At 39.5% G+C, this 288,358-nt stretch overlaps 5 protein-coding genes across 13 annotated transcripts; 4 read left to right on the forward strand and 1 right to left on the reverse strand.

Annotated features, from left to right (window-relative positions):
* Nucleotides 1-42,710: 42,710 nt before the first annotated feature.
* Nucleotides 42,711-101,329, forward strand: KIF2A (kinesin family member 2A). Of its 5 annotated transcripts, none has more exons than XM_054808792.1 (21): nt 42,711-43,090; nt 63,977-64,071; nt 65,364-65,483; nt 65,927-65,978; nt 67,966-68,088; nt 68,677-68,777; nt 72,094-72,189; nt 72,973-73,027; nt 75,986-76,148; nt 79,475-79,565; nt 79,718-79,781; nt 80,190-80,281; nt 80,503-80,645; nt 81,345-81,549; nt 85,931-86,041; nt 91,071-91,138; nt 92,851-92,964; nt 93,994-94,144; nt 95,314-95,415; nt 97,756-97,891; nt 100,427-101,329. In XM_054808792.1, exons 1-21 carry the CDS (start codon nt 43,027-43,029, stop codon nt 100,510-100,512), a joined length of 2,232 nt encoding a protein of 743 aa, XP_054664767.1. In that variant the 5' UTR covers nt 42,711-43,026; the 3' UTR covers nt 100,513-101,329. The 5 variants fall into 5 exon arrangements, with proteins under 5 accessions (XP_054664767.1, XP_054664768.1, XP_054664769.1 ...); XM_054808793.1 differs by having other exon boundaries at nt 92,851-92,934; XM_054808794.1 differs by having other exon boundaries at nt 67,966-68,031.
* An 829-nt stretch (nt 101,330-102,158) lies between these two features.
* DIMT1 (DIM1 rRNA methyltransferase and ribosome maturation factor) lies at nt 102,159-111,429 on the reverse strand. The gene is made up of 12 exons (XM_054808800.1): nt 109,980-111,429; nt 109,604-109,677; nt 109,075-109,161; nt 108,629-108,690; nt 108,430-108,523; nt 108,291-108,340; nt 107,329-107,452; nt 107,129-107,221; nt 106,312-106,376; nt 105,944-106,007; nt 105,341-105,447; nt 102,159-104,578 (listed from the first exon to the last, which is right to left on the reverse strand). The coding sequence occupies exons 1-12, from the start codon at nt 110,038-110,040 to the stop codon at nt 104,536-104,538; spliced, it is 924 nt and encodes a 307-aa protein (XP_054664775.1). The 5' UTR covers nt 110,041-111,429; the 3' UTR covers nt 102,159-104,535.
* LOC129199335 (sterile alpha motif domain-containing protein 1-like) lies at nt 110,039-112,733 on the forward strand. The gene is made up of 3 exons (XM_054809649.1): nt 110,039-110,298; nt 111,408-111,929; nt 112,658-112,733. The coding sequence occupies exons 1-3, from the start codon at nt 110,039-110,041 to the stop codon at nt 112,659-112,661; spliced, it is 786 nt and encodes a 261-aa protein (XP_054665624.1). The 3' UTR covers nt 112,662-112,733.
* On the forward strand, nt 112,672-206,485 carry IPO11 (importin 11). 4 transcript variants are annotated; one of them, XM_054808790.1, is made up of 31 exons: nt 112,672-112,718; nt 121,553-121,636; nt 121,923-122,066; nt 125,432-125,532; nt 131,148-131,220; nt 134,539-134,742; nt 136,744-136,876; nt 137,828-137,886; nt 138,747-138,795; nt 140,342-140,412; nt 141,794-141,986; nt 143,422-143,574; nt 143,836-143,879; nt 144,735-144,825; nt 146,254-146,301; nt 146,948-147,053; nt 150,970-151,096; nt 152,207-152,240; nt 152,423-152,463; nt 153,566-153,682; nt 155,077-155,190; nt 158,326-158,441; nt 159,953-160,029; nt 168,899-168,978; nt 170,149-170,229; nt 173,705-173,800; nt 175,374-175,487; nt 176,373-176,494; nt 196,153-196,248; nt 199,804-199,888; nt 206,182-206,485. In XM_054808790.1, exons 3-31 carry the CDS (start codon nt 121,929-121,931, stop codon nt 206,344-206,346), a joined length of 2,928 nt encoding a protein of 975 aa, XP_054664765.1. In that variant the 5' UTR covers nt 112,672-112,718; nt 121,553-121,636; nt 121,923-121,928; the 3' UTR covers nt 206,347-206,485. The 4 variants fall into 4 exon arrangements, with proteins under 4 accessions (XP_054664765.1, XP_054664764.1, XP_054664763.1 ...); XM_054808789.1 differs by having other exon boundaries at nt 112,687-112,733; XM_054808788.1 differs by lacking the exon at nt 112,672-112,718 and adding an exon at nt 115,983-116,094.
* On the forward strand, nt 186,688-189,802 carry LRRC70 (leucine rich repeat containing 70). Of its 2 annotated transcripts, none has more exons than XM_054808798.1 (2): nt 186,688-186,819; nt 187,288-189,802. In XM_054808798.1, exon 2 carries the CDS (start codon nt 187,299-187,301, stop codon nt 189,231-189,233), a length of 1,935 nt encoding a protein of 644 aa, XP_054664773.1. In that variant the 5' UTR covers nt 186,688-186,819; nt 187,288-187,298; the 3' UTR covers nt 189,234-189,802. The 2 variants fall into 2 exon arrangements, with proteins under 2 accessions (XP_054664773.1, XP_054664774.1); XM_054808799.1 differs by having other exon boundaries at nt 187,407-189,796.
* Nucleotides 206,486-288,358: the final 81,873 nt, after the last annotated feature.

A 288,358-nucleotide genomic window follows, 5' to 3' on the forward strand; every position in this document is an offset into this window, starting at 1 on the left:
TATCACTGCACTTGCAATGCTCCTCTTATAAGATCACCAGATACTGAGGGAATGAATGTCTGACAACACTGATTAGCTTAAAGCATAACATAACTTCATTAGTGTCTTGTAAGGACACTTGACGTTTAAACAGTACCATTTCCTAGTTTACAAACATTTCAAACCTATCAATCAGATCAATGCCATGCAAGGTTAATTGCTCTTACTAATCCTCTAATGGAAACCTATTGCTTTTGTATATGATTGAAAACCACTATAAACTTATTTCTTTCATTTATTGGATCATTATACCAAGTGTGCGTGGTCTTCAATCTGTTAGGAAAATTTTAAGCTGAGTCTCCTTATACTCTAGATGCTCTTAGTCTGTACATGTCCCTTATTTATTAAGACTACAAGCCACAGCATTCAGCAGTTGCATATGCACAGGCGGATGGACAGCAATGCAACCACCCAGTCACCCCAAGGCTGCCTTTGGGAGACTGTCCCACCAACACACACGAGCTTTCTGTCTTCCAGGAAAGAAAAAATTGTCAAGGAACAGTTTTCTGGGACTTTTTTATCCTTTCCCTAGCTAGAAAATAAACTTCTTTGTTTTTAATTGTTTTGATAATCTTGAGGGTGTCAGTCACCATATCGTGAACCATTATGGTGTCCAAAGGCCTGTAGATGGGACAGTTCCGAGGGGTGAGTTACATGGTTACGTCTGAATTTAGAAGTACCATGAAACATCCCCAAAAGTAGAACATGGTCATCTGCAGCGATGAACTGTTGCAAGAGCTCCCAGTGCACTTCTGGCCTCAAGCAGCCTGCACCCTTCTAAACGTGCTCCTGAGCAGGTTTGGGAGTCCCTGCAGCTGCCCCGTTGAGACTCTCGGCTGCTCCTGCCCAGGGAAACAGCCCTGGCTTGGGCATTGCTGACCCACACCTCTTCCCACCCAGAGTGTATGGGGAGTCCAGGCTGGCGTGGTCCTTCAGGACCAGCCAAGCCAACCTGCAACCACGAGTGAACAGCCAGAGTGGGGCAGTCCACTGAAATACAGACAAATGCAGAAGGAGAGGCTCTTAGTGATTCCTTTCATTACCCAGCTTCATCAGATGAGTAATTTAATGATTTGATAACATTTTCCTTAGCTGTAAAAAGAGGATTACAGTATGTCATACTTACCCAGCTCCTGTGGAGAGCTGAAATGATTAAATAGTGGACATTTATAAAGGTATGGTATGGAAATGATGAATCTGAATCCTGGGGTAGGGAACTAGTTACTAAGTGGAACATTTTCCTCTTTTTGCCTTTCAGCAGTTCTGCAATAGTTCTGGGAACACTAATCTGTAGCAGGAAGGTTCAAAATCCCCTGTACTCCTTTAATATAAAATGAGTCTTAAGTTTAGAAAAGCCCCAAATAATGATGTCATTGTCACTCCAAATTCATACGGATGTCACTGAATGCGGTGATTTAACTTTGATGGAAAACAGCAATTTGCAGTGGGTAGGAATGAAAATATTTATTATCTGCAATAGTTATACCACTTTCTCCAGCAGAAGAAACCTGTTTAAGATATGTCTACCATACCAATGTGAATGAATCTCATCCTTTGGTCTGTGGTGGAGCTTGTAACAGCTGATCCTGCCTAATTTTTTACAAGACTGTATGCAAGCTATTGGACTTCTCAGTAGGTCACACATACAGGATCACAGTATGTGAAAAAAATTGCTCAAATTGCAAAACATAATACCAAAAGATCTAGATAGAGGAAAGACATACCAAAATAAACTAATCATAGTTCATTTAATAAATGTACAAAGTATAAAGTACTCTTGGATGCTCTTAGAGCTACTGCTAATACATATTTATAATCACTTAAGTTACAATAGAGAATGAGGAATAATATAGAAATAGAAGGAGATATCATGTAAGAGTGTTGAAGGTAAAAATTATTGCTACAGGTGCTGTGGCCAATATACCTTCATTTTTCATGTTTTAATCAACAACTATGATATGATAATGTTCCTCAGATAGGACACAGAGGAAGAGCTAGTCTTGACCTTTTCCTTTTGAGGGAAATAAAAAAAGAATTATGAATATTCTTATTAGCAACACTGAAATATATTCCCTCAAGAGTCAGGTAGATGCCTATTAAGCATTATGCAAAATTATTTTTTCACATTTAAAATGATGCTTAACTTTCACCTGTTGGTTTGCTTTGGTGTTTGGTTTTTTTGTGGGTTTTGGTATTTTTTACTGGTATTATTAATTTTTAAGCTTTTAATCTCCTGAGGCTAATTAACAACCAATTTGCATAGCTTGCTGGAATGATCCATGCTGGGAGCAGCAAGAGTGATGGCAGCACTCTTGCAGCTGGGAAAGAGGAACGTCACAACTGACATAATCCCACCCATGGCCAGACCAAGGAGCTGGATTATCACAAAATCTGTACTGACCGGTTAGGGAGTCACTTTTTATAGACCTTTCTTCACCACTTCAGCATTCAGCAGCTGATGTATGGTTTAGAGAATAAGGATTTATATCTCATCCAGTTTTGAAACCTCTCTAATGTAGCAATGGATGCTCCCATCTAAGGAAATACTAAATACTTCTTAACTATCACATGACTCCCTTTACTGTAGTGGATGTCTGTGTTAAACTAGGGTCTTTTAAGCTGTATGAGGGGAAGCAGAGACTTTTACCTCACAAAATTCACACATATAATATGAAATAGCATGGTAGCTTTTTCAGCATTTTTTCCCCTTGTTTCTTATCCTGACTGCTTTGAAAAGATGTTTCCTTTCACATCGCAGCAATGTCTATCATGTTGTTTCCTCCACCCCAAAACATCGCCCTTGGCTTAGAGCTGCACACATGGGTGAAGAGTTCAGTATCCCCCATCCAGAGGACGCTGACTCAGACTGGTTCAGTCCTTCTCCCCACCATAGCATCCGCACGTTGCTTGGTGCGCCCAGACCTCCTCACGCTCTGCTCCCCGCCCTTGGCTGCTCTCACTCTGAGTCACCCACACAATTACACTTTCACCTGTGCTTAGTCATTGCTCAAAGTCCTTTAATTTGAGCTGGCTGCCCTTTGCACTGCCAGGCACAGATGTACCCGGGCACAGCCCACGCCAGGCAGTCGGGCTCCTGCGCCAGGCACAGGCAGGGCTGCTTGCCTGCCCCTCTTTAGGTCAGCGTTTGCCTTTACGTGCATGCAGCAGTCTCCCTGTACCGCCTTGTCCTCCCCAGGGAAGCCTTCAGTCTTTCCATGATGTTAGGTTCTGCCTAAGGCTGGTGCTATGGTTTTGGTTTGTACCAGAAAAACTTTTCTTGTGAAGTTCCATATGGTACAAATCAGTGCTTAGGTACTGCATGGATGAATGCCATGGAAAAATCCCCAAATTAGCATTGAGTTTGACCCATTATTTTTTACACGTCACCTGCTGGAGACTCAAAGCCTGAATCTATTTCTTCACTGCAGTAAACAACTGCAGCAAGTACAAGTGCTGGTTTATTATAGCACTGTTCATAAGTGTTTAGACTATTGACATTTTAAAATATTTTTTAATTTATTTTAGGAAAAATAACTCTGAGTTTCAGAAATGAATCTCTGAAAATGAAATTAATTTTGCATGAATGTACTCACATAAAAAATATCTTTGGCTTTAACAACATTCATTTAATAAGGACATGTACAATTAGGTCATATATTGAGAAAAGAAAGCTGAATTACTTAATTGCCCTCTAAAACTCAACAAATTGTAAGTATGATTCTGAAATACTTAAGTTCCCACTGTGCTGTTTTTTTGAGGTACAGCCAAAGAAATGCCTTTAGCTGTCTATAAATCCAGCCTTCCAAATGTTGAATTTAGCTGTGAAAAATGGCTTTTCCTAAAAGCAATATGGAAGAGTTTCTGAAAGCCGAAATGAGTACCTCTCTCAGCTCCAAGTATAGAATATCACAAGCAAGCACATGTTTGCTCAAGCGCTTAACAACAGCCGTGTCATTTCAAATATAAAGCCAAAGCAAGAGAGGTCTGACACCTGTTTTGTCACCAGATTCTGTATAAAGCAATTCAAAAGATTGTGAAATACACTTGTTTCCACTTACAGGAGTTTTCACTGGCTTGCCGTAGCTGCGCACCAGCATAACCAAAAATAGATCTTAGCCCCATAAAGTCTATTTTGATTGCAGGTACCATCCCGTAAGAGGAAACAACTTGAGGTGCCTTTTGAACCAAATCTTTTGCTCTACTTACGAAAAGATTGTCAGATCTTGAGCTTAATTGCTATCATTCAATTTCTCTATGGCCCTATAACTCATTGGCGTAGAATATATTAACTGAGGGGAAAAATGACCGAAAGGGTTTATACAACTAATTCCTGGAAAAATTATTTAAAGAAACACAAGGAAAAAACTGCTTAACTTACCAAGCTTGGACTGGCAGGATTGGTTTGAATCAGAAAGTAAGACAGGATTACAGAAATTGGAAGGTTTATCTTGGTAAATTTTCTTTTTAACCATAAGCAGAGGTTACACTGATAAAAACTAATGATTTTCAGAAGAAAATACTATTAATAAGGTTAAAACCAAGCCCTACAGGTGAATTCTGACATAGAAGCAATTTTCAGCCTGGTCCAGATAATGTCATCTTCCTTCTCGCAAAGAGGAGCCTACACAGTGGGTTACTAATTATATTTCCACTGGTCAGTGGCAAAGTGCGTGGTTTCTGAGCCTGCGTGGCACAAGCATTGTTCCTCTGGATGGGTCTGCTCATCTCCCACATGCTTCCCTCTCCCACGGTCCGTCTTTGTCCCTAGCCTGATTTCAAAAGTTGTGCAATCTCACAAATCCACAGGCAGATTTTCTTCCCCATAAGTCATGCTACCTGCGTGCTTTCCTACTGTACATCCTGCCTCTGAGATCCGTCTTCTGTAGAATGGCAAGACTGATGGTGGAGGAAAAGGCCCCAGTAAGGTCTTGAGGGGCAAGACATCACAGACAATTCTGACAGGACAAATTTATTAATTCCTTCAGGAACATTACAAAACTGACCATTTTTGGCCTACACCAAGAGACAAGCAATAAAGAAACCTTAAGGCACATGCACATTACAAGCCATCATGGCAAAGTAACAGCAACAAGATAAGGCCAAAAGAGGCTGATACCATCCCTTAGGAATCTAGGAAATAAATGTTTTCTAGGTCAATAAACCCCACCACCTTTCCCTGAGGAGTTCAGTATATAAAATGAAATGTTTTCAGGGCTAGTAGAGGCTGCATATTGTATACTACAGCAGAAGTCAATAACAGGAACTTATGTGAGTAGTGTCAACTTGCCTCGAAGAGGTCAGATAAAATCAAACAGATGCTCCTCACCTTTACCAGAGACCAAACAAATCAGCGTGCTCTTAGCCCTTGTTTAAATCCAAAGGAATCAAACAGAGCAGGTTTCCAGCCTCTTTCAGTTTGCAGATCCCTCTACAAGTTTCCCATGGCTCTGTATACCAATGTAAGATGCTTGGCAATAGCACTGCTTCTCTTAGTTACCTGCCAAAGACATACAGAAGTTATTCAGGGACCATGGACTCTCATCATTGACAGGTCTCACCCCTGTCCAAGTCCAGAGAAATCAAACAGAGGAATATTTAGTCCAGGATTCTCCTCCAAACTTTTCTAACATATGTAACTGGTACAAAATTTCCCTTTGCCAGGATCCTAGGCAGAGTTGGAGGAAGGCTCAGTGGGGTGATGTGATGTTGAGCAAGGTTCATTCTCCTTGGTGGTGTGCTGTGGGCCACTTCTCTCTGCCCTGGATGCCAAAGGTGCCCACACCCCATCAGAAAAAGACCTGTGACCAGGGAGGGCTGCTTCAGTTCTTCATCTTAAAGTGAATACTCTCATGGTTTTTTAGTGTTTTCTTGCCCTGGTCAGGATTGCTGCTAGCCACAACCCTTACGTTTCTACACGATGGCACCTGATCAAGTGGCTCACCCACAAGCGTGCTTCTGCACAAAACCCCTCAGGAGGTAAACTGGCATGTCGGTCTCTCTTAACTGAAGGAGCTCCCCTATTCATCAGGCAGGGTGACAGAATTTTATGAGAAGACCGTTCTGCACAATGGTAAGGTTTTGAGCCTTGCAGGGTGGTCACTGTAGGGGCATATGGGAGAGGGGAGTGAGCTAGAAAGCCAGATATCCTCAGCTGGCCCATGCTGGATGAGCTAAAATTGCAGACACGTGAAACTATCAGTGATTATGGACTAAAGCAGGAGTTTGATGCAAGCAAAGATGTGTTAATCGAAGATGTTGACTAAAACTGTGACATCCTCCAGGTGCAGCTCTGCATGCCAGACACAGCAACAGGAGCATTTCCCAAGAACCAACAGGGTCATTTCACAGCCAAGCATGGAAGCAGGTCTTGTCACAGCCTCTGAGTGCCCAGACATGGATCCCTGGGTCACAGATAGAAAAGCACCCAGAGTTTATTCTCCTGTTCAGAAGGAAATAAATTATTTCATTTCTCTTAAGGAGATCTGCCACTGTAAATGAGATATTACCATGTTACTCCTAAACCATAGACAAAGAAGAAAGGAGTGACCTTCTTGGTCATTCTCTGACGAGACACGTCACTGTGGGAAGGATGGGTTCTCTAAGCAGGAGCAATTAATGAACAGTGGAGTTGCTTTTAAGTATCCATTTGTGATCTACCTTTTTTCTTGCTCAGTTGTACTATTCACTATAATTTACAGATGATTTTTTTCCCAGCAGCATTAGAGAGTGGACTTAAAGCACTAGGGCTTCTCTTCAAAGCAAAGGAATACATGTGGATGATGTGAGACATGTTATTAAAAAGCTTAAATCAAAACAGAATAGTACATTTTATTTTAAAGTATATGACTTGGAGCAATCTTATTCTAGGGGGTGATTTTATTGTACTTTTTCTATCATACAGAATGAATATATTTTGGAAATGCCTGCAGTTTACACAAAATGCAGACATCCTAGGGTCAGGCTCTCTGCTCCCAGAGCTGCTGTGGTCTCTGCTCACCATGAGATGGGAGTAGAGAGTCCCTGACACAGGTCCAATCTGGGAGGCTTATGTACTGAATGCCTAAATGTAAACAATAGCTTCTCTAAATCCCTTTCTAATCTCTCTCTGATGAATATAAGCAATAAAAATTCTAGCTCTCCCTATCCAGACTTACAGATATTTTCTTGATGCCGATCAGAGAACATGCCCCAGGAATGAGCTTGGTCCTGTGCACTAGCAACTTCCCGTCAAACCAGTTCAGTTGACAAGTGCAGAGTGATGTCTAATACTAAGTGACATTCAAATCAAACCTTTTTGTTCTAGTCACCAGCTCTTTCGAATGAATGCTTTTTCAGTGTTTTTTGTTGTTTTTTTTTTCTGCTGGAAAGATCTTTCCTTGTTTATTTTAAAATCTTTGCCTAAATCAAAAGACAAGTGAACCCAGGAATCAAAAGACAAATGAATCCTATGCTGTCCAAAAATAGACAGCAGCAGCCACCACTACAGGTCACACCAAAACACCTTAGTAAGCAACAGAGAACAACAACAGGGATGATAGTTGTATTAACAGCTCAGTGAAATTATTAATGTTTCCTTGTGAGAAGGAACGCAAACCTGGTAATAGAGTCAGTTATTTCTTGGAAGTAGGACTGTCTGGAAAACGTTAGCCTGAATGGATCGCTGACAACAGAAACTGCTGCAGGACTGATGGTCTCCTTCACAAACTAGTTTTACAGAAGTGACTATGTGTTTGAGCTAATCAAACTACCTATACCTGGACCCAAGAAGAGCAGAAAGTCTTAGTTTCTAGATTTTGCTGGTTTAAAATCCTTAAGATCAGTGATTTCCAGTCTCTCTCAAACTATGGAGCACTGCCAACACTCAACATTTCTCAGGGGTCTTCAAGATATTGACAGGATTCTGCTGAACTTGATAACTGGACTTGTAGACCGTTTTCTACGGCCTCCTGTCTGTCACCCTGAAGCCACCCTCTGAGCTCTTGGTAGCCACCATGAACATGGCAGAGAGGAGAGAACTGCTGGTTTTCTGTTAAGCTAGCCAAGATGACATCTGTCTCTATAAGGGTTCATAAATGAACAAAGCATGAAGCTAAACAATGAAAAGGCATTCTCACAGATGCAGAAAAGGAAAACATGCTGAGACAGGGCTGAGACTGAAGTCCTGATAAGCTGAGGTAACGTTTTCTGAAAAAGTCTTGCTTTCATTAATTCACACGCATCTAGGACTCATCTCAGTGAGAGCAGCAGAACATTGCATTTATTAAAAAAAATTAGTTTTATTATCAAAAAAAGGATATGGATCTATATTTGCTACAGTGGGTGCACGATGAAAATGATGGGCGCTTTTAAAAGCAATGAAGAGGAAACTGGGCTTGCAGGATTTTTCTGTAGGTCATGCATCTGTTTTTTCCAATCCCATGATGTTTCCAGGTGTTTGGCTGAGTTGTTTGCTTGCCAAACATATGTCAAACGACCTGATTACGCTTCTTTAAGGAATCCTGCCTGCAGAGCCACGACTGCAGCTCCTCATGCCCTGCTGCTGCTGCTGCGTGGGATTACAGACAGCTCTTTATTATCCATGACTCACGTCATGATGGGCTAATTGTACAAATGCAGCCAGTGTATTGTGCAGCGCATGTGGATCCAGCTCAACACTCCTTTGTTCTGTGCTCCTGCCAGGGCTGTTGTTCCATCTCTTGGGTGGTCAGCGTTGCATACAAATATCTTGCTTTTTGCCACAAACTCTGCAGCTGAATTGCTAAACATAAGTGCTGAAACCTCAGTTCCCTACGAGTCAATGGGGGTTTGTTACTACTTTCAATGGGGTCAGGTGCTTGTGCAGTACTGGATGCTTGTTGCTTATCACGCAATAGTAGATTTGTAAATGTTGCTGTTTGTCAGCTGTCGTTTTCTGGAAGTATCAGTCATATTTGTGTAACTGTTATTATCACCTTAAGCATCATTCCTCTATTTCAGAGACCTGCAGGTTCGTCGCTGAGACTTCAGAGCACTTGAAGGAACAGGAATGGATTTTTACCAGCAGCAGAGCACCTGAGGGGCTTGGGAGGGGAAACATGGCTGGGGGGAACGGGAGCAGACTTGATTTATTAAGGGGTAATGTGCTTTGTCCACTGCCTGGTGGCCTTTAACAGAGTTCCTGGAGTCACAGACAGTCCCTGGAGTAAGTTATTTTTTAAAAATGCACCATTTATTTTCAGTAAAGCTACAAAGAGTTGCTGTAGGGCTTCTGGGTCCCTCTTTCCCAGTGACAGTAGTGACAATGTCCAATAAAAGTGGGCAAGTAGAGCACTTAAGAGAAACTTTAGGTCCCTTTTTAATGAATTGTTATATGCCCATATTAAAGCTGAGTCTTGTTACTTACAAATCAAGCATATGCTTTGTATTTATAAAGCTGCAGCATCCCGCTGTGGATATTGGCATGTCCCCATCCCCAGGGAGATGCCCAATGCCCAAGAAGGGGCTGCCTCACTGTCCCCACATCCTGCCCAGCTCTTCAGCGAGGGGTGGGACAGCCCTGGCTGTGAGGTCCTGCCTGGCTGCCCCAGGAAGCCTCTGTGGTCCTGTCCTGCAGGGACCTGCCAGGCCCTACAGTGTCCTTCCATGTGCAGGGCAGAAGCAGCAAAACCCTCTCAAAAAGCAGCTGTCCATCATCGGTGCATGTCCAGCACCTCCACACCAGCTTTCTAGCAGCTGAGGTATAATGAGGCCAGCTGTGGTGGGTTGACCCTGGCTGGAGGCCAGGTGCCCACCAGAGCTGCTCTATCACTCCTCTCCTTCACTAGAAAGGGGAGAAAAGGCATAACAAAATGCTTGTGGGTCGAGATAAGGACAGGGAGAGATCACTCACTAATTGTTGTCACGAGCAAAACAGACTGAACTTAGAGAAAAAAATCATTTAATTCATTACCAAGCAAAACAGAGTAGAGCAATGAGAAATAAAACCAAATCCCAAAACACCTCCCCCCACCCCTCCCTTCTTCCCAGGCTCAACTTCACTCCCCATTTCTCTCCCTCCTCCCCGCCAGCAACACAGGGGGATGGGGAATGGGGGTTGTGGTCAGTTCATCACACGGTGTCTCTGCCGCTCCTTCCTCCTCAGGGGGAGGACTCCTCACACTCTGCCCCTGCTCCAGCCTGGGGTCCCTCCCACGGGAGACAGTCCTCCACCAACTTCTCCAGCGTGAGTCCTTCCCACGGGCTGCAGTTCCTCACCAACTGCTCCAGCGTGGGTCCCTTCCACGGGGTGCAGCCCTTCAGGAACAGACTGCTCCAGTGTGGGGTCCCCCACGGGGTCACCAGTCCTGCCAGCAAACCTGCTCCAGCATGGGCTCCTCTCTCCATGGGGCCACAGGTCCTGCCAGGAGCCTGCTCCAACGTGGGCTTCCCACAGGGTCACGGCCTCCTTTGGGTGCCTCCACCTGCTCTGGTGTGGGGTCCTGCATGGGCTGCGGGTGGAATCTGTGCTGCACCATGGACCTCCATGGGCTGCAGGGGGACAGCCTGCCTCACCATGGTCTTCTCCATGGGCTGCAGGGGGATCTCTGCTCTGGTGCCTGGAGCATCTCCTCCCCCTCCTTCTGCACTGACCTTGGTGTCTGCAGAGTTTCTCACATTTTCTCACTCCTCTCTCTGGCTGCTAAAGCTCCCCCTTAGGTTGGTTTTTTCCATCCTTAAATATGTTACCCCAGAGTCACTACCACTCTGGCTGATGGGCTTGGCCTTGGCCAGCGGCGGGCCCGTCTTAGAGCCGGCTGGCATTGGCTCTGTTGGACCTGGGGGAAATTTCTGGCAGCTTCTTGCAGAAGCCACCCCTGTAGCCCCCGCCCCCACCAAAACCTTGCCATGCAAACCCAGTACTCCCATGCGCAGCTCAGTGAGGCCAAGCAAACCACACTGAAAAGAGAGGAGGACCCATGGCTCTAAAATGGCTGACATATACAAAACATCACATTCCCAACACTGCTGCTCACTCCTGAAGGGTGACTAGATCCTCAGTAGATCAAAGCAGGAAACAGGCATGGGGAAAATGTCACTCAGGACACAGCCACAACAGTTGGAGGTTCCTTCCATCTGAGGCAGGAGGTGGCATGTGTCCTTCCATCAGTGGTGTCCAAACTCACCCATGCACAGCTACATCATTACTCATCCAGGGGCAACAGCAGTATCCCACCCACAGGCCAGCATCATGCTTAAAGAAACGTAAACAACAATGGCTAAGGGCAGCGTTCCCAAATCAGCAGAGCCATCCAGAGAAGTGCCGTAGAGCTGGAGGATGGGGGAAAGCCTTTCATGTCCAGCCCTGCACGGGCAGGAGCCACACTCTCCTTCACACGTGCTTCTCCAGCGCTTCTCAAAGGAGGTTTCACAGCACCCAGAGATAGCCCATTTCGATGTTTCACTGCCATGACTGATGGATCTGCAATGGGTTATCTAGTGCCACATGATATTTACAGATGAATTAAGAAATTTATGGGTTAATTAAACCCCCTTATTCATCTCTTCTTTGTCTCCTTCCATAGCTTGGATAACAGGTGAACAGAAAAGCATTACTCTTGGTCCTTTATTATCATTTATCTTGAGCAGAGCCTTTTGCAAAGGATTCAGAAGGACATCTGCACATCTTTCAGATGTAAAACTGTTGAACAATATTGTCCAATTGTCCTGGTTCTGGCAAGGATAGAGTTAATTTCACAAGGAGCCAGGACAGGTGAGCCGAGCTGGCCGGGGGCTATTCCATACCATGTGACATCATGCTCACCATAAAAGGGGGCTGGTCGGGCAGGGGCGGGTTCGGTGTGGCTCCGGGACAGGCTGAGCGTCTGGTCGGTCGGTCTTCGGATCGGTAAATTGTTCTTTGTTATCACCCATTGTGAATATCTGTTATCAGTACTGTTGTTGATTGTTCCCCTCTCCCTTGCTGTCCCAGTAAACTGCCCTTATCCCAACCCTCGAGGCTTTGCCGTTGTTTTTCCGTTCTCCTCCCCAGCCCGCCGGGGGAGGGGTGAGTGAGCGGCGCGTGGCACCCAGCTACCGGCTGGGGCTAACCCACGTCAGTCCTTTTTGGCGCCCAACGTGCGGCACGAAGGGTTGTGATAACGACAAGTTTGAAAAAACAAAGTTGTTATAAGCATCTATAATGTTATTGAAACAGTTGCTGGTCATAATGATGTTCTGTTTGGTCACATGGCTCTGGTTTGTAAACCCGTGTTTACTCTATGTAATCCCTGCGGCGCTGTTTATCATCTCTGGGAGAGGGGTTTATGTTCTCATGTTGTTGTATTGTGTGATAATGACTTATGAGAAGATATCATCGACGGTCATGAGTCTGAGCTGGTACTTGTATGTAGCATTTCTGTCAGGCCCATACCTCGGTCAGTATCTTTCAGAACTGATTAATAATTGCACCCAATCTATGGGAAAGACAGGGGGGGATACCTTCTCTCACTCTTTCACCTCCCCTTTTCCCTTTTGGTTGGTTACAACAATTTTTGAGAATTTTGAATACCCTTGGAATGTTCAGGCCAGTATATTCCTATTGCTATGTCTCCTGCATGCTTTCCAACTCCTGTTCAGGGTTAGCAAAAATTGTTTCAAGAATACCACCCAAGGATCTTCCCCAAGGCTGAATGGTCAGGGCTGGCATGGCATGTGGGAGACTATGGGCAGGTATCTAGAGACCTTTTCACCCCCAATGGTTTGGAGCTTCACTCCCGAACAACTGCAAGACCCTGATAAAATGGTAGAATATTTGAAAGGAAAATGCTGTGGGGATTCTAAGGAGACACAACTTACTGCACTGTGCTGGGCCCTGGCCACAATCTATCAAACACTGCTTGAGAGTAGACGGCACCACCCAGAGGGAGAGAGCAGACCGACAGGCCCTGCAGCTGCCCAAGCCCCCGCAGCAGGCCCCGCAGCTGCCCAAACGCCTGCAACAGGCCCCGCAGCTGCCCAAACCCCTGCAACAGGCCCCGCAGCTGCCCAAACCCCCACAACAGGCACTGTAGCCGAGCCAAAAGATCAACCCATACCAGTATCAGTCGCCCCTATACACAAAAAGAAATACTCAAGGAAATCAGTTCGCTTAGTGAAAGATGATGATGAACCAGGACCATCACGAGAACAAGAAGAAGAGCCAGAACCAGAAGTGATCACCCGATCCCTGTCCCTAAGTGACCTGCGAGATATGCGGAAAGATTTCAGCCGCCTTCCAGGGGAGCACATTATTACCTGGCTGCTCCGCTGCTGGGATAACGGGGCCAGTAGCCTGGAACTGGAGGGCAGGGAGGCCAAGCAGCTAGGTTCCTTGTCTAGGGAAGGGGGAATTGACAAGGCAATTGGGAAGAAGGCACAGGCCCTCAGCCTCTGGAGGCAACTCCTGTCAAGTGTGAGGGAAAGGTATCCTTTCAGTGAAGATGTTGTATGTCGGCCAGGCAAGTGGACCACTATGGAGAGAGGTATCCAATATCTGAGGGAATTAGCTGTGCGGGAGATGGTTTATTATGATCCGGACAATGCACAGTTGCCCGCAGACCCCGATGAAGTCCAGTGTACCCGACCCATGTGGCGAAAATTTGTATGAAGTGCACCATCATCGTATGCCAACTCACTGGCAGTCATTGACTGGAAAAGTGAAGAGGCACCCACAGTGGACGAAGTGGCTGGCCGACTCCGGCACTATGAAGAGAGCCTTTCTTCCTCCCTCGTCTCGGCTGTGGAGAAACTGTCCCAGGACGTCCGGCAACTCAAAGAGGATATATCTTACTCCCCACCTGTACAGACCCGTATTGCAGCTGTTAGGAGTAAGCATTTTTCTGCTCCAGAGAGGGGATATAGAGCATACACACCACGAGATATCCTGTGGTTTTATCTGCGTGACCACGGAGAAGACATGAGGAAATGGGATGGGAAGCCTACCTCAACCCTGCGGGCACGAGTACATGAGCTACAAGGCAAGACAGCTGTAAAAAGGGACTCTTCCAGAAAGAATGCCGCTCCAGTTTCCACCCGGCAGCCCCCCAGACCAAGTGAAAGGCCCGATCGTACTTATGATCCTCTTGAAGGGACTTCTGAGTCCTTTTTGCAAGAGGTGAATAGTGACTATGATGAGCAGGATTAGAGGGGCCCTGCCTCCAGCCAGGTGGAGGAAAGGGACAATAGGGTTTATTGGACTGTGTGGATCCGATGGCCTGGCACATCGGACCCACAAGAGTACAAAGCCCTAGTGGACACTGGTGCACAGTGTACCTTACTGCCATCAAACTATGAAGGGGTGGAACCGATATCTATTTCTGGTGTGACAGGGGAATCCCAACAGTTGACTCTGTTGGAGGCTGAACTAAGTCTAACTGGGAATGAGTGGCAAAAGCACCCCATTGTGACCGGGCCAGAGGCTCCGTGCATCCTGGGCATAGATTACCTCCGGAAAGGGTATTTCAAAGATCCAAAAGGCTACCGGTGGGCTTTTGGAATAGCTGCCTTGGAAGCGGAGGAAATTGAACCATTGTCTAGTTTGCCCGGTCTCTCGGAGGAACCTTCTGTTGTAGGGTTGCTGAGGGTTGAAAAGCAACGGGTGCCGATTGCTACCACAACTGTGCACCGGCGGCAATACCGCACCAACAGAGACTCCCTGGTTTCCATCCACGAGCTAATTCGTCAACTGGAGGGTCAGGGAGTGATCAGCAGAACCCGCTCACCCTTTAACAGTCCCATATGGCCAATGCGGAAGTCCAATGGAGAGTGGAGGCTGACGGTAGACTATCGTGGCCTGAATGAAGTCACACCACCGATGAGTGCTGCCCTGCCAGACATGCTGGAGCTTCAATATGAACTGGAGTCAAAGGCAGCCAAATGGTATGCCACAATTGATATAGCTAATGCATTTTTCTCGATCCCTTTGGCAGCAGAGTGCAGGCCACAGTTTGCCTTCACTTGGAGGGGCGTCCAGTACACCTGGAATCGACTGCCCCAGGGGTGGAAACACAGCCCCACCATTTGCCATGGACTGATCCAGACTGCACTGGAAAAGGGTGAAGCCCCAGAGCACCTGCAATACATTGATGACATCATTGTATGGGGCAACTCAGCAGAGGAAGTTTCTGAGAAAGAGAAGAAAATAATCCAAATCCTGCTGCAGGCTGGCTTTGCCATAAAACGAAGTAAGGTGAAGGGGCCTGCGCAGGAAATCCAGTTTTTAGGAATAAGGTGGCATGATGGGCGGCGTCAGATCCCAATGGATATTATCAACAAAATAGCAGCCATGTCTCCACCAACCAATAAAAAGGAGACACGGGCCTTCTTAGGTGTTGTGGGTTTCTGGAGAATGCACATTCCGAATTACAGTCTAATAGTAAGCCCTCTCTACCACGTAACCCGGAAGAAGAATGATTTTAAATGGGGCCCTGAGCAGCGACAAGCTTTTGAACAAATTAAACAGGAAATAGTTCATGCCGTAGCTCTTGGGCCAGTCCGGGCAGGACCAGATGTAAAAAATGTGTTGTACACCGCAGCCGGGGAGAATGGCCCTACCTGGAGTCTCTGGCAGAAAGCACCAGGGGAGGCTCGAGGTCGACCCCTGGGGTTTTGGAGTCGGGGATACAGAGGATCTGAGGCCCGCTACACTCCAACGGAAAAGGAGATATTGGCAGCCTATGAAGGGGTTCGAGCTGCTTCAGAGGTGATTGGCACTGAAGCACAGCTCCTCTTGGCACCCCGACTGCCAGTGCTGGGCTGGATGTTCAAAGAGAGGGCTCCTTCTACACATCATGCAACCGATGCTACGTAGAGTAAGTGGGTTGCACTGATTACACAGCGGGCTCGAATAGGAAGCCCCAGTCGTCCAGGAATTCTGGAAGTGATCACGGACTGGCCAGAAGGGAAAGATTTTGGAATGTCGCCAGAGGAGGAGACGACACGTGCTGAAGAAGCCCCACCGTATAATAAACTAACAGAAGATGAGAAACCATATGCCCTCTTCACTGATGGGTCCTGCCACATCGTGGGAAAGCATCGAAGATGGAAGGCCGCTGTATGGAGTCCTACACGGCGAGTTGCAGAAGCTGCTGAAGGACAAGGTGAATCGAGCCGGTTTGCAGAGGTGAAAGCCATCCGGCTGGCTTTAGATATTGCTGAAAGAGAAAAGTGACCAACACTGTACCTCTATACTGACTCATGGATGGTGGCCAATGCCCTGTGGGGGTGGTTACAGCAGTGGAAGCGAAACAACTGGCAACGCAGAGGCAAACCCATCTGGGCTGCCCCATTGTGGCAAGATATTGCTGCCCGGCTAGAGAAGCTAGTTGTAAAGGTACGTCATGTAGATGCCCACGTACCCAAGAGTCGGGCCACTGAGGAACATCAGAACAACCAGCAGGTGGATCAGGCTGCCAAGATTGAAGTGGCTCAGGTGGATTTGGACTGGCAGCATAAGGGTGAATTGTTCATAGCTCGGTGGGCCCATGACACCTCAGGCCATCAAGGAAGAGATGCGACATATAGATGGGCCCGTGATCGAGGGGTGGACTTGAGCATGGACGCCATCTCACAGGTCATCCATCAATGTGAAACGTGCGCCGCCATCAAGCAAGCCAAGCGGGTAAAGCCTCTGTGGTATGGAGGCCGATGGTTGAAATATAAATATGGGGAAGCATGGCAAATTGACTACATCACGCTCCCACAAACCCGCCAAGGCAAGCGTTATGTTCTTACAATGGTAGAAGCAACCACTGGATGGCTGGAAACATATCCTGTGCCCCATGCCACTGCCCGGAACACCATCCTGGGTCTTGAAAAGCAAGTCCTGTGGTGACATGGCACCCCAGAGAGAATTGAGTCAGACAATGGGACTCATATTCGGAACAACCTCATAGACACCTGGGCCAAAGAGCATGGTGTTGAGTGGGTGTTTCACATCCCCTACCATGCACCAGCCTCTGGGAAAATTGAAAGGTACAACGGACTGCTAAAAACTACCCTGAGAACAATGGGTGGTGGGACCCTCAAACACTGGGACACACATTTAGCAAAGGCCACCTGGTTAGTTAACACTAGGGAATCTGCCAATCGAGCTGGCCCTGCCCAATCAAAATGTCCACGCCCAGTAGAAGGGGATAAAGTTCCTGTAGTGCGCATGAAAAATATGTTGGGTAAAACAGTTTGGGTTATCTCCGCTTCAGGCAAAGGCAAGCCCATCTGTGGGATTGCTTTTGCTCAGGGACCAGGGTGCACTTGGCGGGTGATGAGAAAAGATGGGGAAGTCCAGTGTGTACCCCAAGGGGATTTGATTTTAGGTGAAAATAGCCAACAAATCAAATTGTATGATATTAATAGCTATATACCGTATCAATGGTATGACCATAAGAATCACCCAAAACTAATGAAGGATGGACTTTGAAACTGAACAAAGTGCCATGATGATGGAACTAGAACTGACTTCAACTGGTGCCCAGGAACTTCATTAAAAATCACATCTTTGACATCCAGACTGTGATCATGGACCACACCAGATACACCGGCCGTGAAAACTCTGGATGTAGCGTGCAACAATCCACGCACCATTGCTCCTGCTCTGAGAGACTGTAATGGCAGATGGAACCCAAAAGCCATGGACTAAAATGAACTTGACAGGCATTTTAGAGCGATAGCCCATAGAGTTAAGGGAATGAGATCTGTGAAATAATCTGGGCATGACGTAGATGGTATGGAATAAGGGGTGGATAATGTCCCGGTTCTGGCCAGGATAGAGTTAATTTCACAAGGAGCCAGGACAGGTGACCCAAGCTGGCCAGGGGCTATTCCATACCATGTGACATCATGCTCACCATAAAAGGGGGCTGGTCGGGCAGGGGCGGGTTCGGTGTGGCTCCGGGGCAGGCTGAGCGTCGGATCGGTAAATTGTTCTTTGTTATCACCCATTGTGAATATCTGTTATCAGTACTGTTGTTGATTGTTCCCCTCTCCCTTGCTGTCCCAGTAAACTGCCCTTATCCCAACCCTCGAGGCTTTGCCGTTGTTTTTCCGTTCTCCTCCCCAGCCCGCCGGGGGAGGGGTGAGTGAGTGGTGCGTGGCACCCAGCTACCGGCTGGGGCTAACCCACGTCACCAATTTAGCTTCACAGCTTTTCAACCTCATTTTAAATGGTGGTAGCACACTGACAAAGCTTCTGTGAATGCTGTAAAATATGGTTTTGTTAAACAGGGAAACAAAATATTTAGCATTCTTTCTCTTTGCTAACAAATCACAGCAAGAAGGAAAAAGCAAGCATTCTGCAGACTTATAGTCTCAAAACTCAGACAGAAATAAACCTCCCTGAGAAAATCTCAGAAAACTTCAAAAAGATTCCACTTGGGGCATTTAAAAATCTGACAGCCTACCGGGAGTTACAGTGCACATTTTGTTTTTATGCTTCTGAAGAGTACCTGTTAAGTTTTTATCAAGGGATTAGACCCTTCTCAAAGGAACGGACAATCTCTGAAGTACTGTTGTGCAGCACACCTCAATACAGAGGGGTAAAAGGAGACTGATTCCATTTGCTGGCTCCTCAAGCCTTACGTCTTGCAGTATAACAATTTACCACTTGAGAAACAACAGAGGATCTCACTATGGCTTTTCACGCAGAATCAGCACTGGGAAGTGACGAAGGGGAACAGCCTTCTCAGTCAGCTGCTGATGCCACTTCAAGGAAGGTGCATGTGATCCATCCTACAGCTGCTGGACTTCAGTGGTGACCAGTAGTGACCAAGTACAGCCCTGCTCTCTCATCTTTCCTCGTTAGGAAGTAGATAGGAGAGCTAACAGACAATGCTGTCCTGCTGTTTCATGTAGCTGTTTTGGACCCTCACAAGAAGGCATAACCCAACAAGCAGAGCTTTCCTCCCTGGACGCCCCCACCCAAACGCCATGTCACTTAGGGAGAAGAGTTCAGCTGACTACAGTGATTGCTGAAGGGGTGCTCAGGCACTACAACTTCACCTCTTCTGGCTAGGGCTGAATCTGGGAAAGATAAGCTGGACATCAGCCTTTCTTAATGACTGGTTCTCTCCCAACCGACGTTCAGAGCAATGCAGCAGCCTTACGCTGTTACTGACAACAGAGGGAGTACAGCAATGAACCGGGAAGGAATATGTTAAATCTTTTTCCCACATAGGATGAAAAAGTCAAGTGGCAAACTCATAGCTTAATTCTCTCTGTACCACAAAACCAGTCTGTAACCCACAGTTTTGGAGTCCTTTTACCTTTGTGATAAAACGGCAGTTGGGTTTTTTGGCATCTGCCAAAAAGATGTTGCCACCTTCTACACTCTTTTCAGGAATTAAGTCTTCATTTACAACAAAAAAGACTCTGACTGTGCTCGTGGTAATAAACGGGGTTTCCTGCATCATTAATGTCTCCTCCTAACAGGTTGCCTCAACTACCAGGTAACAGCTCCGGCCAGGAAAGGCAACAGTAGTACTTGTATAGATTAAGCATCATAGATTTCTGCTTCATTCCCTTATACTTATTCATGACTGTGGAGTTTGTCCATGTTAATCCCAAATCAGTACATGTTTTAGTTTGAGCTTTGTCAGAAAAAAGACAGCACATCAGAAAAAGAGAATGAAAGACAAAGCAAATCATCAGCTTCATTAAAAAATAAATAAAAAAAAAGAACTGAGGCAAGCTGCAAATAAAACTGTGTGCTGGACCATGTTATTTTAAAAGTCCTAAGAGAGCAGAAACTGTTAATTTGGCAGCAGATTTCAGTGAATCTGAATAGTAAATAAGCTTTAGATAACACTAATTATGAAGATGTTTCAAATGCTACTGCTGCAGCTGCCAAAACACCTTCTATAGCTCTATTCTGTGACAGCATTTTTATCAAGAATTTGAAATGAATAGCCTCATTTCAACAGGCCGACTTCAATGTTCATGTAGCTATATTTAAAAAGATTTTGTCAAGCTTCATTCCTATAGAAAGTCAAGAATACCACAGACTTCTGAGTAAAAAAACCAAAACACATAATAAAAATCACAGTAGAAAATAAAGATCTTTTTATTAAACGATACTTGGTCAACAAAAATCCACTGAGATACGAGCACACAGGCATATTTTTGTAATTCTTCATCTAAAGAATATCTACCAGTTTAAAATATTCTAACTGAATGCACGTGAAACAGAAAGGTAATTGCAAAAATCTATCTGGCACCTGGGCCAATTCTATGCTCCATCCACCCAGAGGTTAAATCACCTCTTTATACAGGTGCTTAACAGCAAAGCAAGCCTGCAAATCAGTACTTAGAACTTAATACCCTCTCGTTACATACAATACTAATATCTGCGGTTTCTTCCAGTACTCCTTTTCTTGCCATGTACCAGGTGATTCAGAAATCACACGTATTGAGAATGATGAAAGTGAATTCCAAATTCTTCCTGTCTCAACAGTATTTCAGCAGCTACACAGAGGTCCTACTTCCTTTGTGCATAAGTTTTGAAGGGTTTAGATTTGATGTTTTTAAATAATAAAATATCTTTTCCAAAGTTGAAAGTGATATAGTAGCATTTTGCAAAAAATGAATGCATTACCAAGAGTTATGCATTACCGATACAAACCTGTCACTGTAATTTCTTTCACTAAGCAGCTACTTGCATCAAAACACATTGAAATAACTCAGTGGCCTGTACCATTTACTCCACGGACTCCTGCCATGGTCTAAAGACAACACTCTTACCCTACAAGGCTCCAGAATAATGGCAGCACATCTATGTTTCTCCAGACAATCATCCCTGGATGTTTCAAAATCTATGGACTGACATTGTGTAACTCCTGATGCAAGGATAAATGTTTGTATTTTTTTCATATCCTACAACAAGATTGGGGTTTGACTGTTATTAGACCTATTGTAACATAGGAAAACCAATTCAACCACAGCAATGTTTTTATTAGACCGATACTTGGTTTGCGTATTTTTTTCACTTGCTATGAAATTGCTGTGCCCACTGAGTTGTCACCTACAGAGCTTTAGAAAAGAAGGGACAGGGAAGCTTTCAAAGTGTTCTTCTTCCTCTGTTTTTATAGGCTCCTTGTTCATTTTTCCTTGTCTACTCTAAGCAAAGACAGTAATAAAATCAAGCTTCTCAACAAATTCTTTATTATACCTAAACAAAACATAATTTCTAGAATGTAAATTCATGGCATATTGGGGAGCTAGTTATTTAACCACAGGTTTTATTAATTATTACAAGGCAGAAACCAAGGGCAGAAAGGAGGAAATGGAACTTTCCAGGCTCCACTTTGAAGATTTTTCTCCTAATATTGTACAAAACAAATTAGTTTCATTCTAACAGAAACAGAAATAGACTCCTGACTACAGCAACCTCATTGTGCTGTTCTTTGAGGGAAGCTTGTCAGCAGCTGTCTGATCAACTCTGATCTTGCTTCCCACTGTAAACATCAAAGATGCTTTTTGTGGCTTACCATAAAAATAAGCATCAGACTCCAGCATGGGCTCTTTTTGGTTGTTGTCTTCTGGGAACAACAAACCGCAGAAATGCTGTCTGCAGAAGTGCTAGAAGACATCCAAACAGTTTCTGCAGTTTCTGCTTACCCTGTTCCAACAACCCTTTTTCGCTCCTCTTGTTTCTCTTACAGAAATTGTACCATTTAGTCTTTTACACAGGCAAATTTATTTCAAAACCTGTATACTGGCTGGAGTACCAACCTTGAAAAGTTTCATATTAGACATGTCAGCATCAGTCCACCTTTGTTTTTACGTACAAAAGACCAGATTTTCAACAGACTCCAACAATGCAATGGCTCTATGGATTTTGTGTCAAATACTGTGCTTAGTTACACTGGTAATGTTCACAATGTTAATCTACCAACATTACAGAATAAAATATGTGCTGATGAGAACAGAATACTTTCAACAACAAAACACCATTTTTAGAATTTCTGAAGGCCTCACAGCTTCCTTGAACATCTCTTTAGCAAAGAATTATTTTTCTCCTATGCTTGATTTAGGCAATAGTCCCCGACCTTACTGTTGACGTTTGACTCAGCCCTCAGAGACGTCAATTAGAAACCTACTTAACTACAGTAGAATCCTATCTCTGTTGAAAGGTCTATCTGCAAATAGTTTTCTAGGATGTGACTTGCCCTCTCTGCAGGCACTATGAAGACATCAAGGCTCATTCATTACCTACATGCAGAACCTTTAGAACAGTACAGAACTTAACATCATTAGGTTATTCTCAAAGTAATAGGAAAGCTGTCAGCATCACAGAACTTGAAAAGCTTTTTAAAAAGATTAATGGTATGGGTACTCCAAAGACCTGCTCCAAACATGTCAAAAGCCAGCAAAAAGGAATTTAAGAAGGGATTGTGGGGGGTTTTTTATGTGCACTTATATGTGAACAATTTATTACTGTAATGCAATTGTCACTTGGATTAAAGAATCACATTCTGTGTTAAACAAATTAAATGTTATATATTTTTGTGCAAATTTGTTGAAAAAGTAGTGACTGTCGCTTGGCTGGTATTTGGTGAGCTGTGACATACAAATATGAGTGCATTTTAGACACACAGTGAGTTTGCCAAGTTCATTTGTATTCTTATAAAACATACTAAAATTAAGATACATAAACAAATGGCATAGATTTTAGATACCAGCGAGCATAAAGATCTTTGCAACAGGCAGAATTCACACATAAAGTGGACAGGCTAGTCAGTGCTGGTTTTGGTGGATTAAAAGTCAATACACCTTTTTGGTACAGGGATCATTTCAGATAACATGATCCAGATACTCACGATGTCCCAAAAATGTAGATGCTCTGCGGGATTCTATGAGTAAGTGTCTCCATGAAAACACTTGCATTGAGACCAGCCTTGCCCTGCAGTGAGGGAGCAGTTTAAACCTACTCCCTCTGTCTCGGAGAGGATGGCTGTGACCCGGGTTCCCTGCTGAACCCCAGAGAAACGGGGTGCTCTCTGGGTTCCCTGTTAAACCCCAGAGAAACGGGGTGCTCTCCGGCGTGCCTGCCAGAAACACCGCTGGCATAACCACCTATCCCAGGAGGCTCCCCGCTCAGCACACAGCGGGTTTACATGATGCCCTGAGCTGGAAACCTTGTGATGACTTCCTGAGGTAGGCAGGAGAAATGAGTGGCTAGCACAGGATTCCAGGTGCCACTGTTGGGCAGAGTCCTGCAGGGACTGATACAGCGACAACTGATTTCCAGGCACCAAGAATTATGCCTTGTGTACGCGTACCATGCTTGCAGGGAGGTAAATAAAACAAAGCCTGTGCAGCCAGTTATCAGGCAAAATAATAAGGCAAAATGCAAAGGGCAGAAAGGGATCTTCTTTTGTACCCTTAATGGTGCTTTTGCCTATTTTTTTAATAGTTTTTGATGTTTGCGGTTCCAAAGTACTGCCGAAACTAGTACGATTACGTTGTATGAAGCTACTGCAGTTACATTCATTATTTCTGATTATCAAAAAGAACAACTTTAATCTCAAAACACGTACTGAGTGTTGAGGAAAAATCTAGGGCACAAGAATATTCAGAATAAGTTTAAGCTACGAGGCAATGACAGTTTTTTCTTCATCTATGAAAGAGGATTTTTTTTCATGTATCCAAGATGATACCATACTGTTCAGCTTTAAAATTCAACAGCTTTTTCTTCTCAAAAAAGAATAAAACTCTCAAATGCTTCCCTAACGTATTAACTAGTAAGTGGACTGTCTTAAGGTTCTCTGAATCATCTCTTGGGAGATGCCATGTCTTCCTAAGCTACACTGCTTCCAAATACATTCACCAAGTGAAAGGGGAAATGGCACCCACACTCAGTAGTGGCATTTTATCAATATTTATCACAGCAGCACTACATGTTATCATGTTGGTCAAGCCAGTATATTGCAATTCAAACATTTCAAACTTTTAAAATATTAAAAATCTATACTTTTTGAAGATGCTGAATTTTTATTTATTTCCTTAATCTACTTCTTAGAAATACATTCTATAAACTCTTCCTCTATATCTCCTATATCACCTATTTATGCTTCTTATATCAAAGTCATTACTACATCTACTAAACAAAATTATCTGCCATAGATTGTATGAACAAGGACCCTAATTCTACTGTGCTTCCTACAAATTATTTTTCTTCCTCTCCCAGCCACTGTCATCTTCCTTTCATGATTCCTGCCTGGTAGTGAAACCAAAATGGTATGCAACACAGAGATAAATTGTCCTCAATGACTACGATTACAGATTTTACAGTATTCGGAAGTCAAATCTAAACACTTTTTCAGTGTAAAAAAAATATGCTTAAGGAATGCTGATTACAAATATTTTACTGTTTTAAATTGGGCATGTGGAGAAGTGCACCAATTTATCCTTCCTCCTTCCTTATGTATGGAAATGACCGTTGATTTTTAACATGAAAGTAATGGTATGGTTTGTGTTTAACTCCATACTGGAGTCAAAAGATGCTATTCAGCTTGCCAAAATTCCTGTTACTTTTATATTAAGGAATATGTTTTCTTTTTAAATTCAGATAGTTTTTTGCTTTAATAGTGCTTAGACTTTGCCTTGCAAGTACTATCAAATTCTTTAAAAGACAGAATTAGCACACTTCAAGGATTAAGTTTGAATTTAAATATTTAGCACTTCTCATAAAAGTGACCCAGTTTCAAAAATATTATCAGTAAAATTCCACATATGGCCACAAAGCTGACATCACTTTCTATGCATGATTACTTATATCATAGACATTTTCAGATCTAATTCAAGAGAATCCATGAGAAAAACTAGACACATGTTTCTCCACATATAGCTTTTAGGAACCGATTTAGGGAATTTCAGAAATGTGTAACCATAGATGAAACCTGTCTTTAAAAAGTTGTTTTGGGTTTGCATGGCAAGGTTTTGGTAGTGGGGGGGCAGCTACAGGGGTGGCTTCTGCAAGAAGCTGCCAGAAGCTTCCCCCAGGTCCGACAGAGCCAATGCCAGCCGGCTCCAAGATGGACCTCCTGCCGGCCAAGGTCGAGACCATCAGCCATGGTGGTAGCACCTCTGGGGTAATGTAGCTAAGAAGAGAAAAAGGAAAAAAAAAAGGAGCAGCAACATTTGCAGCCAGAGAGAGGAGTGAGAAGATGTGAGAAACTTTGCAGACACCAAGGTTGGTGAAGAAGGAAGGAGAGAAGGTGCTCCAGGCACCAGAGCAGAGATTCTCCTGCAGCCCCTGGATAAGACCATGGTGAGGCAGGCTGTCCTCCTGCAGCCCATGGAGGTCCATGGTGCAGCACAGATTCCACCCGCAGCCCATGCAGGACCCCACACCGGAGCAGGTGGAGGCACCCAAAGGAGGCCGTGACCCCGTGGGAAGCCCACACTGGAGCAAGTTCCTGGCAGGACCTGTGGCTCCATGGAGAGAGGAGCCCATGCTGGAGCAGGTTTGCTGGCAGGACTGGTGACCCCGTGGGGGACCCCACGCTGGAGCAGTCTGTTCCTGAAGGGCTGCACCCCGTGGAAGGGACCCACGCTGGAGCAGTTGGTGAGGAACTGCAGCCCGTGGGAAGGACTCACGCTGGAGAAGTTGGTGGAGGACTGTCTCCCGTGGGAGGGACCGCAGGCTGGAGCAGGGGCAGAGTGTGAGGAGTCCTCCCCCTGAGGAGGAAGGAGCGGCAGAGACACCGTGTGATGAACTGACCACAACCCCCATTCCCCGTCCCCCTGTGCCACTGGCGGGGAGGAGGGAGAGAAATGGGGAGTGAAGTTGAGCCTGGGAAGAAGGGAGGGGTGGGGGGAGGTGTTTTAAGATTTGGTTTTATTTCTCATTGCTCTACTCCGTTTTGCTTGGTAATACATTAGTTTGGTTTGGTTTTTTTTTAAGTTGAGTCCCTTTTGCCCATGATGGTAATTACTGAACAATCTCCCCCTGCCCTTATCTTGACCCAGGAGCCTCTCACTATATTTTCTCTCCCTTGGCCAGCTGATGAGGGGTATAATAGAGCAGCTTTGGTGGGCACCTGGCCTCCAGCCTGTGTCAACCCACCACAAAAGTTTATGAGTTCCGATTGATCCTGGGGACTAGACATCTCTACCTGACTGTAAAGTCCATTTTGAATGTGGTTTGTGATCCTTCAAGGACTTGAATTTCAGAGGACAGTGATACGTGGCTGATGTATCAATGTCAGCACCAGGTATCACTTGCCTGGTTAGCAGTTAACCAGGAAGACTCCCATTCCAAAAAAGCATCTTTGTTGGCGGTCTGTCTGAAACTAACAACAATTTTCACTTTGAGTAGCTAGGTTTGAGATTGAAAAATTCTCAAATGACAGGAAATAGAAATCATTGCTCCAGTCTTTAAAAATGAAGATACTGAAGAACACCAAAAAACTGGAGTTTTCTGAAAGTATGTTTAACACGATGGATTTTTACAGGCACTACTGCTGGAATCTTCAAAGGGGCTTGTCTGGTCAATGGCTGCAACTCTATCACAGAAGATTGGACAGGATGTCATTCAGACAGACCTGGACAAGCTCGAGAAGTGGGCCCATGTGTAACCTCAGTAAGTTCAATGAGACCAACTGCAAGGTCCTGCATGTGGGTCGGATCAACTCTCAGTATCAATATAGGCTGGGGAATGAAGGGATTGAGAGCAGCCCTGAGGAGAAGGACTTGGGGGTACAGGTGGATGCAAAGCTAGACATGATCTGGCAGTGTGCGCTTGCAGCCCAGAAATCCAGCTGTATCCTGGGCTGCATCAAAAGCAGTGTGACCAGCAGGTCAAGGGAGGTGATCCTGCCCCTCTACTCTGCTCTTGTGAGACCCCACCTGGAGTACTGTGTCCAGCTCTGGGGGCCCCAGTACAAGAAAGACACGGAGCTGTCTGGAGAGGAGAAGGGTCCAGGGAGACCTTATTGCAGCCTTTCAGTACTTAAAGGGGGCTTATAAGAAAGACAACAACGGACTTCTTAGCAGGGCCTGTAGTGATAGGACAAGGGGTAATGGTTTTAAACTAAAAGAGGGTAGATACAGACTAGATATAAGGATTTCTTTATGGTGAAGGTGGTGAAACACTGGAAGAGGTTGCCTGGAGAGGCTGTAGATGTCCCATCCCTGGAAACATTCAAGGTCAGGTTGCACAGGGCTCTGACCAACCTGATCTTGTTGACGATGTCCCTGCTCACTGCAGGGAGGTTTGGACTAGATGAGCTTTAAAGGTCCCTTCTAATCCAAACCATTCTATGACTCTATGAAGACAAGGGAACAGATAATGCTACAGCTCACCCAGAACAAGTGGTGTTGTGCGCAGGTCCAGCAAACGAGGACCCAAAGCTGCCAGTCTGGTAAGTGCTGGAAAGGGGAGCTCAGCTGCTGTGGTGGAAACCTCTGAGCTGGCCTACAGCCAGTATGGAAAGTACGCACACTAGTCACCCCAATGTGGTTCCTGGAAAAATCGTGTTTGAGGATTTGGCAAATCATTGTGATTCCTTAATTAATGCAAAATTTCCTTGAGAGGACAATAATAAGGTGATATCATATGTTATTGAAAGGGTAAGTTGCTGGATCTCAGTCACACTTTTTCAGGGAGGGAGAAGACCCTAAATGCACATGAAATAATGACAGACTGTAAGGAGAGTCAAATGAATACACCAAGAGTTGCTCCTGGTGGGCGTCACAGAAAAGGATCGGGGTGACTTCTTGACAGGGCACTTCAGGACGAGGGTGAGCCCACCACACTTGACAGCGCAGAGGCCATTGTAAGCTGACAGACGTGGAGCTAAGACCCAAGAAGTCATATGTACTGCACCTCTTCGCTTTCATCTGTTAGTAGCATATCACTAATCTCTATCTTTTCTGGTTTTATTGCTGGTATTCCATAGATCATTTATTCTCCTATCCAGTACCAGCAGCTTTCTAAGGGTGGATAAATGGTTGTACTGTATTTTGGATACTTACGATCCTATAAAAATACTACATACTAATGCAAATATAAAAGCAGGGGATCAACATGTGTTATTTTTAAATTATTTTTCCTTTAAATACACAAGTCCAGGAAATGAATTTGTAAGGAAAATCTTATATATGATAACAGCCACAATTAAAATAAAATCAAAAAGTTGACAGCCATGAAGTTATTAATTTATTTTTGAGACATTTTCAACAGAAAACGTAAATAAAGATGTGAGAAGAAAGACAGAGTTCCTTTAAGGCTGTTTTAGAACATTTCCTAGAAAGGATACTGTCCATTTTAGGAGTTAACCAGGCACATATAAAGATGGAGTGGTGGCAAAGGTAACACCTTTCTGATAAGTACCTTCTTTTTCCTTGGGGCAGGGGGGTGGAGAGGATTCAAGCTAGTGATTCTTTATTCTTCAGATGACAATAGCTCCTTCTGTTATCTTCCCTGCAGTGCTCTTATGTACCTCTGTGCAATTTCCTCAGCGATTTTTACAAATCTGTTCCTGAGCCAGTTGTGCAGGTAAGCTCCTGTCCTCTTCATGCCTCCTGTTGTGTTAGTAACTGAGCTATGGGGTAAAGAAGAGACTTGTAGAGCAAGACCAGAGAGCTTCTTTCAAAGAAGTAGTCATTATTTTTTTTTCCTATCTGGTTGAAATCTACATTTTTCTACAGAAAAGTGCCATCATTTGGAAATACATTCCTGCTGATGCACTCTAGTAGCAGTGAGAGAAATGAAAGCCACAAAGAAAAAGCTTAGATGAGGATGAAGCTGAAGGTTTATATCTGCAAAGAGACTGAGAAAGAATATCAGAAAATGCAATTTTTCTGACAGAAATACTTTTTTTCAGGGAAATCTTTGAAATGTTGATAGAATTTCAATTAAAAGGAAGGGGATCCTATCTTACCTAAATGGCAATCCTCAGTACAAACTGCTGAGTTTTGAAAGTGGCATCTCCTGATAAGGAAGAGATAGAAAATGTGAAAAAGCTCTCAGGTAATAAATCACAGCCTTGAACCAACTGAGTTACTACATTTATCAACTGTGACTAGTGAGATTCCTTGGTAAAACACAAGATGTGAGCATCTCGGCAAACAGTGCTGCACTGTGCTATTTCTATTACTGACTGTGCAACAGGACTAGGTTATATTGTCACTAGGACAATCACAGTCTTTAACGTGCAACTTTATATGTAACAACAATTCCACACTGAAGGACATATCAACGGGTAGATAAAATTCTATGGTTGCTCGATCCTTGGGACAAACCCATGTTGCATAAGGAATATGTGAAATGCTGGCCTTCTGCATGTACATGTATTTTCTTCTTACTTGGTGTATTTAGATTGGAGAACTCTTCATGCCTCAGGTTTCCTGCGATACAAGAAAAAATCTGGACCACCAAAACAAATTTAAAAATTAGCTTCATTTTTTCCAAATGCCAGTTCGGATTAGAAAGGCAAGTTTCTTCTAGCAGAAGTGGGATAGTAGAGACAACACCAGCGTTAATGGTCTTGTGTTGTCTAGCTCCATGGAGGTCTTGTTGAATGCTGATGTTCTAGTTGGGGAGCATAACTCTGCACAGTCCTGATGTCCTAACACTGGTTAGGATCACTAGTCTGTCATCAGTCTAAGTAAAAATCAAATTCTAGAGAATGTCTTAATTTTGTATTTTATTTAGGCCTAGAGAGCACTTTCCAAACAGCAATAATATTTAGCTAGGTTTATCTACCAGGCAGCTTCCTGGATCTGGTGGTGCTGAACCATCCCCTTGGTACAACTTACTTCAAGCTGCAATTTTGCCACTTACACGAAATAAGCTTTTGCCGCAGTCCTACACTGTTGTTACCACAGTCTTCTGGTGAGGCAGGTACTTTGCAGTGACCCAAGTTTTCTTTACCAATTATTTTGATACCTGTGCTTTATGCTTGTATATGCAGGGACAGCTCATTGCAAAGGATTATTACAAATAAAATATATTTTGTGAACACACCGAAACTTCATGCAAAAAAGCTGTACATTGTTGACCATGGGTCTGCTAACTGCTGTCATCATCCAGAGTCATTCTGCTTGCCTCTTGTTTGGTGAACACTGGGACATTGCGGAGAGGTAGCTTAATCTTTATTAATCTATATGGCAAGCTCTAAGACTGTAATGCAATGAAGTTATGAGATGATTTTTTTACTCTGGGATGCATAAAATTAAATGTATAACTACAGCCCCTCATTGTCAGAGTGCTTAGTGCCCACAGTTACCTTCATTAGACCTAGAAGAACTAAATACTTCAAGGATACTTTTTTTTTTTTTTTTTTAATAGAGAGAGAGAGAGAAGGGAGGTGGTTTTTTTTTAACTAAGTAATCACAGCTGAGAACAAAAAGTTACAGTTTCTATAAGCTAACACCTGGGAATTAAATACCATTTTCCAAAATGTGTGGCCACTTCATGGGTCGTAACCCGCAGAGTGGAAGCCTGTATATCCCCCATTTCATCGTTTCATCATTTCTCAGTATGTTGGTTTTTTTCACTAATTGTTTCTTCTCTGAGGATGAATAATTTGTGAAAACTTTCACCTGTTTCTGTAAACTTCTTTTAGAAGGAAGTTAATATAAAGAATTTGTAAGTTATGAAGGGAGGAAAGTTACAGGATAGGGCTTTTATTCTCATTGAAACTGGGTCTTGTTGTTTTGCTGTTTGCTTTGTATTGATGGCTGTTGTCCCGTGAGCAACAGAAAACAACTTGTCGGGAAAGTTTCTGATAATAGGTGTACATGTAGTGCATATCCTGGAATTGCCTGCGTTTGTCTGGTTTTTTCTGTTGTTTCTTGTCTCCTTAGTAGAGGTTATAACCTCAGAATTAGGCATGAAAAATGATAGTAACTGTAACAACCTCAGTAATTACTAAGTAACTTCATTTTAATGCCCCTGAAGGGCACTTCCGTGGTTTGGTATATAATTATTCAGAAAATTAAAAAAAAAAAAGCCTCCACCTCTTCTGCCAACTTATTGAAAGGCAGAGATTCTTTCTTCAGATGCCTTAGTACAGGCACGCCCAAGTTATCAGGTAAATCATATAGGTGGTGGCTGAACACAAAGTATTAGACTCATCACTAAAATTAGAGCAGTCATGAAGTTCAAATGAAATCTGTTAATCCAGGTAGGGGAGAGGATTTAGGCAGGAGGAAAAGGATTTGTCATAGATGCTATAGAAACATGTGGATCTGTGAGGTCAGGTAGCCCATCTGTGAGGCTGTGAGGATCTGAAAGAGGTCGTCAAGTCCATCCACCTGCTCAGAGACAGGGTATACACCACCTCTAAGAGACACTTAATCTTTCTTGAATCACCTTCACCGGAGAATTATGACAAATAGCCTCTATAATCTGATCCACATCTTAACTACGCTTAAATTGTGCTTAAGCAGGAATTTTTTTCCTGTAACATACCCTACAGTACTCTTCATGAACACATCCAGATGGCACTGGCTGCGGCTTCTGCAGCCAGGTTGCAATTCAGCATGGTTACCCTAAAAAACAGGGCAATCTTCAAAGCACTATTATCACATCCTGGGGCAGTACATTTGAATATTTAACTTCTCAGTTGTGAGTCTAACATTGTCGCTATCAAATTTAATCTTGTTGATATATTAATTCTCGGGAATGGTAACGTTGTATATGAACAAGCTGCCAGGCCAGCCGACACCATACAAGTACCCACTTTTTCACCTCCTGTATGAATCAGTATAGGACAAAATCCCTCAAGTTTGGACAAAGTTGCTCTTTGAGGTTACATTTTTGAGGTAGTCACAATGCTATCTGCACTTGTGTGTTTCTTTGAACCGCTCCCTCTTTTCTAACAGCATGTTAAGAAGAAAGAATGTAACTTTTAAAATGAAACTTGGAAAAAAAAATAAAAATGTCTGATGGATGGGCTCTTCAAGGCATTCCTGCAGAGTGTCATTATGAGCAAGTCCAAAGGGGATAAAAGGAAACTTGCTTATCTTTCACACACCTTTCTACCATTTGCCTGAATTTTCATCAACATTGCACTAAAAAAAGGAGAAATTTAGTTATACCTTGGCCAGAGGAAATAAGAAAAGTAAGAAATTATCTTCCTTAGGGAAGGCTCTGGGACTCAGATGACACTTTACAGCACTCCGTAAGTGTAGATCCAGAAGTTTAGCAAACAGAAATTAATATGAATAGTTTTTTTTAAGCAGAAAGAACCTCAAAATGTTGCCTACCCACTTTCAGAGTTAAATATGAAAAGTAGTTTTCTCCCCAATATACCATCACTACATGTGTACTTCTTAGTACAAGTGTGAAAAGTTTAAATATATTTAAATATATTCCAGTAGTTGGATCCAAAATATTCTAGTCTCATTTCATCCTTCCTGCACTTCATCCAGCGAGCTAGGAAACATTTTAATTCAATTATGAACATTCAGGTGAAATAACTTTACACCAGATTCACAGAGTATCGAGCCGTGCTGGTATTTCCAAATAATTCCTCTCCTTTGCCACCAGCAGCTGTGCCTGACCACAGCCATGCCATGCCTTTGAGCCAGGCACCGCAGAGTTCTTCAAAGGCCCTCTGTCCACAGCCCAGTACGCAGCTTTTGTGCCTCCGGCTTCAGAGACACCCAGGACTCCTGCCACCTCCTTTGAGCAGAAGATGACCTGCCCAAGTACTGACGCCGGCTGGAGCCCTTCCACACCAAAGTACAATCTCACCCCACTTATATTTTGCCCCTGACAAATGTCTGTGCCACAGAATCCACTCCAAGGTAGCTTATTTCTTAGAAATGGGTAAGATTTCAGTGTTTATCCATGTCGCCTGCCACAAAGAGCCTGGGTTCTTTCAGTGAGTTGCCCTCCTACTCATCGCGTGTAAAGGAATCCTTGATTTCAAATAATCTTAAAGCAGCAGTTCAGCTGAAATTGTACTGAGGTTAATGTCTGCTTTGGCGTGGAAGTTACTGCAGTGATTTCTTCCAATTACAATATTTCTTTCTCATTGCTTTGGCAAAGTGAAGAAGGAGTAAGACATTTGCCCAGGACTGGAAGACAGTAGGGTTATTCAGTTTTATAATTTCACCATATTTAAACCCAGGAAAAAGGAACACGGTTTGAGTTTAGCCCCTTATCTATTATATAGAAAAATAATGTATGGGCTGGCTTACAATAGAAGATAGGACATTAATAACTTTTAGCTTTTCTGGTTATTATAATAAATAATTACAATGTCTGGATTTTTTTTTTTTTTTTACTTTAAGGACAAAACTTTATGTTTACTGTACTCGTAACTCATAAGATCTCCCTAGATATAAATATCCTCTGATACAATATTTTAAAAAATCTTTATTATGAGAAATGCAAGCAACTTAATTTGTCAAATGCACAACTGCTTAGAATAGTCTGCATATATGGTTTCTGTGTAGTTTCCAAGGTGAGGGGATAGGAAATGCAGTGAGATTTGCAAGGGTATAAAAGCTGATAAATCTTTTCAACTATTTTTTCTCTGACATCAATGAAGATAAAAACATGTGTGAATCCATTTGCAAGCAAATTCTTATTTTTTCCAAAGAAGCTGTCAAGAAAGGGCAAATATCTATTTTAATCAAATTACTAGACAACAATTGCATTTTAAGAAAATAATTTTATTTAGTAGGGGGTTTTTTGCTTGCTTTTTTTTTTTTAAATAATGCCACTTTTACTATGCTTTTGTATTAGAAGTTTCAATGCAAGTCTGTTATTTAGAAAAACACAGGGAACAAAAATGCACCTGACTGCACCAATTTTTTGTAGGAGGGTAAGGATGAAAGGTGCAGTATTAATTACTTTGAATTAAAAAAAAAAAAAATGCCTTACTATTCTTACTTCATGAAAGTGCACCATTACAGTTAGAAATGTGCTCCAGTTGCACAGTGTTGTGGTTTAACCCCAGCCGGCAGCTCAGCCCCACGCAGCCACTCGCTCATTCCCTCCTGGCAGGATGGGGGAGAGAATAGGAAAACTGAAAGTGAGAAAACTCCTGAGTTGAGATGAAGGCAGTTTAATAGATAACGCAAAAGCCGTGCGCACAAGCAAAGCAAAACAAGAGATCCATTCCCCACTTCCCATGGGCAGGCAGGTGTTCAGCCATCCCCAGGAAAGCAGGGCTCCATCACGCGTAACGATGACTTGGGAAGACAAATGCCATCACTCTGAACATCTCTCCTTCCCTCCTTCTTCTCCCAGCTTTATATGCTGAGCATGATGTCATATGGTATGGAATATCCCTTTGGTCTTGTGCACGCCCAGCCCACTCGCTGGTGGGGTGGTGTGAGGAGCAGAAGAGGCCTTGGCTCTATGTAAGCACTGCTCAGCAGTAACTAAAACATCCCTGAATTGTCAACACTGTTCCCAGCACAAATCCAAACCGTAGCCTAGTTTCTTCATACTAGCTACTATGAAGAAAACTCACTCTATCCCAGCCCAAACCAGCACACGCAGTGTACCGGGTACTAGCCAAAGGATATCTGCTCTCAGAAGTCTGTGGTAGTGCGTAGAAGGAAGCTTGGGATTGCTGTATCACCGTACTTATTTCAATGCTTTCTATCTTGCCAGATATGCAGAATCAAATCCACTGGCTACCTTCCTTTAGAATATCTTTTTAGTTTGAATTTAGGTCCTGACTGCCTCATGATTGAGAAACCGCAAATAGCTCTTTTTGTATTTTTTTCCGCCTCTGTATTGTATGTTGAGGAACAGGCATATTCGGGACAGAGTTCCATGTCCTCTGGGTGTATTACCAAGCCCAGTGCCTGTTTGGGTGTTGCCATAGCATTATGCAATGTAGTTCCAGCTAATTGCACAGACATTACACTGGATTTATGAAAGAGCATTTAAAAAGGGGAAAATCATATACAAGCACATAAACAATCTACATGAATTCAAATTTCAACATAAAAACATGCTAAACCGCTGTGTGTTAAGACAAAAAAACCTCAGGTATGAATATCTGGTTTTGCTAATACTGTGTGCTAATGATGCAGAAATATAGAATAACTATAGAATAACAGCTACAGAATAACTTCTAAGAACAAGTAAAGAAACCATTCAATTTTTAAAAGGCAGAATAGGTCTATATGGCTTGCTGAGAAGTGTTAATGGTGGTGCAAAGATGGGATGTAATTATTAGATTGAGCTACAAGGTAGATGCCTTCATGCTAAAATTATTTTCAAAGGTAATATGACACAGGATATTTCCTTCTAACAGAGAAGTTACATTGGATAGCAGAAGGCCGTAGGAAATGTATATTTATAACTCAGTTGTATAGCCTGACTAGAAAATTGTTTTACCACAATCCCTTTGAGATTTTCCTTGAACGTTTAGAGAGGAGAGAAGAGGAAGAAAAGAAAGAAGGAAGAGGAGGATGAAGACTAAACACAAATATCCACAGTATAGTTGTTCTGGGCTTACCTGTAGGCAGCGAGAGGCTTGGACAGCGGTTCATCTAATTTTGCTCATGTTTTTTTCCAAAGCAGTTTACTATCTAGCAGGAATTGTGCCTGTGTTTCATACAATCAATAGGAAAGCATAATGAAATATGACCCCAGATACAGAGCTGCCTTGGGCCAGACACTCCGCAGCAGCATATGGAATGAGTAATAGAATATGTAACGTATGCACCAGAGCCATAATGACCACACTGCTGTCCACTGCAATAAGCACATCCAGCTTTGTTATTCTTCAGCACTTCCACAATTTTGTGACTTTTGAACCAGTGTAGTTTTTCTGGACTGTCATTTTAACCTTAGCTACATGTTATGACTAATCCAGCCAAAGTGCACAAGTAGCTATGAATACAGGGAAGAGCAAAAGATGTTTTCACCGTGGCTACAAACATAGAGCTGGAGTGAAGGGCCTGATAAAGACAAGGAGGTGTGCTTTTCCCTGATGTACTTTATTTCTCTCATGTCTTCTGCTTTGAAGAGACCGGAATACTTTCACACTCTTCACTTTTTGATTCTTTATTTAGTATCTAGCTATGCTCCACTTTTCTGCAGGCAGAAGTTCTTTAGGAGCGCAGGTCATTCTGGAATAATAAAGCAGTAAGTGAAATAACAATTTTATTTGTATACTTGCATTTCCTTTCGGTGCAAATTTGCTCAATAATTACTTTTCTCCATATTTTTGGCTGACCATCCAAAGCAGTAGAAGTGCAGCAAAACTGCTATATGTGGAGTGATGTTCTTCACAACAGCGGAGATCAGTGAGCTTCACATTTTCTCATTATCTTTGGCCTGATCATGCAGTCTTATGCCAGGCCTGTGCATGCTGCTAGAAGGATTCTTATAAGATCTAGAATTACCTTTGAGAAGATGCATGGAAATAAAGTAATAAAAGAAAAGTAGCTAGAATTGTAAAAACATACAAACAGACCTCTTTAGCCTTGTTCATGCAGATGAGAGGCTTTTAGAAAACCTGACCTTCTCAGGGAACATACAGACAAGTGACCAAAAAAGCTATTTCAGGAGTTAACAGAGTGCTGTGGGATGACACCGGTGACCAACAGGGCAATTATAGACTTTTGCTTAAATTTGCTCCGTTAGCAGAACACTGCTGAAAAACAACCTAATGCTTCCAATTCTCATGATGGCATGAATATCGGCAGCTCACCGATAATTCTGTGAAGGTGGATATATGACAAGTGTGTTTGAGTTTTACAGCAACAGTTTCAGCACCTGCAATCTCCAATACAGACAAAGCTGTTATGCTTAGATATATTTATTTACATCAGAAAACCTAACCATCTTTGTTGTTTCTAATATATAATTAGTTAATTATAATCCCAAAATTATTGTTACTGAAGTGAGTCTTCAGTTCACTTGCGTGGTAGGTTGACCCAGGCTAGAGGCCAGGTGCCCACCAAAGCTGCTCTATCATACCCCTCATCAGCTGCACGGGGGAGAGAAAACATAGAGAGAGGCTCCTGGGTCAAGATAAGGGCAGGGGGAGATTGTTCAGTAATTACCATCATGGGCAAAAGGGACTCAACTTAAAAAAAAACCAAACCAAACTAATGTATTACCAAGCAAATCAGAGTAGAGCAATGAGAAATAAAACCAAATCCTAAAACACCTCCCCCCACCCTTCCCTTCTTCCTAGGCACAACTTCACTCCCCATTTCTCTCCCTCCTCCCTGCCAGTGGCACAGGGGGACGGGAAATGGGGGTTACGGTCAGTTCATCACACGGTGTCTCTGCCGCTCCTTCCTCCTCAGGGGGAGGACTCCTCACACTCTGCCCCTGCTCCAGCCTGGGGTCCCTCCCACGGGAGACAGTCCTCCACCAACTTCTCCAATGTGAGTCCTTCCCACGGGCTGCAGTCCTTCACCAACTGCTCCAGCGTGGGTCTCTTCCATGGGGTGCAGCCCTTCAGGAGCAAACTGCTCCAGCGTGGGTCCCCCACAGGGTCACCAGTCCTGCCAGCAAACCTGCTCCAGCATGGGCTCCTCTCTCCATGGAGCCACAGGTCCTGCCAGGAACTTGCTCCAGCGTGGGCTTCCCATGGGGTCACAGCCTCCTTTGGGCATACACCTGCTCTGGTGTGGGGTCCTGCATGGGCTGCGGGTGGAATCTGTGCTGCACCATGGACCTCCATGGGCTGCAAGGGGACAGCCTGCCTCACCATGGTCTTCTCTATGGGCTGCAGGGGGATCTCTGCTCCGGCGCCTGGAGCACCTCCTGCCCCTCCTCCTGCACTGACCTTGGTGTCTGCAGAGTTGTTCCTCTCACATCTGCTCACTCCTCTCTCTGGCTGCTGTTTTTACCCTTTCGTAAAGACGTTACCCCAGAGGCACTACCACCATGGCTGATGGGCTCAGCCTTGGCAAGCAGTGGGTCCGTCTTGGAGCTGGCTGGCATTGGCTCTGTCGGACCTGGGGGAAGCTTCTGGCAGCTTCTTGCAGAAGCCACCCCTGTAGCCCCCCCAACTACCAAAACCTTGCCATGCAAACCAAAAACAACTTGTTGAAGATAACCAGCAGAATTTTTAGACTTTTAATGCAATGAAATCTAGAAGTCATTTGTAGAAGACAAAAGGTTAGTTTTGAAGCTTTGAGTGCCGGGTTTAAAACATTTTGACTCTCAGATAAGGCAGCTATGCAAAGTTATGAATATCATGATAATTTATTTTTCAGAGGTAGCTACATGAAAATCACATTTTTATATCTAATAAAGCAGTGGGAAATACATTAAAATATTTTACCTTTATAAGTAAGGCGGTTCTCCTCTTTTTATCAGTTCCTGATAGTATTTTATAGCGCTATTACTCATGAAATGCTGTGTCCAGCAGGGGGTAGTTTTAAATAGCAATGCAATACAGATGAAGAGGTGCTTAAAAGGAAGAAAGAGCAGGAAGGGATCTGTGAGAGAGCTCAGCTGTTACTCTTTTCTCAAAGGTACTGAGCTGGACAAGAAGAGTCTGTTAGTCTCAGTGGGCAACAGGGATCTCAAACTACTTCAGGTGCTTCTTCCATATTTCCTGATTCTTAAGGGGAAGAAATTGTCTATTATTAATTTTGCAGTTTTCTTACACACTGCAATAGGTTCTTATGATGACTGGAGAAGCTACAGTATTATGGTAGTTTCTTTTTAAAGTTGTTTCTATGTAATAAATATGCTGGCGATTTTTTTTTAATCTTACAAGCGACCACATGTTCCTTTAACTTGACTGTTGACTGCCCTATGTACACATTTAATACCAGTTGCATTCATGCAACTAGAAAAATATTTTCTGAGTTGAGCTTTAACAAGAAAACATTTCATATCAGCATGATTACAAATGTGTACTATGTTTAATCATATCTGTTATCATATTTGTAATGATACAGTGCTGTGAAATGGTTCAAATAATAATCAATGACTTTAATTTATCAATATGCATAACTTGATTTTGACATGAAAATAGTGAATTAAGAATTTTAATTAATATGATTGTCTGTATTAATTCAAGCAGATGTTAGTGTTTGCTGAAAACTGAAGAATTCCTGCTAACAGATGAAACATAATTGGTGCATGATCATTTTCCACTATTTCTGATATCTTAGTAACCCAAAAGCAGCCCAAGGTTTGAACTTAATGCTAAAGTTTCAGTAATTGTATTATTTGTCTGTATTGTCAAGAGCACCATGTACTGATGCATAAAAAGTAGACACGTACCACTCTGGGAATTATGCAAACATTATTTTAGAAACCACGAAGACACTTTCTGAGAAATGGTCAGAGAAAGTCTATGCTAGTGGGCCAATAAAATGGAATGCTCTATATAATAAAGTTTTCCTGTACCTCAATTAAAAAATGTATAACTAAATTTTGGATCTCAAAGCTTTTGCTCTTCTATTTAATGCTGGATTGAATATGTATCATTAACCAAAACAGTGAAAAGACTTATTTATTTAGTATATTAGGGAAGAAAGACCTGGTACACAGGAGTACAGTTTTGGATGCTTTTTCTTCAAAAAAAGATACGCTTGCTTAAAAACCCCCGAACTATTAGAGATCTTTATTTGCATCAGGAAACTTCCTATAATGCTTTGCATATTTTAAAAATATTTTGATTTATTTACTACTACTGCTATTCATTTTCTAGGCATACACAAACAATTTTCTGGCCATTGCCAACTTGCTCTATGAAAGCCTCCATGTGTGCTTTGTGACAATAAGAAAAATCTCATTTATCACAGAGCATACAAAAATATAATAATTTTGGGTCTTATTTTCATGAGTCAGCTTCAGATTTGTCTTTAAAGTTTGGAACATTCTTAAATGATTTGCTGGACTAAGGCCAAAGCATTTCAAAGATTTCAGGATTAACTCCAGATTGATATGCATTTAAGTTCTATTTTATTTTAGAGTAGCACGTGATTTTGTAAATACTCATGGTTGTGTCTATATTTCTGAGATATACCTTCTTTACCTCAGTGGGATGCTTCGTATGTAAAAGTAATCATCTATTTCTGCAGTGACGGGACTCAAATAATTTTCCAGAAAATTATATATAATTTACATCTCAAATTTTTCAGTTTAATCTATATGGAATAGACAGAGCAAATAGTATGAAAAATAATTTATAATTTCTTATTTAATTGTTTCAAATGAGATGCTTTCCAATTACTCTGCATCTGATCTTAGAATCTGAATGTTTTTATTTTTACAGTACATAAAAACATCAGAAAAGTTTTAATCAAATAGATCATAAATATAACAGTTAAACAGAGACCAAGCAATGGCTATCCAAGTCCTTCACAGATACTTCTCCAAAACAAAGCTGAACTACAGAAGGTATGCCTCTGCAGTAGAATTTGTGCAAAAGGAACATTATAAAATGTTCAGTTCAAGTTATTGAAATGCCGTGGCATTATAGTGGGGAGAAGAAACTTTTTTTTTTAATTCAAAGTTAGTCCCTGTCTAATTCTTATCTAAGTCTAAAACATTTGTTACATTTTGGTTTTGTTTCAAAAACATCTATAATTTAAAAAGAGGCCTTCTTGAAGGCACTGGACTTTTTGTGGTATTACTTGCATCAGATATTTTCCAAAGAGATATTTCTTCTCCGTGTTTGTCACTAGTCTAAATTAAATGGACAGTGACTAAAATAAAAAAGTTTTGCTGGAGATATCTAGATATCTTTAATATTATAATTCTACCATAATCATAGTAAGCAATGAATATTCCATGAACAATGTGATTTGGACCTAAATTTCTCATGTAAAAAAAGAAGGTGGGCAAGGATAAGAGAGTAAGACCCAGTTTTGTAAAGTGTTAAACTTTCACGCTTTTAAATTTTCCTTAACACTTCATCAAAAGGGTGATTTATAGCAGTTAGAGCCAACACAAGTAGCACACAAGTTGTGCAAGAGGGTTGTTGTTCTGGCCCGCGTGTGTCTGTGTGTGTGTCTGTGTGTGTGTGATCATAAACTCATAGAATGGTTTGGGTTGGAAGGGACCTCAAAGATCATCTAGTTCCAACCCCCCTGTTACAGGCAGGGACACCCTCCACTAAACCATGTTGCCCAAAGCCCCATCCAACCTGGCCTTCAACACTTCCAGGGAGGGGGCTGCCACAGCCTCTCTGGGCAAACTGTTCCAGTGCCTCACCACCCTCACAGTAAAGAATTTCTTTCTAACATCTAATCTAAATCGACCCTCTTTCAGTTTAAAACCATTGCCCTTTGTCTTGTCACTACAGGCCCTGGTAAAAAGTCTCTGTCTTTCTTATAACCCCCTTTAAGCACTGAAAGGCCACAATAAGGTCTCCCCAGAGCCTTCTCCAGGCTGAACAACCCCAACTCTCTCAGCCTGTCCTCATAGGAGAGGTGCTCCAGCCCTCTCACCATCTTTGTGGCCTCCTCTGGACTCACTCCAACAGCTCCATGTCTCTCCTGTACTGGGGCCCCCAGAGCTGGATGCAGTACTCCAGGTGGGGTCTCACAAGAGCAGAGTAGAGGGGCAGGATCACCTCCCTTGACCTGCTGGTCACACCTCTTTTGATGCAGCCCAGGACACGGTTGGCTTTCTGGGCTGCAAGTGCACATTGGTGGCTCATGTCCAGCTACTCTCTACTCCAGTCCTTTTCTTCAGGGCTGCTCTCTCTATATGTACATATACTTATATATGAAGCCTGTAGGAATTGGGAGCTGTAATTTCTTGCCTCTGACTTGCCAGCTATTGTACTGTTTTCAGTATGGAACTGGCCATGGAGGCAGGGAGAAGAGGCGAGGCAAGGAGAGTGACAGGTGGGTGGCAGGGCAGCTCTCGGGGGGGGGGTGGTGCAGTGTCAGCTGTTGTTATGCCTTACCTGCTGAACCATGGATTGGGGGATTATTTTTAATAGACTGGCTTTGCTGGGCAAGAAGAGGCTGTGTATTTAGAGGTATGTATTGGGATGCTGTTCAGGGTGACCTGGAAACTGTGCAGGAAGGACAATTTTAGACTGGTGGTGGCCTCATCCCGTTAGGAACCACTCTCAGAGGAGAAACCCAAGGGACAATGTATAAAGAAATGGTCACTGGAGGTACAGGAGTCATTACAGGGAAATGAGAAACATCAGGTGTGCTTTGTCTTTTATTTAAGCGGTATAAAGTCATGAGGCAATCATGAGGCAAAGATGGATGGATGCTGTTTACAGCTTGGCCTTCCTTGGACCCAAGAGCTGCTGGCAGGTTGAGGACCACAGAGAATGCTTCTAAGCTGCTCTACTCGGCACATGGGAGGCGCCTGAGCAGACAGCAGGTAGATAAAGCTATTACATTAAAACTTCAGAGCAGCTCAGTCACCATCTGGTGCCAAACAGGCACGCCTGTGTGCTCCCAAGTCGGGGACAGGTCCAAGCAGTAGGGGCTCACACAGGCGGCCAGAGGCTGGGACGAGCCTCTCCCGGCCCGGGCCCGGGCCCAGGCGAGCGGGGAGGCGGCCAGGAGCGGGGCTTTCCCGCGGAGCGCCGGCCCCAGGGCAGCGGGGGCACCCGTCTTGTGCCAGCCCTGCCGAGGTGCCGCGACGGGCGGCCGCGAGGGGACAGCTGCGGCGGCACGAAGGGGCGGGGCGGGGCTGCCAGAGGCCCGGGGCCAGACACCGGCCCTCCCGTGACAGGGGGCGCGGCTGGGGACCCGCCCACGGACACGCCCGGGCCGCGCGGGCGCCCCCTTCCGCCGAGGCAGGAGCGGGGAGCGCGGGGCGGCGGGCGGCTGAAGGCCGCGGCGCCGCCTCTGCCCCCGCCTCCCCCGTGAGCTCGTCCTGCCTTGACGCCGCGGCCAGGCGCGCAGGCGCAGCAGCTGCCAGTGCCTGTCGTATCCGGCCGGCGCCTTTTCTCTCTTCCCCCTCCTCCCTCTCCTCGTCACTCCCTCCTTCTCTCCCTGCCTCCCGCCCTCCCAGAGCCGTCGTGGTCAGTGTCGGCGTCGCCACTGCTGTGCGCGCCCTACCCGCCCCCCTGTGCTCCCGGTCGGCAGCGCCTCTGTTCCCTCCGGCTGCCTCATGAAGCGATGGCAGCGGCCAACTTCGGCAAGATCCAGATAGGGATCTACGTGGAGATCAAGCGCAGCGATGGTCAGTGGGGCAGGGGCGGCGGGAGGGGCTGGACCGGCGGAGCGGCCGCAGACCCCGGCCGGGCGCCGCCGCCCCGCAGCGCGGCGCAGGGAGGGGGGTGGGGAGGGGGCTGCGCGCGGGGCCCATTGTGTGCGCGGGGCCGGGGAGTGGCCGGGCCTGGCGCGCGCTGCGGTTGTCAGGGGAGCGCTCGCGCCTGGCGGCGCAGGGCGGTTGCGCGGGGCGCGAGCGGCGGTGGCGGCCGCCGCTGGGGACGGGGAGGCTGCGGCAAGGCGGGGAGGCGTCGGGGGGCGGGGGGGGCTGAGGTGGGAGAGGAGGGCGAGGGGCGGGGGGGTGTGGGGTGGGGGAGGGGAAAACGGGAGAAGTGTGAGGTGGGCAGTGAGACGTGCGGGGTGGCTGTGGGAGGGGGTGATCAGGGGTCTGGGGGGGAGAGGGGCGTGGGTGGGGAGGAGAGCCCGGTGAGGTTTTGGCAGGGAGATGGGAAGGCCTTAGGGGAGGCGATGAGGTGATGGAGGGGGGAAAGGCCTTTAATGTAAAGAAATAACTACTTGTTTGCCCTGGCATACAAGCCCTGCTCTGAAAAAATGACACAACAGTATGTCCCGACAGAAGTGCCTTTGGACACCTCCATCACTTGACAAAAAGCTTGATGTTGTTATTACAGATGCTCTTTATAATGAAAATATAAGAGCACTTGCTATTTATGCCCGTGAGTTGTTGTTTCTCCATGGGGGATCCAGTGTTTCTCGTCTTGCCCAGCATCTCCTGGGAGGAGGATGTCTAGTGCTGTCCAGAAATACATGTGAATAAAGGAGGCGTGTGTGTCAGGTTTAGGGTGCTAACTCTTCATATTTGTCTGGTAGGAGAGAACTGAAATAGGAAGTTCACTGGCTGAATCAGTGGCAGGTCACTTGTGACTTCAGCTCTTTAATTTGAGTGGGAATGTCATCTGTTCTTGGCCTCTGTGAGATCTATGAAGGCTGCTAAACTGGGGTGGGGTTCTGCTGGGATTTTCTGGAAAGTTGTTTGGGTGGGGTTTTTTTTTGTTTTGTTTTGTTGTTGTTTTCTCTCCAGGGTTCAGAAGCTTGCTAAAGAATAAGCAGACCTTTCTAAGGGAAGAAAGGTCTGGAGGTCAAAGGCACTGAAGTTAGCATGGTTTTGTCATGAGGCAGGAAACAAGCAGCCAGCAAGCTTTATGCAGCTTGTGTCCCATAGTACAGTTCAACCCTACAATAAAATAATGGTCGGTTTTGGCTGGACACTATAGTAAACCTAACCCCTCAATTTGTGTTTAATGGCTTATGTGTCACATGAAGAATCTGATAGGTCTAGCAGTTATTTGCATAACTCCTCCAGATCTCTGTCTGGGGTTTCAGAAAACCTCACTGTAGCAACTTGTAAAGCTGTTTTTCTGAGGGCTGTGTGAACTTCTAATAAATGGTTTTGTTTGGATTGTATGCCTTTGGAAAATAAGGCATACAATCTTAAGGAGAATGTTTTGCTGCTTTTTTTTCCCTCTGCAGGGTTCTGCTCATATCTAATGCCAGAAATGAGGGGAGTAACTCTTGAACATAACAGTACTTGTTTTTGTTACTGTGAAAGATTTACATATTTGCTGTATCACTTAAACATGTGATGCAGCACATTAAAAACATTAGACATCAGTAATATACTAGGAGGATGCCTTCACAGCAGTTGCTCAAACTGTAGGGTTTTCAGCATTTGTGTTGACTTGGTCCTTGTGTGAGCAACCAGACTGCAGCATCATACCAGAGTTAGTGGATCCTGGTTATTGTGAGGCTTGCTTGTTTTCTGTTGGGACTGAAGGAGGAGATGCCCTGTTCTGGCTCAGGCTACTGCAGCCTTCTATCATTCTCTCCCCATTAAACTGTAGGAAAAACTGTCCTAGGTAAATGATGGGAGCATTTTGAGAAAGATATCGCCGGACAGTCAGCACTAGATTGCATTGCCTTTCAGAAGGTAGTTTTCCAACCTGGGCTGTGGTTGCACAGGCAATCGAAATTGATCTAGCTGCTTCTAACAAGGGGAGGAGGGTCTTGCTGCCTGTGCCTCTGTCAGCTGTCTTGTTCCTGCAAACTCCCATCCAGTGTGGCCAACGATTCTTCTGATGATGTAATACATTAATTTACTAAACACAGTAAAAGACTTTTGGATCTGCTTGGTTATTTTCAGGATTAGTGAGTTCCAATAGCTCACAGAGGGAGTGACCCCAACAGTATTAGTGTGTAGGAAATGCATGGCTAAGGTGAAGTAGAGGTCTTCACTTGTGATCTTCTGGTTCAGTAACAGGGAGCTACCTGGGTCTGCTCTACCCACAACTGTATCCTAGGTAGAATCAGGGCTGGGTATCATACCAGCTACTCTTGGCTGAAAGCACAAATAAAAGCGTTCAAGAAACTTTTGGAGAAAGCTGTGTGTTGGTCTGGGCTTTTTTTCACATGCTGTCTTGTCTGTAGGGAGTCTTTTTTTAAAACTTAACTATTATTTTGAGTGGTAGGTATAGCAATTCTTTAATTTTTATTTTTATTTACCTGTTTTATTTGCTGAATCCAGAGAAGAATAAAGGTTTACTTTGTTAATGGGGTCATTTGGAAAAGGATGCATTTTCTCCCGTCTGTCCACCAGTTATGTTAAACACTTTTCTGAATACAGAGCTTTATTAATTCCAGATAACTCTATTTTTCTTTAAATAAAAATAGAATAGCTTTTTTTTTTTTTTGGATGAAGCATCAGGGTTAAAAATCATACTTGTTCACTACAAGACAATTGCAAAGATATGCAAAACACAGCAAATGTGAGAATGAGACCAGAACATTCTGGAAAGAAAAGTTACATATTCTGTCATTCTGACAAGTTCTAATTAGGTTTAAGTGTTTCCTGAGAGACTTTTTATAGGACTGAATAGAAAATAGATGTTGTATAAATGAAAAGCATTGTTAGAACTCATGGCCAAAAACACATGGAAACCAGTGTTTGGATAAAACCCAACATTTTCGAGGACTGATGCTGCAGAGCTGCTTGCTCTGCATCTGTTTTTTTCTCAGTGGGTAAACATTGATATAAATGAGCTGCAGATAATATTTCCAGTTATAATTGGAATAACTAGTTATGCTCATGCAGTGTAAGAGCGTATTAAGTGATCAGCTAGTTTGGCTTTTTAGAATAATTTCTGATACTGAAATTTACTACTTATTTCAGGGTAATTTATGTATGTTACTTGAAATATGCCTTGGTAATCTATCTTGGAAGCAGAAAAGGATATGTTTATTTTAGGTTGTGAGTTGCTAAGAATGGACGGCATTTCCAGTCTCGAAAATTGTGCCTTATCACATGGAAGTTTGGGGAAGTAGAGAGGGGGCCAGAAGGTACCTGAGACACCTGCTGTAATGCTTCTGTCCAGAACATGCTCCTTGTTGAGGTCTAAATACGGGTGTTTGTCTATTGATGAATTCCCTTTACTCAGATAGTAGTAGGCCACTGCTTTACATGTGAACTTCTTCACTTCTTGTGCATTATCACATTAATAATAACAAAGACCTATATAAGCACTTGCAGAAAGAATATCTCACTTTTTTTTTTAAAAATAAATTCAGTCTTTTGATGAAATAGGGTAGATCTCTCATTTAGTAGGCTGAATTGTGTTCTTCCTTTACTTTTTTCAGTCCAGTTGTGTTCTGTCCATTTTGTCCTCAGGCTGTTCCAGTTCTCTCCGTCTTTGCATATCTGAAATACTACCTGGCAGGACAGAGAAATTAATTCTATATTTGCTCATTTGGAAAGCCGAGGGGGAACACAGTTCTGGTCTCACTATGAGAAATAATGTGAAAGGTATGAGGAGAAGGGACATTCTTGTAATTGGAAGAGGGACTAAAGATTTGGCTGAACTTTCAAGAAAGGAGAAACGGTGAGTTTTTAGGGATTAACCATCAGATGGTGTAGAAAAGAAAGATCATGAGCTTGTGTCCCTTTTTTCATAATACAAGAACAGGAGAGCCGTCAGTGTTTGAAAGAGAAAACTTAAAACTGATGAAGGAAAATAGACCAGGTACGGTTATCCAGAGGAGCCAGAAGCATAGCAGAATGTTAAGAAAGATGTTGGTGTGGATGGTAGGATTATCCAATTTTACACTAAGAATTTTAAAAAAAAGTACACCAAGCAACCATAAAAGGTAGTTTATGTTCCACCTGAGTCTGTAGTTTAAATAACTTCTAACTGATGGGAGGTAGGAAGAAATCTTGCCTCTGGCTCTGTATTTTGTAATTGCCTGCTTAAGAATTTTCTTCACTTGTCTCTGAAGCATCTGGAACTGGTCACGGTCAAAGACAGTCCATCTAGTCCAAAAGCCTGCTGGCAGCTCCTCTCTCCTTAGGCTTGCCAAAACATCATGGTAACTGTTTCGCCTTCAAACATAAACGAGACTAAATTTGTGTAATGGTAAGGGCTGTAATTTATTTCTTTGAAGCCCAACTTTATGAAATTGATGTCTCTCAGAGTTGAGAGGTCTGTAGCGTCCTCTGTGTTCTGGGTAATCCTGTATGAAGATCTTGATTTTTACGTACAACTCCCAATAGCAACAATGATTTTATAGCAGGATAGAAGGTATAATGATGCTATAAAAATTCTGTTCAGGTTTGGGTAGTCACCCTATTTTACAAGCTCTTGAGGGTAGATTTAAATGGTAATATGCTTTTACTCTTTCCTTTGGTGACATAGGTCTATTAGTTCCCTGTGATTAAGACTTTTTTGTTACCATATTTAAATCGACTCAATCGCCTAATCCGTATGTAAGCTATATGGACACAATGTGTTTTTGTCTTTCCACGGTGGCCAGATCAAACGCAGGGCTTCAAGTCTGGAATTGCTGGTTGAGCTAATGAGTCCAACATTTAGGCTTACTTATGCGGTGTAGGTTCTAATGTTGTCATAAGTAGAGTGTCTGGGGTTTGTTCCTATGGAAGTGTTGACTGGGAGGAGGTGTCAAATTTTCTGTGTCCTTTTTTTTGAAATGTTCAGCTTATGCAGTTAAGTGGATTTTCACTGTAACTTGCAGAGACTCAGATATTTGTGTAGTCCGTCTGTATGTTGTATAAATAGCTTTTGAATGACAAGATTTGAAGTCCTAATCTTCAGAGAATATTCTCATCTTTGTTCCATGAGCGAGTTTAATACAGCATTACATACTGGCAATAATGTCTTCAGAGCTGTATATGGCTACTAAGATTGCACTGCTTGTATTGCATGGGTTTTCCACTCTTATCACGTTGTGGGGGAATCTATCCTTTGTTTGTGTTTGGTAGATGAAGTTACTGCTCTTTCCACCCACTCTCTATGATGGCCTGTTGCCTGGGCCCAGTTTCATTTGTCTTCTCTTATGACTTTATGAACTGAAGACTTTGCCATGCTGCTATGGCACCAAGCATGGCTTCCCACCTTGCTGAGGTGGGAAGAGGTGATAAATCATTGGGAAGAGGTCATGGCTGACTCAAGAGTAATGTCATTGCAAAAGTATCTCTTTCTGTTTGGTCTATAAGATAAATTAGCCTTTTGAGTTATTTTAATACATTCACTATACCGTAGGACAATGTAGAGAAATGAGTGAAGAGCATCAACTATTTAGCAGGTGAACTCCTTTCCTGGAGCACAAAATCTGTAGCATTTTTGTTGGCTTGACCTGTGGAATGTGCCTCTGTGATTTTTTTGTACTTGAGAAATTAGTGACAGAATGGAGTAAACTTGCTTTGTTGCTGTATTCTTGTTTAAGTTCTTCCTTTGTAAGTGTTTACTGCTTATATCATGAACTGTAATTTTTTTTCTTCTTTTTAAACTTTTTTTCATCTTACTGTTTGTTGGGCCATCTTGTCTTCCTCATACTGTATGGCTGGACTCAGGATCAGGAAGAGGATGCTGTGGTCAACCCCTTGTGAACACTAAAATGTGGTGTACACCAATAACGTTCCCAAGATGTTTAATCCATAGAGGAGGGCAATTCAATGACTTTCAATAAATTAAAGGCTTAGGTTAACTTTTCAGAGTTAAGTTAAATTTCTGACATAATGCAAAAAGTAAGATGTGGAACTCCACAATAAGGACTCCCAAGGAGTCTTAACTTTGTCGAGTAGTGAGAATGTGTACTAAACAAGATATGTAGTGTGGCATGATGGTGTTTGTAACTTAAAGAGTTTTTAAGAAGATACTGGCTTTTAATAACTAATTTCTCATAGTGCCTCTGTAGCATAGTTAAAATTATTTGGAAGTGTACATGCTTTCAATGTGTATTTCCAGATGTAGGGTAGAATGTTTTTGTGGAGCTGTAATACATTTTTTGTTATATCTGTTCATCTATTTAAAAAACATGAACAAGCTTTCAGGTATATGAACAATTCTTTTTTGTTGCTTGAAAGATTATCTATGTTTTCCAGTTTTACCACTTGTGTCTTTTCAGAACTTAGTGTTCCCTTGCATTTCTTTTTAGTTTTTTTGCGGGAATAGTTGCAGTTTCTTCTAATGTCATTTTTTAAAATTTGCTTGCAGTTTTGTATTCCAAACCTCCCAAGTTTAGTTGCGATGTGGTGTCTGGAGTTTTATTTAAATTTTTCTCAATACTAAACTGAACATAGTCACTAAAACAGATGTTTCTAGCTATATTGTTTGGATCAATTTCTCCTGGGTTTTGGTAGAGATTTTTATACTTACTTAAGACTGTTAGGCACTTATCATAATTAAGTTAGCTACAGTTAATCTTGACTATTGATGCGATTTCACAGCTGTTGAAAGTATTTAACTCTGGGCTGCTTTTGTGTGTCCGCTGCATCAGTGTTAGTTTTTAGTTAAATGTGTTGTAGGGAGGTGAGGACTGGAGGGCAGGAACTAAACCTGTGGTAATCCAGATGTAGATTGTTTTAAACTGCTGTTAGTTATATCCTCAAACCTGTTCATATTGGATATGTGCAGGCACGCACACAGTTTCTTCTTTTTATGTCCACATTCCTTTCCTTAAAACGCTCACAGTTGCTAAACTGCTGTTTGAGTACTATTTTTTATTTTCACTCAAATAATTAAAAAACCTATAGCTTGCTATAGTGTTCCCAATATAGAGAGAGAGGTGATTGACATGATTTTCCCACACCTTTGACCTCTCTAAAGGGACTCTGAATTTTGTAGTGAGTGTTTAGCTAAGAGACAGTACTGACAGTATCTGATAACCTAAAAATGCATTTTGTTGACGTGCCCAGAAGGTATGATAAACAGGTCAGTTGTGCCTTAGAACATCCATGAACCATTGATTTACTAGAAGACGGTGAAGTACACCTCCCATATTAAATGCTTTTCTCAAGTGGAGCCACTGTTGGAGGCAGAACATGGGGCTAGGTGTTTCCTTGTGCCACTTTTCCCCATGCCTGGTAATTGCTCCTGGGAGACAAAACAGCCACAGGTAGTTCTCTAGGAGGGTGTTAAAAAGATGGCATTGTCATTTCCCTGTTGAAAACTGTTCTGTGGAGTTAATTTTGCTGTCTTTGAATTTGGTCATTGCTAAATATGTAAAACTAGATTTTACATCTGTTTGTTAGATAAAATAAAACTGTGTGAAAAATCACATTAGAATTACCTTTCCTGGAAAAGAGAATTAATTTATCAGGCTTGTGCTATTTTTTTTTTTAATGTGTGTAGTGCACTGATTCATTTACATGGGCAGAACATGCCTAGAACACTTTTGATAACTTTACTATTACAGTCTAAATTCAGTTGTTCTTTTATGTTGCTAGGAATCCAAGTCAATTTTAGAATTGCTTAGTTAAAAGGAGTAAGTAGAGGTTCTCGAAGATAGGTGTGTATAACTGTGTGTCATTTGTCAGTTAGATTTAGTAATTAAGCCACTTTATCAGGTGTTTTTTTTGTTTTAATGGGGTGCTGTTTAGTAACACTGATCGTCTGTTTGACTCTTGAGAAAGAAGAATGAGGGTTTTTCATGCTTAAAGGCTTGAATGTGGTAGTAGACGTTTTTTATTTTGCTTTATTCAATTAATATGCTTTCAGTATAGCTTATTGTTTTTATTTAGTGGCAGTTGTGGTGGCATCAGGCATAAGCTGCTTTTGAGTTTCCCAGACATGTAAAGGGACCAGTCTGCTGCATTCCTTGCCACTTTTGCAACGTCAATTCTGTAAAATTTATTGTCCAATCCCAAGCAGTAACAAAATGACTTCAGGTAACTTGCATATAACAAAAAATATTTGATTCAGGTTTCATTTTTCTCAGTGGATGGCCGCGTCTTTCACACGGGGGAATGTAAGTTGCTTTCAAGGTATCGGTAATCCCACTGAAGCTTTGTGAAGTGCAAGTTTGAGTTTCTTGTGGCTCCCATCAGGCACTGACAGCTCTGTGTAATCCCAGGTATCGGAAGTGTGAGTATTTTCAGTCTCTTCTGTTACTTAGAGGATAGTATGTTCAGAGTTGCTTTCAATGGATGAACACAGAGAATGCATAGGTGAGTGGAGGGATTGTGCCCCTGCAGAGTTGGTATCTAGAATTTTTGTTGCACAGTGCTGCACATTTTGCAATCACTAAAATGTGTTACTTTCCCCTGGTGGCTGAACTACATATGGAGTTTGAGGTGTATTTCTGATGCATCTAATAAAAGTGTTTGCTAGAGATGCAGGCATGCATAATGATGCAGTCATGAGGATCTCTGGCTCTAGGTAGAGGGCAGTGGAAGTTAATTCAGTTTGAAAAACGCATAAACACTTAGATTTTTGAATACTCCCAAGTTTCTGATTCATTTTGGGGTTATGTTTTCATGTTCTTCTATACTTCTATGAATTGAACTTCCTAGTTCATCTTGACATTTTAGTAGGATAGGAATTCAGGTGGTGATGAACGAGATAAATAAAAATCACAACCTGATGATTTTTAAGCTACAATATGCTTTAATCAAACCATGGAGAAAAATTTAAATATTACTCAAAGTTTTCTTTCTGCTTTGACCTTTTAGAACGTTGTTAAGATAAGGAAAACATAACAAGCTTTAAACTTGTATAAGAATAAATGCTTCTGACTTTTAACTTGGAGCAATAGTTGGCAGCTCTTTAAAAAATTAAGTGATGGTAAATGTTCTTACCAAAGGTAATATTGTAAAGTAAGGGAAGTAAAAAAACCCAAACAAACAACAAAATACTGTTTGACAGAGTGGGTCATGAAAGGCAAATGGTACCAGTTGAAAACATCTATAGAAGGTACTGGTAGAAATTTTCTGTGGGATGCAAGAAGCTATTGTTTATAGGCAGCTTCAGAGAAAGAAGAGAAAATCATGAAAAGGAGGTCTCTGCCATGTATTCAAGTAACAAACAAAATGAGAAAGGGGGAAGGGAGGGAGAACACTGGCCAAGTCATCTCAATCTTTTGGCAGAGGGTATTCACCACACTATTTGAATCCACCACAATCTTAAATCCCGTTGTAGAAAAGAAAAAGAAAAAAAAAAGAAAAATTCAACAACCCTTAAACCCCGGTGCTGTTTGGGAGAGATACTTGACTGAATCTGGTTGTACTCCTACATCCCATAACTGTATTGAAATTATTACTGAACACAGAGGACTTCAATCTGTAAAAGTATGTAACAAGGTATTCTGAGAGGAACTTTCAGAAGCAGTTTTAAAAGATTTTAAAGAAGCTGCCTGCAAAATTGTTCTAAAGGACTCCAAGGAACTGCTGACTAAATGTGCAAGAGATGTCAAATTATGTTTAGTTTTACAAAACTAAAAAAATATATATAATAAGACATCGAACTATTCCTGCAACTTGTTTGCAAGTTGTCAGCTCATAGGAAAGATGTGAATGTCATTACTAGGAATTGAATGAAAACCATCACTATGCAATGGCAGTAAAAGGAAAATGTGATGGAAGCCAGAAAATACTATCATGGCCTACATTAACATCATCTTCTCATTTGAATAAAGTTTGCAGCTGTAATTGCGTAATCTTCAAATCTGAGTACTGGTGGGGGTTCATATGGGCCATGAAAGGGATCTGCAGGTGTTGGAAAACCTTGCAAGAATGTTGAAAATGGGTGGATTGTTGTTGTTTTGGTATAGTTTTTTGGTTTTTTTACACTTTGGGAGGTTGCCATGTGAATATATGACAAAATAAAGATTACTTTATGAAAAGCAAGTGAAGACATTTTTTTTCTCTCTCTGTATAAGACTTTTACTAAAACTGAAGAACAGGATTTTTTTTTTAAAAGCTTATGAAGTGTTTCTGCCTTTGTGGAGGTTCCTCCATCTCCTTAAAGTATGCTCACCACTTCCATAAGAAGTGCTCCAGTGGATCAGACTGATAGTTCATCTGGCTTGATGGCAGTCGGAGAGGCTATTTAGGGAAAGCAGGTCAGCCTTGCCACTGTCTGTAGTCTTTCTCTTCCACCAATATCTAGAATTTTATCTGGGCTATTAGAAATACAACTTTTCCTAGTCTTATTAAATATCCATTTATAGATCTGTTGTCTGTGAATTTATTGAATACCTTTCTGACCCAGCTCACACTCTCTGCTGCCACAACCTCTTGTGGAAGCAAAATCAGCCAGTTCCCTGCTTGCTGCATAGAAATGTACATTACTGCTTTTATCTGCCTGAAACAAATCTGCCTTACGAGACTGCTCCTAGCTTTAGTGTTGCAGGATTTGGTGAATAAGCTTCCACTCATTTTGTCCTTTATGGTTGTAAAGCTAAAAAAAATCCACCCACAGCTTTGTCCTCAAAAGTGAGCAATCTCACCCACCTTAGTCGCTACTTGCTTCGTTCTCTTTGTGTTCTTAGTTGTCCTTGTCTTTACCTCCTCTAATTCTGCAACATCTTTTTTTAGGTGTGAAGGCTAGTGCCACAGTACTTGAGATGTGTGTGCACCGAAGTTTTATTTATAGTTTAAAAATGACACTTACTTCTATTCTCTAGTTTCCTGATGATGGCCAGTGTTTTACTGGCTCTTTTTTGATTGCATCTGCATATTGAGTAGATGATTTTAGAGAACTATAAGTGTTAACTTAAGGTTCTTTTACTTCAGTTGTAACTTGTAGTTTTAGCATTGTGTACCCCTAAGTTAGATTATGTTTCTCTGTGTGCCTTACCTTTCTTTTGTCCGTGTTGAAGGTCCTCTGCCACCTTTTTGTGTACTCCCTTATTTTTAAGAGGCCCTTTTGAAGTCATGGCATCTGACTACCCAAAAAGCTATCTTGCCAAAGGATCAGACCCCAAATTTAGTGTAATTCAGTGTGTAACTGAACAGTAGGCTGGAAGATGTCTAAGTTTCTGGCTAATGTTTTGAAAGTCCTGTATCATAAAAGAAAATACTGCTTCACTTTCCCAATCCCTTCCTTCATTAGCACTTGTTTGCTTGTAATCTTCTTGTACAGGGGACTGAGGTATTTAATGGTTTGGACTGTTCTGATTGTGAATTTATCTTGCACCTCGTTTTAGTCTAGCATCCTGGTATCATGATCATTCTCATTGCACATATGCAAGGTCACTTCCAGGCTCCCATCTGAAGTGAACCAGATGACCTGCCTCCTATAGGAAACCTAAACTTCCTTGACTAGTTTGTGAGAGGAGACCTGAACTGCATCATTTTGGCTATCACTGCTTGGACAGTCCTTCTGCATTTTAGTAAGCATCACATTTCCGTATTCTCGTGCACATCCCTGGGCATATGTAGCACACGCTCCTGTTTGTGCTTTAAAACCATCATACTGGGAGGCTGCAATGCAGTTTTCTCACTGTCTTGCTCAGGTCAAAGTGAATAACCATAAAAAATTAAAAGGTCTCAGGGCTCTAGGCATGCTGCTTGGGACCACGGGGTGCACCTATAGAAGCATTTCAGTTGGGACTGAGAGTGGACTTTGAATGTGTATCTTCTGATGACCCTTTACATTGTCGTTCTGTGCTTTAGTTCACTTTGGAAGTGGCTTCTGAGTACACTGAATTCCTTTTAGATGAAATTTAGCTGATGGGTGCACTCCAGGTATGTATGTGATGTGCTTCAACAAGAGGTGTTCAGTCTGTGGTGCTAGGCACCCCGCAGTCCCCTCCAAAACATGTGGTGTGAACGTGTGATCCTCAGCACCACCTGCTTTGCTCTGCAGATCTTCTGTGGCCTTATGCTACTTGCTACGATAGGCACAGCTGAGGGACCTGGGTTGAGCTCTAAGTGCTGTAGTTGGGAGCAATGTGCTGTGAAAGGTGCTGTCCCCAAGGTGTTGTGGACATGAACCAACCTGTACCAGTTGTCCTGGGGTTTCTGTCCATGGTATGGTCTGGAAAAAAGGCACAGAGGTCCTCTAGTACTAGGATGACCTAGTACTGCCTGCTGCTAGAGAATGAGAAGGTTGGTCATGGGTTATGCCATGTTTTGATAAGAGCATGACACAATCTAACTTGACAGCAAGTGATAGATCCTCGTAGGAGTTGCCTCCCGTCCCCATCATAAAAAGAGTGACTGTTGTGGTACCCCAACAACAAAACCAACATAACTGAATAAAAGGATTTTAGATTGTAGAGCAATTGGCCATCACACTAGCATCAATTTCAGAAGTGATTGCAGCTCATCCTGCGATGATGAGCAGGGCTGACTTGCCCTGAGCTTGGCCCCACGGGGTGTCAGTATGATGGGGTAGGCTTTGGAAGGTCAGCCACAAGTTTCTCTGAATTTCAGTAAAACGTTTTGCAGACTATGAAGAATGATTCAGATGAAGTTTAATACACTAATGGTAATGTATTTAAGGCAGGTGATGATAGCGTACCTAATAATTTCTACCTAATAGTGTGCCTTCTGGGATCAGTTTTGGAACTGGCTGGCTGGTTTTTCCTATCCATTATACTTATTTATTCCTGGTCATAACACAGAAAGTAACATTGTTCTCAGGAAACTTCATTACTATTCTAGAGTGGAAGTATCATCTCTGTGGAGATTTATATCATGCAGGAAGATTAGGAAATACGGAATGAAACAACTGGAGGTAAAACATGACACAAAGTAAATGTGCTTTTGCTATAGATGGGGAGGTCATAAACTGTAAATGACAAGAGAAGAATCTTGATATTCTAGTTAATCGCAAAATTAAGTGTGCACTACCAGGGTGAAGTGACGGGGAAAAGTGGGTGCAGTTTCAGAAGTACTGTTATTTGGCAGTGAGTGCTTCTGTGGAAAGCTGTCTGGAGCCCCTGTGGGATATTGCACCTCCTTCTGGTTACCAGTGTTGGAAAAGGAAATACTGCTAAGAGATTGAAACAGGTAGAGATAGGCTCACTCTTCTTGTACCAGTGTGCTTGCACAAGCTATAAAAGAAAGCACAGACTAGTAAATGACCACACATGTAATCTGGAAAAAAGGTTTGTATATGTTGACAGCGAGGTGCTAGTGCAACTTTCTGGGGTGAATAGCAGAGGCAGACTGCTTGATAACACAAAGGTGAAATGTGTTCTGTTTATCAAACCGTTTCTAGGGGACTTACGGTAGTATGCATTAGATGTGATTGGACAGGTGCTTCCTTCCAAGTATCTTTTTCTGTGGCTAAGTTATATGTGGAGAACTTATCCGCTCTTAAAAATGATAGGATGACTGGCATGGTACAGCTGAGATAACTTGCTGATAAATACCTAAATATCAGTGCATCTGTTGGCGGTTATGATGTGATACTTCTTTACGAATTGAGCTGCTTTAGAAACAAGTCTCCCCTCTCGCTCTGACACTGAGCCCTACAGAGGCAATATGTAGCTGTGGCTTCTGAATGCTATGGGGATGAGATGATCTTGACAACCTTTTGTGAAGCCAGTGGAATAACTGCCATTGATTTCACTGGTAATGGAAGCTTCTGAAAGCAAATAAAGGGAAGATGTTTTAGAGGAGCTGCTAATGTGAAATAATGCCCTTTGAAATGTGCTTGAAACACCTCCCCACCTCCAAAAGAAACAGGACCTACCTTGAAGGGAAGTAAAAAACAAAGTGTTCCTCTAACTGGGGAAACCACAGGAAACTTGTTTTGAATGTAAAGCGGAATTTTAGAGATCAGCTTGCAAAATGAAAGGTCAGCAGAAAAAAACAATGAATCACAATGTGAAAAGATTGCGAATTTAACAATTATTAAAGAAGCAAAAACCATGACAGCAGCGCTGGAATGCAGCTCTAGGTGGGTCAGTGTGGACAGCTAACAAGTTCAGCTAGACTGAGCATGGCGAATTACAATTTAGCGGTTTGGGGTGGAGGGGCTTGTTGGCGTTGAATGCAGGAGGACCAAAAAGTTGCTTGTGTCCTATTTACTGTATGAAGGACATCAAGTGTGCTCTTTGTATTTTAAAGCTACGTATTATACACAGTTCAGTGGCACGTCTGTCTTGTTCTCCTCCCCCAATTTGGATTGTTAGTATGATCTGTGAACTTTTTTTCTAAAGCACTATGCTTGATTCATCTTTGCAGAGAAATTAATTACATATCTTAGATGGGGATTTTTCTGAGTTTGTTAACTTTCTAGATGGTGTTACCGGAAAGCGGCAAAATAATTCACTCTCTAAGACTTATTTTGAAGTTTTAGAAAGCAGGCATTCTTTATTGCAGTGCTGGGTGCACGGGGGATAACTCCACCTAACGTGCTCACCCAAAAGTCAAAACTAGCAAGTATTTATACTATGTTAATATACATATTCAGTGTATTTCCGAGTAGTGCTTATCACATTCATGGCTTTTCCGGGAACTCGTTAGCAGATGCATGTTTGTTGGCACCTCCGGGTGGTCGTTGGGGGTCTTCAGACTCAGTCCTGGTATCACATATACCTTATCCCTCAAGTCTGGTTTTGTGCTCACCTTGTAACTTTCTTATCTTTGCGCATCTGTTCTTCCAAGGCCGAGCTGTTTAAAGTGAGATTGTTCCAGAGCTTCTTATCTTACAACTAATTATTTTCTAAGTTACAATGGTTTCCCTTTTGTTTGGTTACATCTATTGAGCAATGGCTCTAATTGCTTGAATTGATCTTAATATTTCAATATTCACAGGTATCAATGGAGGCAAGAGTAGATTAAGTTGGATTTTAATTCAAAGCTGAAATACACAGGCAGATATGGGAACCTTGATTTGGGTAATGTTAGTTTCTGTTCTCAGAATCCCTGTGTGTTACATTGTCACGGTTTACAGAGATCATAAGATGTGGTGGTAATGTGCTTGTCATTTGAAGGACTTGGGTATTGCTGTGTTAATTTAGAGAATAAAACAAAATGAGTTGGTAGCTAGAGGTCATTGACAAAAATAAATATTGAAATATATCTTTAATTATATAATTTTTATAAAATTATATGGATTATTTTTAATATTTAAGAACTTTAGAAATATGGCAGGTACTGTGTATGTTTAGTGACCCATTTGACAGTGTGATAACACTATAGCTAAGGTAACAGACAAGACAATAAGGAAGGCTGGCAAAACCAAAATGAATCTATATGATAAAGTAAAACAAAACTGAAGCATAACTGGTAGATACAAAGAAAATAAAAGGCTACTTGTTTGTGGATAAATGAAACTTTGAAACATAATAAAATCAAGCCTATTTAGTGTTGTGGAGAAAGAAACATGTGTCACTAGTATCCGCCAGTTTTTCCTTGGGAGTTTAGCAGCAGGACTGTCTGTATAGGGCAGGGAGGACTGTGACAAACGTTAATTTCGTGAATGGGGACATCAACACAGTTGACATTGCTGGAGACACTGAGCCTGGAATTCTCTTTTTCCTTGGGATTTTTTCCTGGAAGTTTGCTATAGACATGGTTTGGTGGGTAAAGGATTATTTTTTTCCTCCCTGAGCTCTGTGAGAGCAGGAAAGTCTGTCCACCGGAGTCGCCCCGATTGGAGCCCATAGTGCAGGAGACAATTTTCTGGACCACAGTAATTCTGGTAAATGCTGCTTCTGGATTTGCAGCCTCATGTTTCTCCTAAACATGTTTATATATATATGTAATTCGGGGGTTTTATTATTTTTTAAAGAGTGGAGAAAATTCTACTTTTTGCAATTTTAATTTTTGAATACAAGTGGCAGAGGGTGAAGGTCAATCATGTTCAGGTGTTTCTAGATGAGATAACATTGATATTAGTCCCTCATGCTTGGAAAAATCCTGGCTATTTCACACATGCCCATTATAATCCTTCAAGGGATGGGTAGCTTCTGTTGCAGTGGTCATCCTCAGCAAGGCTCTATAGCAGATGTTAAGTTGTACTTCGTTTTTTTATTCATCTGTGAAACATCTACTGTTGATGCACTTAGGAAAACTAAGTGCGTGGCTGACCAGACCACTGCCTAAGCTAATATAACACATTTGTGCTCCTAAAGAAGTGGCAAGTTCAGAGGAGGTAACATAAGCTGTGAGTTTCCTTTACTGAATGTTGGGTCTGTTAACGTTGCTATAGCCTGGCCCTGCTAAAAATAATTGCCTGTGTTTGAAATGAGAAGGCTTAAACAACCATATGATAGTCATAAGTTAACGCTGCCAGTCAGGGTCCTGCTACTGTTTTTTTGGGGAGGAATGAGAGGGTCATAGTGCAAATTATGAACTTTTCTTCTCCATGGCCTCATCCAGAGCCTGTGTCTAAATTTTTAATTATTATGGCTCAAAATTTCTAAGACATCACAAAACTGTTGCATGAGAAGTGCAAGTACAGTGTCTTCTGGGGCGGATTCACTTTAATTATGTGGAAGGGTGGGGAAGGCTGTGGTCTTCTTCCAGCCTTGTTTCTTGAGTCACTTGAGAGAATGCAAAGGGGTTTGAGTCACACGTCAGCCAGTGCTGTGGCCCAGACTGTAATTTAGAAAACACCAACCCATATTTAACGCTGATAACTTAGGTTTCTGAAAAGTATTAGGAAGATGAAAAGGCCATGGTTTTAGTACTGTCACTGATCACTGCTTCAAAATTGTGGTAGTTTTGAGAACTTTTGCAGGCAGAAAATGTTCAGTTTGCTTAGAAGTTAAGGATCTAAGTACAGCTTGGTATTTGTGATCAGTTGCCATTGCTACCTGGGTTGAGGGTTAGTTAAAATGTTTAATTTAGCCCTGGTTGTTTGCTTTTGCTGCTGCTTCCTAAACCTTTTTCTGCACCAATAGCTACCCTAGGGACTCTTAGAATTGAGACTATTTATCTGCTATTTTTGCAGATCTTCATGCTTGCTTTCTTTGGTTTGTCAAATGTTCATCAGATGACTAGGAAGAGAGGGAATCGAGAGTTTATGTTCTTTGCTTGTATTGCTTAGCATGAGAATATCGTAATGTACGTTTATTTAAGGTAATTGTAAAGTGTTGGCTTCACATACATCCATGTTGTCTTACTGCTGTATTTGCAGCAATATTTTCTGCGTGCTTTAGTCAGTAGGAGATAAGCCAGATGCCACACAGTGTACGACACAACATATTTGTACAAATGATAGCCTTTTCAAATAACTTCTCCATTAGTTTTGAGCCCTATAGCAGTGGAATGACTTCCCAGAAAAAGTTTAGTCTGTGATGTGAATTCTAATCATGTGAGGAGAGGCATTAGAAATTAAAGAAATGCCGACTGAAGAGTTGGTTATCAGCACTGTGGCTCTACTTTCTTTTGATTTTGATATGTGTGTGCGAAGGTAGTCTTTCTCAAAACTTGTTCCTTTTTCCATTTGTCACAACTGACATTCATGTTTACATGGACATGTTTACATTTCAGATTTTGATACCAACTCTAGAAAACGCATCAGAAATCAGGGATGTTGCCTTCCACCACTCACTGCAGATTGGCTTGGCTCTCAGGCTTCAGCATTTGCAGCTTGGTCTTGCTTTATATGCTAGACGAGGTTTATGCCAGCCTAATTGGTTGCTGGCATTCCTGAATTTCACAGCTGCTGTATTCAGCTGTGTACTAGAAAAATATAATGGAATACTGTATGCGGAGAGCAAGAGGCAATTGTAAAGATGTAAATGTGCTTTCTGGCAGTTCAGTAACGTGTAAACTTTTAGTAACACAAAGAATTTGTAGGAACAGATTGTATGGGTACAATGCCAGTTTAAACATTATAGTATACGTTTTCTATTTAAGCTGAGAATATTTGGAAGATGGACATAACTTTTGTTTTTGTTAGTGGTTTTTTTTTTAATTCAGTCCTGACTTTCTTGGCCAGGGAGCAGATGAAGTCTGGCACAGATGGAAGATTTATTGTGATTCTTTTGTTACGGCATGCTGGCTTGCTGTGTTTCTGAGAGGATTCAGTATTTTCTATTCATTCATCAGCCTGCTTTGATCTCCTTTCACTTCTTATGGCAAAGATTAAACCTTTTTAAATTATCAGTCATTCTCTGTCAAAAGTAACAGCACACAAGCAAGTAACAGGACTTACATGGTGGCTCTGTGACTAAAACAGTGTCACAGGTTTCAGCTGTGAATAGTGCTTTTCATCAAAATTTGTAAAATCTGGTAGCATGGAAAGATTATTATAATACATTGTACAAAGTATGCTTATCTAAACTTAAATTTTTCATATATCAGTTTTCTCTTGATTCTGGATTGACAGCTGGGCCAAGCCTTGAAACAGTAGCAAAAGATTAGACCAATGTAAGCTGTAGGAGGTGTCCAGTTCCCGCAGTGGTGAAAAGTTTTTTTGTATCCTTGTTGTCCCAGCGTGCTGTTTGTAGGAGTGGCAGGAGTGGCACTGCTACAGGAGGACAGTGGCTTCTGTTCCTGCTTTGCTAACAGACCAGATAGCTAATTGAAACAGTTCTACATCAGAGTGTTCTTGCACAAAATTAAGGTCATTAAATGCAGAAAAAATAATGGAGAGGTGTGTTGATGACCTAGCACAAAGAAAACTTGCACAAAAATACTTGTCCAAGGAAATGAGGTGATGAAGCATCATACTTCATGAATCTGCTTCAGCCCCACCAACAGCAGAACTTGGGCAGCATGCTGAGGGTAGGATGCATGCCTGCACAACATCCTTCAGGTGAGGGGAAAAGAAGAGCACCTGTGTGTGAAGGGGAGGGCACGGTGGTGGTCCCTTCCCGTGCATCTCCTGCTGGCAGTGCCTGCGTGAGGAATCCAAACCAGACCGTCCCTGCATGCAGCCAGGGTGCCCCGGGAGAATAGTGCTCAGGAAGCACAAATGGAAGGATTTGTTCAGACAAAACATGGGTCAGGGAAATAAAAACTAGCAAATGCTAGAGGAAAGGAATCAAGTGAAGCAAAGGGGGAGGCTTTTCTTTTTTTCAGTGGAAAAACTACTTAACCTTCTTTAGTGGTGGAGTGAACCTTATGCTTTGGGCAAGGGCAAGCACAGAGGTTAGAAATGTGTACGTAATGTACGTTGCCGGCGAGGCAAGCACAGCCAATGTGAAAGCAGTGCTGCCCAGGGGTGCCGGCTGCTCTATGAGTCCCCTGAGTGCTACACTTTGCCTGCGTTGCAGTTAATCTCTTCCTCTGCGCTATATATTAGAGTACACAGATTTGCTGTTACCTTCTATGACACTTCCCCGTAGCCTCTCTTTTTGCTTAATTTTAACTAGGTGTGAATGTTTAGGCAGCCTTTGCAATAAAAGAAATAGTAGCAGTATACATTTGTTACTTGTGCTGTTAGGTGAGATAATATGGGATGTCAGTCAGGTTTTTCTTCCTTTCTGTCCCTCAGCAAGCCTTAGGAGGCTTAGACCGTATAAAGACATTAACTTTGGAAAACAGTCAAATTATGACTGAAGTGGCTAAAACAGAAGTTGGAGGAGAAAACTGGAGTTGATTTGGGGGTTTGAGAGAGCTTTACGAAAGGAGAAAGTGAAGGTTCAAGGTGGAGGATACCCAGACCAGAGCAGGTGTGTAAGGACCGCACTGTGTTTTGCCCCTGAGCAGGTGCCCAGCAACAGCAGCAGCGTATGCACAGACTGTTCCAGGATGGTCACTCATGCTTTGGGAGCCACATGTGGCCCTTGGGCACCTGGGGGTGGCTTGGGGTGCGTGGAGTGAGGGATTGCTTGTTCGTGATATGGCTCGTTAGAGGAGCAGTCGCATTGGCCTCGTTCTTTAGAAACCCCAATTCTTGGTACTCTTAGGGCAAAGCACAGATGTGAAATCAATGTGACACCTGGGTCTTGATCCTTTTGTGTCAGTGCATGGCTGCTCTGCTCTTCCAATTGCTTCTCGCTACTGTGTGTAGGAAATAGGACATGAAAAAATTGTTGTACAAATCCTTATTCCTACTGAAAGTTTACTGGTCTTACTGTACTTTATGGGGGCTTGCTGGCTTTGGTTCTTTCACTGGAGTCAAAGCAACAGCATCTTTAACTCCAGCTCAGCAGTCTGTGTAAGCAGCTGTTTTTAAAATGATGATTTGTATTACTGTTGCATACAATTTAATTTTAGCTGAATTACCAACTAATTGGATGCCCATAAGAAATGGATATCAGAATACAATTTCAGGGGGCTTCACTCCTGTGTTGGAACATGCAATGTATCAGCCTAGAAGGGAGACAAGCAAACCCTTGTGGAGCACACCTCAGGAGACTTTACCGCCTATGGGAGACTCGTGGTACTGGAGTTTTCTTCTCTCCGGAAAAAAGAGTCCAAGTTGTGTGGCTTTCATGTGGTGTTTTGTTTGCTTACCACTCAGTTTTCTGTTCACTGAGCTTTTTCACTTGTATGCTGTCTCATTAGAGCCTCTGCTGGTGGATCAGGTCTGAGCCACTTCACAGCGTGTGGCCAGGAATCATCATCTATTTATCACCTCGAGTTTTTAACCCTCTTCTTTCTGCCCCTCTCTGCATGTTACAGTGCAGTGATGAAAATAAATTTTGGAAAATTTTTCTACCAGTTACTAAATGATCATTTGTTTTCGCTTTCTAGGTCGAATTCACCAAGCTATGGTAACATCCCTAAGTGAAGATAATGAAAGTGTAACTGTTGAATGGATTGAAAATGGAGATACTAAAGGCAAAGAGGTAAACTTCATTATTTTAGAACTTTTCTCTTTTAAAAGTGTGCAATCTACATGAATATTAATTTGGAATTTGCACTGGAAACAAAGAGAAAAACTTAATATACTTGATGATTCTTTGGTTATAGACTGTTTTGCATGGGATCTATTTGGCAAATGCTGGTTTCTGTTGTATTAAATTTGACTTCCTGAGCTCTGTGTCATAGCTTTTAAACAGTTCTCTTCATCTGCTGATTTTGAACCAGATTACAAAGGCTGACCTTGTTATCCTCTTTTTACAAGTAGAAAAATCAAATTTTTGAGAGGAAGAATGACTTGCATTTCAGGCGGGGAACTAGTGGGAGAGTTAGATTAGAAATATTTTTATGTTTGTATTATTGAGGAATTGAACTGCCAGTTTGTTTACTTATTACTTATTTTTGTTGTAAGTTTCCAGTCTTACTTTCCTTGAGAAACTGTGTCTTTGTGTGCAATGCTTCATTATCCTCTCTTCCTTTAAATTTTGGATTGTGTTAGCCGGTTTCATCTGAGATTTGGCGAAGCATTTCAGAAATAATTACACTTTACTGGTTTTGTGAAAACACAGGAAAAAGAAAAAAAAATTGTGAGAAAGTCCTGGTGATCTCATCAGCTGAGCTCATTCCTCTGGGCACACAGAATCCATACAGTAGTGAGCTCTTTGAAAGATCCAGCCAGGGGAAGTGGCAGTCTATAGAGACCAAAGCTATTTAAGATTTTTAGGAAACCAAGTTTCAATACATCTGAAACCAACTGTTTTTAAGATCCTGCCCCTCCCCCCTTACATTTTACAGCATTTTGAATGACAAACACTTAAAAGAAAAAAAATAGCATGATAAATTTAACATAGTTTCAACTGTGCTTTTATTTTTTGGGTGGCTGAAATTCATCTGTTTCTTTTGCACTGTTTGGGAAATTTCAAGTAATTGAGATATCTTTCTTTTTATGTTACGGAATGTCTTTCATATTTTGCAGTAATTGTCAAATTACCACAGTAATACTAGCTACTTCTGGTTTAATTTAATCACTTTACAAAATTAGGAATATCTGTTGGTCATTTTTAATTCATCCCTTTTCTGACAGGTGTGTTTTCAGCTAATAAAAAGAACAAAGCTTATGCTGGTTTTAGTGAACATAAGATAATTCAGGTTTTAGAATTAACAAATTGTGGGGTAAAAGCACTCAATATATTTACTATTTATTCTCAAACAGAACAGGAAAAATATAGAGGGTGAATATTCTTTTAAGACTCATAAATGCATTTTATATTCTACACAGATTGACTTGGAGAGCATATTTTCACTTAACCCAGATCTTGCACCTGATGAAGATATTGAACCTAGTCCAGAGACACCACCACCACCTACTCAATTAGCCAAAGTAAACAAAATTGTGAAGGTTGGTAATGTCTATGCAACATGTTCATGTTAAACTTACAGTACTCCTATAGATGTTGTCATGCTTGAATTTTTAACTTTAACTTTTGTGTCTGTGGAGCTACTTGATAACTCTGTTCCTTTCTTTTTCCTATGGTAAATACAGGTTTCTAAAAGTTCTCTAAGAAGAAATTTGGCAGAGAGGGACTTAGGAACTAATACTTATATAAATAACTAAATATATCTCAAGGAAAAATATAGAAGAGGTTTTGGAGGCTGTTTTGAGACAGTACACGTAGTTCAAGCAGTCTTCAACCTAGGCTCTTCAGGAAGGAATTTGGCAGCAATCACCTCTCTGTATTGCTGATATGTTATTTTCATTCACTGGAAAGAAGCAGAGGTTGGGCTGCAGTTCACGTTTTCAATGATATGGTGATCGAGTAACAGAGATTTCTTTCTTTATAGAGACGAACTGTGGGACCTACTAAGAATGACACCCCTGCCAGAGATAACAGAGGTAAATGTTACCTTTTCCATTTCAAGGAAGTAAAAAACATGGGAACATCTTGACATCCTGCTCATCTAACATTCCTTAATAGTTCTGCATTTCTCATTTGCTGTGTATGCATGTGACATGTGAAAGACATGGTACATTATTCCTATGTATATTTAGGAATTCATACTGTACAAATAGTATTTACATGCAAGTTTAAGCAGTGTAGCATTAGGAAAGTTAAGCTGAATGAACTGAAGATGCAAAAATTTGAAGTTAATTATGCCTCATTAAATCATATGTGGACTTTTCCAAGTTAAAGCATCCTCAATTTGCTTCAGCTTAATAGAGTATTTCAATATACACTAAATAGTGCACTTAAAATTCTTATGTTTTCATTTTTTACCTTCGTTTTGTAAGTCTGCATGTAAACATTCGTTCAAAGAATACTTAAGCCCTACACGTTATTTCTCACTCTACAGTTAATAGCAAAAAATCTACAAAAAATGCTGAAGTACCACAGGAGGATAAGTGAAAAGTATGTATTGGATGAATATAGATGTAATACATCTATAACACAAGAAAGAATAGTTACTGATTACTGTTTTGATTTTTCTCTCCTGCATTAAACTTCACTAACTTGTACTGACGATAGTGATGATTCTTCTTCCAAACATTAATTTACTGTCATTAATTCAGACTAGATTCCAGTCTGTCTGTTTAAACTTGGAAAACAAGTGGGTTTGTATATCTTTGCAAGTGTTCAGACTCTTCTGGTGGATGATTAGGACCACTTACGCCCTTCTGCCATTTGCCTCTGGGGGTGTTAAATCAAAAATCTCATGAGGAGGGGATATTTTTTTTTCAAATGAATATGGTTTAAATTTGAGACATCTTATTGATGGGCTCTCCTCATATCTGTCTGTTTGGTATGGAATAACTGTAACTTGTGTTTTGATAGGTCCTATGTGTCTTACTATTCACAGTTGGCCTAAGTATTTGTTCTTTGTTGGCCTTGTAATTACGCTTTCTCAGCACGCAGTCTTATTTTATGTAGTCGTGTGCTATAAACTAGATCTCCTAAAATATCTGGAATGATCTGGGCATTTGTCTTGTCTGTTCCATTCAATACCTGTTTCCATAGTTGTCTCCGTGTTGCACAGTGAGCTGGCCTTTATTTGGAGTGTCATCTCTGGCTGCTACTCAAAGCTGATACCTTCACATTTGTACTCCTCTGGCAGACTCTGGTAGGAGCGTGTGTAGGAAATGGGCCAGCTGAAGCACAGGTGCTTGAAGCAACTCTCAGAAAAACAATTTAAAGTATTCAGCTCTACCAAAGAGGCTTACATGCTCACCACTCCCACTGCATTGACTGGGAACAGACATCACTGCATCTTCAGAAACTGACATCCTTAGCGCATATAGAATCAATGCATAAGTTTAGACATATTGATCGAATCTGTATTCCTTGACTATAGTGTCAAAAAGGTTTGTTTCTTCCACTCACAGATCGGGTGGCGCTTTGCTGCTTTTCATTTGTATCCCTTTGCTCCTCCAGAGATTGTAGGCTCAATGGGGTGGGACCATTTTGTAACGTCTAGAGAAAGTGAATCAGTGGGGCTTCTTTTCTTATCTGTTTTTTGGATATAATCACAATATAAATAAAATTGCAGCACTGTAAGTTTCAGGACTGCATATCTCCAAGTGCGTGCTTTGTTCTGTGCACATAATAAGTTGTACTAATTCTGCAGTAGAGTGCGTAAAAATATGTACATGCAACATTGGTACTTAATAACTATGTTGTGTTGGTGTATAACGCTAGGATAAAAAAGGCTGCATACCAAATGTCTTTATTAATAGACTTTTTACACGTATGGCTCCCCCTCACCTTCAATAAATTGTTGTGTCTGGAAAGGGACCTCATTTTATCCCATCATAACAAAGCATTTCAGAACTCAGTAGAAATGTTACTCTTCCATGTGCAGATGAGCTTTGTCCTTTCCCTTTGCAGTGGTTGGTTCTGCACGTGCGCGACCTACTCAGCTTCCTGAGCAGACTTCCTCCTCTCAACAGAATGGTAGTGTTTCAGATATATCTCCAGTTCAAGCTGCAAAAAAGGAATTTGGACCCCCTTGTATGTAAACCGTGTACCAAGGATTCATTCATTCTGGGCGTTACATGTACATTCTCTTATATTATGTTGTTGTCCATAAAGGACAGTCTACATGTGCAGTTGTCTGTGGGCTTCCTTGAGGAGCTTTTTCAGAGCTGTGGCTAAACAAATAATCACTATTCTCATAGTTGTGCTAATATTTGGAATTTGTTTTTCCTTTATCTTTTTTTAACCATGGCAGTGGTGTTTGATTTTTTTTTTGTGTGTGTGTGTGTGTGTTTTGGAGTTTTTTTTAATTTGCCTGGGCTTTTTTAATTCAACCAAGAGATCACATGTACCTGTCCAAATATTTTCTTGAGGGTCACTGTCCTTATATTTTTGGTCATGTAATTATTGTCCCATTCCCATGACTTTTTTTCTAATTAATTTTATGAATTTTAGAAATTTAATTGCCAAAATTATTCTGTACTAATATTGATTTGCTTGAAAAGATACTCTATATAAATGCATTCTAATTATTGATAAATCAATGTAATTGAAGTGTTACAGTGTAAATAATAAATTCATGCAACACTGAAAATATTTTAAAATTATATCATTTTCTTTAAGCACGTAGAAAATCTAATTGTGTAAAAGAGGTTGAAAAATTGCAAGAGAAACGTGAAAAAAGAAGGTTACAGCAGCAGGAACTTAGAGAAAAAAGAGCTCAGGTTAGTATTTTTACCTTGGATGGAAAATGTATGTCAGGAAGAGAAGAGTTGGTAAAATCATTGTGCTTTTTTCAGTCTTTAATAATTTTTATAAACTGAAAGAATCTTGAAGTTAAATGTTTTCATCTTGTGTACAAATTTGGTAAATATTTTGATGCTTGGTTGCATTGCTTTCGTAAGTATTACTTTAGACAGTTTTCCCCTTCTTTCTTTCTACAGAAATAATTGCCTTCCATTTCTTATCTTGCCGTGTGTTCTTTAAAGATCAAGTGCCGATGATACCTATTTCTTACGGAAAATATATTGTTGAAAATAATCAAACCTGTGGCTTTTAGATAGGGCTGTTATTGTACAGGAGGTATTACAATATTATAATAAATTGTTCTTTATGATCTTTGATGCTTTGTAGGAGATCTATTTGAGGCTCAAGTTTGAACAGTGACTTTTAATTTTTTCTTTTTTTTGTTAAACCAGTCTGTGTATGTATAACTTAGCTTTGCATCATGCAGGCAGCTTGGCAGCAAGTTGTTAGAAACTTGTGTGAAAGAAATGAAGTTGCTAATCCTGTGAGAAAAATCTCTTAATAGTAAATGACTTTCTGTCACAGTGGTGTAAAAGTTTTAGCAAAACTAGTAGCATAATCTTGTTGGCAGCCCTGTGCGTATGTGTTAGTCTCTGAAGAGATACTACCAATCCGCTACTGACATGAGAAGTACCACCACCGAGTAAATAATTCAGGCAATTTACTTCATGGTTTAATGATGTTTGTAAGTTGACTTAAAATCACCTAAGTTGAATTCATGTTCTCTAATTCCCATCCATTTCAACAAATGCAAAATATGACTATATCTCTGTGTGAGGAACAAATATTTTTTGGCTTTATATATTAAGTTGGAGTGAGTCCAGAGGAGGGCCACGAAGCTGATCAGAGGGCTGGCGCACCTCTCCTATGAAGATGGGCTGAGAGATTTGGGATTGTTCAGCCTGGAGAAGAGAAGGCTCCGGGGAGATCTAATTGCGGCCTTCCAGTACCTGAAGGGGCCTACAGGAAAGCTGGAGAGGGACTGTTTATCAGGGCCTGTAGTGACAGGACAAGGGGTAATGGGTTTAAGCTGAAGGAGGGTCGGTTTAGACTAGATGTTAGAAAGAAATTCTTTACTGTGAGGGTGGTGAGGCACTGGAACAGGTTGCCCAGAGAAGCTGTGGATGCCCCCTCCCTGGAAGTGTTGAAGGCCAGGTTGGATGGGGCTTTGGGCAACATGGTCTAGTGGAGGGTGTCCCTGCCCATGGCAGGGGGGTTGGAACTAGGTGATCTTTGAGGTCCCTTCCAAACCATTCTATGATTCTGTGATTAAAATTCTTTGACGTGGTACTATACCTAAAATTTTATCACTCCTGTGAAGGCTCCCTATGCATCTGAGTCTTAAACTTCCGTGTGAGGAAGCTCTGTCTTGGTGACCTGTATGTACCTGTGCTTTGTGTTGCTTTGTGTATTCTGCTGCTGCTGTTGTTGTGAAATGTGTCGTGGTTTAACCTCAGCCATAACTGAGCACCACGCTGCTGCTTTCTCACCCCTCCCCCCCACCAAGGGAATGGGGAGGAGAATGGAAAAAAAACCCCAACTTGTGGGTTGAGATAAAGAGGGTTTAATAGGATAACAACAACAATAGTAACCAAGTGATGCACAAATGCAATTTCTCACCACATGCAGAAGGAAAATAAAACTGCCCAATGCCTGGTCTGTTTCTGAGCAGCAATCCCACCTCCCGGCTGGCTTCCCCAGTTACATACGGAGCATGAAGTTCTATGGCAGGGAATATCTCTTCGGTCAGTCTGGGCCAGCTGTCCTGGCTGTGCTCTCCCAGCTTCTTGTGCACCCAGCAGGGGGTGAGAAGCTGAAAAGTCCTTGACTTAGTGTAGGCACTACAACTACCCAGCAACAACTGAAAACATCAGTGTGTTATCAACATTATTCTCACACTAAATCCAAAACACAGCACTACACTGGCTACTGGAAGGAATATTAACTCAGCTGAAACCAGGAAAAAGTGCAGCAATAATTAGCCAAGCACTGTCTTCTAGTGGGCAAAACCTTTAAACAAGGTTTGAAGAATATTAGGCAAACGCTTTTTCCATAATAAGCAATACTCCCTTCTGAATGTTAGAAGGAAACGTTTCAGCAGGAATACGTTTTGTGTGTACTTACTGTCAGCAGTTTTTAGTTCACTGTAGTCAAGTTGAACAACATCAAGGTACAGTCAACATATGATTACCAGGACAGTTTTATCTGAGGTGAAGATTGGCTGTGTCACAGGTGGAGAGACGTGAGCTGGCTCCCTTTCAGCTTGCTAACCCCAATGCAGTGCTTTTGAGAGTGCCTATGCTGTTTCCACGTATGATCCAGAAGGAGTTTTATATCGTCTCAGGGGAGCCATGCAAAACTTAATAAGGTCTGAGCTCCAGAGCTGGCTACGTATGGCATCAGCAGCACGTCCTGAAATGGTATAAAAACTGCCAGTTGCAGGGAGAAGTGACAGGTAGGATGTTTGATTGATTCTGCAGAGAACCAGCACAGCTCACGGTAGACTCAGGCTTAGCAAGGCTTAGAGGGGGTCCCTGCATGGCTTCTTACATGTCTATTTGCTGTGGTACCTGGTTTAGGGACAGGAGGTCTTCTGAGCCTGGTGGTAGCCCACAATGTATCCTTGGGCTTGCTTCTGCTTTTGGGGGGGTCTAGGAGTGTTAAAAGAGTTTCCAATGCATCCAAGTAACTGTGGGAATTAACTCAGGATCAGTAGTAGGATCAAGCTCCTTTACCCAACTTGTATCTTGCAGGGTTGTGTTGAGAGCAGCTGAGGTGCCTGCACTGTCCTCTGCAGTGTGTGGTACCTGTGTAAAGGAGTGGATCCATTTGTCCATTGGACCGCCTTATCTCGGATTCAGAAGCGTTGACTGTATCTGCTGTCTGGTGGTGGGCAGTTGGTCGGAGATGTTTCTTGAGTATGAAGATTCTGGCAAGGCAGGATTCTCTTTCTGGAGTAGAATGTTAATGAGTCCTTACTTAAACGGTATTTTCTATTAGATGCCAGTCAAAAACATGAAATAGAAAGGATATCATTTTGCTTTATGATCAGTAAATTAGCTACAACAGAATGGAAAAAGGCATTAAACTTGCATTTGAGACATTTCTGGTGTTTTGGAGAAGAAATAAGGTTTCAGTTAATGCGTATTTTTCTTATAAATAAATACAGAAGATACTGAAGTTAGTGTATTTCAGGAAAAAGGTACATTATAATTCTGTTGCTTACTTCCCTAGGATGTTGATGCTACAAACCCAAATTATGAAATTATGTGTATGATAAGAGATTTCAGGGCAAGTTTGGATTATAGACCACTGACAACTGCAGATCCTGTAAGTACTCCAGCAACATGGACATTTTTTATACTTCTGTAGTTTTGCTATGTGCTTTCAAATTTTCATTGTATACTTCTGTCTGTAAACAGGAAAAATAAGTAAATTAATATATAATAGTATTGATTATAACATGGGCTTATTTTTTCAGTAATTTGATGATACTGAAATTAGTAGGTATTGAAAGTCCTAGGTTACTAAATTATTGTTAATTATGTTATGTCATTTAAATACCTTTTTACTGTGAAATAATACCATATGTACTAAGTAGTCACTCAGCCTCTGTATTGTAAATTTTCCTGGGATGCTAGGGGATCAACACACAAAACCATTAAGCTTCTTTGAAAAACCCTGTTGAGTATAAAGATTAATATTTGATCTTTGAAGGTAATGAGGGCCTTTGGTTTGCAGAGAAGTCAGAGGAGCAGAAGGCTTAAATGATGAAGATTATCAGATTTCTGTGGAAATCAGAGACAGTGACAATGTCTGTCAATAACACATCTGCCCTGTTAGAGCTGGATTTGCTTGCAATGTTCTGAGATGTACCTGGTACTCTACAGAATTAGATCACTGTCTGCAGGGAGTTTTGTTAATATATGGTTCTCCCTTTTGGTTTCTTGGCTGTGGTGCAGACACAAGGGGCTTTTACATGTTCAGATGACTCACTGGCTTGGAAATTTCTCTTTGTTTAAATGATTGGTTAATTAATTCAATAGCAGAAGTACAATATCATGTAACTGGAATTGGGGAATATAGATCACTAAAAGATTGTTTCCTTTGCAGATTGATGAACACAGGATATGTGTTTGTGTACGAAAACGTCCGCTCAATAAAAAAGGTATGACCATTGAAGATTTTGCTGAATTTTTTCTCTGAAAAGCTGCTTCTGATACTAATGTCATTTGTGTTAAAGAAATCTAGAAATACTTACCGATCAAAGGTGGGACTGTTATCTGGACAATATGTGTGACAGACCCAGAAAATTCATAGATCATCATAACTTGGATAAAGATGGGGAGAAAAAGTAGTTTAATTGTCACCATTTTATGGATTGGGAGATGAGGCACAGACTGCAATTTTTTTCCAAGGTCATCAAGGGTGTATTTAGTTGATCTGGGAATGATCAGGGAGTGTAGTGACAGGACAAGGGGTAATGGGTTTAAGCTGAAGGAGGGTCGGTTTAGATTGGCTATCCGGAAGAAATTCTTTACTGTGAGGGTGGTGAGGCACTGGAACAGGTTGCCCAGAGAGGTTGTGGATGCCCCATCCCTGGAAGCATTGAAGGCCAGGTTGGATGGGGCTTTGGGCAACGTGGTCTAGTTGAGGGTGTCCCCTGCAGCAGGGGGGTTGGAACTAGATGATCTTTAAGGTCCCTTCCAACCCAAACCATTCTATGATTCTATGAATTCTACTTTAATTTATTCAGTACTTTTACATTGCGTAAGGATCACCGTTCTTTTAAGCTATCCTTCAAGTATCTCCTGAGCAGAGACCTACCCAGTGAAAACTTCTATGCACATTTTTTGTACATGTATTTTTATACTTTCAAGTGGTCTTGAATCAGACACCAAGGGAGGGATTCAGGTGCCTAAACACTAGTATCTTACGACTTGTTAGGTGCCGAAATGTGTCCAATACATCGTCGCAGGATTAGTGGATTACAGACGAACTAGAGACTTGTGTCTCCTGAAGTTGCTGCTTAGGGCTGGGCAAGATACTCTAAGGGCATATTAAATGCCACTAAAAAAATATTAGGTATTGGAATAAATCCCTAAGGACTCATCAGACTGGGTTCTATTAAAAAAAAAAAAATTTAGGTTTTCAGCGCCAGTTAAATCCCAGTCTTCCCGTGAAGTTCTTTACTTTCAGTGGGAATTTAAGAATGCAAATGATTCTGGATTGCAGCCTGTCTGAATCCAGCACTTAAGTAAGCTGACTTTCGTTTTCAAAGATGTTTCTTTCCTTCTCTTTCTATTATATTTTGTTTAGCTAAAGGACTAAAAGAGCATCACTCTGATTCTGAAACAACATGGGATGCATCTATTATTTTTGTACTATCAGAACTACACGTTGATGATTATCTGGAGCATATCCAGAGGAAAATGGGAGAATTGTATGGGAAATGGAAAACATGATACCAGTATATAGTTAATTCTAGCCTTATTTTTTCCCTCCACATTGCTGCTTCCCCTACTTTATTTTTTTCTTCATTTTTACTTATACTGTTTTCTTATCCCTGTATTTTTTCTTCTATTGATCTGAAAGGAATGTGTAATCTCAAAAATTGGTTAATTGAAACTATTTTGCACAACCAATTTAACAAGGGCATTCAATGTACAAGTCTGGTAGCAGTTGTATTTCTGTTTCAGCATTGGAGGTTATCTTTAATAAAATATGACTTAGAAATCTGATGCATTTGGGGGAAACACCACCTTCTACCTGTGCTGAAAGTGGACAAAGTGAATTTACAGTAAACTGAGAGCAGGTTGTCATAGGGCATGAGTTAGGATTTGATTTTGTGAAAGTTGCATATCTTGGGTATTAGTGGTTTGGAGCTATTACAAAAATAGTTGAGAGGTGTTTGTAGGAAGATGAGTGTTTTAAGTAAAAATGAGGTTGGCACTGAAGTAATTTTGCATTTTAAGGAATAAGCTATAGAAAAAAGGTATTAGTGAAATAATCTATGCAGGGGATGAGCCATAAAGGTAATCTAGTAGCCACATGATGCAATGTTCTGAAAACACACACTTCATAAGAAACAGTATTTCTCATGCCACATTTTAGAATTGAAGGGTATAAAGGAATCAAAGATACTAGTGTGTAATCCCCTGAAGAGGAAAAAATAGAATTACTTTGTTTTGTCAGAAATTTTACATAGAAATGCAAGTAGGACACATTAGTGATCCTGACTATAGACATAAAGGCTTTTTATTTTTGTGCATATCATGGATCACTGGGTTCTCTGTTTTGCTGACTCATATCTCATACAACAATTAGCAGTAAATCGTAGTGCTGTGTAGTAATTATAACCTAGGAACTTGCTATTGAAATCGCATCTAGATGGCTTTTGTTCATTCCCAGTGACAGGAAGGATCATTAGCATTTTCAGCTTTTTCTACTTACAAGGTAATTTTAGAAAGGATTTTACTTTAGAGAAATTCTATATTAAAGGTGTATACTTTAGGTTCTAGGAGGAATACACAAATGAAAATATCTGTGTAGAATGAAAACAAAATTTTTCTTTTTGAAAGCTGTGAATGTATGACTGTAACATTAAGGATTTAGGGAAAATAAAAAGATAAAACCACAAAGAAATTAATAACCTTTATGATAATCTGATTTATTTTACAATTTTAAATTTGACAGTGCAAGCAGTATAGGACTTCAGCATCCAGTTTCTCCAGTAGAGAAGTTAGTTACAAAAACTCAAAGGATATGGCAGTAATCTGTAAAACAGTATAGAAGCCTTAAGAAAAAGAACTCAAATGTATGGAAGTGTTGTTATAGAATACATAACAAGCTACAATGATAATGCTGTAATTAACGATCTTAGTTTTTCTAATCAACTTGGTACAACCTCTCTTTAATTTCTAGCAGTTGGCAGGATAGGATGACTAGACTTCCAAAAGAAATCTCTTAGCAGATTGCTATCTAGGCATCAAAAGCCCAAACTCATTGCAGTGTTGTTACTTGGAGGAGCTGTGTTATCCAAGATGTTATAAGAGTGTAAACAATGAAAAAATGTAAAAAATAATGATGTGTTGTTAGTTAAATATGTATTTCACTTATTTTATAGAAACTTTAATGAAAGACCTTGATGTAATAACAATTCCTAGTAAAGATGTTGTGATGGTACATGAACCAAAACAAAAAGTGGATTTAACAAGGTACCTAGAAAACCAAACTTTTCGTTTTGATTATGCCTTTGATGACACGGCTTCTAATGAAATGGTTTACAGGTATGTGTATATGCTTTTTTTTTTTTTTTTGGTGAATCTTTTTTCTCATGTATGTCCCATGTCAATAACTGTGGGCTCACCTGAGTCATGGACTTTACTCCTATTCTCTGTGTTACCAGGTATGTATATTGCTACCTCCATTATTTTGCCTGTTTACTTTTCTTTTGTTTATCCTGAATTCTTCACCTGCAATATCATCTCCACCTTAGCTGACCTCACTCCTGCTCTCAGTCCTCCTCCAACCCCAGCTGGTTTCCAGGTTCTAGCGTGTATTGCCTGCCTCAGCTACTGCACATTTGAACAACTTCATGAGCTCTCCATTTGCCTCCTTTGGGTTATTGTCTTATTAATTAGTGTATGTGCAGCGCCTGAGGAACCTGAGTCACGGTTTTTGGTCTTCAGGAAACTTGGAAGAAAAGGATAACCTCAGCCCCAAAGAGCTTGCAGTTTGAATATAGGATAATTAAGAGATAGAAACAAGTCAGAAGAGGGTGGGGAAAGAGTACACAGAAAGAGAGGTTGTATTGCTGAGATACTTGAGCTGGCTTGGCTTCTGGAAACAGTCTGGCTGATGTAACGCAGAGGTGCATGGAGCTAAATTGTCTTGCTCAAAATGCTGCATCTTTCTGATTTTAAAAAACAACAGCAAAAGATACACATCCACTTTCAGCCCTAAGGTACTTGGATCTCCATTTTCTCCTCTACTGTTTCACTTCAACAGCTGGCACAGAATAATGCACGCAGTGCTTTTAAAAATGTGTTTAGAAGTAGCTGTTCACCTTGCACAAGTCACTAAATTGAGTAGATACAGTAGGAGGCAAGGCTAGACACCACAACAGGTCATAATTTTGGTACACAGTCTAAATACTGTGAAGCTTTTTGCAGGGAATATTGATATTAGGAAGGAATTTAATGAAAATAATTTTCCTTATGCTTGGAAAGTGCTTCCCATAGTCTTAAGGAGCAGTGGCAGAGAAATATCTTAGTTCTAGTTTTTAATCCAACAGCTAGGAAGTGAAAGTTAGCATCATGTCCTGTTTGGTGTTGGACACTAACATCCTGTTGGTGATAACAGAAAATTCATACTAAAAGAATTATTAAAAGGCCTTTAAAAGTAAAACTTTTGTTTTACGAGAAGAAGGGTAGTGAAAGGAAAATAGTCTGTTAGTTTACACTAACAAAAGACTTCTAAACAGCAGAGCTGTGCCCATGGAGATCTCTCTCTCTAATGATTGTCTACCAGTAGCATCATTCCTTTCTTGATACTGTAGAGCTGCGGGAGGGTGATCTAGCTGGTGATGTGTGCCTCTTGCAATTGTTTTCCTTCTGCTTAACAAGCAGTTCTAATCTTCCCCCTTCCTGCTATTTATGAGCATAGTGTTTAAATGTGAGGCATACAATGTTGTTATATTTTTTAATTGAGTTTTCTCCGTACAATTTTTATTAGTTATGTAATACATTAATGGTAATACAGGAAAATACTGAAAGATGGTTGTGTTCATACTGAAACAGTAACTCTCCAGTCTGTGTAGCAGTACAAGCTTTCTCCTTCTCCCTCATCTGGCACAATAATGATTATTATTTGAAGGGCAGTCTGCTTCAAGGATGCTTATAATGACAAAAGTAAGAGCAAGATAGGTATTGTCATCTGCTCTTGCCAGAACTTCAAGGTCACACTGGGGAAAAAACCAGTCTGGCAAGTTACTGTAGCTTTTTCCAGTATGCTAAAATTCCTCACTGTATTTCTATACTGAAAATCGTTCTTCACTTTGAGGGAGAAAAGGAAAAGTACTACTCTTTTTTTTTTTAATTACTATTATTTTGCTTAAGCTGTATTTTAAGTATTTCTGAATCCATGAGCTGCATCACTGAGTTGCAAGTTTTTATTAATATTAAAAAACATGCACTGGTTTGAATAAATATGCCTTCTGAATTTTAAAGGAGAACCAGAGTTTACGTTTCTGAAAGATCAAGATTGCAAATAAAGGTTGTAGAAAAATTAAAGTTGGACCGTTTTGGCATGGTACCATTTGGAGTTGTATAATGCTTTATGAAAACTTTTTGAGATACGTTTGTGTTTTGCCTTACTTTAAAATAGATATAAATAAGTCCCTCTTTTATAGATCAGCAAAATAAATCATTTCAAACTCAGTTAAACAGAGATAATGGAGTGTGTTTCTTAGGTGGATAGGCTTTGTGGAGTTGTATTTTATATAAAAAAAGAACAAACATCAAAATATGGGAATATCCTCCTGAGGACAAAGGAATTATATGTTTAGAAGAAGCATAAAAGAAAGACTAAGGCTGACCAGGTATCATCTGGTATATTTTTGATGAAAATTCATGATTCAGTTAAACTTAGATTTTTGCATAATCCTTGGTTGCTGTCTTGCCCATATTATTTTTGTAAGTGATCTTGTGTTTGTTCCAAAGTGGAATGAAAAGAGGTTGTAATGTCTCAGTGTTTCTGTAAAGAATTGTTCCTGTTTCTTTCTCTTAAAGATAGTTTATGTGTAAATACCTGGGAAAAGTTAAGAAAGAGTTTTGCAGAGAGACTTTTACCTCCGTTGGTAACCCTCCATTAGCTTACCTTTTGCTTTTGGAATTTTTCATTAAATAATGGTGATAAGCAGCTGAAATAGGAACAGTAACTCTGTGGGTTTTTTAAGTAAAAATAAATTTTGTAAAATAGAAAAATGATACTTTGGATAATATTTTTTGGACACATCAAATAATACTTCAGGGATAACTATATTTTTTCCATTCTGAAGAGCTTGGGTATCCATTTTCTTGAGCCTTGTCTCAGCGTATGTATGTTCTCAAAGTATTAAGATGTGCAATGTTGTTTTGGCCACTTGTCTTCTAAATTTAATCTTGGAAGTTGATTTAGGGAGAAAAAAAAAAAAACAAAAGCAAAACTATAGCAGAATTGTAGTATTGGCAAAACCTAAGTATTCATGTGCTCCACTGTCCTATTTTGATGTCTTCTAATTCTGTCTTATTTAGGGAGCTCCAAACTCCATGTAATAAGCTGTGCTGTGTTGCATAATTAAAAGAAGGAAAGTTTTTTTTCCTTGGGGTTTACAGGTGGATAATATTGTAAAATAAATGGGAGAGACCTTGTAACTTTTTTTTTTTTTTTGATATTTCAGTGCCTTAGAACTGGCAGTCTCTTTAGTTCAGGAATTAATGTAGATATGTCCTTTGGACTCTCAAAATACAGGACCAGTTTTGTCACTTCTGGCCTTATAATTTATAGCATCCTTGTGGTAATGGCATCTTAAAGTAATTCGGTTTCTCAAGTACTGTTGTTTTTTGCATTTAAGGTTTACAGCTCGACCATTAGTGGAGACCATATTTGAAAGGGGAATGGCCACTTGTTTTGCATATGGGCAGACAGGTAGTGGAAAGACCCATGTAAGTATTTCTTCTACATGTCAGCAATACACTTTTTATGTATGATACACTTATGTAAGTTCTAATAAGTAACAAATACCTAAGTTACAGTTCTGTGATCTTTATGTTTGGGGTTTGGTTTTTGTTTTGTTGTTTTTTTTTTTTTAATTTAGACTATGGGTGGTGACTTTTCAGGAAAGAACCAAGATTGTTCTAATGGAATATATGCACTTGCAGGTAAGACTTGGTCTTTTGGCTTTTTGCAAATTAGTTGAGATCAATAACTTTTCTTCTCCCTGTCATACTAACATAAGAGTCTACATATTTTGCATTACAGTGGAGCTTTGGTAACATGAAAAGTACTTCCTATACGTTTAGTCTTTGCATAGTAAAGTAAATATATATATAGGTCACTTCAAAAAATGTAATAAATATAACAGTTAAGTTAATAATTTTGGGGTTTTCTGCATATTCCATTGTAATGTGGCAGTTAAAACTGCGATGTTTTAGACTTGGTTGACTGAACTTATCTGCTATACTTGCAAAATAGGACAGATGCTGTAAATTACTATTGTGCATTAATGAGTCTTCACTAAATGAAAATATGCAATGAGATTTCTTTTTATCCTGGAAATATATTCACAGCTCGAGATGTCTTTTTAATGCTAAAGAAACCAAACTATAAGAAGTTAGAGCTTCAAGTATATTCAACATATTTTGAGATCTACAGTGGTAAGGTAAGTAGCTGATCTTTCTTTGAGGAAGGTGGAATTTCTCTTTCACAAAAAAGATTTTGTCACATAAAAGATTTTTTTCCTCTTTGTACTAAAAGGTTTTTAAAAAATAATTCCTTACACTTCCAATCATGTTTTTCCATGGAATGATTTGCATATTTTAATTTGAAACAAAAGTCTTTTAAAGCTCCTCTTTAACTGTTCTGTTTCCCCCTTCCGCTAAGGTTTTTGACTTGTTGAACAGGAAGACAAAATTAAGAGTGTTAGAAGATGGTAAACAGCAAGTCCAAGTGGTGGGATTACATGAACGGGAAGTGAAATGTGTTGAAGATGTTCTTAAGCTTATTGAAATAGGCAACAGCTGCAGGTATCTCCCATAGCTTCCAGCAGTTTTTCATTGTACATTAAAGAATCAGAACATGACTTTTTGGGGGTCTCTTCATAGTGATGGCTTTTTAATATGCAACGTGGTTGCAAGAAAGGAATCTTCCTACCTTTTATATGAAGATATTTAGAGTTTCTCTGTCTTCGAGAGAAATAAGAACTGATTTTTCTACAGACTGTGAACTGCATGCATTATGTAACCAGTTTACTGACTTAAATTTACATCATTTATAATCTGGAATACTGCCAGATTCTTCAGCTCTGAAAGGCCTTGATATGTAGTGACAGAGGTTAGGCGTAAAATTTTTATTTTTTTTAAGAATCCAGCTTCGTTGTTTTTAAAATTATCCTTGTGCGTAGTCTTCTGCCTGATCAGATAAAAATGCCATCAACTCTCTGATATTCTGAAATCTCTGAAGATCTGATTATTCTTGCTTTTAAAAGGGAAGTAAAATGTTACTAATCTTCCATTTCTGTTTGAAGAGAGTATTATTGTACTACGTACATCCAATTATTAGGGTTGTATCTCTGGTGTCCACAAGAACATTAGGCATGCTGTCAACATATGTAAGAAAATACTGGGCTGTGCCCTGAAAAAAATAGCATTCTGAGGTTAGTGCGTTAAACAGTTATGGTCCTTCACCTGTTCATATGTCCTTCCCTTCTCTCCTTTTGTTTAAAGGACATCTGGCCAGACATCTGCAAATGCACACTCATCTCGAAGCCATGCAGTGTTTCAGATTATTCTCAGAAGGAAAGGGAAATTGCATGGTAAATTTTCTCTGATTGATTTGGCTGGCAATGAAAGAGGAGCAGATACTTCCAGTGCAGACAGGCAGACACGACTGGAAGGTGCGGAAATTAACAAGAGCCTTTTAGCACTCAAGGTAACTGAAATGTTTCCATTGCCTTTGAGTAGGTGGAAACCTTCTACATATAATAGCAATGACTATTAAAACGAGTGTTTTTGCAGGCTTTGCTTGTCTACATTGTCTACTGATGTGACAGGTAAAATAATGTATTGATTTTTCCTTTAAATGCCTGAAGGAACACTTGGTAATTACCAAGTAGAAACATTGCAGAAACATTGTGCTATCAACTTGCATGTGGTTAAAAAAAAACCCCACAAAACCCCTGACCCTCAACAAAAAATCCCCAGTCATTAAATTTGAAGTCTTTTCTGATATATATCTAAAATGGGAGGACAGATGACTGACTTTGGTACTCAAGGTCCAAAATACTAACTGGAAATATTCTTACTGATCCCAGTATTTCTTCTTTTTTTTTTTTCAATAAAAAAGTTACCTTTACAACATATTTATTTACTGCTGTTAATTAATTCACTAAAGCAACACAACAGCAACATATCCAGAAAGAACTAACAAATAGATGAAAATAACCCTTGAAAGTTAGAATCCATTTTTGACTACTCTTCTTTACAGCAAATTGTCTGTTGTTTTACAGAGTTTCATACGTTAATCTAGGGCACATCAAGAGAGCTAAGAAATACTATTTAAATATTCATGTGCCTCTTTTGGTTTGTTTTATAATGCTTGAAAGAGGTTCAGTCTAAATAGGGAAAGTAATTTTTTGGTCTCAGCTGGGAAAACAGGAGTTTTGAATGTCTCAGAACTTATCTCAGTTGTTGGTTAGTTTTGCTTAGGTCTACTCTCAGTATCAGCACTTGGGAGAAGACTTGTTGTGGTGGGTTCACCCTGGCTGGGGGCCAGGTGCCCACCAGAGCCGCTCTCTCACTCCCCTCGTTCACTAGACAGGGGAGAAGAGGTATAACGAAACGCTTGTGGGTCGAGATAAGGACAGGGAGAGATCACTCACTAATTATCATCACGAGCAAAACAGACTGAACTTAGAGAGGAAATTCATCTAATTTATTACTAAGCAAAACAGAGTAGAGCAATGAGAAATAAATCTTAAAACACCTCCCCCCACCCCTCCCATCATCCCGGGCTCAACTTCACTCCCGGCTTCAACCTCTGTCCCCGCAGCGGCACAGGGGGACGGGGAATGGGGGTTGTGGTCAGTTCAGCACACGTTGTTTCTGCCGCTTCTTCATCCTCAGGGGGAGGACTCCTCTCATAGTTCCCCTGCTCCAACATGGAGTCCCTCTCATGGGAGACAGTCCTTCATGAACTGCTCCAGCGTGGGTCCCTTCCATGGGGTGCAGACCTTCAGGAGCAGACTGCTGCAGCGTGGGTCCCCACGGGGTCACAAGTCCTGCCAGCAAACCTGCTCCAGCATGGGCTCCTCTCTTCACAGGTCCACGGGTCCTGCCAGGAACTTGCTCCAGTGTAGGTTTCCCCTGGGGCCACAGCCTCCTTTGGGTGCCTCCACCTGCTCTGGTGTGGGGTCCTCCATGGGCTGCAGGTGGAATCTCTACACCCCCTCATCCTTCCTCCATGGGCTGCAGGGGGACAGCCTGCTTCACCATGGTCTTCACCACAGGCTGCAGGGGGATCTCTGTTCTGGCGCCTGGAGCACCTCCTCCCCCTCCTTCTGCACTGACCTTGGTGTCTGCAGAGTTTCTTACATCTTCTCACTCCTCTCTCCAGCTGCAAAAGCTCTCTCTCTCTAAGTGTTTTTCTTCTTCTTAAATATGTTATCACAGAGGCACTGATTGGCTTGGCCTTGGCCAGCGGTGGGTCCATCTTGGAGCCGGCTGGCATTGGCTCTGTCAGACACAGGGGAAGCTTCTAGCAGCTTCTTGCAGAAGCCACCCCTGTAGCTGCCCCTCCCGCTACCAAAACCTTGCCATGCAAACCCAGCACACTTGTATCTGATTCTTAGCAGATCTTACAAGACACCACAAAATGTAACGTGTAATGTGTCATTACAAAATTGCGTGCCACCTTAAAAAATTAGAAGCAGCAGTTCCAAAACTGTGGCCTGTTTTGATTTAGCATCAAAGTAAATAATGCAAGCAACATTGTGTTGACATTATCACTTGTTTCCAAATGTAACTGAATAAAACTGATTTGGTTTTGTTTTGTTTTGTTTTTCTTTTTTTTTGTTTTACTTGTTGATTTTATACTGGCTAGTGCCTTCAGTGCAATACCCATAAAACATACTTAGTTGATTTTCCTACAGCTTGTCTTTTTAATTATAGTGAAAGGTTCTGCTGCTGCTCTACTAGTGGTTGTGATCTAAGTTATATGAGGAAGGGGAAATAAAAATAAATGGAGGTCTTGCAGTAAAGAGTGGTACAAGAAGATACAAATTTCTCAATGATATGTTAGTTTTCCATTTTTCGTCTGTCCCCCCAAAAACATTACACAACTTTTTCCGTTTGTATTCAAGACCCTTGACTTTATTGTCAAGCTTGAATTAAACTAGTGTGTTCTGAAGAGTGATCTTTGGTGCTAATCCAAGATTTGCTGTTTGCATCTGGATATCAGTCTTGTTTTAACCTGTTCAGATTTTTGGTACAGGAAGTTATTTCTGTAATGTCTCTACATGGAAGTAGTGTTTTCATTTTGTTACCTGGTTTTCTGAGCTGTGATGAAAAGCAAAAGTAGTTAAAAACTCCGTTAATTTAGAAGCTGGCAGTGTCCTCCTATAATCCTTTTACTAGTAAGGAGATTAATTTTTCAAGAGTAAGCAAACTAAAAATGATTATAGTAAATTAAAATATCTTAATTAAATTTGCTGGTTGCCATATCAGTAATTCAACATACACATTTCTTACTGTTTTAAGTTTGTAATGTCACTTGTTGAAAATCTGTTGCCCCTCTTCCTGTCTAATCTGCTTTTCTCCTTATATGAGAATAGTATTAATGTACAAATTAAAAAAAATTCAAGGAATGCACTGCCTTGCTCACAAGTATTGAGTCCTTTTGAGCATTTGCATGTGAAATTCACATTCAGCAAGCTTCAGGCTTTCTGTTTATCTGAGCTGTGTCCATTCTATAAAATGGTGAGTTTTTTAAATAATCACTTTAGTTAAAGCCAACTTGCCCTTGTGTTTGTCCTGTTCTGTATCATGGCAGTTTTATTCTGAGCCTGTTTTTAGTTCTGTTTTATGCTGTTTCACAGTCGCAATGCTTTCTTGGATTATCATCCCACAGTTTCTTGCCTGGCTTTTGGAAGAAGCTGTTTCTAGGAAATTTCCAAAGGCCACAAGGATGTGGCTGCAGCTGGAGGATTAGCTGAACTACTGTAGAACTATTCATGTAACACAAAAGCCATTCTGTCTGTTAGTGCTGTTAAAAGCAAATCTCTAATTTGAAAAGCTTTTGAAGTATGGTTGGTTGAAGAAGTTCTGTGTGTAGACGTGTTAAAACTGTACCAAGGAAGCCACGCATCTGAAGAGTTGCCTGTGCACAAACTATTAAGGTGAAGGCAGAAACTAAATTAATGATCAAAATATGATGACAACAACAACAACACAGAAATTTAAATTTAAACTTTTTTGTGTAAGAAGTAATTTACTAGCTCATGTTAGACCTCTGAGTGGGCAGAAGTGATGTTTAGATTAGTGTGATCTTGGTTTGTGCTGTTGTACTTAGTTGTTGCTGTAACTTCTATAGTAATTTCATAATATTTACATCTGTACAGTATTTCTCACTGGAAGTCTCCAACCAATTGCAAATATTAGTTTAGCCCCAGAGCCTTGTGAATGAAAGAGGAGACCTTATCCCTGTTTTTTCACATGAAGAATATTTTACAACAGAGAATGTCTTACATTTTCAAGTGTTTTCCAATAATTAGTACATCAGTAGAGAGCTATGCTTATTAGGTTTGTGACCCATGGAAGCTTTCAGAAGGTTTGTTTTCTTCTAAGCTGCAAAGTAAGTTAGTGGTAGAGTCAGAATCAGAGCTACTGCTTTTAATTAATAGAGTTAACATGTGTCCCTGTCCACGCTGCTTCTGCTGGTGGAGGTTGTAGATCATTCAGGCTTTTGCAGCTGATAATCAGAAATAATTGTTAGTCTGAACATTTAACATCATCACTGACTTTTTGTTTTGTTTTGTTTTCTTCTTGTTGTTGGACACATTAGATGTTAACCTTTTGGACGAGATTCAGAAAGTTTTTAGGCTCCTATGTTCTTTTTAAGTTCCTATCTGCCTACTGAACTTAATGAGAGCTAAAAGCCTAACACTTCTTGAATCTGAGCTTTAACAGTAAATTTTAATATTTTAGGGTACAGCAACATAATTAAGGCATGTATTTTCTGGTTTTGAACTGCATTTGTATTATATTTACTCAACCTATGTTAAAGAAAAATAAATAAACCTGTTTTGTTCTTTCAGGAATGCATTAGAGCCTTAGGCCGAAATAAACCTCATACACCCTTCAGAGCAAGTAAACTTACTCAGGTGCTAAGAGATTCATTCATAGGGGAAAACTCCCGTACCTGTATGGTAAGTTGGTTGGTTAACTGTTTGTTCTAACAATTAAAAAGAGAAAAGACACTGAGAATTTAGGCCTTTGTGTTTAAAATTGGTCACTTGCTACTGGCAATACGTTGGACTTAAGTTTATCTACTAACTGACACTGTATGTGAAGTGAGACTTTCAGCAGAGACATGTCAGGTAACTTGCTCCGTTCTCACTCTTTATTGGCCTTTCTTACTGCTTGTTGTAGTTTCTAGCTAGGCACCTAGCTAGAAACAGTTCTAGCTTGAGAAGTTTTTTTGTTTGTTTGCTTATTTTTAATAATGTCTTAATTACGTGAGAGTATTGTTTATTGACGCAGACTTTTTCCTGAAGTGGTGTAGACTGGAAGTACAGTGGTGAGTTACGATCTTTAAATGAAAAAGACAAATTTAAAATTGGTATCAAAGGCATCAGAATATGCTCTAGGCTGTTGAGGGGGTAAGTAGTTGGGGTAGATGGAATGAATAGTTCTGTATTGTATAAGTGTGCATTTGCATCAGACTAAGAACCAGAAATTTTCTGTCACGCAGTGGAAAGGACACATAAAAGCATTGATGTCCAGTCGTTTTATTTGTGCATCCTTAACATTTCTCCTTATGGAAACTCAAACTCTCAGCAGTGGAGACGGATTGCTAGGCTTGTTTGTGTTGGTTAGTTTTCACTCCTTGGAATTAATTAGTCTAGAGACCAGAGAAGTCTGCAGACCACAACATGAAAACCATGATGTTGGGGCAGCCTGCTCTTCCCTTTAGCTCTTAGGTATGGTTCTAATTTGAAAGAGATGGTAAAAGAGCATTTTTTATTAATCTTTTTTTTTCTCCTTCAGTTTTCTGATGAAAAGATAGGACTGTTTTCTTTCCACTGAGATATAACTTCATAAATCCTCTTAAGGATCAGAAAGCTAAATTGTGCGTCTCTCGTTAGTGTGTCCACACTGCTGAAGATTTGGAAAGTTAGCCTGTTGGAAATTACTCTCTGTACGTAGAATAATTTACATTTGTGAATATTTCATTAAGGTCTCACCATCGCTCTTACCTCCTTGAAGTGCTAACAAGCTGTCTTTGTTTCGGTGAAGTTTTTTATTTAATTTGTTACTCTTCTCATAGAGTTGTCATAACATTTTTTACCATTTAAATGTGTGAGAATGCCATCAGGAATAATGCATCATCTATGGGTGTTCAATTTCTGATAAAGCTTGCGTTCCTTTATTTTATATTCAATATAGTTCAAAATTAAGGAAAAAAATCCCCTCTGAAAGTGAGTGGAAATATGCTTGAAGTATTTTTTTATTTTTGCATTCACATAACTACAGTCACTTTACAATTGAGAATAAGAAAACCCTTTCATGATGAGATACTGCTTTCAAACTCGTTTTTCCGTTATTTTCCATGTAGTTTCTCAGTACTGCAACCCATTGTGACATTCTGGTTTTAGTTTTACATGTAATTTTCATCAAGAATTTCATCAGCAAAGTTTTTTCTAAGATACTGATGTGGGAGGAAGAACACTTGGGTGGCTGTGGCTAACCTTGATTTATAATTGAAAGGAAGTAGGGAAAGAAAAGAAACCTACACTGCGTCTTTATGTTTGTTTGAATTGAGTGCTCGCATTTGCAGCGCTTGTTCCTGTGATAACTAGATGGGTGCAGAATAAAGCTGCCTGTCTAGCTATCTGACAGGTTTCTGAACAGCATATATTGATTTGAGTGAGGTGTAAGAGTTACCTTAGCCTGGAATTACCTCCAGTCCTCTCCAGTTCCCTGGAAACGAGATTTGCACTCCAGTTGCCAGGTGGTGGGAATAGTGGATAACAATCAGCAGCTTCACCCCTCTTCTGGGTCTTCCTTTGCCTCTTTTATCAAGACAATTTATTCAGCTTTCCATTGTGGTATTTGCAGTTGGATCCTTGGCAGGGTGTGCTTGGTTTGTAAGCATGTTCATGTGTAGGTTTTACATCATACACTGGCAAAATTTTACTCATGAAATTTACAGGGAAAGAAAAGGGCAAGTCATTATGGTTTATGATAGCTAAAGTTGAACAATATTATATCAAAAAGTACTTACCCTGCAGGTGTGCTGACTGCTAGTTTGCAGCAGAGCCATGTAATTAACCGTGGTGCTTCAAACTTCTAAAAGTGAGTGCAAAAATAGTTTAATAATTAGTAGTTTACTTTCACATTTCTACAGTTGACTGTATAGATCATTGCTATATTCCCTGGAAGTGTCTACTTTATGTAAGTTAAAGCGTAGAAGAACTTCTTAGTTATAACTGTCACAAGATGACACGTAGATCATGATAGTATTTCCTCCAAAATATTTTAGCCTGTTACAGGCAAAATAATGAGTTTGCAACATAGAAATATTATTCAATTGGAAAATATTCAAATTTGAACATGTAAGATGTAAGACCTCTTTTAAGATGCTGGTTTTGCTTGTCAGTACGTATTTATTGCAAACGGATTCCTCAACAAGACAAAGATTGGATCCAGTGTTCTAAAGTGTTGTTACAGAGTAAGACATTTTGCAAATATGTGGTGCTTTTCAATATGGAATGCATATAAAATCATGTAGTAAAAACTTGTGATTTTAACTTTCTAAGAGATTCTTGAAATGTCCTGGTATGAAATACCTCCTTGGGCCACTTGGTTTCTGACATACTAATCTGTAAGTGGGATATTTGAGTCAAATTTATTTGGTAATTTCTACACTTCATTTTTATTTGGCTTTTCTTTTTATTGTTTATGAACTTACTGTTGCAATTTTAAAAGTTATATCTTTAGGGATGGAGCATTCTCTTTTGTATATAAGGTTAAACTATAATTTGGAAACTTTTTTTTTTTCCTTCAAATTTTAAAAAACTGTTTTGAAAATAACTTCATAATGTGGATAGTTATGACTAGGATCTGCTTAGGTCTGAAGAAATCCAGAAACATACAGTCAGCTTAAATAGGTTATTTTGAACTTTATTAGTTATTGCAGTTTTACTGAAGTCCTTGTCCTTAAATAGTTTCAAAAAACATTTAAAGTTGTTTTAAGAGTTACCTAGTAGGAAGAAATTCTTTACTGTTAGAGTGGTGAGGCACTGGAACAGGTTCGCCGGAGAAGCTGTGGCAGCCCCCTCCCTGGAAGTGTTGAAGGCCAGGTTGGATGGGGCTTTGGGCAAGCTGGTCTGGGGGAGGGTGTCCCTGCCCGCAGCAGGGGGGTTGGAACTAGATGATCTTTGAGGTCCCTTCCATCCCAAACTATTCTACGATTCTATGATAACGTATCATCACAATTTGAAATTTGCAAGATAGCTACATAGAATAGTCTCATTTTCTAACCAGTGCTGCATCCTTGACTTGCTGCAGTCATAGCTGAAGTGCCAGACCCCTCAGCCCTCTGGGGTGGGAGAAGGAACCCCAGACTTCAGTGTCCGAAAAGGGCCATTGATCCCACTGTGGTGAATTATAAGTAATGTAGACCCATTTGAAATAGGAAGAATGGTAACTATGGTCCTTAAAGATATTCTTGTCCATAAATAGTGCAGTTTTTTCCATCCTCATTTTGAATTACGAATAAGGAAGCAAGCAACAGAGAGGTTGGAGTCCTCTTGTCCTGCCTGGACCGGGCTTGTTGAGGCATGAGGACACGTGATGTAGCTTGTGTTCAACAGACTGAGTCTTGTACACGGGTTCCTGTGCCCTGAACAGGGTATCCGCATGGCTACGGCGGCACTGCCCTATAGCAGCTGTACCTTACGTGCTTCAAAGCGTTGAGCAGTCCCCTGGTGTTAGGGCAGTTGCCCTGTGTGCTGTGCTCTGAACATTGAACTGATGGAAGAGATGCATGCAGCTTTCATGTTAAATGAGCAGAAGGATTTTAGGAACTTGTAGTTTTTTGTCGATTACCACCTAGAACACTTTATGTGTAAAGACACATGCAATCATATGATTTTTTAAAAATCTACATTTGTTGTTTTCATTAGTAACTGATGTGTACCATTGTTAGAGATTTAAACTTAAGTCTGTATGGTAGCAGGCTCTTCAGACTTTCTGACCCCCTCCCACCACGTATTTTTCCTTTCTCCCCAGTAGGAGAAATTCCTGTCAGGATGACTACCCGTGATTTTGTACAGTAATGGCAGCAGCAGGATGAAAGAGAAGACCAGGATTATCTAATCTTCATCATTTTCAGTCTCCTGATGCTGTGCTGCCACAAAAAATGTTAGTGTGTAGGATCATAGAGGTGTTTGTCCTGGGTAGTGCCTTTATGGCTTTCCTGAAAGGGGCACAGATGAAAAAAATTGGACTACTGGGAGAAGCTAGGACAAATAATGATGCCACTGTTGCCTGATCACACTTATTATTTTTGCTGAGTGATGGAAAGAAGGTGAGATCTTTAGAGTATTTTATTTATGTGGAAAAGGAAAGACGTATAGATTCCAGATACGTCTGATAATAAGTTAGCTATCAAGTAATGTTTACTGATAACTTCTAATTGAGAAAAAAAAATATCTTTACTTCGGAAAAATTTTAAACACATCCTTACCATTACTACTATTAAGTACAGTTTTGGACTGTGGCCAAAATAGATCTCTGAAATCAGTATACAGTCTGTTTGAACGGAGAACAGCCTACAAAGATATAAAAAAATAAGAATCTGGTAATTGTTTGCAGGATATATTAGATTTACTTTTTACTGAGTTGTTTATTTGCCTTTTCGAGTAGTCTTTATTTTTTCAGTTAGAGTTTTGCATTTAGAAATTATGTTACCAAGACAGTGAGATGAGGGAAATTGACTGAAATGTCTATGAATTCTTAGTGTTCCAGATATGGCTAAAAAAATTAAATTGAAGCTTTGACTTGACATCTGTCTCCTTGATATGTCATTGTATAAGAACAGCTGTACGTAGTAGACAGTTTTTGTAGAAGATCTCAAACGAAACTGGAGATTAAAAGATAAAGTTAATTTGAATTCATCTACCGTTTCATCTGTATGAAGTGATTTATTAACACGTGGCTTGTTTTCTCCAGATCGCTACAATTTCTCCGGGGATGGCATCATGTGAAAACACTCTAAATACGTTGAGATACGCAAACAGGTATGGAAAATGTTATTGCTTATACCTATACTGACTGTTCATCACTGACATTTGGAATACTGTTGTTCCATGATGCAGAATTATTTTAGCTACTTGAATAATTTTGTCGTACTTACGTTTCTTAATAAGATGAAAACCAAATTACTGATCCAGGCTCACATTTAATTTAAATTGTCATTTTTTTGTAACCATTACAATTAATCAATAGGAACTGCATTTAAGCCATTATCCGGATAATATGTGTTGCAAGGAATGTGAGAGATGCCCCTATTAGTTTTGCCCCTGCTCTGGAGGCGCCATCTCTTGCATTAGGGTTAGTCTCTGTTCATGATGATTCCCTGGGGTGTCGGCTGAAATACCTTTCTGCAGTGTGGGGTTTTTTTCATCCCTTTGGTGGAATTGCCTGCAGTTGCCATTCTGCTCCATGCATATACATGAAATTTTATACTTCCCAACTTCGGGCAAATATCTGAGACCCCTCAGTAAAGAGTCAGTTAATCCACCAGGAACTTTATAATCAGTGTAGAGAAATTAGCACCTCTAGAGGCTGATGCAGCACCTCTGGGACGTGTACTGCTCTCTGAAAGTGTTCATCTATCTTCAGTGAGTGTGAAAGGAGCCCTCTCCTGCTGCAGTTCTCCTTCGTTAATTGTCTGTGGAGATGGGGTGATCAGGTCCTGCATGTCCCTCCAGTCAGACTGCGACCCAGAGACCCTCCTGTGCTTTGCTGCCAAGAACAAAGGAGGCAAAACAGCCTCTGGGCAATGAGAAACCCTGGTTAGGCCAGAAGAGGCTACCATCTAGTGGCCTGCTTGCCCCAGTAAAAAGCAGAACCATGCCTGCGGCTTGTCTGGGCACCTCTGGCCAGTCGCTAATTGGGCACAAAAGGGCTGCTAGGAAAGCTTACCACCCGCTCCTCTTGGTATCCGAATGTCTGTCTCTGTGTCTGGATCAAGGGAGCTAGTAGCAAATCTGCCTGGCTCGGGCCAGTCTGCGTGATTTCCTTCCTGGTGAGAAGGAGGCATCTACTCCCCTGCTTACAGTCACATAATAAAGGACCCTGCACATGGATCACGATTTACTGGATGTTTTACCCCGTATAGAATATGCATTGCTGAAGTGACTCCAGAAGAAGACACTACTAAACTAATTAAATGCCTGTTTCTAGTATACTAAATAGTTGTGCTGAAATGGTTTCTTCCCCTTAGTGTTAAATTTATATGTTGTTTTGGAGTAAATGCCTGTCACTGTAAAGTTGCTTCATGTGTTTTCTGCAGTATTTTAATTTTTTCTAGCAATACATCATTTTCATAGTACAATTAGTTTTAGGTGCTGGAAACCAGTTTGTGTGCAGTGTAAGATGGGACAGAAAAGAATTTTGTAGCTGTAGTGGTTTGATATTTTAAAAGGAGCTGTTTAGTGGAATATTGAATGTAGACCAAATTTTATTAACTGCATGACTGAAATCTGGAATTACACTTCTGAAAACACTGCTGTTACAGTCCCCTGCAAATTAGCAGCACTAGTTTTGTTCATTTTCTTAGTGATCTGTAACTCTGTTTACAGAAGATTTAAATATGTTGGCACACTTGTGTTTTAATATAATTTTATAGTTAAACTATTACAGAAGTATGCTACACAAAGAGTTGTCATTTTAACTGTGTTTATGAGAACATTTTCTTTTAATTTGCTGCTGTATTTTGCTGCTGCAGAGTAAAGGAATTTGGAATTAGTCCTTCGGACATTCCCTTCTCACAGGGTAGTGGCAGTCGCTCTGATCTCTCTCCTTCCTATGAGTATGACGACTTTTCTCCTTCAGTCACCAGGTCTACTTCATTCTATACGTGGAATCTTTATTTTTAAGTTTTCTTTTTGGCTATGTAACTTTACAGACCAACCTTCCATTAGTCCCCTTGCCTTGAGTCACACATACTTTGTTTTTATTTTGTTTGGCAGGTGATGGTTCTGCATGATCTGCAATCATCTTCCCAGTATTTTGTTCACCCTCCTTAAACATCCACATTCTGTAGCCAGGCTTGCTAGTTTCCTTCATACATTTTTTTTAAAAATGGTGATGTCAGCTTTGTACATTTAGTGGACCAAATCTGACAAGTCTGTGTTTAGGGTAATTTGAAAATATCTAATTAAAAAAGAAAACAATTTTCATCCATAAAACTTTTCATCACTCTGAAGATGAATGTAAAAGTTTTCATTGTAATAAATAAGTGCTACTTAAAAAAATGTTTTACTTAAAAAAATGTTTTTCCCCTAGAAGAATATGTTTTAAAACTTGCTATACTTGCAGACTTTGATGTGCCTTTTTCATAAACTGGTTTTTAAATGGGCCTTTTTTTTGACAGAATCATTATCAATCTTTTAAATTTTTCATGCTGCAAGAGCTTACCATTTTAATAAGATTTTTTTCACCTTTGAAATTATTTTAATTAAAGGATCTGTTCATTCTCTGAGATACTTGGTTGCAAATTATTATTTTCTTCAGAATTCTTGGTGGATTTGCTTATAACAGCTAGTGGGGTACTGATTTTTTTATTGACGGTTTGGAGATCTTTGCGCTCTCAACTGTTAATGAGTAATAAGATTTCAATCAGAAAATGCCTCCTACTAGAAGATGGACTGTAATCCATCTGCAAGTAGTTGAAATTAAATGATCCATGCTTTTTAGGAGTTGGACTAACATCTTTTTGTCACTGAAAGTACATTAAATTTGTGAAGCTGACATCATCATCCTTATTAAATGAATTAATTGCGCATAAACCCATAGAACTTTATTTTTGGTTGTGACTTTTTGGCACAGGAAGTTACTAATTTATAAATGAAACATTTTCTGCTCATAGAGTGAAGGAGCTGACAGTGGATCCTAGCATTGCAGGAGATATCCGTCCCATTATACACCATCCTCCCAGTCAGATTGAGGACTTGGAGACACAGTGGGGTGTGGGGAGCTCTCCTCAGAGAGATGATCTCAAACTGCTTTGTGAACAAAACGTGAGTGGCTTACAGCAGTACATGGGAAGAGTCGGTGATAAATACAATGGCAGAGCAAATCCAGACTCATGTGCATTTGTAGCCCGTTAGCAAGATCATTAAGTAAATTGTGATGGTGTGCTCCCCCCCACGTTAAGCCATAACCACCAATGGGGATTGTGATGGCTGCATCTGGCTTATGCTGGAATTTGGGGATGGATGGCAACATGGTGGCCGAGGGCTGTCTGGAGCAGCGACCCAGATGTCTTGCTGGTGTGCAAATATAACTAAGTCAAACGTATTACTTTATAAATAGTGGACAGCCCAGAACCCCTTGAGCTCTACTGCACGGCAGCAGGCTGCATGCCATGAGCTCCCCTTGAGTAGGGATGCCACTCAAGGTTGTTCCTCGAGGTTTTGAGGCTGAGAGATTCCTTGCTGCAACAGATCCTCAGTAAGTGACTAATAGCATGCTAAATTTTGAAATATTAGCTAAGTGATTGGTTGTACATATATAATCCTTTAGACATAAATCATTGATCAAGTCTGGGACTAGGATTGGATCCAGCCACACCTGGGCTCCTCTCTGAGGAGTTTAGAAAGCAAGGGGGTCCTTTCTGAACCTCATGACTCAACAGGAGTTGAGCATTCTTCTAATGTATTAATCAGCATGTACATTTTAGATTTTTCACCTCACGTTTATTCCACTTTTTTTTTCCCAAAGGATTAATTTAATTTTTATTTCCTGAAATGTATTGAATGTAATTGCTGTTCCCCCCCTTTTTTTTTTAAATTGTTATCTGTCTATTGTGATATCCACAACAAAAAGCCCTGACAGAAAACCAGAGTTTTCTGTAGGCATTAAAACCTACTAGAAATTAGCATCCTTCCCTTGTGACTTCTTCTTTGCAGTATTTTTTCAATGGGAAATATTCTGTTTTCCTATATTCAGGAGTAGTGGCTGGACATTTTTAGTGAATATGCATTAAATTTAACTCTGTGAACATTTTTAATTTATTGCCCTCTCCACTAATTTCTGGAGATTTTCTTGTTTAGAAGTATTAAATTCTATTTTTGACAGATTCTGCCTTTTGCATATTTCTTTTCATGTTCTGTGATGAGATGGATCACAATATATTTCCTGTAGCCACGGTTCTTTCCAGACTAACAAGCCTAACTGTTGTTTTCAGGAAGAGGAAGTTTCTCCGCAGTTGTTTACTTTCCATGAAGCTGTGTCACAGATGGTGGAAATGGAAGAGCAAGTAGTTGAAGACCACAGGGCTGTCTTCCAGGTAAAAGATAGAGTTCTACTTTGTTTTATCCTGATCCAGGATTTCAGGTTTTCCCAATGAAAGCGCATACTCTTGAAGATGCAGGTTATGATCTGGTCATTCTGCTGCTGTCAGAGATTTCTAAATTGATTTATTATGCTAAGCCCATTGTAGTAAACAAACAGGGACAGATCCCATAACCATTAATCTTTGTCCTCATGTTGAAAGAGAAGCATATTTCCATATAATCCCAGAAATTTGGTAAAATTTTCACTTTCTTCTCAACACACATTCCTAAATAGATTGTATTCATCATAAGAAAAGTTGCTGTTTTCTTTTTACTATTTTTGCTATTCACTATATTTTCTGTTGTAGTCCTTTTCCAGCATTAGTGAACGTGGGTTTTTTAACTAATTGCAGGGAGTTTATTCAGATTGGTCTTGAAATTTTTAATTTCACTGTCTAATCTATGCCAGTAATTCCTATGCCAGAGCTAGGAGTTAATAGTAATGCCTCTACCAGCACCATTTCTGTGTGGTCATCTCCCTCCAAGATACTGCAGTACTCCCTCCAGCTATCTCATTTGAGTATCCTTTTGTGACATCTCTCTCTGAGATACTGAGATGCAGAAGAGATACATACATTTCTAACTGCCTGTTTGCCTCCTTTTTATGGATACACAAAGGTTTTCACTTGCTATTAGTCAGGGTCTTTGGAAGGAATACCGCCTACGCAGTGTAATGCTGATCAGCGCCATGGAGCCTTTTACATTCACAAAATAAATAAACTTATTACTACAAGTATGAGCTACTAGTTTTCAGAAGGAAATGTGTTCATTACCTTCTGTTCATAACCTTAGAGTCTTTAGGCAGGCTGTCCATTTGTCACGCCTGCTGCAAGAAAACAGCAGCGCATTAAACCTGTAGGGAATACACCCATCTCCTCAATTTAGGTATCTAACTTAGTGGAACATTGATGTGTGTTCATAATACAGTAGGATGCTAAATAACACATTTTACAACAGATGTAGAGGTTTAGTTATTACGAAACATTAGCCCTGAAGTAAAACATGCATAAGCGTGAAAGTCATACACCATATGCTGTAGCTGTGTCCTAACGCTTATGGAGAGACTTATGGAGAGACAAGCTGCATTAATTTAAGATGTTACTGCCTCTGTGTGTCCTTCTGGCCTTCTCCTGGAGATGACTGCTCCTCCCAGCAGTCACTGGAAGGAAACGTGTCCGAGCCTTGGCTCCCTTCGTTTGCAGCATGGCTTGTTTGCACTGTGGGTGGAGGTGAGCTGTACCAATACAAAACCTACCAGCTGAACTTGGCAGAAGTTGTCTTCTGTCAGCTTTCTTCTGGAAGCTGCTGATACAAAACGTCTTTTCCTAACAAAAATGTCTAAAATAGATCAACAGAATGAAGCGTGCTTTTGAGGTGTTGGTCTTCCTTTGTGTCTTGGATGTATGAGTTTACATCAGATGACATCAGTTCTGTCCCAATGTGAGCTCCATCTGTCCTGAAAGCCAAAAACATACATGGGGTTTGAACTATGTTTTCAATATTATTTTGGCTACTGAGCACAGAGGAAAAGACTTAATTTTAGTATTTCAGGCCCAGCATGCCTAGAACTGTCAGCTGCTTTCTTTTTTTGAATCAAAGCATTTTCAATGGATCAGTTCTCCTGAGCACAGCTTTGCATGGTTATGTAAGCTTTAAGCTCCTGGTTGCATTCTTTGCTGCAAGACTTTTTTTTTTTTTCCTCTTTTTTTGTAATATTTGGAGTGCAAAGATACCTAAGAGCTGCTTTAACCAGTCTTTACAGTACTCTTATCTATCTGGGGAGTTAGTTCATGCAATAGTGAGCTTAAAATAGCTCTTCTTTCAGGCAGCTTCTCTCAAAACTGGTTTTGATTATGGACAGACTTATCTTGGCTCTTTGACTGTAGTAATGACACTACGATTATAGTCAGTGGGAACTGGCCCATACTTAAAATTGAAACCTGACTTTAGAGTTTGATACCTGCCTATGAGGACATAACCATGACATAAAGTTCTGTTCTCTGAGTTTCTTAGCTTTACAACCACCTAATGTTTGAATTTGAAGACTACTGGGGTAGCTGGGGGTTATTGGTTGCTGGTGTGACCAGTGGAATTAAGAAACAATGTAGAAAGCATACAATTTTGCTGAATTAGGAATAAGGTTTCATTTGGGGATTGAAATCTATTGTATTGAGGGGACTAGACAGGAAAAATGTGGTCATTTTGAGAAGAGGTCTAATTCAGCTCTTTGTCTTGAAACTTGTCTTGAGACTTTGCTAATGTATTTAGTTGGGTTTTTTTAAACTTTTTTCTAGGAATCTATTAGATGGCTGGAAGATGAAAAAGCTCTTCTTGAGATGACAGAAGAAGTAGACTATGATGTGGATTCTTATGCTACTCAACTTGAAGCAATTCTAGAGCAAAAAATTGATATTCTGACTGAACTTAGAGGTAGATTCTTTTAATCACTTGTGTGTGAATTATTAGTACTGTGTTTTCCTATGCCATGGAGACTTGCAGTAATAATGAGGAGATAAAAAAGAGTGTGGTTATGTTCAGGATCTTTTTTCCCCTTATGCTGCCCTGCAATGTCCTGTGGAAGGTATATTTATTCTGCTGCCTAAGAGCAAGTTCAGATACTTGCTCAATTCATCCTAGTTTAAAGGAAAAATCTCTGCTTTATAAACTCAATCCTGCAACTTACCTTTTCTTTTCCTTTGTTCCAAAACAACAGAGGAAGGAAAAAGAAAATCCAAATAAACTGTACGAAAGAAGATAACGCAATGAGGGAAAAGTAGTAGGAACTCCCAGTTCCTGCTCTGTTGCATTCTGTAGTGTAGCAGGGAGCCTGCTGTCATTTTCAAGACTGTGCTTAAGAGTGGCATCGAGCTCTGAGTAGCTTGGTCGTTAGCTTACTTTTTTCTTCAGCAGCCTTTCTGTCTGAATTTTGTCAGCCTCTCTTTGTGCCAAAAATTGCCTCTTCCACTTCTCTTCTAAAATCAGCTTGTCAGCTTGGTACCTCATGGAGATGATTTTTTTATTTTAGTGTCTGTAACTATTTAGACTACAGGAGACATGCTATACTGGTAAAAATTCAAGTGTGGGGTTGAGTGCTGAGGGGTGGGGGTATTTTTTTTTTTCTTTTATTCCTGTGTGGTGGGTTGACCCTGGCTGGAGGCCAGGTGCCCCCCAAAGCTGTTCTATCACTCCCCTCCTCAGCTGCACAGGGGAGAGGAAAACAGAACGAAAGGCTCCTGGGCCGAGATAAGGGCAGGGAGAGATCACTCACCAGTTACTGTCAGGGGCAAAACAGGCTCAACTCGGGAAAATTAACTTAATTTATTACCAATCAAATCAGAGTAATGAGAAATAAAACCAAATCCTAAAACACCTCCCCCCACCCCTCCCTTCTTCCCAGGCTCAACTTCACTCCCCATTTCTCTCCCTCCTCCCTGCCAGTGGCACAGGGGGACGGGGAATGGGGGTTGTGGTCAGTTCATCACACGGTGTCTCTGCCGCTCCTTCCTCCTCAGGGGGAGGACTCCTCACACTCTGCCCCTGCTCCAGCCTGGGGTCCCTCCCATGGGAGACAGTCCTCCACCAACTTCTCCAGCGTGAGTCCTTCCCATGGGCTGCAGTTCTTCACCAACTGCTCCAGCGTGGGTCCCTTCCACGGGGTGCAGCCCTTCAGGAGCAAACTGCTCCAGCGTGGGTCCCCCACAGGGTCACCAGTCCTGCCAGCAAACCTGCCCTGGCGTGGGCTCCTCTCTCCGTGGGGCCACAGGTCCTGCCAGGAGCCTGCTCCAGCGTGGGCTTCCCATGGGGTCACAGCCTCCTTTGGGCATACACCTGCTCCGGCTTGGGGTCCTCCATGGGCTGTAGGTGGAATCTGTGCTGCACCATGGACCTCCATGTGCTGCAGGGGGACAGCCTGCCTCACCATGGTCTTCTCCATGGGCTGCAGGAGAATCTCTGCTCTGGTGCCTGGAGCACCTCCTCCCCCTCCTTCTGCACTGACCTTGGTGTCTGCAGGATTGTTCCTCTCACATCTTCTCACTCCTCTGGCTGCAAAAACTGCTCCTAGATCATTTTGGGTTTTTTTGCCTTCTTAGCTACGTTACCCCAGAGGCACTACCAATGTGGCTGATGGGCTCGGCCTTGGCCGGCAGCAGGTCCATCTTGGAGCCGGCTGGCATTGGCTCTGTTGGACCTGGGGGAAGCTTCTGGCAGTTCTTGCAGAAGCCACCCCTGTAGCCTCCCCACTACCAAAACCTTGCCATGCAAACCCAATACATCTTGTCACTCTGGGACTGACATTTTTATGCTGTCACTTTGGTTTCCTTCTTCCCATTCTTGGACATATACTAGGGAATGGAGGAAGACAGGAATAGAAATATGAAAGGATGACACACTTCCTTTCTCAGGTTTCTCCCATTGTTTTATAGTTAGGAAATGAATGATGCATTATCTATTTATGGTGATTAACTTCCAAAATTTAATCACAAATGCTTTTCATCTTCATAGAAAAACAGGGGGGAAGTAGAATTTACTCTGCTGGGTTTTAGAATGTACGGAAGTGACTCATCGTACACTGAATGCAATTTTGTGTGCCTCTAAGGATGGTTTGGATAGTGCTGGGAAGGAAAAGGATGTATGTGGTGTGTATCTCCCAATACTCTGTAAGTGAGGAGCAGAATTTAAGTGTGAGCAGGTTACATGCTGGGAATGCAATTATACAGTTTCCAACCCTGTCCTGCCTAGAGACAGGGGTAGCATCTAAGAAGGGACTAAGTTGCTAAGCAACTTGTTTGTGTGGTGAGTATGGAATTTAGGCTTATCTCAATCCCCCTGTAGCTCAGCATCAGCTATTTTTGTAGAGGAATGTTCTTTGTTGTGCATTGGGGCTGGCATGCGGAGCATCAAGGGCTTTCAAGATCTGTATTGAGCACAGGCACATCAGTACTCATTCTCTCTTTTTCATTAAAGATAAAGTGAAATCTTTCCGGGCAGCTCTACAAGAGGAGGAACAGGCCAGTAAACAGATCAACCCGAAAAGACCACGTGCCCTTTGAAACAGGCCTTTGCTGCTAAAGGAATCCACGAACCCGTACTGCTGTAGCACATATTTGTTACAAAACCCAGTGGCCGTAAGAACTCAACTACTTGAAAGTGTAAAAACATTAGAAATGTCTGTGGAAATGTCCTGTTTCTTATTCACTGAATGACATAATCAGTTTTGTGTGAAATGCTCCTATGATGTCTGCAAAATGCTTCTAGACCAGACGGCACAACTATGCAGGGTTCAGATCTGTGAAGCACTTTGTTTAAAGTATTTCATTTATTCAAATTGTGATTTTATGATTGGAAATATTTGCCATGTTTTTAATAATGAAGTAAAACTGTGGCCATTAAAAAGTCACAGTATTTCCTTTTGACTACGTTCAGTTTTGTTACAGAGACCAGCTGTGCAGTTTTAAATTGTGTTTGCGTGCATGCACACCTCACTAGTGGTTGTACATAACTTCTCTTCTACAGACAGCTGTGCTTACCTCTTCCCATTCTGTGCCTTGATGAAGGCTACTTAACCCTAAACATCATCTTTTTGAAGCACAGCCTTAATAAACAACATTCCTTACTTGTCAATATGAATTACTTTTAGTGTGTGTACATTTTTAATGTTTTTTTTTTTTTTGTGGCTGGTTTCATTTCACAGGATGTGCCATATTATTTGCAAGAGCTGTTGGAGTGGACAAACAGCTGGGCATTCCATCCTCCTTGTAAAAAAAATCTGGAATTTAGATTTATTTGAATACCATAAAGAATGGTTATATAATTCTAGCATTTTCTCTGTATGGAAAAAAAAAACAAACCACAGAACAAAAAAACAAATATAAATTAGTTGATGTATAATAAAGGGTAATGTTTAAGTACTGAGGAGAGTTGTATCTTAGGATAATGCAGATATACAGTATGTGGTATGGTGTGATAATACTGTCAGAGTAAAGGTACGATCTGACCTCTGCGTTATCCTCTGGAGAGGGTAACTGTCAAAGTTCAGGGATCCAGCTAAATACATACAAATTGGCCTTTCACATACTGTCAAAATTTGATGCATGACAAACTTACATGTACATTAACCGTAGTTTGCAGGTAGTTTGAATAGCTCTGTTACTTTGAAAAAAAATAGCTAATACCTATTTTTCCCTTTGTACAGTGCCAGCAGCTGAAAAGTGGGCTGAAATTGCATCATTTGAGGATTTTGCACAATACCTCTACCTAGTGCTGATAGAAATCACACGAGTACCTGAATTCTTACAAATGGCACCCTGTGTATCAGCACTTTTTAGGTGGTGGCACTCAAGTTTTATTTTTTGCAAGTCAGTATCCAAAAAAGATTGACCTTTCATGTAAGAACTTCTTGTCAAATGAAGAATTGTAGACCTCTCTAGTTCTCCCTGTTTCCAGGAGTTCCTATCAGCAGACTTTCTCTTGGAGCTGTTTAAAAATTACATTTGGAATACAAGCCTGTTTGTTTGTGTCAGGCCTGGAGGAAAATAAAGGGAATGCAATGAAAAGAGAGTTAAATGAGCCAGGAATTCTTGTAGTGTTTAATGTTTGTATCTGCCACAGGAAGGCAGAGTATGGGAAGCTCTTGTCCCATTATGGTTTAAAAAAAAAAAAAAATCCTGTGTGTAAACATGAAGACTGAAACAATGTAGATTTTACATAATGTGTTTAATAAATTAAGCTATTAAATGAAATACAGATGAGAATTTACTTCTGTGAAAGTTCTGTTTTGCTTTGGGGAGGGTTTCACTTTATGGGCACATTGGAGTTACACTTTTGAAAAGGCCTCTGATCTCAGAGTGAATACTTACTTCTGGAGCTAGCTCTTCTGTACTAATTTGTCATACAGGAGGAAGTTCCCCAGAGCATTGTCTTGACTTTAGTTTTGCAGCAGGTCTTAAAGGAAACACCACACATCTTTCTGAGCGTTTAAGAATGTTGCCCATCAGAGTTAAAAGAAAAAAAAAATGGAATAGAAGGCAGCAGCTTTTGTTGGCAGGTGATAGTACACATTACTGTGTAATACCCGGGGGTTTCTTTGAAGCTGCTCTAGAGAAATCTTAACTTTGTAAAATGCCTCTGAAGATTGAGACACCCTATGTGAGAAACAGTGGTTTCCCTACTATGCCTCCATGCAGGCCTGGAGCCACGACCAGGCTGTGGTTCGCAGTGGGTACCAGAGGACAGGAGGCACAGAGGCAGGCAGATTTCAGCAGCTTCTTACTAAGCCTTGTAAGTGATGCATCCTGTCAGGCAGCAGATGCAAATTGTGTCTGCGGCAGGGGGGGCTGTTTATAGCAGGCTGTCTCTTAAGGTCAGCTCTACACTCATACTGAAGCAGCGACAATCAAGATAAACTGATAGGGCTGGTTATGGCACTCAAATTCCTGTAGCCCATTGCTGTGATGGCACTGCAATGACTTGAACAGGACTCAGACAAGTCTGCTTGATTCCTGTCCTGTAAAATGAAAGCATTTAGGAAATGTGACACAGATCTTCAGCACTTGTTCCTTCTGTATTAGTCTGAGCATACTGCCGTGGCTACTCATTCATAAATTGGCTCTATATGCAGTGAAGCAGCACTAGAATCATTAAATTATAAAATAAATGGGCAATTCAATTCCAAGACAACCTCTCAGGATGCCTGCAAAGTCAAGTGCATATTTCTGTACGTACTTCTGAATGACTGACTTTTCAACTGACATTGGAGAAGTTATATCTTGGAGGAGTTTTTGCTAATTGGCCTCTTCTCCTCTGGAAATACTCAAAACCCACCTGGATGTGATCCTGTGCAACCAGCTCTAGGTGATCCTGCTTTAGCAGGGGGGTTGGACTAGACGATCTCTAGAGGTCCCTTCCAACCCCCACCATTCTGTGAATCTAGGAATCTCCACTTAATGTGGTCTTATGGATAAAAATATGCTGTACATGAAAGAAGTGACTTATGGTAGTTCATACACAGCATCACACCTTCACCCCTGCGTGATGTTACAGAGTTAACAGTTACTATTTTCCTGACTTGTAAGGCAGACCAAAGTGGATTTTTCTTTTGACAGCTGCTCTGCAGAGGTAATGCAAACCTCCTTGGGAAAACTCTGCCTTGTCCTTAACAACAAATACACATAATCCAAACTCCATTAAGACACTTCAGTAAATCTTTCTGCCAGGACACAGGCATGCATTGCTGTAAGACTCACTGAAAGCTTTGCTGTCAGCTAAAAACTCCTCCTTGCCTGGAAGGGTGAAGTAGTTTTCTTATAAACAAACATAGCTGCCTGAATTAACAGCTGGCAAAAACCCCTTTGTCTATGCTTTGAGCACTGGCCCATTGGTAGTTTTCTGCTGGTTCCTACAGTGGCTTCACTGCAATAAGGAGAGGGTAAAGGAGACGACACTGGTAGTTTCAAGTATCTCAATGTTTTTGTAAATGATACCAAGCCTACAAAATAAATGTTCTTGTTTCTGAGAAACAGTTACTGGGCTTTCTCCAAGAGAAGATCATTACTAACAGGCTTGGAATGTGAGTAGCTACCAGAGGATAAATGGAAGACGGGCATTTCAAATCAAAAGGAAGTGTTTAAATATACTTTAAAACCAAAAAAACCCCTACGAAACAAATGGAACGACTACAACTCTGTTTTTGCTGCCCAGACCAAACTTAGAGGTTGTACTGTTGAGTATTGTGCAAGAATATACTGAGGTGAAGTCCATGATCAGAGAACACAGATTTCAATTCCCCAGCAGCATCAATCCACCTTAGTGGGTATATTTAAAAATACACTGTCATGTGGAAGTCCAGCACCTCACTTCAGTCATGAAAGAATTTATCGCTTTTAAAACACAGAGCAGCAGTTTCTTGCCTACTGTCTGCGATAACATTGCATGTAAGGTTTGATTAAGAACCAGAGTGCATACAGTGTGTTCCAGTCAATGCTTTTGCAAGAAGAGCTTGCCCCATTGCAGTCACTCTCACTCAGGTAAGACTTCGGTGACAAAATACAGAACATCTTTCATTCTTCGAGTAGAATCTATGAGAAATGGATGCCTTCTGAATTGAAGCCATGCAGCAGTCTGAAAGAGTGAAATATTTATGTTACCATTTCAATGCTTTATACTTCAGCTTAAGGCATTTCTAAGACATGCTGGCTGGCAAAGAACGTACAAAAATAGCATAAAAGCAGCCATCGCTGTTCAACTGCCATAAAGAATTGTTACCAATCTTGAACTAGAAGTTATTAGTGAATTTGCTATCTATCTTAGACTTGCAGGTATGTTTTCAGTGCAGTTAGTTATATTGCATCCTACCAGGTTTACTATGTTTCTTTAAAGAGCAGTAGCTGTATTAATTGTCACACTGAGAAACAGCTGGGAATTTTTATCTTAAATTAGGGGAGGATTCATGCTGCCACTTAAATTTTAACTGACCAGAAGAGCGGAATATAGCAGTTAACTACTCGAATTTCCAAATTATGCTATAGACTATGGCCTGATCCTCAAGACAGAGAAGGGCTGTGTAAGTCTCCAGGGAAATTATAATAACCAATTCTATTATTAATGCCATTTTTAGAGGAGACATAGAAGGGTCTAGTAACACAAACAGCAGAAATAGGGGCCTTTACCTAGTTGCTTCTCAATACTGTAAGCAGCAGTTAAAACATATATAAGGTTTAAGCGTTTGTTCACGTTCAAGACTGGAAGCAAGGAGTGTCTGGTATTTAGAGGAAAACAGTAACTATTCCTGTGCAACCCAATACTAATCTGGGTTACACAGGTACAGATGCAGACAGAATTTGAAGCAGCTTAAAAGGAAGGCATGAAGAGAAAAAAAAATACCTAATGAAATCATCTATATCCATTGAACGGGCTCGTTTTTCAGAGTATCCTGTATTTTTTAGGACCGTCTGTATTTTCTCTGCAATTTTGAAGTTTTCAGGGATTTCCTGTCAATGGAAAATAGGCATCAAATTCATTTTCTATTCGCAGCATAGAAGAAGGTTCATTTAAATAATCTCTTCTTTTCCTGCTTTTAGAATAGTTCTTGTTTCAAGTGATAGAAATAAGTTGTATTTTTTCTTGTATGGATTACTGTATTCTTCTATTCTTGTATCTGAATTTTTATACCTCAGCTCATTCACTATAAATGAAGCACAACAGTATTGCTAAGCAGATACAAAAAGTTTTCATATTAGATTTTTACTAGATTAGTAAAAGTCCTTGAGACATGTACAGCCAATATATGAATAACATACTCAGCTTTTTCACTGTAATTTAGTGACCCTTTCAGATTTTTCTCTAAGAAAAATCGTCCCTCCCCCAAACTCTCTTGGAAAAAAACTTTTTAACATGTTAAGCTTTTCAATGTTAATTTTTTTACTCTTATGCAGTATGTAGGTCACAGTACACAGAAATAGAATTTAATTTATTAAAGGATCTTACTGTATTATGTAAGGAACAATGAATTCGGTAATTATGATCCAGCAACTGCTCTACAGCACTTGACCTGAAAGAAATAAAAGTTTAGAATGAAAATTGAGCTGTAACTGTTTTTCGGGTTTTTTTACTTGATTGGTTGTTAATCTTTATTATAAAAACCTGTAACAACTACACAGAACTGTTCTTTTTAAATAGCTGCCTAGTTTTCCTCTAAAAGAAAAAACTTGTGCTCTCAGTATAAATCCTCCATTGTGGTTTATCCCAGACTGTGCTGGCATGCATATAACACTGCTCTGCATTTGGACAAAGAAATGGCTAACTGGATAGGCTCTCAAACTTTGAAAAGATTTCCTTTAATAGAAGTTACTTACTTAAATGCTGCAGACAGTGTCTTGTTTTTCCTAACGAAGGCTATCCTTACCAGACCATCCCACTCCTGAAATTAAAAATTACAGATTTACAGAAAGGCACAGCTACTACAAACAAGAACAGTCACTACTGACAATTTCACAATACTGAACACAAAGAAAAATATTCCAGGAAAGTATCTTTCTAAACATTACAAAACCAGTCCTGTCTTGGACAAAGCAATACAAACAGAGAGGAAAATACTTTACCCACAAAAACCTTTGAATTGTTCTTTTTCGTGTCTAGGCATTATTGGCCAGATCTTATGTGCTAAGGAGGCGCATACTTGGAAGAAAATCTGGCTAACTTTGGGCCAGGCTGAAATGGTCTTGAAGGTCAAAGCATTTTAAAAATTAACTTTGAGAATACAATACTGTAATGCCTATCTTCTGAGATTATACACGCTCATCTGAAGATAAGACTTCTCGTAGATACTCCTTTGATCATAACCAACAAAGTCATCAGCCAGAAGAGTTTCTGGGAGATATAAACCACGATGGAAAGGGACATTATTACTAGCAACTCTCCAACTGACATGGAGATGATACCCCAGTCTTGTCAGAAATACCGTAAACAAAGCTGCACCCGCATTGATGGTGGCACAGTCAGGTAACAAGACTGATCAATACAGGAATGAGTATTTTGGAATTACGTAAATGCCATTTTTATGATTAGCTGGTATGTAATAGTGAAAACACAGCACGTGGAACTAAGTAATAAGTAAAAAGAAAAATGAAATTAATTATTATCGCTAGTATGTCACTAGAGTATACAACTCACCTGGAAGTTGATAGGTGGTGGTGGGTTCTTTGGCTCTATTCTGACCACGCTGGATTCAACTTTGGGAGGAGGCCTGAAGTTGTTCTTTCCAACCTGTTAGGAGAAGTCAGGCAGCTGTATGAATAACCAGCAAATCCTCACATTCCTAGAAACATTCCTCGATCTTTGATAGCTCTGTTAGCTAATGCAGAATGACATACCTTCATCAGATGGTCCACTCGAGCTAATAACTGAGTATTAATAGAGAGTCTGCAGTACAGTTTTGTTCCTGGTTTTGCAACCAAACGGAGGGCAAATTCCCTTTGAAACATAAGTATTGCACACCTGAGAAACAACAGAAATGAGAAAATGAATTCTAAATAATCAACTTTTACATCAAAATCCAACTAAAACACTTGGAAAACACAGGATTTGCCTCAGCGCGTACAAGCAATAAAGGTTTGTCATAAACAAAGCCTGCCTTAATTAGCTCAGAGCGTGTTAAAAAAACCCCAAACAACAAAAAACAAACAGAAAACTGGTGAAACCATCTAATTCTCCTTAAAGCTACAACAGAATTTGATTATTTATACTGCTAAATGGATCAGGATCAAAGAGACAGAGGGTAATCTCAGAGTTTTGTGCCTAACAAATAACTTTGAATAATTCTATAATGTGTCCTTCAAATCCAAACTCTCTAGCTCCAAAAACTGACCAGTAATGCCACTAACTTTAGTGTTTCAGTGAGAGAAATCAAGAACTGCTGACATACTGAACAAGACAGGGAAGTACCTGGGCAGTTATATTTTTGGACCAGACACGGGAAGTGTCTTGGCTTTGATCCTACCTTTTCCACCCTTCCTTTCTAAGGTAGGACAGCATTTGAAATGGTACAATGCCCTACTTATCCCTGGAATAACACATAGTTACAATACTAGTGTAAAGAGGTGCAAGTCCTGTTTTCACCAGCTGGATACTCACTGATGCCAAGACTAAATTTTCTCCTTGTGCTCGATTCATTAATTTCCAGGCACTGGTAATTTTCATATTACAGGCAAATTTTGGTGCAGCTCTGATCCATCAAACTGATATTTTAAGAACTAAAAAAATTTTATTTGGGAATATTTTAAAAACTTTTTTTTTTCTCCTATCAGGTAATACAGAGCTCTGTTCTTCCACATACCTGAAAAAAGGTCTATGAAGCAACAACTTGAAAACAAAAGGTGAAGAAATCTGAGGAGAAGAGTAATAGCATTAGTATAATTTCTGGGCAATTATACTTTAAAAAGAAAAAAAGTTTTGCCATGTTGTTTAGTCCATACCTGGTAAGGCAAGTTAGCCACACATGCATCAAAGAACGGTAAGTCTGTTTTCAAGACATCTCCAACCTTGATTTCAAGTTTGTTTGCAAGACACCTGGGGGAAAATATACTGTGGTTATCCTCAGAGAAGCATGTTGCCAAAGTTTTTGCCAATGCAACTCCACTACAAGTGCTCGCTATTTCCACAGTTGATACTTACGTGCCCTGGACTCTCTTCTGAAGTTCACCAACAAGTCTAGGATCAATTTCACAAGCAATAACCTGAAAACAAAGTATAAAATTGCAACTTTATACAACTCCTCCTAACTGGGATTAAAATTTCAATTGGAAAAAACCCGTGTATCTATTGCTAGAGGTTTAAATAATTCCTAAAAATTCCCTCTTAGGCTATGCACCTTCCTCCCTCCCCCTGCCAAACTTGCAAGCCTTACCACGTAAATGGTTAACAACAATACAGTTTGATAAAACTGTACGAGACTTAGATGAACAGCTGAAAACTCACTGGAATTATGCTAATGTAAAGAAAAATACCCATACAGTAATTCTACTTATTTGAATCAAGCAGATGAAGATCCTTCTGTCTGCCATAGTCTAAGCCACAATGTGGTTAGAGCTTGGGAAGGTGGGGAGGAAATTGGCACTTACTTTTTTCACTTTCTCTAACATCTTTACTGTCAGGTTACCGGTTCCAGGGCCTACTTCCAGAATGACATCTGTGCGTCGCAGGGCAGCCTAAGAACAAGTGGCATTTCAGTTGTTTTTCTAGAACCGATTCAAGTGATCACTTAATTTTTAAATGAAAGGTACTGGCAGCTCAGTAAAAATCGGCTAGCAGAGGAACGTGAAAGGGACGAGTGGGAAATGGTGAGAACAAGAACGTCTTAAAGCTAATGTATGAGAGATCTTTGGCCAAGTGTAGAAAAATAAGCAAGCAGCCACGTGTATTAAGAAAAGGCAGCAATATAAAGACAGTAACTGCAGCAGAGAAGGAAGGTGCCCCCACAACCACAGAAAGGGCAGATTCGGGGCAGAGCCCGGTGCATCAGGACACGCGTTCCCAGGGCACTCGGGCAGCCCTGCCCGGCGCAGCGGAGCCGCTGCACCGCGATCCCCGAGCTGCTCCCGCTCAGCTGCCGCCTGCCCAGCGGCGGTGCCCGCCCGCTCCGCCAGCCACCTTCTCGATGATGCTGTTGACGACGAGGGGGTTCTTCAGTATGTGCTGGCCGGCCCCGGTGTTGAAGCGGATGCCTAGGGCAGACAGCGGCGTTACTCCGGCTGCAAGCGCACCCCGCGGAAACGCGACGGATGAGCACTTAGGTTTTTCTCTGCCGCCGGCGTTCACGCTTCTCCCAGCTCAAACCGCGCTCCCAGCCGGGAGATACCCTCCCCCGGGCCCCCGCCGGGACCGCTCCCAGCACCCAGGCGTCCCCCGAACAAGAGCAAGCGCAGGCCGCGCTCGGAGAACAGGCCCAGGCCCAGGCCCAGGCCCAGGTCCAGGCCCCAGCCTCCGTTCCCGGGGGCGCCGCCGCTCAACCCGACCCAGCACTCACCGGTAGCGCGGCCCTCCTGGCGCTCCTGCCGCGGCCGCTTCCCCGCCCGCACCTTGGGCATGGCGGCCACCGGCCCGGCCCCGCTCCTCGCGCACGTGCCGCGCGGGACCACAACTCCCGACCAGCACCGCGGCCAGAACGCGGCACGGGAGGGGAGGGGCGGGGCGCCGCTGCGCACAGCGCCCCCCAGCGGGCCGGCGGTGTGTCCGGGCCGCGCGCCAGTGACACCGGGGCTCTGCGGGAAGGGGCGGCGGGAGCGGGGCCTGGTGTCCCCTGGAGAAGCAAGGCGCACCCGAAGCGAGCTCCCGCACAGCAGCAGGTGCGCGTCGCGGCTGCGTCACCCCGCTCGGTTAAAACCGGCGCAGCTGCACGGCTGGAAACGGAGCACGTGGCGTCAGAGCCCCTTTATTCTAAGTTGCCGGGAGAATAGACTCCTCCTCGGGAGGAGTTAGGAGGCAGAGTGCCAAAATGCGGGAATGTAACACGGCCCTAACGTCATGCAGAATGACAGCATGCCTTCCTAGCTAAATGCACGTTATTTAACGAAGCGCAGGTGGGGACTCGGTTGCTTTGGCTGTTTGGGCGTGCGTGTATCGCCGTGCGGTGAGGCGCGGTGCTGGGACAGACGTAAATGACCCGGGCCGATACCGGTTCCAGGTGGCCGGGGATGAGCAGAAGGCAGGACAAACGGCGGGAGGGGAAACAGTCAACACTTTTTGTTTGGTTGGGGTTTTTTTGTTTGTTTGTTTGTTTGTTTTTTTTAAGAGGGTTTTCTCCGGGTCAGGATATTCAGCATTACGCCGTTGTATATACACAGCTGGAGTCGTTTCTTCTCTCAGGAGTCCCGGAGGGATCTCCCCGTTCCAGTACCCACCATCTAAAGCAAACCTTGCGTTTCAACCTTGAGCAAATTATTTCAACGGTGATTCTCAGCAATTTCTGCTGATGAGGCAACAGGATGCTTTAACGCGCTAACTCCGTATGGCACAAACGGTCGGTCAGTTCATAGCCTGGAGCTGTGTTGGGTCACGCAGTCATTCGCTGCCGCCGGTACGCAGGGCGGGCGCTGCCTGCCGCCGAGCCCGAGCGCTGTGACGGCCGAGAACGGCCCCCGCGGCGGGGCCGCGCTTGCACGCGCCAGCTCCTCACCCGGCTGCAGCCCGCGGGCCTCACGGGGCACGTTCCCTGTCCGTTGTTCCCCAAAACCAGCAAACGAAACCCGAGTTACTCAGCGCCAGACGCCTGACTCGGCGTAAAATGATGTATGAATGTTAATACCGTACGTCTCTGCTGCAGCCCCTGGAGACCCTTCTCCCCGCCAAACGCCATCAGCGAAACTGTCAAACGTTTACATCTTCCTCAGCCGTTTTCAGCTGCCCGCACGCCGAACCCGCCAGGAGAGAGCCGCTGCCCCGGCCTGACGTGAAGTACAGGCAGGAAGCAGCAACGCACGGCCGCCGGGGAAGCCCGGCAGTACCGTCATCATTCTCAAACCGGGAACCGCCGCCACCTCGGCCCGAAGCGTGCAGGCCGCGCGCCGGTGACGTCTCCCGGCGGGCCTGAGGCGAGCGGCTCGCGCACCCCACGGGCCGCCGTGAGGCTTCGGCTCGCCCCCCAGGGACGGTTGACAGCGGGGAAGCCGCTGACGTCAAGGGAAGCCGCTGACGTAGGCGGCGCCGCGCGCCAGGCACCCCGCCCACAGCCGCTCGAGCCTCCGCCCCCTGCGGAGGAAAAGGCACGCGGCGGCCCCCACGCCAGTCCCGCCATCCGACGGCGCGCCGTGGGGAGAGCGGGCGGCGTGTCGCTAGGTATTGACGTCACGGCGGCGCGCCGGGGGAGGCGGGGTGCCGCAGAGGCAGCAGCTGGTCGCGGCTCGTGGCGCGAGCTTCGGAACAAGCGGGGGTCTCGCGCGCCCGCCCCGCCCGCGCGCGGCGCCGGCAGCCGCCAGCGGTGAGCCGCCGCCCGGGGGCTGCTGTCCGGGGCCCTCCCGCCACCGCGGGCCGCGCTGCCGGGACCCGGGCGGGGGGGAGTAGGCTGCGAGCTGCCGCCCCGGCGTGGCGGGCGGCCTCCCGCCTCTCTCGGCGCGCTGGGCGGGGGGGCTGGTGGCGCGACGCGGAGCCGGTTGGTGCTGGTCCCGGGAGGGCTGCCGGGACGGGCGCCTCGCCTCGCAGGCGGGAGGGTAGGCCCGGGGCGGGAGGGAGACGGGGAAAAGCGGCTTCAGCCTAGAACAAGGCAGCGCTCGGGGGAAGCAGCCCCCGAGTTGCAGCGCAGCGGGCGGAGCTGCGCTCCCTCACCCGCGTGGGCTGCGGTTCCACCTCTGGCTTTCCGTTGGCGCAGCGTGGAGCCGTTCCGTGCCAGCGCGGCGGGGCTCTTGCGTTCCGTGTCATCGTCTGTCCTGGCTTCGTTAGACCGCCGGCGATAAGGCAGCCCGGCTTCATGGTTTTTTGCTGTTTGGCAGTGGCAAAGCGCATTCTCGGAGTCAGAGGAAAACTCTTGCCTAATTCTAGGGAACTATTTCCTAGTGTCTCCTTTAAACAGTTTTCAGTAGGGGTGGAATTGACGGGAAGGCGTCAGAGGAATACGAGGTGTTAGGCTGCACGGTTTGTTGGCAGAACTTCCTTTTCATATGAAAGGGCAAGTGTTGGCCCTAATTAAAGGTGCTTATTTTCTTCCCACAGGTAGAAGAACAGCAGTTCGAGTTGTACTGTAAAGCAGATTCTTCCCCAAAACAAAGGCAGGGTCAGTGCAGCAGTGGTGAGTTATTTCCTCACATTGTTACCTTGGAAGACAACAACGTGTAAAATACGAGGACGTGGCCCCTAAATGCAGTACTGATGCTGCTTACTGTTTCTGCCTCTGTTCACCTTGCTTCCTGTGTCTCATGGATGAAGTGATGTCTGTAATGTATTTGCCACGGCTTTCAAATTAATATTCACAATATGTGAGAACTCGCTCAATCTTTAGAAATAGCATATTCCCTGTGGGTTTTGGTTTCTTGAAACTTCATTTCAACACCAGTTTTTTTCATTGCTGTCTGCTTTTCTTCCCTCATTCTTTCATTGTACCATTCTGCAGAAGGACATTTAGTACCATATGTATAAATGATGTAATAAAGTTTTTTGTTACCCAAGTTTTACATATAAAAATGTAGAACTCTGTCATCAGAAGCAGGCTTTAACTGTGGTTAAACTGAGATGGTTCAAAGCTGTTTCAGAGCATGAGGGTAGACTGAAACTTCCATTTCTGTTTCAGCTGTTGCACACGAGTTTGTTATAAAGGGTCCTATCATATCTCTTTGAAAATCTATTAAAGTTAGGTGAACTAGGAAGAAATTAAAGGAATGAGATTGGTCTTGTGAGATTGGCCATCCTATAAGCTTACTATTAAACATGAAAAATATTCTGTTGTCTCTATATCCCTTCAGCTTTTTCTATGTCATCAATACTTAACCCTGTGACAGAGTTTCTTTTGAGTTATATGCAAGCAAATCCTTGGAATAGTCCCACTGTCATTTTTTTTTTTACTTCCTGTTCTTTGAGTTAGGAGCTCTCAGTTTGGTGCTTTCCATTTCACCTGAAACACCATTCTTCTCAATATTTTTAATGTAATCTGACTTAACTCCCTTAATATTATTATCAGCCTTGCTCACTGCTGTCCTGTATTCCTGTCTTCTTCTTTGGTCTTTGTTTTTTTTAATCTTTTGTGTCTTCTGCATGCTGACTTTTTTCAGACCTGAGTTTTAGTTTCAATGTTGTGTTTTAGTGAAAATAAATTTGTAGAAATTCTATTCCTGTATTTCTGTCAGTAGTAGTATGGGAGAAAATCCCCTGTAACTCTTTCCTATTTAGACGTTTTTATTTGTCATCTTTACTGTGGCTTAAATTAGGCAAAGCATAGACAGCCTTGTTAATAGATTTATTTTTCTTTATGTAAATTGTTTTTGAATAATCTCAGTAATGACTAACATTAGTCATTGTAGTGATTGCGGTCATTAGTGTAGTCATTAGTGGTTTTAAGTAGTACCTTGAATAGCCAGGATACTGGCAGTTCTTTTGGGTTTACTGCTCAGTAGAAATACCAACATATGGCATGATTGATACAGGTACTATAATGTTAGAAAAGAGACTCACCGGAAAGTCTATAGAAGGCTGGAGAGGCTACCAACTGTTCCTGAAGTTGACAGTATCATTAAAAGCATTGCTAATATGTCATAGTGATATTGATATGAATGCTATTGTTTTGTTACTTGTTTCAGAAGGTGACCCATAAGTGTTTCTTGCAGCTTTTCAGAACAGAAACTTTATTTTTCCTGTCTTCCTCAAAGACACTTACGAGGAGGACAGAGTCAAACATTTCTTGTCAGCAGATTATAGAACTAATAAATAACTATAAAGCTACAAACTGCAGCTTGGGAGGTTCAAGTAAAAACTTAAGACTGTCTTTTCCAGCACATTTGTTTTAAGGAAGTTAGTTGTAAGTGTCTAAGAAGTCTTCCCTTAGCTTCCACTTTACTAAACAAGTCCTCAACCTCTCCTCATAGGTAATTTGCTTTAGACCCCAGACCATCTTAGCAGCTGTGGCCTCTCTCCAATTTCTCCACATCTTTCTTGAACTGAGGAAAGGGAGAACTATGATGACAAAATTGAAGACAGTATTCTAGAAACAGTCTCTGATACTGCTGAGTAAAGGAGGGTAACGTCCCTAGAGCTGCTTACTGCATTCCTCTTAAAGTAGCCCAGTATGTATTTGCATTATCAGTGAGAACACACTGTATGTTGGGTGATATATTACCATTTTCTTTCCTTCTCATTTCAGAGAATCTTAACTGAATCCATTCTTGCAGCTCATTACAGTGGAAAAGAATTTATTGAATTCCTAACAAAAAATAACAGAAAAGTACAGAATTAATTGCTTGGATATGAGTTGTTATACTGCATTTTGTGAAGTCCAGAAAAAGTGAAGTGTGGAGGCATTTACTGATGAAATCTTTTGCTTTGTTCCCTTGCAGATGTATAGCAGTCCTTCATTTGTTTTCATAGCTGACGTGATTTTAGAATTTGGATGCATTTCAGTGTTATGGGAAGAGTACCTGGATACTCTTTTGCCTCTATCAAAAGGATTGACTACTCAGGAAGAACATTAAGCCAGTATGGCAGAACATTTAAGAGACTTTGAATATTCTCTGAAGTAAACTCTGTGTGCAGATACTTCCTTAGAAAGGGAATTAAAGAATGAAGAGTAGAACAGAAGTGAGTCTTGCATTTTTGCATGTGAAAGGAGATGAAGGAGTTCAGGAGTGGGAATGTAAGTGCAGGACGTTGGATGGTAATGATGAAGAGCTGGTGTTGGTGCTTGTGGTTTCTGAAGACACCATCTGATTGTGCTGAGGGGATGGCATTTGATGTGTTGCTTATCTTCTAGGTGTAACTGAGTGGGGTTTTTTCCCCGCCAACTGAGACTTGAGAATATGGTGTTGTCTCAGTTCCGTGCATATTCAGTGGGATCCTGGAGAGCAGCTTTTCCTTGTTGTGAGTGATTAGGCTCTTTTCCCTCACACAAGAAGAAATTCCAGCATGACAATAGGGCCATGCTTGGATTTGCAGCTGACAGTATTGAATGTTTTCTAATTGAAGGAATTTCTTTTTCTTCCTCCCTCACCCAATGTCTGCTCCTTAGTTATGATAGCAATGGGTATGAACCACAGAAAAGCAGCAGAAAGCAAACAACATTTCTGAAATTGCTCCATTTTTATTGTGAAGACACAGTCTGAGATTAGTAAGTAAAGATGGGAAACATTAACCTTACCCAGTGATCAAACTTGGAAATTCTGGCTGTTGTGACTTGAAGTGCAGACCCTGCCTTCCTTCTGAGAAAATGTTGCTTGTAAGGTTGACAGGCTCTACCAGCATTTCTATACACACCTGTGAAGATGGCAGCTATTTAATACTCACCTCCTCTGTTTCATCTTTAGTCTTGTAGGACTTGTTCAACAGTGAGCTAAGCTCTAGAAGTACCTCACAGACTGTGGAGAAAATCCTAGTCCCTGTGATGTAACCTGCATATGATGTAACCCGTGTCCCTCTGCTGTGCAACAGAAAAGCCTGATTTGTAAGAGGTGAATGAAAATTGTCTCTATCCCACAATATTGGAGCCAATATTCATGGGTCTTTGCTGTTCTGTGGGGTTTAGGAGTGTCTGTTTGTCCTCTGTGTAGATTACGATCTGAAGAGGTCCTGACCCAGCAGTTAAAAAAAAAAGAAAAAAAAGGAGGGTAGTGGGGGGGGGGGTCACAGCAAATTAAGATTTGAGAGTTCTGGGTTTAAACTCCTAAAGTACAGCTGTGTTCTGTCTACAGGAATTGATTGCACAAAGGTATCTGTACACAACAGTAATTAAAACTGTGTTTTGGGAGGATCTCATTAACATGAGATATGAGCTGATGCTCTCAATGAGTCAATCATCTTTACAGAGTGCGTGCAGAGGATAAGTTTGCAATAGAAATCCTGTAAGGAGAGACTTTGTCAGAGTTGAAATTGCCTGTTAGGACCTGAGCCTGTGATGGCTCGACGCTGTGAGAAGTCCCGTATCCCTCCATCCTCCCCATGCCGCTTCTGGTGTCTGTGGAACAGTGCACTCAGATGGCTTGGCTTTTTGGCTTCAATTTTTTTGTCCCATTCCATTATCCTGTCATGTTTTGGCCTTGTGGAGGCAATTATTAAGTTGACTCTGTCATAATATGCACGTTTCCTCTACGTTCACTTTGCATTTTGATAAGACAGAGAAGCAAAAGAAGATTGATACACAGGATTAGATCCCAGGAAATTGGGGTTTCTTACATTTAGGAATTAGCTTTACTTGAGAGTTCTCTAGCTGACAGGAGTGCTGAAGCCATCTTGAAGGCATGCTATTGTTTCGTTTTTCTGTATCCGAATCTGGTAATTGATTGTTTCTAATTTTTTAAGATTTAAGAAAAAAATTGCTTTTTTTTCCACTCTAGCGTTAAGAATTATTTTTGTGGGGAAAAAGAGGGTTGCTAATATCACTGCGTTGCATTTTGCTGGAAAGGGAGATCCCTAAAAGCGGCTACTGGTTCACTCTTATGGTACTGATAAGCACCCTAGTATAAAGTCATGAATTTCCCCATAGTAGTCATAATGTTGATTAAAATTGCAGTTTGGCAAACACCTTAAGCAGGCATGAGCCAGCACTGCATGAAGCAGCAGTGCATCTATTTGCTGCACAGTGAAGAAGCTGCTTGCATGTGTTTTGCCTGCCTCTCTATGCCCAGCACATTCAGTTGTCTAGCAGCGTGGTGTGGATATGACTGGGGAGCTTACTCCAAACAAAAAACTCTGCGTTTTCCCGAATCCCTCCAGCTTCAGGTATTTAAGGGGTGCAGGGACAAGCAGGGGGTCATGCTATTTGTTTTGGTGACCATACCTAATTAAATCAGTGTAACTTCTTTGTAGCTAGCTTAAACTGCAAAATCAAGTTTGGTGCGTAAGGATTTGTTTGAAATAGGTTTGGGGTTTTTTTTCCTTTTCACTTCTTAAAAAAAGGAAAATAATTGTAAAAAATAAGACTGTAGTGACTTATGAGAAGAAAGCAGAAACAGTTTAGAGGAATTTCTTAAATGTAAAAGCAGTGGACAGCTGCTTGGTCTGTATGGGTTCTGATAGTAGGTTTGCAATGGACTTTGCAAAATCCCAGCCATGATGAAGATTATTGCCATTTGTGCATCTTGCCATTTGTATTTGCTATACACGGATGTTTTTCCAGTTAATTTTTTGCCATCCAAATCACACAGAATATACTGCTTCCTGAAATATTTTACATTATTTATAAACTTTATCTAAAAGTTGCCCCATCTTCAGGGAGTTTATTATTTTTATCTTCAATTTTATTTTTCTTGGAATAGCCTCATCCAGTGTTGTGTGAGGACTGTTGTCTACATGGGGTCAAAAAGCAACTGTGCAAATTCATGGAAGACTAAATCTCTTGAGGGCTATTCAGTTTAAATTCCCTGTGTCTTACTAGGAAATCCTTCAACCACAGTTTTCTGCAGGATGGGATTATTCGTAAATATCACTAGAAGATTGTCCTCACCTGGGCATCTACTGTGGTCTTTGGCAGAGACGGAACACTGGGTTAAATTAACTTTTGTTCTGACCTGCTAAAGTTGGTTTGGCTTTTCTCGGGGTTTTTTTGAGCAGCAATAGCTGCTCCAGTTTTTAAATGAAAATACAAACTTTTTCAAGAATGAGAAGCATTAATAAAACAAGTTTTGTGAATATTTCTTTTTTATTTTTGTGTTGTTGTTGTCTTTAGACCTGCCAACTAATTATTTTGAAATAAAAATGAAAAAAAGCCTTGCGGGTTTTGTTTGTACTGTACTAATTTTAGTAAGTAAGTCTTCTGATGAAAACTGTTCTAGGTGAAGTATATAAATTTTTAGTAGAAGCACCATTCCCTCCTGTTCTGTGTCAGATTTGAATGTAGCTGAGAAATAATTTAATTTAGCTGATCTTAGTTTTGTAGTGTGAAATCAGTTGTTACATGAATGCTCCATAATCCATTTTTTTCCTCTCAAACATGTCCTTGCAATGAATCTTTAGCACAGATCTGGGTATGCGCTGCAGATTCACTGTTGCTACACGTGCAGTTTTCCTATGGCAACTCATTATTTGGAGAACATTGTTCAGCAAAAGGCCTAAAATCAGCTTCTCTGAAGTTAACAAAGTTATTTATCACTTTGTTTACACACACATGCTCTGCCAGCTTACTAACTTTCAGAAGTTCTCTCTTTTTTGGTTTTCGTCTGGTAATCAAACTGATGGCCTGCTATACTTTTAGTTCGATTGGTGCTTCAGATTTATACTTTATCAGGTCTTGTTTGAGAATGTAAGATAAGACTATTTCTTTTGAAAGTAATTAATTTGACTTCTGAATGGAAATAAATGAAAACTTCATAACATGAAGTGTAGCTTTGATCCTGCAGGAATTGAGCCATGATTTCCTCCTTAGTGCAAAGTCTACACCTACTTTTGTTATGTTTTTTCTCGTATCCTTCCTTTCCTCTCTCCCTTTACTTCACTACCATTTTTAGGTGCTCTGAAATTTTGTTTAGGTCTACTAGGTACTTCCGTGCTAAGGTATTTATACCAGAAAAATCTGAAGATATCTTTTATTGCTGCTTTACTTGTGTATGCTTATTTTACTCAAGTTCATTGTGCTGTGAATATGGAGTTCCTGTTGTGATCCTTACAAGTTCACCCAGAGTTTTCCAGTGTTATCATTATGTTGCTGCTTCCTGGACAATTTTGGCTGTGCAATAATGAAGGCAGCCTAAGGTACTCAAGATATCAAAATATCTGCAAAAAAGAAGAAAGTTAAAGAGATTGCACCTTTTTAAAGACCTCTTTTTACTGCTTGTCCTGTCAACAACATTATGTACAAATTCATTACTCCATGATTATTTTTGATGGAAAAAGGAAGCGAGCAGGAGTTTTTAGTGTAACATCAAAGTCTTGCCTTGACATTGATTCTTTGTGCTGAGTGCTATTACACAGATGATAAACCAGTACCAGTTGGATTTTATAGTCTAAACTGGGGTCCTGGTCCCGTGGATATTAATAGTCTTCTGAGAAGAGAGCTGAGAATTTTAATGTTTGAGTTTCTCGTGCAAAGGTCTAATAATTGCAGGAGGAGAATCTGCAAATTGTTAAGGGTTGAAATGACTGACACAAGTAGATATGAAGAAATAGAAGGTAGATTAGTTTTGCAGGGTGAGGTGGGTTGACCTTGGCTGGCACCAGGTGCCTATCAAGCTGCTCTGTCACTCCTGGCTTCTCTACCTCTGGAGCACCACAGGGGGACGGGAAATGGGGGTTGTGGTCAGTTCATCACACGGTGTCTCTGCCACTCCTTCCTCCTCAGGGGGAGGACTCCTCACACTCTGCCCCTGCTCCAGCCTGCGGTCCCTCCCATGGGAGACAGTCCTCCACCAACTTCTCCAGCGTGAGTCCTTCCCATGGGCTGCAGTCCTTCACCAACTGCTCCAGCGTGGGTCCCTTCCACGGGGTGCAGCCCTTCAGGAACAGACTGCTCCAGCGTGGGTCCCCCCAGGGTCACCAGTCCTGCCAGCAAACCTGCTCCAGCGTGGGCTCCTCTTTCCATGGGGCCACAGGTCCTGCCAGGAGCCTGCTCCAGCATGGGCTTCCCATGGGGTCACAGCCTCCTTTGGGTGCCTCCACCTGCTCCGGTGTGGGGTCCTCAATGGGCTGCAGGTGGAATCTGTGCTGCACCATGGACCTCCATGGGCTGCAGGGGGACAGCCTGCCTCACCATGGTCTTCTCCAAGGGCTGCAGGGGAATCTCTGCTCCGGCACCTGGAGCACCTCCTCCCCCTCCTTCTTCACTGACCTGGGTGTCTGCAGAGTTGTTCCTCTCACATCTTCTCACTCCTCTCTCCTGCTGCAAAAACTGCTTGGGTTTTTTTTCCTTTTTTTTTTTTCCTTCTCAGCTATGTTATCCATGTAGCCCCCACTACCAAAACCTTGCCACACAAACCCAATACACAGTGCACTTAAAGTAGAGAGATAAAAAGATGCATCACTTGTAAAGTATAAAGCAGAGGTTGACCTACTTGTTCTGTTCAATTATTGCTGTAAAGAGAGATGTGATATTGTGGCTTACGGCTTTGAAGTACGCTTTCTTTAACCTCAAGACCTTAAATTTTTAGTCAGTTTTTGTTGAGGATGGTTGGAGACGTAAAGATTGAGAGTTCTTAGATTATTTTTTTTTTCTTTAAATTGTGCAGGGTTATTACTCGTATAAAGAGTTTTTAATCTTGTTGCTAGTTTTGTTGTTAAGATGGTTGTTTTTTCAAAAAATCAAAATTTTAAACCTGTGTCAGAATAAGATGTCACTTGTCTAGCTTTCTTGCCATCACTGTAAGAATTTTACACCTCAGGTTTTTTTTCCTGAAGGTTGGAAAAGTAACTTTTTTTTTTAGTGTTAAACAAAAGTAAATCCTCAAGCCTGTTTGAAGAGTAAATGTGCTTGGTTGTTTGTTTGGAAAACTTACATATACAAATATTTAATGTGCATTCGTATTACAAAAAGTTCACATAGGTTATAAACAAGTTTTTATAGACAGAAAACCAATTTTGTCAGACTTCATAGTTGCTTTTATATACATTTCTCTTGAATTTGTTTTAATGCTGCTTCTGTGGTCATTATAAATTAATCTCTGTCATCCAGAGAGCAATGTTTTCTTTTGTATGCAGTATAAGAATATTTATATTGGAAGTTAGGCAATTGGCATTCTTAGTTCAGCTGATTAGCATTTTATATGCTAAATAGATAATGAAGGAGCACAAATATATTGAGGAAAACTCAGTTTCATTTAGGACTCTGTGAAATGATAATTCATTCTCTTAATTGATATAAAATGTCTAGAGCAATTTTAATTGTAGAATTCAACTATCTGAAATGTGTCATTTTGTCTTTTGGGGGAAAAACTATTCAGAAAATATGAAAATGTTAATACTCTGCATCTTTGCCTCCTTCAGACAACCCCATGGTTTGCTCTGCCTACAGCTGAAGTCATCGCTAGTTGCAGTTTTGCTCTTAGTTTGCTGTGCTTCATAGGAGGGGTAAGTGGTTTAAAATCAAAATATTTCCCGTAATTCCTGAAATCTAGTAAATGGCCTTATAATGATAGACTTAGTGCTTGCTTTTTCTGCTGAGAGATTTCTGAAAGCAAAATAGTTTAATCACTGTGCCTTGACACTGCCTGTGAGTGGGTGTAATGCTGTCTTACACAATGTAGTCTAATGAAAAATGAGCGTGGGGTGTTTAGATAATATGAATGGAAAATACCTGTCTATATTTGCTGTCTTTTTTTTCTAAGCGTTTTTCTTCCTTTTTAAACGTTCTCAGATTTTCATGGATCTCAATAGTGCTAGCACTATTGTTTTGCAAGTCTTGACCCAAGCTACTAGTCAAGATACTGCAGTGTTGAAGCCAGCTGAGGAACAACTGAAGCAGTGGGAGACACAGCCAGGTTTTTATTCGGTGTTGTTGGTAAGATACAGTGGAAAAGCGCTATTAAGTAAACTTTGAGTAATTTGGAGTATGTGGCTCTCTAGAATACTGTTGAACCATGACCTCTGGCTGAGAAAAGCCTTGAGTCATCATGGTCCAGCTACTAGTGTCCTTCTGCTATGCAGTGGTAGGCATTGTCATCACTGTGTCTTAAAGCAGGATCTTTACCCAGACATTCAGGAGGAGGAGATGTCTTCTAGTGGCATGACGGGGTGGGCTCTTGTGCTAAACCTGTTGTTGGCCTGTTGTGGATTCTAGATAACAGAAGACCAAGAGGACCTTTGTCAAAGGAATTATCTTTACTACCCCATGAGGCAGGGACACTTGTATATATCAAGGCAATAATCACCTTGTCTTTATTCTGGAGGTGATGTATTATGACTTATTTCACAGAAGTTTCCCCATGCTTTTCATTGCACTAAGTTTGATACCCAGCTGGGATTGCTTTCCTTGTCAGTGGAGAGGGACTCCCAGGGACATTATCTGACTGGGCTGGTAGTGAGGTTCCTGAAATGGGAAAGGTGAATACTTCTAAAGGTGTTACGACCATTGATAAGATAAATGTTTTAATGTGGTGCAAGGTGATGAAAACATAGTCAAAGAGGGAGATCCAACTGTTTCAGAGAAGACGCTCAGAAGTTAAGAGTGTTGCAATTCTCAGATTCCTATGTGTACATTTGTAATAGTCTTAAAAACACAGATAAACTGCTTTTCCTACAAACATCTGTCTTCAGTGCGTAGGATGAATGACTTAGCATTGTGGAGTGACATGTTCTGTTCTCTGTAGACCCTGTGTTTCACTTGTTCGGAAGTTGAAGGCGAATCAGGGGATTTAGGGAATGGGGAAAAAATCTGACTTTTGAGCTATCAAACTGCGTTTTACTCACTGCCTTTGCCATACACCACAGTGTTTCTGTGGTGATAAATGATCTTGTTAGAAAACAGCAGAAATTGCCACTGACTGGTCATTCTTTATCTTCTGGATGTTTGCTGTGAGGGCTTACAGCTCAGGTTGTAAACAAGTTGAGCACTCACAGGTGTAACTGAATTTGATGTGAGTTAGTTTTAAATATAAGGGCTAAAAATGCAGGGTTTGAAAGGATCAAATACTGTTAATTCTCTTAACGTGGTTAAGTAGCCCGGTTTGGGGACACATCAGCCTTTCTTCAAGTGTGAAATATAAACAGTAATCTTCCAAACTAAATAGAAGTAGAGAATCTGTACTCCTTTGTTTGACTTGATTATGACGGGGGACTTCCTGGGAGAGAAGCTAGTTGGCATCTTCTTGGTGGAGCAGAAAAGGGTGGGGGGAAGCAGGTAATGATAAATGGAGAGTTGGCAAGACAGTTAATCTTTATGGGATATGGGAAATAATAACTTACTGTCAGGCACATTTTCCTCTGGGATGATCAGAATAGAGAAAATTCTGAAGAGCCATGAAACATACATCTTTGAATCTACAATTTTTAGTACGTAGTGGAGTTACTAATGTTAGTCTCTGTGCTTCTCTTTTGAAGGTGTTATGCATCTCTCTTTTGAAGAATAGAGCTGAAAAGCCAGAGATTGAGTGGCTGTTTTTGAAAAGCAACCTCTGTTCTTTACCAGCTGTATCAGTTTATGTATTGTTTAGTTCCATTCCTGTTATTTCTAGGACAGCATTAGAGTATTGTATGAAAAACTTTGTTTTGGTAAGCTCATACATAGATACAGAGTATATTGGGAAGCTCCTACATAGATACAGAATGTATATAGAGGTTTTGTTGGTTCTTGTGTAGATATCTTGGCCTCCTTGTTGCATTTCTTATCCAGGCTGGCTCTAGTTTTACGGTGTTTTGATTTGAGGAAGCTTTGCTTCCGCTGAATATTTTAGCAAGGAGGGGAATTGTAATTAGAAGGCTCAATGGAAGCTTCAGAACGAGTAGTTTTCTTTTTCCATATTTCCATTTGTTTTGCAATGCTTTTCACGGATATGAGGCTAAAGCGGTGTTTGAAGTTTCCTCTTTGTATTGTAAAATGCTTAAGTTGCATTGGGAAAGGTCAAATCTTTCAGAGATTCAGTCCTTCCTAAATGAGCTTCAGGAAGGGAAGATGTATTACATACAGATTCTTTTCATGTTGTGTGGTGTTTATCAGTGGGCTACAACCTTTTTGGTGTTTTTCTAAAGGTTGCTAGTTTTGGAGTCGGTACCTTTGTTGGCATGTAACTCTGTTTGCTTTCTACTGACTGGAGTTTGTGAGGATTTTTTCATGTTGGGCATTACATCTAGAAATCTCTTGTAGAAATGGTTTGAGAGAATGTTAAGTTTTGAATTCATAGTGGAAACACTTGATGAGGTCCCAGGTGTCAGTAGCGCTGAGTTCTTTGAAGGGTTTATTTATAATTCTTCAGACGTGGCACCCAAAAGTAGCAAATGCTCTTGACCTGAACCCCTGCATTTTTTATGTCTGTTCTTAGTGGCCTTCTAAAAGCAATTGATACAAGTGGTGCGCTCTTTTTCTACAGTGCACTGTATAATAAGACCACTGAGTTCATGCCTATTTGCTCGCTAGAGGAGGGAGTAGTGTCTCACCCCTTTGAGAAGGATCCATCCGATGCAGTGGAAAACAGGAGGAGAGCTGCTCTTCAGAGTAGTACCTGTGTTAAGATTCAATAGCCTACCTTTATTTTAGCTTTTCCTGGTTAGTTAATTTTACAACATTACTACATAAAATAATCCTTCTGTGTTTGTATATACATATAGATACATAAAAGTGTATATAGACACATACAGATATGTCTATAGATAAATAGATTTTTAGAAGTGGAAATGCATTTCCTAGAATAAGCATATACAAGTTTGAGAGTTGCTGTCCTACCAGGTCACTGTGTTTTGCAGTCAACATGGGTAGTCAGGACAATTCTCGGCGCATGTCAAGATAACATAGAAATCTCCTGAAAGGTCTCAGAAGTCTGTGGCACTGCACAATGCAGAATAGTTTCTTATTCTGATCAGAATCTAGCGATGTTATTAAAGAGTGTAATAACTGGATGATGCTAGTAATTATTACCATTTTATTTCCTGCTCAGCTAGACTAGATTAGAAATACATTTGCCTTATATGTTGGGTTTATTTTTTATAAATCAAGTATGAGGGCTAGTGATAAGCATTTTTGTAATCTTTAAAAAGTAATGTTTAACACAGTTTCACTTGTCTGTCAAATGCTGATTAATGCATTTTGTTTATATACACCTGTACATACAGAGGTGTGTGTATTTACACATATGTCAGTGCACGTGTTAATAAAATTTCTATCCTGTCTGTGGCGTACTGAGCAATTTTTAACTTAATCTTTTTTTTAAACAGAATATCTTTACAAATCATAGCCTGGATGTGAATGTAAGATGGTTAGCTGTGCTATACTTTAAAAATGGAATTGATCGCTACTGGAGACGGGTTGCACCACAGTAAGTTCTGATTTTCTTCCACTTCACTTTCTACAGTAGGTTTTGTTACGCTTGCCAAACTGGAAAAGAGCAAATTCCTTGGTCAATAGAAGTTACTTCAGAATTCATGGTGAAACTGATGAAATATTTCAACATTAGGACTCACTAATGGACCAGTCTGTTTTCATATTACTTCTTACAACTCTGTTCATGTTTTGCTTTTTAAAACTGAGTTAGAAGGCTGTTTCATGGAAAACAGATTTTGAAGTGACATGATAAGCTTCATAAAGTTAACACCTGGACTTTATGATATTGGCAGACGTGAAAGGTAGGAAGTCTCTTGGAGACATTATGAAGGAGCCATTTCATTTAAGCTTATTAATAATTCATATTGAATATGTATTTGAGAAGGAGGAAGTAACTATCTTCATAGCAAGTTCTGGTCTTCATTTTCTGTTGTCCAGATATGTGGGTTCTGATAATGCATGATAAAAAGTTCTGCAAAGAAGCTAAAAATCTGACCAGTATTCTCAAGCACCAAATAATTTACCTAAAAGTTATGAACAATGCCATTATAATTTGTGATATCTACAGAACTGTATGCCTCTTCTTGTTCTATGTGAAGTTGGGGTTTTTTTTCTGCCTGTAAAAAGTGTAATTTCAAAAAGGGTTTCAATTTTTCTTCACTGTTTTCAGGAACTAAGATGTGGAAGTGTTCAGTCTGTCTGTTAAATACTAGTCATATAAATAGGTGGGACATCACTGTCAGGTTGCGTAGGGTGCAAACTGGATTTTCAGGTCCAGTTTTTATGGTTCATGAATCTAAGCTAGTTCAGAAGGTATGGCATGATTTTCATTGTGTTCTTTGTTTGAGATAGTTTAATGCATTTTGCCTTACCTTGCAAGCTTTTCTGAAGATCCACCAAAAGAGGGAAAAGTGATGAAATTCTGCATCTGTAGGGCATCTTAAATAGTAGTACTCCTTCATTATTACATAAAGCACTGATTTTTTTTTTTTGTATATGTGGATGATTGTGATGCATCTGCAAGCATTCAGATTCTCCTTTATACAAGAGGAAAATACTATCTTTTGTATGGAAGATGGCATGTACCTTTAACATTTCTGGTTTAAGTGATGAGGTAATGCTGCTTACATTACTGGTACTTAGCAAGCACTATCTGAAGCAATTAAAATATATTGTTCCAATTTGTTAATATTTTTAGATAGGTAATAGTAGCACTTCTGGTGAAAAAAAACATGGTTCATTTCCTGCAGAAGTAATGACTACAATTTTACTGTTTGAACCGAGGTAAAAATTGAGTAGCAGTCTTTCGATGTACTTTTCCTGTTGCAAATTTAATGTGATTTAAAAAAAATTAATAAAATCATTGGCTATTATTAAAGATTCCATGGGGTAAATCTATATTAAATTTCCAGTATAAGTCCAGTTTTTCCCCATTTCTAATTTTTCTATCACAAATTTAACGCAATTAATGTATAAAATAAAGATTGATGCTATTAAAGATTCTGTGTGGTAATTATGTATTAAATTTCCATTCTGTCTGATTTTTTCTCTATTTCTAATTTTCTTTCTAAATTTCTCATATGTGATGTCTTCTCAGTATTTTGCAGTCACCTGTATTGCTTTTCTCTTAGCAGAATATGTTGAGGGCATTTTGAGAAATGCTACTTTTAAGCTGTGATTTCTCAGTTGATTTCTGAACCAATTGTGTTTTGCATACCATGATTTTTGAAGGCTTCATTGGCTTTTTAAAGGCTCTATTTTTGTTGTTGTTGCAAAATTTTCATCTTTTGTCTTGTCTATCACATCAGCAGCCATCCTATGTCCATCCATGGTGGTACCTCAAAGCTTGTTCCGATCTGCCCAGCCTGTTTGGTAGAGCAGACATTGAATTTGGAGGTGACTGGTGTCTGTTGCCTCTCAAAGGAAAGGACAGATTTTATACCTGTCTTTTTCTCAGTGGGATGCTAACTCAGGTCTGTCTACTTTACTTAGCTGTTGATTTTCACAAAATGTAAGGGGAAAAAAATCATACGATTGATATTTCTGCTCTTTGCCAAATGTAGTTGAAATTTACTAAGTAGTTTGAAGAATTATGAGAATTGGAGGTGGGTTCCTGCGGACAGATAATACGTTCATGTGTCCTTAATTCCTTAGTAAATCAGTGCTAAAGATGGTTTCTTTTAGAACAATTTGGCTTGAATATTTATGTACTTGTAGAGGACTTTCAATCACCAGGAACTTTCCCGATCAGTTAAATGCCTCTGTTGTATAAGTGCGCTGAAGCTGATTTCATGTGAATCAAGCAGGACTGGCTTTGCCCTTCTGCTGAGCGTTCGTGGCTTCTCAGCTGCTACTACTACAAAGCAGGAAAATGTTGAGATCGTGAATTCTTTGGGCAGTACTGTAACTGTTTCATTTTGCTAAAATACATAGCTACAGAACAGTGAGTACAAACAAATATTTTTTTCCTTTTTTTTAAGTGAGCCTTCTGAAATATTTTGCTTTTGGTACATGTTCACTGATGCTGTCTGTCCTATTTTTGCTGCTTGTTCTCCTCGTGCCTTCGACTTAAAACAGCATTTTCCAGTGAGAGTGATTTTAGAGATGGGCCTATGAACTCTTTCCCTCATGCTTTCTCAGGCAGCTTTCTGGATTGCCGTCGAGAAGAGCCTAGGGTTGTCATAGCCACTTTTCAGGGGCAGTTTTGCCTGTGTTTTTGAAACTGTTGTCAGCCTCCTCAAAAGGTGGTCGATCTCACTTTGATTTTGCACGTGATTTTGGTTTCTTCAGAAGTGGCTTTTCTTGAATTTGAGTGTTGTTAAGAGTTCCTTTTCTTGAACATGTGTTTGATTTTACAGATAATTACTGTTAAATCCTGTCTTTTGTTGACTTTGTTCTCTGATTTGATTACTGGCTTGGCAACTTTAGTAATACTTCTTAAATCCATGTTTTTATTCGTTTGAATGATAACTAAGAGTAACTCTTCAGATTGGGATTTCTGGTTTGTGAAGTACTAGACTTTTTTAAAAACAGCTCCAAAATAACTTAAAATATTTGGATACGTGTTTCCCCATACCAAACACAGAAAAAGATCAGAAATGTGAAATTGTGAATTGTGAAAGACTACAACATATATACTTAGAAGTTTTTCTCTAGAGGAGCTTGTTTTAAATTTTGATTTGGTGTAATTCAGTGCTGAAGGGAAATAACTTGTTGCATGGTACATATTCTTCATGACTTCTAGCCTGCTTTTAGCTTTTGTATGGTGTCGTGGGCCTTTCTTGTGATGTATTAAAGGAGGATAAATCCGCCGCTGTCTGTGGCTTACTTGTGCAGGGGGGTGAGCCTGTGGCAGGGGGATCCAGTCTCCAGTGGGTGTCACTGTCGTATTATTATTGAAACAGTAAATTCCTCCATCTGCTTTCTGGTGAGCCCTTAGAATCCCCGATTCCTGTCACATATCGCAGTACACCACTTGCATCTGTATCGTTTCCTAGATTTTTATTTTTTATTACTCTTTGCCAACTTTGATCATAAACTTATATATTTGAGGTGTTCATCCTTGCGAGGCAGCGTCTTTTCCTTTGTTTTGTTTGTAGTGGCAAAAGCATAATTACGGCATTTTTACTTATAGAAATGAATTGAATGCTTGCTGCTCTTGGAATATGTGTATGGTATGAGCAATATAATTATGAAAAAATAGTTAAGGCAAGGGGCCTCATGAGCTCATGAACAAGGTAAATGAAATAATGTAGTGGAACAGGTTTTATTTTTCTTTACAAATGAATTTTTTTAGGTGCTTTCTGTCATCCTTGAAAATAAATTATTGTACAAGCTACATTTAATTGAGATTATATTTCATAATTGTATTAACAGTAGCTTGCAAGTTTTAGAAGTGACTTAGAGTATGCCTGTAAGTGTATATACTGCATTTTTGTAGTAAAAAAAAAAAATCAGAGAAATTTATTTCCCTAAAATGTCATCTGGTGGCTTTATATTAATAACTGCAATAGTTCCCTGCAGAAAAACATTTACCATTGCAGGAATTTTTGTGAATTTTACCCAAAATGTTTTTAGGCTTAATTTAATTTTACATTTAAATATTGTACAGCCTAAGTCTTGATAAACAGTCATTTAAATGTGGTTCCTGAGTGCTATAAATTACCTTTGAAAATACGACATAGTGTGCAGTTCTGAGTCACCAATGAAACAATAATTTCCCCCCCGCCATCCCCTTGTGTAACATACTTAGAATAAGTCTTTGATTTATGAAATAGCAAGCACTTGTGTTATATACAGAGGCAGGGGGAAAGTGAAAACTACAATAGTGTTGCAAATGTTTGATCTCAGGGTAAATCCTACCTCTGCTTTTTATTATTTTGAGATGAATATTTAGTAGTTGTCTAGATCTGTTTTAGGGAGCTTTAGGCATTGTTTTAAATCTCACTATATACATCTAGTAGGTTATTATCTGTGCCTGAGGTCAGACAACAGGAAGTGGTTATGTTGGTGTGTTTAATCTTCTTAATTTCCAGCCACTAGACTTCATTGAGATGTGATTGCATGCATGCTTCTATATCACTGCAATGTTAGGTGACACAGTTTCATCTAAAAAACCTTGCATGATAATCTAAGTCTTTTTATGTACAAGAAACAGCTTTCTAGGTGCTATTGGCAAATGAAAGTGGTTGAGTGGGGGGGGTGGGGGGTGGTTCTGATTGTATAATCTATAAATACCAACAAGGCATTTTTAAAAGCAGTTTGTTATGTTTTCTGCCTGGAACGTAAAAGAAAATTCAGTGGGTCATATAAAGTCTGAAGTAGTGCAGGAGTTACAGTATAACATAACTTCTAGTCTTAAACTGATAGAGAACACTTAAAAGGAAGTATAAAGATAGTGTAAAGCTTCACTTGAATGAAATTTAACCTTTATGGCTTAGAATTTATCCTTTCTACTAGTTTTCCTTGCATTTTTGAAGACTATATCAATATATTTATCACTCAAAGATATAATTTTCAAAGGATCCATATTTATAAGTGTAGCTATGTGGCCTGCTTGTGGAAGAGGATTTGTCATAGAAAAGGATGATTGTTTGCAAAAAGAGCTGTCATGTGATACCATGATTACCTTATACTGGGCATCTTTTTGTCATTATCTGTTAGTGTACATGGGAATAGTCATACTCAAGCCATCAATCGCTGCAGTAATAACTGTATAATAACAATCAGGTTTTAGTTTGTACAGTTTTCCCTTATTTTCTTAACATATCTGGGTACCTTACTCTGTGAACTTTCTCTTTACAAAGGTCACATCAAAATCTGAGGTTAAAAGGCCTCATAAATATTTGTCTCTTTCACTGTTTCCTCTCTTTTTAAATATCTTTGAGATAGTGGAAAAACAAGGGATGTTCTATTGATAGTTTATCAAACTGAAATACATTAGTTTCAAGAAAATGGTGTGTAAAAGTAATTTTTGTCCAGTCAAGCACAGATGCACAAATGGGAATGATCATTCTCTGTCTAGTAATAGTGAGAAAATAATTCTAAATATTAATTAATAGTTGTTTTTATTGAAAATTAAATTATGTTCTAATAAATATATCCTCACAGTGCTCTTTCTGAAGAAGAAAAAACTACATTGCGTGCTGGACTTATCACCAATTTTAATGAGCCAGTGAATCAGGTTAGTGGTGAACGATTAATTATTACTCTCCCAGCAAATGGTTGTATTGGTATATAATTTGCTTTCTGTCTTTACAAAGTGTTTAATAATAATAGTAAAGTTGACGAGTTGCAATTTACATGTTGCCTTTCAGACAAACTTTATGCTCAAGCAAAATCTCTTTCCGTAGATGATAATTCAATGTGGTTTCTCTCTGGTTTGTTTTTTGTTGCAGTGGCAGTTTGTTTTCCCTCACTGTTCATGTAACCATTTTGTGAAGTGTTTCAGGGAATGAATGTAGCTTAAAAATAACTTTCTCTGCCTGTGGGATTTTTCTTTTTTCAGCTGTATCTGTTCTCTGATCTGACTCCCAGTATATCCATACAAGGAAGGGTGGTGATGGCGTTAGCAGGAATGAGGTCTGAGAACGCTGCTGCATAAACCCACCTAAGCAGTAGTGCTGTCGCATATCTAATCACAGCATTGATGAATTTATGTAGGCATAATAAAGCTTCAGTATGATAGTGTCTTGTCTTACATAAAGTGACTAATTTTAAGCTGTTTTGACTAAAATAAGGATTTATTGTTAAACTGAGAATAGAACTAATGTTAGGGGCTCAGAATATGCACATGCTAGATGAATGTCTTCCTTCTGCTAACTCATTCTTGCTCATGTAAGTATGAGATTCTGCAGTGAAGTATTTGCTAATATTTTAAGATAGATCTTAAAGAATTTTTCCAAAAAAATATAGAAATTATTTGCATAAGGTAAAGCTTAAAAAGAAAATGTGTAGCAAACAAACTTCTGTTCTGCAGACAGTTCAATTTCAACTTTTCAGGATTCTTCGATGGGATTAATGTTATTTGTAGGATTAGATCAATGTGTCAAAATTAGGGTAATTTAGTCTTTGTAGAAGACCTTTGTGCAATGACACTTTTGACTAGAATTTAAAGTTTTATTTCAAAGGCAATTTTTTAAAATGCAGGTAGACATGGAAAATATCTTTAGATTTGTAGTGCAGGTATAGTTTCAATGTAAGAAATAGGACTAAATATTACTTTTTTCTTTATTTCAACCAAGAGGAACCATGAAGTATGTCATGTTGGACCATAAAGCGTTTGTCATTTATGCTACTACTAGGTAGTATAAAATTTATCAAATGTTTAATTTTGAAGTGGTTGCATGGTATTTACATTCTAAAAACCTGATTTTACTGCATTGTGAAGAAAACAGTTCAAACTTTTTATCAGTAATTTTTCAATACCTCCATTAGTATTTAATCAGTTTGCTTGCTAAGACAATAGTATGGTATAAATTATAGTTATAAATTTCACTGCTGATGAACAGTTCTACAGTTCTGTGACTATAGTTGCAGGTTAAGATAGGAACCTTTTTAACTGACATCTTGAAGACTTGTGGCTTTATGTATTTATTTGGGTGTCCTTATGATATTTTGGGGATGTAGTCTTTTAAGATATGGAGGATTTTGTTTTATTTTATGCCAGCAGCCTGCTCCTAAATGGTTGCTCAAACAATTGTTGTGATATTGAAGTATGTGAGTCCATCTCCCCTTCTTTCTCCCTTATTCCCCAATCTGTGTTGTAGATATCTTGAGGTTTCCTTTCAGAGGCATCTTTCATTTAGTCCCTTAGTCTGCTTGATACGCCTGAGTTTTGATATCTTGTGTTCCTGATGAGTGCTCTTTTCCAGTCGCAGACACTTCATAACACAGTTGCTATCTACTTGTGCTTTCTGCATCATTGAAGGGAGCAAAATTATGACCCTTGTATGTATAAAAAGAAAAAAAAAACAACAAAATGAACCCAGCATAAAAGAATTAGACGTAGTATTGAGATGTGATGATATGAGCTGACTTCCAGGGGAGGGGGAGAAAAAAAACAGAACATACCATATGTTGGGAGCATAATTTCCATGCCTTCTGAAGATATTTACCATATGGAGGGAACAGAGGAACAAAATACTCCCTGAAATGTATGACAGCAGTTTTTTTCACTTAAAAAGCCAGTCCTCAAGGAAAAAATACTCTTAGCATCCCTGGAGAGATTGCTTCTTGTATCACATATGGAGAAGAGTGTATTTGCTCCCTCCTGCCAATCGAGATCACTTGATCCGAAAATAAATAGGACTCTAAGCTCTTCCTTGCAAATGTTGACGTCAGTTTTCTGAAGCAATTCTTCTCCCTAAGGAAGTGGGTGGGAGTGAATATTGTAGGAAGTTTTGTAGGGTGGTCAGACTTCAGATGAAACAGCTAAGAAAGCAGTAAAGGAGGGCATGGCTGTAAGTCACTTAGGTTCCTTTCAATGGCATAAGAAGGTGTCTTCGTCCCTAAGCTGGAAGTGTGGTGGTAGTTCTAAGGGTATGTTGAAGGTGAGGGCATCTGCTTTGTTGGAAAGGTCCTTGATGGGACAGCCTCAATGCGAATGGAATAAGAACGGGGAAACAAGAACATGAAGTTTTTGGATATTTGCGGTGGGGTTAGGAAGCACTATACAAAATTTATTAAGGAATGGTCAGGGGAAGGGAGTTGTGGAGCAGCAAAGGGGGAATAGACAGAAACAGGGTTTAAAAAGGGCCAGTCATGTGTAGACCACGGCTGCTCAGTACCTGTGTCTGAATAAACCCTAATCTCCACCGTCTATCTTGTCTTCTGCTTGAGCCCCTTAACTACCTTTCTGTGCAATCTCACTGTGTCTGTCATGTGTGTGTGCTGCAAAGACTAGGTGCCAGCTCCTGGCAAGACTGGTGTAAGTGGGATTTGGTGCCAGCAAACAAAGTCGGATGGTGGGGGTGGTGTAGGTGCCCATGGCCTCTGGTGTAAGGGTCTGGAGCAAGTCGAGAGTCTCTCAACTCCAGCCACTGGGACGGGACCACAGCTCACAGGCACGTATGCATGGGAGGGCAGGGAATGGCTCTGCAAAGGCTAAAATTGAGGTATAGCAGAAACAAGCATAGTGTGTATTCATCAGTCTGTGTGTGTTTGTAGAAAGCAATAGAAAAGATTGCTAAGTAAAAAAGTGGTTCCCAAACATCTGTCTCTTCATTTATGTGATTTCCAGAACAAATAAATTTAGTAATCTTTATGTAAAATTTAAACAAGGTAGCCAGCTTAGCATTTTATGTAAATATTTACTATAAACATAAAATAGGAGACATTTTTTCTCCACATTGATTTGCATTCAGCAAACTTAAAAATAGTTTGAGGAAAAACACACAAAAAATCTAGCAATTCATACTAGGTTTTTTTTAATTCAGATTTTATTTGGTTGTTAATTTCTGCATTGTACGTGTCCTGAATGTTTTGTTTTGCTTTTTTGCAGATAGCAACTCAGATCTCTGTACTGATTGCTAAAGTTGCCAGGGTGGACTGTCCAAGGCAATGGCCAGAACTTATACCCACTCTTCTAGAATCTGTGAAAGTCCAGGATGATCTTCGACAACACAGAGCACTACTTACCTTTTATCATGTTACAAAGACCCTGGCATCCAAACGGCTTGCTGCAGATAGGAAACTTTTCTATGATGTAAGTAATGTGATGCAATATTGTAGAACATGCAAACCACATATTGGACATGCTTCCCACTTCCTGTGGGTAGCTGACAGTGCATTAATGTCAGTTATGTTGACTTTAATGCCTGCCTTTGAAACAGAAGTGCTCTTACTTTGGTGGGTATATGTACAATATTAAATAACTGGAAGTCAGTTTCTAAGTGAAATGTTTTGGAGATCTTTATTAATTTTGCATGCAGCTTGAGTGTTATAATAACTTGCATTAAGAAGCAGAGTTTCATCTACAGAACCATATCTGTGTATCAGCCTTATATTATCATGCTGTACAGCAGACCTTACTGAATTTGTAGTGGTTTTGGAAGTGTGCTGTGGATTCATAATTCAGTATAGTCTTTAAAAAATGTTGGGGTTTGGGCTTCCATATTACAGTATTTTTGGCTTTTATTGTCAGTGGGAATGTGTTTGAAGTTTTTCCAGACCAACTTCTTTCTCCCGGTTAATTAAAAGGCAAGATGTGAATGCAAATGTCAAATCTTGTCTCATGTAGCTTACCTTCTCCATTGTAAGAATCCACTGATAGAACACAGATTTACCTTTGGCTGTAGGCTGTTGAATCTCCCATCCCATTTGGAGTCAAGCAATGATGTAGTACAGTTAACTGAATTCAGTGGGTTAAACATTTTTTCCAAACATGTTACATTTGAATTTACAAAATTTTATTTTATTCCTCCATTTTAAAGAAAAGATTGTAGTGCAGATAATGAAGCCTATTTCTGAAGGTTTACCTATTTATCTATGTAGAAAAAAATACTGGCTGTGTAATCTTTAAGCTGAAATTTTAATTGTCAGGACTCTGAGGAACTGAAGGCTGGCTCTCATAATAGGACAGGACTGAAAGGATGATATGTTGCTGTGAGATGTGTGTATAGATGAGCAGTATTTTCTCTCTCTGCCATGTGTAGGTATGGATGAATGTAACCTCCATATAGGAATTTTGTTTATATTTTGAAATCTATTAGGCCATTATACATGATCTGTATAATTGAACAATACAGGTTTTGGTATATTCACAGATATTAATTCCAAAGCAATAAAGAGCAAGCGAGATAATGATTTCTTTTCTAGAGCTCTCCTAAATCAAGATGTTGCTTATACAGCCCGGTTGTGCAGCTGAAAGCATCACTAATACTCAAGGATGTAGCAAAAAAATCAAAACCTAATCCCAAAGTCTCACCTTCATAAAATAGCCAAATCCATACCATCTCAACAGAGGGACAGAAAGGAATTTATACGTAGTAAGATCCAGTATTTGTTGTTAAAGTTGTCATGTCCAACAGTATCTCTGCTGTATTTCCACTGTCTTACTAGGTCCAAAAAGAGCTGTTATCTTCAGTCATTTTTATGTTTTCAAGAAATTCATTAAGTTCGTATGAACCTTTTGCCTTATGGAATGCCATTTTTCCAGCATGGTATTTTCTTTGTATATTCTTTTATTCATAGAGTGAGACAACTTCAGACATGCAAAGAAAAAGGTTATAACAATTTTTTTGTTTTTTAGATTTGTAAGGCAGTTCTTGTCAAAAATATCATTGAAATTTCATTTTAAGGAGCATACTTTTTAAGCAGGCTTTTTATGCTTAAATGTTGGGCTTTAACTTGTGCTCAGTATCGAAAGTTCCTCTATCATCAGATTTGACATGAATGAAAATTTTCAGTGCATCCAGTTTCACTGTGTTGGGAACACTATATGTTCACAGTTGTTTGAACTTTAGGTAGGAAAAGGAAATTTTCTAAGCATCTGGCACTATAGGGTTAACGTTTTTCTGGAAAACATGTTTCGATCAGTACGACTCAGTACAACAAAGCAGCAAGTGAAACACTCTGGCCTGTGATATACAAGAAGATGGATTAAATAATTTAACAGTCTAAACTAACCTTTAAAATTTAGGAATTTATTATGCTATAGCCAAATTCAGGACATCAAATATCTTGTTGGTCTTTCTTCCTTTTGCAGCTTGCATCAGGTATTTATAGCTTTGCGTGTTCCTTGTGGAATCATCATACCGATACGTTCCTACAGCAAGTTTGTGCAGGGGATGAAGCTGCAGCCACAAATTCACTAGAAAGAACCTTGTTGTCATTGAAAGGTAATAATACAGAATGATATTAAATACAAGGAATCAAGTAAATTTCTTCACAGCAAACGGGTAAGACCTCTATTGTAAAGAGTTAGCATTCTCCGACAAAACCATGCTCATTGGGAAAAACAGTCTTGGTTTATTTTACCTGTACGTTTAGCAAGGCAGGAGGAGGAGGTTGTTCGCATGAAAGGGTGAGAAGGTACTCTTGTTTCTCAGTATGTACCATTCTGATCTGCGTGCTGTAAGAAGTCAAAGTCTAGGAAGTGGGAAAGTGGAAGGCATAACAGGTCTTAGTTAATGCGTTGTAATTCAGGCTTACATCTGTCTGTCTATAGGCAGTTAACTGAGGAAGCCGATCTATGAATTTTGTTGCGTTGAGTTCACCTTGTGTTCAGTGAAGAGGTAGCCTTAGCAGTCAGTTTAGATTTTAGGTGGTTGCTCAAGTATTTATCAGCAGGATGACTACATATCCTTGCTGTACTTTGCTGCTTTGAAGAATTGAGATGTTTGTGTGCGGTGCTTGCAATGTAGGTAATACCAGTCTTGAATTGTTTCAGAAGGTGTAGCATGTGGCTTCTATGGGTTACTGGCAGCGATAAACCTGAGAAAATTTGTAAGATGGCTGATGGGCCCTAGTTGACTGTACTTGGCCCTTTTCCTACTGCAGAACCTTTCAGAAGTTGAATACTTACAGCTTTTGCAGATTTCTTCTTGATTCAGCAATTCTTGGAGTTTTCTTCATTATTTTACATGTGATGTACTGAATTTTGAAGTAATTTCAACAACATTAGAGTCATGTTAAGTATGGTTGAGATATCCAAAGGCCCAAAATTAAATGTATTTTTTAATATGGAGAATTGGAAGAAAGGCACAGCAACTGTAATTGTAGGTGTGTTCTGAAATATGTTGGAACAAAGGCTGAGAAATACCTACACAAATAACTTTTTATTTTCCTAGTGCTTCGTAAACTGACAGTCCATGGATTTGTAGAACCTCACTGGAGTGCAGAGGTGATGGTAAGTGACATATATCTGGTCCTAGTTCTAGATTAGAAATCTTTTGTGATTATTTCAGGTATTGTTAGAGCTACATTTAAAAATCATTGCAAGGCACACGTTTGTGTTTATGTAAAGGAAGATCAAGCGACATGCTCTCACAGTTGTCCTCCCATTAGTTGAGAACTGTCAGATCCTGGATAGATCTTAAACACTATGGCACCAATGGCATGATCTTTAAAAAAAGAAAAGGTACCCCTTCCAATTTACATGTCACATAATAGTGATGCTCCAGTTGACTACTGGAAGATGCCTTATATGTACTTTCCCCTGTCATTTGAAGAGGATGTTTTCATTTAATGATGAATGTAATGGCATATTTGTTGTATCAAATTCTATTGGTAGAATTTCTCTGAGATGAAAGCCTGTGGTATGCAGCCCATCCAGGGGGAGGGAAAAAGAAAGAAAGAAGAAAGAAACCCAAGCATCTCCCTTAACCCCAGACACTGCCTGCTTTCTTGGAGGAATTGATTACCTATGACGTACATAGTAAACTAGGAAGTTGAGAACAGGAGAGAAATGGATAAGCAGATTATAAAACATATGTCTATATTTACCTATACCTTATTCTACTAGAGATGCTGTGCTGTTTGTGTGGTACTAATAAGGTTGGTTTAGATCATCTATGCAGTCTGCTAGGTAACTGATTGTTTCATGAGGAAATTGTTTGTCCAAGATAATCAATTAGTTCAGTTAAAAGTGGTAAGGTGATGTCTGAGCTAGTAACATATCTGAACTGGCTTCAGTTTGATTAACTTTCTTCTCCTACAGTGCAAAATAAGCTTCATCTTTAAAAGACACACAAACTTTATATTTTTCAGGGTTTTCTACATGCAGTGTTTGAACGACTAAAACAGTTTCTGGAGTGTAGTAAGTATCTGGATATGTTTTCTTGTATTGGTTGTTAAATATTAGACGCTGCATGAAAACATAATACAGTTGAGTGCGTATCAGTAATCATTTAGGTGCAAGATATTTTTTATAACTGCAAAGCGATTACTTTAAATGCTGCTGAAACTGTCAGATCATCTTGAGTTTTCTTCTTTGGGAAAATTTTATGTTTTTTCTTTTTCCTGGAGTTTGTCATGTATTTGGTAGGTGTCAAATGGGAAATGAAGATCACATCCAGTTTTGTAACTGGAAGAGTAGTAGTCTGAGACAGGCAACCACAGGTTAACACAGTCAGCAGAAATACAAGCATAATTGGCAGAAGTTAGTGCTTTTGCAGGGAAGTTACCTGAAGCAAGCAAAAAAGATGTTTGGTAGTGTTGCATCTGAACTCGCTTGTCTTTTCTTACTTATACACTTGTAGTAGACCTGGTGCAAGCCATTCGTTCATTTGAAGCCTGTCAGGTCATTCTTTTAGGATTCAACAACGCTTTTTCTGAGAATAGATTTCTAAACAGAGTAGGAAGAATTTTTCCTTTTTATATAAATGAAGGTACTTGGCTAAGGAGCGTGTATTTAAGTGAGAGGGGCTGATCTAGGCTCTGAGCCTCGTTTCTAGAAAAGATGGAAACTGCCACTGTGTTCAGTGCCAAAATAAAATACCTTTTTAGCTCTTCTAAAATGCAGACTGCTTTGCATGCAACTGTTTGGCCCTTCTACTATACTGTAGTCATGCTCTTTCTGGCCCTTCTTTAATTTTTTTTTTTTTTTTGCAAGGTAGTTGCCTAACTTTAATAGACTGAATTGAAGGCCATCCTAACCTGAAACATGGTCGTTATCATAGTCCCTTGAACGTGAGGACTGTGGGGCTTGAAAGTCCTAAGATAAGAAATGAGCTAAAGCTTCCCATTGCCACTTTGCTAATCAATAAGTTGTTTTGCAAAACCAAGCACGTTGGCCTTACGAGATTAGTGTTTTATTATATCATGATTTTTGCCTGTATGCCTTCATTATGGCTTTTTTTGTTCTTTTTTTTATAAAAGCTTTATCTGCTTTTTGAAAATTCAGAATGTTTTCCAGTGACCATAATCAATAATTTTTTAAGGTGGAGTTTCTAGAAAAGCACATACTATTATGTAGTAAGGATATACCATAATTTTAATAGAAGGGCATTTTCATCTTTTCAATGCTTTTTTACTTCTTGTACATTCTTCTAGCATTTGTTTGCATTATTTTAACTGTCTTTTATTATTGAGTTATCTGTAATGATGTCCCACTTGTTTTATTCTGGTCAATTACAGTGAATTTCATTGCAGCAGAGAGAAATGGTTAAAGATCCCTCCCAGTACTTATTACCTTGAATTTGACTTTGAATTTATTCTGCCATAGAACTTATTTCTGGCTGCCATGATCCCTGAACTACAGCTAAAACAAGTTGTTCTCCAGTGTTAATTTTTTAAAACTTAGCTATCCAGAAAGAAAAGGAAAGTCTAAAAATTGATAGTTGTTAAATATCTGATTTTACCAGGTAGAAGTATAAGGGCAGAAAATGTATGCAGAGATCGTCTAGAAAAGACTATAATTCTGTTCACTAAAGTGGTAAGTAAATTCTCCATTCAGTTACTGAATAGTTTACCATTCTGGAGGAGCAGTCCCCATTCAGATATTTGCATGTCTTAAAGCCAATAGGTTTCAGGCCTTTTAAAGAAATGGAAGGTACTGCAACTTAAAACTTGTGTTAAAAAATACATTTTTGTGCTTTTTTTTTTAAAGACAAAGGTGTCTGTTTACTCATGCTGACATAAGTTGCAGGAGTGAAAAATACTTGTCCTTAGCTCAAAAAAAAATTAATGCATTCCATAAGTTATTTATCTAGGATTTTGCTTAAGAAAGAATTCTGAAAGTTTTGCGAAAACATTAGTATCAGCATTGATGAATAAAGATAAACTTTCCATTCTGTCTTTTATAAGTAGTTAGATTGTTATTTCTAAAGCCTTGTTAATTCTATTGAATCACTGACCACTTCTAGTTTACTGAAAGAAAATTAACAAAAACCTCTTACCCTGTGTGACTTGTGTATTATATAATGTATTTGGAGTTGTGAGCTAATTCTATGCAACCATTAATTGCATATATTATCGGAAGGTAATTTTAGCATTGTCACCTTTTTTAAAAGATATAAAACCTACAGAATTCCCATTGTTTTCAGATTCTATCTTGGGGCCATGGATCTTACTTAAATATTCAGCCTAATTGTCAGAAGTGGGAGGCTACCTGTTGTCTTCACCAAAATTGCACTGAAGGTGCTCTGACCCAGTATTTTTAGCCTTTGTCATAGAACTTCTTACTTTGAACTACCAAGCAAAGTATGTGAGGCATGTGCGTCTTTTTTCATAGATCTGAAGAGAAAAAACCACTTTAATAATAGATAATTGCCACCTGTAAAAATTCAGATGCAAGAATTTAGGCTTAGGCATTTTTGCAGTAGTAGAGGAGATTAAAGTAATTGACCAGTGCATTCTAGACCACTCATTGGAAAAACCAAGCTGGAGAAGCAAGTGCTTGTATGGCAGTGGAGGAGGAGAAAAAGAAAAAAAAATGTTATTTCCCTCATGCCTCTTTTACTTACATTAATTCTAATGGGGATGAATTACCGGCTAAAATGTTCAGGGTTTTAAGTGTGGCTGATATGTTTTACATACTGTGTTGCTAGCAATCTAGTATAGTTGAAAATGAGTATTGTTCCTTAAACTTAAAGGTAACTTTGAACACAAATCAAGAATTTCACAGCAAAATAATGCTTCATTAACCATTGATACTGATCTCTTCCTAGTTTCCTGTCTGTGTTCAGTTTTCTTTTCTATAATTTTATATAAATTGGCACTTGTTTTTGATAACTAGCTTATGAAAACATTTAATAAGACTTGCACAAAAAGTCATTTGATTTCTTTGTTGCTCTTCTACTTCCTTAATTTTTTAGCTTTTGGACTTCCTGGATCAACATCCTTTTTCATTCACCCCTTTGATTCAAAGGTCATTGGAGTTTGCTGTAAGCTATGTTTTCACAGAGGCTGGTGAAGGAATTGTATTTGAGCGGTTTATTGTACAATGCATGAATCTCATTAAGATGATTGTAAAAAATTATGCTTACAAGCCATCCAAAAATACTGAAGGTATTGCTGCTATTTACTAAAAACATTTTTTATATCTTAAGAAACATTTTGCTAGTTGTTCCCAACAATAAAACTTTAAGACATTCTTTTGACGTGCTTAATGTTTGAATTGTTAGTAATGTACGCTTCTGTCTCTATATTGATAATTCTTATATTCATGGTTAAAGTATTAATGTATATAGACATTGACTTGCTGAAGTAATTTTAAATAGACAAGGAGCGTGACTATCTTTGACTTTTTTTTTAGTTTTCATTGAACTAATTTTAAACAGTATTAAGGTATTGAATTTGGTTTATTTTCATCAAATGATTGGATGTATCTTTCTCTTGAGAAATATTTGATAAAATGAGGTATTTGCTGTAATTAACTAATAGCAGTACTGCAAAAGACAGAAACACAGTGAATTTGACATGCAGATGAATATAAAGCAGTTTATATGTTCTGCTTTCTAGGACTGTGTTTCATTCTGAATCTTCTTACACTGCTTGTATGTACAGATAATGAAATGAAAAATAGAATTGAGCTATATTAAAAAAACAACCCACCAACCCTTCCACATTAGTTTGATATTTGGCAATGACTAGATGACAATTAGCGTTCTCTTTCTAAATCTAAAAAAGTTTCATGATCATACTAGTATGTATCAGATTAGAGAAACCCAGCACTTAAAATTTTTCAGAATATTGATGTATTTCAGTGTTATTCCATAATATTATAATACATTAGAATGTCCTAAATCCACTGATTATTAATGAAAATACTGACTTACAATAGTTCATAGTTGTATTTATAGTAATGTTGTCACTTGAGACAAGAAGAATATAGCACATTCTAATAAAATCTATAGCACTTGACTTTTTGAGAACTGGGTGATTAAAAAAAAATTAAACCAGAAAATTTCTTTTTCTTCATTTCTGACTGACATATAGTGTTTGTGTTGGTTGTACGGCATACACTATTTGGTTTTATTGCTGCTTTTTTAATGAAAGCTAACTCCTAAAAAACCCAGTTCATTTTTAAGATTGTATTTGGATAAACTTTCTGAATAGGTATAAATGAAACTTTGAATTTTGTGTGCTTTTTAATTCAGTAATGCTAAATAAAAAAGTACCAAAAGCAGCAGGTAAACAGTTTTTCTTTTCATCTACATAGTAGCTGAAAACCATTATAATACATTGTGAAGCCCTAATGACCCTTCAGTCTAATTGTGCTATTAGAGAACTCTCTTAAAAGTAAATGAATTTGGGATTTTAAATTGCTTTAAAAAAGTAGCACATGAAAGCCTGTTGTTAGTCTGCCATGAAAATGTATTTTTCTTTTTTTCTCTGAGGATAAGAATTTCTTATCTATTGTTTTCTTTCTAATTTTACTAGACTACTCTTTGATCATTAAGCCACTTAATTATAATTTGGAATTTTCTGTGTTTTATTTCAGATAGCAGTCCTGAAACTCTTGAAGCACATAAGATAAAGACGGCATTTTTCACATATCCAACACTAATGGAAATATGTAGGAGATTAGTCACTCACTATTTCCTGCTGACAAAGGAAGAATTAATGATGTGGGAAGAGGACCCAGAAGGCTTCAGTAAGAAAAATGTTGTATAGTTGGTTGCAGTTTATTTAGGTATTGGTATAAGAGTTTCATATCTGCATTGCCTCTATAAATTGCTCTCAGCAATATTGGCGTTTTTATTTTCTACAGTCTTGTTACATGGACAAATACTGCCTGTAGAGATTGTTTTCATAACGAGATTTCTCGTAGTCTGATATTCACATATCGAAATACTAAATTTTATTTGAATCATAGTTGAAATAATACTTTTTCCTTTTCTTTGTGAAATAATAGCTGTGGAAGAGACAGGAGGAGATTCTTGGAAGTACAGTCTGAGAGTAAGTGTTTCAATTTGAATGAAAAACATTCAACATTTCTGGATGCATTTCTTAATAGTCTTGTAAGTAAGAGAGATGACATTTGGTAGAAAGATATGTTCATGCTTTTAAAAGAAAATCTTTAGCAAAAGATATTTCATTAGAATTAGTATAAATTAACTTTGTTCATTTATCAGTTTTCAAATATGCTGAAATACACTGGAAACTATGCACTTCGTATTCTAAGAGGGAGGGAAAAGGAGTTTGCTTCAGCAGTTGTATAGTATCTGATGGTTATTAAACCTAGTAGTTGTCTGTTCTTTAAACTGGTAACCAATATTACCACTTATGACTTTGTTAGTAGGCATAATGAATGAAGAAAGTTTCAGATACATCTATATTAGCATTTTAGTTCAGATCAAGTGTGCGCTGTTGTAGTGAACGTCCCAATTATTGCTGCTGTGATTTGCTTTGCAGAGAGATCTCAAAGTTTATTTGCTGGGTTACTTTAATTTTAAAACTAAAAACCTCAATCCCATGCAACTAATGTGTTCCAAGTGCAAATGGGTATTTAATCCAGATGACTTAACTTGAGCTAATCCAAAAAATCCATGATATACCTACAGTGTGGTCACTGGGTCCTCAACAACAGCTGTTTCACCCCACAGGTCCATTGTTCTCCTACCGCAGAACTGACTGATATAGATACAGCCATCAGAGTCTTGCTAGAGTTAAGCATACTGTGTAGTAGGAAGAGTGGTATTTCATATAATACTGATTTTGCAGTATATTGTATTTTAAATGACCTTTGGTGTGAGATTCAACACAAATTTTAGCATAAAATGTATTTTAATTGCCTGCCTTTTAATTTTTCAGCCATGCACGGAAGTTCTTTTTATTGATATTTTCCATGAATATAATCAGACTCTTACCCCTGTGCTCTTAGAAATGGTTCACAGTCTACAAGGTAAGTTCTTTAAAAAATAAAGGAACTGTAAAATGTAGAATTTTTTGTGTTTGCTTTTGTCAACTGGTAAACAATTTTACCTTGTGATACCTAATTTTATATAGTGCATTCACACTGTATTTTTGAAAGGATATGTTGATATTTTAAAACTATTTCTAAACCTACTGTAAGGAAAATGCAAGAAGACGAAATCCTAAGGATTCTTTACTATTTATCATAACTATTTTAGATGACTGCCAAAGATTGGGGCATGAGGTTTCAGGCTTTCTTGAGAGTGGCTGACAAGCTTAATAAATGCTGTAGGTTGTTTTTTACTTGGAACTTCCTGTTCAAATGTTGCAAGGCAGTTTATGGTGATTCTGCCATGTCTCTGCAAAAATCCCGGGGAAAAAAATCTTTAAAAGAAGTTCAAGTTACGCTGTCATTTTGGACAGTCTAGAGGGCTTTCCAAATCTGAAGAATCTGCTTTAAAAATGTAGTCTTTTACTGTATGAAGACTGAAGTAGTCATAGACTGAGGAATGATTCAAGTTTTCTTCACCCTCAAACTGAGTTTTGTAGTGGCCATGAAAGATAATGAGTGGTAGCTGTCACTTTGTTTTCCCTGTCTTTTCAGCTTAGGTTCTTTTCCCAAATTGTATCTTACCTGACTTACCTTATGTTGTATTTGTACTTACCAGAATTGATCAGTGCATTCTATTAAATAGAAATAAATATTCATTTTCTGAAGGTGGTTTCTGACTTCAGAGAATCTCTTCATAAAATACTTTGTGTGCCTAAGTTTCAGGGTGGGCTTTCTGTGATTCTGGGAATGGTAAAAGATTCCTTACAACAGCATTGACAGTTACTTTGTTTTCCAATAATTATGGCAGTTAATACTTCCATGCTAAAAGACACATATACACTTTTTTTTTATTTTTTACTCCTGAAGCCCCTAGCAGCCTTTTCTGGATGTTTTCAACTTGGGAGTTACCGTTGATGTACTAGATGATATTAAGAAATCATTAATTCCTAAGATTTTTGAAAATTTGTACTTACACGTTATAAGTACACATGCACACATATATAAAGTATATAGAAACTAGGTGTAGGACTCTATTAGAAATGGTACTGTGTGGTCAACAGTCTTCAGCAATTTGTGGGTTTTGAGTCTGTTCATTTAAAATACATGCTTCTGACTTGCATGTTGCTGTTAAAAATGTACAGATCCAAAGAAATCAGTCAAAAATAGGGTATGAAAGCAGAGATTTGATTTTGGTGTATTCACTGAAGAAGGTATTGAAATGGAAATAACTGAACTTGTGAATAAAACTAAAATAGCAAAGCAGTCTTAATTCACAGCGTACTTACTTAAAGTGTAAAAGTGCAAAGTTGCTTGCATTCTTGGTTTTAGATACACTTTTTTCTTTATTTTAACTTTGTCTTGTAGGGTCTACCAACATGGAAGATACCAGTGCTATACTGATTAAAGATGCTGGTAAATTAAATTTACTTTACCTTTGAAGTAACAGAGCTGCTTTTGTGTATGTGCTTGACTTCTTAAAAATTATATGAAGAATTTGCAAGTTTTTTTAAGACATTTGGAAAATAGGACATAAATTCTATTTCTCTTTGCACTTGGTGTCAGTCTTCACTTTTCAAAATGCTTTTGTAGAAATAAGGTGCTTCTTTCAGCTTTTTTGTGAAACAAACCCTTAGACAATCTCCCTTACTGTCCTGTCCTTTCCTCTCTGCAAATAAATGAGGTACTGGGTTTCCATGGAGATGCTTTATCTGTTTTACAAGTAAGAAGATTTTATGGCAAAAGAAAAGAATTGTCTAAGACCTCTGATGGAACCATTTTTTATGTTAGAATAAGATCTTCACTGTTCTTATGGCTTTTAACTATTTTCAAGAGTTTGAATTTTCTTCTGTAATAGCTTTCTTTTACTAAAATTTCTTCCAGAGTTCCCTTCACCATGATCTGATAATACTGTTCTTCAGAGAGATATGCTTTAGTTTTGTTTTCTGTATTATGTTCAGGTTATCAAAAATGTTTTTTGAAACTTAAATTAGTCTGGTTATTTAATATTACAAATTAAACATTTAAGCAAACAGTAAGCATAACTTTTGTTTTTCCTCAGTGTATAATGCAGTTGGACTGGCTGCATATGAACTATTTGATAGTGTGGATTTTGATCAGTGGTTTAAAAATCAACTATTAGCAGAACTACAGGTTTCTCATAACAGGTAAACACCTTGTTTTGTTATGCCTTTATCATTTAAATATGAACTGTTGATACAAATCTGGTACGATATAATGTCTAATAATTGCAGAATTGAAAATTAATATTTAAACATATCCAGTAAACAAGCAGAGGTATGAAATATGTACAGATAACTGATACAGTCACAGAAGTAACAGTGTTCCTGACAGTTTCTGTTTATGTTTAAATTACTGTGTGGTGGGTACTTCCAGGGTTCTGTAAAGATATTGTAAGTCTGTCCTCTTGCATGTATTTGAGCTGACTAAACTTTCTCAGGGCAAACACCTTTGCTCGTTTAGAGAAAGATCTTTAGGCCTCCTGAGACCCCGGAGTCCTTTAGGCAGCAAAGTCCAACTGAAATATGTGGGAAATAATCACTGTAAAACTGTAGCTTGGCCAAAATAGTGAGTTGTTCTCAGGGGTTTAAATACAAACCCTCTGTAGTATTTTTCACTTAATTTTGCCAGCACTAAAGTGAGGAAGTAAGGATTTGGGTTGTGTTTAAAGTGTGAATGATTACAGGCTGGTTCTACATAAAGGGTATTATATAGTCCATCTGCTGTGGGTTTTCCTTCTCACCAAGGTCCCCTTCGCTTGGCTGGCCCTCACATGAGTACCTTTCTTTCGTTTAGCGGATATCATAGGGTATTTTGAAAGATAGGTTTTGACATCTCAGAGCAGTCCATCTCAACTGCTGACTAGAAGACGGTGTTCCTCAAACTTCACTCTTCCCTCAGGGGAAAGACAGTGACTGCTATAGCTAATCCTGATCAGAGGAGTTCCCACTCACCCTTTGACTCTGAATAAGTATGTCCTGTTTTTCTCATCAGAGTCATTGGCAGTGACTCTAATGTCCTTTGAAGAACTTTACTATCTTTTCTACATTTGAAATTCTTCTTACCTGATTATTATCTGAAATATAAACTAATTTCTTTGCTAATACCCTTAGGAGCTACTATAAATTGTAAATGCTTTTCCATAATGTGTTGCCAGCCAGCTTTTTTTATTTCCACATGTCAGTTATAAATACTTTCTTTACCAATACAGTTCAATTTCTTGTAGAATGGAAGATCCTGTTAAACTTACAAATACTAAAATGCTTCTTTTTGTTACAACACACTATTTACTTTGAGATGTATAACCTTACTTCAGAGCCACAGAAGAATTGCCATGGTTGTTTACGTGGTGTCTCCAGGTTTTACTCTTTTTCTCACTGGTCTTTTTTTTGTTGCTGTTGTATGATCTCTCAACTCTACCTTGCTATCTACCAGTGGCCAAGCACTCTAATCATTAGGCTAAATGTCAGAAGAGGAGGGAAAAATGAGAGATCTGGTATATATGATTGATCCTTTGTTCTTGTGCTGCACCACCATTCATCTCTGAATAAAGCTGCCATTGTATTTGTAGTGCATGTTGGATTTGTAGCATGTGCTGGCATTTCTATTATATCCACCCATATAGCATAAGTAAAACTGGCAAAAGTCTTCTGTGGTTGATATAGTTGTATTTACAGTAGGGAAGACACCTGCACTAACCATTTGGTTGGCATGTGTGATATCCCAGGATGAAATTCCCGTGGATACAGACGCTTGTAGTAGAAATCCTCCAGAAGTTTGAGGCCTTGTTTGTGTTTGCTTGAAGTATTTCTACTACCAGCATCATTGGAGACCACCACAGCAATAAGGGAGACAGTAGTTTGAATGTTTTAGATAAAGTGGATTGGAGAGTATGATCAGCTGTGCCACAGAATGTCCCATGGTGATTAGCATGCTTGTTCAGAAACTGGTTCATGTTTGGGAACACAAACCTGTGTGTTGTCAGCAGTGACCTAAAGTTTGCTGTGTTTTGTGTTCTTTGAATGTTTTGTCGTCTGTTGATAGTGAGATTGACAACTGTGACCATAGCAGTAGGACAAATATGAGATTAATGAAAAAATACTCTTAAAGATTTTCAGAAACTTTGCATTGCCAAATTTATCAGTTGCCATAATACTTGGTTTTTACTAAGGAGAAACTCTTCTGTAATATGAAAACAGTTTACTGAATACAATCTTTTGCAACAATTCAATCTTAAACCAAATTTTCCTGCTGAGAGAGAAAGTACCGATGTGATACTAAGTATTTTGGTATCAAGAAAGATACTTTTGATTTCAATGTCTGAATACTGTTCAGGCTGCTTGAAGCTACTGTCCTATGACTATTGCAACAGAAGCTGCCTTATGTTGGAATACAGTCACTTTCCCATGTTGGAATATGGTCACTCTTCCCATGTGAGCTTTAGGTCCTGCAGGTTCAATCTGCTTATACTTAGTCAATGTGTGCTCTTAGCGTAAAAGCTAATGATGTTCTAAGAGTTGAGCTTTTCCCAGAAGTAGTGAATGTGCAAAGGTAGGACCTCAAAAATGAGCACCTATGAGCAGAAGAATTTCTAGAAACTTAAGTCCTTTTAAAAAAAAAAAAAGCAAAACGCAAACACGCACACCTCAAAAACCCAAAAGCGTGCTAGCTTTTCTTCACCAGAGAGAAAGAAAGGAAGAATATAAAGATGCTGGTGAGATATATGTATTCTACAACAGATATCACCAGACCTAAGAATCCTTGCTGTCAGTAGACAATCGTGTACTTCTGTCATTTAAAACTTTTCTTTCTGTGATAGTGGTTTGAAAACTATCCAATGCCAATCTCAAGAAAAACCTCTTAGATTTTTAATATGCTGATTTTTACAAGTTTACCTGTAAGGCACGAGCATTCTACAAATAGAAAAAGTTGTGACATCAGAGTTTCTCGAACAAATAGAAGACTGTGTTAGTAAGGCAACAACTTGTGTAAGTCATGCTTCATCATGGGTTGTTAATGCTTCACTGCCACTCAATAAATCTCAAACAACACTGGAATGTTATTCCTCAGTAGCTTTGTGTTCCAGTCTAATGAATTGCTGTATGCATGCTACTTTCACAACTTCTGTGTTCTGTGAAGGTATGCTTTGTTAATTATCTTACAGTTATGGAAATGTTTAATAAATCACATTTATTAAATGTAAAGAAGATTCTGTAACTTCAGTTTAAATTACTGTCTTGATGGCTTACAAGGCAGAATTTCATCAAATGAAAAATACATTTAGGATAACAAGGCAAAATAATTTGTTACTTAAATTTCTGTGAATAGGGTTCATCTTGCCTAACTTTATATGTCTGCAAGTTAAACATTTAAATCTAGGGTATTCTTCCTGAGCAGCTTTTATAATCAATGGAGAAAAGTAGCAGCTTTACAGAATGCTTTATGTTGGGCAATTCAGCTCGTTGTTCTGGTTGTTACTTCTTCACATTGACTCTAAAGCTGTTTGGTTTATACCCTTGTTGCCACAGTAGTGTGAGATTATCTAATGTCAGTTCTTTCTGAGAATAATTTTAGACTGATGACATGAAATATTTGGGCAGTTGCTGTAATTCCGTACTTAAGTTTGCATTTTTAAATTGTATCTGACCTAAAATTTTTAGCATAAAAAGAATGTCAAGGAAATTGCTGGAAAGTGTGGTGAAAGCAGTAGATGCCATGATGGCAGTAATAAATATAAGATTTATTTTTAGGGGTTTTTATTGTTGTGCTATGTGCAGAATAAACTGTATCTCTGGTGAGACCTTCAACGTTCATTCATTTAGGATGAAAGGTATCCTTTTTTAGACTAATTTGGTGTTTCCAGAGCCTTCTAGTGAAGAATTTTGATGAAAAAGATTTCTTCATTAAAGTTCTGAAGTTGATCTTGGCAAACTAAGTCTTTTAATAATTGTTTTAGGGAATAATGTTTTCCTAGTGATTCTTAGATTTCTTTTTCATCAAAGTATTCTAGAACAGCATGTGTAATGAGTTAAAGAGTACAATTTTTTTTCCCCACTTTTAAAGATATAAACCAATACGCCGACGAGTAATTTGGCTGATTGGACAGTGGATTTCTGTAAAATTCAAATCAGACTTGAGACCTATGTTATATGAGGCAATTCGTAACTTGCTTCAAGACCAGGACTTAGTGGTAAGTATAAGTAATGTTTTGGATTACACATTTGTTCTGTAAACACTGGCAAAACATAAATACCATACGTTATGTAAACTTGATTGAGAACATAACAGCACACCTTAAAGTCTGTTGTGTCTTGCAAAAGATAATCTGTTATGGGGGTGTTTAATTGTGGAGATGTTGATCAGTAAGGTCAAAGATGTGAAACGAGCCCTTAAAACTTTCAGTAGGTGGAAAAAGAATGGTAGCAGCAACAGTCTGTTTTGTGTAAGAAAGTTGTGAAGTCTTGAGATAAATCATTTATGAGCAAATGAACACTTTATGTAGATAAACTAGGGTTATTCTGTGAGCAGTCCCTGCAGTATACAGTATTATTTAAGCACCAACATACTTACCTGCTAACAGAACATGATAAATGGCATTGGTTGCTAAGCTGGTTAAGTACAAGTCTGTGGTTTTAAGCTACAACTTCAGTTTACCAGCAGGTGAGGTTGAGCTGAGAAGCTGGTTTTGTGATTGTTTCTTTTGTTTTTATTTTTAAACAGACCTAGCAGCCAACAAATAAAACAAACCTAGCTAGTTTGTTAGTTAAATATTAGTAATTGGCAGTCATAACAGATATTTCTGTCATTCCAGACAGCTTTAGCAGAGCAGGATGTGTTCCTGTATCAATTTTGTAACTGTTTTCAGTTAATGCTTTCTAAGCATCTGAACATCTACCGGGGAAGAACGTGCTAGCTTGTTAAGTTTATTTGATTCTGTGCTTCTTGAGTGACAGCAAGCCATGACATAATCCCAAGTGAAACTCCTTTTCTAGTGCAAGAGGTTTTATCGCAGGTTAGATATCTTATTGTTTAATTCTTTCTTGATCTTCATGAAGGTTTTGGCTGAGTAGTTTCTCCAGGTGGAACCACTTTAGCAATGCCAAATAAACTGTGAAGGATACTAAAATGAAAGCAGATGAAAATGTTTGAGTTGAACTAACCACACTTCTTAGAGGACGACAGAACACATAGAATGATTCAATTGCTAAAGAGCAACTGGTTTCATATTGTCAGATACTATGTTGATAACCAAAATGTTTAATGGATGTGTTTGTGATGCTTCTTGACTTTTGTCTTTCAGGTCCGTATCGAGACAGCTACGACACTGAAGTTAAATATCCTTTTATTGGCAAAGATGTGTGATTAGCTCCTAATTCAGAGTTACTGTAACATAAACAACTTTAAACTTACTACCAAATTCTTCACATTATAATTTTTGCATATCCATGGAATATTTTCTTATTTGAGTCTTGTATCCATCTGCAGTCTGTATTATTTTTCCTTAATGGTTGTTTACCTGTAGATGACTTTGAGTTCAGCACCGACCAGTTCTTACCGGTAAGAGCATTTATATGGGTATATTCTGATGAGCAGATAGATCCATAGAGGAAAGCAGGAAAAAATAATTTCCAATTTCATTTTAAACCACACTATTTAGTAATCAGTGTGTGTGTGTTTCGGTTTTGGGGGCTGTTTTTTAAGTCTTCATAGGCCAAAACGTGTAAAGACTCATACTGCTGCTTTTAAGGTTGGTAAGGTGCAATATACAGACAGACAATTCAAAACCTTTTAGTATTATGACTATTACAGCTTTCTAGCATTGTGTGTAGTACTATATGTACTATGTGTTACCAGATGCTAAGTTTCTTTATGCTAAGACAATATGAATGCAGTCTTTAAAAAATGTTTCCGCACCAATGTGACTTTCCAGTATGCCTGTTTCACACAGTACTTTCCAACCTACTGTTTCACACAAATAATAAATATAAATATGCGGTTAAAATAGTGCCTTAAAAACATAGACTTTATTGGTCTCCTATGTTTGTGTTCTTTACAGTGGTCATTACTGTTGTCATTAAACAATGAAATGTTAGCTATAAATACAGCAAAGATTTATTTTGATTACTCATATTTAGCAGGTGCTTTTTCTTCTCATTTGATTATGACTTCCACAATAACTGCAACTCTCTTGAGAACAAACAAAACAAAAATGGAGAGTGCTTCTAAACTGTAAACATTGGAATTGTTTAAGCTGTCTTTTTCAATTCAATATATAAATTTTATCTACTGACCAAAAAGATGGAAAACTGTGCCTTTGCTTTGACTCTTAAGAAAGTGCTCCTCCTGAGAAGTGGTCTTTGGCTTATAGTATTTTATCTGTGAAATCATGTTTGCACTTAGCAAAACATGAAAATTATATATTTAAACTGATCACATTTGAACTGTTACATAAGAGCATATCTGAGGGGATTTTATCCTGTTTAGGCAGTGTTTGGCTAATAAGCATTTTTCCAAATGAAAAAGTAACATTTTGTACACTTCGTAAGTGTCCTTCAAGGTTCATAGATGTCTTACAGTTGTAAGTGTACGGGGAAAATCACCAATTGATGTAATCAATTGTATTTTTGAAGGTCTAATCTGTAGTTTGTTTTTCTTTTAGTATCTGGAATCCATGTTTACACTGCTCTTTCAGCTACTTCAGGAAGTAACACAATGTGACACCAAAATGCATGTTCTTCATGTTCTGTCTTGTGTGATTGAAAGAGTCAATATGCAGGTATTTTTTTATAGATTTCAGTGTTAGCTTTGTACTAAGAATGCAGAGGAGGGCTTGATGTTTTTGGCTTATACAAAAATAGTAGAAAAATGTCATGGATTAATAGACTGGTTATTGTTATGATAGATGCCTCCATTGTTTGCATTACTTGATTCTCTTTTCACTTTTCAGTTCTCATTTATCTTTTGTGTAAAATGTTCTTGCTCAGTTACTACTTCTTTTTGTTATTTACTTTGTATTTATTAACCCATCTTTTAGACTTCAGAAGGACTTTCACTGTTTATTGCTTTTCTTGCAATTTTCTTTTTTTTAATTGTAAATTATTCTAATTGTCTCATCTTATATTTGAACAAGTATTTTATTAAATCTTATATATTAAAAGAGACATTTTGGGGGACAAAATGCTTCATACTTCTAGGGACTGTGCAGTTAAATTTGTAATCTTTCATTGGCACTGATGGATCACGATTGCCTCTCAGCAGCACTCAACTGCATGAAAAGTTTCAAGTTCACATTATGAATTTTGAGTGCTTCCTCTTTAGTGTTAAAGTATATTCTTTAGCTTATACATAAAGAAATTGAAGATGTTTTTGCAGAATTAAAAAATAAACTGTTGACTGCTTTTATCTCAGGTTTGGGGGTTTTTTTTGGTATTACGGTACTAAGGACAGAGATAATGCACGGTTTTGAGCATATCTCCTCTTTCTACAAGTAATCCTGCCTGAGACCCAAATGAGGCTTTACTAATTGCCCTTTGTAGGAAAAGTCAACACAACAGCAGATTTTCCTGCATTTTAGATCAGCTAGAGAAGCAGCAGAAAAAACAAGTTGAGAAAGAACTTCTGAATCTGTTTGGGTTAATTCCTAATTAAATACTTTAGAAGACAAATAGATGAACCTTTTAGTATTGTAGAACGTTACAGAAATATTTAGGTTGGGACAAACCTCTGGAAGTTATGTAATCCAACCCCTGCTTAAAGGATGGGTAACTTCAGAGGTTATTCAGCTTTTTTTTTCTTTTACTGGGACTGTTTCTGGTCATCTTAAAGGATGTCATTATTTAGGAATCCTGTCTAAGTGGAGAATATATTAATATGAAAATATCTCTGGTTATGAAATGAAGCATTTTTTTGTGTTCTGTTTACTTAAACCTGATTGCTATACACAAATGTTATAAGAAATACATTCTTTTCAAACTACTGTGCAGTCAGAAGTTATTTCAGTCACAGAGTATGGAATGTGGTGTTTTAGGAAGAGGAGAGATGAGTAAATTAAAGGAAACTGTATTTTTACTGTGACAAAAGCAGCTCTTAAATATTTCAGAAATTGTGCTTGGAAAAAAGTAATGGCCTTGTTTCACACATTAAGAAATAAATTTGTGTTCTCAACTTCAGATACGACCATATGTAGGATGTTTGGTTCAGTATTTACCACTCCTTTGGAAACAAAGTGAGGAGCACAATATGCTGCGATGTGCCATTCTAACCACCCTAATCCATCTTGTCCAGGTAAGGGGCCAGAATCACATAAATGTTGTCAGTGTCTCCTACAGTTCTTTCTCAGACATGCCTACATGTTCTGTGTGTGTATATATGTGTGTGTGTGTATATATATTTGGGCAAAATTAATGTATTTTCTCACAACTAAAGAAATATAGATAACTTTTGGTCCCAGATTTTGCCATGTAATGTTAATAGCTATGTTGACCAGCATTGTATCTAAATGGAAGTTGCTGGTAATCTGTAGTCAGATAAACTAGTTTTGACCTTTTAGACTCATAGAATCATTTTGGTAAGAAAAGGCTCTTAAGATCATCGAGTCCAGCTGTTAACCTAGCACTGCCAAGTCCAGCCACTAAACCATGTCCCTAAGCACCACATCTACATGTCTTTTAAACACCTCTAAGGATGGTGACTCAACCGTTTCCCTGGGCAGCCTGTTCCAGTGCTTGACAAACCTTTTGGTGAAGGAATTTTTCCTAAATATCCAATCTAAACCTCCCCTGGCATAAACTTGAGGCCGTTTCTTCTTGTCCTGTCACTTGTTACTTGGGAGAAGAGACCAACACCCACCTGGCTACAACCTCCTGTCAGGTAGTTGTAGAGAGCAAGAAGGCCTCCCCTCAGCCTCCTTTTCTCCAGGCTAAACAACCCCAGTTCCCTCAGCCACTCCTTGTAAGACTTGTGCTCCAGGCCCTTCACCAGCTTCGTTGCCCTTCTCTGGACACGCTCCAGCACCTCAGTGTCTTTTTTGTAGTGAGGGGCCCAACACTGAACACAGGACTCGAGGTGTGGCCTCACCAGTGCCGAGTACAGGGGCGCAATCACTTCCCTGGTCCTGCTGGCCATGCTAGTTCTGATACAAGCCAGGATACTGTTGGCCACCTTGGCCACCTGGGCACACTGCTGGCTCATATTCAGCCAGCTGTTGACCAGCACCCCCAGGTCCTTTTCCACCAGGCAGCTCTCCAGCCACTCTTGCCCAAGCCTGTAGCGTTGCCTGGGGTTGTTGTGACCCAAGTGCAGAACCTAGCACTGAGCCTTGTTGAACCTCATCCGTTTGACCTCAGCCCATCAATCCAGCCTGTCCAGATTCCTCTGCAGAGCCTTCCTACCCTCCAGCAGATCAACACTCCCACCCAATTTGGTGTCATCTGCAAACTTATTGAGGGTGCACTTGATCCCTTCATCCAGATAAAGACATTAAAGTGAACTGTCCCCAGTACTGAGCCCTGGAGAACACCACTTGTGACCGGCTGCCAACTGGATGTAACTCCATTCACCACAACTCTTTGGGCCCAGCCATCCAGCCAGATTTTTATCCAGTGAAGCTTATGCTTGTCCAAGCCATGAGCAGCCAGTTTCTCCAGGAGAATGCTGTGGGAAATGGTGTCAAAAGCTTTACTGAAGTCCAGATAGACAACATCCACAGCCCTTCCCTCATCCACTAAGCAGGTCACCTTGTCGATCAAACAGGGCCTGCCTTTCGTAAACCCATTCTGACTGGGCCTGATCATCTGGTGGTCCTGTATGTGCTGTTTGATGCCACTCAAGATGATCTGCTTGAGTGGTTTTGATTCTTGATGGTAGCCTGTCTTTTTCCTGTTATTCTATACATGTACAATAAATGCCCTAATTCCTCTAGAGGCTTACTGTAATACCTTGCCAGAGAATTTTGAAAACCTATAGAAATTATTAGCTGCTTGCTTTATCCAGAGATAAACTGAATTTTGTATCAGTGAAGGAAAAGATCTTGGTATAACTAAATAATTCTTGAACTTGAAATATTTAGAAATATCTCTGCTGTTTGCAGTAAAAATTCAAATAAAATGTAGTATGTTCCTGAGAAAAGATTGACAAATAAAATAATGTGTGGTTATATTGCCTGCTATTAAGTGCTATTAAGCACTTCAATATGGATTATATGTCATCCCACTTTCTCCAACCCCACTACCTCTCAAAAAAGATGTTGTAGGAATAGCAAAGATCCAGAGAAGTGTTCCTAGAATGTAGGGCGTCCATACAGCAACAGACTGAATACTCAGGCAATCTTGCTCTTGTGGAAAAACATGATTAAGAGGATAGTGTTGTAGGGCATAACAGTGGAGAGAAAGTGGAAGGGGTGTGACTAGATGTTACAACTAAAGGAAAAATTAGGGTTCATTTAAAAATGGAGTTAGTTCAAACAAAGAGCAAATATATTTTCACAATAAAGAAATTATGGAGCTGCTTGTTACTAGCCCCTCTGGAGGCCAGAAGTACAGGTGGATGCAAAGAGATTAGACATATTTATGGAACATTCTCTTTCTTTTAAGACAAGTTTATTTAAATAAATAATTCCCCAAATAAGACTTAACTTAGAAACATCAAATAATTTTAAACTTAACAGTTTCCAAATATAGTAATTATGCAAAAGCAGCATTCAACTAGCCTCAGTTCTCCTAAGTAGTAATATTACAATGTTACACTGCAGTAGTTCCCAATTTAAGAATTCCATTCCTTTTGCGATTAGTTTAACTTATGATTAGTTTTTACAAATGTTATCTTTAGATTATTTTTAAAAATTGGGTTTTCTTATTAAATGATTGCTGAAAAAATTCTTTACTTTGCATTCTTGGGAAGACATCTTTGTGTGTGGCTCATGGATCATGTAAAAAAATAAATCAGTCATCAGTCTGTGAATCTTTGCATAGCAATGAAAATAAACCCTTCTCCTGATTCTTAGAATATGTCAAAAGATTTAGGATGTGGTAAGGTCTGAAGAGAAATTCTTTTCTGGATCTTTAAAACATTTTATTCAGCATTTAGTCATTTAGTATTTGAGCTCTGACTTTTCCCAGAAGAGAATGACCAGGGAGTGTTTTTATATATATGTATTGTTTATCATTTTTTCTTGCAGACCATTGATAAACAGCTTGTTTTCAAAAAAAGTTAAGTAATTTTCTCAAGATATTTTTAGAGAAAGCTCAGGAGTATCAGACTATTTTGTTGTATGGAGCGGATGCAAGTTCAACCTTTTATTTCTTGAATTGATGTTTACAGTATGCAAATAGAACAGCATCACGGATCTCTTTCAATGCTATTTTCAAAATGCTTGATTTGAGGATTTTGAAGTATTTAACATTTTTTAATTTACTTTTTTAGGGACTGGGAGCAGACAGCAAAAATCTCTATCCTTTTCTACTTCCAGTTATTCAGCTAAGTACGGATGTTTCTCAGCCTCCACATGTCTATCTTCTAGAAGATGGTTTAGAGTTGTGGTAAGAAGTGTTCTGTATCAGCTTCTAATTTTTAAAATGTTATTTTTATATCCCCAGAAGAAAAAAAGATTTTAAAAAAGCTTTGACTGTATTGTATGTTCTTGTTATCTTAGCTTGACATCATCTATATCATATCTTCTCTCAGAAGAGATGAGGTTAGGAAGTTAATAAAAGAAACACAGTTAAAAATAACTGAGTAGGTAATCCATTTTCAGGCAATTGATAGTGGGGTGCAGTTCTGTTGTGATAATAAACAGCAAGACAAAAAGTCTAGACTCGCTATAATGTGGGTGCTAAACTAACAATTTGACGCGCTTGACTTTGGGAGCACAATGACCCAATGATTCTCAGAGCTAGTTGCTGGAAGAGATGGCATATTCACAAGGATAAAGTGTAGAAGTTACCTTCCAGATCTCAGGCTATTTGATGACTGAACATAAGAGAAGGGGCACTGTGATCAGTTTGCCATGAGTCTGATTTCTTTCTGATGCTGCTGACACTGTAGGAGGAGGAAACTGTACCCGGACCAAATTCAGCACATCTTTCCTGCAGAATAGGAATATATTGAGTTTGTCTTGAAAGAGTGAGGGATTCCTCTAGTCTAAATTGTAGATGGGCACTTGAATTACAAATACTTAACCTACGAATGATCTGTTCTGTGTGCAGTAAAACTAAGTTTTATAATGCTGGTGGTGGTGGGGCAAGTCGAAGTGCAAGATGCTCACAAAATTTAAGACAGGGACCTTTTTAATGTGTCAGTTCAGAAGTTTTATATCTTAATAATACTGAACTTGAGGTTGTTATTCTGATGCCTAAGCAGAAGAATGATATTTTTAAGACGTCCTAAAGCATCAGAGGAATCTGGATGGAGCTGCCAGAAACAGTTGGGACTCTAATGGCTTCTTGAACCAAGAGCAGGAGAACAGCTAAGATACTTTACATAATTGGAATTGTTATTTAAATACAGTAATCCCACACCTAAGATCTGAGAACACACTGGATATGTTGCTGTGGTTCTAAGTATGAATTTATTTTATAGCTACTGTTTTCAAACCTCAGGAATTTTAAATTGTTATAAACAATGCTGAACATATAGTTATGCTTCTATGTGTGGTAATCAATGCATCATTTCAGACCTTAAAAAAAAAAAAACCACTAAAGGTTTGAGCTGATTTCCACCACAGCTGCTCCTTTGAGGTGTAAAGCACTACATGTGCTGTTCTTTACAGCATGAATATTCCTCTCTACCCACCTTCTCTGGAGATTATGTTGTCCTTACAAAAAGACACTAGCATGTTTTTCTTTCTTTTCTTACCTTAGCAAGACCCATGCCTATACTGATGGGTGTGTTGTAAGGACTACTGCTGTGCTTGAAATATACTTCAAGTAATTGTTACACATTATTTAAGTATTGTATAGTTACTAGAAGTTACAATGTTTTTCATCTGTCAAAATGATTGCACAATGTTATTCATAGAGCATGTAAAATACTTTGCCTAATCTATTCTTAGGTTAGTGACATTGGAGAATAGTCCATGCCTTACACCTGAGCTCCTGAGAATATTTCAGAATATGTCTGCCCTTCTTGGTAAGTCTTTTACTAATAAAAATTCTGGTTTTTTTTTTCTATTGCTTGTGTTGTTCATGCATTAAGTAGTGCTGCTGTGGCTACAAGAACTAAGGAGCCTTGCAAAATTGTAACTATTAAAAAACGAAGAACAGGTTTTTATTGTTTGACTTTCCCATCTTCTTCATTATCTACTTACCCTACTTCTGTTACTAAATTGAAGTTGCTTTGTATGCAAAAGATAAGACAAATCTGTTTGTTGTTTTAGAGTCTTTTTTAAGAAGTTCCTGAAATTTAACGCCAAATGTGCTGAGTTTTAGTCGTATCGATTATATGGAATACTTGCCTGTTCTGCTTACAACCAGAATGATGATTTCTAGTCTGAAGAATTGAAGTTTCCATTATTAGCTTTTTTCATTATTCAGTTAATAACTATGTAGGATGTTTTCAAACTACCTAAATATGTCTACAAGTGTATTGGTCAAGCAGCACTGAAATTAAAAGCAGTAGTTTTGCCTGAATTGTTGACAAAAGATAAACTTAATGAGTATTAAGAATCAGTGCTTAGGAAAATAGTGATATTTGGGGTGCTTTTGCTTTGTTATTAAAGGGAGTATAAAGATTTTTTTTGTTTATTATGTAAATATATTTTTTTAATGAAATCTTTAGTTGTACTTTTGTAGGTTGTGGAGCTAATATAGCAAATGGATTCATTATTTAGAGGACTTTGTTTATAAAATTACAGAAGTTAGCTTTTTAATTTATTGTTGTTTTCATCACTTAATATTTTATTCTGACTAAAGGTCAGTAGAAAGTTACATCATGGTGGGTAGGTGCGAGATGATGTCTTCTATTATTTCTCTGTGTATACTAGATCTCTTATGACAAAACTTCTCAGGAAAGTAGTGTTTCGTAGTGGTTTTAATACTTAACTCCAGAGTTACCTCTTAGGTTCTGTACCTGCCAAATACCTTTTGTCTTCGTTCATATCTACACATGTACCCTTCCTCCTTCTTGTTCTGTGTTAGTAGTAGATAGTATCTGCCACAGGAAACTTGTACTATGCAAATGGTTGTGATTTTCATAGTTGTGTCACACTGATCTGCTTGAGTTAAATTCAGAAATACTATGTGGCTTGCTTGCATTTGCTGCTGCTATTTTGTCCCCACCCTGTTGTCCCTAGTCCTCGCGCAATACTTTCCAGGGTAGAGAAAAATATGAATGGAAACTGTGGCAGTCTTTTCTAACAAAAGGTGGAGGTATTCAGGAATATTCTACACTTGTAACAATTTCCTTACTTCATGAATGAATCCTGGAGAATAGTGATGCTCTCCTTTGGAAAAAGTATATCCTCAAGAGAATGTTGCTTGTTCTGAAAAATGAAAGCTGTCGTATGGTGCTGGTAGAGCAAGTAGTACAGTTAAGCTAGGAAGGTTTTCCTGAAGGTGAGGCTTCAGACACACTTATATCAAATTGGTTTTTCTGTTGGGGATGGGAGGGGTGAGTGGCAAAAACACAGCAGCTGATGTGTAATCATAGACTGGTTTCCTCTTATAGACTTCTGGTACTACTTGACTTACTGAGCTTTTTTCCGAGTGTCATGTTAATCAAAAATTTTCATTGCTGTAAGCTGAAATGGTGCATATTTTGCCAGAAAGTGGAAATCATTCTGGTATGCTCTTTGCCTGCAATTCTCTTCTGTTTACATCAGGAGAATATAGCTGGACAGCCTCCACACAACATAGACATTGCACTGCGATGTTGAAATAGAACTTCAGTATTGGATTAGTGCTAACCTTATTTTAAAACTTGGTAGCGATAAAAACAGTACAATACTGCCATCCGGTACCCCTCAAACAGCTACTTCATTTCTTCAGTATATGTGAAGTATCACTTCTTCAAATAAATCCAGTGTAACAGCACAGTTTAAGCTACAGCTCCTTGCAGAAGAAATGTATTGATCAATGATGATCAACTGTGCAAGTTAATTAAATAACCGTTCAGTCTGAGTTCCGTAGTACAGTTTCTCCAGTATACAAGTTGGCAGTATTCACCTGAAACTTTCAGCACTTGACAACAAACACTTCCTGTCCTTCTCACCACAGTGATGTAGCTGTCAGTACAAGGTGTTGTAACAGGGAACTCTGCTGTTTTCAGTTGGACAAATGCAGGAATCCATTCAAATTTTGAGATCCTCAAATTTAAAGTTTCAAAATTTCAAAGTCTTGTGTGCCTTAACCGTCTGAGAGCAAAACAGAAAATCTCTCTGAGACTGGTTCTTAGTTCAGTCTTAAGTTATTAAAGTGGAAGCCAAAGGGCAGATATGGCGAAGGGAAGTTCTGAGTAGATGACTGCCATGCTTTTGTCTTTCAGAGCAAGGTGGGGAACTAGCAACAAGGTGCTCCAGAAAATGATATTGTTGAAAATAGAGTGTAAGGAATATAAACCTTCTGACCTTTAGTTTCTGAATTTACTCTCACTGAATGAAATTACTCTAATATACAGGTAACATAACTAGTTTTCTGGTGTGTTTAACTGCTCCATCAGCATTTAAGTCCTTCAGAAAAAGTGTCCTATTGGAGGTAAAAATGGTTGAACTAAGAGGGCTGAGAGGGACAGAAGTTGTTCAGACGTGAGATTTTTGGATATTAGAGGTATATAGCAGACCCTGTCCTGCTGAAGAGGAGAAAACAGATGTGGCAAGAAGTCATCAAACTAGAAAGGGAGAGAAGATGTTTTATCTTCTTCATGGCCAGATTATAGCACTTCTAAGAAATAACATTTATTCAAGACTTAAAAGTATTCGTATACAATAATAGGGAAAAAACTTCTGTGGGAACTGAACAGTGTACGTAAATAGATACAGTGCAGCTTTGATGACTCGGACCCAAACGGACTGTGGAAAATAATATGGATAACCATTTACAGATTCACAGATTGGTAGCAGTTGGAAGGGACCTCTAGAGGTCATCTAGTCCAACCACCCTGATCACCAAGAGCATGTTGCACAGGATCGCATCCAGGCAGTTTTTGAATATCTCCAGAGAAGGAGACTCCACAACCTCTCTGGGCAGCATGTTCCAGTGCTCGGTCACCCTCAGGGTAAAGAAGTTTTTTCTCACATTGAGATGGAACTTCCTGTGTTGCAGTTTGTGCCTCATTGGCCCTTGTCCTGTCTCTGGGCACCATTGACTCTTCTCAAGTCTGGCCCCTTCCCCATCCACCCCATAGATATTTACAAGCATTAGTAAGATCCCCTCTCAGTCTTCCCCAGGCTAAACAGACCCAGCTCTCTCAGCCTTTCCTCATATGAGAGATGCTCCAGTCCCCTAATCATCCTTATAGCCTTCCGCTGGGCTCTCTCCAGTAGTTCCCTGTCTGTCTTGAACTGGGGAGCCCAGAACTGGACACAGGACTCCAGACGTGGCCTCACCAGGGCAGAGTAGAGGGGGAGGATAACCTCCCTCGACCTGCTGACCACACTGTTCTGAATGCACCCCAGGATACCATTGGCCACGAGGGCACACTGCTGGCTCATGGAGAGCTTGTTGTCCACCAGGACTCCCAGGTCCTTCTCCACAGAGCTGCTTCCCAGCAGATCAACCTCTAACCTGTACTGGTGCCTGGGGTTGTTCTTCCCTAGATGCAGGACCCTACACTTGCCCTTACTGAATTTTATATGGTTCCTCTCTGCCCAACTCTCTAGTCTGTCCAGGTCTCGCTGATTTATATAAAAGTAGACAGTATGTTTATGTTTAAGGAGGTACAGACAATAGGCTGGATTGTGTATTGTTCAGGTTGTTGGTTATTCATTGTGTTATAGCTTTTGCTTTGCATTAATTGCCTCTGTGGACAAGGTCCTGTGGGACTTGATTGTGACCGTACACAATATTTTTTTAGAAAATTCAGGAGGTGTGCGGTGATAGATTGCTGGTTCTGATTCAGGAGCATCTAGTGTTTCCCACTGGATTTGGGAGTTTAGCTTAAACATCAAAGTACAAAACTTGATTTATGATTTCTGTGTTATAACAGAATGTCTTCTTCGGCAAAGTGACATAAGACTGAAAGAGATGTACTGTGTGCAAGTTATGTCTGGTAGTTTTTGAAATGTACTATGAATATCACTTAATAGAAAGGTGTCGTTGTGGAGTTTTTTCCTGTCGTGAATGCATGTTTACATGACTGAATATATCATCTGTTTCACAACTTTTTTTTTTTTTAAGTGCTCTTAAGATGCTTGCCAAGACTACGTACTGCATAAGGACTTGCTTGTACATCATTGCTTCCTGGCCCACCAGTAATACCTTAGAAACCTGAACTTTGAAGGCCTCTATGCTGCCTTCTCTCATGCTTTCTCTGCCTGTTGTGGTTTAACCTGGCAGGCAGCTAAATACCACACAGCCGTTTGCTCACATCTGCCCACAGTGGGATGGGAGAGAGAATGAAGAGGGAGGGAGGTAAAACTCATGGCTTGAGATAAAGACAGTTCAATAGGACAGAAAAGGAAGGGAAAATGATGATGATAAAAGAATATACAAAACAAGTGATGTACAATGCAGTTGCTCACCACGTGCTGACTGATGCCCAGCCAGTCGCTCAGCAGTGGGTGCCGCCCCCAGCCAACGCCTGATCCCCCCCAGTTTTATTGCTCAGCATTATGGTATGGAATATCCTTTTAGCCAGTTTGGGTCAGCTGCCCTGGCTGTGTCCCCTCCCAGCTTCTTCTGCACCCCCAGCCTCCTCACAGCCAGGGCAGTATGAGAAGCTGAAAAGTCCTTGACTTAGTATAAGCACTGCTCAGCAACAACTAAAACATCAGTGTGTTATCAACATTATTCTCATCCTAAATCCAAAACACAGCACTATACCTGCTACTAGGAAGAAAATTAACTATCCCAGCCAAAACCAGGACGCTGCTGGAGCCGATTTGTCTTATTGATAAGAATAAACCTTCAATGTTCCTTGACTTTCATTCCTGATTTAAATTTACAGCCCAGAGAAGTAATTGCTTGCCTTTGCTTCTCCTGCATCTTTTAGGAGATTTTTTTGAAACATGCTTATCTATTGGCAAGCAATTCCAATGTGTGATGCATAAAAAATTGGCTTAAGATTTAGTTCAGAATTATTTTTAAGTCATTCATTCATACTAGGTTTTTCATTATTTGAACATGCCTTTGTCATGGCTATGTCACAGGCCTGTGGCATATGTCACCATAGGTATGTCAGTGCCGTGACATCTCTTCAATTTTAACAGTCAACTGAAAAGGGAAAAGTAGAGAAATAGTTTTTATTTTTCTTTTTTAAGTAGTCTGAAAATAATATATAGCTGTTCCTTTGCAGATACATTTGTCCTTCTGAAAAGAGCTTTTTACATCCATTTCAGGATACTACTGCTTTTGGAACTGGATGTCAGAGGAGTTGTACAAATCCATTAGATTTGTCTTTTAAAGTAATCAATTCTATCCTTAAATCTTAAAGATACAGGAGTAGAATGTTGCATTTGATACCAAGGCATGATTTCATTCGCATAACTGACTTTCAAAGATTGTGGTGCTGTCATTGATGTACAATAATTGTTCATAGCATAATTGTCAGATTTGGTTTTCATATCAGTACTGGTGCTAATGTTTAAATTCTGTTGTAATATACTTGTCCTTGGAGGGGTTCAGAGGCTCTGTAATCCATCTCTCGGTGCAGCAGACTGAATAATGCGAAATGGAGGAATACATTAATTCTCTGAGGATGGATGCATTTTTGCACTGAGATTGCTTAAAATGACAACTGAGTCTGATATAATTTCAGGTTGTGAATATGGTCAAAGTTAAAACATAACAATTTCAAGAAACATGAGGTGTAATGTGCCTGTGCTGTACTTGTAAAGGTAATGGCAAAAAGCAGGTTACTGTCATAATTCCTCTGATCCCAAACAAAATGCAAAGGAGAGCGTTAGTTAATTTAGAAAAAGACATGTTTGATTCAGGGAAACCTGGCAAGGGAATTGATGCACAATTGTTTTTTAAATGTAATCAGTTGAAGGTAGTGTTTTTCTAGAAAAATGCTTTTACTAAACATTGAGCTTTAAGCATAGATGAATGACCTGAAATCCTGTTGTTTTCACAACATCTGTCTTAATCTATTTTTTCCTTCTGGCCTGAAATAACTTACTACTTGCAGGTTTGTTACTTGCACTTTATTACCTTTGTGTCAGTTATCACAGAACTGCAGAATGGATAGTTATGGAAAACCTGGCAGCACTTCATGTTTCTGTGACCATTTCTTTACAATTTGTCTACTGCATCAGTGTCTGAAACTTAAAACATCGTTGTATCCAGTGAGGAAAAAAAACGCAAAAACGACTGCAGACTTCTAAGGATAATGCAGTAACTTCAAGAAATGCGTAACACTACTAATGTGCTACTAAAGCTAATTTATAGATGTATTGGAATCTTTTGATGAGGATATTGGATGGATAGGTGAAACATCATCTCTTTTCAAGTAAAGATACATAAGTATTCAAAATAAGTGATAACAAGACATGACCTGGCCAAGCAGCGAGATCTGAAACTAATCATGCTTTCAAAGCTGTCCAATGGCCATGTCAGATAACAGGAACATTAATGTTCCTGTTAATGGGAGGGAAAAGAAGAGAAAATGCTAAAATTCCCCAGAACTTTTTGATGTTATAATGGAAAAACATAGTTTCTGTAATGTGATTTTTTTTTTTTTGGTGGAATTTTTTCGGTATAAGCATCACTAGGTGTAAGCCACACTTTCATACAGGCTACATTCATGTAAGCCATGCAAAACATACTGGGTCTTAGCCGGCTGCTGGTGTTAGTTTAATCTGGTAAGGAATTTTATTTAAAACTTACATAAAAGTATTTTTCTGTTGGCTCTCCATGATGATTTTATTGGAATATTAATTAAAAGTGGTGGAGCAGAAGTCCACTTACTTTACCAAGAATAGTCTGTCTCCCAAACTGATTTTAAGAAAATTTAGCAAGCCCCGTGAGGTTTTTTGGTCTTCTGTTTTGTTTTCAGACAATGAGGGCTGTTTGCTTTCTGCAGTAGTATCAACCTCCATGTAACACTTTGAAACCTTTTTGTGGTAGGTTGACCCTGGCTGGGGACCAGGTGCCCACCAGAGCCGCTCTCTCACTCCCCTCGTTCACTAGACAGGGGAGAAAAGGCATAACGAAACGCTTGTGGGTCGAGATAAGGACAGGGAGAGATCACTCACTAATTATCGTCACGAGCAAAACAGACCGAACTTAGAGAGGGAATTCATCTAATTTATTACTAAGCAAAACAGAGTAGAGGAATGAGAAATAAAACCAACTCTTAAAACACCTCCCCCCACCCCTCCCATCTTCCCGGGCTCAACTTCACTCCCGGCTTCAACCTTCCCCCCCGGCTTCAACCTTCCCCCCCTCCAGTGGCGCAGGGGGACGGAGAATGGGGGTTACGGTCAGTTCAGCACACGTTGTTTCTGCCGCTTCTTCATCCTCAGGGGGAGGACTCCTCTCATCGTTCCCCTGCTCCAACATGGAGTCCCTCTCACAGGAGACAGTCCTTCACGAACTTCTCCAATGTGAGTCTTTCCCATGGGGTGCAGACCTTCAGGAGCAAACTGCTCCAGCGTGGGTCCCCCACGGGGTCACAAGTCCTGCCAGCAAATGTGCTCCATCATGGGCTCCTTTCTCCACAGGTCCACAGGTCCGGCCAGGAACTTGCTCCAGCATGGGCTTCCCATGGGGTCACAGCCTCCTTTGGGTGCCTCCACCTGCTCCAGCGTGGGGTCCTCCACGGGCTGCAGGTGGAATCGCTACACCCCCTCATCCTTCCTCCATGGGCTGCAGGGGGACAGCCTGCTTCACCATGGCCTTCACCACAGGCTGCAGGGGGATCTCTGCTCTGGTGCCTGGAGCACCTCCTCCCCCTCCTTCTGCACTGACCTTGGTGTCTGCAGAGTTTCTTACATCTTCTCACTCCTCTCTCCAGCTGCAAAAGCTCTCTCTCTCTCTAAGTGTTTTTCTTCTTAAATATGTTATCACAGAGGCGCTGATTGGCTTGGCCTTGGCCAGCGGTGGGTCCATCTTGGAGCCGGCTGGCATTGGCTCTGTCAGACACAGGGGGAGCTTCTAGCAGCTTCTCACAGAAGCCACCCCTGTAGCCCCCCCCCCGCTACCAAAACCTTGCCACGCAAACCCAACACACTTTTGTTTTGCTATGAGTTGTGTTTTTTAGATGTTCTGGGGCAATTTTTCTTAAAAAAGGTCTTTACAGGTACTGCCTGAGGACGTGTGTCTCTTTTTTTTTTTTCTCTCTTCAAACTGCTGCTGTATACCATCTCCTGTGTGTATCTGTCTCTTAAACTGATATGCTGTCCTTACTGAAATACTCAAGATATTGCCTGAAGCTCAGTGTGTTTCAGTCCAAAAGCTCAATGCCATTTGATGTGGAACCTGGGTCAGAAGAGCAGAACTGCAATCTTTATTTCAGACTTTCTACTCAGCATTTACTGACTCAAATGTGAGAGATCATTTATCAGTAATTGCAGGTCTCTTAAGTACGTGTTTTATTTGTTCTGTCTTTAATATCTTCTTAGCCCATTATCACATCTAAAATTTGACTTTTTTTTATCATTAGGATTGGTTTTTGAGGTCACAGTATTTCTTGTTGCTTCCATTTGGGAATATGAAAGCTGTTATCTCTCTTTTGTTATTGTCTCTGGCAGGGGACAGAACCTGAATGGTACTGAATCTAAGATAATTTAGGCATCTGGCACTTTAAAAGCTGCATGAGGGAAAAAGACTTTTGGAAGTGAATCATTTTAGTTGTACTTCAGTTTGGTGATGAGGTTCTGAACTTTGATTTCTTTTTTTTCCAGAGCTGAGTTCAGAAAACCTAAAAAATTGCTTTAAGATCATCAATGCTTATATTTTCTTATCATCATCTGAATTTTTACAGGTATGTAAAAGATTCATATTAGCACCTTAGTTCCCTACTGGCAAAACATTTTTTTCTGTCATGTTGGAAAACATTATACCCACAAACATTTAGCCTCTTATTCATTTATGTGTATACAAGCATATTGTTCTAATGTTAGCTCTTTATGGCACATGATGGACACTAAAATCAGATTTCGGAAAGATTACTATTTGGAATTGTTTTGTGGATTGGCTTATTACTTTGGTACCTGAAAAGGTCCTATGCGAGGTAGTAATAGTTACTTTAATTGTCCTAGCATATTAAAATTATGATCATAAATTCTAGTAAGAATTGAACTAGAGATATTATAGCTTGTTCTCACACTTTCATTAGAAAATTTCTTGAGATTAATTGTTTACAAAACCTACAATGTTAAAAAAAACCCAAGATGCTTAGATTGGATTTTAATTAGTTCAGGAAAGACAAGCATTTTAGCAAATACCAACTTTGAAGGGAAGCTGGGTCTTTGGACATATGTAATCCATAATGTGTTGAGTTTTGAAATGTATGTGTAGATATAAAACGTGTTTGCATATGTCATGGTTTAACCCTGGCCGGCAGCTCAGCCGCTCACTCATTCCTCCTTGGTGGGATGGGGGAGAGAATCTGAAGAGTAAAAGTGAGAAAACTCGTGGGTTGATATAAAGACAGCTCAATAAGTAAAGCAAAAGCTACGCGCACAAGCAAAGCAAACAAGGGATTTGTTCCCCACTTCCCATGGGCAGGCAGGTGTTCAGCCATCCCCAGGAAAGCAGGGCTCCATCACGCATAACGGTGACTTGGAAAAACAAATGCCATCACTCTGAACATCCACCCCCTTCCTTGTTCCCCCAGCTTTATATGCTGAGCATGACACCATATGGTATGGAATATCCCTTTGGTCGCTTGGGTTCAGCTGTCCCGGCTGTGTCCCCTCCCAACTCCTTGTGCACCCCCAGGCCCACTCGCTGGTGGGGTGGTGTGAGGAGCAGAAAAGGCCTTGGCTCTGTGTAAGCTCTGCTCAGCAGTAACTAAAACATCCCTGTGTGATCAACAATGTTTCCAGCACAAATCCAGACCACAGCCCCATACCGGCTACTATGAAGAAAATAAACTCTATCTCAGCTGAAACCAGGACAGTAAAATACCTTCTCTTTCATTTAATTTCAGATGTACGCTGCTGACTTATGCCAGTCATTTTGTGAACTTTTGGAGGACATAACTACTGAAGGTCAAGTTCAAGTTTTGAAGGTAGAGTGTAATAAAAATAATACCCAGATATTCAGGTCTGTACATCCTTTATTCTTCCTAGTGTTTTGTCAGGTTTCAAGTATGATGAATGTAGGACATGTAGAAGAAAACAATTTATTTAGCACACATTGACATTGGAGTCAGTGGTGTTTTAAACTACATATTCAAAGTGTGTGTATAGAGAGTGTGTATATACACACATGTATTTTTTAAAAATAATACTTTTTCCCAAGAGAAGGTTAGTATAGCCTTAAATAGAGCAACCCAAAAGACGATCACCGAACACTGTATTCCTATATCCTCTCTGTAAATGCTTTCAATTACTTTATGTGATTCCAAAATGTCCTTAGGCAAATGAGTTCTGAGCTCATTTGAGTCCTCTTTGTATGGATGGAGTTAGATTAAGAGTCCCTGGTATCTTTCCCATTTGATTATTTTCTAGATTACTCGAGAAAGGTGGTTAGTGAGGGCTTGGATCTTCATGAAAAGTTTGTTCTACAGCCTGGCAATAGCACACTTAAACAGCCAGATGACCAATCACTGCATTGTGAAGATGATGCTATGTATAGAAAATATTGAGAGCACTGAGTTGCAAAACAAGGATTGTATTTGGGTCAAAGCAACGTGATTTAATCTTTTGCTATCGGTGGACTCATGGAAGTTGTAGAAAGCTAATCAAAGTTATTTATTCCTAATTGAATTTTAGAATGGAGAAAGGTACCACAGTATAGCACAAAAGTTACTTAACTCTTCTAATTACAAAATAAAAGGGCAAAATCCATCTGATTAATGAGTTTTAAGAATTGTCCTAATTCAGTTTCCAGCTTGGTTCAGAATTCAGAAAAGATTTCATTATTCTGATGAAAATGCAACATTAATAAATGATTCAACTTAAAGTAAAAATCATACTTGTGTTAATAATCTAGGTTCATTTTCAGTGTTTCTAATCAAAATGTGCAAAAGTACTATCTAATTGCTGTGTCTAGCCATCCAAATCTGAGTTTTGTCTAGTACCCTATCAACCAGTATTGATACTTTTGCTAATACAAACAACAGTAATAATATTATATTTACTATTTTTTAATATTAGTTTTCCTTTTCAGTATTCAATACCAATAAGAAAAATAGTTCGATTTTTGTAACTGCACATTTGAAAAACTGACAAGATAAGGGTTAAGTAACAAGTCTGCATAAATATGTGTATTGTTATAAAAGCTGTTTAGGTGATTTGATGATTAAATAAGCACCAAATGATCAAGATTCCATTCCTCCCCCCCCCCCACCCCCCTGGCCCCGCATTTCTGTATGATCGCCAGAACCTAACAGGTTTAGAGCCAACCTTTTCCAGTCTTTACTGAATGTTGTATGTATGTGCTCTCCATCACGTTTCTTTGTGGAGCATACCTGCACTTATACCATGACATAGTATTCAAACAGTCTTTACTTTTGGCGTAAGTTTCTATTGTAATTTGCTATTTAAGCAACAACTGCTTAAATAGAGTTGCTAGAGGTTTTTCAAAGTACTAAAATGAAATGATGCTGCTAATATAGTATAATTTATCCACACGGCTCACAGTGTGGCCTTGCATTACACACAAGGTTTGTCCAGTATACTTTGAACACTTTCCTAGTATGCCTGCTTGCTCCCAGAGGGATAACTGAGCTATAATCCATGTGAATATTTTTACAAAAAGGAAAGTGTTTTGTCAGGCATCACTATGCTGACTTGTTAAACAAAAAGCCCTAAGATAAATATTGGGAACAGAAACACAGAGGAGTATTCTCTGAAATATTTTCGTACAAACAGCTTTGGCTGGATTGAAAATTGACATTAGAACAGTAAATAAATGGATAAGGTTGAAAAACACTGATTTGGACGGATGAGATGATTTATTGCAAGATTGCTGAGGCTTGATGTAATTTGATGTTCTAATTATCCGAGACAGACAATAAAAGGTTTGAAAAGACTCTGTACAAGGAACAAATGAGTTAGCCAAAACTCCCAGTACTTGGAAAAGATGAGTAGGGGAAAAGTTATTTTCACTTCCATATAACAGTATATTAAAGGTCTACAAAATTGAGAGGCATTTGAAGGAGTTAACTGCTTACGATCTCTTTCAAGGCAGGAAATGGTGAAGAAAGCTAGGGGACTGGAGCACCTCTCGTATGAGGAAAGGCTGAGAGAGCTGGGTCTCTTCTGCAGAAGACATGACTGAGAGGGGATCTTACTAATGCTTATGAATCTAAAGGGTGGATGTCTAGAGGAAGGGGCAAGACTCTTCACAATGGTGCTCAGTGATAGGACAAGGGGCAGTGGGCACAAACTGGAACACAGGAAGTTCCATCTCAACATGAGGAAAAACTTCTTTACTCTGAGCGTGACCGAGCACTGGAACAGGCTGCCCAGAGAGGTTGTGGAGTCTTCTTCTCTGGAGATATTCAAAACCCACCTGGATGCGATCCTGTGTGACCTGCTGTAGGTGATCCTGCTCTAGCAGGGGGTTGGACTTAGTTGATCTCTAAAGGTCCCTTCCAACCCCTACCAGTCTGTGATTCTGTGTAAATAAAGGGCATTAAATGATACTAGTAGGAATGAGGTTCAAAATGAAAAATTTAGGGGGGCACTAGACAAGAGCACAGAAGAGTAGTTCCTTGTGGAAGACCCTCCGAGCTGAAAGTAGGTGGAGACTGAGAAGAGTGTTTAAGGGAGGTACCTTTATGAAACCTTTATATGCTTTATACACATCAGCGTATAGGTGTGTGATCTCTGTCTTTACTACCCATAGGAACAAAGAGGTATCGACCCATTATTCTCACAGCCTCTTCCCTCTCCATCTTGGTACAAGGGGAGAGCCCAAACAGCTGGGCGAAATAAAAACTGAACACCATGGGGGGAAAAAAATTACTTCAAGGAACTGCTCGTGGCAGGGGAGAGGGAGAGGGGAGGAGCTGAGAATCAAAGGGTGTAGAATGTAAAAATGGGGAACCAGAGCAGGGTACTGAGAATAGCACATCTGAGAGCACTTGTGGTTACTTGATCACTTGCAAAGAGATGGTAGGTCCTAATTAATGGTTCTTTAAAAAAAGTGACAGGACAAAGGTATGGAAATAAGCCTTAAACTGCTGGTACTCCTCCTTGCAAACCCACCTCATCAAGCTGCTTTCCCTGCAGCCTTATCAAGGTTCTTCCAACCCATCTCATCAGCTTTGCCAGGGCCAGGAGGAGGCTGGTGAGGAAGTGCTTGGCTAGGTGGGTTTCACTTGGCGTGTCAGTTTTCATCAGGTCTGTTACGCAGATCAGGTCTGCAGGGTACTTCACTAGAATATACTTTTCAGCAGTCCTGAATTTTGCTGGTATTTAATCATAGACATCCTACCAGGACTTTATGTATAGACCAGTATATGTAGTTTTAAAGCTTCAGTTAAGATTTTTAAATGTACTTTACTAATTGTCTAATTCGCTTTTGTTCTTAAGGTTGTGGAAAATGTCCTAAAAGTAAACCCTGTTTTGGGTCCTCAAATGTTTCAACCACTTCTACCGTCAATATTCAGGGGGATTTTAGATGGGGAGGTGAGTTATTGTATAACTACTCTCTACTTTTCCCTTTGAACAGGAAAGTACCTTATCTGTCCCAGTTTTCTCATAGTGACGTTGCATTGTCTCTTGTTTTAAGAGCATGTGATAGATCTTTTACAGTCATTTTAAAAGTCTGTAAAAGTAATATAGTAGCACAAGAGTTAAAGCAACATCTCCATCACTTATTTTGTCATCTAGTGTTGATTTTAATAACACAAATTTCATTCTGCCATTCCTTTACTATTAACACTGATACAGTGCTTAGTTAGAGCCTTTGTAGGTGTGGGAGTTTTTTGTTGGGGCTTTTTAAAGATACTTTTACTACTCCTTTTTAAGAGTACTTGCACCAGAGAAAAACAAACTGGACAAGGAGAGAATTGACTTGACCTTCTTTTTCTAACGGATACATCTAATATGAAGACCTGAAGGATGTGAAAATGCTTTATGTGAGATAGAAGAGGCTTTAAGATATTGCTTGCTTAGGTGTCTTAAGTTCTCCCTTTTCTCTCTCTTTGCCTTCAACAAATTTCCATGTTAGATAAGGAGTAAAATCCAATGTGCTTTAACTGTGTTGAACCCTGCAGTACTAGCAGGAGAAAAAACAATACTTACCAGCAGAACCAGTGGGTGGAATTCCCTGTGCTTTTGACTTTTTTGAATGAAACCTTTGCTTTTTTCAGAGTTGAAGACTTTCAAAAATCAATATTTGGATCCCATTATTATTGAGTTAAATAAGATATTTCCATGATTAAGCCAAGTAATATTACTTAGCAATGTATTTTTTCCGTACAGAACAAAAGACAATTTGTTTGAACAGTTTGCAGTTTAAGACGACACAAAACTGGAGAGCAGATTATTAAAATGCGTTCTGATCTAAGAGTGTACTAAATTAATTGCTCCCTATTGAAAAAAGGTATTAATTTGGGTTAACATTTTCAGGTAAATGTTGGCATTTTATTTTTCAAGTAGGCAATTCTACAAAATACTTATTGTTAGATGCCAAATTTAATACAAAGAAATCTGTAGCTTCTTCTAAAATTGAAAGTAATAACAAAAGGTAATAAACTAATGAGCTTATTACTGTATCCACTTAATTTTGAGACACTTCCAAATTAGTTATTGGCAAATGTATTATAGTTTCTCTCAGTGAAATACGTAACAACCTCAGACATACTAAGCACTTCTTAATGTGACTAAAATTGTAAACAGTAACTTTGAACCATGATCAACTTTGAAAGTAACTTTTTAACAGTACTATATACTGTTTATTCCTTAAAATGCAGTTTTTTAAATTTAAAATAAAATCACCTTGCAAGTTGTCTTGGCTGTTCGGAGGAAACTGAGATGGCCATAGTTTTCCTATTGTAAGAATCAAGAAACTCTACTAATGATTGCTCGCTCAGTCTTGTGTTCTTAGAGGCTTTTAAATTACAATTTATAATTTCAAATTTAATGAAATACATAAAGGATGCATGCAAGTATTTTCCATGTATTTCTGCTCTATATGTTAAGTATTTTTCACTTCATTAAACTAAGCCCTCTTTATTTTGGTTTACTTCTGTTTCAGAGATACCCAGTGGTGATGTCTACTTATCTAGGGATCGTGGGTAGAATTCTACTACAAAATGCAAGTTTTTTTTCATTACTTTTGAACCAGATGGCATGTGAATTGGGACAGGAGGTAAGGATTTTTGTCTAGGTATTTCAGCTGGATTGCATGCGGAAGTCTTGCATTCTTTTGACCTGAAAGAACTTTCCCCTCTGTTTTCCATGCTTGTTCCTCCCCAGTCCACCTTGGAAAGAGGCCCATTCCCCACCTGTGGTCCTTCCCCTGAACATCCTGTAACAAGTTTTACATATTCCACAATTACCTTAAAACATCTCATTAAAAGTTTTATACAATCTCTAAATTATCTTCCTGCTGCATTCCACAATAAGCCATATAAATCTTTAGTATGCACACTATGGCAGGGTGAGAGTTTGTTTCTCTGTGCCATCTTGATGGGTATTGCACCAGGGATAATGGTCAAATCATTCTCTGGTGAGTTTCTGGGAGTATCTGGTTCAGTGTACTCCAGCGTCACTGATAAGGTTACTGATGTTCTTTCACTACAAGTGTTCTATTATGTCTTTAAGTGAAATTTTAGTAATTTTCTTATCCTTAGGTATAATACAGTTTTCAAACAGGTAAAGACAACTCTTGTCTTTTTATTTGTCACCAGTGAAGGTAAAGCAGAGTAAGTTCACATGCTTTGTGTGTATTAAACTGTTACAGGAAAACTGAGTAATTCACTGTTCTGAATCAGTGCTCTGTCCATGAATTTAATGCATTTCTAACTTTTAGGTTACAATTAATGGTAGGGTGGTGGTTCAGGGCCTAGAAGCACCGTCAATAGAAAATTTTAAAAATACATGTTGCTTGCTACTTCTGTTAAGTATGTTTAACTGAATAATGTCTTTCCAGATTGAATAATGTATTCAGTTGGTAGAAAAATTAAAATTAATTACTTTCTAAATATGGTGACATACACTTAAATGAAAAGGAACGTTCTGTCTCCCATTGCAGTTGGACCAAATTCTTGGTAACATGATTGAAATGTGGGTTGATCGGATGGATAACATCACTCAGCCAGAAAGAAGAAAACTTTCTGCTTTGGCATTGCTTTCGCTTCTGCCATCATTGAATAGGTAAGCAAATGTACAATGCCTTAAAGGCTCCAAGGGCCCTTAAGGTGGTTTTTAACGTATTTTACAATTCTACAGATAAATATTCCAATATAAGTGGTTTTATTGCCTCTTTTTTGCCAAAAGAAACTTAAAAAGAATTGTCATGCTATATTACAGTAACTTTTTATTTGACTTCATAGCAATATAGTAACCTTTCTTTTATTTCATAGAAAATGTAATTTACTAGAAGTGAGGAAACAGCACTGTGTATTTTATTGTCCATTCTCATATTAATATTAAACTAGCTGCTTGTCTCATCTGTGATTAACTAGTTGCTTTAGTTGGCTTGTTAGTACTTTGGCGTCCCTTCCAGGGAACAATGTTTGTTCAGTTTTCTTTCCTGTTGTGGGTAGATCTGAACTTTCACCCTCGTTTTCCCCTTTAGGACATTAAATTAGGAAGAGTTGCATTAAATTAGGAAGAGTTGCTGTGAAAGGCTGTGAAACAGTTTTTACACCACAGATTTCTATAGCAAGCAGCTTTTACTATTGTTGATTCTCTAGCCGTCATCATTGCTGAATATACGTGCAAAATGAAAATGTTTATTGAAAATGCTGAATAGCGTTACGCTCACTGACTTCTATATCGTCACTACTAGAATTCCTATATAACACATGTTTAGGTGAGAGTTCAGTCTGTACTTATCTTCAGATTATTCTTGTCTGTTTCAAAGTCAGGAAGACAAGACTGTGTGACTTCAGTCTGCTGGATTTCCTGAAAAGTCTTGTCTAATGGGAATTTAGATGTTGCTCACAAATCCTAAAGCTGTGTTAGTATCTGCAAAGCTCTAGAATAGGTAGTCACTACCTAAACAATCAGAGACCTCTTATATGTAAAACTTAGAGGCTTCATTGCTTTTAATGTGCACAGGAGCTGTCCTTTTTTTGTCCCAGATCATCAGGACAAACATCTAGTCAAAGGTGAACCAAGCAGCTGCTTTATGAGAAAGCTTTTGTTTTTTTCAGTAAGTGTAGCAATGTTATATTACTTAGGAGTATATTCAAAATGTTCTTAAAGGTGTTATCTAAAATTTAAGGTGCTAAACTACATGTCTGTCTGTCTTGTGAAGTTTCTTTTAAAGAGAAGAAGGAAAAAAGAAATTGCTTTAGATAATCGTGTTATTTTGAACTACCTTCAGCTGCTCAAAATTTCCTGCTGTAAGAGCCAATTATTTCTGGCAGTCCTTAACATAATAAAACCTTCAGCGAATGACAGCTTTATTTTTCAGATACTCAAATCATTTAAGAAGGCCGCTTCTCAAATAAAAAGCCTCTCTTTAGTGGGCATATTTATGTCAAAGCTATGAAAATTTTACTATATGACTGATAGACTGCCAGGGCCAAACATACCTTTAGACAGAATGTGTGAAATTGATTCTGTCAAGTGATTGTTTCTTCTACTACTGAACAACGTGACTCATTTTGGTTTTGCCATTTCATAGGGATTATATTACATATGCTTGCTGCATCTCATATCTGAAACTGTTGTTAAAAATAAAATTTTTCAAAAGCAGGCTTCTCTTGCAAGTCCTTTTGCAATGTATAAGCAAAAATGTTTTAAATATAACACAGTATTTAAACAAAATATTTTGATTCATATAAATGTTTTCAAAAAAAGCTTAAGAAATTTTTCCTGTTGGACTACCTCACTAACCAGGTCCTTGATAAGTTATTACTTTGGACATCAAAAGCCAGTTCAAATTTCTCAGTTGCAGAGACAGAACAGAATTTTGTCTCCTGAGGATGGCCATGAGTTGGGCTCGCTTGGGAAGGCCAAGCTGACGGTGGTACGATGGTCAGGGGTGGTACCAGTAGCAAGCTCAGATTGTCAGGATTCTGCTATAGGGAAAACAGGCATCTGCACTGTGTCCAGCATTTCCTGAGGATTTTGCTTTTTTTGCCAGTTGCTTCCTCTAGCCTATAGCTGGAGCTGTCCCAAAAGCATCAGTTTATTTTAGAGAGGAAACGGAGGAAATAGACAAAAGTACTAGGGAAAAATGAAGATAATGAGTATTCTCATTCTTCCCTCAGAGTTGCTTTATGGACAAAATGTTGGGGAAAATACTAAGGAGTAACTTTTTTTATTCTCCCTCTGAGCTCTATACTATTACTTCATTGCTTTTAGGTACTTTTCTAGTTAGTGGTCATGTTTATACATATGTGGACTTGGGACTTTCTGCTTTTTAGGGGAAGCTAAAGCTTCCATCATTATTAATTTAAAACCAGTATGGCAAAATTAATTTCCTGTTAGAAATAATGCAGCTTTGACAGTGTCACGGGTGAAAAATTTTAGAGCAGATAAGATGGGAATCGCTGCAGAGCAGTTGTAGTTCATAGTGGTTCTCAGGCCAATTAGTTGGACTAAGCAGGTTATATAGTGACAGTTCATTAGCCAAACTATAGCTTTCTTGCCTGGGCAATATCATCCAGAGATACATGCAATGTCATGTCTTTAGTACCAACAGTACCATTGCATTTTATCATGTATGCATATAATCTTTTGATCCAGCATCCTGTTTATCTTCCTACACACAGCTGCACATTGTGTTAGTCTTTAGAAATTCATATGAAAAAAAGAACAATAACTGCTTCTTTCCTGATTAATGTGTTGCAGCACCTTTTGACTTACCAGTAATTTCCTGGTATCACTTGGGGTTTTTGCATGAACTAAATGCTACCTAATTATCTGCATTTGCTGTCTGAGTCTGGCCATTCAATGTTAGCATTTTTTGTGTCTGATATATGGATCCATATTTTCCACATTTTGTACTCCTGCTGCGTGTTTGCCACTTGTATTTTTCCACATGCGTTTTCATTCATTTATTAAAAGCTCTTGGTACTTCATAAAAAATAAAGACCTTTGTCTTTAAACTGGTGTATATAACAGTAGTAACAAGGTTTAGGCATTAAGGATACACTTGTGGAGTTATGGTGTCTCCATGCTCAGCACACAAATATGCATGGACACGCAATAGCTAGAAGAATGAGGGGTTTTTTGAAAAACATGAAAGGACTTGAAGCTTGGTGGAGGAGAATCATATCTGAGCTAGGGTGTGAGCCATGAGAGGTGACAGCAATGGCAACCTGGATGAGTACATTCACAAATGTCCTAATTTCCTGGTCTAGTTCAGTCACACTCCAGTTTGTCTACAATCTTAATGGCTTGTTTGTGAATTTAGAGCTTCAAGAGTACTCTGCTAGTACAGTAGATGTAGTTTGGTTTTATTAGATGTTCCCTTGGTCCCCAGAATAGTGCCTAGTGAACACGGTCAGGAGCAGCAGCCTAACTTTTTTTTAGGCCATTGTGGAAAGGATGTGGGCTCCCACCAATGTCTCAGATACACATCTTTAGCATTCTTTGTATTTCCTGAGACCAAAGTGGCTAAAATTGTACCTCTTGCCCTTCTCATACCTATATATATATATATCTGGAAATAATCAGCTTGCTTACTGTGCTTTCGTCACTTTTTATAATATCAGCATTACAGTGTTCTGTAATGTCCTTATTTTGGGATATTGAAAACTTTTAATGATTTATTTAGCAAAGTAGATTTCTCTCTTATTCCTCCAGTTATTATCTGTGTCTTGGTAGGACACAAACAATACTGAAAGATGCTTACGAGCGATAGGAATATTTTAGTCTCTAATAGGAAATATAAACAGAATTTGGAAAGATAACATGTCAATGATTAGCTTAGCATGGTGTGGTACCTAACTGTAAGAATGGGTAGAATTTGCCACCATGTTGAAAGCTAAGCTCTCCCCTTTTGCTGGTGTTATCAATGCTACGCCTATCATTCCGGAATGGGAGGGTGCCAAGTTTGCTTTTACTCAGTCAGTGCTTTCCAAAATAGTCTGCTAATTTTGGTACTTGAGGATAGGTTCATTATTGGTGGACCTACCAGTGTAGAGTGGTACCTCTCCAAAGTAGAGGAGACTTCACTGAGCTTGAAATATGAAGCACTTTAATTGATCCTGTTGTTTTCCTTTAATTAGTGGTACATGAGTAATATTTCCAGATGCCATTGTTAATTTTTCCCTGTTGAGTCAAATGTGTTTGTCTGGAAAATCTATTGTGAGGAAAAGGTTAAAAGCCTAAGAGGTTCTCCAGGTTGTTCTGCTCATTTCTAATTGTTATGTAAATGAATGTCTGCTTTTTCCTCACTGTGTATCAAATCTGGTATGTCAGCTAGTATGAGTTCTGCCAATTAGATAATTGGCATTCTGTGAGTATAAGTACTTGCAGTATGCAATTATAAATCCTAATTAGGTTATTACAGAAGTTTTTCCCTCTGTCATTTGTTAAAGTTACTTTGTTAGAAATTTAATTTTCCTCTCAAGAAGTTGTCTATATGTAATGTTAGGAAATGGCAAGAAAGAGCCTAATAACATGTCATGTTCTCCTTCAGGGTAGTTGTGTTCTCATTTATAAAGTCAGAATTTGTTACATAACTAACTGGTACATCTTCCTTTCTTTATAGGGAAGATGGTATGAAGGCCTTTCCCTATCTTCGCCCTTTTTTTATTCCTCTAGTCAAAGCTGTGCTCACCCGTCTAATAGACTATTAGTATTAAAAGGAACTCTTTAAATGATGATTTTGCAGTTGTCATCTCTGTTTGCCCTTGGATTTGTTTAGTTTTTCTGCCAGGTAACAGTGCAGTTTTAATGATATGAGTGAAAAATGTGGCTTTGGTCTGAGTATCAGAGTCTTCATTTAGTGTTACATATAGTACCACAACTTCCTTAATTGTATGTCACATCATAGCATTGGCAAGAGGATGCACCCTTTAAACTTTCCTTGTTAACAATCTCCATTAATTTTTCTTCTGCACCTGGTTGTTAGTATGGACTGGTCAGGAACAAATTATCATTTCTGCTAAGACCCCAAAGGCTTGTTTACAAGGGAATATGTACCAAGTGATGGCAAGGGATTATGTCACTAAATGAAGCTGAACTGCTGCAGAAAACAAACTACGAATCATAAGGAATTGATTGCTGCTGATACCTTGCTTTTGTTTGTGGCCTATGTAAAGAATTTCAGAAGTTTCTCCTAAAACTCTTCTAAATACAATCTACCCTAAAATTGAATAATTGTATAAAAGACAGCAAAAGATAATCATGGGCTAAACTTCAAACTTTTTTTCTTTGTAATGTGTTATTGAATAAACAGTGACTAAAGTATAGCATATTATTAATAATGTGTAAAAATCACAAGATTTTAACAAAAAATTTGTAGCAGCAGATTTGTAGCTGGTCTTCCACCTGAGTTTGTTCTGAGCTGTTTTGGTGCACCCTACTTATCTTTCTGCCTGATACTCTGTGAAATTTGAGACTGTGCCTGACAGCAGCTGAGATTTTTGGCAACTTTTCTTAACAGTGCCAGACCATTATGATAAGATACCAAAAATGGTTAAGACACAACTCATGTCACTACAAGAACTTGTGCAAATAAGTATTGTCTTAAAAATAAACATTTTAACAAGAAAGTGAGGGTTTAAAACAAAACATCATGTTTTGATATTAAGGAAGTGCCTAGTGTAAAGAATGTTTGTATTTTTGAGGAAGAAATAGCTTTTGTGTTTTCTGTGTGGGTATTCTCTAGTAGTTTTCAGGAAATGCACTAGTTGTTTGTTTTCTCTTTTTGTAAAATTTTTAGAGGCTATTAGTTGCTAATGCCAATTGCATGCTCATCCTGTCTCCTAAACTAGCAGGCAATGTGCTGCTGAAAGCTGTACAGTTGGACTTAGTTTTGAATCAATTTCTAGAAGGTGAATTAGTTTTTGATTGAAATTAGGGAAATTACTTTGCTTTGAGTTTTTTAAACCTTTTGGTTTGAATTGTATTCATATTGAATACATTTCTTATTGCTTTTATAATTTGAACAGAGTTTATTAAATATTGCAGTGAATAGTAAAGACTAAAGCTATAAATATCGTTACTCTCAGCATACCACATCTGTGGATTTCATTGATGGCTAACCTTTTTTATGTTATTGTTTTGTTCAGACTTACTGCTCGCTCCATAGAAGACTATTTTTTGTCAGTTTGCATGACAAATGCACTTCATTGGTGCAATAATTATTTACTACTAGGTGAGAAATTTTCTCTAACAGTATCTCAAAGTGAGCTCTTAGTTTTGTAAGAGCTTTCTGTTGTATTATTTTACTAGAGTCTAAAGCCAAATAAGATATATAGAAGGGAAACTTATTCTATACTTTTCACTTCTTACTGTTTCTCAGGATGTTGCAAAACTTGATTGATAATTTAATCAAAAATAATAAATGCCAAGGTTAAAAAGGTAAGTAAGCTACAAAGCTTCATAATTTTGAAATAGATTTTGTGATGTATGTTTACATATACAAATGTTTAGTACTGTGGGTTTATTAGGAATGTTTTTGGGTTATTAATTTGGTATTACAGTTTCTGTACCTGTGTCTCCCCTTTGTAACTATCAGTTGCTGTTATGAGAGTGGAATAACACTCTGTGAAAAAGAGAAAATTTTCAGTAACTGAAGCAGCGAATCAAGAATTTTACTTAGGCAGGAATATGAAATACAAGAAGGAATACGCAATATTTGAGATAATCAGAATTTTTGAGATAATCTGGATGATAACGAGAAAAATAAAAAAGGGTTTTGATGTCTGATAAGTTAACATTAATAAGGTGACGACAGCAGGTGTTACGGGATATAGATAGGTGAAATAAGATTAAATGTTGATCTGTGTGCTACCCAAGCAGTAGGTAAGTAGCTGAATTACTTTGATTTGTTGTGAGCAGAAGGTGGTAGGTATTTGAAAACAAGCCAAAAAAACTTGTAGCATAGTCCGTCCACCTGTCGAGAATGAAAGCAGAAGGAAGGAAGACCTGCTAGAGGAGGTACTTGCTAAATACACAGTGGGAGGGCAACAGATAGTTTCACTCTTATAAGCTCAAAAGAATAATTGCATTGCTAAAAATTGGTTTTCCACTGTTTTGTGAGCTTTAATATAATTTTGTAGTGATGACAAGAATGAAATCCCTCTTCAAAAATTGGTTTAATATATTTTAAAGATGGGTAACTTTAGAACCTTTTTTTGAACTTGTCGCGTGGTTTTCTGCTATACATAAATTGGAGTTGGGTGACTATTATGCTAGCTAGCATTCATAACCTGAATTATGTTGGCTTTAATCTAGCATGGATCAGTGAGAAAATAGAGGTGGTTTGGAAAGGCTGCAGCAGGTGCAGTGCTTGTGTGCTCTTTCAATTACTTTGACCTGTCATTTTAGGCACAATTTGACAAATTGCTGTTGCTGAGACTTGATGCTTGTATTGACAAGGAGTCATTGTAGAATGAGATTTTACTAGTGTCACTGCTGTTTAACACATTAACTTTGTCAGTGTTAGCACATTAAGATAAAATTCACTTCAAGATTCAAAAATAATATTCTATGTCGCCATGTAAAGTTGTATTTAGATATAAACCTGGTATTTCTGTCACTGGAGAACAAAATTGGTAGTGTATGAAATATACCACTATTGGAGCTGTCTAAGCTTGTTTGAAAGACATGTTTGGGGTTTTCCTGTTTAAGTATTTTCCTCACAGATTTCAACTAGTAATGAATTTTATTAAATACAAGCCAGTTTGAGAAATACTTATCCAAGTTATATGTGTATTCCAGTCTTTTTTTATGGTTTTCCCCAAAATGGTATCAGTTATGTGGCATGTTATTTTGCCTCTCATTCTTAACAGAATATTGCTTTCAGATACTCTAAGAGTGTGTGCTATTAATGAAGCAATACCTGGAAATTACAACCTGAATGTATCTGCAGGCCTCCAGGTGCTGTATTTACAAAGTGCAAGACAGGATTTTCTCCAGATTTCCTAGTGCAAATTGAGAGGAGCCATGACCTGGATTAAAATTTTTCTTCCTCATTTTGTACATGGGATCTGAGAATCAGAAAGGTCAGTGATGCACTCAGAAGCACAGTGGCAGTTAAGATTTGAGCAAGATTTTTATGAATATTGATAAGGTACCTTTAGTACAAGACCACAGAGACATTCAGCCACTTACTGGGCACCAGCTTTCATTTATCTGGCCACTACTCTCTTGGTTTCTCCAAATTTCCATGTTATCTGATATCCCATAGAACTTTGGTGATTCCTTCAGTCTTTCTAAATACGTTAATGCTGACATTTTGCAAAAAGGGACATCTATTAACATTTGTCTTTTAAAACTTTTTTTTAGATTGGATCTGTTGTCTTTTAGCCCTATGGGGTTGTTTCACGCAGCACGATTTGGAAGGAATAATTTTTCATTATTTCTTTACTCAAGTAAATATCAGCATAAATAAGCTATAGTAGTGAAGGATAAGTAGGAGATAATTTCCTGTTTGAAGTAATTTTTCATTTTTGGTCAATCTCTGTTTTTCCCCTCACCTGACTATATTTGACCTGGATAACGTTTTTCAGTTACTCTTATTGTTGTCTCCCCCATATCCAGGATACTTCCCTAATCATCCTGGGAACTGTTCAAAAGTATGCAGTGTTTTTTCTTTAAGGAAATGACATGCCATTATATTTTACTTATCAACAATTATGTTAAATACTGTGGAAAAAATTAAAATGTGAAAATAAATAGTTAAATCTAAAGAACAATTAGTTTTCCTATTGGTTTAATGGTCTCAGAAAAAAAGAACCAAATGCAGTTCAAATTCTGGCTTGTAACAGGTACAGGCTTTGTGTAAAGTGGCCCATGGACCAATTTTACTGGTCCTGCTGATTTCTTAGTTTAAATATTGTAAGACGTATTGACTCTGACAGAATTGAAGGTCATTAATTTTTGTCTCTTTTTAAAAAAAACCCAACACATTCCCCTCCATCCCAACTCTAGGTAGTTTTAGCCGGCTCAAGTTGAAAAATTGAAGGAGTATTTCTATCGATACTGAATGTTTTACAGGTTTCAAACATAAAAAGCCAGTTACATAGAGTCAAAACCATTTTTTGAAAACTTCAGAAATGTAAGTTTCTTTTGGCAGAATTTGGAAGAAAGTCTCTTCAAAAGCATGTGCTTGTCTATTCTGCTTCCTTTGCTCATGTGCTTTGTGCATTTCAGCTTGGATTATTATAGACAAACACATTTGGGTGATATTTTGCCCCTTATGTGAACTCATGCTTCCTGTGTGAGGTCATTATGGCTGAAGTGACTTGGTGGTGCTGCTGTTGTGTCTTCTTGGCTGTGGCTTCTGATGAGCTTTGTCATCTTCATTTTGCTGAGCAGAGGGTCTCATTATACAGTATGAATCGTGATTTTTATAGTTAGATTGGTATTTGTAGGCTTAATCTCTTAATTTACCATCTCATTCTGTCCCCTTCCCCCTTTGATGCTGTGACTGGACTTTGCAGGTATTTAGTTCCTGTGATGGATAAACTGAGGATGTAATCTCCGGTACTTAAGCGAGGGGGATATTTATAGCACACGTTTGCGCTGTTTATCTGCACAAGGGACACTGCAGGAAACGAAAGCTGTGGACCAAGGGTGTGGCAGTCAGAATATACATAGTCCTCTGTGGATAAATTGGCTTTGAGAAAGGCAGCCAAAAGGGAGACTTAGCCTGGACCAAGTCTGAAACACAACAAGCACAGAGCAGTTTAGTACTGCATCATGAGGTTCTCATCTCTAAGATTTCGTGGGCTCCCCAGGATTGCTGCGCAGGAGGCGGGGGCTCTGCCCTGCAGACCTCCGTGCTCTCCCTGTCTGCGGTGCGTGCGCGTTGGCTCTGTGGACAGAGGTAGGGCAGTGTCTACATGTTGCTATTGATTCAGTAAAACGTTTTGGATTCCGGCTGAAAGATAAAGGGTTTACAGATCATGAAATAGCACTGTTGCAAGTAGGTATGCTTTATTCTAAAAGTTATACCTAACTTGGATAAAACTCTTCTGAGCTCTTCTAGTGAAGAACAGTAGTTTAAAAAAAACCAAACCCGCAACAGTTACAAACTAAGATAGTTCTTGGTTTTCTAGAAACAAATCATTGAGATTTCCTTTCCAACAATACTTCTGAAGCACAGATAAAATGGCTTCCTGTCCCAGGGTTTCCTGTATCCATGGCAACCTGACTTTAACCACTTCTTTCTTAGTTTCCTGAGCAAACAGTTGCAAATCCTGGGGCAAAATGTGAGTGCTCTGTTACACGGCAATACTGCGCTTACAGAGGTTTCACAGATGAATATAGTCAGTCAGCTTGTAACTTAGCCCAAAGAACTACAAAATGGCAAAATATCAGAAATAATGAACTTCAGATTTGGGGTAAGAAATCGCTTTTATTTATTTTGAATGTAACTTAGCTTTTTGAAAGTAAAATTCAAATTATAAATGAGCTGCCAGTGAAAGAAAACTTCTTTCCAGTTGGCATTTCTACTTCAATGCTACTGAAACTTATCCTAGTCATTCTTAACTATAGCAAATAGTTAATAAGCAGTATTTTGAATTTGCTAGAAGCTGTTATTTTGGCAGCTTAGTTGCTTTTATGCTGCAACCAATTAAATATTGTCAGCCTAAGTTGGCAGTACATTTGTTTCATTGTTTGTTTACTTTGAAAATTTTTTCAGGGTAGTTCAAACTTATAAGTTGTATTTTTAAACTGCTTATTTGCCATCAAAGGAGAATACATAAAATACCAATCTTGAAAGCAATGCTTATATTTTAAAGACTGTACACAGAATCTTCAAACTTTTGAATTAACAGTATTTATAAATTTCTTTTTATCTCTACTAGCGAAGTCAGAGATGAGTGAGAAGGCCAAAGACAGGGATATGTGTGGTCTGCAAAGTTCTCCACCCTGCCCGGGAGCATTTCTGTATATCCTTAATTGTTTTCTTTTGTTGCTGCTCCAGAAGGAATCTGTTGGCTGTCCAGCTGCTTGCCAGCTCTGCACAGGGAGACAAGTTAGCTGTCGTAATTTAGGGCTTTTGACCATCCCACGGAACTTTCCAAAAACGACCATTCTTGTGTACCTTAGCGGGAATAATATATCGCGCGTTGCTCCAAATGAACTAAGAGGCCTTCAGAAGCTTGCTGCGCTCTACATGGATAACTCTGGTATTTCGTACGTGCACCCAAAAGCTTTTGTGGAACTCCCCAAGCTGTGCTACTTGCATCTAAATAACAATAATATTAAACGCTTGGATCCGGGAATCTTTGAAGGCCTTTCCAATCTTCATTGTTTATACCTTCAGAATAATCAAATAGCTTTTGTTTCCAGAGGATTATTTAGTGATCTCCTTTCTGTTAGATATTTAACACTTCAAAGAAATCGTCTCAGTGTCCTTGGAAGTGAGACTTTCTTGGGAATGATAAGTCTTCAAACACTTAACCTAGCCAATAATAAGATTTCACGGATATCAGATTCAGCATTTCGTCATCTTGAAAACCTTGCATATTTGTTCCTTGAAGGTAACAACTTAACACTTGTGCCATCAAATGCTATTGGAAGGCTCAAAAATCTTGAAAGACTTTCTTTGTCTCACAACCCCATTGGATCAATACATCCTTTTGCATTTAAAGGACTTAACAAGCTTAGATATCTGTCTTTAAAAAACGTAAAACTAAAATGTATTGCTGTAAATGGATTTTTTGGATTAAACAACTTAAGCCAGTTAATATTAAGTTATAATGATTTAGAAAATATAAATTCCAGCACTTTTACTTTATTGAACAATTTAATGTATCTGCAACTAGACAGAAATAAAATAACCAGTATTGGTGATGGTACCTTTGAAAAAATGGGGCAATCACTTAAAATACTCAGTTTAGCATTTAATAATATTACCGAGTTAGAACCTGAAGTGCTCAAGCCCTTAGTGTCTTTAACTCACCTACAGGTAAATTATAACCCTTGGAACTGCAGCTGCAAAATGCTTGGGTTACTTAACTGGCTAGCATCGTCTCCTATTTCTGTAAAAATTCACTGTGTGAATCCCCTGAGTTTGCGTGGTCGACCTCTGCGTTACATTAAGTGGGCTCAGTTTGCAAACTGCCGTAGCCCCACTGCCAGCCCAGAAGCAGCCTGGAGTCAAGGGTCTGCAGGTGTCCCTCACAGCGCTACCACTTTGCTGATGGCGTGGCACAAGGGAAACAGGCACAACACATTTGAACAGCTTGAACAGTTTGTCAATGCAGAAACTAAATATGTTGCTTTCAGGGAAGGAACCACAACTACATCTGCTAACCTGTTGCCCTATGGTGAAAATGCTGCTGAAACTCCATCACAGCCAACTACAGTGTTAACAACATTACCGGTGCAAATACCAGCACAGGCTATACCTGTTAACAGAACTGTAGAAGAGAAAAGTTTATTTCCAACAGATGCTGCTCCTGTATCATTAAAAACGTCCTTAGTTTGTACACAACAGGTTGAAAAGCTGAGTCAGGCTTTTGACATTTTACTAGCCTTTTTCATTCTGGCTTGTGCTGTGATCCTGTTCTTAACCTGTAAAATTATTCAGTTTAGACAGAAACTAAAGGTGCTGGAAAACTCAGGGGAAAAGAGAATAGAATATTATGGCTTTTATCAGCCTGGCAGATACAACATAACTGACCCAGTGCAGTCTTTAACTCAGAATTCAATGGGGCATTCAGAACTGGACCAAATCAGGCTGCTCAAGCGAACAGCATCTGAAAGTCAGGCACAGGTCATATTGTTTGAACACTCATCACTGTAATTATCTCATTTGATTTGTTAACTTTATTGTGATATGAAATGCCAGGAAATCAAGAACTCAATTTTCTAAAAATACCTTCACTGATTAAAATCAACTGATTGATAGAATTGTGGAAAATGGTATAATTTGGGTTCTGCATCATCACTTGCTTCCTATGTTTTGAAGTTTATTGATTTTTATTATATGCCATTTAAATCTGACATGGATAGGTATATTATCCTCTGTCCCTGTTGTAGGGGTCTTTCACCTATAACTCAAGTATATGTGCAGTATAAAGCACACATATATTTATTTTTATTTTGCAGTACTTAATGGTATAAGTTTCTATAGAAATTCCATGGCTAACTTGAAGCTTGCAGCAAGCAAAAGATCAGTTTTTAGCAAGATCATGAAGCCAAGAAATCTGGGGGAATGAGGAAAAAAACCAATGCTTTGTTTATTTATTGTAATCTTCTCTGCCTCTTAATCATCACAATGGGGAAAAAAGCAAGAATATTTACATCTAGCATGTTCAAACTCTCAAGGAAAAGAAAAATTTAAAGTAATACAAACTTTATTCGTATCTGTGACATTTTAATATACAACATTATGTATTCAGTCTGTATAATGAATATATTAAAGTGAATTTTTTGTTAGTGTGTATCTGTATCATTTTATAATGATATCTGAAACTGGAGTTAATAGGGAAACTAAGTTTCTGTTGCATTGAAAAATTGACTAAGTTTATTATGGCTAAGGTAAGACAGCTGGTTAATTATTATCAACAAAAGATATTTTGTCATCTGTGTAGTAATAGTTTGAGGGAGGTTTTGGCTAGATAAGAGGTATAAACTGAAGAAATATGCTACACTTTAAATACATAATTCTAGATTAATTGCTGAAGATATTTACATATTTGTGGTAATATTTGGAAGTGTCAGGTCAAAGTACATTTTCTTAGTGAAGACCTAATATTAGGCTTCATCTTCAGAAGATGGATATTATTTTACTATGTAGTTTGCATTGGTTTTAACTTTTTATTTCTATTGTGACTATTGATGTTCTGTTTACAGTACTGTCAGGTTATGTTTAGTGTGTTGTAGCTTTATTTTCAACCTGAATTTCTGTGATTTTTTTTTTCCTCATTGTTACACCAGTAATTCAAACTTTATTCAGGAAAAAGTCATAAAAATATGTTCCAAATAGTCTAATCTTGTAAAATTTTCAGCTAGGTGAATAGGACTTACTTTTGTAGATACTCTGTGCCCTAGAGACTTCAACCACTTGGTTTATAAGCAACACAATTTACAGTTGGATCGTTTTGCTCAAGGAAGAATAGAGAATAATGTTTTGATAGCCTGTCCTCCATGGGGTGGATTGAAGTTGTGTAAAAGTGTCTTGCTGTTCCAGGATCCAACCTGGAGACCAGGGCATTCTCCATATAAACCACAACTGCCCTCACAGTTCTTTTTGTAGCCATGTAACTCTTGTTCTGCTGATGTAGCTCGCATGCCTGGCCGTGTTCTGCTGCTCCCTATCATCCTGTTTGTCCGTCTCCAGTTCATGTGCAGGAATGACACACATCAGCTGCTACCAGTACATGGATAGACCTTGACTGCACTGTGTGGCTGTGAATGTGCAAGTGTGCCTCTGTTGTTGCTTGTTATCCGTGTCTCTTGAATGTGATGAAATGCCAATTTACTATATTGTAGTACTATATTTTACTGTAATTTACTGTATAACAGATCAAATACTTTTATGGAACACTTAATTTGGCTACTTGGGCAAAAGCTTAAACTATTTTGGATCTTTTGAGTAGAAACTTTTTTTTAACTTTCTACTTGTAGATCAGATGTTAAATCTAATGAGTAAATGGTTTTTAAGGAAGGAAAACATTGACTAATTCATGCTTAATTTTTTTTAGGTGGCTAATTCGTTATGGTCTCTTTCTCTTTAACCCATTTGTGTTGTTTTCTGCCACTCCTACATAATTCTTCATGATTAGTGTTACATTTGTTTTCATTTAATAACAGCTGCACAATCGGGGATTGCACAGTAATTAGTTCTGCAGTTTTATGTGCTATATTTCTAATATTTCAATTTTCTATGGACACCTTCAGAAATAATAGACTTAACTAGCTTCCACTGAATTTTAAGTTTTCGTTGCTATAAATGCCACTGTGCCTTTGTTAGAGAGGAGACTGGGCAAAGATTAAGACTGAACAAACCCAGTTCTTGAAGAAATCAAACAAGGGACAGCTCTTGTTTTAGGCTCTGATTTCCACAGCTGCTCTCTACTGAAGAGCACGAGAGGTTCCCTCTGAAGGCGCATCCTTTCCACTGACAATCTGCTGTAGGAGTTGTTTTTGCCAGGTATGAGTCTCACCATCTGGAGTGATGGAGAATGAAAGGAAACTGATGCTGTCAGAGCTGTTCATGCAAGCAAGGAGTTGGGGCAGTTGGAAACCATCCTTTGGAGTGGAGTCATCCTCGAATATCCAGCTTGCCAACAATGTGAATTAGACTAATAAGAAATTGAGAGAATCATTATGCATTTGTGGGGGAAATACCTTTCTTTTGCAGTTAGTAGCTTTTGTATTTAAATGTTCACACTAGGAGACAGATCCTTTCATGCACAGATGTGATTCACACATCTAACTATTAAAATCATTAGAGAATACATTGGAGGACTTAGTTGAGTCTGCCCTCATGAAGTAAAATGGCACTTTACGGTCATCAAGTTTGTGGTCAGCCATAGGCCTCCCCTGGAAATGTTGTCTTAGCTGCGGCATGACTGTTTTATGAGCTCCTTAGCACTGTCCAGCTCCTACCATGGGGGATGTGTGTGTGGAATAATCATTTACATTGCTTACAGTATGTGCAAAATAATCTCCATTTGTCCCATTCCACTTCTTTCCTTGGCTAATGAGATAAGAATAAAGAATTAATTAATCTTTCTGAAATCTACTATATGCTAGTAAAGATAGGAAATTAAGCTTTTCCTTTTTTTGGTGTTTACTGCTTCATCCTGATGAATGCAGAAGAGTGGAAAAGATTTTCTTTTCTTCCTTTTAATGTCTGAAAAAGTATGTTTTCCCATAGCAGACATGGGGACCATTTTATTTAAGTATCCTTAAAAATTAATCATGATACATGTTTTATTAAGCTGATGATAAAGGTTTATTTACAGTGGCTATCTATGTAATTGAAATCCAAATTCTGAATTTTTGCGTAAAACCTCAGGATAAAAAAAAGTTGAATAGGTAGCTGAGTGTATTAGAAATGATAGACAGAATGAGAAAAAACAAATATTACTTTTTTCAGAACAGATATGGTCTGTTTTTTTCCTTTACAAATCTTTTATTTGACAAATTATGCAAACTTTGAAATAAAAGGTTTGAGATTATTCATGTACAAGCTGCCCTAAATGTTTGTTACATTTTGTTTTTATTATAGGCAAGGTAAGTTTTATTTACAGACAGCATAAAAGATCCTTTCTGTAATAAAAAATGACATTAATATGTGTTAATTGCATCTTTGAAACTGGAATATTTTAGATCCTAACAAGTTTATAGAAGTTACTAATCCTCTAATTCTCGGCCTGTCTTTTGATAATTTTTGCTGCATATCAAATGAGGTTTTCTCTCAGTAACTTAAGGAAACTGGGTAGTTATAAAAGCAGTAACAAGTTGATGCTGTTGTTTGCTCCATTGCTGATCTGGATTACCTACAATTCAAGGGGGAAACTGCTTAAATGGTGCCTTTCTCCCGAGTTAAGATTTTAGTATGGACAGTATTAACTGTTCCATTTTGAAAGTTCATCTAAATACAAGATCCCAGTCTTTTCTCAATCTACTCATATGGCTTTATAATGTATTTCTTGAAATAAGCAGGCTAATTTTAGTCTATTTAAAAAAGTATTACGTTGATTTGCATGGCATGCTCGCTCTCTTCTATGAAAATAAGGCCTAATGTGTTTTATATTGCCACTGAACTTTAATTGTTTCTTTTTTTCAAAGCACAATGAGCCTATACTGTCTTTATTTTTCACCAGCATGTGTCTTGTGTTCTAAAAATAGTTGCATTGTTTAATGATTCCATACTTGGTAAACATTTCAGTGAGCCTTCGGTAGGAAGAAACATCATGTCCCATTTAAAGGGAAAAAGAAGAAGGGGGAGAAAAGAGAAGGTATTATCTTTACTGAAAGCTGCAGACAACAGTCACCCCCTTTTGAAAGGTTTTCTACATTCTTTAGCTTTGCTTTCTTCAAAAAAGAAAAATCGCGATGAGTTTTCTATCTTTCACTGAAGAAAGACGTAAAATATAATTCCTCATTTATGCCATAAAGTAACAATACCCTCTCCAAGTAAACTAATGATTTCTGTATGCGCTTTGGAGCTAACTATCAACAACAGTATTTTGAGTCTTCAACCACTATCCTCAGTTTCTTCTGGAAATATCACAGATCCTTGGAAGCACAAATTACTGAAATGTGGGTTCTTCCTATCAGTCTGCAAACTTGGAAGAAACCCATAAAGTTAATGAGCAGTATGCCTACAGTATTTATTTATATGTTGGTTAATTAAAGTAACCTCCCTGAATAGATTGACCATAATTAGCCTTGCAGCTGATGAAAAGGCTATGCCTTCATTGGGTCAAACACCTTTCTTTTCCCTCCCAGTATAAAATTTCAGTGGCTGTTAGGGATTCTTCATGCAGCTTGGAAGGAAGAAATAGAACTACCAGGTAATGGATAGCAACCTGTATTAAGTAAATAGTGCATACGTAGAGGGCATGATTTAGTTCTCCAGGGTGTAAAGTGTTTGCATTTGTTCTCAGTTGACTGCTCCATGTCCTCTACTGACATGAATCTGAGGACAGCTGTTTCCTTTCTCATGTTGGAAAGTATTAACCACATTAATGACATTTGCCTAGAGATGTGTTTCAAAATAAGTATGAGGCAAAACAGCTTTAATGGGAGGTGTGCCAGGCAGGAACCTCTGGCTCGAGTGAAGAAACCTGCTCTGTCTCTGAGGGCTCATTCTGCAGGCTGCTAAGCAGGCAGCGCTCCCTTTCTCAGCAGTGCTGTGTGCTTGGCAGGCTGTTTGCTTGCTGTCTGCAGGACTCCTAGAGATTCAGTCTCCCAACATGTAATATTTTGCTGTTCTGAATGAGATTGGGAAGCTTTTTGGCAAGGGAGAAAGTCTCTTTTAAAATATATACTTGATGATAATAAGAATAAGCAAGACCAGCTTAAAATTGTGCCAATTTTCATTTTGTGGAATTTAGGACTTTCAAATTTGATTATGTAAAATGCAGTTCAGATCCTGGCATTCGACAGTAGCTGAATAAAAAAGGGAACAAAAATAATCCTTTGGAAACAAAACGATGACTTGTATCATAATCTTATCAAAACCAATTTAAAAGAAATATTTTATGTGCTTATTATTCTAACTTAATATGCATTTTTTCCAAAGCATCCATTGCTATATGAAGTTTTTTTTATCCTATAGATCAAGTTTTATTGTATGTCTGACAAGAAGTTTTTGAAATCCAATAACTAATGTACAAGGAGCTACAGTTTATCCAGTTCTTCAGTTTTCATCCCATATAAGAAAAGGAAATTAACAAATACTAAGAAATAGATTTGTCTACTTTAAAACATAAAGGATCATACTACAATACATGAACTTAACATTCAGTATCTTAAAAAAAATATAGTACATGTCTGCTTCTGCCTGCTAGACAGCAGTGGCATCTTTTGGGGGAAAATTAAACCTGAAATTCCAAACAGGGAGTAACAAAATGCTTCAGTCAATGACAGTCCCAGCAAAAGACTTGTAGTTTACCATCACCAGTTAGGCCATTTCTGTTTCTTTGCTGCTTGTAGTTGGAACTTTTGCAGTCTTCCCAAGATCTTTTCACTTGCAGTATATCTTCACCCTTTTGTAGTTCACAGAGTAGGAGTCTATGCACTGCAGTCCCACAATAGCACATTTCTGGCATTAGACCTGCAGTAACAGGAAATTCAGCAGAAACAGCAGTCACAGCTGCTTTCCATTAACTAGGAGCTGGTGGCACCTACTTTATCCACCATGGGGAGATCATGTTTCTGTGCCCTTACCCTACACACACATCAATTCTCAAAGCAGGGGCAAGTGTCTAAACATGGTTAGTGTCATTTTGGGCATTGCAGGGGAGTATCCAGTGGCCTTCAGCTCATGCTGGGGAAAGATGCTTATCTCTTAAGTCCTGAGCGATACCTACCAGCCCTTTGCTGTTGTCTTAAATAGCCTAGTGTTTCAAATGGCAGGAGGTGCCTGCATTTAAGCAGAGAAATCTTACCCCACCTTTCTCTTTATAGTCAGGGAAGTGGTGCTCCTGTAGAACTGGGTGCAGATATTTTTCACCATCTATGGGGAGTCATTCAGCTGCCTAGGAGAGTGAAGAAATAAGGCTGGACTGAGAGAATAGGGGAGTGTACCATCCTTACAAGATGCCTTTTGCTCAACGGTTTGTGTGTAGATTTTACACTGAATAGCGATGTGAGAAAATGTGTAAATGTGTTAGGAACAGAAGCCAGTATTCTGACGTCCCTGCTAGCAGGAACATGCCCTCCACACTCAGCTCTTGAGTCCTGTGCTAATGTATTTTTTCTTTTATTCCGTTTGCAATTATTTCTAGGTTTTCGACAGTGGCATATGAGGTTTTATTCTACTTAAGCATAATGTTTCTTGCGTATTTTAAGCCTTTGTGAAATTAAAAATATATTAGATTAGCTGCTTGACAGCATGCTCAGCTAAGCACTAAGCAATGAAAATACTGCTTAGTAAAAGTGCTTTACAGTTATTGAGCAAATTTCCTGTTTAGTTCCTTTAGCTAAGTCACTTTCCTGTTCTTTTCCAATGTTATCTAAGATAAATTTTGTTCTTTTTCCAGTGTTATCCAAGATAAATTTTGTGGTATCATCAACATTTCAGTGGAAGGGTTGCATGATGTTATGACCGAAGATCCTGAAACAGGAACATACAAAGAGTAAGTGGAAAAATAATTAATTTTTGTGGGTTTAACTTTAGTAGTACTGTTTTATATGTGGTGTTTTGATTGGAAAAATCTGTAGGCAGTTAAGACATGCTTGTAAGAGTTCTGTTGTCACAAGAGTAAATGTTTTAGTAAGATAAGAAATTTTTGGTCTTCAAACTAATTGTAATGGAGGGAGGGCCTAGAATGACAGTCTGTATAATTTTATATTGTTCATTAAGTTATCTACTGAATGATGTCTTAAAATGTCCATATGCTTAGATTTACTTTTTGCTCACTTGACTATTATATCTAAAATTGCAGTCCAACAAACTTGTATGTTGATAGGGTGGTAGCTCAGAGTCTCTTTGAGTGTAACATCTGGAGTTTAACCAAGACCTTTTCCTAAATGCCTCAGCCTTGTTGAGTGCACCTAGTGTACAATACTTCGTGGCCTGGAGAACTTGAGAATCTATCCCACAAGGATACTTCTTCAGTTACTCCTCTTAGCACATCTGGTGCTACAGGGCATATCTCAAAAGACAGTTTCCAGAACTGGGAGCAAGAGTTCGTTGGTGGCAGGGGTGCTGAGAGTGCACTGCACAATGCTCATTCATCTCCTTCTAACTCCCAGGTTAGTGCTAGTATTCCGTCAAAGCTAGAAAAGTTAAAAAAAAACAACCACTGAATAATATGGATTTTTTTTTTTTAGGACAGAGATCTTAATGTTGTCTTTTTTTTTTCCCTGTAATAACTACATACTTTCAGAATGATGGAGTTGTAAGACATTAAAAACAGGTGCTCTGCAAGATGTCCCTACAGACACTATATTCTAATAACAGTATTTACTGGATGCTAGAATCAAACATTTTCTAACCTTCAGATAATTAACCTGGTAATGGAACAGACTGTATCTGAAGTAAACAATTAATTGCTTATGGGGATGTTTGCTGGCACTGAAGCCAGCTGGCACAGAGCAGCCTGCATGTAAACTATTAAGTTTTCCTCCACTTAAAACAGGTGGTACGCACACAAGTGTGCACTGATAATGGTCCACACTCACACTGAGCTTGACCTGTGCTCAAGAATTGCTTGCAAAAGTGGTTTTTTGTTTTTTCCTAACTCTCAGTGTAGAGGACATAACTCCAAAGTCTGGGAATGTGCTTTGGCACTGTATTTTATTTACTATCTGAGACAAGGTTACAGGGTCCCTTCTATTTCTAAACATGTTGCTTTGCCAGCACTTGTTGAAAAGAGTTCTCACAGAGAAATAAATAAAACTTTGCCCTAGTTCATTTTATATTTCAAGCTTGAAGTCTTGTAGAACTTGTCACTGTACTTTTCCAAACTCTGGACATTGTCTTTGCTTTATAAAATATAGGCATACTGAACCAAGGACATATTTCTGTTGACAGATACTGAATGGGCTGTTTGAAAGATTCTGACATTTGTGTTACAGATTTTTGACATCATCTGAAAGTAAATAAAGTGAGAGCACTCATCTGGAGTCATGTTCACTATTCCAACTCTCCAGGTTGAAGAAGAATGAACTAGTTCAGAAAAAAAATGGCGTACTCCACTGATTATTATGATATCTAATTGCTGTAGTGCAGAGACTAAAACAACGTGCATGTTTAGCATAGGAAAATGAAGGCTGAAGCAATATAGAACTGCAGCCACTAAAGGATGAAGAGGGGATCAACATGCATAGGGACAACAGAAAAAATTAGGTAACAGTGTTGGCTTAAGTGTTAAGCTGACAATGAATAAACTCAAACTGGAAATTTTGAAGAAACTGTTCTAGTTAAAGCAGTAAGATTTTGGAAGAGCCTTTCCAATACAAATGCAGAGAAAAAGGTCTTACCAGGTTTTAGTTGGAATTTTAATCAGGTTATGCTCAGATGATTACACAGTGCCCTGGCTTACAATAACAAGGGATTACAGTCAGCCAGGTTTCCTAGTGTTTATGTGTTGTAGTGATAATTACAAGAAAGCTTTGAAGACATCATATTTTCTGGAAAGGGGAGCATTCTGTTGTTCTAGTCCTGGCTCAGCAATATTCACATTTTTTCCAGCTTTATCATCTTCTCTTTTATTCCCTCCTCTCCTAGTTTTTTGAGTTGCTTTGTGGTACCCAAAATTTATCAAGGTCTGAAAAAGTTAGTTCAATCTTGTATGTTTGGCAATTGACATTTTTGTCTCCTTTTTCTTTAATAAACTGAGTTGCAAGAAATCATGCCGTTTATGAGAAGAGGCATGGGATTTGCTGTATTATTTTGAAATAACTAATCCCTTTGCTGGAAATGGCTTCTGTGTTAGCATTTGACCCTTTTGCCATGCTGTTTAGCAAGTGTTTCATACAGCTCTAAACACATTAATAGAAAACTGAATATATAAACAGACTAAGTTTGAACATTTTCACATAAAATCACAACTTTTTTCATTTTAGTAACTTCAAAGCAGTTATTCAACTTACCTGCAGGAACATTTCACTTGCTAGTGGAATGCAGCAATTAAAAATGCACGGTAGTGCAGGGCTGAAAATGAGCAATAATGTGCATGTGTCTTGGTGCTTTGTAATATGTGGATTATGCGTCCTTGCTGCCATAAGACATACCTAATACATGGTGGCAAGTTGTTGACACCTGAGTGATTTTTAAATCCTTTGGGTTTTTAAAGCAGACTTTCTAGGAAAAGTTTGGTAAAGTGGTGGACTATTTGTGTATTCTTTCAATATAGAGAATGTAAAGTGAACAGAACACATGTTTTGCTATAGGATAACTTTCACCATTGTCTTTATAAAGCCCATTCAAACTGTTTCAAGAGACAAAAAAATCTCTGGCATTTTAAGTATGTTTTTTAATATATTTTCTGGTTTTATACTTACTGCAAAAATAGTAGTTGAAATATAGCTGTTATTTGTGCATATTGGTACCTACTAGTTGAGGGTAGAGCAAAACAAAAAATAAGTTTAAAAACTGCTTTACCTGCCTAGAAAAAAACCCTTTAAATAAATGACTACAGAAGCTAACTCATTTCTGTCTACCTAAAACATTATTGTTCAATGTCTTGCAGATTTTTGTTTCTAGAACCAATAGCATATTGGTTTTCAGGTTCTCTTGTTAAAAATGTCACAGGAAAACATGAATGCAATGAGAAATCTTTGCTAGTTTTGTGTATATGCCACTTTGATTTTCATGTTGATAGGATACAGAGTGCTCATATAGCACTTCCTTCGAAAGATTAGAAAATTCTAGTTAGGAACTATAGATTTTTCTATATTAATTTTCTTAAGCCCACATAGTCTGTTTTCTGTATGCAGAAATACATTTTTAATCCAGAACTTGAGCTAAAATTTGGAGGATAACTGAGACTGTTACATGGGTATAGGTGACACAGAACATGCATTCAGGCTTCTTTATATTCAGTGTTCTCAAAAAAAAACACCTTGCTAACAGAGATTGCCTGACTTTCATCAAACTCCCTTATATCTGTCCTGTTTTTTAAAAGTGCTTTAAAATAATTTTTAATGATAATGTATGTTAAAACTATTCTTATTCCCATTCTTAGCTGCATGTTAATGTCTCATTTTGAAGAGCCCAAAGTTACAGAAGATGAGGAACCTCCCACAGAACAAGACAAAAGAAAAAAAATTGTAAGTTTTAGATCTGTTATTCAATTATAGAACTGATTATGTGATTCATTTGTCAGACTAAATTCTTTGCCTTTGGATTTGGTTCATCTATTGTTCTTGAGTCATCTCCTGAATTAAAAAAGGAAAATGCTTTGATGACAAACTTCGCAGCCACAACACTTATGCTTCTGCTTTCCTTCTGAGTCGTGGAAATTGTTGCCAAACTAAACATCATCTGTTCACAAAATCTGGACATTATAATACTAAGACACTCTAAAAAAGGTTTATTGAAAAACACAGGGAGCTAAAGATTACCAAAATGTCATGGCAGGACAAATTTCTCATTTAGAACAATCTTTATTAGATTGTGTATTCTACCTGAACAACTGTTGATTCATATTCTTGCAGAGAACCTTTTTCTAATGTAAAGAACTCTTAATAAGGAGCACTGATTTAGATGAAATTAGGATTAGGTACAATGCAATTGTGCTATTTTTGTCCAACCTAATCCTTGAATGTGTCATAGTTTAACTAATTTTTGCAGGAGTTCAGGGAAACTGGCTCCTGACACAGAAAACTGCAGTGTGCGAGTGCTGTGGAATAAATTAGAGTCTGAGCTGCTTGGCATTGAGTAATTGCAAAACATGGAATTGGGTGATTGAGTAGATGCGTGTAGCCCTGTCACACATTTGCTTTAACTGATCTACATATATCCAAAAGAATATTTGTGGACAGTACTTTAGTCAGTACTTTATTTTTTCATGTAGCAGAGGAAAAGAGTTTGGATGGCTTTTGACAGTTTGTTTTAATTTGGGGTTTATTTCCAAATGATAAAGGTCATTTGGGTAGGTCACTAGTGGTAGAAGTGTCAAATAATAACCAGGATTGTTAATCATGGCTTTGAAAGAACAGCTAGCATTTGATTTGAAAAACTGGATTAAAACTAAAACATCATCTATGTACATTCTTACCCACCTGTACTGGAAGTTTCTTCCTCTCTGTAGGAGCATCAGCGCACACACTCAATTCATGTGACATTTAAACAACTGCAGTAGCAGATACCTCCTCTGGTGAAACAAAAGCGTGAACAAATATTTGAAGTGAGAAGAGGAAAAGCAGGAACAATGTAAAGGGAATCTGCAATTGATTTAAGAGTTTCTAGTCTCCTGTCTGACTTCATTCCTGCAAGCGGTTTCTACCCTGTTATGTATTTCATTGCTGAATCAGCAGCTTGTATCGGGGTTTAGAGTTTAAACCTCATAAAACAATAGTGCAAAGATAAATGGGATTTTCTCTTTCACAATAATAATGGTTTGCAACTTTTAAGGCTGTTAATACGAGAAAACAAAGATAAACTGGCATGGTCCGTGCTCAGTATCACTTCCCAATGTTTGCACAGGATCTAGATATATTTATTTAATCTATCCCATTATCCTGTCATTGGTACCTCTTTTTATTATTATGCATATGCTGTGGTTCAGCCCCAGCCAGCAGCTGAGCACCACGTGCCGCTCGCTCACCCCTCCCCCCACGGCGGGCTGGGGAGGAGAACGGAAAAACAACGGCAAAGTCTCGAGGGCTGGGATGGGGACGGGTTACTGGGACAGCAAGGGAGAGGGAAACACTCAGCAGCAGTACTGGTAACGGAATGTTCGCCATGGGTGACCACAGAAAGCAATTTACCCATCCCACAACTCGGCCTGTCCCTGGCCTGTCCCCGACCAGCCCCCTTTTATGGTGAGCATGATGTCACATGGTATGGAATAGCCCCCGGCCAGCTTGGGTCACCTGTCCTGGCTCCTGGTGAAATTAACTCAGTCGTAGCCAGGACAGCATAGCTGATGATTACTAAAGAGAGTTTTAGCTAGAACAGTGCTTTATAAGTTTACGATAATTTTATGTAATTGACATTTCCAGATACAGCTGTATTTTAGTCTCATTGCAAATATACTGAGGAAAGTGTAAATAGGTGGAGAGTGATTCATGACCTTGCATTGCACAAAGTGTGTAGACTTCAGGTGACTTATTTTTATGTGCCCTTAACATATGTTTTTAAGAACTCCAATATCATTGTCCAGAAAGGGAGTTAAGCTTTTCCAACTCTGCTTGAAACTGTGGAGAGGAAAAATGAAGATTTTGATTGGAAGATAATAAAAATCTATCATATTTAAACTTGAATTATCCATGCTGGTACATGTTTTAGTAATGCTTATATGTAAGTATAGAAGGCTTGGGCTTTTTTTTTTTATTTTACCCCACTGTGGGAAGAAACTAGATGAATCATGATTTCATATCTTCACAAAAATAAATGAGCTACAATGTAATAAGCCAAATTATCAAGTTTTATGTGATAAAGTGGTTTACCAATAGTAGTACTTCATTGTTTGGGGTATAATTTCTCCTTATACATTTAATCTATAAATTAGCCACAGATCTAATGCGAGTCCTACTGAAATCTGTTAAAACCTTTGGTATTAGGAGCCTGTCTGACTCCATTTTATAATCATTGTTAATAGTAAAATATACATTCCCTCCTTAAATTATTTTCCCAGTCTTTCCCAGAGCATCACAGTCACGAGATACTAACCATCATGATAATTACGTATAATTTTGTCCCACATTCTTGCTCCCTCTTTAGTATCAAAGAATCCATACTTAAACTGAAGAGAATCTCTCAAGTTCTGGAACTCTTTCAAGTTCTTGAAAATCTTTTCAATGATTTAATTCAGATATCACCAACACGCTTCTGAGTTTCATTAGACTTTTACTACCTGGTCTTGTGTTCTAATGCCATTCCATTGGCTTATGTTGTTGGTTGTTGTGATTAGATCATTGGTTTAATACAGAATAATATATAATTGTGTATTGAAAACAGTGTGATTTTTTTTTTTTTTTACTGTAATGTAATCTAAAGATGCTGAGGAAAGATCCACCTGTCAAATACCGGTTCAAACAACTGCAGAGTGCCATTGATGTTGGCAAGCAGAGTTGGGAGGGATGGGAAATGGTGGTTCTGTAAAACCTCTGTACTGCTTTTCTGATTCAAACTGCTGTTTACAACCAGTGAGGTGGAAGATTAGTTTCTTCAGTCCACCCTCGCCCACCCCTCCCCCAAGATAATCACCCATGTCCAGTTTCAAGATCAGTTTGTAAAGTAACTAGATTCAAAAGCTACTCAAATTGGATTTTCACTGAGCAGCGTAAAGCACATTTCAATAATGTCTATTTCCTCACCAAACTTCAGTTTCCTCTCTGAGGCTGTTTTGACTAAGAAACTGGTGGAATTTTCTAGGATTTTTTTTTTTTAAGTGGAAAATAAGTGTATTTTGCTCTTATCAGACTCAGGAGCATTTCAGTCAAAACAAAACAAAAAACCAAAAAACCCCAACAAACCCAAAACCAAACAAAAACCCCACAAAAACCCCAGAAACAAAAAAACAACCCCCCCCCCAAAAACCCCAAAACACAACAAAAACCACCCTCTGGCCACACATCTAGGAATTAAGCATACATACTTATATTCAAAAATATAGTCCCTGACCCAGTGTTTACAGACTCAGTAGCCAGTGTTAATACTGATAGGGTTTTGTTCCGTGCTGGACTGATATTGGATGCTCAGTGCTTAGCAAGCTGGAGACTCAGTTTTCAAGAGGATGATTTTTTCTCCAAAAAGCAAATAGAATAATCTGAAAACATCTAATGGGTCTTCTCTTAAACCAGATATTATTTTAATTTTGTCATAAGGAAAATGCAATGAATAAAGAACAGTGCTTACTGCTCTTACAAACCCATGATTTTGCTTGCTTATTCAGCAAAGACTTTAGCTGATTGTGTAATATTGTCAACAAACTAATTATACCGAGCTATTTCATTTGTTTTGTTAGTTCTGAATACAAGTTCCAAAAATGCAGAGTGAAAAGAAAGTGAATTTATTATTATCACAGGAAACTCTTTAATTTACTTGAAATATTTTTGACATGACTATCTGAATAAAATCAAATTAGTGTATTAACTCCTTAATTAAGTCTGAAGACTCTTTAGTCCCATGTGGCTTATGGATACTAGATGCTGCTTCTAGCAGCAAGCATTAACCATGCTACAAAAGTCCCTGCTGGCTTGCAGTGCTGCTGCTTTGAACTGTGAGGGATGGGTTTATGCTTGTTGCAATAAACTGTTTTGTGCAATTTCTCTCTTGACCTGATAGAACATATGTTGGTAAATATGCAGCAGAAGTGTTTCAGTTACATTCCTATCTAATGGAAAGACTACATAAAACTTAAGCTTCACTGAAGTTTTATGAAAAAGAAAATGTGGAATTATAATACTTCTAAAATCAAAGTAATTATGTACCAAAGTTGCAGTGCGTATAGTATCTTATTCCTGTAACTCCCAGCATTGTGCAAATCTGGCATCTCTGTTAGGAATAAAAAATTATGAACTTTGAATTATGTAAAATACTAAGTTTTGTCATCTTCCTAACTTTGGTTGTTTTTTCAAGATTAATTACTTTTCAGTAGCATTGCAGAGATGATTCAGACGATTATTTGGAAACCCATCATCACCTCCTATGAGGCAGGTGCTAGAGGGTTAGCACCTCTAAGAAATGCTAGAGAGGATCTCTATAATTATTATTATAAGAGATGCTAAAGATAGCTCAGACTTGAAGTTCCAGCAAGCTTTGCAAATAAGCAAGGATTCAAACCCTTTATTTTCAAAACAATACAGCACTTTTGTTCTGAGGATGTCACTAACCTTGTCAAATCTTGATTAGAGTAGCTGTGGTTTAGAAATTTTATTAGAAAAGTCTGTTTATATTCTAGAGACCAGATTACATCTACTGAGAAGAATTATTACAGAATTTTAAACTATTATTGCAATTACTGCCCTTTTCAAAAGAGTGTAAAGTTAGGAACAAGTAATAAAAAGATCATATCTTACCTTTGAAATGTAAAATAGCTGGATAGTAGAAAGTGTTGAAGGACTGAAGGGTAAAAAGCCAATATTAGGAATACTGAGGGAATGAACTGCAATTTGCAATATGAAGGGTGAGGTGGCCATAATAAGAAAGAAGAACTTGCAAGCACTGATGGAACAGGCTAAAAAGTAATCTGCTTTTTCACTGGAGTTCATAAGAAATAAGACTAACTTATTTTTTGTTGTAATTATTGGTTTTGGATGTTTTACTGTGTCTTTCATTTATGTGGCTGTTGCAATCAGTATTTCCCCCTGTTTTAGGTATAATATTGCTTAATAAATAAGTAAATAATCTTAAGGTTTAATGTCTTCCATTCCATATTAAAATTCAATTATTTTTTTTAATCATGCCAAAAGAGCAGTTGTGCTAGTTTAATATGCCTCATTTCTTTGGAAATAGTAGTATAGCAGGGTATTATGAGCTCAGAAGTCTCCTATTTCAGTGGGCTTTGAGATCTGGCATTACATTTTATGCTGGAAGGTCAGGAAACAAATAGTAGTGTTGTTTGGTTTTGATACCAACATGAACAGATCACAAGTCTGCAGTAATTGCCCGTTTATTTCAACATCCTCCTTTATGATGTGGCAAGCTCCAGGTGTCCCTGCTTCCCGTCCCCTTTCATCCAGCCTGGTGGAGTGAGGGACAAATGCTATAACTATCCATGTCCTTAGCCTGCCCACACTTGTATTCTGATATTGAAAATAGGAATAGGTCCTCTGTCAATGTAACCATTTCATTTCCCTCTTTTTGCTTTCATTAAGAGCAGTTAACATGTGGAAGACAGTGACAAATACTCTGTCCTTTCCTGCCCAAGAGAAAATTGCATAATCCAGCTGGACTGATGAGGTTATATAGGTACTACTACTGAAATGTGCCTGTTCTTTATACATATATGGACAGTTTATTTTAGCTGTTGTTTGTCACATAATCTAAACTAGTTCAACTTTTTCAGTGTTTTGTTTCCTTACTAATAAAATATAACTGACCATATCTAAAGTGTTTCTTATCATGCTAACATCTGATGTGGTTTTTAGGAATTATGGGAAACTCGTTTGGCAGTAATTAACAAAGCAGCTTTGAAATTGTTTTATCTTTTAGAAGGGTGAAATCTTACAGCAGACTGGATCCATGATTTGAGACTGTTTCAAATAGTTTGGTATTTGCTTTTGATAGTAATTAATTTGATCTTTGCTTTACAGGTGTTTTTCCTCTTGTTTCTCAATTAAGTGCAAAGAAAAGCAGAAGTTTTTTCTTGACCTGAGGTTATAAGAGAGATGAGTAAGATGCAGAGTATTTTTAGTGTGTTGTTATATATTTTTCTCTTAAATGTTTTCCACAGCTTGCACTGAAGGACCCTGTACACACTGTGTCATTGCAGCAGTTCATCTATGAGAAGCTAAAGGCACAGCAGGAATTGCTGGGAGAGCAAGGTTTTCAGGCACTTATGGAAACCGTGGATACAGAAATAGTTGCACAGCTACAAGAATTTTTACAAGGCTTCTAAATAAGCAGAAACAAGTTTTTGTATGTCCAATTTCCCTTTCAAAACAATACAAAAGAACTCTAGGCTTCCATCTTGTATGGAAGAACCTACTGAAAGCTGAAAATAACTTGTGTTTAAAAAAAATAAATGTTTCTGTTGTTGCTATTAAACTAACTTTGGTAATGCTTTATTTTTTAATATATACTATGGGTTTTTATCATCAAAGTAACACTTCTATGATTCCTTACATAGTACATGCTGTCCTAGATAGTAGTGGTACCAAAAAAATGGTACTGGCTTTTTGGTTCACAAAGCTATGTCTTAAACTGAGAGGTCTGAAGGAACTTAGTAACATATATTAATGAGAACCATCTATTAATCCTGCAATATAATTCAGTATCAGGAGCTGCTTGTCTTGCTATTGTATGCCTATAACTTTCTCCCCTTCCTATTACCATTTCTTGACTGTACTTTTCAACCATACAAGCAGAGAGAGTTAGAAAAGCAGTAAGACTGTGTGCAGATACATTCCTTCATGAGAGAGAGGAGATAATTCCCGTTTGAATTGTCTCAGATAAAAAGAAACTTGGATTGTAATGCTTAAATTGTATTTGAAGAGGTGTTAGAGAATATCAATGCATATCTCTACCTGAAGATGTGGGTTTTCATTTTTAATTTCTTTATTTCTATTGTGAAAAATTTCTTGCTTTTTTGAGTTCCTTCTATCTCACTTTTAGCTGTCATAACACAGAGAAACTCACCAGAGACAGATGAGTAATTAATTCCAATTAATTATTGGCTGTACCTGGACTACTTAAAATTGCTGTTGTTCAGTATCTCTATTCTTTGCTTTTTTTCATCAAAGGCATATCATCAGGGTACTTCATAATTGTTACTGAAAAGTTTTAGACCAGATGGTCACAACTGAAATAATTATTTGCAAACATGAGGCTCACTTGGAGTTTTAATTATTTATTAGTTAGCTGGACAGCTGCAAAAATGACAGGGTAAAACTGCTCATTTCTATGTGCCTTTGTCTTTCATACCTTGCAGGTGGGAGAGAAGGTTCTTTTCCATTTTGAGATTTTCCTTTTAAGTTCTGATCTTCTACCTTCAAAGTTGAAGTGAACTTTGTTTGCTTCACTAAGGGGTGATTAAGCTACTAAGACAGATATTCTCTTTTCCAGAGGGGATTAGCTGTTTAAAGACACCTACATGCTTTTGATAATCTTACCAGATAACCAGATGCTTGTGAAATCTGAGCCTTTTTCCTTACTGACCCTTTGGGGAGTGATTTGGTTTTGAAACCTTCCTTCTGTTTGCAGAGGAAGTGTGACTGTTCCCTGCTTCTCCTTTGGCTTCAGTGGCAGAGGCTGCTGGGGCGCTTGCACCTCTTAATTCAAAATCTCCCCTGTACCCAGCAGCCAGCATCTGTCTGCAGAGGTTGCTTGATAACTCATCGTTTCCTGCTTTTTACCTTGGCATACAGAGGTTTGATGGAAGAATCGTTACAATTTGTATGTTATCTGCCTGTCATTTCCTCAATCATCCACCAACATCAATTCTCACAATTAGGAATTTTGGCTGGTTACCTTTGCTGTTGGAAGGGAAGGGGCTCAGTGTGCTAATGGTCCCTCAAGCTGTGAACTACATTTGCCAGAACCTGGCGGCATTTGACTGAAATTGCATTTGTTGCAGAGTTAATCTGCAGAGACACTCAGCTTTTAGCTCAGTGTTACACCAGCACAGATCTGGTCAGCCTCACTAGCTTTGACGCTGCATGATGTGACTGCATGGTGTACAGAAAAACCGTAGGTGGGGAAGCAATACTTTTCTATCACTTTTTATCGAGTTGGTAAAGTCACTTGTGCAGCGCCAAATGGTGCTCCCTGATGTTTCAGAGGGAGGGAGGACCTGCTTACTGAGGTCCAGCCCTGGCCAAAAGGCTGGTCTTTGCATTTCTGCTGCATGGCTGGGCCTCCAAGCTCTGTGTGCAGCATCTTGCACTCAGGTCAAATTTGTCAGAGTGGCTGCTTGCAGCTGAGCCAGACCTGCCTGCCTGCATCATTCTCTGAGATACTCAAGCCCCTGTTACCTCACATGCCGGAGTGTTAACTGCAATTTATTTTAGTGCATGGTAACTAATGTTGGCACAGGCTCTCTCAGGAGTGATGGACATACTTTTGGCTTATAATGGCACGATAACATTGTGATTAACATTCTGAGTAATGTTTCTGAATAAGTGTGTGTATTCATTTTCATGTGCATTAGGGAACAAGTTAAATTTGTCACTAGGTATTTAGCTTTTTATCTTGGAAGGCTTTACTCAAAGGCCTGGACTATAAATGAAAACAATTACCATCACCATGAGTGCTTATATGACAACCGCTGTCAGCACACTGCAAAACAAGTGCCTGTCTGTGCTCAGCAGTGGTCTAGTACTGAGGAAGTGGAGAAATTTCAGCTTAAAACAGCAGAAAAACTCATATATAATATCCATGTATATTAAATTCTTATATATAGGATTAAATTTTAACTGGAAGGTTGTGGATTAGGACTGAAGCAAGCTTTAGCCCTTCTTGTTGTTGAAGTTTCTGACTTTAGTCTCTTTGAAGAAGGGAAACCAAATACAACAAATTGCCTGACACTGAAGCAGTAAAATATAGTTTCTGAAATTCTTGTGAGGAAGGATCTTTGATCCTGTTGCCCTTTGAGTTTTGTTTTTCAAGGGAAAAAATAATTTAGTATTTTCTTTTTTTCCTGCACCACAGTTAAACTCCTGAGGCTTACAAATTTTATCAGTTTACCTTTCAGAAGAGGCAATGACTGTGTTGATGACAAACTTTTTCTGTCTCTGATAAGAGTTAAATGTCTTTGAAGGTATGCGCTGAAAGAAACTGAGAGGACTAATGCTTCTGTCATCAAAAAATTAGCTTTGGTGTATCAATGACATGAACGCTTTTAGGCCTTAGGCCTAACTGAAGTGTTAATAGCCCATCTAAATTCATTGCATTTTGTTGAACTTGTTTTCAGCTTCTAAAGGTAATTTTATCCACTCTGTAATTTAATCCTATTAGATAGTCCAGGTGTTTGTCTCATACAAAACAATTACTGGAATAATTTTACTTCTATAAATGCTTTCAGGTTAGATTCTTGAAGTATGATCGATAACCTTAAGTACAATAAACTTAAGGCTAGATAACCTGAAGTATGATAGGTAAGCTTAAGTATGTGAAAGCTCTAGATTTACAAAGTAAAAAGAAAAGATATGTATAGGTGTGTGTATAAAATGTGCGTGTGGATAGGCGTATATCATGTGTCCCTGGGGCCGGGAGGTAACAAGCACTCGTGGTTCACCGTGACGGCCCTGTTCCATTGGGGCCAGTTGCGTCGCTGCGCGGGCGGCCAGGCCTGCCGGCACCACTGCCATGGGGCTGCTCCCTCCGTCCTCATGGCAGGCGTCCCGCTGCTCTGCTGAGGCAGACTAATGCTCCTGCCACACTTGCAGCGGGCAAGGGAAGTGGTCTTGGGCTGTTTCACAGTGTTGTCTTCCTTGCTGGAAGGAAGGCTGTGGCCTCCTACCTTCGCTTTGGTGAAGTGATAGAGGGTTTTTTGCGTCATTTGCAAACATGTCCGAGGGCCAGGGCATTTCCCCATAACCTCCACCACTGTGGTGGACTGGGAGGGTGCAGGGAGAGTGCACAGCATGGTGGGTGCCTGTAGATGCTGCAAAGCTGCACACCATCCCAGCAGCCCATTTGGGCGAAGCCATTGGAGAAAACCCCACTTCTTGTCAGGCAAGCGAGTGCTCGCTGTGTCCCTGACAGATGGCAGGACAGGTCCCTGACGGCCATGACTTGATTGAGAAGGGGTTTGGTGGTTCCAGGGAAGCTTCAGAGGATTTGCAAGAGGAAAATTGGGTTCCTGCAGTGCTCTAGTAGCTCAATGAGGAAGAGCTGTTGCAGTTGCTCTGCAAGTTGCATTATCTCAGCTAATACTGCCCTGAAGAAAAAGACATTATAGCGCTAAGATTTCATCCTTCGTCTTGTGAAGTTGTCTGTTTTCCAAGGTTTGAACCACAATTTTTATTTGAAAAGGGACCACTGTATAGTGTTTACTCCTTAGCAAAGCTGCTCATGAAGATCCTCTTTGATTTCTTACTGGTCACAACGGGTGTTCAGACGACATCTTCCAAGGTACCAGGAGTGATGGCCAAAGTCCTAAGCACAGTCAGCTCGTAACTGCAAATTGCAACAGATGGGCTCACTTCTCTGATGGTTCAGCAATGATAAAACCACTTCTATAGATCATATTAATTCAGACATGCTATCAGAATTACAGTCAATATCATTCAGCAATGTTTAGTATGTTTGACTTTTTAAAAAATTATTATTTAGTTCCAAATTCTTGTGATGCTTCTAAATTGAAGGTCATGGTGTTCTTTGAACTGCTGAACATGCCACATCTTCACTTAGCAAAAGCAACACCTTTGTAATAAAGGTACACATTTTGAAGGCTTTCCAAACTCATTTACTTGTCTTGCTTCAACGCTGCTGCTTCAAAAAATAAAAATTACTAATTTTAAAATGTTCACAATTTCCATCATACTGCTAGCTATGATTAATAATGATGACTAATCAACACATAATCAGATTTGACTGGTTCTGTAGAAACATTTCATAAGATACAATAGCTTGTTCTTAGCAGATTTTGCTGACTCTTAGGGAAAATGAAATTGACTGTAGTCAACCCCCTTTAAAAATTTATTGGGGGTTCATAAGGAGTACTTAAAAATGTTACATCCCTTGTTCTCCACATTGGCTAGGCACCATTTTGTTAGGCTGAGTGTGTACTACCGCACTGACTAGTACATACTACTTGCTTAAAAATATTGATCATGAAGGAATTGTGTCGTCTTTACACAAAATGGGTGATCTGTTTCCAAAGAGTGATCTGAAATGAAGCGAAAAAGAGCAAAAGTGAATTTGCTGCAAACAAGCAAATTCCACTACCAATATGTAAATGTAAGTAAAGCATGCCCCTTAAAAGTTGATTATACAAAATAAAATCACATCCCACGTCAAGGTACATGTCAACTCTGAAGTCAGCCATGGCTGTTGGCAGGTGGCAAACGATGTCTCCTGGGCTGGAGCTGTGCAAGTAACTGACTGTTTTGTTCTCTTTCTGAAGAAGGGAAAAATGATAGGTTGGCAAAAATATTCTACTTGACCCAAGATGTAATGTTGTATTTTATTCTTTAGATTTCTTAACCTGTTTTTAGTAAAATGCCAACCAATTTTGAAGCCAAACTGTCACTTCTAAACATGTCAAAAGCCTAGAACATTTAAAATATTCTTAAGTAAAATGATTTGCTGAACTTACATATTGTTTCTTACTACCTGAAAGTACTTTTCAGTTTCTGCGTTTTAACCTCTGGAAAGTTTATCCAATTCTATTATGGAATGTAGTGCTAATGAAAGGGCATATTGGTGTTTAAAACAACAACAAAAAATTAGTCATGTTGACTGTGATTGCGGGTTGTCATCACTTCCCACAGCAATTTTAACTGCTTCCTAGCAAGAAAGATTATTAAAGTAACATTTAAAAATAGACAGAAAATGATTAAATGAAGTGAATGTTTGACCCAAAAGTTACCTCTGATTTTCTAATTTTTGCATGAGCAAGATTATTGGTGTTAGGGAAGGTAACAGAACACTGCGGGGCCTGTCTGGTGGTCAGTGGTCTAAGCTAAGAATGGTTCGTAAGTTATTCAGGAAACCAGCTGAATCAATCATACAGCATAGACAAATAAGAGCTATTAACTTACTGACTTGAGAAAATTGGAATGCTGATAGGTAAATTCTGAGCAGAGAAAGTCTAAACCTGGTTATTTTGCCACATGGCAGTGTTTCAAAAATACACCATGAATAATTTCTGAAGTTGTTCTTCAAGTATTATAAACCAAATAGTCTTTCAGCTGGAAATATTCTATTTATTGTAGTTATCATTTGAGTTTCTTTTTTTAAAAAAAAAAGTTGGCAAATGTGTCTTGCAGATATTTTTCCAGTATACTGAGGAGAACTAGAAACTCTTGTACAGCAGGAATGTGGGAATTTGTACATGCATACAGAGTTTAGGACTCCTGACTCACTGACTGAACTTGCAAGGTAAATGTTAGAGACCTAGAAACATCACCTTCACCTTCATAGTCCACCCACCCGATCTTTAAACATCAGGCAGATGTGCAAGGAAGCACACAGGCATAAATTGTATATTCAGCAAAACGTTTTTGTCACGTTCAGCTGCTTAAATGCTCTACCTCATGTTTTCCCACTCTCTGTACTACCAGAAATTGCCTTCTGTTTTATTATATCTGTAGCAAGTGCCTGCTGGTTCACTAGCACTTGTGTTTTCCAGTTTTTAAATATATAAATGAAATCCTTGTATGCATGCGACAGAGCACTCCGATCAGGGATAAAACAGCCAGGAGATTGATTAATCCAACAGCTGTGGATGTAGGAAGCAGTGAGAGTGCTATATTCTCTTATCTGCTGTCAAGGCTGTTTATGCACTTCACTCTGATACTGTAATGCAGCATGTGTCAATATTCTCTGGATGTCAAGAGTCCTCTTCTAGCTTTTTCCTGCTAGCCATGCTCATTTGTGGAAGCATTTTGATGTATTGTCTCACTTTTGAAATTATGCTCAGAGCCCTGTGAGCATATTTGTTCTGCTCCGCAGCATTCCTTTCCCACCTTTGCCTCCTGAAATACCTGTGCAGAAATCAACAAGTTTATTTGTGCCTCTTTCTTGACGTTCTGCAAGCACAATGTCAAAAGCGTGGCTGAGTGAGAGGAGCTGGACTTTTGGAAAGCTGCAGCACAGAGGGTGGTAAGGAGGCTGGGTGGTTGTGCAGAGATGAAATTCTAACATGGAAATAAGTGAGAGGTAGAAAGCAAGAAGGTGAATAAGCAATTTTCAACCTGGCAAAAAGTTAATAGCAAGATGCCACAAGGTTCTGTATGAGGACTGATGCTTATCAAACTTTATTTATGTTTTGGAAGCATTGATGAATACTGAACTAGCAAAAATTGCCAGTGAAATAGGAACTGCAAGGAACGTAACTGAGCAGGGCAGTGTAGCAACGCAAAGGTAGGTGAAGCTTCAGTGCTGGGAAGTGCTGATCAGCCTTGCCACAGATGTTCAGTCAGCCTTTGTGTCATGTTTTCCTTTGGGCCAATGAAATGGAAACCTGGAGGGTCCAATGGCTGAGAGAGAGAAAGAGAATTTCAACAAGCTCATGCAGCTGGAAATGAGATTTTGTTGGAAGGGACCTCTTGAGGTCATTTAGTCCACCCCATTGCTCAAGCAAGGTCAGCTACAGCAGGTTGCCCAGAACCACATCTGGTTGAGTTTTCAGTGTCTCCACAGATGGAGACTCCACAGCCTCTTTGAGCAACTTGCTTGATCACTCTCACAGTGAAAAAATGTCATCTTGTGTTCAAATGGGATAGCATGTGTTTCGATTTGTGCCCACTGCCTCTTGTCCTGTCAGTGGGCACCACTGAGAAAAGTCCAGCTCTCTCTTCATTCCCTCCTGTCAGGTATTCGTACATGTTGCTAAGATCCCTCAGGATTTGAGAGTATCTTACTGTGGAGAGGTTTCAGGGGGAAAATTGCAGAATAAATGATGGACTGTAAAAATTCTTCCTCTAAGGAAGGTGAAATGGTGAAACTCAGAGGATCTTAAGGTTATTTGCTGTAGAAAAGAAACAGAATTTTTGGTCAGAACAGGAACTGCTCAGTGTTAGGGTATGGAGACTAGATGGACCCATAGTAACAAGAGGATGTGGATTTCCACAGACTGGAGGGGTCTTACAGAAATTCTGTAAGTAGGAGGAAGTAGAAATATCTGAACCTTGATAAAGATGATATTTCAGAAGCAAGACCAGAGTGAGGTAAGGACCTCTTCAGGAAAGGTGAAGTGGTATTTTATTTGGGTTCCTTGTAAATGGAGGACTTCTGATGTGGGGAATGGGATTTGGAGAAGACTTTCTCCCTGGAGGCCTGCAGCTGACTAATTGTAGAAGGAATGATTTGATCTCAGAGAGTTTAAGGTTGAATTTGTTCACAAAGTCTGCGCTGAGGTTGAAGAATGAAAGACAGAATAATTTTGTCCTGTTTTCTTAAGTGAACTTGCACAATTGGAGACAGATGAACCCTGAATCTGTTGTTTGGTTTGGAGGCATCTCATATGCACCCAGCCATGCACATACTTGCATCACAACACAAAACAAGCATTGTTGGCTCAGACCATTTGTAAAACAGTAAGGAAGATATTTACCTTAATTTGAGATGTGAATATTGACTATTTCTTCATGACAGCATGAGCATCCCCATGGATCTCGCTATCTCTGGAGTTCAAGGCCCTTATTTTAATATGTAAGGATATAAGCATGAATTAAACACCAAAGACACGTTGAAATGTTTAATGTCTTATTGCCCACAGGTATTGAGTAGAATAACCTGGTTTAATTTGCAGTTTGTGTAAAATCTCTTTGTAAATAGTAAAATAATGACATAAACTGGCTTTAGAAACTTATCAATGATATTCTGTTCTGTCGCTTTCTCACTATTTCAAAGTAACATTGGAGTGGTACAAAACATTTAAACCCAGCAGATCATATCAGAGGCTGTTCTATTTTTACATTTTATTTTGAACCTCTTTTATCACTTATTGTGAAGGGTTCCAGCATGCTGCTTCTGATTGACCACTGTGTTACATTGGCATTTTCCTGTTCTATTTACCAGATTCAAAAAAAGGAAAAAAAGAAGTTGTTGGGTTTTTTTTTCTTAGAGCTACCTTCAATATGTAGTTCCTAGGCTATTGTTAATATGCTTCATTGTCTTTACAGATACATAGAATAAGCAAGTTAGCCAAAAGCCGTGACTAAATAAACACAGTGGCATTAGAGAATCCTGGTGGCCTTACATCTTGGGAGACTTGGATGGACTAGTAGTTAGAAATTGAGGAGACTATTTTCTCAGGCTTTCAGAAATATTCTATTTTTGCTTCTATTGGTGCTTGAGAATGATTCCGTGTGCACCTTTTTATTTACTGAATTTTTAATCTAGTTGTCTCTGGCCTGGAGACTGGGATGGTAGCATGGACCTTACAGTGTCACTCCTGCAGATTAATTTTGTCTGAATTGCATATTACGGCCAGTGATTCCTCAACAGAGTTGGAACACAACTCAGTTATGTTCTCTGCTGCGTGGTTTCTCTGAGCAGCTTGGGGTAGGACAATTTCAACTGCCTGCTTACAGAAAGCAGGTGAGTACAAGATACCCTCAGTAGGAGCTGAAGAGAAATGGACTGTCTTAGGGAGGAAGTGAATAGAAAAGGTGCATTCTGGAAGAAAAGTATAGCGCAAAAGAAAAAGAAAGAGGAAGGTGATGAGAGTTGTCATGGGAACAGAGGTAAGAAGTGAATGATACCAAACTCTGAAAATGATAAATACAAAAGGATGGAAAATACAAAAACCACAGGCAACAGCATCAGATTACTAATGTTGTGTTCAGTACACATTAGTATGTTTGCATGCCCTCACCTGTGTTTCTGTGACTGTTACCAGAGCTCCCCCAGTGAAGTAAGCCCTTGAATCTTGCATCTGAGCACGTTCAGAAATTTGCCAGAACTTCTCCAGTTTTGGAGAAAGAAACTATTTGGTGCTTAGTGCCATCTTCATACAGTAGCAATAGAAATCATGCCATATCAAGTTATCACTTGGCAGCGTTGGTATGCTGTTTGTGTATGATCCCCTTCTGTTTTAAATAGGACGTACAATGCATTTGCTTAATGAACTCACACCAAAGGTCTATAGAACTGGAGATTCAGAGCTTAACAGCAGTAAATCAGTGGTAAGTCACCAAGTGACAATAACACAATTGTTCTTGATCATTTTCTCATGCCCCAAATACAGATGTAAAGACTTACTGTAGGCATCACCAGTGAAAAAATGTTGCTTTGAACTATGGGTTTGATTAAGTAAAAAAACCAAACAAAAACCAGTAGGATATTTGCCTCCCCCTTCAGAAAGTGTGTTTTGTGTGATCTTATCTCTGGAGTTGTCAGTCTACCAAGTATTAAATTCACTCAAAGTTACTTTAACACTTCCTTCAGCAGAATTGATATTGAAATTTATATTATTTCCCCTTGCTTACAGTTATGTTTGCACTTCAAAGTCAATAAAATCTTACAGTAATAAAATCCTAAGCAATCCTAAATCCAGGCAAGTACAATGTACTTCATGTGCAGCTTTGAAGTTAAATTGAAATTCTAGCTCATCTTCATTTTGCAGTAAATTGGGATAAAATAGTTAATACAAGCTGTAGAGCCCATAAATAGGACAGATTTTAGTCAAGGCTCTACCATAAATAGTCACACAATTTAAAGTGAAAAAGCTGTGATAGTAATAAGCTATCACTGTAAGAAATTAAGGACTGTAGTAGAGGTAAATGATACCTAACCCAGGGCATCCATTCCTCTCCAGTCTGTCTTTTACAATGTAAAATTGCAAAGCGTGGGTCAGGAATAGACAAATTATTCATGCTTGGGGTAAAGACTGGAAGGATTTGGTTTTTCCCCACTGAGTTGTTTTGGGGGCCATAGAGCAGAATAATTATAATTTACTGCATGGATAATGTCAGTATTAGAGAACATAGTGAGAAACAGTGCACAGATCTCGGTCCTACCAAGTGGAGCCTTAGCGAAGTTTTAAGGCTCCAAGATGGAGTTGGCTGTCCTTGCTCCTGCAGAGCTTAGCATCCTGTCCTGTGCTTCCAGGACTTGAGTTCTGGGGTCCTGATACCTCTGTGCTGGATGCAGCCTGCTGCTTTGTGCTTTCCCAGAACCTGGCTCGTTGGTAATGGGCTCTGCAAGAACCAACTCAGCCATAGCAAAGTCCACGCTAAGCCAAAACTGATGATCTCTATTGCACCAAATCTGTCTTTGCTAGAGGTGTCCTTGGTAGATTGTATCTAGCATTCCCAAGTCAAGAAAGGTGACCAAAAACACCGTGTTTGGATTTGCATGTGTTAGGGTAGGTTCAAACAAGGCCCCTCACAGCACTGAAGCAGCATTAGCGCTTGTCTGTCTGAATTAGCCTGGAATTTATAAATTATGCTCAAATTACTTCATAGCTGAGCTAATAAATGTTGCCAGACCAAGCTCAATCAACAGTGTGGCAATTCAGATGTTTCTGCATCTGCTGCCTTCTTAGTCTGCAGCCTGGATGTTCTAATGCATCACTGAAAACGGTGTCACAGCAACACTAAGGCCCAGCTAAAAATACTTCGGTGGGTCTAACTTGTCCACAGTTGGACTGCACTAGTAGAGGTGCAAAGGATACAGGGGTCTAGGTAGCATGAAGTGTGGTCCCTTCATTTGTAGTTCACCCAATTCTGTTTGGGCTTATCTTGTTTTTAGAAAATGTACTGAAACTTGGAAGTCCAGCTCTGTACTGTGGCTGCTTCTGTGTATGGGAGCTGGATGGGAGGTGTGTGAAGAGCAACCATGATTCGGCTCCCAAGGTGGGAGGCTCTTAGTGGAGCAACACAAGCCCTGTGAATTGGATGAATAGTGGAAAAAAAATTAGAAAACTGCTTCATGCTCACTCATACTGGCTCTGTGTGGAGCTCTGACCATACATATCATTTATTTATCTGCAGTCTGAGTATTTTACTCATCGCTTATGCCTGCAGGACAGGCAGGTGTTGGGCATTGTGGGCTCCTGCTAGGCAGCATCAAGGGCTTGATGTTGTATCCCACCATGTGGTGCACTCTCAGTGCAGTGACAGAGGTGGTGGTTAAGGCACTGCAGACAGAAATGCTGCTCTTCTCATCTTTTTCTTTGGCTCCAGATTCTTCTTGGGCCTCGTCACTGTTCCAAGGCATAGTATGTTGTGTTCCTCGGCGTGTCACACTTCACAAGTGAGGGTTGTTACTGTTCTAGTAAAACAGCCTAGTTAAAACTATAAGGCTCTTCTCTATTTGATGCTTATTGCTTTATATCACATTAAACTGACCAGCAAAAATGAACAGGTGTGTGCTAACTCAAGTGCTATTAAATGATGTGGCACTAACGATGTCTACCAAAAATACCAGAAGTACCAAGGCAAATTCCTCTGTTGATTAAATTGCTATAATTTGGAGCAGACTGTAAATTACAGGCAGTGTGTCTGAGTTAAGGGGTGACATATGCATTAGTCCTGGGTTTAGCTAGCTGCTGTAAAATTTGCTGAAAGCATATGTTTGCCTAGTGACACTGTGCATAAAAAGAGAACAACCTCTCTGTAGTTGGAGAGTCTCACTTGAACAAAGCTTCCTGCTTAGGGATCTGAAGAAAGGAACAACAAAGCAATATAAATGGGATAATGGCAATTTTTAATGGAGGTACACAGGAGGAGGAGGTATAATCCTGTATTGAGTATAATTATCATAACAGATGATAGCACATCCTAACAGCATGATACAGATTTCTGTCCCTGTAACTGATGCATGGAAAGACACAACTAGTAGCTGTCTCTTGGGGTGGAATGTTTCTGAATACAGAATGACAATTATACCTGAGACGTTATTACTTTTGATGTTCAGGAAGGATGGAAGGGGATAAATCTACTGGACTAGCTTACATTAGCAGGCTTTACCAGACCTCTTTATTCAACTCTACAGCCAAATACAGGTAATGCCATTAACCCCAAATACTGCCAATCTATCATATCATGTGTTCCATTGCACTACTGCTGTGCTGCTTCTGTACTAATATAGAGGCCGTTACCGGAGATGAAGTTCTGCTTATTAAACAAACACACACCACCAACCCCTGCAAAACAGCAATGTAGAAACCTATACATACTTTCCTCTAATACTTTGTTTCATAAATTAGTAATTTTTTCATATATGGTAAAAGTATGTGATGGCAAATTGTCTCATGAAGATTTCATAGGCAGGAGTTTGGGTTAGTTCTATTATTTATAAGTAACAATACAACTGCTTTTTCTGAGATTAATTTTTTGAAAGAGGCTAGTAGGATGCAAAATATATGTACTTAGTACTTTTTTTACTTTTATCAAGAAGGTCAGCTATATTAGTTGCTATAAATTAATCTATTCAGAATGTATAATTTTTTTGTTTTAAAATTTGTGCAAGTGGCTTTTAATTCCTTTTCTTTCTGTAGTGATGTAATCACCTCAGGACTTGATATTTCAGGACAAAAAGCAAGTTCTGTGTTTCACATGAAGAATCATAGTTTGGGTTTTTAATTCAAAATAATTTGTGAGGCACTGCATTTTAAATTTGACTCTTTTTCAAGACTAAATTGTGGGAGTTCCACATCCATCCTTGGACTAGAGTTATATGCAATAACAACTATCTGCAGTGAACAATGAGAGGTGGATTGCAGAGATATATATATAGCTATAACATGTATATGCTTGCAACACCTGAGGTAGGATTACCCTTGTAATCAGAGAAACAACAAATGCAACTTAAGTTTCTAAGTTTAACACTACCCTTGCTCCAGCCCTCCTCCGGTGCCTGAAGTGGATCCCAAGTTATTGGAGGATCACTGTGGATCCCAGAAGTTTGGTCAGAATATACAAAGAATATGCAGTTGTGCTTGACGTCAACTTTTGAAATTCTTCGTATGTTTATAAATCTCCTTTTTAATCTTTAATTCCTGTCATCAGAGATTTCCTATTTCATTGAGTTGCACAGCCTCTTTGCACACAGTGTGGAAAAACAAACTATGAAAACTATGTAAAAGATACTGAGATGTCTTCTCTAGTGGCATGAGATATTTCAGCACACAATGAGAACGCAGCTCTGAGTTTTTCAGCGGAAGATTTCAGCAATTCACTTACTGGACTGCTTGCAAATGTCAGTCCTCTGAGCATTGATGAGGCAGCAAGTAGGTCGAGAACGAAGCTTCTGATAATTCTGGCAATACGTTTGAGGTAAATATGAGGGCCGTGATGGGCAGGAATAAGAGATTTCTTTCTCTTGGGAAAATATTTGTGTCAGAAAAAGCATCAGGCAGTGTGAACTAAGCTGTTCACCAGCTGCATGTGCTGTTGAGAAGCATGCTTATAAACAATAGCCCGAAAATAGAAGATTGTATCCCACAGGATACGGTGGGCACTTTGTCAGCCTCTGCAATGTTCAGGGGGGATCTGTTTTGTGCAGCGTTAGTGATAAAGCCTAGATGAAGGCTGGATGCCTGTTGAGTCTACAACTGTCACAGATCAAAGAGATTGTGTCTTTTAGGCAAAACATTTTAAATCAAGTTGTCAGGCCTTTTTTTTTCCACACACCCCCCCCCCCCCCATGCATTCAAGAGTTCATGATGATTGAGAAGGTAGTCACCATGAAGAGTGAGTTGGTTTGCATTTTTAGAGAATCATTACTCAGAAACCTGAGACAATGTATGTATTCATACAACTTTAGAACCAGTATGTGGCATGTCTGAAAATAGTTTTACTTTGCATAGTATTTTTTCCATCATAAGCTTAGCAGTATGCAGTATTCAAACCAGAACTGTCTCAGTTTATTTTTTTGCTATGACGCATCTAGCCAGTCTTTTGAAATGCGTAAATACTTTTCATGTATACAAATACCTGTGAAGCTGTTCTTAATACAGGCACAAAGAGTGAGATGAGCCTTGTGAACTGTAAATACCCCAGAGTAGATATGCATACATCAGAGTTGGTCATCTTAGGTCCCCAGAAAGGGACAGTCTGAAATAATTCAGATAAATCAGATGCAATAGTAGTAGTTTCTCTGCATTAGCAGTACAGTAGCCTAGATGTAGATACGTTTGCTTCATGGGGGAATGGACTATTTGTACTTAGGGGAATGTGAACTAGTTTTTTGCATATTATAAAATATATATAAAGGCTGCAATAGTCTTCTTTATAATTCATTGATGCTGATGTCTCTCCTGAAGCTGTTTAAACTGTTCTTTCATGTTCTCCTATGGCTGGTGAAATCTCTGAAAAGGAAGATAAAGCCAGGTAGCTTCAGCCCCTATTGACTGCATTCCACTGTTTTGCTCTCTGGCCATTAAAATGTATGGATACAGTTTTCCATTTCCATTTTACTATTAATGCTAATTCTACATTTGCAAAACTGTTGTTGTATAGGCAGAAGTAGAACTTGCAATCATTTGTATCTGCCAGGTCTGAAACTAAAAATTAGGCCTCCAAAAATTTGTCAATAAGGAGAAATTGATAATCAACATGTTCCAGGTGCATCTTTTGCTATACAGTTTTATTAAATCCTTCCTTGCTGTGTGTGAATCTTAGTGTTTTTCATAATTTTGTCTTACCTCAGAACAGCCCAGTCACTTTTGAGTTGACCTGCAAGTCTTACCTTGCAGAAACTGGGATTTTCTGGGGCCAGCACCTCTGAAACCTGCGCAAATCTTAAGGTACTAATATAATAACAGCGGACGCTCACAGTGATGAAGCATATTCTACCACTGAGCCAAACATGAGGCTTAAATAAAACCAGCTTCTGTTGATATAGAGAGATTTCTGCAGTAACTTTACTACACTTTGGCTGCTTCATCTTATTTTCTTTTTCTTTTCTGTTTCCTTTGCTTTGAGTCCTCTCCTTTGTAAAAAGGAGAGAAGTAATCTGTATTCTGATGGCAAGACTGATGGCTTGAAGGGTTTTAGGAGGGTTTTAATCTTCTTCAGTGAACAAAAGCTGACCTTCATGTGTAGTAACTGTTTTTCTTGATAGGCTTTTAGTAAGAATATGATAGTATTACAGAAGATTGTGTAATGATGACAAAGCTTAATACAAAGTGCTTGTGGAGATACAAAGATGATGCAATGGTTTGAGAATGCTGTGATTTGAGTGAGCTTGTGAATGAAGTCAAGAGAAATAAAATGTCCTTGTAAAAAAAAAAAAAAAAATCAGCTGAAAAATTCCACTTGAGATGGTGGAATTTGTCATCACTTATTTGGGGCAGTGTGTTAATATAATTCTTAAAAAAGGACAAGCAGGAGAATTTTTGAAGGTTTTAAGTTCAGCTCTTGTGTTCCTCTAGAACCTGTTGACACTTGTCAAGTATCAGTCTTTCAAGTTGAACCTGATGATTCTTGTCAAGGGCCAATCCTTTAAAAAACAGTAGACACTTTGGACTTCTTACTATTTGCAGCTTTTCTGTAATAATTGCAGTGTGTGTATGTGCATATGTTGAGTGGGAGGTTCATAGTTGTTTCTCAATTACCTATTATGAACACTTCTATTTTTATAATATTGCATTAATTTGCTGGACATAGTTCTGCAAGTTCCTAAACCACTGTCAGTGCCTTCACTTTATTCTGATGGGTTTTGTGTTATGGAGGTTAGAACAGGAGGCAGAGAGCCTTAAACTGGATCTTGGTCTCATTTTTTGTTATCAAACCTCAGGAAAGTCCTATTCATCATCTGCAGTGTCCAGTTAATGGCTTAATGACCACATGGGTTATATCATGTTCTGAGGTTAATTTAATTAGTGTTGATGATGTGGTTTAAAAAGATCAGAGTAGCCTCATTTTGACTAAATGTAGATATATACAAATATCTATATAGCTATAAATAAAATTTTCTTGATTGTTCTAGGATTCAAAGGTGTATATATATGTATATATATAAAAATCATTACAGAGATCAAATGCTTTTCTACCATCTGGTTTATCTGATGTCATAACATGATATGGGAGGAATTTTAAGAATCAGAATCGTACGGGCCAGAGGTGAATCCTCTGTGTTTCTCTGTATTCACTTGGGCTGCTGGACTCCGCTCATACTGTCAAACACGTTCTAGTTTGCAGCTGGCAAAGAGCGGGTAGGTGTGAGACTGCCAAACTAAATCTAGATGTTACAGAAGTTAGCACTGCAGATGGCACACCTCCTTATGATTACTTTGGCTTATTTATGTTAAAAAGGGGGCTGTGCATGGGGGAATGGAGATAGAAAGTGTGAGGGTGGTAATGCAGTTGTCTAGGAAACAGAGGTCATAAAGCTGGAAATTATGGGAAAAGAGCCAGGCTGATCCTGCTGTACTATCTGTGCCTCCACATTGTCACTTTGGTTCAGCTGAAAGCTCACTTAATTGGTCTGCGATTTGGGTTGTGTGTGTTTGTTTTGCAAATGGCTTTGTTCCTGCAGCGCTGCTGGTACAGGGAGGGAGCAGGAAGCTGTGGGGTGGGACAGACCCCAGCTGGGGTTTTGTTGTCCCTGTGCTTTCAAAGTCCCTTCTAAATGGTCCTCTCTGGATTAATTAAATCAAGCTAATGCATGGTTTAAGGAGCAGTTCAAAAGTTTGGGACACTTTCCTGCTCCTGCTGAGATAGCTAACATCCCAGACTGACTGCCCTTCCTCCAGGTGCGCTGTTGCTGTCCAAGAGAGCAGCGAAGGCCGATGGCTTTGGTGACAGGGATAGCTCCCTGAGGGTGACTTTGGCTCTTGGGTGAGGGCATGTGGTCAGCACTGGAGCTTCCTCTGGTGCTGAAACTACACTTAGGAGGCAGTGCTTGTCCAAAAATACAGACTAAACAGGACTTTTCCTGCCTTGCTGTTACCATGCACATAGTTGGGAGGCCAGTGTGCTGGGTACATAGAGAAATACTGCTTACAGTTAGGTTTTCTGTTCGCTTCCTTAATTCTCAAAGGCAATTTCTCTTATGGGGCTGAACCTGCCCCTGTTACTGTATCTGGAAGTCCCTTGCGCTCCCTATCCCCCCTTTTGCTCCCAAGTACAGTCTCGTAGTGGGAAGCTGTCTGTTGCAAAGTTTGGTGCTTTCTCCACACACATCTGACCATCAAAACATGTGAAGCTTATGTCATGCTTGAAGAATTTAGTTGCAAAAAACCAAATTCTTTGCCTCCAAAAAATAAACCTGGAAAACACTAGTTCCCATTCGTTCATATCATTGCATTTGGAAAGGTCTAACCAGCAACTGTTGTTAGAGATGAATGATTTTTGTTGTTGTTAATGTGAAACTGGTAACATATTTGTATTCAGTAGGTTGTTTGTGGGTTAACTGATCCTATGTTTCAACTCAAGAAGCTGTGGGTTCTTCATTGTACCCCAGGTATAAATTCTAACTTTCTTGTGCTCAGAAATCAAGCATCTGCATTCATTAGGTATTTCAAGTGTTATGCTGACTCTTTCAAAATGCAAAATTACACTGAGAATTGTGTCTTAGAATTTTGTCTGAGAATTACGTCTTTGGTTTTATGAGGATTCACCTAGATCAAAGCTAGAAATTTCCCGCCAGGCGTTTCTTAATTTTGTGAAGCCTACCTTAAAAGCCTCCATTCAGTTTAGTTTTCTGTAATTTTAACCTATTTGCATTGTCTGAATGATAAATTTGGTAGATATTCTAGGTCACTATGTCCCTTCATTCTGAAGGTACATTTCTTCTGATGTACTTTACCATCTTATATTTCCTATAATATATATGTAGATTAAGTTATTAATAAGTGAAAACAAGATTAAATGTATAAACCACAAACCCGAACAAAATACAGAAAGATATGAAGCGTCTGAAGCAGTTACACCTCATTTCTTTTCCAAATTACTAGTTTAAAGGACAGAAGGTATCAGTACAGAAGAATTCAAGCTCACTCAAAAGAACTTTGACTTTTTTTATTCAGCTCAGAAATATAAACTGTAGCAATCATTTTAAAAGATGAAAATATTACGAGACAATCACCTGTCCTTTCCTTACCGTTTTTCTGATAAACTGAGATTATGATTATGAGAGAGAGCAAATAGTTCTCTGCAGACAAAGTACAAATAGGTTTTACTGTTCCAAGCCATTTCTCCTCAGTGTGTTTCTGACCCTAAAGGTGAAAGAAAAAGCTGCAACAATAAAAATAGCAAGAGCAATTGCACAAAGCACTGGCAAGGATATTGAGTTTTCAGGGGAATTAGCTGGCATGAATGAATAGGGCATTATAGCTCTAATCTCTATGATTGTGAGCTTCTCGATGCTGTTACTTTGCTAGCAGACTCTGGATGAGGTGTTTGGTTCAGAGGTTTAGCATTTCTTGACCTTTCATTGCTCACAGACAAACGAATTCTTTACCCACCTGTCTCGTCAGGATGAATAAGGGTAGCTTAAATTGCTGACTACCACCATTGCAGATAGATTCCACATTAGTGGTGACTCTGGACTTGGAAAACGAGTGTGATTGGAAGGTATGTCTGCAATAAAATTTGTTTGTCTAGCTATGAGGATCAAATCTTAAATTTATATACCCATTTTTCAGATATGCCAATTACTTTGCAGTTTACTTTGTGATGATCAGTTTTCAGTTGTGAGAACTAGACTAAAATTAATTTTACATTTAATTAAGCATGATTTGATCACATTAATATTGAACTTCTTGCCAGTGCTAACTGAAATCAATTTATTTCTTGACCATCTTTTATTGGCTATATATATATGTTTACAATGTTACCTGTGTGCATGTATGTACGTACAGATTTCTCAGTTTTCTGTGAATTTTTACTTTCAGCCAATGTTGATTTCATCATGGATATTACCTTTTATGGCATATAAGGCTAATGGTCTCTTTCCAGGCAAAATGAAGTAGAGGTGTGAGATTCTTTGGCTTGTTTTCATTGTCCAGTGGCCTGAAATATCTCTGGTCAACAGTTTTGAGTCTTGCCATTCAGTTGGCTTTTTCTCTTGGCCTGTAGATCTGGAAGAAGAATTACTACAAGCTTCAGAAACAGAACACTGAATTAAAAAAATTAAATGGATGTGATCAGTGGTTAATTTGTATACCCTTTGTGTTAGTGGTTTCTTCTATTTTAACTCTAGGTTATTCTTTCCTGTACGTGTCAATACTGGGTGATATCCAGCCTTCAATGTCTGTTCCTTTTTTATATTAGTTTTGGTCAAAGATGGATTCATTGTGTTAAGGCAAAATTGCTAGTACTTTCTCATCTGCAGCGTGTTCACTTGACTTACACAGCAAGGGAGAAGCAGTGCAGGTTTATCCAGCTGAGGGAGCAAAAGCACTGCTTGCCTTCTTCCAGGTGCATCCTTAGAGTGACCGTAGTGTCACCATTGCTGCAGTGATCATCTTTACTGAGAGCAGCAGAGCAGGCCCTGAGCACCTTGCTCTTGTTCTGCTGCAACAACAGAAATGTGATGCTAGGATCTGTCACATAAATGTTAGCCAAGAGACTGTCAGTGCTTGCCACAGGCTTTCTGTGTTCCTGCTGGCTGCGCTGGAGCTACCCTTGAGGAAGACACATAGGTGTCCTGCAGACGCAAGGATTGTGAACATCTGCTCTATGGGTGCAGGGGATGACTGTATGTTTATGAAAGGATGACTTGGGCTCAGCTGAGTTTGGAGGGCAAGAATTGTTCACAGGTTTGTGATAAGGATTTTGTTCCAGTAAGTCCATCAGCTGTCCTATTACTCTTTCTACTGGAGCGTTGCTGACTCCACCAATACTTCCTTGCATGGTGCCTTTCTCTCCAGAGAGCTTGTCTCTGTGGTGAGGAAACCATTTCCTCAAACTGTCCTAGTATGTGTTGTGAGTGTAAAGATTATGATATGTCACTGAGCAGCCCTTCTTGGCGTAAGTTCATTTGCAGGATTGATTATATATTTGCCACTGCAAAACACAAATATGAATCAGACTTGATGCAAAGGAACTAAAATAGTTAATTAGACTGAGTGGATGTTATGGTGGCTTATTCAATAGAAATATTTCAGTTTAGAAAGTATTTCTTTATTTGTAGTTATACAATCAATTTTGCTGATATTGGAAAAAAATTGGAACTTAAGAAAATGGATAATGTACCTGAGAGTTAATCCATACTGTATATCTAAGGAGATAAATCTGTCCTGACAATTGTCGGTAGTACTTCAGCTGTGATGAAGAAAATATATTTAAAAATTCTCTCACCATTTACTAAAACTACTGATTCTTAATATTCCTGTCATAATTCTGGAATTCTATTAGCAACACTTCATTACGTTTCAGTAGTGTTTGGAGAGTTTTCTCCAAGGATTGATCCAACACTGTAACTTCCCTGCTTTAGGGCAGGACCCAGCTCAGGCTTTGCTCTGTTGGGAAAGAGGAATAAAAAAAAGGGAGGAGATTCTGGTCAGGAGCAGGTGGTACTGGGGACTAGCCCGCTGCCTTGACAGAGGAGGTGGGGGGAAGTGGAAGAAGTGAGAGTCCGTAGCTGGAGAGGATGGTGTTAGCTCCACCGTCGCTCCTGATGTTCTTGAAGTTCTGTGTCAGCTCCTTGAGGCCACACAGTATCCATGTAATCATTTAAAATTATTTGCATTCAGGCCAGGGTTAATGGAGTGTGCAAAAGAAAGTTCTTAATTAGCTGTTCACTAAGCTTTTTACACTTTCCCTTCAAGTCTATCTCAAATGAACAATAGTGTATTCCACACTGTACCCTTAAATCTTCAGTATTACCAAAATATATATGTTTTCCTTTGAGATCTTCTCTCCAAAGGCTGTGACATCTGTGAATTGAGCAAGGTTACCTGAGGAAGAGAAAAACCCAAATATCTAATGTGATGCAACCAGGAGTTAATCAGCTGCAAGACATTAAACCCATTTCTAACTCCAATTTTCAGAGATTCATAGAACAAGCTCTATAGGTACATGAACTGGAAGATTTGTAATACTGTTAACTTCTTAGATTTTGAGGTGCTTATTTTTTCATCTTTTGCAAATTGCATCTTCTGTGACTCCTGTTAAGGAAAGTCAGCTATCTTCTGTTCTTCAGCTGATGCCAAACCTACTAGCTCCTTTTCTTCCTGTTAATAACCTTTTGAAACTTAAAGACATAGAAGTAATGCGTAGAAATATCAGCGTTTGGACGTTGTGCTGGTTTTGGCTGGGATAGAGTCAATTTCCTTCATAGTAGCTGGTATGGGGCTGTGTTCTGGATTTGTGCTGGAAACATTGTTGATCACACAGGGAAGTTTTAGTTACTGCTGAGCAGTGCTTACACAGAGCCAAGGCCTTTTCTGCCTCTCACACCACCCCACCAGCGAGTGGGCTGGGGGTGCACAAGGAGTTGGGAGGGGACACAGCTGGGACAGCTGACCCCAAGCGACCAAAGGGATATTCCATACCATATGGTGTCATGCTCAGCATATAAGAGGCTGGGGGAAGAGGAAGGAAGGGGGGGACATTTGGAGTGATGGTGTTTGTCTTCCCAAGTCAGCATTACACCTGACAACACCCTGCTTTCCTGGGGATGGCTGAACACCTGCCTGCCCATGGGCAGTGGTGAATGAATCCCTTGTCTTGCTTTGCTTGTGTGTGTCTTTTGCTTTACTTATTGAGCTGTCTTTATCTCAACCCACGAGTTTTCTCACTTTCACTCTTCCTATTCCCTCCCCCATCCCACCACAGGGGGAGTGAGGGAGTGAGCAAGCAGCAGTGTGCTGCTTAGTTACTGGCCAGGGTTAAACCATGACAGACATGTGGAGCAGAAGCTTATCTAACTTACAATAATGAAGCCCAAAATCTGAAAAAATAATGCTTCCAAATGGGAAGCTCACAAATTGTGCAACTCTTCAGTAAATATTATGGTACATGAACATTTGTCTGAGGCTTTAGAATTTATTAAAAAAAAAAAATGGTCAGGGGAGGAATAAAAATAGAAAGTTTTCAGACCAGAACAAAAGAATTTGTGCAGAAAAGAGAAGTGAAAACAATGCTTTCATCATTGTCTGAAGTCTGCCCAGGTAATCTGCCAGCAATTGTGGTGGTAAGCTGCTGCAGTATCAAATGAAAATTTGGCCTGATATTCTTCTCATTTGGAAAGTGCCAGGTTTTATCTTCCAACTTTCTTCTACTGCCACTGAGGGGACTGCAGATTTACTGTTTCTCTTATTATCCTACTTGCTTATATAGCTTTTTGGTGCGTAACACCTACCTATTATACTCCTATGTCATTGACCCCTTGGTAACTGTAGATAATGAAAGTGGTGCTAAGAAGTGTTGGGCTAGGAGATGACTGAGATTGACATCTCCCCAAATACAGCCAGTATAGGTGGTCTTCCTCAGCTTTTTTGCTGTCATGAGATGAATTTGTTTGTACAGCTTCTGCCAGAGCCATGACTGGCAACCAGCATAGCAATGTTAATGAGGTGCAGCAGCTGAAGTCCTATACTTGGCATGGATAAACCTGCCTGTGGTGATCATTTTGATTGTAGTTAGTTGTGACTGTACTTAGAATAAACATTGAAGAGTTTTGTATGTCCACTTTTCTTCAGTTACTCTGTATAGGTGTCATTACATGTTCTTCTAATACAGACTGAGCAGCCTTCTATTTCAAAACTGCTGTGTGAAAACTGATTAAAAATGTCACTGCTTCATATATTTAATTTGAAGTTCTTGTAATCATGATGGACCTTCATTACATATTGAGTTTTTGAAATGCAGCAGTTGTCTTCCCTGTTCTGAACCTTCTATCAAACACACAATCTCTGGTATAGGTAGATTTATTAGCAGTTGTTGAGACTTCACCTTTAAAAGAGATAAAATTATCAGTAGGGAAATTAATTCTGATAGCTTCTGTCATTGATTTATTAATAGTAAGACCCATTGGTTTGGCAGAGCTTGCAAGACCATCTGTCTTTTTGTGCATATCTTCAGCTAAGTTCTTTTCTGTAGTAAGAAATCAGACTTGGTCAAGTGAGCCAGCTCTGCCAATATGTATTTTAATTTTTGTTTGAATATTGAAAACGATAAGTCAGTTGTGGACAGAGGTGATGTTCACCTACACTTTTGAAAGGATTAGTTAATAAGAAGGGGTGATGTCTTTAGAGATCTTTCACTGGTTGTGTGCTTGCTTACTCTACCTGTTGGCCAGCTGTCCATGCCAGCAATGCCATCTCAAGCTATGTGTGTGTTGAAAGTAAAACATCAAGGACAAGTTATTAGGTACAACTTAAGTATAAACAATGTTATTAACCTATAGCATTGTGAAACTGAGTGCTGCCTACACTGGACAGAAATGCCTAAATTGGAATTTAATGATAAATACCTCTTTTCTGGTTTTATATCCAGGAAAAACCTAGCATGCACAGATTTAAGCATGTCATAAGTCCTGCTGGGCTAAGAAGTGGGATATATTGGAAGATTCTTAACAGGGAATCAGTATAATGACTTAAAATTTCTTTGTGTTTTGTTACATGTAAATTGCACCTGAATGACTTTATATATATACATATATATATAAAATATCTCATCTTCTTTCCCCATCTTTTCACATTTGTAAGCATTGAGTAAAAACCTGGTTTTCACAGGAATTGAAACTCTCTTAGTAATTGTGCCACCAGTTATCATCATGGCTCAGGATAATAAGCAAGGAGGCAGATGAGCTGGCAAAACAAGGTAAGTAAATGATCCATATTTTGTACCTCCACCTCCAGAGCCCTGTGCAAAATGAAACAAATCAGGTAAATTTATGTATACACATAAAACTCTGTATGATGTGGTTATGAACAGTGTGTTCTGTGCTTCAGTTTTATATGGCAGCAGTGGCACTTGAAATGAAAACAGCTTCTAAAAATAAATGTCAGTGAGACCTTGAAATAAGAATCAAATCACAAGGGTGCCAGTCAGTTACTTTGCTATTATTGAGGAGCTTTGCCTATGTGGAAGCTCATGGATTTCAGACATTTGCGTGAAAATAAAACCAGTTTGCATGATCTGAGCCCAGCTGATTGCATAAATTTTTTTTTTGCATGCAGACTGCTGGTCGGATGTCCCTAAACAAGCAGAATGCAAGAACTTTCCTTTAATGCCCTGTGAGAGGTCTCCGGCAGGCATTATTAGCACATCAGTCTGAATTTACTACTTTGGGGAGATGAGGTGGACCAAACGTTCCTGCCAGCAGTATTTTTTTAAGATTGGTGATCCATGGTGAGTTACTGAGAACCATTTCACAGTTACAATGTGCCCCATGTCCTGCACATGGAAATGGCTGGGACAGATGAGATGCCACACAGTAACATTCATGTGTTTCATTTTTATCTGTTCCTGAGAGCTGCAGGAGGAAAGAGCCACATATAGGAGATTAAAATGATTTGTGAGGAAAGAGAACATCCATTCCCAACTATATAACTGCTTTTGTCTTTCCAAGTGGTGTTTGGTTGGTCAGTGAGAGGATTTGTGGCAAAGCAATCCATTGCAGTGCGTTCCCCACAGTGTTATATTGCTCAACACATAATTACCATTGCCTTAAGTTCATGTAATTTACTGACTCACCCTTTCCTTGATGGGGAAAGGATGCCAACTTGTGCTGGAGCAGTGCAAGGTAGTGTATGTCACGGCTGTTCTGCTGCTGGTGCAGGGCTGGGAGGAAGACCAGGAGCATCAGCGGCAGACGTGGCTGCAGCTATTCCTGTCTCTGGAGGAATGCGTGCATTTCTATTCCAGCAGATTTGCCGTGTGTCTGAAAATGTCCTTATACCTCATCATGGTGAACATACGTGTCTGTCTTCAGATGCCTTCCCATTCTCCTGAGAGCACCTTTTGGAAGACAGGCATGGCTTCTTTACCCTTGCGAGGCTGAAAAGCTGCAGTCCAGTCACTGAGAGGAGACAGCAACCGAGTGCTGGGACACAGACCTGGGTACTGTGTGCTTCTTTGTGGGAACAAGGCAAGCCCATATACTGACCCATTTTCTTTTTGCACCTATAATACATGCGTGCATAACTTGAAATTTAATATGATCAGTAGTTCAAAAATAACTTATAAATGTACTATTTATTTAACTTGGGGTACATTGTAGATAAAGACAAAATAAAACTATAAAAATCAACTTTATTTCCTATTTTATAAGACTTTTTTTTTTCATGCTGTGGTAAACATTCACTAGCCTTCTTCCTAGTGGAAGTTTCTGTCAAGCTGCTCTTCATTTCCTGAACTAAACTCATCTCTTTACCTACTTACAATTTTTTTTTCATCAGGCTCTCAAGTTGAGCAAATCAGTCTGTCACTCTCTTTGGCATCTGGAAAACAGTGTTTTTCCTAGCCACTATGTTCTGACTTTTCTGAAGTTGTGAAACAGGTGTCTTGCCTCTAGCAGTGATTTGTTTTCCTTTTCTGTTGCTCTTCAACATGCTGCTTTGATGCAGTCAAGTGGGATGGTATTGTACTGGTTATAATAATAAAGACTAAAAAATTCTCCTATTTTCTCCATGTTTATCCTTTAATCAGAGATTAGAATGCCAATGGGAGAGGCTTGGCCCTACTAAGTGGTTCTCCAAAGGCTGGAGCTCTGAGGAGTTAGAAAGTAAATGTTTTTCTCTAAGGAATTTTGGTTTCGTTGTGAGTGTACCTTTCTACTATTGTTATTTTTTTTTTATTAATGGGTTTTAAAGCGTGTGTACCTATATGTAGATTTATGACATTACAAATCCCAGTTCCAGACCTATGTTGCTTGTATCTACCAACAAAATGTTGTAGAATAACTTATAAAAAATTCAGTGTGGGAGTTACAGGTAAAATACCTACTTTGAAGGAGAATTAACCCTATAAATCATTCAGTAAGCAGCAAGTTTGATGGGCTTTGCCACTTCTTCAAGATGACTCAAAGGAAAAAGCTATGTTTCTGTCTTCAGTAGAATATTAAAAATCAGAATGGAAAATAGTTGAAAGGGCAAGTCTTTTCCAATTAACCTTTTGGAATTAGAAACTACTGATGATATAAAATTCTCAAAAGCTGAAAATTCTAGAGCTTTGAGAACTAGAGGAACATAGGAGGGGTCCAGCTAGGGAACATTTGCTTCTCTGAAAAGACTTCCATGCTATTTTAAAACCAGGTGTTTTAAGGGATTAGCACATCAAAAATAATTTTTAAACTAAGATCTTGTCTTGTAGCACAGGTATGTATTCCTGCACATATTCCTCAACCTTTGCTGAGAAGCACCAGACCTTTACATTTTAAACAGCTTTTTAAGTTGGCTGTTTGTAGATTTGTTGTATTTGTTGTTTAGAATTCTAAACTACTTCGATTTGATAATTGTTTTTGTTCTGCTGCTGTGGCTTTCAGAGATGGAGCTGACTTTATAATGTACAAGATAAATGTTTCTTTTAGTTTTGCAAAATACATTTTTGTAGGAAAAAACACATTTTGGAGATTTCTTCCTTGTTTAAGACCCTTCTTACCAGAAATGTGTTATGACAGTAAATTTATACCAAATATTTATCCTTATTGTGTTACTCTGTCCAGTAATATTTTTAATCTTAAGACAACCCTCTTGTTGCTGCAGAGCAATGCTCTAAATAGGGACTAGTTCCTACAGGCTCATATTTTCAAAATATATTGTACTTTGTAACAAAGTTTGAGTGTGAGCAGAGGATTCGAAATGTCAGAAGTTACTGGTGGTTTTCAAGAAATCCTCTGACATTTCCTTTTAAGAAACATTTTCTAATTTTCTTTTTGTCCATCTCATAACTTTATATTACTGTCTGTATTCTACTGAAAATGTGATTCTAGGTACAAGTGCTGTGGTCCCACTTTGCACCTAGCTTTTCCAGCAACAGATGGGTGAGTGGCAGAGAGAAGGACAGCTACAGAAGTGAAGCTCGATGAGGCACAGCAAAGGCAGCTTTTAGCAGAAGGAGCCCTGAATCTGAGCTTGCTCACTGAAAAACTGAGATGAGATGTTTTACGAGGGGAAAGAAGATTGAAGGGAAAATTGAGTAGAGAATTCTTATTCGAATTCTTATTCAAATTCTTACTACAGATTTCATAAAGTCAATTAGATTATTTAAAAAAAAAAAAAAAGAAAAGAAAAAAAAATCCCCACAAAATTAAGAAAGCAACCCATTGGTGTAAGATGATATATCCAAGGTCACAGCTCTGCCCATGTTTTGTTTTGGTGGTGGGGTTTTTTGTTTGTTTGTTTTTAACAGAGAGGTTTTGGACTTTGGAAGATTTTAAATGTGCAACTTTTAAAAGCTGAACAGTACAGAGCAGGCAGATTTTCAGTTGGAAGGTTTTCAAAGGCTCTTTTCCTGACTGCTCTTTGCATTTGCATTACTGGCACCACTAGCCCTGGGTGTTCTCACCTGCTGCTCCCTCCATTTCTGTTTTGGTTTCTATGCCATGAAAGCTTACTCTCATGCTCCCAGCTTCCTCAATTCTAAAGACTTGTGTAAGAATTATAAAGAAGTATATTTTCCTTATATAACACTTATGTAAGACTTATAAAGAATTATAAAGAATTTATAGTCTTGTTGGAACAATAAGGTTACAAAGGGAATTAGCTGTTACTGGGACTTTGATGTAGTGCTGCTAGCCTACAACACTGAGAAATATGAGGGGGTTATGGTTGCTTATTCTTAAGGCTAAATATAGATTGCTTGAAGCCCTATGATTTAGGTTTTTTTCTTTAGTGTTAATGCAAAGGCAAAGTCCATGGGTTCAAAGGCTGCCATCAGAGAGAAGCATGTAGATTTGACATCTGATTTCCATTTACTGTTGCCCCAAGGCCGCCTTGTTCAAAAATATTTTTCACATTCCCAGGACAGGAATGCATCGCAGACATTTGAATTTGGATACTGGTTACTAAATAATTTATTTGCACTTATTCATCCCCAGCATCAAAGTCTCCATTCCAGCCATTGTAGTGGGGCAAATTGTTTTTATAACAGATGGCTACACCATATGTCCAGGGAGTCAGCTGAAGGTGGTTGGATTTTTATTGGAAATGAAATAAAATTACACAGCTGCACTATTTATAAAGGCCTCTAAAAGTTTGGTCTCAGTAGAGGTTGTTGAGAAGAAGTATAGATCTACAGAGATGTTTAACATAGTAATCAGACGTTGATGGCTGTAGAGATTGTGAACAAAGAGAAAGATTTATTGCATCTGGTTTTGTGTTTTGCCAGAAATATAGATGACTTTTCAACAGCAATATTTCTCCAGATATTTGACCTTTCTGAATATAAAGAAAAAAAATAATAGAGAAAGTAAGAAAACTTAGAGTCCTGCAGAACTGAGCTAAACAATTCAAGTTAAAAAGGCTTCTTTCAGAAGGGAATATTAAGTGATGTCAGCAATCAGGATTAATGAATTATATCAACGTCAGGGTACTCAGTTAAAGCTGAAATGCTTTCATCATTGTTTAATTTCCAGATTGTAAATACTCTAAATCAGAAGTTCACACCAAAGTAGGTCCTGTCTTCATTCTCATTCTTCCAGTTCTTTCTAGTCAGTCAGGCCATCATTTGGATTCTTGCTCTAGTCTTTTTTATTAGTAGAAAAGAAAAATTTTGGAACCATTGTATTCATTGTCAACTGTATCAGACTATGATGTGCACAATACTTCTTTGTGGTGCCATTTCATTTTCAGAGAGTTTTGGATCTCTTTTCATGATTTGGAGTAGCAATGTTGTTCTGCCTTATTCCACCTTTGAATGACTTTTCTTTATAACAAAAAAATAATTAAACCAAATAATTAGGTACTTGGAAAAAAACAGCAAGACACAGTTTTCTTTTTTCCATGGGGATACTGGTTTTTTTTCAGAAACTTAAATTTCCTCTTCAGTTAAGAAACTATTTGTAGAAATAAGCTGATGATTTTTAGCTGTATTTCTTAAAAAAGGGATTGTCATTGAGAAAGAATTGGTGAAATTTTCTAAGATGTTTGGCTTTCCAGAAGCTTAATCAATAATGGTCAGCGAGCACTTAGGACTCTGACAATGAGTGTGTCTTATTTAAATTACTGAATAACATGTTTTAATAAGGAATCTACATTTGATAATAGGTAATAAAGCTTATTGTGATGTCCTGTGACTAGAGCATTTGGCAAACATCAGCTTTCTTGTGTATCTGCTTTCAGAGGAACATTGTAAGATGACTTATTTGAGTAAGCAGGTCTGTCAGATTAAGTGGAAATTCATGCTGCATATTGAAGTATCTATGTGCCTTGGCAGCTCTCTCTCCAGGGTTTGTATCACTTCTTGAGTTCTGAAAGAGTGGACATGTAACACTGCAACTTATGTCACAACATCTGGCTGTGGTTCTTGGCCTCTGACAATATCACTGAGGCTTTTTGTGGTAAGGGAGAGCTTTCCTTCCAGTGCTACCATAAATACATTGCCCGTGTCCAGAGGAACAAGCCAGTGCCTGTATATTGTTCAAATCCTGTTTCAGTCTTGCAGAGTGGATATATTAGTAGCATTGTTACACAAAATGATTCTCTAAACTTCCTTGCTACCAGACTTCGTCCCTGGCTGAGCAAAGTTGGATTTATTTGAGTGCAAAACCAAACTGAATAGTGATATCTAAACCTGCCTGGAACTGAGCCAGATTGCAGAGCTACTGCAGAGCCTACAGACAACTCTTCTTCCATTTATTTAAATTGTGTAAATAGCAGGTGTTTCTACAAGATGAAAGCTGTTCATCCCAAATGGTACCAAATAAAATGTGAAAATTTAGTTTGAGCACCAAACTTTCCAATACAGATCGTAGTATTCTGTGTGTAAATTGTACCCTGGTAAAAGTCCACAGCAACTTTTGAGACAATATATAGTGAATGGTACTGTCACACTGGCATATACTGTGCTCAGTGTTTCAAATGAGCGTCCTGGCTTTTCTGATTATTCTTCTGCACATAAGGGGTAGATAATGAATAAAGACTTGCAGCTAGGTAGCATTTCACAGGTTTGGAATCATGTTTCTTCCCCATAGCTTATCTAAAGCATCTTTTCAATTGCATGTTCTTCAAGCTTCCTCTTAAATAAAATGTATTGGCCCGCATTTCTAGTGCGCATACCACAGCCCACAGCACCTTTCTGGTTTAAGTTACACCCAGATGTAGGTAAGATACACTCAGTAGAAATCTTTTTTTTTTGTTCATATGCCTCCCCTGAAGAAAACTTTACACCTTTTCTCTATGTAAGAAAAACAAATCCACTTGACGTGCAGAGGTTTTTTAAAATGCTAAATGTGAGTTATAGCGTGGGCAACTCCATATTCCATCAATATATATTACTGATAGATTTGTATTAAACGCATCACAACCACAGTTGTGAGCTCCATCATGCTATGAACAATGCAGACACACAGCAACCACCCCCCCACCCCCCCACCCCCCCCCCTGTTTAAAAACACATTCTTTTGTCTAACAGGGATTGAATTCTAAATACCTCATATGTGAGGGGATTTTTGATGGAGTGCTAAAGAAACCAAGTCATGTCTACTCTGCAGATATGGCCAGTAATAATATAATATATATATATATATTTAGATTTTTCTTTGTATAGGAGAATTCAAAAGTTATTTCAAAGAAAATTGCTAACCTATCTTGTAGAAGGAGAATAGAGTGGGCAGAGTTTGAATCGTCATATTTTCAAACCTTTAAAAAAGGGTCAAAATCTGTTTAACTTTTGGCAATGTGTGTTTCCCATTTATGGAGAACTAAAAGTTTAGGGTATAAACTGCCTTGGACAGGGTACATAGATGGTAACACTTGAATCGGTGTTCCTTCTCTTGCACTAGTGAGACCAGGTTGTTGGATAGTTTTTTGACAGTTCTGGCCCATAATGAAAATAGTGCAGCTGAGGGAAACACCTGAGAAATACAGTTTAACTGAGGATGGCAAAATTCCCCTCTAGAGTTGTTCAGAAGAAACTCTTAGAAGGATGTGAGCTGCTTCCAAATAGGTATCCACTGTGGTGGAGTAATTCCTTTATTTTCTGTGAGGGCATACAAAGCTCTGCATTGGTCTCACTGGCTTTCTGTCTGTCTTCACTTTGTTCACACGCCCAAGGAATGAACACTTGCCATAGTAGTCTCATGAAAAAATAGGTCTTTTGTCGCTGTGGGTTTTTTTATGGTCCTGAAAAAATATTCCCCTTCTTTTTCCTGTACAACCTTGTGACATGGTTTCCTTGTGACAGTCCTCCACCAACTTCTCCAGCGTGAGTCCTTCCCACAGGCTGCAGTCCTTCACCAACTGCTGCAGCGTGGGTCCCTTCCATGGGGTGCAGCCCTTCAGGAGCAGACTGCTCCAGCGTGGGTCCCCCACGGGGTCACCAGTCCTGCCAGCAAACCTGCTCCAGCGTGGGCTCCTCTCTCCATGGGGCCACAGGTCCTGCCAGGAGCCTGTTCCAGTGTGGGCTTCCCATGGGGTCACAGCCTCCTTTGGGTGCCTTCACCTTCACGGGCTGCAGGTGGAATCTGTGCTGCACCATGGACCTCTACGGGCTGCAGGGGACAGCCTGCCTCACCATGGTCTTCTCCATGGGTTGCAGGTGAATCTCTGCTCTGGTGCCTGGAGCACCTCCTCCCCCTCCTTCTGCACTGACCTGGGTGCCTGCAAAGTTTCTCACATCTTCTCACTCCCCTGTCCGGCTGTGAAAACTGCCTCTCCTTTTTTTTTTCCTTCTGAAATACATTATCACAGAGGTGCTACCGCTGTCACTGATTGGCACGGCCTTGGCCAGCAGCAGGTCTGTCTTGGAGCTGTGTGGCATTGGCTCTAGCAGATCTAGGGGAAGCTTCTGGCAATTTCTCACAGAAGCCACCCCTGTAGCCCCCCTGCTATGAAAACCTTGCCATGCAAACCGAAAACACCAAAAAAGAACTCTAAACTTAAAAAAAAGTGACAATTTCCTTTAAATTTCTCTCCTAAACGCTGAATATGGTCTAGCTGTTCGTGTGATCATGATACTTAAGGGACTTGTACATATGAATTCTTAAAGAAATTCAAAACATGTCAACACCTACTCTTTGGTGAATAAATGTCCAGAAAGTCTCTGTAGAGTTTCAGGATGCTGTTCTCAGAAGAGCATGGATATGAATCAATATACAAATCCAAGCTGCATTTAGAGACACTGAGAAGCTGGGTTTGGGTGGAATCTAATGACATTTCATAATAAAGCCATTGCTTAGTACAGCCATTGCACTGTTTATTCACAAATGCTTCTTAGCAGTTGGTGATTTTATCTCACTGTCTTTTGTCCTCCATTCCTCCAGGACTTTATTGCATGTTAACATTGATTAGACTATTAGATTATGAACTTTGTGTTGGAGCATATGTCTCATTATATACTTGCATGGTATCTAGCACAATAGGATGTGAGCCCACATAATTTCTTGGAGAGCTGAGAACTTTTCACATCATGATTCAGCAGTACAAAAATCTGATAAACGTGGCTATGTTTTCGAGAATTAAGAATCACCATGCATAAATATTTACAAATGTTTCACTTACATTTCACATACTTTGCAATGTAGTTTGGGTAGATTCTGATTGATCAGAAACTGTCAAGGAGGGCAGTGAGTCCTTTGTACCCACTAAATATAAATGTGCCTATAGAATATAACCTCTGAAATTATGTAAGATCAAGGTAGCTATGTTACAGTTTGTACAGAGAGTTGTTTCTAGAATTTCAGTTCAAATTCTCACAACCAGGCTTTACATTCCTGGAAATGCTCATGGGCAGTTATCATGAGAGCACTGTGGGTGTTGCTGTACTTATATTGATATCAAGATTCCATTAAATCCCTATGTGCAGGTATTACAATCCTGAAATAGTTGAAGTTAAATCCCTCAGCTGTCAGCACCAGTTCTCCTTTACTGAAAAGAACCCTTGGGATGATGGCTAATACATTCAAAGGACATGAACAGTAAAAATCCATGTTAAAAACCACAGACAATCTTGTAGCAAGTTCTGACTGGAACTGTGGTCTTGGTACTTGTTCACTATTGATTTTTACCTGGTATGGCATGAGCAGTAAGTATACAGTGCTCATGATTGAACTTTGTTTACAAATACAGTGCAGCACAGAGGGAGGAGGTGTAGCTTCTGCTTCACTATCCTGTCAGTATGGCTCATTTATTTTCAAGGTATTAAAATAATCACTTTCAAGGGCACATTGCAAAGCCTGTTTTTGTAGAGAGAAAGTTGGGAATAAGGAACAGCTGAGTGCGCTCAGGTTGGGGACCAGTAGTTTTCAAGCGTTTTTTGAGTCAACCTATCTTGTGATGTCTGTTCTAGCTTTGTTGGTTTTAAGGGGAAAAAAAGGGTAAGACCTAGCAAGAGGCTGTAGGTTATCACTGTGCCCTTGCCTTACTAAAAAAACCAATGGATGTTAATGGTTACGCAGAGCAAAATGATGATTTAACCTTTCGTTACTGGTTCAAGTTTCTTAAGATTTTGATTTTAAATTTTATTATAATATCTAACACTATATATTATTATTTATCATAAGTTATAATAGCTATCATATTCTAGTAGTGCAGATTACTCAGTTCTGATATAGGTGTGACACTTTAGACTGAAGTATCATCTTGCAGTGGAATATGGCAGGGGTCTCAGTTCCTGCCTTTTCCAATATGCCCTTTTGAAGGAATGCCTCAAAGTAATTCAGTCCATATTCATATGCAGTTGTGCTTGTATCTACTAATACAAATGTTACACAGTTTTCCACACTGTCTTTTAAGAGTTTCTTGGTGTTACTGTGAACTGTTGGGAAGGAGTCATTTCAGATCAGAGATTTGTCCAGATACTTTCTCTGAACAGCAGTGTCTGCTTTGGGTTACTCTACTACAACAATTCTTGCTAAGTTGAGATACTGAGATTTGAGCCAGCTAGTATTCACTTGATGTATGCCAGAGAAAACAATTAACTTGTTCCTATGTTCAGCATAAATGTGGTTTAGATTAAAAGATTAGAATAAAGATTTGAGAACAAACTTTAGGGAGCTGCTGGGAATTAAGTTCAGTATTTGATCTGTGTTCTTTTTATTGTGGAAATTATAAGACATTATTTTAAAAAAAAGTAAAAATATATTTTATGAAATAAATGAATGGGTGATAGATGAATGGAATGCTGCCACCTTAGCGTACCACTTCTCAATTTATTTGTCTTGTTTTGTTCACAAATGTCTTCCTATACGTGTATATGAGAAGTATTAATGATTTAGGGTGTTTTGTGGTTTGTGGGGGTTTATTTATTTATTTTTTTATTATTTTAATATTGGCAGAAAAGTATGCTGCTTAGAAAGAAGCTTTGATACTTGAGCTGTATTTCTCTGGGAGTGCAGACCTGAAGCAGGTAAAATGGGGTGGCTGGGAGAAAGACTGGTAAGGTAACTACAGTGGAATGAAGGCTCAGGGCACACTTGATGGATCTCATTGCTGCAGCAGCTGTGCCTTTGCTTCTTAGTAGATGCCCCAGGACAATGAAAAATGGTGGAGAGAGCCTGAGAGATGGTGATATGGTACCCAGGAGTCCCCAGGTCCTTCTGCTCCCCTCTTCGTACTGCCTTCTCCTGAAATCCAGCCTGCCTCCCACTGTGATCCCTGGGCACCCTGGTACTGTTTGCCCTCCAAGGCTGAGAACCGTGGTCTCCTGGGGCAGATGCTGTAATATGAATGCAAAGCACTTTAATTGCTTGGCTTTCCAATTAGGGACGAGAGATGTATATGTGTTATCTTTATCAGATGCTAATGTCTCATTCATTTTCTTTTGACCAAAGGATGGTCGGTATTCATTTTGTGTTATCAGGAAATCAGTTGAAGTACTAGTCCTAGTGAGGGCAACAGTCATTATTTTAAGGGGATTTTTTTGTGTTTAATTTATAAACTCCAATGAAAGTTAGATAATGAAGTGATCAAGCATATTCAAATAAAAATACTTTATTGGAAAGACGGCTAACTGGTGAAATCAGAGCACTACACGCTCCTTTTGCAAATAAAACCAGAAGCCCAAACCATTACGACAGCATGAGTGATGGTACATATGCACCACCATCCCACCACACCCTATCCCCACCCCTGTTTGGCTCTCTTTTTGCCAATATTTTGACAGTAAATTTGGAATTAAAGCCGTTAAATTATTAGGAAGAAACTTCAGGTAAAGTGTTTTGTAGAACACTACACCATGTTTTACAGATTTTTTTTCTGCATAATGGATACTCTTTTCTGTTTCATTCTGTAGGATTTTTTTCAAGGCTCAAGCCCTCCTTGGAATTTCATTTTGATAAAAAGCATGTACAAATAATTCTGAAATTTCAATGTAGCTACTGAAATTCACCATGATAAAACCTGAAGTCTGTGCTAAAGCGTTTGCATTGGCAAAACTCCTACTGACACCTGTGAGAGTTTTATTTGACTTAACACTTTAGGGTTTGATTCAAGAAGATGAAGAAAATCTATTACTGATATTTTTACTTTAATTCTGATCTGTTCAAAGCAGGGCACATCACGTTTCCTGTTGTCACAGATGAGTGGAATGCACCTCACTGAAAAGAGAGAAGCAGCAATATGTTTTATTGAGGTGAAAGAATAATTCAATAGAGTTCAATAAGTTCAATGGAATTTTAAAAAGTTTAAGTGGTTTGACAAGCTTCAATAAGTTTGATAGCAAGGTTCACCTTATTAATTACTGCATGGAAAAAACATGCAAAGGAAAATTGGGCTAGAATCTAGTCAGAATGATTCACCCAGAGACTGGAGTCGCAAAGAGTAAGAAGGACCCTTCCGTTGAGTCACAAGGTTCAGAGTAGACCCCCTTGCTTTCTAAACTCCTTTTGGAGTCTAGGCATGGCTGGATCCAATCCTAGTCTCAGATTTGGTCAATGGTTTATGTATAATGGAATTATACATACAATATTTATAATAATATCGAATAGCTACATGGGTTAGTAAAGTTTCATAGTATTAATTCAGTTATGATACCTCCCTTAGTAAGAATCCGTCGTGGGTAAGGGATCTCTCTGCCTTAGGTAAGTAAGGATCTCTTAGTGTCAGGTAAGGAATGACTCATCTTGAGAAGTGTTCCTGCTCCAGGGGAGAGTAACCTGGTGTGCTGTCCAGCTGCAGTTCAGGGAGAGCTCAAACTGGGCCCATCCTCACAGTAATATTTATGGAGTGAAGCAGTTGGCAGCTAGTCAATTGTATAGACAAGATAGATGTCTTTGCTTTAGCTCTGGTATCTTGTTCTGTACTTCGGTTATCTTGCACTTTTGGGTTTCAAAACCACCTTTCAAAATATTTTTCAAGACACCTTCACTCCCTTGTATGTGAGCCAGGGGCTTTCCAGCTCGCAAGTTGTCATGGTTTAGCCCTGGCTGGCAGATCAGCCCCACGTAGCCGCTCGCTCACTCCCCCCACAGTGGGATTGGGAAGAGAATCAGAAGACTGAAAGTGAGAAAACTTGTGAGTTGAGATGAAGGCAGTTTAATAGGTAAAGCAAAAGCCGTGTGCATAAGCAAAGCAAAACAAGGAATTAATTCACCACTGCCCACGGGCAGGCAGGTGTTCAGCCATCCCCAGGAAAGCAGGGCTCCATCATGTGTAATGGTGACTTGGAAAGACAAATGCCATCACTCTGAACCCTGCTGCCCCCCTATCCTTCCTCTTCCCCCAGTTTTATATGCTGAGCATGACGCCATATGGTATGGAACATCCCTTTGGTCAGCTGGGGTCAGCTGTCCCAGCTGTGTCCCCTCCCAACTCCTTGTGCACCCCCAGCCCACTCGCTGGGGGGGTGGTGTGAGAGGCAGAAAAGGCCTTGGCTCTGTGTAAGCACTGCTCAGCAGTAACTAAAACATCCCGGTGTGATCAACAATGTTTCCAGCACAAATCCAGAACACAGCCCCATACTGGCTACTATGAAGAAAATAAACTCTGTCTCAGCTGAAACCAGGACACAAGTTCACCCCAAGGACATAAGGCCTGTGGCTCCTCAGTCAGCCTGAACCAAAGTATGTCCAGGAGCCAGGTGTATCCATCACATTTGTGCAGAAATGTGTGATCGTCAGCAGCAGTGCACTGACTATTGCCCAGGGCTAAAAGATGGAAGTAAAACAAGAAGGCACATGACATGGAATTTAATAGAAGGTTAACTTCAGGATAGCTTTTCTAGCAAGATATAGTGATAAAGATGCTGTGGTTGTGAATGCTAAGGACTTCTTGTATGTTGTCTGAGTCCAGCTCAGATGATAGACCTTGATACTCTGCCACTGAAAATTGTGCTTGAACCCAGTGGTGCCTTGTGTGATAAAGCTTGGGACCTGCAATCAAAATTTGCCTTCAGTTGTCTCTGCACCTTGTTCACAAGGTAAACCATTGTATTGACGCACACAGGACCCGTTAGGACTCTGTTGATGCACACAAGCAGGATATAAGATGGGAAATGAGGATCTTCTGTAGAAGTTGATTTTGGCAGAAACCCACAGGAGGAGAGAGACACAAATTCTAAAAAATGAGAGGGAGTTCAGTGGTCGTTAAAATTGTCTGTGGTTTCTTCATCATATGATAATATAATTCCAAAATAGATAATCTGCTGAGATTTATCAGACATGAAAGAGGGCTGATAATTATTTAAAGTAGAAAGTCTGACTTTTAACTTCACAGAAATGTTCCTGAAACACTGTAGGTATTGGTTTGATTAAATTATAGAAAATTTAATTATAGAAAATGGTGGGTTTGATATATTGAAGTTTATTGCTTGTTAATTGCTATATCTCATGCTATTAATGCATGATATTTGAATGGATTCAGCTTTAAAAAAGAATTCTCCAGTTCCAGAGATTGATAATTATAGTATCTCAGATAACTTCACTATACATAAAGACTTTTTAAATTGACTCTGTAAGAAATGGACTTTGCCTGAACTTTGACCAAATCTGCCTGAATTCCTAGAAAGATCTAGATTATTTTAGTATGATCTGGGTATGGAAGTTTTTAATGCCTGGAGTTTCAGAGAAATTTAAACTTTTATATAATTTTCAAGTTTTCATATCTTTGAACTGGTTCCTTTTCAAAATTAGCATTTATCCTTCTATTACATTTATGTTATTTTGCTCATCACATTTTGTATTGGGAGATGTTCCTACTAGGATCTTCACTTCATTGAATAAATGTTAGGGTTTGAATATTTTGTCATATCACTAGAGAGTTTTTGAAAAAAGGCAGTGCCTGTGGTTTTCATCAGCTAATCTGTGGTAAACTTTTGATAACCATACAGCTTATAGCTGTCCTGGCTTTTGGTTGGTATAAAGTTAATTTTCACAAGAAGCTGGGAGGGAACACAGCCAGGACTGCTGACCCAAACTAGCCAAAGGGATATTCCATACCATGTGACATCATGCTCAGTATATAAAGGGGGCTGGCCGAGGAGGAGCAGTGGCTTGGGGACAGGTTGGGTGTCTGAGCTGGGTGAGAAAATTGCACTGTATATCACCCGCTTTGTATATTCTAAGTACTGTTGTCGTTATATCCCTCTCCCTTTGCTGTCCCAGTAAACTGTCCTTATCCCAAACCACCAGTTTTACCTTTTCCTTCCGATTCTCCTCCCCATCCCACCGTGGCGGGGAGGGGTGAGCGAGCGGCTGCCTGGGGCTAAACCACAACAATAGCTTATATCTTCGTACTCACATTTTTACTGATGAAGAAAGTTGTGCATCAGTCTTCCATGTGCAGTTACATTTAGTGTAGTGAAACTGCATCTAATTTGCACTTGTGTAGAAAAACATCAGACCCAAGGCCATACAATATCTGTTACTTTCAATAATGGGATGATCTCTGCAGAAATCTCATAATTAGACTGTTGCTTCTCAAAACCTATAACTTTGACCCTTGTCTGTAGACGTCTTTTGGCTTTCTGTGTTATGTTCCCTGTTGATTCTTGGTATAGAGTGCAGACTATAGCTTCCTGCTACATCAAACTCTGTTTGACTTGAGCCAGGAGGAAACTTCCTGATAGGTTCTGTCTCTGGATCAAAATTCCTGGTTTAAATCTGTCATGGGATTATGTGAAATACAGATTAAGTATGGCTACAGCAGGTAGCTGTGCAATCAGTTAAAAAAACAGCAACAAAAAAAGTGTGTTGGCTAGGCAGGATTTTAACTGCTTTGGTTTGCAGCTGTCACAGCCCCTAATTTTCATAACAAGGACAGGCTTCATCGATAAAGATGCTTTGTTATTTTAACACACTTTCTATTGCTGATATTATTCAGGCTAAAATAAGACTGATCTTTAACAAAAATAAATTTATTCAACAGGGATAATAAAATAACTTCAAAGAAAATGCGCAGATTTATTCATATTCATAAAGACTTGCTGCTCCCTGCACATATCAGCACGAGTGTAGCATTCTCGTCACTGAGCCGTATTGCTGCGGAGGTGTGCAGTGGCATAGGAAGAGTCATACAGCCATGTAAGCACTCCATGCTGCAGAATAAAAACCAGAATTTGCGTAGAATGTGGCCCTCTGCCTACTAGCCATGAGAGCTGTGCTTTCCAGAATGAAGGATAAGTGTTTCTTCCCCCTTCAATTTGTACTATACTTAAGTTCAAGATGTTTAATTGCTTTAACTTGTTCATGAATACTGTATGCTTATCAGAATTAACATAGAGCATAATGCTGAAAGGAGGGAGTTGCAGACTCAAATAAAAGCAATTAGCCATTTATGAAGCAGCATAATTTTTTAAATTCAGATCCAGCTAAATTTCAGTTTCACAAACACTGAAGAACCTATAGCCAATACAGAGTCATTCATTTACTATGCATGGAAAAGATTTCAGTCATCCTTTTCTGAGGCTGTCATCAATCTCTCTGATGTGCAGACACACAAAATTTAATAAAATTTCTGAAGCAGACAGAATGCTCTTTAATGCTCCAGGTAAGTAACAAGATGTATTTTCTTGGAGATTATAGATACCTAATTATAAGTGCAATGCTATGAAATCAGTGAACCATTATTATTTTTTAACAATGGGTGACTGTTAAAAAAATGAAAGGTTGTTACTTTCAATAAGAGTTAAGAGAAGAATGTAAAAAAGGGCACTTAATTATTTTAAAAATTGAAAACCAGTATAAATTGATTGAGTCACCACTCCTGGAGGTATTTAAAAGAGGTGTGGATGTGGTGCTTAGGGACATGGTTTAGTGGTGGACTTGGCAGTGTTAGGTTAATGGTTGGACTTGGTGATCTTAAAGGTCTTTTTCAACATAAACTATTTTATGATTCTGTGAAATATAGGGTTGGCTTGCTAATGAGCAATATAATGTGGAGGTTTTGAATTGAATTTTAAAATGGCAACCCTTAAACTGTATCAATGTATGCAGGATGCCCAATTATGCAGAGTTAAAATAGCATAGGTTTCATCAATAGTATATTCCTCTTTGTGTTTAGAGTCTGCTTAATTTCTGTGTGGAATAGCACTCAAGAAGACCACTGAGAATGGAGATGAATCAGAACATGCCAAGCATCTTGCATTGTCATAGGATGTAATTCCATCTGGCCTTGTTGTTTTCATAATTAATTATTGTAGTTCTTACAGAAAAAAATTGTCAGATGGCTTAATTAGAATAACTGTATAATTTCATTTGCTAATGAAAAGAAAAAAACATCAGTGGAGAGTAAGCAAATTTGAGACAAAGAATAAGAAACAAGGAAAGGAAATTATGGTGAAATTAAGCATTGTTGTGTTCCTCATTTGTTCTCTGACTGCTTAATAACGGTAACTCTAATCTGCAGCCCTGTACACATTAATAATGCTGTATGCATCCATTGCCCGGTGCTAATTTACAAGGGAATACTTACAGAATGAACTAATGAAGGAAATGATAAATTAATTAAGAACTTGTTCTTACAAGTCAACTAAATTGCCTGCAAGCAGATCTTTGAAGTGCTCCTTTACTAAAAAGCTGCTAAAAAACAGGGTAGTGTGTATGAGAAGCACATCATTTTTCTTCTCCAAAATAAGTTCAGCACAGAAGGTATTTACGCAATTCCTATTCCTCTCTCCCCTCAAGCTCACTGTTGTTCTCGTTCAGCTAATGTTTCTGAAGGAACTGGAAAGAAGCAGGTATGCTCTACTGAGTGCTATGACACTTAAAGTAACTCTTGGTTTTACAAGAGGTTTTCAGAGGTTGCTGGTGCTGTACAGTAACGTGTACAGAACATTGTACCACCCGCTATTCTGATTTTAAGAGGAATAAGGAAAATGATTCAGCTTCATAATTAACAATTTCCCTTGCATGCAGGTGTTCCTTTTTCATCTGATTTGCTAGCTCTGAGATTTATGAACTCCACTGCACACAGCAGCTGCTGATACGGGCTGCAGTCATCGAGTTGCTCTGAAAGGTTGTGCAAGGATACATCGAGAAACACAAGAGGAAATTGAAATGGCAAGACTTTGGAGAAGGTTGATGAGTCGGTCTGATAGATCCCACTCCGGAGGGAACTGTAGGATGTGCTTTTGCAGTAGGGAAAAATAGGCAAGCAACTTGGAGAGAATATTAGTAATGGCAAACACATTTTCTTGCTGCTTATTAATATCCCTTCTGAATGTCTGTGTTAGTGACTGTTAGGCCATTTAATGACATTTCAAGGAAATGCAAAAAAAAATCTTCTGTTGTAACCAAGGGAACGTACAACTAAGGGATCTCTGAAGTTTCAGGGTACCCAGCTGCTAAGAGCAATCAGATTCTCCTTTCAGGTACCTGTCAACCATATGCATTGCAGCAAGGTTGTTTATGAGGGGTGGGCTCCTTAGGTGAGAGGTCTGCTGTGCAAACCCCTTGGACTGCTGCTTCTCAAAATAAGCTTTGCAGCATGAGGATCAGAGGTTTCACGATGCATCAGTTCACAGCTGGGAGGGAGCTGTGACTTGCAGGGAGAAGGAGGACACCTTCCCTTAGCCTTGTGGTCTGACTTCCCAAGCAACAGGCAAGACTGGCAGCATCAGGCACCCACTGCTGAGAGCTCAGCTACCACCCCTCTTTGGTCCTGCTTAGGTGGCTTCTCTCTCAGAAACCAGGCTAAAGATGTAATCTCTCTCCCCAAAGGATTCGAATTCAAGATATGCCTGTTTCTCAGAAAGCCATACTCAAAGGTCCTGTGATAGGACTTTTGAAATACTTGTTTTGAGGGAAAAAGAATGCAAGGTAGCAGGTCCCCATGTGGTGGGTGTGAGGCTTTGGGGAAGGGACTTCTGATGGAGCAGGTTGGCGATATGAGCCCTGGGAGATGCAAATGCTGCTAGGCAGCAGGAAGGACTGTGTGTGGCATGCCCACACATTTTGCGGTAAGGCAGGCATGGTTTCTCCTTAGTGTACCCCTCTCCTGCTAAACTTCTCCTCTTCAGACAACAATCTTTTTCTCGCTTGCTGCTGATGTGAAGTCTGTTCTTGTTCTCTGTGAAAGATGGTACCAAGAAGCAGCCAAATGAATTGCTGCTGTGTAGCAGGCTACTTCCCTTAACACAGTTTTGTGCAGTATATTATTTTTCAATTGAATTCCAGTAGCATTAATTTGAAGTCTTTTCATACTTTTTTCTTCTGCTATAGGATCGAAAACAATTAGAATGAAGTCATCAACAAGAAAATTTTCAGTTTGATGAAAAAACATTTTGGGAAATCTATTTTCATCATTCATTGGGAATGGACAGAATTATTTTACAGCTTTGCATATAAATGTATTGGCAAGATGTGATTAGAGACATGAGTGAGAAACTGCAACTAAGCCAGCTATTTAACCCTCTATTTTTAGCAAAATTTTTCTGATATAAGGAAAAGCACAACTTTTCAAATATAAAATTGAAAAGGAAGTCCATAGGTAAGTGTAGCTGAACTGTCAGCCTAAAAATTTATCTTATGATTACCTACAACTTAATGCTGAACTAGAAAACCTAGCAGAAAAATAGAGCTTCTCTGAGTGTTTTTCCTTTTTTCTCTAGTGCGAATCTAATGCTGGCTTATTAAAAGTCAGCCGTAATGCAGTATTTCATGGTCTCTTCAAGCACAGAAGTTTGGCCAGTTTACATAATATTATTATGACACTAAAAATAAGTTTACCTGTGCCTGCTGTTGTTTCAGCTTGGCTTAAAGGCAGACTGGAGTCATCCAGATAAATATTTCTCAGAAGATCGTATCTTCTCTTACATGATCAACTAGAAAAAAAAAAAGTCTACCCACCATAACAATCTTTAAAAAAAAGAACTACAGGGAAAAGATTGGATGACTGTGCACAGTGATCTGGCAAAGATACATACAAGAATCCAGTCTTGTTGCCAATGAGGTTGCAACATGTGGCACCAAAAACAGAATTTTAAACTTAACCTAAAAGTACATCAGCAAGTCATGTAGCCAAGTAAGCAAGCATGATTTTTTCCCTTATAATGAGAATAGTAACAGAAAAAAAGTGGATATGTGGTATCAGGCTGAATAAAGGGATGCTATGATAGAGGAAGCAGTCTTGCATTTAATTTCAAGAGGTGAAATGGAAAGACTGCTCCAATTAATACAAGGTGCCCAGTTTCATGTGCTGTCTTACAGATCATTCTGGTAAATCCTGTCACTTGAGGAAAAGTCTTACTGTTTCTTATACAGGTCACAGTTGTTATTTCCACTGTCTTAAGCTCCCCTGAAGGTTGGCTGCAAATATAAACCCTATTTTCAGCTTTCTAAGTAGGAGAAATAGATTCCAGTTGACAGAAGTCATAAATTTAAGTGATATAGATAAGTCAGTATACCTGGAATAGCATCTCTTTCAATATTGTCTGTGACATCTCATTAATGTTGAGAACCACCTCCATATGCACATATGTAACTGCTTCCTGACTTTCCACTTAGGACTGATTTTGATTCAAACTGTAGATGCATTTTCTAAGCTAGTAGTGGTTCCAATATGTAATTTTACAATGAATTAAACTTTGTCTGTTGTCCCTTCTCCTGGACACCTTAGGATTAATATTTCATGGAAAGAAATAATGTCGGCTTTTCCTTCAACTTTATTTGCTTTGCATTCTTTACAAATAGAGAAGAAAATACTGAAGAAATACAGATATTATTCAATAGTTTTAAGTTATTTAGAAAGTAGCGGGGCTTTTGATTTGGATGACTATATTATTTTGTTCAAGCTGTACCTGTTTTTGAAATTTCTGGGAAATTCAGAAAAAAATTTCAAAGCAAAAATATAATGAAATAGAAGGAAAAGTATTGAACTTTTCTTCATTTTCTAAAAAGTGAAAAATCTTAATTTTTATTATTGGAAGTAGCTTAAGCCTATAAAAACCTTGTTTCATGCTATCACTGCTGCTGGCATGCAAGGATTACATGCTCTAATTTTACTCTTGTAAAAGTTACCAAGAGCTGCTACTTAGTAACGATATATTTTCTCTTCTGGATCAATGTTCCTCTTTTGTTTGCTGTAGTATCCCTAAGTTTTATACAAACGAACTTGTTCTCCATTTCATTCAAAGTTGGGGTTTTTTTTGTTGTTGTTGTTTTTTAATTTAATGTGCTATAATTGTCAGTGAAAGTAAACCAAAATGGGAACAAAGGGCCAGACTTTCCTAAAACTTGATTTTAAAAGCTTTGTGGAAACCTGTTTGGCTGTGCTGCTGTAGTAGATCTGCCCAAGAGCTGAAGCAGGTGAAACTTCAGGGATGACAGTTTTGCATCTAGTATGAGAGCTGGCATAATCAGATTCTTGACCTATTACAAATAATTATAAAGACATTTAATAACTGTTTCACTTTACGTGGTGTTAATTTTTCAAGCTGTGGGACTTGTTCATCACTGTGAGCAAAATAAAAACATATTTTTCATCTTAGATGAGAATTTTCATTTTTCTGGTCTCCATATTCTGGATATAGTTAGCATCCCCCAAACAAGTTCTGCTTGTTTTCAGTATTATACTGCTCATTCAGAGACCTTGTCAGAGACAGATATGATATTGAAAACAAAGTGATTAAGCATTTTCATCTGTTTGACCTTAGACTGCTTATACTGGTCGGTTAGCACCGTTGTCTTCATCTACAGGAGCTGGATTGTTATCATGTCCCACGCTGCCCTGCTATATTCTTCATCTGCAAACTAGCTTTCACGTCCCATGTTTTTTCTGCACTGCTCAACAACTGTTTGGCTGCGGTGCTTTGACTGCCTCTTGCAGTGAGAAAGCAAACCTTGTACCTTGTATAATTAATTTTCTGCTTTGATTTCCTCTCCTTCTTGTTCAGTAAATGAAACTGCTGCTCCAAAAGATATTGGTGAAAATTTAATATAGATTGGGATTCTGATATTGCTAGGCAGAGCTGTCATTTATTCAAAACTGGTAAGGGAGAACTGCCTGCTTGTTTAATTCGGGCTGTTCTCTTCCTCTCATTATACAGGAGATAATTTGAATGATGGGTTCAGTAGGCATGGGAAGGAAGGTGCTGTAAGCTACACTGTGGATGATACTTTGTCACAGCAGCTCTCTCTGGAAAGGTACCTGGCAAGTCCCCAAGCACACAGGGTGCCTGAGCTCTGCTGAGGGGTGAATCACCCCTTCTGTCCCTTCCTTACAGCTCCCACATGACAGTTGCTAGCCTTGACTTACTCTTCGCCCGTAGGTTAATGGTTTACTTCCCTCTGGCACTCTTGTGACCTTTGTCTGTATCCAGTGTGTCTCCAGGCTGTTTCTTTCTCGCTTCCCAAAGTCTCTCCTAGTTTTGTGCCTTCTTCATAACCTCAAAATGGGCTTGCCCCTCATTTCCATGAGAGCCTTCAAAAATGTAAAGCTGAACTTTTTGGCAGGTTTTTAATCTCTGATAACTATTTTTAGCATGCTGAACTATGAGGAGAAGAGTATTAAATATACTTTCCATGCTGTGCTGAGCAGTGAAGGTGGGAGAGCAGATGTTTAAAATGGGCTCACTGGGGAGCTGCCTAAGGCTGGTAGGTGCAGGGAGCAGGGTTTGTTGCTGGACACTGCCCTGAATGTACAGGAACGACTAGGAATGGGATAAGGAGGATCATGCCCTCTTGCCCTGGGGGTTGTGCTGCATCTGTATTTTTGTCTTAAATTGGCCCGTTCAGCTACTCTGCTGCTGCGGAGGGGACGTTGTCTGAGTTCCCTTCAAACAGGCATGTTTTTTCATTACCATGGGAGCTGACCTGCTATTACCCCATAATCTCTGAGTACTCAGGTACCTTATGACATGCATAGCTTTGGCAAAGCTCTTTGTGATTGAGGGATTGGTTGCTATGGGCTGCTTTGGGCTTGTAGTGTTCTGACATGAGGGAATACAACATTGTTTAGCTAATGCTGTATGAAAACTTTCAAAATCCTTTTTATATTAAACTTTTACATTTTATATTTCAGATTATAAATCTACTTAAGGAAGGATAGAATTTAAAAAGCCTTCAGTAGGAAATCTGCAGCATAAATCATAAATATTTAGCTCTTTTATGTGACCATGATGCTGAGGTTAGTAGGAATTGCGAGTGATTTCTCTGAAATGTATTCCTCATCCCCTGATTCCTCAGTGTCTTACCGTGCTTCACTTCTCGCTAGTACCTGCTAGGTGTAACCAGAACTGTTGGCCAGCCATACTTGAAGGGCTAAAAACTTGGCTTTTCCCATGTTATTGTGAAATACAACATAGCCATGGGGCTCTGTTCTGCAAAGAAACTGACTTTTTGGAGCACGCCAGGGTATCTGCGGTCCTGAGAGCACATGGAGTGGTGAGAGGGACCAGAGCAGTACAACCAGATGTGAAGAGGAGCATGGCTGGTTCATACCACTGTCCATCTGCTACACAACATTGTTAAAAACTTTCAGATAGTTAAAAAGGACTTAAATCTTTGGCAGACTTACAGCTCACAGACTGCAGCACATTGGATGAAAGCAGGGTAAATTACGGGGTTTTTTCAACGTTGACCTTGTTAGTGGATAGGATTCAGCTGCTGCTGGGATGTTGGGTTGTAACAGAGCCCTGTTTCGATTGCTGCTACGCAAGCACTTTGAAAAACTTAAAAGCAGCTTTTTCAGGCACTCCCTGAAGCCACCTGAAGTTCCTGCATCCACAGCATCCTCTGGTAAGGCGCTCCACACGTCTATGTACGACCAGTTCTGTAAGCAGCCTCCTTTTGCTGGTTTGGAACCTGGGTCCAGCCACCTTCATTCGACAGTCTTTGTTCATCTGCGTTAGCAGAGCAAACAGCCAGTCTCTATCCACTCCATCTATGATAATTACCATCTTGTAAGCTGTATTATTTCACTCAAGCATACGCCTTTTTCCAGGCTGTCTAAATTTAGTCTGCTCTCAACCATTCCCCTCATGAAAGCTGCTCCATAGTTTTGAGAATCTTGGTTGCCTGTGTTTGAAAATTTTCCAGTTCTAATGCATGTCCTTTGAAGCAGGGGTATCAGGACTGCTCAAAGTATACAAGGCATTGCATTCAAGCAAAGGATTTGTACAGCAACGTAATTGCATTTTGTGTTTTGTTCTCTGCTCTTATCTTAAAAACTCCTGATGCATGTCTTGTTTTTTTGACTGCTACTGGACTTGGAGCTGCTGGTTTTGTGCAAAAGCCTGCCCCAACCACAAGGTCTCACTACTGAGCATTAATGACCATCTCAGGGCTTGTCCTTTTCCTGTGTGCAAACTTCACATTTTTCTGCACTGAATTTTATCCATTTTCTGCTTTACCTCATGCTCTGTGGCTTGATTACTCCTTCTGTTTCCTCTCACCAGGATTGTGCTAGCTCAAGAATAAGGACCAGGCCAGCCCAGGCAAGGCTGTCGTATTTGTGCAAAGCTTTGTTGAATCAAAGATGCAGTTTCCAGAAGCGTCACATCTGACCTCTGGCTTGCTACAAAACTTGTCTACATTTCTCCCAAGAGGGCAATAGGTCTCAGAAGGGATTGCTGCAATTCATCTGCCCTGAGGCTGACTGCAAAGGTGGTGAACATATCCCAGGTGCCACAGATCCAATTAATGGATCAAGCTTCCACTTGATATTAAAAAAAAAATTAAAATTGGTCTGTAAGCCATTGTCATTGATCAAAGAATACAGATAATAAAGCCTCAGGGTAAGTGCAGTGAAATTTCTTTGTTGTCAGAGGGGTCCACCTATAGAGAAGTACTACAGGGGGTTGCCTCAATCTGGAATTTTGCAATTTTAGGGGATGTTTCTAAATTTTCCCTCTGGATTAATGCAAACAAAATACTAATACCACCTTCAGTTTAAGAAACCGAGCTGTTCAATAAATCAATCAGTCTGTCTTAAAAGCATTTTAGTATCAATGAACATTATGTATATTAAGGAACTATGCAGCACACCATTCTTCTGTGTGTATTTGAAATGTCGGATCCTGGAAGGTGACTTATATTTGAACCTATAAATAGTTCAATTAAAATGAGACAGATTGCTTTATGGGACCTGCTGCTCTCCATGTCCAGTGAGAACAGCAGAATCTGTCTTGTTTTGAAAGCACGAGCCTTTTAAAACCTCAGGCACACATGTGCACCTTTGTGAACTCTAGTTTTCTTACTTGCGATAAGAAAAAGGCAGCGAAGCTTATTACTAGCCATTCTTGTGTACATACTCCTGACTTGCCTGTATAGCTACAGGCAGAATACCAAATTTTGGTAAAACTGTGTACTTCAGATGTCAGCAGCATTGATGCCACAGAAAGATTAGGGTTTTTTTTTCCCATTCTGTATTGCAGTTCAGGAGACCGGAGCTCTAGGAATGTTTTCTTCATTTCTGCAGCTAACACATTTTCCATTATGAAATAGGAGAAGAAAATAATTGCTGCCCAGTTTCAAATGCTCCACATGTAAAACTACAGAAGGAGAAATTGTAATACAAAAAACTGATGAAGTGCATCTTACACAATTTCTCATGGTTTGTGCTAAGGACAGAGAAGGCACATCTGCTTCTTTTGCTCACCACCTGTATTGGCACAGGACAGGAAGATTTTCTTTTTATCTTCTACAAGGCTTAGGAGGTCTTTTAGTCAACATTATGTGAATTTTCAAATAAACTCCTCTCTTTCTGCAGCTACTTTGCCTGGAATTCTCCCCATTTGGGATAGCTTACACTTTTTTAGCTGTTCCTTAGAAAGACTATTATATCCTCTTTTCTTGTGGCAGGCAGAGTCTTTTTTTGTTCTGATTTTTGCTAATTATGTGAAGTTTTCATGTTTTCCATTTATGCTTTTCATTCTGCACTTCTTTCTCAGTTTTACAAGTACATTTTCTCCATCTTCCTCTTTCAAGACCTTTCCTACACAGACAGACGTATAAGATCTTTGATAATTAATGGCAGCTCATAATTCATTTTCATTACACTACTGTACAAATCTTGTGAGAAAAACCAGGGAAAGCATAAAGTCGCTCAACTTATAAACTTTGCAGCAAATCTGGTGATTGATGTATCCCTTTGTCATTAATGATCCCTGAGGATGTAATATAAAATTTAACCTAAAATAAGCTAGCAAGGAATAGGGAGCAGGAGTTTATTCTTTATTAACCCAGTCAGATAACCCTCAGACCTAACAGACTGAGATATTTGGGATAATAGCCTTGGAGAGTTGCCCTGTTTCTTGGTAAAAGGTGAATTTTTTGTCTAGGCTTAATCTAATGCTGCAGAAGTCAACGAAGTGGATGGGCCTTCTGTGATGCACTGGATGGTGCAGTTGTGCATTGCATATGTGGTCTGGTGTATCTGCGTGGAAATAACTGTTGTGTGAAACAGGAAGACGGGTGAATGGTGTTACCTTCGAACCATGTACAGAGCAGACAGTTTTGCAATATGTTAATATGTTTTATTTTATAACATCACAGCATATCTGTGATTCTCAGTATAAAAACAGTTAATGGAAAAATACCACTGAACTACATATCTTCCATTACGTTGTACTGTAGCTTGATGTAACTGTATCTCTGTTATACTGCATATACTGGATTCTGACTCAGTAAAACAAAGAACAATTATCATTTCCATACCATGAAACACACTAAGTCAATCTCTGTATATACCTCAGGTTTTACAACCATAACAGTGCAGTTTTTCTGGCAGTGCCTGATCTTCAGTTCAAACAAAAGAAATTTAAAACCTGGGAATTTCCTAGGAAAACAAAGCCAACAGCAGTTCAAGATGCAGCCATGAATTCTGGGCACTGGGTTAACGGGAACCTGAGCCAAGGCCGAGTCCCCAGAGGAACTGAACTTGGCAATTGCTGTGGACCATGTGATAAATTAACAGTGCTATGAGACAGAATAGATTACGATTTAATATTCTCTCTCTTGTAAATGGCTATATCTTTGGGAACATAAGGATATGTGATAAATGAAGGACTTCAAAGGGCATTGTAATTGAATTTCTGACGCATTGTGGCATGCTGTTTATAAAGCACACTCCAAAAGAAGCACCTGGGTACCCTTGCAGCACACTGGAGGTCTGCAGATAGGTTAAGGGGCACATTGCTCTGCAGGGACCTTGGCTGAATGTTTTTCTCCCCTCTCATCACAACTTAAAAGATAAAAGTATGTTTCATTTTAAAAATAGTTTCTGTGCCTTGTCTGCATTCAGTTATGAGGAAAGCAATTAAACTTTATAGATGAGAAAATGTTTTTGAACTTTAGAGGGAGAGAAGGGGAAAATTGTTACAACTTTTTTGAACTACCTCCTCTGTTATTGCTGTATTAAAAATCATCTCTACTGTATGAAAATCTGTAATATTTCATGAAGGTATGTACGTGTAAATCCTCCCTAAACATGTCCTTTACAGCAAGGAAGGCAGGAAATCATGTCTGGTGTCCCCCTGCATCTTGCATTACACCTGCAATATTACAAAAAGTGTATGTGTTACAGATGTCATTTTCTGGCAAAGAGACAGTCACCTCAATATAAACCATCCTGCTTGGTTTAGCCTCCCAGAAAATAGTCACCAACTAAACCATATGTTCCAGTGTATTAGATAAGAACCAAATACGGCTCATGGCACTATACGAGCTTTGTGTGGATCCTTGAATGTATAAGATGAGCATATCTACTGCCATATTCATAAGCTGTCGAGCCAATGCCTTCCTCTGAGATAGCTTATGTAGTAGCTCTGGTCAGGTGATGCTCAGAGATGAGTAGGTCATAGCCATGTTTCTTCTCCCCAGTACTTTGGAGTGGCTGCTGTGGAGGTTTTACCTTTTACAGAAATGTGACATGCCTGTACAGGAGTAGATTGTACATGGGTATTGGTTATTAAATGCAGATAAATCTATTAAGACAGCACGAAATACTTAAAAGGTCAGGAACTGCAATAGTGTTTGCATAGGCATGTTATACAGTATTCAGTGATCAGCAGAGGTATTCAGCTGCCAGCTTGACTAAAGAATAGAAAATTGGTATGCAGTGTGGTTAAGCTTTCTATTTTCTATATTTTAATCTTACGCTTTTCTAATTTATTTTAAAAGTTTTGTGTTATTGTACTTAAGCTGGCAGTCTTGCAGCAATGCTGTGATAAGGGTATGAGAAAAACAGGGCTGCTGGGAGAGGGAATATCCTTTGTAGACTGATCGTGCTGTTCAAAAAATTGACTAAACTGTTTTCCAGGGCCCCTTTAGATCTGAAACAAGCAGCAAATTTCAAATGGCTCTGATGAACGAGTACACAAATATGGGGTGTTTATAGACTAAACATCATAATATTGCAAATATTCATCTTTGAAAATCCCACTTACTCTATTAGATCTTTCAGACAAGAGCACCATTTCAATGAGGTCTTGTGCAAAACCATGTTTGGTTCCAGCAAGCACTTTTTCAGATAATTAAACTTTACAGACCTGCATCCCATGATAAAAGCCAACTGAAAAATGAGAGACTTAAAAATATTTAGAAATCTACTAGGATGTGAGAAAAATAACCACGAGAAACTTCATATTGCGGCATAGGTGAGTGATGTATAATTTATGGGTTTAACAAAAGTATCGATTGTCATCCTGTACCTTAATAGGGCAGACTGGCATTTTCAGGTCTGATGAATTAAGAGCATTTTGAAGAGAAGTTTAAAAGAAGAGACAACAGAAGATGGCAGATGGGATTTCTAAACAAGGGAATTGCTTGGAGGAATTTCTGGAAAGGTACATGAGGGAAGGAAATGTAAATTGGTTGACTAGGTTTATAGAATAGCCTTCTGTAATAATGTTATGGCAGATGGCATGTACAGACTGGTTACCTAAGAATCATAGAATGGTTTGGGTTGGAAGGGGCCTCCAAGATCACCTAGTTCCAACCCCCCTGCCATGGCCAAGAAGCCCAATAAGAGCTCAATATTATATTTAGTTTAGCTTGTATAAAATCTTATATTTATGATACAAAAAACAGCAAGGTAGAAAAGACACTTCATAAGCTCCTGAAGCATTAAAAGGCTTGTTTTCACATGAAAGTCATCAAATCCATAGTGTGCTTTCTTTCCTGAAAATGCACTGTTTGTATTAAGAATCCAAAACTAACCTTTCAAGGGGAATGTAATTAAAACAGTGTAATTTAACATTTCTCTTTTAAGCTCATGACGGTGTGGAATTATCTTTCTAAGTTAGGAACTAAGCTTTGCAATAGATTGCTGTTAACCAGCTATGCAGTGGTGGTGCATAAATATTTGAGAAGTAATCCTGTTCTTGAAATAAGTAAGATTTTTCCCTGGTTAATCCAGGTTATAAATGTTTTAAAGTACCTGTTTCTCTGCTGAATACTCACGGTTTGAAATTTATTATATGGGAGTGCTTTACTTGTCTTAGGCTGTGTTTAAAAACTAAGGCAAGCAATTAAGAGAGCAACCAAACAAATAAAATCCTTTCTAATGACTAGTGAGAGGACATTTGTGTACACAATATTCCCATTCTGGGATGGGACTCTTCATTCAGGAGGCATTAAACACTTACATGATTTTACAATATTATAGAATGCTGTGCAATGCATACAGTAAGTATTGCATTACCAAAGTGCTCAGATACAATGAGAGATATTTATAAATGCAAAAGTGAAGTAAAACACAGTCTCTGCAGACTTTTTCCCCATAACATTTCATGCACACTAGTATTACCCTAGTACAAACACCAAGGAAACAGTATAAACATCACACCTACTCTGCACTTTTTGAGAGAACATTTAATACTGTTTTATGGTAGCTCTAGGGAAGTGGAGTTGTGATGGTGACGGTTTAACACAATCTCAACTGAGTACAGTAGTAATGCTGGCATTGCTCTGAGAATAATCTTCTGAGCTACGGACTTAGATTATGTCAGACAGCAAGTAAAGCAGGGAAAGGGTACAACTCAATGCTGTGTATTCAAACAACAAGAGGATGCAAATCCTTTTGATGCCCTGGTGAGTAGACATGATGTCCATGGTGGCTTGGAGGTAGCTTTTGACACCAGACCAGATAAACCTTCTTTGCACCGCAGCTGCAGAGGTTCACCAGTACCAGTGCCTGCTGGCTGAAGTGCCTTCACCGTGCCCATTCTGTCTATGCTGCACAGGGCACTTTCCTTGCAATTCAGACACGCTTTGTGCTGAAGCTCTGAGCGTTGTGAGTGTTGAGATGAGGAGACAATTGTCGTTTGTCATATTTTATGAACCTGTCACTTTAAGATCCACTTCTGGGTCCTGTCCCTTGCCATATGCAGCTCTAAAACCCAAAGTGGTCTCCTTCAGTACCCAGAAGCCAGTTAATCTACTGGATCCCACAGATCTCTCTATGCAGCAGGGAGTGTGGGTGGATAATAGTTTCCAGATTTACATATATTAGTGGGGAATAGGAAAGAAGATCGGCCTTTTTAGGTGGTTTCATTTTTCTGACTTCTCAGGGATTTTCAGAGTAGGGGGCTGAAAAGCTATTTCAGAAAATTTCGGAAGAAAGGATTTCTGGCTGTACTGATGACCATATGCATACAAACCTGTTTGGTCCCTTGCGATAGTATCGGCCTTGAGGGCACTCCTGGCAATGTTACTGACTGCTGCAAGCCATTCATTGCTGCAGGGTGAAGGTAGGTATAAGAAGACCTCATCGGGTGAAGTCACACAGTAAAGGGGTGGTCATTCTCCAGGAGCTGAAGTGTAACTGGGTTTTACTGGTTCCAGAAAGTGAGAGTTTCTTTGTCTGGTTTTGAATAAAGAGGGAGATTTTGTAAAGAATTGTTATAGATGCACAGTAATATGCAAATGCAATTTTTAAGTAGAGAGTGTTTTTAGTCATTGCAGTCACTTTTATGTATTGCTTCATCCTTTTTGTTTCTTAGAATGAATTTAATTGTCTGTGACAGGAGTCAAAACTATGGCGCTATCCACTGAATAGTGCTATAGATAATATTATGCCATATATGTTAGATATTATTTCAAAACCACTTTGAGTTATTATTATGTTTCTGTAAAAGGAGTGCTTGAGGAGAAGAACAATTCAAATGAATGGTATTCTATGCTCTGAAATGCATCTGTGCATGTATTGGGATGGTGTGTTTTTATGGGTTGAAATGGTGTACTGAAGAGATACAGACATGTCTTACTGCTGCTGGGATGTTTTCTCTCTTGGTACCCTGCTTTAATAAAAAATACAAGTCTTCAACATTTTCCATAAAGAAAGCACAGATATAGAATCCAGAAATAAGGTAATTTCCTCCCTAAAGATGTAACTATCTTTTTGGCACTGTAGAAGCAAAAAGCTTCATGACCTAAGCTAATCATCAGGTAGGGTCAGGAAGACATTTTTTCTTTTATGGTACGGTATCCTCCTCTTGAGAGGGTTGTAGAAGCGTCCTGCCTTTCACTGAAGCACCTGGCATAAGCCACTCTAGGGGAAAAAAGTATGAGACGGAGTCTTAGCTGACCTTTTCTATAAGAAAGCCTGTGATATGAACACTGAAAAAGTCTTTTCTATCAATGAAAATGCAATTTCAGCTTTAAGGAGTAAACCTTTGCAAGACTTGAGGAGAGTCTTATAATTTTACAGGATCTATTCAGAGAACATATTTTATTGACAGCACTGATGATCAATTCTGATGGGAAATTAAAGGGTCGATTATGTTTTCACTAAAGAGTATCAAATTTTATTTCATTTCTGTAAGAACAGGACTAGGTTTTAACTGGTTTTACACTGGTTACACAGGTTTCCTAATAAGCCTTTCTAATCTGAAAATCTATGAGTGTCGAGCTCCTTGTAGATATTATGCTCTTTGTTTTGCCTCATTAGTGAAATTACACATTGTACAAACTCAGAGACCTGTTTATGGAACAGAAGGGAATACATCTTCTATCTTGTCTTTTATATTGGAGTAGCTGATGGGAAAATCTAATCTACAGGAGGCAATATGTTGTAAAAATTAAAATAGATAACTGGATTTCCACTTCCCCTTCTTCCACTGACTTATTTGTTCACTTTAGCAAAAGCTGTCTTAACACTTAAGTGATTGCTGAAGGTAAAGTCATATGAATCTAACTTGCCATGTGCTTTGCTATGTGCTCTGTTGTTTGTGTGGAGGTGTTTTCCAATTCTGTTCAGTATACATTAGATGTCTGTATAAAAGCATTTCTTACATGTCTTGCACAAGTGATGCTAGTGGGCTAATTTGCTAAGGTCTGTCTTATAACAAAATACCTTCACCTGCTGTGGGGTAGGGCTAGTGCAGGTCCTGAAACTTGTTGGGATGCCATGTGGAGAAGTGCCAATGAGGATCTGTGTCCCTAGTAAGTGTGTATTGCATCTTCTTGGTGTACTGCACTGAAGAAAGTACATGAGGCTTTGTGCTGAAGAGCTCTCGAGTTTCTCAACCGTACCTGGTAGTAGAAGGATTCTCAGATAACTTTATTGTCAGGAAGTACTGAGCACTTGAACATTTTTACAGATTAATGGTATGGATTTTTTCATAGATGGCTTCCTAAGAAAGTTGTACTGTTTTTGTAACAGACTGTAAGTCTTCAGAGGTTAAGCACTAAAAAAGGTATTTCTCCACCATTTTAATCTGAATGCTATATAAATTTTTTCTTCGCTTTATATCAGGGAGAGAGCAGACCCACAGTGAAAACATCAGTGGGTCAGTGCAGAAGGAGATACCATCCTGTGGCAACAGGACTTCAACCTAGAACAAATGAACAGTTCTTCTGGCTAAAAGATACACACTTCTATGGCTGGAAGACACTGTGAGATTAAAAAAACCCCAAAGACCTACATAAAGAAATCTTGTGGACTGAACAGAAAAATGTGTTCCTGCAGTTATGAACTGTGAAGCGTGAAGACCCTTTGAGGTCACACAACCAAGAACAAATCACTTGAAATAGCTAAAAAGCAAGCAAAACTCACAGTAAAAATCTTCCGTTTGCTTCCTCTTCCTTTTCTGCTAAGTTGAGATGAATCTTCGTTTTCTGCTTATTGAGCAACTTTTATGGATTACAGCCATTTGTGTACTGTTGGGTGCTCAACCTGAATGTATAACATGTTTCAAAAGAATTTGCTACCTATTTTTGCTTTTATCTCCTGTAACTCTGTTGCAAAAGGCTGATAAAAGTGGTCACCTTGTTCATTCATTGCAGAGAATTTCTAAAACTTGTTGTCAGAGTTTCTTCACACAAGGAGCGAGCAGCCAAGACTAACTAACAGTGAGGGAAATCATCCCGGCTGGGAAATTGTTAATGACGGCTGGCTGATACGCCTAAGAGAAGCATGTTTTTCAGAGAAATTAGAAAGATTTCTCTAGTCTCCACTTGTCATGGAAGATAAATATTCAGAACCGTTTCCTGAAGATTTATACGCAGAGGGTACTTGAACCTGATGTACTGAAGGGTAGATCTGTTTTATTTCATTCTCCTCTTTTTCGTTGGGGGAAGCGTTTCTCTGAGATCTGAGAGGTGTGTGCTATAGCAGCGTTGCAAACCTCTGCGTGGGCTGACTGACGCTGCGAGGTCTGTGTGTTACTCCCCAGCATTTTCCCAAGCCATTCTGCAGGTGTAGTGCAACCCCGCAGGCACGCTGCCGTCAGCCACGCGCGCCCAGGCTGGTGAATCCCTGTGGCTGATGTGCTGTCGTTTTATCATCTCGCTCTCTGCTTTTTGACCTCTCCGTGATTCTCCACCGTAGGGTGTAAGTGTGTGCATCATTTTCTGGTACTCTTCAAGCAGCCTGCGTTCATTTCTTGGCTCCTGTTTCACTGAGGTCATTTTATTCAGTGATTGTATGATATTGGCAAAATGCCATTCTGACCTGGGGCAGTGTGGTGCTACCATAACAAAGATATTTTTCAGAAGCAGAAGGAGACATGCAAGATTTCAAGTTTTTCTCATCTATAAAATGGTGACTTAAAAATACTGGTCCTGAACTATGTGAGTACTCCTAACTAACACATTAATTTCTCTCTGGAGTAACTTACAAATAGTTTCATCATTTAACTTTTCTCATGTAAATTAGGCTGTATGCGGCATAAGAACATGTAGGCAGGCTACACAGATTTATGACACATCTCTGCTACAGGCAGAACCAATTGTACTTCAAAATCAGTAACACTACTCATAGGTGATCTACTATCTATTTGAGAGCTTCAGGATAAGGCCCTAGAGAACGTAAATCTGGGCTTGCTGAATGGCAGAGGGAGTAAACAATTCCTCAAGAGAGCATTAACTCTTCTACCATTTAAGCTAAACTTATTATATGTAAGTGATATATATATATATAGATATACATATGTATCCCTTTGAAGGGAAGCAAGATGGAGAAAATCATATCCTGTTTGAAGCATCATCTTTTTTCAGCATCTATTGCAGACATAACTTGCCTGCTCTGAAGAGCACATTTATAGCCTTGAAGTGTTTCTATCATGCTTTTATGTTATGCTGTAGTTTAGTAATGAACAAAATTTCTGGTTTGAGATTAGCAATGAACATGTTCTCACCAGTTACCTAATAAGCAGATGTGCTGCTCTAATTTGTGTCTCTGCTGATGCACATGATTTATGAAAAGCAGAACTGGTTATGTTGAACCTAGAACGTGTGACATAAGGCTGCCCTTGCAGTCCGTATGCTCTGTGTGTTGCAGTAGCACCAGCTTGAAGCAACTTGGCACAAAGAACCCCAGAGTGTCATATTCCTCCTTTAGAGAAGATGATGGACAACAGGAATAATTTTGCTAAAGGGTTCAGTATAGTTTCCAGGAGAATGACATAACTGACCATGTGCCAGGTTACACAGAGATCATAGGGATCTTTGTGATGCTGCTGCACTACTCTGCACACCTTTCCTAGTCTTGTGTCCTGAACTGCATTATGTTTGTGTGCTGCTTTCTGGTTGTCAGAAAGAAAAAGTTAATATAACAATTATCAGTATTATAAATAATAAAAATATGCTGTGTATCTGTTGTATATCCACTTGTGCCACATTGCTTCTGAAGAAGCATAACGGCCTCTGAATAAGGTCTCATGAAGTGTTTTGTTGACCTACATTCAGGATTCAGCCATACAACAAATTACTGTAGCTGCCCTTATGATTTACAGCTTTTATCCACTTGAGCAAAATGACAATCCTTTATTACTGCCTCATAATAAGCTGTTACTCTCTCTGTTGCTGTATACTTGTCCAGTCTTGGGCTGTCTTTGCTTCAGGATGAAGCAAAGAATAAAAATAATTGTTTTTCAATCAATAAATTTTATTTGTGAATCAGCCCTCAGCTGTTGTGTGCTAGTACGTTTTCTGTTGATAGTTTCTTCCATGCTCAGTCAAGCCATCTGACTCTGAAATGGTTGCAACACTGCCTTTGATCTCACTGATGACATAAATATTCGTGAGTACTTGTTTTTTGCCACCACACGTAAATCTCTAGTGTGACAAGGAGATGGAGGATTTAATACCTATTGCTTAGTTTTAGCACATTTTTGGAAAAATAACCCTCCCCCAATGCACTCTGTGAAAGGGGATGATCTTTCCATTATTTTAATGCCATTTGATGCCACCTTCCAGTTTGTTGCTCTCCAGTGATCACAAAACTTTCTCTCCAGGAGGAACCTGTCCTCATTTTTGTTAATTGTTCAAATCAACTCTTTTAAAATCCACTTGCTTTTAAATAAGAAGGGACTGTTTTTAAAATGCCATCCATTTGTCTCCATCCATGTGGTGAAGCCTACCCCTGTGGATGCCGTTAAAGAGTCCAGAATTGACAGGGTTTTCTTGTGCATGCCTGCATCCTCTCTTCAGGTAGAAAGTGCAGCGGTGTTCAGCCATAGGATAAAATGTACCAGTTAAGTCAATAAACATCCCATATGAAATGCCAGTCACCAAAATGTATTGAACCTTTGCTGTTACACTCTGTGTCCCTAGTGCGTGTAATCCATTTCCTAAACTACTCACTCTGTACCTTGAAACAGGATGCATTTTCCACACACCCTTTTGTGCTGTGGGTTCACCCTGACTCTATCACTTTATTTAGGTTGATTCTGGTTTATTCTGCAGGACCCAGCACAAGCTTTCTTTACCTTTCAATCAGAAGAGGAGAGAATGGCTGGCAGCACCTCAGCCAAAGAAGCCTGGCATGGTCATAAGGTGAAAAACTTTGAGGAAGATGGGAATATAGGAGGACAACTCAGGGAAGTATGTTTATTAGTAAATTACCCTGCCTTTCCCAAGTGTGCGAGATTAGTCAGCATTATTATTTATGCAATGTGTGCTTTAAACAGTACTCGCACAGCCATATTTATGTGGGTGTCTGAGTCCTTCACACAAGTGAGGGCTGCAAGCCCAAGCACCAAGTGCTGCATCAGGTCTGTGTGCCGCTGCTGTGGTACGCGGCTTTGCTCAAGTGGTGGTGTCACTGGAGCTCCAGATGGCCACTCAGCAGCTGTCAGAAGCTGGGATGTTTCTTAGAGATGTGACTAATATCCTGTGGAGTCTGCCCTGATTACAGTGTGCAGGCTCCATGATGGCAGCTTGGAACAGATTTTGGTGCGATGTGCTCTGCCTTTTGACACCCACTGGTGGGAGGTCATTACTCCACTGGATCTCTCAGCAAAAGGGGTGTCAGGAATAAGCTGAAGGGTAATTTTTTACTAAATAAAAACAAAAATAAAAAAAAGGAGTTTATGTCAAGAGATGAAATATAATAGTGTTGCTAGGGGAGATATTTGCTACCTGATTAAGATGAAATTCAGGTTATAGCTGGGAAGAAGTTAGACCGTCAGACAGGCATACACCATCCTGAAAGGATAAATGCTTTTGGCTGCTCTTCCTTTGGTGACATACCCTTCCCATCCACACCACAGAAACCATCATCACTAAGAGCAGCACACCTGTAAGGAAGTGTAGTGATGTGTCTGCAGGCTCAGAAGCTGGTCCTGGGACGATCCCGACAGCCAGATGCAGAATCAGCCGTGCACTGGATTTCCCACAAGTGTGAATAACTTAAACATCCCTTCGTATGGTATGTTCGCTTTGTATCATTGGAAAGCTCTGAAATGTGGTGAATTCAGAACATCGTTGCAAAACCCTCTATCCTTTGACAGCCTGAATAGCAGGACTATGTATGGATTGGCTCTCATGTGGTCTTTTTGTGTATTTCTAGGATGTGAAAATATAAAAAGAGTAGCAATAGAAATGGCTGAGGAATAATGGGCAGAGTTACCATCAAACCTTTAATTTTTAAAAGAAAAACTTCCGGCTTCCTTGTACCTAGGATAGGCTGTCATCCTTCTTTTGATTTTGGAAAATGTGTATTTCTCTATATAACATCCAAAACGTTGCTTTACAGCCTCCTGTGTTCAGGAGAATATCTACCTGCTGTTGAAGCAAATTCTGCACATGCTTACATTGGGGTCTCTGAAAAGTACATTGAATGTTAAACTCCTACTAGGACACTAACATAACTGCTCTGAATCTTGCCAAAGAGACTTGAATTTGTAATTTCTATTGTGAAATTTTGTCATATACCAAGTTCAACTAGTTCCAGTTGTTCATTTTCAGTGAATGCCATATGCACTTCTGTGAAACAGCTCGCCAATAGCAATCTCTCCCAGGGCTGATCTTTGAAGAAATCCATAGGTGGTATGTTAAGGCCGGTGTTCACTTTTCTGTAAGATTCACTCATATTTAGACAGTTCTCACATTGCAGTTTTTGATGCTTCTGATCTCCTTCATTTGAATAGTTTCTCTTTACTGCATTGTACAAAATGCCATAGTTAAATCCTTGGATACATAAATAGAAAATTATAGAATTCAAAAACTGTTAACATAAATAGAATTGAGAGAAGTACTTTATTGAATCACATAGGCATACAGGCATTAAACCTAATTATCACAGTCTCACTCTGAATTATTTTGCTGGGCAAAGCAATTGGTGAATAACATATTTTGCATTTATTTTAATACCTAAGCATATCCTTCTCAGTCAAATGATATAATACAAAACTAATTATAATGAAAAAATAGGACATGAACTTTGTATGTAAAGAAGTAATTTAGTCAAACAACTTTAGTTTTCCAGTTACAGTGAATCTGTAATCTTTTGTATTGTAACAGGAATTATTTTTAAGGGACTCCAAGACTCCTTTGCCAGAGTGCAATCTTCTTTTCAGTGAATGCAGAATACTATAAAGTCCAAAAAAAATGCATTTCTAATTCACACTACATGTCCCGTGGACACAATATCATGATACTTAAAGTTAGTTCTGCAAGGTATGCTTAGCTTCTTGAACAAAAATAGGGTGTGATTTCATTATGGAGGGAGTTTTATGAGCACCTGATGATTACTGCAGTGATGTATTGGTATGTTGGGTTTGCGTGGCAAGGTTTTGGTAGCGGGGGGGCTACAGGGGCGGCTTCTGTGAGAAGCTGCTAGAAGCTCCCCCTGTGTCTGACAGAGCCAATGCCAGCCGGCTCCAAGATGGGCCCACTGCTGGCCAAGGCCAAGCCAATCAGCGCCTCTGTGATAACATATTTAAGAAGAAGAAAAACACTTAGAGAGAGAGCTTTTGCAGCCGGAGAGAGGAGTGAGAAGATGTAAGAAACTCTGCAGACACCAAGGTCAGTGCAGAAGGAGGGGGAGGAGGTGCTCCAGGCGCCGGAGCAGAGATCCCCCTGCAGCCTGTGGTGAAGGCCACGGTGAAGCAGGCTGTCCCCCTGCAGCCCATAGAGGAAGGATGAGGGGGTGTAGAGATTCCACCTGCAGCCCGTGGAGGACCCCACGCCGGAGCAGGTGGAGGCACCTGAAGGAGGCTGTGACCCCATGGGAAGCCCACGCTGGAGCAAGCTCCTGGCAGGACCTGTGGCCCTGTGGAGAGAGGAGCCCATGCTGGAGCAGGTTTGCTGGCAGGACTTGTGACCCCGTGGGGGACCCACGCTGGAGCAGTTTGCTCCTGAAGGTCTGCACCCCGTGGAAGAGACCATGCTGGAGCAGTTTGTGAAGGACTGCAGCCCGTGGGAGAGACTCACATTGGAGAAGTTCATGAAGGACTGTCTCCCGTGAGAGGGACTCCGTGCTGGAGCAGGGGCAGAGTGTGAGGAGTCCTCCCCCTGAGGAGGAAGAAGCAGCAGAGACACCGTGTGATGAACTGACCACAACCCCCATTCCCCGTCCCCCTGTGCCGCTGGGGGGAGGAGGGAGAGAAATGGGGAGTGAAATTGAGCCTGGGAAGAAGGGAGGGGTGGGGGGAGGTGTTTTAATATTTGGTTTTTATTTCTCATTCCTCTACTCTGTTTTGCTTAGTAATAAATTAGATGAATTCCCTCTCTCAGTCTGGTCTGTTTTGCTCGTGACAACAATTAGTGAGTGATCTCTCCCTGTCCTTATCTCGACCCACAGGCGTTTCGTTATACCTTTTCTCCCCTGTCTAGTGAATGAGGGGAGTGAGAGAGCGGCTCTGGTGGGCACCTGGCCTCCAGCCAGGGTCAACCCACCACAATTGGACAAGAAGTCCAAATTCTGTTGTTTTCACATGAAAATCTTCATAGATTTTGTCTTGATACTGAGATGGAGCAGTCTGTAACTGTGGGTCTTTCTGAAATTGTTCCTCTCCTGCTCCTAGTCTGTGGGAGCTCCAAATGGTCAGGACTGAAACTGTCCAGACAATTTAGGGAACAGTTTATTTGTCAGTATTTGTTCAGATTCTGAAAAAAGTACAAAAGCTTCCACTGGCTCATGTTATGCTCAACTTTAGTTGAAATTTTCATGTCTAGATATATGGTCCAATAATAAATACATGTTATTTCAGGCACCAAAAAATGGACTCCCTCCCATGAAGAGATTATGTTGGCTTTTATAAAACTTATGTTCTAAACCCAAGTTTTTCTTCAATAAGAGCAGGATGAGAGTACAACCTTTCCAACATTATAAATTAATGCTTTTCTCTTTCACATTAAATAATTTCCATTTTAATTATTTTATGTATGATATATAGGTATTTGAGTTTACGTAAAAGATACGGAAGTGTAACTACTTGCAGGAGAGTAGAGTTTGCAGCAACTTTGCTTTGTTACAGGATTTTCCCCCTCAGCTTTGTTCTGCTAGCAACACTGGCTCTCTAAACCAGTGAAGAATTAACATTATTAAATCTACTGTAAATGATTCCAGATCAGTCAAGATTCATGATATTTATTTTATTTTCCATCTGTTGCCTAAACATTTGCTGGAGCAATGTCCAAATAAGCTAGTCCATGGAATGCTCAAGCCTCTATCGAAGTTGATAAAAGCCATCCTCGTTGCAATGAACTAGATAGGAAAGTAGCCTGACCATTTCGAAAGTGTGTTAATTTTTCCTTTTGAAGGAAATGGCTCAGCAGACTTGTTTGTTCTTTCTTGTCCCTCATTTCTTTCTCAGTTGTAGCTTTCAGCTAGAAGATTTCCTCCTAACCTCAATCCTTTAATAAAAAGCACAAAAAACTCCTAGACTCCTGATTCTAACTGTAGTGCAAGTGAAGAATCCCAGTTTTGTTGTCTTCCCATGTGAAACATCATCCCTGTAAATCTGGTTGCGAAATCAGAACCATAAAGGATTTTTCTGGTGGTATGGTTACATAGCAAGACATTTTCTGGATAGGAATTGTCTTTACAAATTGTTCCACATTTTCTAGATGCCCTTCCTTGCTGATGTAAATTTATGGATGCTGTTGTTTATGAACTTGGTTACCCACTGTTTAAAAATCTGTTAATTATATCATACTTTGTTAATTCCAAGCTCTGTTTATCCAGTTACTAGGGGTTATTGTGGAGGGTCTTGGGTGTTTAATACTGACAGCTAGATAGGCAGGTCTATCTAAGCCCAGTGTTTTTAGAGTAAGTTAAGTAACCAAAATCCCACCCTGCCAATCTTTCCTTCAGCTCTTCAGAGTGGTGAGTTTTATGACACTGTTGTACAACCATGAGCTTTCAGTGGGGGAAAATAACTCTTTCTCTCTGATGTTCCATTGTATAAAAGGCAAATAATTTAAAGTAAGAAAACAAATGTCCTTTACAAGTCTGGTTCATTCTCTATTCTTTTTTTTTTTTTTTTTTCAACTGGATAAAAGGCATTTACCAGTACCTATTTGCACACAGCTCTCTGAAGTGAAGAACTGGTTTCTCTGTCTACCAGCTACCTCCTTCACTCTTGTATTAAAAAACCCCACAATAGAAAGGTAAGAGAAGACAGAGAGGTCAGGTTGATTTGCTGGGAATGAAGCATGAAGCAGAAATAGTGTAACTTTTTTTTTTCATATCAGTATTCATGCTGCAGGGGTGAGTGTGGTAAAAGGTTACCTATTATTAAACTGAATAAATGCACAAGTCCCACACTTAATATGTTTATGTCACAGAAAAATTCCATTTGTATTTAAAATTAAAAATACTTGCATACATGGAGGATCATTTAAGATAAATAGATTTAATATTTATGCAAATGCACTTCAAATGCTGCTGGTAATATGTGATAAATATCTTTAATACGAAAAAGGTTTTTGTTTTGTAGCCACTCTAAGGCAAAAAAAAAAGCCTTTCAAAATTGTTTATCTTTCTTCTAGGATTGGACAATGATGATTTTGTTAAACCTGAACACCACTAATAAGCCAAGAGCAGACAAAATTAAATGTTTGCCAAAAAACACTTTTTGGAGAAGATTTTGTACTGTAGCCAAATTCCCCTCCCCTTTTTTCTTGCATTTTAGTCTCTGCCTGAGTTCATGCCTGTGACTCCTAGAGGCAGCTGTATTCATTTCTGCTGGGTATCCAGGCTCTTGTTTTTGGTTGGTTTGGTTTTTTTTTTTTTTGCTATAGTTTCCAGAGGCCAGAAGGTAAGTACAAGATTAAAGCAAGCTAAAAATCAGTTGAGTGTTAAAGAGAAAGGGAGAATTTTAAGGTAGAACAGATGAGCAGAGATAAAAGGGTGAAAGAACAAGGCAGACGGCAAACAGCCAGGAGAGCGGCGCCAGGTGGGCAGCAAGCAGGGTGTGACCAAGAGACGGATTTTTGGACTGCTCCAGTCTCACCAAACTGGAGGGAAGGAATCACTGATCCGTATGTTAATCCTAGAGATATTATACCAACGGGTGCTCCCCTGAATGAAGGGACGGATCCTGGGAGGAAATTCTGTCCTTCTTAATTGTATCTGCTTGGAAAAGTAACAGAAATTGACTGCCCATCTAAGTGCTGTTTCTCTGTTGTTGTTCTTATACCACAAATAAATTTAGATGCAAATGAGAACATCAGTAATGAAAAATTACACATTTCTTGTGACCATAAAACTCAATCCATGACAAAAACTAAAAGGAGAGAGGAAGAAGAGAAGATAATAACAGTGGAAAGGAGGGAGAAATAAAATAACGCTCTTGAGAGTGGGGTATTTTAACACTGATGGAAAGCTAGTGGCACATACTACCTACATGGTCCTTACTTTTCACTCCTGTATTTGTGGCAGACGAGGGATATTTGGTTAAATCTGCATGTTCTATGAGGTCTGTCTTTCTTTAAAAAAACGTAGATGAAGCCATATCTACTGTAACTATGTGCCATTTTATGATTTTACTAAAGTTAATGTAATACCACCTTGTGTTGTGGAAGAAGAGCTCCCAGAATAATGAAACTTTTTCATTACATCTATTTTTATATAGAGAGACACACAAGTTAATTTTAGTGCTCTTTATACTAATGTATAGAGTGACTCTAGCTTTGTAACTGTTTATTTTTGTTTTTTTAAAAAAGTTCTGCTCTGAACCAATGTAGTCAGATTGCCACAAAACTGTTTTTCTCCTCACGCCCAAGAACCTTCTCTTGTCATTATTTGTGCCCTTTAGTGCCATAAAATGAGCAGAGACTTGGGGCGGACTGCAGTGCTCAGCAGAGATGTGTTGGCTGTTTGTCATTTAGGAAGATGATAATGTGGTAATATTTGGTGCAGGAGAACTTGTACCTATGAGAAGTGTTGTGAGTCACACTCCTCACCATGAAAGAAAAATAAAAAATAGCTCACTGTTACTGATCTAAGGTATTGCTGTTCTCTTGCTACTAGAAGGAGGCATGATTGTCTTGGGATTTGCTGACTTTTCTGGTCAACCTTGACTCTGTACGAGTGCTGTGAACAGTAAAGCAGTCTTGCTGGGGGTTTTCTCCTCCTCCGCTTGTTTAGGATTTATGTCTTCTTTGCATTAGAAGCCTGTAGTGCCTTATAGCGTCTATAAGGTTGAAATGATGCTCCCACTTCAAACTGAATTTATGATAAAAATCCTTATAGAATTCTAGAAGAAACTGCAAATTTCAGGTTCCTGTTAGTTTACTGAGTAGATTCAAACCAGCATGTGATACAAACAGTTACTATAAATCACTATCTCCTGAACTTCGTGCCATGCAACACAAGGTGAGAAACATTCAGAAAGTTTCTTGTGACCCAAGCAAAAGAATTGCTGTTTGGAAAGCTGTTGGTTGCCCAAAGTTTCCTGAGTGTGGGGCAAGTGAATGGGCTTCTCAGTTTAGCATGGAAGTGTGTCCTGAAACTAGCTAGCTTCTTACTCCAAGTTGAACAGACCACTGCCCTATAAAACCACCAGCATCGCCTCTCTGTCGTAGTGGCTAGTCCTTGAAATATGCTCCAGTTTAGCCATAGGGCCTCCCCAGTTCTACTGGCAGTGGGTTTTTCCCCCTTTTTGTAGTCATTATGTCAATACTGTAACAAAGACTAAATAATGCCTAACAAACACATTGTTCCATTTGCAGAAGAATACTAGATGTGACCTTTTTTTTTTTTTTTTTGAGTGAGTCCGGCAGCCTGTGTGATCTGTGACAGATACATTGATTAGGAGTAGGAAAGCATGGCAGTTTACTTGGAGATATAACCTACTGAAAATGCATTTCCTCTTCTGGATTTTTGTACTTTTATATATTTATGCCCTTTGGGGTTTTACATGCTCTGCTTGCATATTTTTAGAAGTTTTTTGAATCACTGGTCGGCTCTTCAAAAAAGTTATGAGAATAATTTGCCTGTTGGGACCTACCCAGGGTAAAAGAGCAATGGAGGAACAAGCATTAAAAGCCATATCTAGAGATCTATTCTCTACCCAGCTTCACAAAGGTGAATGTTTCCCCTTGAGTTGCTATGAACTTCTGCCCGAGCTGAGATTGAGCAGAAACTGAGTGAAAGCCTTCTTATATTGCCATCATAGAGTAATGGAACAATTCTCTGGGGTCATCAGCAACACAAGAAATTTCTTTTTTGTGGGGGGTGGGTGTCAAAGTTTATTTTCTCTGAGGTTAACATCAGTGCAATCTAACAAGTGAAACCGTGGCATCACAAGAGCACAGATCACCTGTGTGTTACAACATCCAAGTATGTTAAGCGTTAGACGTAAGTGGAGCCATTCGTCTGCCCTGCACGCCAGCTGTTACCTTCCGCTGTATTTGAGTCTCATTTGAGTGCACCTGTAATCCTGAAGTGAATAATTTTCAGTCATCAGTACATTCATCCAAAACAAAATACATAAAGAACCTAATATAAAGTGAAGATTTTACAAGAGGTCGCATTCTGCAGTCTTTATCTGTGCCTCAGCCAGGGACATTCCCACATCAGCTAGCGAACCCTTTCAGAGTAAATTATCTGGTAACAGTTTGTGCCTACATACAGCAATAATCCCACATCCAAATTTTCATCTGTTTTTAGATTTAATGAAATCATTGACAGTGTTACTTGAGCCAGGACCTAAAGATATTTCTTTTGCTCTTCTTTGGTCTTCTCCTGAGGAATTTACAAATGAAAAAAGCAATATTCTTTAGCTCTATGTGCCTGTATTTATGTAGTATTTACATTCAGAATACAGTTAATTGCCTGGGAAATATTAATGCAATGGTCCATCATGTCCATAATCCTTGTGCAGAACTGGCACTAAGGTTAATAGGAGTTAGGTGTGGGAAATAACATGGAAAGTCCTCCCCATGAGTGGTGAGGTTCACTGTAGCAGCCATCCCGACCCTGTGATTGCAATTAAGGATTTGGATATAGAAAGTAAATGCCTCAGGTATCAGTATACAAAGGAAACATTTGATCTGTGTGAGTATTTCTGCAGGAAGCATATTAGTAGAAGAAAAAAGTCATCTACAAATAAACTTGTAGAGGTTTGGAAAGAGACAGTAGCAGATGGCATTTAGAAGAGGAACTAAGTCATGTTGTAACTGAATCCTAAAATCCAGTCGCATTAAAAAAACTCACCAAGTAGCAAATTGGAAAGAAAGACCTTTTTTTCTAATATGGATGGACCTCATAGTACACAATGAAGTGTGAGAACTCCAAGATGCACTGAAATGGAGAAAACCTGATGACAGGGTGTCAGGGATCCCAGTGCTTTCTGATGTGGAGAACAGTGCCTATAGGTAGGGTGCATGGTGACTGAAGATGTAGCACGTGGGGATGCTCAGGAGGTGCAATTAAATATGATGTGGAATGGACACAAGTAATGATAAAAAGAAGAAATAATCAGCTGTAATAAACATTAGGGTCCATTGGATGTCTCCATTGCTCTGTTTCAATGAAGCAGCCGTGCTGTCTTACAGACTCAGCTCAGTAACTCTGGGACATGGTTTTTAGGTTATTCAGGGTTCTGCAGCAAATAACTTATGTTATGGGATAACAGCAATATGCACTGCACTGAAAACTGCCCAAATGGCTGCTATAGGATTTTCCATTTTGGTCAGTGAGGTGATAGGATTCTGGGCTTCCATCCAACCTCAATGATTCTGGGTTAATAAAAATAATAATAACATTGAAATATCATTAAAACTAAGGGTTGGCAATTTTCTAAACAAACACCATTTTATAATGAAAAAAAATGTTTGATGGAAAAAAAAGGTCTCAACGGTTTAACTTATTTGAAATTATTTTAGTTCTCGAGAGTCTGGTTTTCAGTGGATAAGTTATTTATGGGGAAAAAGAAAAATATTTGGGCAACCCGCAAACACAGAACTCTGGAGTGGTCTTCTAGTGTGCTTCAGCTTCTGTAACTATTTAGGGATGCATTGGGGAGAGAATTAGAAATTCAGCTGCCATAAGGTTTAGCTATTATTTCTGCCAGAAGTACCAAGGAATAATGGTTTCTTTTGCCTTAGTACTATGAATTAGAAACACCTTTGTAATGTAGTAGTAATGTGGACTGCTCCAACTGAGGGAAGAACAGCCATAATTACCTGCATCTTTTCTGAAAAAAAGAAAACAACAGGAGGGAGTAAAGATCAAGTTTGATTTGTCTAGGCTATGTTAGAAATTGGATCTTCAGTTTGTAATTCTCTGTCAACTCTTGGTGTCATAATTTCACTGATTTCTTTTTTTCCTGTCCTAAGTGCTGTGTGTAATAGTCTCTGGTTTTGTATATTTTGGTAGGAAGCATCAGAGCTGTTTCAAATAGGAACTTGCTATAAACCCCTAGGACTTATTTCAGAGAGACTCCCCTCCGGTGCAAGGGGGAACTTGGGAGTCACTCGGTTGCAAGCTGGAGCTGTGCCTTTGGGATGTGCTCTGGCCCTTGCTTTGGTCTGTCTTCCTCCCAGATTTATTTTTCAGGGCACACTGAAATGCTACAGGTACAAACAGGCTTTTGACAATCTGTAAAAGATAGGGCAAAGAGAAAAATTCTCATAATGTGTGTGTGACTTGGGCATTTTATTTTATAGATGATCACTGTATTTTTACTCAAATGTAAATGGCCCAGAGCTTAAAATGGGTGTCTGATCTATTATAGTAAAATAAGTAATCCTTTTGAAAAACTTGTATCTAAATTGCAAATTATTTCACATCATCAGGGATCTGGAGCTTTTTTCTTGCTTCCATTTATTGTTTTAAACAAAAGATTTCCATTTATTTTTGTAAACAAAAGAGGGGTTTTTTTCCCCCCCACATTTGGTAGAGACAAAAAAGAAAAGAGAGGAAAAGAGAGGAAAAGAAGAGAGGAAAAGAAAAGAGAGGAAAAGAGAAAAGAAAAGAAAAGAAAAGAGAAAAGAAGAGAAGAGAAGAGAAGAGAAGAGAAGAGAAGAGAAGAGAAGAGAAGAGAAGAGAAGAGAAGAGAAGAGAAGAAAGAGAAGAAAAGAAAAGAGAAGAGAAGAGAAGAGAAGAGAAGAGAAGAGAAGAGAAGAGAAGAGAAGAGAAGAGAAGAGAAGAAAAGAGAAGAGAAGAAAAGAGAAGAAAAGAGAAGAGAAGAGAAGAGAAGAGAAGAAAAGAAAAGAAAAGAAAAGAAAAGAAAAGAAAAGAAAAGAAAAGAAAAGAAAAGAAAAGAAAAGAAAAGAGAAAAGAAAAAAGAAAACCAGAACGAAGCTATTATGAACCTGAGTTGTCCATTTGTTCTCATTATAGAGAGGAAACTGGTCTTGTACCTTGTAAAAGGTGCAGGCAGGAGTAATGCAGATGATGTGCTTGGAGCTTGAAATTGTCAGCCTGGCCTGGATAAGGAACACTGTGGTAGACAGATATTTTTGAACACTGAATTACAGAAACAACAACAACAAAACAATTAAAAGCTTGTGGGTGGTAATTTATTTAAAGCAACTACAACTGTCAGTTCTGTAGCAGAAAAACATATAAGGAATATTTTTGCAGCGCTTCTATTACTCTCACATCCATGGTAGTCTTTTTAAAGAGTGTTGGGGGATTTGAATACCCAAATCCTATGGAAATCAAAGAGGAATTGGCAGTTTAAGAGTCTGTTTGAAAATCTCAGCCCTCTTTAAGAGGTTCCAAAATCCAGAAAGAAATGATAAGTGAGAAAAAGCTTACCCGTTTCGAGAGTCATCGAGAAAAGTCCACTGCTCTAAATAGTTAATCAGTCTCTCCTGTTCGGCTGCAGTTTCTTCTATAAGAAATGTCAATGTTGAAATAAGTGGGAGTCCTTGTTCAGTAGCTCCCACCAATAGTTTTAAAATAGGAAGAGGGTTTATAACAGTGTTCAGCAATTCAGCCCTGTGCTGTGTGGATAATTGCTGACAGTACCAACCCCAAAGGATGTAATTTGTATAGACAATGGTTTTGTATAACCCCTAGAAAAAGCTGCCAAGTTCTCTTGAAATCCCCAATCTTTTGATTATAAAAATGTCTCTGTACATGCTGGGTGCTTAGTTATTAATGATAGTAACTTATTAAAAAAAAAAAAAAACAAACACAAAAAACCAAACAAAAAAACAAAAACCCCAAACAACCAAAAAACAAACCCAAAGAAACCAGAGATTGTAAATATAGCAGTGTTTTATTAAGGTGGCTAAGTTCGTGATGCCATCCACTGCATGGTTTTGATAGAGAAATAAAAGGTAGATTGTCTTTTACCTGTCAGCCATTCATTGCTCTTTCAAAAACATGTAAAGAAGAGTAGGACCGTCATGTTTCCAGTGGCTCTACTATCAAGTAATTCTGGTCAGAGAGGTAAGTGTAAGCCGCTTTGTACATTCAAGAGTAAGTCAAACGCATCCAGAACCTGCCTAGGAATGAGCTGTTGGTGTGCAGCCTTGCCCTCTGTCCTTTCTTGCCCACAGACTTTCTGGTAGGAAGGCTCTTACACCCAGATTTACTCCAGTGGAAACCAGACAAATGTAATGCATCCCCCCTTCTGCAGGAACCTCTGTTGACAGGCTTTGTGCAGCACAGAGCAGGTGGAGGTATATGGAGGAACCAAAATGCGAGATAAGCCAAACTTTCAGTTTGACCACTAAGATGATGTGTCACTAGGCACTGCAGGTGTTTCTGACTGTAAGTCATGAGTCCCCTTCCAGTATGTCCTGGTTTCAGCTGGGATAGAGTCAATTTTCTTCCTAGTAGCAGTGCTGTGTTTTGGATTTAGGATGAGAATAACATTGATAACACACTGATGTTTGGTGGTTGCTAGGCACTGTTTACACTAAGTCAAGGACTTTTCGGCTCCTCATGCTGCCCCGCAAGGGAGGAGACTGGGGGTGCAGAAGAAGCTGGAAGGGGACGTAGCCAGAGCAGGCGAGCAATTGTGCTGTGCATCACTTGCGTTGGATATTCTTTCATTGTTATTATTACCGTTATTGTTATTATTCTCTTCCTTTTCTGTCATATTAAACTGTCTTTATCTCAACCCATGAGTTTTATCTTTTTTCTGATTCTCTCCACCATTCCATTGGGGGGGGTGAGAGGGGTAGTGAGTGAACGGCTGTTTTAGCTCTCTGCCAGGTTAAACCACAACACAATACCACCCTCCCAATCAGCCAAGCAGTTTTTGATGTATTTTCCTTTCACCTTGTATCCCCTATATTTTTGATTATATAAAGTAAACAGCTCTAAGTCCAGCCAGATTGCAGTCACTTAAAACGTTTCTAACACTTAACCTAGATTTTATGGGATTTAAGTTAATTCAGTGCACTATAAATCATGAACACTGACAGAGCCTAGGAAAAACTTTGTGAGAACCCTGTAAGAGCCCTCAATACACAGTTACATGTTTGTCTCTACGTTTCTAGTAGCAATTAAATAAAATTCCTACAAATCTCTGGGAAAATGGAAACTGTTCTTACCGAAATTTTGAAGGCAAGTAGAGAGAAAACAACATCCATTTTTCCTGTCTTCTCTGGATATGTCTTTAGCAACACAGGACAGAATGGTTTGCACTTCCTTTTATTTCGGTGGATGAACTTAGCCATTTGTCTTTTGTCTATAAAGTATTATGCAGTTCCCATAACAGGAAAGAATGTCTTATAAAAATAATATACATTTCAAAAGCAGTATGGAGTACAGCCAGTCACCTTAACAAGCACAGAAAGAAAATCCTCTAGTGCTGAAACAACACTGCTGATTCAATACTGAATAAAGAGATGAATAGGAAATTTGCACATGGACTCTATTTGAGAAGCCAGATGAACAAATTTCTACTTTAGATTGCAAATTGTTTTTAATAAAGTAAAGAAATAGAAGGTTTCATGAATGTATGTGAACTCATCTGCCAAAATGTCATTGTAACATGGAGCAATAAGTGAATGATACAGAGAGAGAAGATGAAAGAGAAATATTACCATAATCTATTGCCTAAAGAATTATTTTTAATCCTCCTCTTGAAAGCCACCAGGACTGAGCCTGTTTCTCATAAGGATCCAAAGAGCATGTTGTCCTTATTTCCAAGCTGCCGTTAAATCTCAGTGTCTTTCTCTCAAATATTTAACACTAGAAAAAGAATTTACTTCTTTCTAGTTTTGTTTTTTGGGGTTTTTTGACCTAAGCAGCCTGTGTAATCAATCACTTTGTTTAGTCCATGAAACTTCACTGGTAGCAGACCAAGTCAAGGCCTGTGCATTTCCTTCCAAATACAAACCTCATCCTGCTGCCTGACTGATGGTGGTTACCATGGAAATACAGCGATGCAGCATCTCCTATCCTTTTCACAGCAGAGACTTTAAACCCAGGTTTCGGGAGTGAGAGTGCAGAAAGAACAAAAAATGCTATTGAATAGTTGGATATTAGTGGTTAACTGTGTTAAGTAGCTAGGGTTTTATTCTACCAGAGTTGTTTGGGGTTTTTTTTCAATGGAAAACACCTCATTTCTATAGGAGTTATTCAGCTTGAAACTCAAAACTGTGATCAGTTGGCACCCAGCCTTTGGTCTTAGAGCAGTAAGAAACGATGCTGGCAGGGGTGGCAGTAGGCTGTACTTCGCTACTCTCTCTGTATCACTGACCACTCTTAAGCTATGTCTGATTGCTGGCGGTGTTTGTTAGCCCATGGAGGGTACCATGCTGTAGCTGGTATGGTTTCTAGGTGATCATCCATCATCCTGCTCAAAGATTAAGGAGAACAATGCTTCCCTGTATGCACAATCCACTATACACACCTGTATCTATATCTAAACCTAAATCTATATATCTCTGAGATAAACCTTAATATTTCCAAGCTGAATAGGCTGACTTAACAACACGAGGGCACAGGCTGTTCATAGTGGAACCTGTGAAGATATTTGGTCATTTAAGTTTTGGGCAGAGATATGATGTTTCTAGAGTACTCTAGCTGGACAAGTTCCTCCAGCATAAGAAGATACACAGTTACACAGTTCTCTCTCTCTCTCTTCCTCCCCCTCCACCCCGGCCCTTTTCTATACTGTTTGTTTGTTTCCCTTTTTTCATATTAGTTCTCCTTTTGGTTATAATCTCTGTTGCAGATTTTATATTACACTTGTGGTGGGTTGACACAGGCTGGAGCCCAGGTGCCCCCCAAAGCTGTTCTATCACTCCCCTCCTCAGCTGCGCAGGGGAGAGAAAACAGAACAAAAGGCTCCTGGGTCGAGATAAGGGCAGGGAGAGATCACTCACCAGTTACTGTCAGGGGCAAAACAGGCTCAACTCGGGAAAATTAACTTAATTTATTACCAAGCAAATCAGAGTAGAGCAATGAGAAATAAAACCAAATCTTAAAACACCTCCTCCCACCTCTCCCTTCTTCCCAGGCTCAACTTCACTCCCAATTTCTCCCAGTCGCAGCGGCACAGGGGGACGGGGAATGGGGGTTGTGGTCAGTTCATCACACGGTGTCTCTGCCGCTCCTTCCTCCTCAGGGGGAGGACTCCTCACACTCTGCCCCTGCTCCAGCTGGGGGTCCCTCCCACGGGAGACAGTCCTCCACCAACTTCTCCAACGTGAGTCCTTCCCACGGGCTGCTGTTCTGCTCCAGCATGTGTCCCCCACGGGGTCACCAGTCCTGCCAGCAAACCTGCTCCAGACTGGGCTCCTCTCTCCATGGGGCCACAGGTCCTGCCAGGAGCCCGCTCCAGGGTGGGCTTCCCACGGGGTCACGACCTCCTTTGGGTGCCTCCACCTGCTCTGACATGGGGTCCTCCATGGGCTGCAGGTGGAATCTGTGCTGCACCATGGACCTCCATGGGCTGCAGGGGGACAGCCTGCCTCACCATGGTCTTCTCCAAGGGCTGCAGGGGAATCTCTTCTCCAGCATCTGGAGCACCTCCTCCCCCTCCTTCTGCACTGACCTGGGTGTCTGCAGAGTTGTTCCTCTCACATCTTCTCACTCCTCCCTCTGGCTGCAAAAACTTCCTCTAGGGTTTTTTTTCCTTCTTAGCTATGTTACCACAGAGATATTACCACTCTAGCTGATGGGCTTGGCCTTGGCCAGCAGCAGGTCTGTCTTGGAGCCGGCTGGCATTGGGTCTGTTGAATGTGGGGGAAGCTTCTAGCAGCATCTCACAGAAGCCCCCCCTTTATCGCCTCCACTACCAAAATCTTGCCATGCAAACCCGATACAAAACTCCACTGATGGATGCAAAATGAGACAAAATCAGGTGGATTTTGCCCTTTCCTCCCTCTTTCTGTCAGCAGTACATCTCTTTTACCTGTGTCCAGAATCAACCAACTGCTCCTGATCCACCAGCTAAGTCATCTATGAAATTATGGTGTTGTGGCTTGGACTGTATCGCTTTCTCTCCCTGTTGTTTCAAGACATGCCAAATGACAAGGGTCGAGAGGCTGGAGTATGAAGACATCCTGCAAAGGACAGCTCTAGGGAAGTAGAAACAGCAGGATGCCATGCCCACATCCAGGTAATGTCAGAAAGCAGGGGCAGAACAGTTTTGTGAACTAAAGGTACTGAGAATATGGGCTGGTTTTGAGACTTTTCCGGGGAACAAAAGGTAACAGGAGAGCATGGGACATACAGACAGAGCACTAGCACTACTGGTGTTAAAGTGGTGTGAATTATGATTCATAAACTATTAGGAAGCAAGGCTTCATCAGTTCTGCTCTCATTAAATGAATTAGTTTTAACTAGCAATACACATTTCTGTTGTTGAGGAAGATGATTTTCTAATTATGTGTACAGTTTTATTGTTGTGGGGACCAAAGAGATTTGGAAATTAAGAAGCTGGTGCTCCACCAGGTAGGAAACACAAGACCTACCCATCTATGTCTGTCTTAACCTGAGCTAAGTAGGAAGGGAGAGGGACAAACCTGTGGGTGATTTTTAGTGCTTTGATCATGGTAATTTGAAGAATATTTTTTTCATTGATATGTGAATTACACCACTATCTATAAGGGTTGCTTGAAAATACAATTGGTCATGGTGGTGACGCTTTCTGGAAGTATGGGATGAAAACGGGAGCAAGTAGCAGAGTTTTCTATATATTAAAAAAGATCAGGACTATTATTATTATGATTCAGTTGAACTCGACCATAACTTGCTTTTGCAGTCAAAATCGCAGGTCTGCAATGGATGGACACAATCTAAAATCCTCAAACTCCAAACAGAAGCTAACCACAATTGTACAAAATTCTGAATAAATCTGTTTTGCTATGCTGGACAGCACCATACAGGAAAACTAGTCAGCGCATTTTGTTCAACCATACATAAGAGGATACCTCTACAGCACACCAGGCTTTGCAAAAAAATTATTTCAGCTTTAACTCTGTGGGAACCAGCAAGTGCTCAATCAGTGTTGTGAGTTAACCCCAGTGGGCAGCTCAGACCCATTGGAAGGATAAAAGTGAGAAAACTCATGGGTTGAGATAAAGACAGTCTAATAGTTTAAGCAAAAGCTACACATGTAAGCAAAGCAAAATAAGGAATTAATACACTACTTCCCATTGGTGGCAGGTGTTTAATCATTTCTAGGGAGGGAAGTCTCCATCACCCATAACAGTTACTTGGGAAAACAAACACTTCTTCCTCCCTCCAGTTTTATATGCTGAGCATGACATCATATGGTATGGGATATCCCTTTGGTCAGTTGGGTTCAGCTGTCCCAGCTGTGTCCCCTCCCAACTCCTTGTGCACCCCCAGCCCGCTCTCTGGTGGGGTGGTGTGAGAGGCAGAAAAGGCCTTGGCTCTGTGTAAGCACTGCTCAGCAGTAACTAAAACTTCCCTGTGTGATCAACACTGTTTCCAGCACAAATCCAGAGCACAGCCCCATACTAGCTACTATGCAGAAAATTAACTCTATCCCTGCTAAAACCAGTACAGCCAGATAAAACGGAGTCTTGTGTTTGAGGTTCTCAGAATTAAACCTGAAACCATCCAGACAAGTAACTGATTTAGACCGTAATGGCAGCGCTGTTTCAAAGGAAATGTAAGCTAATGCAATAGAAGCATTAAGGAGCAGCAAATCATCAAATTAACAAGAATTACAAAAACATCTAAACCTTTTATAGCTTCTGAAGGAAAAAGAAAAACTGAGGGAAAAAATCATCTTTGAATCACCTAGTGCTTGGCATTTCTGCGAGAGAAGTGCACCACATCTTTATGGAAAAATATCATTTTGAAGAACTCGGAAATAGGTCCCATGTAAACTTTACCATAAAAACATATGTGTAAATACTTAGATTATTCTAATCAGTATTCAATTCTAAGATGCAGTCCTACGCATTTCTAGATTAAAGCAAAAAATAATATTGATAGCATCTAGCAAATATTTAGTCACAATATTCATGTGTAATGTAAAAACAAAAAAAAAAGAAAAAGTATTATGAAACAGGTTTATCTAATTTAAAAAAAAAAAAAGAAAGAATACAGAATACAGAATACTATATGCTGTAGAACTGCAGATTCCTAAGAAGAACCTGTCCTTCTTGGATATAAAGAAATGATTCCTCTAAAGTGTCAGAATATAGGGACACATTGATGATATTGCTGAAAGAAACAGTTGCATGTTAAAAGCATCTGCTGTTTGTGTTTGCCTCTGTTCTTGGGTCTGATTTTTAGAACTATTGAATAACTCCAGAGAAAACTGGTAGGTGAAGTTCAAGTTAATCAAACTTGCAGATGATCTGAGAATTCAGAACTGCAGGGTACAGTTGTTCCTGTTGATCATGACTTAAAAAAAGAGAATACCCAAAAGTTTCACAGAGTGATATAGATTTTCTGTAGAAAGACAAGAGCAGAAAACTGTGAAAGGGTTTAATAGTTACCAGCATTACCCAGGACTCTTTATCTTTAACTCTTTAGGTACACCTATTTCTATCCAAATCAAATTTTGGTATTATGAAAACTAGGTTTTCAAGAATTGCATATTAACTCTTTGATTTCACTTGTAAAAAGGCACATTGATTTTTACAAACTCACAGTCTAAGTCCAGGTTTTTATCCAAAGGACAAGAATTATCATGAGTGATATCTTTGCTCCATTGCAAAGCTGTGGAGTGATAGAAAGTAATGGCTTTTGACTAAATTATTCATGCCATCAATATTTCTCTTCAGTACAGTAATGACTGACTTACTGACAAGGGGCTAGTTGCCACTAAAGAATTATTAAAAAAAAAAAAAAGTCAAGCCTTAGGGTAAGAAGAGAGTTTTCTGTTACATTATCTGAAGTTTGTTTTATATACCTGACCAGAAGTGCATCATCCTAGGAGATAATCTTTCAATCTGCAGTTGGCATAACAGCTTTGTCCTTTTTAATGCTAATAACTGTTGCAGTGACATAGCTTTTTCATTGATTCTTATGGAATTTTGTGACCTACCATTATAATAAGGTATTGACAGTCATGAATTTTAATGCTAACCAAAGATTGCTTTACCTGATTTAAGCCTTTTTAAAGAATTCTTATAAGGAATAGACTTCAACAGCCAGACATCTAGCATTTCACTGTCGGTTGGATTGGGGTTTTTAATTTACTATTGTATTGGCTTTGCATGGCAAGGTTTTGGTAGGAGGGGGCTACAGGGGTGGCTTCTGTGAGAAGCTGCTAGAAGCTTCCCCTGTGTCTGACAGAGCCAATGCCAGCCGGCTCTAAGACGGGCCCGCCGCTGGCCAAGGCCAAGCCAATCAGCGCCTCTCTGATAACATATTTAAGAAGGTAAAAACCAGTTAGAGAGAGCTTTTGCAGCCGGAGAGAGGAGTGAGAAGATGTAAGAAACTCTGCAGACACAAAGGTCAGTGCAGAAGGAGGGGGAGGAGGTGCTCCAGGCGCCGGAGCAGAGATCCCCCTGCAGCCCGTGGTGAAGGCCATGGTGAAGCAGGCTGTCCCCCTGCAGCCCATGGAGGAAGGATGAGGGGGTGTAGAGATTCCACCTGCAGCCCGTGGAGGACCCCACGCCGGAGCAGGTGGAGGCACTTGAAGGAGGCTGTGGCCCGTGGGAAGCCCACGCTGGAGCAAGCTCCTGGCAGGACCGGTGGACCCGTGGAGAGAGGAGCCCAGTCTGGAGCAGGTTTGCTGGCAGGACTTGTGACCCCGTGGGGGACCCACGCTGGAGCAGTTTGCTCCTGAAGGTCTGCGCCCATGGGAGGGACCCACGCTGGGGCAGTTGGTGAAGGACTGCACTCCGTGAGAGGGACTCCATGCTGGAGCAGGGGAACGATGAGAGGAGTCCTCCCCCTGAGGATGAAGAAGCAGCAGAGACACCGTGTGATGAACTGACCACAACCCCCATTCCCCGTCCCCCTGTGCCGCTGGGAGGGGAGGAGGTTGAAACCAGGAGAGAAATTGAGCCCGGGAAGATGGGAGGGGTGGGGGCAGGTGTTTTAAGATTTGATTTTATTTTCTCATTCCTCTACTCTGTTTTGCTTAGTAATAAATTAGATGAATTCCCTCTCTCAGTCTGGTCTGTTTTGCTCGTGACGATAACTAGTGAGTGATCTCTCCCTGTCCTCATCTCAACCCACAGGCGTTTCGTTATACCTTTTCTCCCCTGTTTGGTGAATGAGGGGAGTGAGAGAGCGGCTCTGGTGGGCACCTGGTCCCCAGCCAGGGTTAACCCACCACATCGCTGTCATCTCTGGAACTTTGTGTTTCTCCATATTTTAGTTTTCTCAACAGCAAGAGAGTGATTTCTGAGGTCCCAGGCATAGCCTGCCCCACATGTTTTGTGCTAATTAATGTCATAATTCACTGACAACCTTTGTACATGAGTAAACCTTGCCTTACCACCTGCAATACCAAGTACCATGAGTGAGCATTGAACCTTTTGGAGGAGGTTATGAAACTCTGTTTGTGTGTGTCATTCACTGTATTTCTATCCATTTCTGCATTACAAGAGACTGGTAAGTTAATAATTCACAGCGTCTTTATCCCTGAAAAGTCATGACTTTGCCTTGCATCCCTTATTCCATTTCCTTTGTCTGAAGTACACTCAAAATCCTGCTCTTAATCTCTTATATGTCTTAGAATACAAAATCCTCTTGAAACCAGTAGCTGTTTCTACATGGCACTGTTGAAATGAAGTCATTTAGAAGACCAAGTCGTGTTTGAAAAGAGATTTGAGTTCTGTCTTCTTGAAAGTAATTGAAACCAATCAGGTGCACATGTTGGTGCAATTAAGCTTCTAGATCTAAGGACACTGAAGTACCTTTTATGGTGAACTCACATTTCTAAATGGAGTTTCAGCCCATACATCACTTAAGTCATTTTCAAAATGGGAACCATCAAGTTTCCCTGGAGCATTTCTGGTTTTGCTGTTAGCTGGCCGGAACAGTGAATAGTAAACTATGTGAGAATGCATCACTACTTTTACACTCTAGCATCATTATTTTTCTGTACCTGATTCTTCACACATTATTCATACATAGCCTAATGTCTTGTTTCCTCCTTCAGTTGGCATGAACATTTCCACCTCATTAGAGATCACATAACTGCATTAGGCAGGAGTATGTGAAGAAAATAGGAATGAGCCAGAGTGTAAATTATTTCTGTGACTGACACAGAGAGGGATGTGAAGAAACTGGCCTGGAACAGTGGTGAATTTGAAGTAGGAACTGAGCAAACTAAACTTACTAAGAAACCTTGCTGAAGCATGTCTATGTAGATGCAAATTTTACTGCGTAGTTCCTG

The sequence above is a fragment of the Grus americana genome, chromosome Z, assembly GCF_028858705.1.
Source record: "Grus americana isolate bGruAme1 chromosome Z, bGruAme1.mat, whole genome shotgun sequence".
Taxonomy (NCBI): domain Eukaryota; kingdom Metazoa; phylum Chordata; class Aves; order Gruiformes; family Gruidae; genus Grus; species Grus americana.

Coding starts and splice junctions, on each gene's coding strand:
- IPO11 (XM_054808790.1), top strand. CDS start 121,929: ATGGATCTCAATAGTGCTAGCACTATTGTTTTGCAAGTCTTGACCCAA. Junction 122,067..125,431: donor GTTTTTATTCGGTGTTGTTG/GTAAGATACAGT, acceptor TTTTTTAAACAG/AATATCTTTACAAATCATAG. Junction 152,241..152,422: donor AGCTACGACACTGAAGTTAA/ATATCCTTTTAT, acceptor ATGGTTGTTTAC/CTGTAGATGACTTTGAGTTC.
- KIF2A (XM_054808792.1), top strand. CDS start 43,027: ATGGCAGCGGCCAACTTCGGCAAGATCCAGATAGGGATCTACGTGGAG. Junction 65,484..65,926: donor AAGTAAACAAAATTGTGAAG/GTTGGTAATGTC, acceptor CTTTCTTTATAG/AGACGAACTGTGGGACCTAC. Junction 68,089..68,676: donor AAAGGAATTTGGACCCCCTT/GTATGTAAACCG, acceptor ATTTTCTTTAAG/CACGTAGAAAATCTAATTGT.
- DIMT1 (XM_054808800.1), bottom strand. CDS start 110,040: ATGCCCAAGGTGCGGGCGGGGAAGCGGCCGCGGCAGGAGCGCCAGGAG. Junction 109,678..109,979: donor CCAGGAGGGCCGCGCTACCG/GTGAGTGCTGGG, acceptor TGTCTGCCCTAG/GCATCCGCTTCAACACCGGG. Junction 109,162..109,603: donor TCAACAGCATCATCGAGAAG/GTGGCTGGCGGA, acceptor ACTTGTTCTTAG/GCTGCCCTGCGACGCACAGA.
- LRRC70 (XM_054808798.1), top strand. CDS start 187,299: ATGAGTGAGAAGGCCAAAGACAGGGATATGTGTGGTCTGCAAAGTTCT.
- LOC129199335 (XM_054809649.1), top strand. CDS start 110,039: ATGGCGGCCACCGGCCCGGCCCCGCTCCTCGCGCACGTGCCGCGCGGG. Junction 110,299..111,407: donor GAGCTCCCGCACAGCAGCAG/GTGCGCGTCGCG, acceptor CCTGACGTGAAG/TACAGGCAGGAAGCAGCAAC.